Source organism: Rhinatrema bivittatum, chromosome 9, assembly GCF_901001135.1.
Source record: "Rhinatrema bivittatum chromosome 9, aRhiBiv1.1, whole genome shotgun sequence".
NCBI classification, from domain to species: domain Eukaryota; kingdom Metazoa; phylum Chordata; class Amphibia; order Gymnophiona; family Rhinatrematidae; genus Rhinatrema; species Rhinatrema bivittatum.
In genome coordinates, this window is record NC_042623.1 from 113,651,431 (window position 1) to 113,939,788 (window position 288,358).

Sequence of the window (288,358 nt, forward strand, 5' to 3'; positions counted from 1 at the left end):
GCTCTCCAGCTCACTATCAATCTGCTGCACTCTTTGGGATTTCTCATCAACTACCAAAAATCCCACCTGACTCCATCTCACCTCCTTACTTTCATTGGAGCAGATTTGGACACCACAATCGCAAAGGCCTTCCTGCCCAATGACTGCACAGTCACACTTTCCAACCTAGCTTTGTCTCTGCGCACAAAAGTAACAGCCTCAGCCCATCAATTCCTAACATTGCTGAGCCACATGGCTTCCACGGTCCACATCACTCCTATGGCTAGGCTGTCCATGAGAATAGCTCAATTGACTTTGAAATCTCAGTGGCTCCAAGCCATTCAACCTCTTTCATCCCAGATTCAAGTAACCCACCAGTTACGTTTATTGCTTCTCTGGTGGACGAACAAAGCCAACTTGCTAACAGGTCTACCCTTTCAGCAACCAGTTCCGTAAGTAACTTTAACCACAGACACATCCAACTTGGGTTGGGGAGCTCATGTGAACAATCTTCAAACTCAAGGTAGTTGGACACAACTCGAAGCAATGTTTCAGATCAATTTCCTAGAGCTTCCAGCTATACGTTATGCTCTATATGCGTTCCCTTTCACACAAGACTGTTCTCATACAAACAGCAACACAGTTGAACAAGCAGGGAGGCACAGACTCTTTTCTCTTCTGCCAAGAAGCTGCATAGATCTGGGCCTGGGCCCTAGCACACTCCATGTATCTCTGGGCCACTTATCTGGCAGGTATACAGAACATAGTAGCAGATCGCCTCAGCCGAAAGTTCCATCCCCATAAGTGGTCTCTGGATTCTGTGGTAATGACCAGACTCTTCCAACGCTGGGATCAACCAACAATAGACCTCTTTGCATCTGAACTGAATCACAAAGTGGACAGATGCACAGGCAACAAAACAAGGCAACAAAACAAGTTAGACATGGACGCCTTTGCTCGCCCCTGGAACACAGGCCTCCTATACGCGTATCCCCTGATACCGCTAATAGCCAAAACTCTCGTGAAGCTACAACAGGACAAAGGGTCAATGATACTCATAGCCCCGTACTGGCCTTGACAAGTGTGGTTTTCCATGCTTCTCGACCTCTTGATCAGAGAACCCATTCGCCTAGGCACAGTGCCCACTCTCATAACTCAGAACCAAGGCATGTTATGCCATCCAAACCTTCAGACCCTATCCCTTACAGCCTGGATGTTGAAAGCTTGATCCTCCAACCACTCAACCTTTCAACTGATGTCTCTCAAGAGCTTGTAGCCTCACGAAAGCCTTCCTTACGAAAATCCTATCATTCTAAGTGGAATAGATTTACCATATGGTGCATGCAAAAAGGTATTGACCCCTTTTTCTGCCCCATGCCATCTCTATTAGACTATCTCTGGCACCTTTCAGACTCTGGTCTCCAGACTTCTTCGGTGAGGGTACACCTGAGTGCCATCTCAGTGTACCACAAAGGAGTTGGGGATGCCCCGGTAACAACGCAACCCCTTGTGAGTAGGTTTATGAGGGGCCTACTACAACTTAAGCCCCCTTTATGGCCACTAGTCACTGAATGGGACCTAAACGTAGTACTTACATGACTCATGCGCTCCCCGTTTGAGCCTTTGCACTCCTGCGATGTTAAATTTCTTACATGGAAAGTTCTCTTCCTAGTAGCCATTACATCTGCTCGAAGGGTTAGTGAGTTACAAGCACTTGTCACATACTCACCCTATACCAGGTTCCTACATGACCGAGTGGTCCTAGGTACTCACCCTAATTTCCTTCCCAAGGTGGTTACTGACTTCCACTTGAATCAGTCTATAGTCTTGCCCACCTTTTTCCCAAGGCCTCACTCTCACCAGGGCGAGAGAGTTTTACACACCTTGGATTGTAAACGTGCCCTTGCATTTTACCTAGACCGCACTGCAGTCCATAGGAAATCCACCCAACTCTTTGTTTCTTTTGACAAAAACAGACTAGAAGTTGCAGTGGGCAAACAAACTCTCTCCAACTGGCTAGCAGACTGTATCGAATTATGCTATTAAAAAGCAGGCCTTCCTTTCTCGGGACGAGTAAAGGCACACTCAGTAAGAGCCATGGCAACCTCAGTAGCACACTATCGTTCATTACTACATTTTTGGTGGTTTTTGCTGTTGAACCAATAAAAATTGTATTTTAGAAATGTTTATTCATATAGGCCCACACGTCATGTGCTGAGACCCTGTTAGCCTCCTTAACTATAAGGCTATACGGGGTGTACAATAATTTTATACAGTACATATAAAAGTGATCTGCAGTTTGGACTCATGCTTGGTGGGATCAATTTTGCATAATTCAACGTGTGAAGATTTTTAACCAATCCTCAAAGCAAATAACATAGCCATACAAGGATTCTCAGCCAATCAGGAATGATTTCATCTGAGGAGGATGCATGTGTTCAAGCCCCAGCGGGAGGGGACAAAAAGAGCCTCAGAATGGACAGTCACATTTGCAGCATGTTGGAGTTTTATGATCCAGATCAATTACATTTTTCTTTGCTGGGCAGGGCTAGGTCCAATGCTGTGTCTGTAACATAGAGGTTAATTATTGTTTAACTATGATTTAGCCTTATAGCACTTATATGATTTTTTGCTTTATGTTTCTTTTAGGATCCTTTATTTTGAGGTCTAATTAACATGGGTTGGGAGATGTTAATTTTTGGATTGGGTTGTTTGGTTCCTTGTTTCTTTTTCTGTCTCCTATGATACCATGGCATTTCCTTTGTTTTGTTTTATATATACTTAGAAATTTACAAATAAAAAGTGAAAAAAAGAAAAGAAATGTGTTGTTAGTCCAACAAAAGGTATCACCTACAACCTTTTTGTTGACTTTTGTTAGAATATTTTATACAGCTACAGGATTAATTTTTTACAAGATTTTTGCAAAATCTACAACCCTTTCTGAAAGAATATTGATGGTTTAGATTTCTTTCTGTATCACTAACTCTGATTCTATTATCCTAAATCTCGGTTAGTTCCTTTCTGCCAATAGAAATAAGAAATTCATTGACTGAGCCATGGAAATATTCGATTTGAGCTTCCTAAACTCCATTTGATTTTCTAGGTGCTAGCTGGGGTTACTGCAAATAACTTGAAAACTCAATAAACTTAAATGTAGAAGAGTTTACCAAATTTGCTTTCTAGATGAGACTAGCCCAGGTCTGATTTCCATGCATTCATAAAGAAACGAAGGACATTTTAAAAAGTTCATTTATTATGCATCATAATATGTTTTATAATAAAAAAATATTCTATTACAAACGGAATCAGATGAATCCACCTCAGCTGTCCAACAAGAGTTACTAAAAACATTGAAGATTTCATATCTACTTATTCCACAAACAGATAGGAAACATTTGTAATTTTACAGCATATTTAGAGACTGCTTTGGCACACAACTATTTCAAGTTATTCAGTTCATTACAATGTAACTCGAAATATTTCAAGGCACTGATAGAGGCAGAAAGTTTTACTGCTTTACACAGTTTCCTGTGCCATGTCTTGATCCCTTGATAAATGTATTCTTTATGAACTCTGTAGTTTAGATCGAGATTCTTTTTTACATTTTAGAATGAAGACTCTTTTTCAAGAATCTTAAACGTCATCCCTGTAAATAAATGATTAACTGGTTAAGGCATGTTTATTAATGCAGTCAACTGCATTTTCCACTAGTGGACTTACATGATGCCAACTAAATATCTATGGCAGCTGTTTTCAGTTGTTAACATCTCCAAGGAAATGGATTAAAAGATACTATGTTTTATAGTACATATGTAGTCCTAAAATCAGATGCAAGCAGAGGAGGATATAGTTTGGACTGGACAAAAACCTTCCGAGTTGTCTTCAAGTGGCAACTGAGCAGACTCTGGAAAACGTAAGACATATTTTTACTGGGTTAAGGTGCGGCAAACTGCAACCCAGTTTGGTTTCATTAAAATGCAAAGCAGAGCTCTGCCTTAAAACTATTTAAATATAATCAAAGCAATGAAGTAAACATTGTCCTCCAACCACTGCTACCTTAACCAGTGTAACACACATGTTCTGCTCTTCTGCAGTCCTGTTAAGCATTCCAAGCACAAGTATTCACACTTTACCTTTATAGTGAACTAACAGAGCACTACAGTATATAAGTTAATTTGATAAATATATCAAAAAGTGCTAATGCATAGAGAGGGTAATTTCCAAAGGAATTTCTGCAGGTAAAACGATGGCTTACATGCAGACATGGTTTGTTACAAAATTGTCTGCTCGAGCTGTGGGTAAATGTTCGCATGCATGTCACATTCAGGCATATGTTTTCCAGACTGAGTGGAAGCATTCCCAGGACAGAGTTGGGGAAGGGTTTGCACCTGCACATATTTTTGCATTTTCATAAGTATGCATGAAAAATGTCCTTAAAAAAAAACGTCTGTGCACAGTTTAGCAGGAGTAATTGTGTGTGGGTAGTTTTGGTGGGATAATTTTCGAGAAGGAAAGTATGGATGCGGGGATACTCTCCCTTCGAAAATTGGTGTGACTTATGCACGTATTTGTTATCTAATTTATGTGCGCTGTTACCAAATTACCTCCCAGAAACTAAACTGACGTTACAACCTGCTAATTCTTTTAAAGTGTTTATGATTTCGTTTACAAAAACAGTTTTCTGCAGCATAATACTGTTCTGACATTCCACATAATAATGCTTTATAATGGATTTTAGTCTTCACACAGGTTATGATACTATTGTAGAATAGTAAACTTCTGAGTGACTTCTTACAACAGCTTCAGTTTTACAATATGTGATTTAAAATAATTGTAACAAACAGAAGTGAACTTTTATCTGCGCACTAACCATACTGGTTCTATTTTCTGACACAGACATGAAAAAAAACATTTTCAAAATACCATCCTACATGTATACGTGAAAATAATATGCCTAAAGCTATTAACACAAATAGAAGGTATATATGGAGCGAGAAATCAAAAAGAAAGTATCATACATAAGAATTCAGAAAAAACCCAGAAAAGAACTGTATACATATCTATCTATTTATTTATCTATCTATCTGTCTCAAACCAGTTTCCCGCACTGAATGCTTATTATCTACAACGTATCAAACAATACATGTCTCTCCTTACAGTTCTGAGTTAGACTGGAAGACATTTGATAAATGGGATGGAGATTGTTCAGTGACATAAGTTCACAGGTATTCACAGTAAAAACAAACAAAGCTATGCACCCAGTACTTGCACGCTGAAACAAAAGACAAGGCCAATTTAATTGTAGTTTAACCATCATTCTAACTCTCTACAGCTGATGGATGTGTTCTGGCAAGAATCTTTCTGTTTATGAATAGAAGCTGAAAAAGTGGTCACCCTCTAATGCTACTGACAGTCAGTAGCAAGGTTTTGAGTACAGAGAACCTATCTCAGAATGGTGCAGCGCACACGCCATTCCCATGTGTGCAAGATAAATAAAAATTAAAGCAAAAGCACGTGCATGTTTTGGCCACTGAATGTTCCCCCCTCCCCCTCAGTATTCTAGAACTTACTATTGTGAACACAACGAAAAAAGGTTACTTTTGGATGATTATACACATCAGTTTTCCTCCTGCTTCTGGCAGTATTAAAGTACCTCTGCACAGTACACATACTACTTTCACATGATAACCTGGAAATACACATATTCGTCTCAGATACTGATACTGTGAATAAACAGCCCATACTAAAAAGGGTACTTTAGTATTCCACATATTTCTCGTGGTGCCATGTACTAGTAACAGTCTTTGGACTCCTCAAGCATCAGTTAGGAATAGTATTCCCCTTCCGGTGTCCCCAAAGTCTCTTGGGAAGTGAAAGTCCATTGTTTTAATGAGAATTAAAAGGCATGCTTTCAAAGCTCCAAGTGTTAATGGTGTCTGGAAGATGATGAGTTGTGAATCCAGTCCGTTGTGATAAGGCACATGCTTCCAACCATAAAGATTATGCCCATAATAAGGAAAACAAGGGCCTGCAATTTAAAAGCAAAAAGGAAACAATTAACAATTTGAAAAGTACAGAATCAGAATTATACCAAAAGGAAACTTCTCGTAGTCCTTAAAACAGTGTTCTATTGATCTTGCAGTTACCCTACATGCCTAAGTAACCAACAAACTAGAATAATCAGCATCAAACATTTTCAATTTGTTGTAATTATACTGTTCATGTCTAACAATGCCAGCATTCTTGCACTGTCAAACAAATTTGAGCTAGCTAACCTATATATTCACTGCTTGGAGTGAAAAGAAGAGTGCTAGCTTCCAGCACTCTACGGACCAGTGAATGCACAGAGCCAGTACCTGATGATCAAAGCTGCTGACTAAAGTCAGGCTAGAAGGCACATCTGGAGAATCCCCATTTCTAAGTATTCTCTAAGATTTGTTCTGCATACAAAATGCTTGGATTGGGAGTTCACAAATCCTCCCCATCCCAAGATGTAAAGTGTTCTTGATAGACTGAAGTATGCTGAAAGCTTTGGGATTTCCAGTTGTCTGTCACATCTGCTCATGATTTGCTTTATGTCAGAGGTGGAAATGAAAGGCAACCGTAGCAAGGTAAGGATGTGCAATTTCCTTCCGGTTACTTTTAGTACCTGATATTTCAAAATAGTGCACAGTCAAAAAAACAAATTGGCATGCACCAGATTTCAAAATAGGATGTTACGTTTTAGCACCCCATTTCATTTTAGCATGCATTATTTTGTTTTTAGCGCATGCTACTTAATTTATAGTGCACAATATTTCAAAATAGCATGCACTAAAATGAAACAAAAAAAAAAGAAAAAGAAAAAAATGAAAATGTTCACCTTGCACATACCTAATGGATTGCACTTTTACCTCCTTCCATATGTACAACTTATACACAGGCAACTATAAAATTAATACAGCTTTATGAAGATAACTATTTATCAAAATGATTCCAGTTTTGTTGATCCTAAGGGGATCAAAACGCTGAAATTTCCATATATAATAAAGTTTAGTTTGATTTCATTGATATCTTGGTGGAATGTGTAACCTTTTGGGGATTTTTGACATTTATATTTGACAGATTTCTATTGACACTTTTATTTAATAATATTTAAGAAACAAGAATAAACGGCATTGCCACTTCTAACAGAGGAAAGAAAGCTACACATTTGGCTTTCAATTTTGCATTCTGCTGTCAATGCGGCGTTTGACCTGAAGTGTGACAAATGGGTCTGGTTTTCAGGATATCCGCAAAGAATATGTCTGAGGTGTATTTACATGCACTTCCTTGATAGTATGCAAATATTATCTTATGCATATTCAATGCGGATATCCTGAAAACCAGACCTATTTGTGATACTCCAGATTGGGAGTTGCCTATCCCTGACTTAGACAATTTGCATTAGCTTAAACAAAGGTTATATATTTATTTTAAAGGGATTCTATTTCTTTCACAAGGAAAGAGATTCCAAGCTTTTAGTTTTTAAAGGGTGAGATTTATTTAAAATTTTCCCCAGGGATACAAAAATTAAGTGAATGCCTTAGAAATTCAGATCATTTTTTAAAAGAATTTTAAACGTTCTCATTTTCCCACTTAAAGTTTTATTTGTATTCCACCAAAAGAAACAGTACTTTGTGGCCAAACTTCATAAGATTTCTGCCTTGCAGAAATTTGGAAATGGACCTCTTCCAACAAACCAACGGGCCGATACAGTAAAAACCGCGGGAGAGCCGGCGCTCCGAGGCGAGCACCCGCTCTCCCGACACGCGCCCAGGCCACTCTCCTGGGCGCGCGATCGAGTATTTAAATGGGGCCCGTGGTAATAAGGAGGTGCTAGGGACACTAGCACATCCCTAGCGCCTCCTTATTGACAGAAGCGGCGGCTGTCAGTGGGTTTGACAGCTGACTCTCAATATTACTGGCGTCTGTTCTCGAACCCGCTGACAGCCAAGGGTTCGGAAAACAGACACCAGCAAAATTGAGCATCCATCTACCAACCCGTGGGCAGATTTGAAATTTTTTTTTTATTTTTGGGGCCTCTGACTTATTATCGCTATGTTATTAAGTCAGAGGGTGTACAGAAAAGTAGTTACAAGACAACTTACAAGACAAAGGTTAGGTGAGGGGTTTAGGTAGGGCTGGGGGGGCAGGTTAGGTAGGGGAAGGGAGGGGAAGGTGGGGGGGCAGAAGGAAAGTTCCCTCCGAGGCCGCTCCGATTTCAGAGCGGCCTCGGAGGGAACAGGGAAAGCCATTGGGCTCCCCTAGGACTCGGCGTGCACAAGTGTGCACCCCCTTGCGCGCACCAACCCTGGATTTTATAACATGCGAGCGGCTGCGCGCGCATGTTATAAAATTGGGCGAAGATTTGTGCGCACCAGATTGCGCGCACAAATCTACGCCCGCGCGTAAGTTTTAAAATCTGGCCCTGAGTTTTTTGCCAAGCCAACTCTCCTTAATCCTAGCGTACTGCATATTTTCCCGCTTACCACATGATTGTTTTATTGGCTCCAAGCTGCACCATTCACTGTTCTGTACTCTAAATACCAGTCCTGTATAAACTGTACCACACCACTCTGTACCAAATACTGTGCTATCTCATACAGAATCATAATTGTACTTTTATGTAACTAACATATTGTATTAAATGTAACCATTATCATACTTATGTAAACTTCCCGATAACCCTGAACCTTGCTTGAGTACTGTAGTAGTAGAGCTAGTATTTTATTTATTTGATTTATATTCTACCTTTCAGGCCCTTCAAAGCAGATCACATTCAGTACTATATGTATTTCCCTGTCGCTAGAGGACATTCAATGTGTGTTTGAGCCTGGGGTGATGGAGGGTGAAGTTACTTGCCAAAGCTCAAAAGGAGGTCGATGCATTACAGTGTGCTCAGCCGAGCGCACTGTATAACCTGCAGTCGGATGCAGGATAAATAGGCGCTAATCCACCCCCTAATTCAATAGGGAGATTAGCGCTTATTTAACTCAGCGGCCGTTTTCATTACTGGCAGACAGGCAGCCGCGACCCCCTAATTTCCATATTGCATGGCACCGCCTCCCCCCCCCCCCTTGCGGGCGCCACGCGTGTGTTAAAAAAGCGAGCGCTGAAAAGTCAGCGCCCACTTTCAGTGCACATAATTGCATCTGCCCCAAGGATTTGAACACTGGCTTCCCTGGTTTGCAGCCTGCTGCTCCAGCTACTATGCTACTCCTCCATTTATAATAAATACGTCACTAAGAACACATGAAGAATTAATTTTTAAGATCCCATTTTGTAGCTTAAAGGAAAAGGAAGCTGCTCTCAAAGGGAAAACTGCAATTGACATTCACAGCTCCAGCACTCACTGTGGATTGTGTTCTGTAGAAGGGCTGACATTTGCACTACCTAAATGGAAACTTTTCTGAATGCCAGAGACAATTAAGAAGAAATGCTCCCTTCAGGTGGTATTAAGGTCAGAAATGTAATCAGGACTTCATGATCAACAATGTTGAATCATAATTTTAAAAAAGATGAAAGATGAATTAAATAAAGTTTTCTTATAGATGTTTTTTATTAGGCCCAAGACAAAAAAAAAAATGACATTCTATAATAATGGTGACCATAATGGGCCTGAGGCTGGCATTGTTCATTACTGGTGCATTGGTATTATTTCCAAACAAGGCAGCATCAACCAAAATAAGCCAACAATGGTGATGTGAGAAAGTTTTCAGCTTAGCTCATTGAAAACATTACCACCTTCTTTCTTACCCCAATCTTTTGTGGTGACTTGAAAGGTTCTTTCTTCACTATTCGCAAATAAAAGGCAGCCGGAAGAATGAAGATCAACATTGTGGCAGCAGATGACCCTAGAACAGAAGCCAAGGCTGGACTTCAGCAATCATTTGTATTTTCAGGAATCACTGGGTATAAATACACTAATTGGAGCTAAAATACAGTTTATAGGTAACATCCCTATTTTCTCCTTGCTACAGAGAACTATCAGGCCGATACAGTAAAAATCGCGGGCGAGTGGGCGAATGCCCGCTCTCCCGGCGAGTGCAGAGGCCACTCTCCTGTGTGCACGATTCAGAAAAAAAAATTATTCAAATTAGGGCCCGCGGTAAAAAGAGGCGCTAGGGACACTAGCGCGTCCCTAGCTCCTCTTTTTTGACAGAAGCAGCGCTGTCAGCGGGTTTGACCGCCGACGCTCAATTTTGCCGGCATCGGTTCTCGAGCCCGCTGACAGCCACGGGTTTGGAAACCAGACGCCGGCAAAATTGAGCATCCGGTTTTCAACCCACGAGCTGATTTAAAAATTTTTTAAAATTATTTTTAACTTTTGGGACCTCCGACTTAATATCGCCATGATATTAAGTCAGAGGGTGCACAGAAAAGCAGTTTTTACTGCTTTTCTGTGCACTTTCCCGGTGCCGGCAGAAATTAACGCCTACCTTTGGGTAGGCGCTAATTTCTGAAAGTAAAATGTGCGGCTTTGCTGCACATTTTGCTTTCTGTATCACGTGGGAATGACTAATAGGGGCATTAACATGCATTTGCATGTTGCGGGCGCTATTAATTTTGGGAGGGTTGGACACGCGTTTTCGATGCACTATTACCCCTTACCGAATAAGGGGTAAAGCTAGCGCGTCGAAAACGCGTGTCCAAATGCCGGTTATCGGCATTTGGACACTGTATCGACCTGTATGGGAGCAATTTAGAAATTGTTCCAGGAGGTTGCAGATCTGTGGTTACAAGAAAGTACTGGAAGACCTATAAGTTAATTTTCAAAGCAAAATTCCTTTTACAATTTCTCTTTAAAAATTCAAGGCTAGCAGGAACTGCCTGTGGACTTTGCACCTACAATATAGCACGTGCTGGAAATCCTTGCACATGGTTTCTCTTCCCTGCTCCTGGCCCTCTCTTTATTCACATTAGCGAAAAGCACATGTGTTGAGGGGAGGAACTTTTTTAGCTTAGGAAATTTACCTGGGCAACTACATAGTTACCAGGGCAAATTCCTTTGAAAATTGTCTTCCCAATGTCTAAAGAGTTATGGAGGATACTGAATTGGCATCCACACCGAGGGGGGGGGGGGGGGGGGGGCAATGAATGCACAACTCCCGACAATTGTGCAATTCCATCTTCAGCCAGTAGATGGAGGGCAGTTCAGAGGTACCTTCAGAAGTGCACATTCAATGAAATTGAAGGCACTCCAGAGGCAGAAGAGAGAGATGACACAAAGGGTTATTTTTTATTCATGCTAGATGAGATGACTGCTCATAATAGGGATAATTTTTAGACTGGCCACATACCAGTTTTCAATGTGAAAGTAAATACATACTTTCACTTTGAAAATTATCCTAGGAAAACTACCTGCACATATTTACCCCTACTAAGCTGTACTCTACTGTATGGCCTGTGCACTCATTTTTAAAAATAGGCTTTCTAGTTTACTTTTTGAAAACTAGGCCCAGAATGTCTTTTAAAATTGAGCCAGACTGAAATTATTACAATATTATTGTGCCATTATGATTTCTTATAGAAACTTGTAGAGTTCAGTGTAGAGTTCAGTGTACACTAGTAGACCAAGTGCCTTTAAGAAGAGCTTTGCATATAAGTATTCTGGAAATGTACTAGTTGGTAATATTGATACTGATTCTTTTTTAAATCAAATCAGTATTTGTGACCTCTATTGTGCATAGTCCTGGGTCCAGTGATATATTACAGGGGCTCTTGGAAAATGCTCCTGTACAACCTCATTTTTCTGTGTTTGTAAAATATTAACTTTGTTCTTCCCACATTATATCTGAGAATTGGTTTTGGGTTTTCTAAACTCAAAGTACAACAGTTGGGGTGTGTGTTTAAGTATTAATATCAGATGATTGGAACACCAAAAGCAACAGCTTGTAGATGACTTCAGATTAATAAATTAAATTTCAGTTTAAAAAATGAGAAATTACTTACTATCATGTCACCAGGACATTTCAACCTGCCTGTACATAAGATGTGCTGTGCTGGATCAGACCAAAGGTCCACCTAGCCCAGCATCCTGACTTTGACACTGGCCATTTCGGATAACTAGAAGTACTCAGCAGACTCCAAAGAGTAGATCCCATTTTTTATTGCTCACTTTTAGGAATAAGTGGTGGCATTCCTCAAGTCCACTTGGATCATATAATTTATGGACCTTTCCTCCAAGAACTTGTTCAAATCCCTATTAAATTCAGCTATTCTAGATGCATTGGTCACATCCTCCGGCAACAAATTCCACAGCTTAATTGAGCTTTGAGTGAAAAAATCCTTCCTCCCATTTGTTTTCAATCTGCTAGCTATAAGTTTCAAGGAGTGTCTCCTAGTCTTAGTACTGTTTAGCTCCATTGCTGCCTTTCTTTTCCAACCTAATATATTTCTTATGCGTTTGTACTGTATAGATCTTATTGGGGTTAATTTTCAAAGCCTCTTACACACATAAAATCTGGTTTGATGTGCATAAGTGATTCTTAGAAAACAGCTCCTCTAAGCCTGTGTGTAAAAGTACAAGGATAACCCAATTACACAATGGGCATTCCAGGAGCTGGAGTTGGGGTGGGGAGAGGACTTACAAGTAGAATTCTGGATTTTCTGCACAGACGTTTACATGCTGAAGTTACGAACTACTAGAAACAGATGTAACGTCCTTATTGTGACTTGTGTGCATACTCTGGGCTTTCTCCAGCATTTACAAAGTGATTATTTGTACATAAAATCGCTTTGAGAATTACCAGTAAAGACTGTACATAACAGGCATGCTCATATAACGCTCAAATGCCGCACACTGGTGTGGTTTCAGGATATCCATGCTGTGCATGGGGTTCTAAAATTACCCTCCCTCAGGTTACAGCTCTGTTTTTAAAAAATCGTGTTCTTTGAGTTTATTCTTCTGTTTCTGAGGTATTCATGCATTATTGCATCAAGGTTCATTGTGCCCTGATATACTTAGAGTTATCTAAGTCGTCTTAAAAATTGTTAGTACTGCTGCTTTAAGTCTATTACTAGTTGTTCTATTGGCCCTGTTTTCTAATAATAAACGCTGATTTAGATGGCAAGGTTTTCTTTTCGTTTCATGGTATTCAGCAGGGTTGGGCAACTCTGGTTCTCAAGTGCTGCACGCCGGTAGGGTTCTCAGGATAATCCACACTGAGTATGCGTAAGATGCGTCTGCATGCAGTGGAGGCAGTGCATGCAAGTGCACATCATACTTTTGAGGCAAGAATATCCTGAGAACCAGACCAGCGTGCGACACTCAAGCACCAGCATTACCTATCCTTGGTATGAAATCTAGATAGCAGCATTGAATATGCCAGCAGATACGGATCTCAAGACCCATCTAATCTGGTCACTTTCCTGACCTCCAACAGTATAACAACCTGCTTGATCTTTGTTTTACCCTTGCTTTACTACTGCTGATGATCCACTGTGCTTGTCTCCTTTCTTTAACTCCAGTACTATTTCTGTCCCCATCGTGACGCTATTTAATGCATCTAGCACCCTTTCTGTTAAAAACAAATACCTCCTTATGTTGCTCCTGGGTCTGAGTCTACTCTCTGCCAGCTTCATATCATGATCCACTGGTATGGGACAAAGGTCGGCAAACCCCGGCACTGGTGCCAGACTATGCAAACATTTGGCTGGGTACCTTGCCCCCTGCTGCTCAGCTCCAGAAAGCTCTGTCTTACAGAGAGAGGTACAGAGGCGCCATCCTGGTCCTGGCCCTGCATGATCTGCTAATGCTGCCCCTCCACAAGGCTGCTGCTACTTTCAGCAAGTGGGATAGTAAAAGGGTGGGAGGTGTGTTCTAGGGTCAACCCAGAACGAAGGTGCATTTCCACAGCCTGTACATCTGCCTCCAGAAAAAGGCAACTTATAGTTTCAGACAGAGCAGGAAGGTGGGTAGGTAAGCAGTAAAAAAAACTGCTAGGATTATATTATTTAATATTTGTCTGTATAATGTATATTTTTTCTTTTAATTCATTCAATATATACTACAAAGCAATTAAAATACTTATTTTTTATACAGCTGCTAACAAAATCCTGGACAATGAATGTTAAAATTATAGGAAAAATGTTATTTTTACTTAACTAAAAAGACCTTATGTCTTCAAAACATTTTTTGAAAAACATTTCAGTAAAATATGATTAATAATGTATTTGATTTTTCTTTCATTTACTTCTTATTGCCCATCATACTTCCACAAAAACAAAAATCAGATATAAAAATCTTGTGGTTTAATTTCATGTAAAGTCACAATCCTGTATTTCCACTGTCACACAGAGTCATATTTCAAGTTGCGTTAGGGACTTGTGTGCAATAAGGTCCTAACACGAACAATAAATATCAGAGAGAGAGAGGGAGAGAGAGTGGGATGGGTTTGGGGGAGTGCTTTTAAATACTCAGTCAGAGGAATTAACCTCAAATTAGATATGGTGATGAATTTCTATCATTTGAATCAATGAAAGGTACCAGCAAGAGGAGGTGATTTGTACAATGCAGTAGAGACTGCTTTGTAGTAATCAGGTCTTCTTGTTGGTACCTTTCATTGATTCAAATGATAGAAATTCATCAGCCATATCTAATTTGCAGTTAATTCCTCTGACTGTGTATGTAAAAGCACTCCCCCAAACCCACCCAAAGTTAAAAGTGGTTCTCTCTCTCTCTCTTTCTCAGATAAAAACAAATAATATGTTGCGATATTTATCTATGCAGTAACTACAATTTGCCTATCCATGCCCATTTTTTTTTATCATGGATGCTATTTCTGCTATATTTATAGTATTTTGATGAATCTAGGCTATAGTTTACTGTGGAAAGGTTTGTGTAGCTGTAAAAGGGATTACGCGGTGCTATAAAAGTCTTATGCTATATAATTCATGGGTTTTCAGTATAAGCGGCTGTGAGCCATTTTATTTATATCTGGAGAACAAAAATAACAGTCTGAAAGGCTTCATGCCCTCTATACTTACCTATAAATCCAAAGATGTCTTTAATTGTAGGCACAAATATCACAAGCAGATTATTAAAAGCAAGAAGTACTAATGCGATTAGAAAATGCCTTATCCAGCTGAAAGGTCTTCCAGGTAATAGCAAAGTGGTAATTGATGAACGAATCTGTGTAAAAACAGAAGAAGACATCAAAGAATGAATGTTTTATCTGTAAGTCACTTCATTTCCACATTAAGAGTAATGATGTTATGTTTGGCTGTAACTCAATTTGAGTACATTGTATGCGAAGCGTGCCATAAAATAAGTAAATAAATTCACAATCAATTTTCCTTGGTTCCTTGACTTATTTGCATTGGTACTACGCCTTAGGGACCTGCCTTTGTTTTCACGGATGAAGCCCCCAAATCTAATAATGAATAACAATAATGGTCCAGATCCATCTTGCAGAGGCGCACACAATCATAGGCAATCATACAATAAGAATATTTTATACACGAGATACAAGCTTGGTGCAAGTCTGCATATAATATCTCAAAGAAATAACGTAGGAGAGAGAAAGCAAGAGAAAGGGTATGTGTGTGAGCAATGGTCTGGAGAAATCCGTGTTCTTGCAGCTCCTTGAACCTTCAGTGTTACATAGTTAAGTTTTAAGTCTCTCATCTGCACTTATCTCCTTCTCGTGGCCTTCGGCCTGTCACTTTGAAATGAGAATATTTTGGGCCCCACGCCTAAGTGCGACTTCCAGAATGGACGGGGAAAACCTGTTTCTTTGAAGTTTCCTAAGTCTCCGTAGATGATTGGCATCAGTGGTCTGATGATTCAGGGGTCAGTGTTAGTACAAGATTTTCTAGAAAATTATTGGGCCTGATCATGTCAGGCAGACTTGCTGAATTATATGGTGCACATTACCAAAATGAAAAAAGGCAAGAGAAAACTGAGTTTTGTTAGAAAGTTAGAGGTAATATTGGTAGGGGCCACTCAATTATAGTGAGTGGAGTGGAGGAGTAGCCTAATGGTCAGAGCAGTGGAAACCAGGGGTCAAATCCCACTGCCACTCCTGGTTACCTTGGTCAATTCACTTTACCCTCCTTTACCTCAGGTATAAATTAGGGCCTGGTTTATTAAGGCTGTTCTCCCATTCTATGGGAAAATTGCTTAATAATGAAGTCCTTAGATTATGAGCCCTCTGGGGACAGGGAAATACTGGCAGTACCTAAATGTAATTTGCTTTGAAATGCCAAAAGGTGGAATATAAATAAAAAATTAACAATTATGACAATCACTGGAAGGATGATATTAAACTTAAAAAATGTAGAGACTACGATAAAATGAGGGAATTAGAAAGAGCAGTTGCAAAGGTTAAACGTTTGTATGCGGCATAGAAGATCAGCCGAAATGCATTAAAAAAAAAAAGAAGAACGAACAATTGCGAGCATGGTTAAATGGTGAGATAAAAGAGGCTATTAAAGCCAAAAGGACATCTTTCAAAAAAATGGAAGCTGGGATCCAAATGAAGAAAATATGAAAGAGGATAAGCACTGGCAAGTTAAATGTAAAATATTAATAAGGCAATCCTAAAGAGTATTTGAAAAGAATCTTTCCAGAAAGGTAAAAATGCAAAATTTTTTTTTCCACGTATGATCAAAGCAAGAAGCCTGAGAGGGAGTTAATTGGACCACTAGAGGACCGAAGGGTAAAAGGAGCACTCAGGAGGGACAGGGACAAGGCCATAGCAGAAAAGCTAAATTAATTCTTTGCTTTGGCCTTTACTGAGCAGGGTGTTGGGGAGATACCATTGCCGGAAAAGGTCTTTGAGAGTGATGATTCAGAACTAAATCAAATCACAATGAACCGGATAAGATGTAAAAGAGCAACAAATCCCCAGGACTGAACAGATACATCCCAGAGTTCTGAAAGAACTCAAAATGAAATTGCAGACAGTACCAGTAATTTCTAACTTCTCATGCAAATCAGCCAGAGTACCTGATGACTGGCGGGTAGCCAACAGAATGCCCAGGCCTCCAGGGAAGCTACAGACCCTTTAGCAAAGGGAAATCTTGCCTTAGAAATTTTTTTTTTAAAGGGGATTTTGAAGGGGTTAGCAAACATGTTGATAAGGCTAAGTCGGTTGATATAGTGTGGATTTTCAGAAGGCATTTGACAAAGTCCTTCATGATAAATTCATCAGGAAAATAAAAATCATGGGATAAGAGGCAATGAACTGTTGTCTGGTAACTGGCTAAAGGATAAGAGAGAGTAGGACTGAATGGTCATTTCTCTCAGTGGAGAAAGGTAACTGGTGGAGTGCCCCTGGGATTTGTACTGGGACTGTTGCTTTTCCCTCTATTTATAAATGATCTGGAAAAGGGAGTGAAGTGAGAGGTGACTAAATCCACAGATAACACAAAATTATTCAAAGTTGTTAGATCACGAGCCGATTGTGAAAAATTGCAAGAGGACTTTCCAAGACTAGGGGATTAAGCAGCTAAATGGCAGATGAAATTTAATGTGGACAAGTGCAAACTGATGCATATAGGGAAGAATAATCCAAACTATAGGTACATGATGCTAGGTTCCATATTAGGTGGTACTACCCAGGAAAAGGAACTTGGAGTCATAGTGGACAATACTTTGAATTCCCTGGTCCAGTGCATGGTAGCAGTCAAAAAAGCAAACAGAATGTTAGGTATTAGTAGGAAAGGAATGGAAAACAGAGGTATCATAATGCCTCTGTACTGATCCATGGTGTGACTTCACTTTGAGTATTGTGTGCAGTTCTGGTTATCCCATTTTAAAAAAGATATAGCAGAACTAGAAAAGGTACAGAGAAGGGTGACCAAAATGATAAATAGGATGGAATGACTATTTATCCTAAAGGAAGGCTAAATAGGTAAGGACTCTTCAATTTGGAGAAGAGAGGGCTGAGAAGAGATATGACAGAGGTCTAAAAAATCTTGAGTGCGGTGGAACGGATAAACAGGAAACAATTATTAACCCTTCAAATAGATCTAGGACTATGGGACACTCCATGAAACTCATAGATAGCACATTTAAAACAAATTAGAGAAAGTGTTTTTTCAATCAGCGCATAATTAAACTGTGAAATTTATCGCCAAAAGTGGTAATGAAAACAGTTTGCGTAGCTGGATTTAGAAAAGAGTTAGACAAATTCCTGGAGAAAAAGTCTATAAACCATTAATAGCTATGTAAATTTGAGAAAACTACTGCTTATCTTTAGTTATGAGCAAGAAGGATTGGATCTACTGTTTGGGATCCTGCTTCATGCTTGTGACCTGGATTGGCCACTGTCAAAGCAGGGATGTTGGACTTGAATGACTTTTGGTCTGATCCAGTATGGCATTTGTTACATTTCTTATGAGGTCACTTAGCTGCTGCTGATAGATTCATTTTGTTGATGTAGTAGAAGGGTCTGCTTTAGGTTTTTCTTAATGAGCAATACATGTTCAATGAGTTACAGATGTGCAGACATTCTCACAAAAGTGTAAGGCCATAAAACTAGTGTTTGCTGCTTGTAAATTATTTGCAAATTGATAACTTTTGCTTTCTCACTTTGTATATTAGCATTAGCCCATTATTTTGCAATGTTTTCTGCTGAAGCTTATCAGCAGTTTCTTGAGAGTTTGCCACTTTTTTACTTCATTGAAAAAATAATTTTGCATGGGGTCCTGTGGAGGAAATTTTTGTAAAAAGGAAATATAAGTGATTCATCATAAAAATATTCATGCAGAGTGAGACGTACGAACAATGTTCTCTCAACCTAGCTTGATGGACTCTTTACCTGGGTAACATCAAGCTAGGTTGAGAGAACATGGTACAAATCTTATTTTTGTGTGAGTTTCCTCACTCCGAAGGACATCAAATCTTTACAAGAGTGTACTGTTCTGTTCGTACATTTCACTCTGCATGTAAAAGTGGCCCCTAACCCCTACACTACTACCTAAACCTCACCTCGAGTTACTAGGTGGGCCTCCTATAGCAGCATAGCTAACTACTAGAAGGGCCTTATAGATAGGTATTCGTTCTCTCTCTCACTCATGTCTTTTGCATGCAAAAACGCCATAACATGAGTTGATAAATGACCTGGTAAAATAGCTAATAAAAGGTTAAAAAACAAACATCATCCATAAAATGATCAGGAACACTTTACATCTCTTGAAGGGAGGTGACAAATAGTCATAAATCACATGCCTCCTTAAAGTTGTGCTTTGAGAAGCTTTCTAAATGTTTTAATGTTACTTTCCTTGAGGATTATTACCACTTAAGCCCATAACTTGATGTGTGGTCTTTGGGGGTCCTGTGAGGGAACATTAGCCCAGGGATTACACTTGCTTGCACTAATTTTATAAAATATATATGAATTTGTTCTCCTGTTAAACACAAAATTTGGCGGAGTATCAAGCTTACAGGAAAAAAACAACAACAATTTTAAACAAAAGATTAATTTACTTAAGTACACATATATGATCACAGTTTGCTTCCTACACTTTAACTTAGAAAAGGTCTACTTAATATTAACTATATGAAGCAACAGTAGCTAATGTTACATACATTACTGGCAGCAGAAACTGGAGGGTGGAGCTGCAGCAATAAATTCTGAAGCTATGAAAAGACAGCGGTTTCAGATGACATATGTGAACTAAAAGTAAAAGTCAAATGCCTTTTTACTGGATTAACCTATTAGAAACAAGCTTTTGAAAGCTGCCATATTCTGATTTTATCTGGCTAACAATTATATATAAATCAAAAATACAAAAAGAGAAACAAAAAGACAGATTCCAGGAAAGTAAAAAGCAAAGTACTGAAATATTGAAAAAAATAGTTCAAAATATTTCTCTTTTAGAACATCAGACTCCATTTCTAAGATCATAAAAGTGTCAACCTTTTTTTGGTGGGCAAGTCCAACACTGATTTTGTAACTAATAGGAGGTTTGCGTTATTCAAAGGCTGAGTGAAGTAATGTGGTTGCCTTATCAGTTTGCTTCAGTGCATGAAGGTCAGTGCATGAAGGCCGGTGACTCATCATGCACTGAAGCGAACTGATAAGGCAACCACATTACTTCACTCAGCCTTTGAATAACGCAAACCTCCTATTAGTTACAAAATCAGTGTAGGACTTGCCCACCAAAAAAAGGCTGACACTTTTATGATCTTAGAAATGGAGTCTGATGTTGTAAAGCCGTGCTGCTGGATATCATATGTAAGCTAGCCAGATTAGTCTTATCCAGCTTAACTTAAATAAACATTTGGTTTTGAATATTTGGGCCCCTGGTGCATAGCTAGAATTAACTTCTTGTGTCCCAGTGTGCCAGGGAGGATAACTTTCAAACAAATGCAGATATGGCAGTGCACGGATCTATCCTAGTGTTATATCAATGGTGTGTGTTATATAATGCACCAGTTATGAAATACGTGTAACTCTACCCTGCACTATTTGTGCGTGTGTATAGATACACGTGAATATATCATTAACTGGGTCATTTATTACTTTGTGTTAGGGCCCTGCATGCCATAAATAGTGCAACATGCAATTTACGTTTAGTTATGCAAGTGTGAGAAGATAATGGAAAGAAGGGTCTCCCGGCATGGAAATAACTGCACCTTCTTTCTGTGGAGTTCTACCTGCAATAGCAGAGAAAAGGTTGAGAGAGAGATCTCCGGGGCCTGGGACTGACCCTGGGCCAAGGTCCCGCCATAGAGACTCAGCCTCCGGGTTGGTCCTGGCTTGGGCTCTGTCCTAGGCCAAGCTCCAGGCGTCAGGAATTGGCCTTCACGGGTGGGAGGGATGGGTGAGGGGAACATAGGAGGCCGCGGGAGGCCCCGTTTCTTTTTTTCTTTTTGTTGGGTTTTTTTTCTGTTTCTTTTGTTTTTTTTTGACAAAATAGATGAAATAAACATGAGATGAAACAAAATTCGTGGGAAACCAACGTCCCACAAATGAAATGAAAAACAAAACACATTTTTTTTCTTCTTTCTACCCCTAATGTGTACACGGTATGGGAAAAATGTCGAATTTTAGATAATGTGAACATTATCCAGTGCTTTTTCCTGGACAAAATCGGATAATTGGTTTGAGTAATGTGGATGTTATCCATGAGTACTACAGAACTTTTCTGGTGAAAAGTCTATACTGCACTGTTCCGGAACAGCGCAGTATAGACTTTTCACCAGAAAAGTCTATACTGCACTGTTTTCTGGTGAAAAGTCTATACTGCACTGTTCCGGAACAGCGCAGTATAGACTTTTCACCAGAAAAGTCTATACTGCACTGTTTTCTGGTGAAAAGTCTATACTGCACTGTTCCGGAACAGTGCAGTATAGACTTTTCCGGTGAAAAGTCTATACTGCGCTGTTCCGGAACAGTGCAGTATAGACTTTTCCGGTGAAAAGTCTATACTGCACTGTTCCGGAACAGCTGGCATTAATTTTCCTGGCTCCTGAGCGGGAAACAGCTGCTCTTGAAAATTCCAAACCTGGTGCCTGTCTCTGATTTAGGATCTATCCATGCAAAGATAAGAAAGTCGAGGGCTGTGTATTATGTGCTCCACATGCTCTTATGTACCCAGGATTTGATTTCCACAACAGGCCTGCATAGGGGATTATCTTGTCATGACTGAGGTAGAAAGTCATACAGAAACATTAAGAGGCCAATATTTAAAAAGCAAAATTGAATGGATAACTTATTCAGCTAAATTTACCGGGATAAGTTATTTGCATATTCAACAGGATAAATGTCCTGCTGAATATTCCCTATTAGTTATCTGGCTTCCTGTAGCCCGATAACGTTAAACCTAACCGGCTTTCTTCTGATTTTCATCAGTCAGGTTTAAAGTTATCCAGCCTCATGTGGTCGGATAACGTTAGCCTTAATCAGCTGTAGTAAAAAGAATATAGCTAGTTAAATAGTGATGGTCTGTTTAAAAAACCAAATTTGGCGTGAGGGCCTGATGGCCTGAATCCATGCCCCCCCCCTCACTCAATATTCCAAACAAATCGCCTGCCGATCCGAGGACCCCTCCAAAAGTAATAACTGTCAGCACCAGATCCCCCTCCCCCCTTTCCTGATTCTGAATGTTTTTCAATGAATGCCCCATCTTCTCCTTTCTTCTTTACTTCACTCACTTCCTGCCACCTTGAAAATGTAAATCACCAGCCTGGATTATGGCACATTGCTACTGGAACCTGGGTCCAGAGTTAGCGGGATAAATTATTCGGCTAACTTATTCTAGCCTGGAATGCCCTTAACACACCTCTTATTTATTCAGCTAAAAATTAGCCGGATAAATACGAGGAAAATTCAAAACGCAACATTTAGCTGGATAACTTGTGAGATATCCAGCTAATTGGCTTTGAACATTGGCCTCTGAATTTTTGTATCATTATTTCTCATTCGTATATGTAGGCACTAACATCTACAAATATGTATATTATGTTGCATGGAGACCTGAAGCTAAAAGTAAATATTTTGGCTTTGAAATGGAAATATAACTGGTCTCCTGCCCCACCCCCGCCCCATGTTTTGGGGTGTCGGCCAGCAGAATATGCTTCTGACTTTAACCACTTGACTTGGATCACGTTTTTTTTTCTCCTCTGAACAAAACAATGCCCTTCATGTGCAAGTGGCAGAACCCCAAGACTTGAATTAATCCCATTTGGAAGTCTGTCTTCTAGCACAGAGGAAGCACCTGTCCAGCAGGCACAGGCAGACTTTCTTTGCTTTGACATTTCAACCTCGTAATAAAGTGCAAGTCCTTGGGCACATCAATACTCAATTTGTGGTAAAGGGCGAAGTGTTTGCTCCCATTGGAACCCAAAGAGCACCCAAGTGCTTAGGTTTACAACTCATCACTGGTTACACCTAGTTAATGCATACTTACATAGTCTAATTAGCCCTATGGTACAAACACATTACTTACAGGGAAGAGAACAATGGGCACCGTCAAAGTAACAGCGGTGAGCACTGCTAAGCGGACACACAGGAGAAGGGTGTCAAATTTGTATACTTTCGTAAAAGTGTGAAGCAACTCATCTTCAACTTCTCCTGCAAGAAAGAAAGACAATCCAAATATTACTAATGCATGCTATCATCCTAATGAGATGCAAGCTAATGCAGAATTTACATCTCTGCCTTTCGGTGACCATTATTCTGGCAGATGGCACAGTCAAACCAATTTAAAAAACACGTCCCTGAAATTTTCAGTCTTTTGTGGAAAATACTATAAATATAAAATTCATAACCGCTGGCATGGAAGGGCATCAATAAAACTGATGCACACAGCTACTTCTTCTCATATGGATTTAATCAGTGGTCTACATATGTGGGGAAGTATATATATTTTTATGTAGTTTAGGTCTTCATATTTGAACAAATCTGGGGTATAGATTGATGATTAAAAACATATGAGAGATAGTTAGAGCCGGTGCTTCCATCAGGCACCAACATTTTGGGGGTGGATAATTCCTACCAACATGAGGCCCAGAGGCATGCTGTACCAGAGCTAATAAAACCACTGCCACTGTAGGAGGGTGCACTGTGCTGGAGCTGCCACCAATAGGTAAGCTGGGGGAGAAGATGCATGACCGATGTCCTCTTAGACACCAGATACTCTTGCACTGGCCCTGGAAATAATGGTATTTTACATGTGGTTCCCTCCTACTTTGCATTATTGACCTCCCCAACATGGCTGCCTTAATTCATCATTGCATCATTTTACTGCACCTTGCTACAGAGCACTTGACTTAAGAACCAATAGCGAGAGAGAGAGAGAGAGAGATTTTTGAAACAGCTGGGGCCTGCTGAGAAAGGTTGGTTGAAGAGACTCTGGGAGGAAGAGGGAGAAAACAGGCTGTTTTGATGGTGGAAAGGTTTGCTAATCTATTCAGGGGATCTGCACAGTGAACTCCCAGCTTAGTTGGAGCAGTTACACAGAGAACAGACAGCATATTACCGAGTCTCCGGTGTCATGCTGAAAGCTATTTTATGTACCCCTTCAGCAGAAGAGTGGAATAAAGACTCAAAACAAACAAGCAGAGAAAGGCAGCTGTAGATACTTGTGAGCTGTATTGAAAGCTGTTTCTGCTGCCTTTCCAGTCGTGGATAAAAGACTTCTGCATTCGCTGGTATGAAGTGTATTTCTGTGACTCAAGGATAGGGAGTAGACATTGAGCACAGGTCTCTGGGTTTTTCAGCTGCTTTTACCCCATTGTGACTTTACTCATTATAGTCAAAGAAAGTTAACTATCTGTAGAAATTATAAACCATGGGATTACAAACCAAATCTTCATTCCCCAGCCCCATCACTGTACCCCAGAGGTATAGGGCATCCTCCTTTTGCTCATCCTATTTGCAACAGCATTGTGCTACAATATGATCTGCCACCATGTGCCTGCTAATTCCTGGCATCAAGGAGCATTGTGTACTGCAGTGCACTCCTGTGGCAAGGGTAAGGAGAAGCCATTGTCTCTGCTTATGCACGAACAATACTGGCCCCAGCAATTAGTGGAGTGATATACCCACCCTCAGGGAAATATAGTGCGCTCACTGGTAATTCAAAGGTATACTAAGTCTGGGTACCAGCACATATAAAGTTTTACTACTTTAATGTTGTTTTTTTTCCAGTTCAGAATGATATGTAAAAGTGTTCATACTCATTATGGAATTTGTGTATTTGCATATGTGATAGATTACTCTAAAGCTGCATACATTGTTTATAGATTTTAGCACTGATATATGTGCTTCATCTTTAGTTTATGCACAGCTTTTGCAGTAATTGTTTGCAATAATAAATCAGCATTGTTCTATTTCCCTGGGTTTGGCTGGTTCACAGGGTCAGTACCCCTGCAAAGTCTATTCAAAGAGGGGATCTATTACCACACAGGCTTCACCCCGGGTGAGGTTATATATATACACCAAAGCTTTCGAGGTTTGACTCCTTATGTACAAATGTTTATGAATTTTCTATCTACAATATTTTTCTGCAAAAACCTGTGAACATTGCAGTGAGTTTCTTTGGATTTGTTTGAAAATGTGCAGTAACTTCAGACTAAGCATCATCTTATAAATTTCTCTAAGTATTTTCATCCTTCTTCATCTTAATCCTAATAGCAATGCATAGACTCTAACAAGAATCACATCTATGGACTTAGAAATGCTGAAATAGCCACCTTTGGTTACTCAGCCTATGTGCAGTTTCTCACCCTTCTGTGTCAGACTTGGCCAATAAATATCTATTTCCCAGTGAAAAGTGCTCATGTAGGTACCTTAGGATCCCAGCCATTCACCCTTTTGTTGTCCTGAACTGGGCAGAGATTTATGGGGGCCAGACAGGCAATAATTCTGGCATTGGGAACCTCTAATGAGCTGTCTACTGACAGCTTTGCAGTACTATGAAGTATATATTATATATGTACTGTGCATGAGTAGGGATCCAAGTTAGAAATCATAAGATTTGTTAGATAAAATTGAAGTCTCCAAATGATGCACAAACTGACATAAAACAACAGTTGCAAAATCTATCCTCACGTGAAATTAATACTTACCTCTTATTTTGGGTCTCTACCTTGGCTCATTAGCAGTGTGGTGGCTGCATATAACAGTCAGTGCATCAGAAACAAATATTCTTTCTTTAACTTTTAACATGTTTTTGCGAGTGTTTTACTGTTCAGTTTTATACAGATCTGTGTGACAGACTTCATCCTTACTCATGGGTTAGTATAAGAGTTATGGAAAAGAACAAATCCACAGAATATAGATGTTTTGAATTGGTATTGTTGACCAGTTGACTTACCATAAAAAGTAAGGTAGCCAAACAGGCCAGAAAGCAAATACATGACAAGCATTGCAGTGATGGACATGTTTGCAACATTCTGCATCTTTCTCCGTGAACGGCTGTAGAAAAAGAACAAGAAAAAAAAAGCACATTATTTCTCTGATAACAAATAAATTGTGTACTTTGAAATCTCAGATTTTCTAAAATTAAGCCATATTTTTCTGGGTCTCAGTATAGTCCACTAAAAAGATCTGCTAGCTTGAAATGCTATCAGTAGGTATATAGCACTAAAATATAGCGTTATACACCTACAGAGGGAAAAAGCACACGAGAGAAGATTTGAAGACTCTTATCAAGGAGCACGTATCTCTGCAGCAACTCCTTGATAGAACAAGTGGAGCAGAGAATGCGCAGGGGCATGATACAAAATAGAAAGCCTCAATATTTAAAAGTTATTTTCTATTTCTACTTTGCCTTTTATTTTTTATAGGCTGTGCAATCCTCCTAGGCTGACCAGGGTCCGGTTTCATTTCCCAGCATGGAATGTGAAAGGACATTAACCCACAGCCCCCATTCTCCCTCCCATTCTCCCATGTTTTACTGGTTCTCAATCTCAGCCAACAGGCCACAGAGTGACCATTCCCAGGGCATAGATCAGACCTTACCTTTGATCTACGCCCAAAGACAGAGCACAAACCCCTAGAACTAAATACAGTATCTATAGATGCCTTTCAGAGTGAAACTATATTGAGCTGCCCCACTTATCATTCCTGGTGGTTAAATTCCAAAAAATGATAACTCAGATGTTTCCAAAATTAAAATAAAATTTGATTTGCAAATTATGTATGCAATTTTTCTGCTCATCGCCATCCCGAACACCATCTCAAAACCAATTTCTGAAATTATTAACACATCTCTTTCTCAAGGCCTAGTACCTAACCAGTTAAAATTGGCAATCCTCAAACCACTGCTAAAAAAACCAAACGCCTCTCCATCGGACCCAGCTAACTTTCGACCAATCGCAAACTTACCTCTCATTGCCAAACTGATGGAGAAAATTGTCAACAAGCAACTGTCAGAATATCTGGAAAATCATAACATTCTGTCCCCAGCTCAGTACTGCTTCCGTAAATTCCTAAACATCGAATCTCTCTTACTATCACTCATGGACACCATCCTCGTTAACCTGGAGAAAAAACAATCCTACCTGCTTGTTCTTCTAGATCTGTCTGCAGCTTTTGACACGGTAAAACACACTATACTTATAGACCAACTAGCCAACATAGGCATCAAAGGCTCAGCTCTCAGTTGGTTTCAGTCCTTCTTGAGCAACAGATTCTATAAAGTCAGGATAAACAACAAGGAATCTCATCCAGTCCTTACAGATCAAGGAGTCCCTCAAGGATCGTCACTTTCACCCACCCTCTTCAATATCTACCTCCTCCCTCTCTGCCACCTACTCGCAAACCTCAAGCTTACCCATTACCTCTATGCGGATGACATACAAATCCTTCTCCTGATTACAGAATCCGTTCAAAAAACTATCACCTACTGGAATGACTGCCTTCAGCCAATTAAAGACTTACTCTCTAGCCTCAACTTAGTATTGAATGCCAATAAAACTGAAATGCTCATTATCTCCCATGACCCCCTCACCATCTCATCAAGCTCCTCTCAATCAATAAACTCAAATACCATGTTCTCACCTGACGTCAGCGATCTTGGAGCCTGGCTAGACAACAATCTAAACCTAAAAAAGTTTATAAACACTACCACAAAGGTCTGCTTTTACAAACTGCAAGTCCTCAGAAAGCTAAAACCCCTCCTTTACTTCACTGACTTCCGGCTAATACTCCAATCCATCATACTATCTAAGCTCAATTATTGCAACTCCCTTCTTCTCGGTCTCCCCACAAATACTATCAAACCCTTACAGATGGTACAGAATGCCGCCGCTAGAATCCTCACAAACTCTAACAAAAGAGAACATATCACTCCAATCCTTCGTAACATTCATTGGCTTCCTATTAAACACAGGATCCTCTATAAAGTGCTCACAATCGTTCACAAAACAACACACAAACTTGCTCCTATCATGTTAAGCACACAACTTCAACCTCATACATCTTCCAGACCAATTAGAAGCGCATACAAAGGCACACTGCATGCCCCGCCGCTAAAATCATCATTGAACAAACGAGCACTATCCTCAGCAGGCCCCCACCAATGGAACGCGCTCCCCCCAGACCTAAGACTTGAACCATGTCACCAGGAGTTCAAAAAAAAGCTAAAAACCTGGCTTTTCCGCCAAGCCTTCCCAGACACTTAATGCTGCCTAGACGCGATGATAAACCCAAATTATGGGATACCTCATTGAGTTGTACTATTATGATTTTTTAACTATACTATGATTTTGAGTTCAAATGTTTCTTGTATTTATACTATATTATACTATTACTATGTTTAATTGGTACTTTGTTCTATTGTTCTATGTAAAGCCCCTCCCCCTTTTTTGGGCATTTCACTGTTTTATGTAAACCGGAGTGATTTGTATTTCATACAAAAACATCGGTATATAAAAATTAAAAATAAATAAAATAAAATAAATACTACTAGTACTTTTTTATCATTTCTAAACCACTACTAGACTTATGCAATGCTTTACAGATATACTCAAGAGTCAGTCGCAGCTCCATCTAGTTAAGACAAACATATATGACAAATGAGTCTGTGGGAAATGTATTTATTGTAGAGATGTGGTTAGGATTTAAAAGCAGCCTCAAAAAGGTGAATTGTTAGGCTGAATTTGAATATGGTCAGAGAGGGACTCAAGAAGTCTGTTCCAGACATAGGATGGAAAGCGTAGAGTTGGCATTGGAGAAGAAGGGCACAGATAAAACGGACTTGCCCGATGAACAGTGTAAGTAAAAATAGTTAATGAAGAACTGCAGAGTGAATGCATTTTTAGGCGAAAATGAGAAAAACGAACTGTATGTGGAAATGGATGGGGAGCTAATGTAGTGAGTAGAGAAGAGGGATTTCATGGTCATAGTGATGCTGAAGAAAGGTAAGCCATGTAGCCGAATTTTGAATAGAGTGCAGTGGAGAAAGATGGTTGAATGATGACCCATGAAGAAGAAGTTGGAATAGTGCTAGTAAGATGTGATAAGTGAGTGGATAAGCATTTTGGTAGCATGTTCAAAGGATTTTTTTCTGAATTTGGAGCATATTTGTTTGCATATCTGATATTATAAGCATTTAAATTATTCATTTCTTAATAATTACACTCTGCCAATCCAACAGTCATGTACTGGGTGGATTATATTGTTAAATAACATAACAATACATTAAACTGAAAGGGAAACATAAAAAACCTGATAGACATAATAGATTTATATATTTTAACAGCTTTAGAAATCAAAAGCAAATATAGAGCATAAAAAAACCCAAACAACTTGAGCAACATCATTTGCAAAGTCATAAATTAAAGTCACAAATTTGGCTTTACCTTTTGAGCTCACTGTAGATTGGAAGGACCTCAGGGTGACACACAAATGCAAATGCCAGGATGGGAATTGCATAAGCCGTCTGAAAGATGAAGATTAAATTACAGACATGTAAAATGTATTTATCTATTTATTAAAATTTGTTAACACTATTGCAAGCATTTACAAGTGTTTACCACGTGTCAATATGCATTATTGTGCTATAACAAGGGCTTCTGATCCTAGGGGCTTTTGAACAGAAAATTGAGGGGTTTATTTTTCAGGAAATTAGGGACATTTGGCAGGTACTAAAAATATGTGTTTATTGGGATTTTCACTATGTAAATTATAATTTTGGGCACATTTTTAGCTGGATTCAATTTACTAAGGTGCATATCAATTTCTCTTAAAATATTTACATGCTGTGTTGCATGAGAGTGTGCATGTAGGGGTTGGCAGGAAATGTGTATGTGGCTGAGGGGAATGGGGAATGGGGATAAGGGTTTGGGGGGTGCCTATGTGTGTGGCTAGAGGGAGTATAAGGTGCGTATGTCTGGAGGAGTAGGGGGTAAGGTGTTTGTGACTGGTGCTGGTGGCAGGCTGTGTGTGGTTAGCTTCAGGGCTAGTGGCAGGTTGTATATCCTCTCTCCTCCACATGTTAATTTTCTAACACACACTCCCTGTCTCATACACACACTCATGCTCAAACATACTGGCTCTCACTCTCTTTCACACACACATACCCTTTATCTATCCCTCTCACACATGGTCACACTTGCACAGAAACTCACTCACACAGACTCTCTTACACATACAAGTTCTCTCATGCATGCACACAGGATCTCTCACACGCATTCGCACACACATGCATACAGGCTCTCACACACATACATACACACACACACATACATATGTATACAGGCTCTCTCTCTCTCTCTCACACACACGCACACACTCACACACCCCTACCTACCCACCCACATACACACACACACACACACACACACACACACTCTCACTTTTTCTCTCACACACATACACTCAAGGCCTTCCCTCTCTTCAGTGGTGGCAGGATGGGGTCCTCTACAGACCCACCTGGTCTCTCTTTGGGTGTAGTGGGATGGAGTCTGCTGTGGCTCTGCTAGGCTTCTCTTCAGGCCACAGCAGCATGGGGTTCACTGTGATCTCACCAGGCCTCCTCTATTTGGGCCACAGAGGGATAGGGTCCCCCTCAGCTCAGATGGGCATCTCTTCAGGCCACAGCAGGAAGAAGTCCTTTACAGCCCTGATGGGTTTCTCTTTGGGCCTCAGCAGGATGAAATCTGCTACAGCCCTGCTGGATGTTGTTTTGGGCCCACTGAAATGACATCATCCAGCCACTGTAGGATGCCTCTTCTTGATTAGAGCAGCTGGATGAAATCTTCAGAATGCCTCCACAGCAGGCCTATTTTTTTTATTCTGGTTTCCTCTTTGGGGTGTTTTATTGGGGGTGTTTTGGTTTTGTTATTATTTACTATTTGCTTTATGTTAACACGCTTTAGCATGCAAGTCCACGTTAATATAGACTTAAGATGGACTAAAGCAAAAACTGTTATGGAGCTGCGTAGCAAACAAATGCATGCAAAGCATTTCATTAATATAAAAATGAGCTAGCTCAAACTGTGAGAAGACACGCAATTTGCGTTAACCTACTAGCTAATGTTAAAACATAACTAAACGTTTTGGGGTTGTTTTAGCAGATTACATGCCTGCCATAATAGCTAGCCCCATTCAGGTGAGAAGAAAAGGCCTCCAAGTCCTGAAATCCCCTTTAACCCCCATGACCATAATTAAAGTACTGCAGTGGCCCCCATCCCAATCCACCACCCATTGACATAAATGCTGATGTGCTGCAGCTTCCTGATATCGTCCCAAAAGCTTCTAAAGGGACTTTGAAACCCTGATGTCTTCTCATCACCCCTATACTATTTAAGGCTCCAGGAAAGAAGATAGGGATAGAAGAGATAGGGATAGAAGAGAGATCTAAGGAGTACATTTTTGCTATTGAAGTGAGTGGAGTAGGAGGGTGTGGGAATCTCTCCTGCCTCTGTTTTCCTGCCTAGAGCCTCAAAGGCATGAAGTGGGGAGGAGGGAAGAGGAGAGGAGGAGGATGAGAACATCAGAAGCTGTGTGGGATGGGAATGGGGGAGGGAGAAGGAGCCTCTTCAGAAGCCTGGGGGAGGGGATGGAGGTGAGGGCCTCTAGATGCTGTGTCAATTTAATAGCGATATTAGGGGATGGGAGGGGCCACCACAGCATTTAACATTAATACTAGATGGTGGGTGGGAGAGGGGCATTTTAATATTATGTCCGTGGGGTGGAGGGCGGCCACAACACTTTAACATTCTATGCCAGGGGCAGGTGTGAGAAGCAGATTGTGGCCCCCATTGATGCTAGCAATTGCATGGCCGGTAACACTACGTTACCTCCACCAGTAATGCACATTTATTCATTTTCAGATTTATAACCCATCTCTTCCTAAGGGCTACAAAGTGGTGAACAACAGATATCTATGTACATCATAGCAGTGCTCAATTCACTGAAGGTTTTATGCCTTTTTATTTTTTATTTATTTTTAGTTTAAAAATGTGTATTCCACTGATTAAGAAATCTCAGTGGATTCCATCATTACATTCATAAACATATTAAGAGTTACAGCACATATACAGCTACAACAAATATTGTAAAATAAATAAACTATATACTATATATGGCATTAAATTCCCTGGACAATGCCTACATGAAAATCGGCCATTAATGTGAAATAATGGGCATGTTAGGCTGATTGTAATGTACTTTAGTAATTAGGACCTGGAGTGCTGGGTTGATTACATAAATTGACCATCCATTGATATTATGAAGTCTAATTTACCTTTGAGTTGAACGTAAAGTACTTTGGCCGGCATTTGTCATCACTAGTAGATTCAAATTCAATACCACTGCTATGGTCTTTGGCCTGGTTATCATCCAATCCTGTAGTCTGTCCATATGTGTTGTCCATCATGAAATTCACTTCCGAGTTAACAGATTCATTCTGGATCACCAGTGGATGAGTGTACACTGTGCTGTTTGTCGAATTTGCAAAACTCTGATCTAGAAGAGGCAGAGGGCAGGGTATCTGGGTTTTCTTATACATCACCTGAATGATTAAAGAGACATACAGAAATGTAAACATTCTAAAAGTTGTACAGATTCATGTGTACAGCCTAAGAAAACATTATGTAATGTTCAAAAGGATTCATGCGAATAAATGTAGCATAGCAATTTTCAAAAGCCCTTTTAAGTGCTTAAAGTGCACTTACATGCATAAAACCTATTGACAATTCAATAGCATTTATCATAGCAATTTTCAAAAGCCCACTTATGCACTTGAAGTGCTTTTTTGTGCATAAAACCCAGTTTTAACTGTTTAAATCCTTTAGAAAATTACCTCCAGTGTGTCCTATTTATTACTTTTTGAGGGGTAACAAGATTTGCATTTGTCAAAACTAATATATTTTTACAAAGTAGTGATAACGAAGGCCCACTATAATACATTTATTAAAAGAGATTGAAGCAGATTTAAGTTTTGGAAAAAGCAATGTACAAAAAGAAGAGCCACCCTGCCCTAGCTAAGGCGGGGAGGCCTCAACCGAGAAGGTGCTCTGCCTCTAGAGCAAGAGAGGGGGCAGAGGCTGGGGGGTGGAGCAGCGCACATAATTTAAAGGCGGGCTGGCCTGCCTTCCAGCCTCTTCTTTCAGTGGTTTCCCCACCCAGCCCAGCCACTTGGGGATGGCTTACATGGTTTTGATATGACATGGTGGGGTGTGGAGGATCGCTGAACAGTCGTGGCATAGAGCGGGGGTTGACCATGACCTGGGGTGGGTGGCATATGCAATTCTTGAAAGCTGGCCGGGTAGAGAATACCAAGTAGTGCGGTATTCTTGCTCCTACGGTTGCATCGGTAGGTGACAGCGAGATGAGTTGCCTGTCAAGTCTTTGGCTTTAACAGCTGGGATTGGTCTGCGTACCACTCAGATTGTGTTGGCATGCTTAATGAGTGACACCTGCTCTTTTATGGAGCAGGACTTCCTTGCCCCGCAGAGAACTTAACGGGTGCATTTTAAAAGCCCTACTCGCACCAAAGCCGGGAGATATGTGCATATTTCGGCCCCAGCGTGTGCCACGTGGATTTTAAGAGGTGCCCGGGTATTCGTGTATCTTCTGGAATGCGAGTAAAATGTCTTTTTCATAAAAGAAGCAGGGCAAGGGTGCTGCTGGAAATATGAATGAAACCAGCGCGTAAGTATTTACGCACACCAGAGCGCGCCAGGGTTCCTATCTATTACTTCTGCTATGGACGGCTATGGACGGCTATGGACTATGGACTAGGCTAGTCAGCAGGGTTTTAAGGGTCATGGCTAATAGGGTAAAAGGGAGGCAAGTTAGCTAGGGGGTTTAGGAAGTCCTCTCTTTTACTGGGATGATCTGGGAACAAACTGGGGAAACAGGTAATTGGGTCGGCGCATGTATCTTATAAAATCCCTCTATTTATATATCGAGGCAACATTGGCATGCAGATAAGCGTGTCAATGTAAAATTACGTGCACATGTATGCACATATAGCCAATTTTATACCATGCGTACATATACGTGCATATGTTCTAAAATCGTTGTGTCCATGTACGCAAGCCTGCAAATATGCTTCCACGCGTAGGTCTTAAAATTCACCTTTTAGTTAGTAATCAGGATAGAATTATAGGATAACCTGAGGTGTGAGGCTTCAATGGCCCTACATCCCCCAACTGCACTATGTTGCTGTAGCATGATCCTTTGGGGCAATTGGTGAGTGGAAATTCAGCAGGTAAAAGCATGGTCACCCTGGGAATTGGGAATATATTAGTAATTGATATTTTGTAATTGAATAAATGCTAGTACTTGTTTAGTGATTGAATTGTTGTATGCAATTGCCTTTGCTACAGCCATATCCATCCAATAAAAATCTTCTTTTTAAATAGTGTGACAGGGTTGTCACACTATTTAAGAAATCTGGGATGGGGGTGGGGTGGGGAATTTAATTTTAGGTAGGTGAGAGGAGGTGGTCACACTTGAGATGGTGTGCTTTTTTGTTCTACATTTTCAACATCTTTTGGGAGGGTAAAGCATATCATGAATAATAATAATAATTTATATTATAAACAAAATGGGGCGGATTTTAAAAGGGTTACATGCGTAACCCTTTTAAAACCCTCCTGCATGTGCCGAGCCTATTTTTGCATAGGTCCGGCAACGCGCGCAAGCCCCGGGACGCGCGTATGTCCTGGGGCTTGAAAAAAGGGGTGGGGTGTGGGCGTGGTGGGGAGGTCCAGGGGCGGGGCAGGGCCGGAGCCTCCAGGCACAGCTGCCGTTTGCTGCTGTGCCCGGGATCGTGGGCCGGCTGTTGGCCGGCGCACGCAACCTACACCTGCCCGGAGGCAGGTGCAACTTATAGGATAAAGTTAAGGGGTTTTTTTTAGGTAGCGCTGGGGGGCGGGTTAAGTAGGGGAAGAGAGGGGAAGGTGGGGGGGGCGGAGGGAACAGAGGAAGGCTGTGCGGCTTGGCGCGTGCAAGTTGCACAATTGTGTACCCCCTTGCGCGCGCCGACCCTGGATTTTATAACATGTGCGTGGCTGCACGCAAATATACGCCCGCACGTACCTTTTAAAATCTGGTCCAATGTATTGAAGTCAGTTTACTTGCAGCATTTTTAAATAGCATATCTTTTGCCCAAAGATTTAGGAGTCAAAGCACTAAACTGTGTTAACATCGATTGTTTCAATGAGATATAAATAAGGCACAAGTTAACAAAGATCGTAAAGTATTTGTATAAAAGTATGCACATTAACGAGGACAGTAAAGCATACATTTTACTACAACTCCCTAGATGTATTTACCTTTCTTATATTAATGCACCTGCGTTACATTTTGTGCATTTAACACACATTATTTTTCACTACTTTGATCTCTTCAGCCTACTTTTGCATCTCATCTCTTCACTGACATTTTGTGTTAATAATACAAGCTAATTTACATGTGCTTTAACAGTGTTGTTAACTTGTGTTAACCACTTGTGTTACATTATGCAAGTACTTATCCCTTGTTTTTTCAATGTCTCCCTTTTTTTTTTTTTTTTTTAATTTATATTTTATTAAATTCTTTAAACAATTTTACATTGCAAAAGAAAACAAGAAAATATGCTTTATGAAGACAATCAACATATAATAATAAATATTCTCACATTCTTTTCATTCAACTAAGCATATTTAGTCCACATCACGAGAGGTATTAACAGGAAATAATAAAAGTAAACTGTATTCAATTACACAGATTAAGGAGAGATTATAAATTTTTGCAGTTCATTTCTCAACCATTTCCTTGTCCACCAAAAATGACTCCAAATGGGAGGGATCTTGGAAGATAAATTTATTTTTCTGATGTATCACAGAACACTTGCATGGGTACTTTAAGTAGAATGTTGCCCCTAGGGCTAACACTCTAAGCTTAAAGGTCAAAAATTGTTTACGTCTAGATTGAGTTGCCCTGGACACATCAGGAAATATCTGAATCCGTTGACCACAAAAATTGTAGTCCTTTTTTTCAAAGTATTTTTTTAATACCAAATTCTTATCTCGCTCTCTACAAAATGTCACTAACAATGTAGATCTCTGTGATATATCATCTTGAGACGCTTCTAAGAATGAGGTTAAATTTGGAGAATGTTGTACCGTATCCATATCCTCTGAACCCATTTGAGTATTTAATCTAGATTTTGAAACATAATATATTTTAGATATACTGGCCTCGTCAATTGACTCAATAGATAGTATCTCTACTAAATATTTTTTCAGTAATTCCATAGCAGATATTAATCTTGTTTCTGGAAAATTTAATAACCTCAAATTTCTCACACGATTTTGATTCTCAAGATTTCCCATCTGTCTATGGATTACTAACCCATCCTTTATATAGGAATTATTAACTTCTTTAAGCACATCTATTTGAGTAGACAAATTTTTATTTTGTTCTTCTAACTGTGATAAACGATTACTGTGCCCCTCTATAGCATTTTTAAATTCAGCGGTAATAATTCTATTTTGTTCAATAGAGTTAGCCATTATTTTCTGTAGATTATCTACTGCCATCCAAACATCCCGTAAGGTAATGTTCTCTGGAACAATGGATCCCCCGGCCGCTTCCATCAAGCCTGGGTCCAATTGATCCGAAACAATATCTAAATTAGGTATTCTCTTTGTGGAATGTATATCAACTTTATCTAAGTCACTCAAAGTCTGAGAAGTAATATTTAGATCTCCAAGATTTGGTTGAGTTAACTGCTGTGGTCGTTGGACTTCAGGAGATCCTGAAGAAAATGAAATATCCGAGATATTCCTTCTTGTAGCTTGACTTACCCCTCTTTCAACGTGTCTGTCCATCGGTCCCCTCAAGGAAACTCCAGGGGAGGAAGTCCAAACTTTTACTTTCCTCTTCCTGCCCATAAGATATAATACAAATTTTAGTGGGCAAGAAAATTTTTTAGAAGGGGCGCGCCCCTTTGGCGCGCGGCTTAAGCTGCGCGCCAACGGCGACGCGCCGTAGCCGCTTGGATTTTAAAGGCAGGAAAATCCGTCCCCCGACGGTGACATCACGGGGGGCGGAGCCAGAACACGGAAGTGATTTCTCCTCCGGGTGCGTCGTTGAGGGAGTAAAACTCTCAGAAAAGTCCCAACCAAACCTCTCTCAAGGAGAGGGCTCTCCAGGTAATGTTCCTCCGGTTCCACACCGTAGCCGCTTGGATTTTAAAGGCAGGAAAATCCGTCCCCCGACGGTGACATCACGGGGGGCGGAGCCAGAACACGGAAGTGATTTCTCCTCCGGGTGCGTCGTTGAGGGAGTAAAACTCTCAGAAAAGTCCCAACCAAACCTCTCTCAAGGAGAGGGCTCTCCAGGTAATGTTCCTCCGGTTCCACACCGTAGCCGCTTGGATTTTAAAGGCAGGAAAATCCGTCCCCCGACGGTGACATCACGGGGGGCGGAACCAGAACACGGAAGTGATTTCTCCTCCGGGTGCGTCGTTGAGGGAGTAAAACTCTCAGAAAAGTCCCAACCAAACCTCTCTCAAGGAGAGGGCTCTCCAGGTAATGTTCCTCCCCAATGTCTCCCTTTTTATTCAATGCAACGTTCATTTGCGATGTTATTTGATGTAGCTTGCTTATTGCGGCGGTTACTTCCCCTAACTAATTAAGCTAGATATTTCATTTAGATGCAGCTCCAACACTGCTCTCTACATTAATGGTGGGGGTGGAAGGGTAATAGAACCAAAAGGTTACTAAGAGCCAAGAGAAACAGATAAGTATGAAAAAAAAGAGAGTGTGAAACTTGCTGGGCAGACTGGATGGGCCGTTTGGTCTTCTTCTGCCGTCATTTCTATGTTTCTATTTGTTCAAAGTACATACATGGTTATTTGTTCAATGTAACGCTTACATGCGATGTTCTGTTCATTGTAAACTGGTGTCATTTGTATTCTATACAGGAATATCGGTATATAAAAGTTAAAAATAAATAAATACTTATCACTTTTAAAGCTTGCATTACTGTTAACACGCTTTAGTAAATTGTCCCCTACTTTCTTACAACGTTTGGAAGGGAAACAATTCCAGATGAAAAACTCAAGCAAATAAATACTTGTTCAATAACACTTTATGGGCTGTTGCCTGAAACTGCTAAATTTAAGGATTGTACAAAAGTCCGATAGGTCTTTTAGCACAAGATTTTGCTGCAATGATAATTCTCTACTTCATTCAAGAAGTTGCAGGGGTTTTAATTCATTGTACTATTTCCAAACCATGCAAGGAAACTGCATGTTTTTGGCACCTTTTAACCTCGTCCTCTATCCCAAGCTTTAATCAAAACTGGCTCAGTGGGGGGAGCGTTGGGAGGTGAGAGAGACGTCCCCAGACTGCCCGTGACACCTGTGGTACCTGTGCCTTGCCTGGAGCCTCGGAGGAACGCCGACGAACCCGAGAGAGAGAGAGGCGGGACTGTGACATCATCACCCGGCGCCTGCTGCATAAAATCGAGCGGCAGGCGTGGGATAATTTGGGGAGCGTTGGGAGGTGAGAGAGACGTCCCCAGACTGCCCGTGACACCTGTGGTACCTGTGCCTTGCCTGGAGCCTCGGAGGAACGCCGACGAACCCGAGAGAGAGAGAGGCGGGACTGTGACATCACCCGGCGCCTGCTGCATAAAATCGAGCGGCAGGCGTGGGATAATTTGGGGAGCATTGGGAGGTGAGAGAGACGTCCCCAGACTGCCCGTGACACCTGTGGTACCTGTGCCTTGCCTGGAGCCTTGGAGGAATGCCGACGAACCCGAGAGAGAGAGAGGCGGGACTGTGACATCATCACCCGGCGCCTGCTGCATAAAATCGAGCGGCAGGCGTGGGATAATTTGGGGAGCGTTGGGAGGTGAGAGAGACGTCCCCAGACTGCCCGTGACACCTGTGGTACCTGTGCCTTGCCTGGAGCCTCGGAGGAACGCCGACGAACCCGAGAGAGAGAGAGGCGGGACTGTGACATCATCACCCGGCGCCTGCTGCATAAAATCAAATGGCAAGCGGCGCACCACCGCCGCCGGCGCACTACCTAAGCCGCGCGCTCCGTAAGGGGCGCGCGGCTTTGTCCGGCTTAGTCCGGAGAAGGACGGGAAGGCAGGACCACATGTCATTTGAGGTAAGAAAATTGTGAAGCTGTACTATCTATTCATCCCCAGGCCATATGGGGAGGAAAAGAAAAGTAAAGAGCTTCCCAATTTCCCCTATACCATCGAGGGGACCAATGGACAATCACGTTTTTAGACGGATTGAGTCACCAAATGAGGACAATATAGGAGACCACTTCTTGGCCTCCTTTAGTCCTGGTGAAGGACCAGCACACCCTCCACAACCACAGACATTATTATCAAGGGACTTTTTGACTCTAGAATCAGAAACCTCTCCAAAAGAGGAAGTAGGTGCTGTTTCAGGAGGAATTAAGATAGCTAATGTTTCATTAGATTTGAGTTCAGGGCAAGGTATGGAGGAATCCGATAGGCCACAACAATGGCCTGGTGATCCTCCTGATAACATCTCCCTGAAGGATATTTGGAATTTGATGTCTGTTCTTAACAATAATGTATCTCAAATGAAAGAGTCCTTGACTGCCATAGTGAATACAAATAAAGTAAAAATAGAGGAACATACAAAGGAGGTGACCAGCTTAAAGGAAGATATGGGGAAAATAACAAATAAGATTAGATTACTAGAAAACACTGAATCTGCCCATATTAAGGATAGTATAGCTATCCATAGAGAGATAGAAAATATGGAGAACATAATTAGATATAAAAACTTACGACTAATTAATTTCCCATTAACAAGGCTTTTGTCACCCTGGGAAATGTTTAAGAAATATTTGAAGGAGGTTTTACTCTATGAAGATAAAGAAATCCCAGTGGTGTCCAAAATTTTTTACTTTTCAAGTAAAATCGGGGAAAAAGTAGAAGAAAATGTAGAAACTTCAAGTATTGGAGTTTCGACCTTTCTGGATGAATCAATTGACATAATCCATAAGAGGGCCACCTTATTTGTCTCTATGCAGGTAGAGGCAGACAAGGACAAGGTGTTTAAGGATTTCCTAAAACACAAAGATCTTAATTTCTGTGGTCAGAAAATCTTAATGTTCCCCGATGTCTCGCGGGTTACGCAGGCAAAGAGGAAACATTTTCTATCCCTAAAGGTGAAATTACTTGCCATAGGAGCAAGTTTCTTTTTAAAATATCCTAGCATATGTTTAGTAACCTATCAGGGAAAGAAATACAGCTTTTCTGACCCCTTACATTTAGAGACATTTATATTGGATAAAGATGTAGTACGGAGAAGTAGCGAAGATCCATAAAGCCAATTAGTCTCTCTCTCCTTTAATTAGACTGTGAAGTCAATTATGTTTAATAATTTTGAAATAGTCTCCCCCATGTTATAGTTTCAGTAATGAAGATGGAAATTAATGTTGTAACATTTGGATATTTTGTAAAGTGATGTACATCTGTCTTACTTCTTTAATTTTGTTTAAGATTTAAATGAAAATTGAATAAAGTATAAATAAAAAAAAAAACAAAAAAAAACAACAAAAAACTGGCTCAGTGTATACTTATCTGTCAGAAAGATCATTACTTACCGCACTAACAAAAAACACCATACAGGTCAGAGAAAATCCACTTGTGTAGCCAAGGTAACCTGAGTAACGAGAAGAAGAGAGTCCGCGCAAATAGGTAAATCTTGTAAGATAATCTTAAAAATATAATTTGGATAATAGAACACAGAATTATCTTTACCTAGGTTTTTCAGAAGTGAGAGTGGAAGAATAACTCCAACAGATACAAAGATAACGAGGTAGTTACCATTTAAGTACCACTCTCTAAAAAGGAAGAAGAAAAGATGAGTTTATTCAATTTTGTTCAACCGATATTTTAACTTGAGTCTAAAACCAAACAGAACATCATACCCAGAATTCTCCTCTAGCTTCATGAATGCTCTGATCACTTCAGGAAGTTCATATTTAACAATAAACAGGTAACTCGACATAGCTGTAATGAAAAGTGTGTTTTTATTATATAAAAAACAAAAATATTTCTCATATTGTTGCTAATATTTATTTAAAACAGTAGTACTCAACCGTTATCATTCAGTGAGCCATTTTAGCAACAAAATTATACTTAAAGGATCACATATTTTATTTATTTTAAAAATTGTACTTTTTTCCCTAATATTACAATTTACAAGGCAATTTTCTGAAGCTATCTAGCGATCTATCTTGATAAACTGGTTATCTTAAAATTGCTCAGTCTTCACCCTGATAAATGTTTGCATGAGAAATATAGCTTAATCAATTAATTCTCACATATAATTGTCACAATTATAATCTGGTCCCCTCCAAAGTCTTTGTTTTTCAGAATTTTCAATGCAGACAAAATTGCATTTGCGTGCTGTTCAAACAAAATTTCATATTTACATGCTTATGTATTCTATAATGCATGATCCAATGTAAACTGATTATCTATAAAGCGCTGCATGCATAAGGTGGGCAATTTTATAACAACCTGTGTAAATTAGGCATTACCAAAGTGCATAAATCATGTAAATTGCAGGGCATAGCTCATGCAATCTAATTTATATGTATACTTTTTAAAATAAAAAAACCAGCCCCCAGACCACATGTTTTTTGTGTACATAAAAGTATGGACAAATTTGAGTTATGTTGCACACAAAACACACGCAATTTTAGAATAAGCCATTTACATGCAGAAATAGTTTGAAAATCACTCTGCATCATATTGGTACTCCAATTTATGTTAAATTCATCTGATCTTATTTTGGTTGCCCTATGTAAGGATCACTGATACTTCATAAAGTGAACTAACTTAACTTGAATCTGAGTAAAGTGTGCAGCAGTCCCAGCCAGTAATCACAAGCTCAAGGATATATACAGGAAAGCCCATTAGTTTCTGATACTTTCATTGCAATGTTTTAGCAAAAAGTATGAAACAGTGCTCAGTACTTTGTAGTACTCTAGAGACTTTATAGCAGGGTCTAATAAATCCAAACTTCTTTTCTCAGACCTTTTAGTGCAGTGGTTCCCAACTCTGTCCTGGGGACTCCCCAGCCAGTCGTGTTTTCAGGATATCCACAATGAATATACATGAGAGAAAATTTGCATGCACTGCCTCCATAAACATGCACATTTTCTCTCATGCATATTCATTGTGGATATTCTGAAAACCCAACTGGATGGGGGGGGGGGGTGCTTTAGAAAGTGCTGCACTTTAAAAATACTAGAACTTTATAATGTCTTCTTTTTTTCAATTTTTTTTTACCAGCTCAGGTGAATAATTATCTGGCATTAGTTACTTGTGATTCATGTGTCTCTAGAAGAGACCTGTCTATAGCATATTATCATAAAGCAGGTCCATATTCAGGTGGCCAGGAAGTGGCAAAGACTCCTGCTAAATATGCTCAGAGAAAGAAATCAGGATGGCAAAAGTACAAGTGGAAGAAAAGATTGTTAAAGAGGTAAAGCAATGAGCAAAATATGTCTCAGATATGTCAGAGAAAGAAGGAATTGTAAGACTGAAAAGTGACAAGGAACAATGGGCCGGATTTTCAAAAGGTTACATGCGTAAATCTGGAGGATTTACACGCGCAACCGGCCTTACGCGCGCCGGGCCTATTTAAAAAAGGCCCAGCGATGCACGTAAAGCCCCGGGACATGTGTAAGTCCCGGGGCTTGCAAAAAGGGGTGGAGAGGGGGTGGAACGTGGGCAGTCCAGGGCGGAGCATGGGTGGGGCAGAGGCGGGGCCAGAGGCCTCTGACACAGCGGCCATTTGCCACTGTGTCAGAGATCGCGTGCCGGCAGTCAGCCGGTGCGCGCAACTTACTTGAGCCCCAGGGCTGAAGTAAGTTTTGAAATAAAAAAAAGAAGTCATCAAAGGTAGGGGGAAAGGGCGGGAGAGGTAGGGGGGTAGGGAAGTTCCCTCCGAGGCCGCTCCGATTTCAGAGCGGCCTGGGAGGGAACAGGGGAAGGCAGTGCTGCTCGGAGTGGGCTTTGTGCGCGCAAGGTGCACAATTGTGCACCCCCTTGCATGACCGACCCTGGATTTTATAACATGTGCGCACCTGCTATAAAATCAGGCATACATGTGCATGTGCCGGGTAACGCGTGCACATATAGGCCACATGCGCTTCTTTTAAAATCTACCCCAATGTGCAGAGACAAATGAGTTAAAATCCCCAGAACACCTCCATTTCGTTCAGGTAAAGTTATATGTGAACATGACATGCATGTGCAAGTTTATTTGTATGTTGGGTGTGCAATTTTATAAAAGGCCTTTTTTGTGTGTAAAACACTCTTACCCACAGAAGTCAGTTTGAAAATGACCTTCTCTAAAGGCTGAAAGACTCCATTAATAACTCATAGCACATTAATTAACATAAAAAGAGCCCTTATACATGCCAGGTGCTGAAGAACACATAACGGGACATCGAATAGATCATTAGGTTCCAAAAATAGAATCTGATTATAAGGATACTGACTTTCTTGACCTTGAGTAGAGCAAGTCACGGAGATAGAGCAAAGTTAAGAAGCACAATGTTTCTTTGCTACAGATTCTTGTGGCAGAGCTGAAATAATAACTTGCAAATTTAAATATTTAAATATTAAATAATAACTTGCCTAGGGAGCCAATATTCAAAAAATTGCCATTTAGTGGGATAACTTGTTACTTATCTGGCTAAATGGCTTTGAATATTGAGCCTTAGGTGTACAAGTGACATCTCCTTGTATTTGAGTTCTTTAATAGCATATACTATATAAGTTGTAAACCATTATAGACTTCATTTACTGGGTAAAAATAAATCAATTCTATATGAATAGTAAGAAGTGAATTTTTCATGCATAAAAATAGCATTTGCATGTGTGAGTAGCATGTAAGAATGTCTATGCTATTTTCTAAATGTCGAGAGTATGCATGCATTTTCGGTTTCGTGCATACATTTTACAAGGGGAAAAAAGAAGTGGCCTGGGGTGTTCTGGGGAGGGGTTCAGAAATATGGGCTGTAGTTGCTGTTTTGTAAGAGGCATACACGTATACATGACCACATTTGCTCATACACTTTTACACCTGCTAACTGACTTGTGGAAGTGAAATTGTCTATTGTCTGCAGTTTTAGGGTGGGAGTTGTGGGAGAACTGGTAGGGATTCAGGGTGAAGTGCTGGAGGGTCCAGTTGAACTGGAGAAGGACTGGGTGAACTGATTGAGGTATTGGCGAACTGTGATCCCAAGTACTTGCTCATACCTTCCTCTACATTATTCACACAGCATCACAACTATTTTGCACGTAAAATATGTGCATGTATGTTTAGAAAATAGGTAGAAGAAGCATGCATTTTCTTGCATAGGAAATATATATGCATACTGAAACATATGGGGCTAATTTTAAAAGGACTTACATGTGTAAATGTAACATAGTATTGTAGCAATTTAATAAAGCCATTTACCTCTGTAAAGTGCACTTATTTGTGCATAACCTATGGACAATTCAAAGGCATGTATTGTATCAATTTGCAAAAGTCCACTTTTGCATTTACATGTGTGAAACCAATTTTTAAGCATGTAAATGCTTTTTAAAATCAGGCCCTATGCTTATAGTTTTGGAGCAGAAATAATGCAGTATTTTATAAACTGTGCAGCTTCTGCCAATAGTTTCTATAATACAAGCATTAATCTCCACGTGTCCACTTACATGCGCAAATACTGTACCATGGATAGGTCTGAAAGTTAAGTGCTCTCTCTCTCTCTCTCTAATTTCCTACGTTTATTTATTTTTTTCCAAGTTTATGGTGTGTGTGCTTTCATAAAGGATAGAGAGGCTTTTTTCTAGGGCCCTCTACTGCATTTGATTATTATTTATTTCTTGTTGGAATTTTAATGAGGTGCAGCATGATTCTGTATTAATAAGCTTAGTTTACAACAGAGTTGATGAGATGTATCTGCTTGTGGTATCTAATGATCCAAATCATTTTTCTCTGTGGGATTTTCAGCACACAGTTTGAATGAAGATTCTTTTGAGGTAATTAGTTATTGATAGATGTATTTTACCCCTTTTATGACTTTCGCCTTGTTTTTCTGATACATAAGCTTGTTTTGCCATTGTGAGGATCTTGATCACTGGTCAGTATTTTTTTATTCCAAAGTTTGTTTCAGGTAAAAGGGTCTTAGGTGTGTTACCTGGATCTAATTTTGGTGAACGATACTAAGGTTTGTCATCTAAAATATTTGTTCACAACTAAAGTTTGGGCCATGCTTATTTGGATTATGATCTTTGCAACCAACAATCAGTCCATTCCAACTAGAATCTCAGCTGACTGAAGACTAGAAGTGATGCTTCTCATAAGCCTGAACCCTCCAGCATTTGTCTTAAAAAATGAGGATCCAACTGTGCATGGCCATCAGTGGCCCAAGTGCTTCACTTCCATATTGTATATGAACCCCACTTATTTTGCTAGACAGGAGACTTGAACTTTAGGGATGCAGTGCTACTGGTGAGCAACAAAACTGTCTCAGATAACTCATAATGTAATAGTAAGTTTCCTCTTACCGCCAATGTTTTGCAATGTAATTGAAGAAAAAGCAGCAATTTTTCCAGGCCACCCAAATGCTCTTTCGCCTAACTTTTCATAAATTAATGATCCTAGATAAAAAATATGAAAGGAATCATGATAAGAAATTGTATTTGCTATAGACATTTTACATAGATATCACACAGTATGGTTGCCATCATACCTCCTTCTTTTGATGTCTTCAATAAAAGATGAACAGAGTATAGTGATAATAGTGCAACCCCCAGGAGTAGAATTCTATAAAAAATAATTTAAGGTAATTTATAGACTTTTTGAGTTAATGCAATTGTGCTTTTTATTTTGATATACATATACACATACTGGAATTACATCACAAATAATAGCCTCTAAGTAGATAATACTAACCTAGTAATAAATGTACATATAGTTTCAATTTCAATATGCATTTATTGATTCACAAGCTGAAGCAATATGCATCAGTCTTTTACCCCTTTTGAATTCATGGTAGCTGGGTTAGTCTGGTGTAGAAAAATGATATGAGATGGGTGGCACCCTACAGACTAACTAGAGAGGAGGAGTAGCCTAGTGGTTAGAGCAGCAGGCTATGACCTGGGGAAACCAGAGGTCAAATCCCACTGTTGCCCCTTGGACAGGTTACTTTTCTCTCTGTTTCAGGTATAGAATTAGATTGTAAGCCATGTGAGGATAGGGAAATACCCATAGTACCTGAATGTAATCTGCTTTGATGTACACTTTGAAGTGCCAAAAAGTAGAATATAAAAATCTGAATAAATAACCAATTTATTGAAGCATGAGTTTTCCAGAAGAGAGATCACTTTATCTGCTTATATTAGTGTTGTGTAGATTTGCAAGGCTGTATGCAAACTCATTCCTGGAAATGATCCATGATTCTCTTCATCCTTTCTCCAAGATGAGGAAAAACACTATGCCCAGATGTACTAAAGAGTATTTCCCATTCTCCATCTATGGAACAAATTCTTAGTACATCTGACCCTTAAATAAGGCTTGAGTATGTATGCTTTTATATATGTAAGACAATTTTCTCAAACAAGTTTAGTTATTAGACACCATTTTTCTGTGTGTGATGGTGGTGGTGATATCCAGGGTGTCACTCATATCTGGGAAGAGAATGTTGGATCTACAGAACAGATCAAAATTAGCTGGAAAGAGATAATGGGCCTTATTTTCTAAGGCTATCGCAGGCTTGCGCTAACAGTGCAAGCCTGCGATAGCTAGCGAAGGTAGCGCACGCCTGCGCTCCTACATCGGGGCGGAGTCGGCCCTAGAAGAGGCGGAGTCGGGGTGTCACCAGTGCTGACTCTGCGAGGACGGCACGGACAGCGAAAAGGTAAGGAGCCTTTTTGCTGCCTATTTCGCGCCCAATAACTACACCTTTTATGGTGTAGTTATTTGGCACGACACCGGCAGCGATCGCACCGCGGCGGTGCGATCGCTGCCGGCTAGCGCAGGACCGCCCCCCCATTTCACTCCCCCGCCCCCTGTGACCACCGGATTTTCTAAGTTCTGCGAACTTAGAAAATCCAGTCGAATGCCTAGGACAGAAATACTTGACCTCAATAAGAACCTGCACTATGCAGGGACTATCCTAAAACAAAGAGAGAGGTCTGCACAAGTCTCAAACCTGGTAGGGTATCCCCATTTTGGATCTTAATCTGCCGACTCAGTTACTGAGGTGATCTAGAGGACAGGTCTATCAACAATTATTAGCTAGATACTGTAGATTTTGGGTGTTTCCACCTCTTCTGAGAGTGAGCAACATGACTTTCCTATTAGGATCTGTTGGTTATTCCCAAGAAACATGGACTGGCCATTGTCAGAGACAGAATGCTGGACTTGATGGACCATTTGTCTGACCCCGCAAGGCACGTCTTATCTTCTAATGTTCTGATCCTGCAGAAAGTTGCTTAGTCATTCTGATACCCATGATAATTTCAATGGTAAGATCTCCAAGTTGCCTCTGCAACACCTCCATATGGGAAGCTACAGATATGGTATTAATGACTTCTGATGTCATGAGGAAGTTCTTGTATGACTTCAGCAAATTTTTTGCTATGGTGTAAATATACAGTGGGTGACTCGAGTTCTATGTTGGCTGCTTCCTCTCTAGCTGGCTACGACTCTTTGGATGTCTGTTGGTGCTATTACAAAAGGTTATACAACCTGTTGAGATTAATTGGTTTATGACAGCTTGTGATCACTGGAAAGCTGTCATTCAGCACCAGGTCAATTTTGTTGAATGTTCTCACACTGGGCATATATACTCAGCACTAGAGTAACATAAACTAAGCACAGCAATTCCGATTGTAAATGGGTGTCATTCCCATTTTGAGTTTGCAAGCTTACAGATGATGATGTCTTGCATGCTGACCGACCTCCTTGTTTTTGAACTTTATTTTTGTGTGAGGTGTGACCAATAACAATGGGCTAAGAATCAAGGAAACCACAATTCAAATCCAACGTCCCCTAATGACTATGGACAATTAGGGCCAGATTTTAAATGCCCTGCGCGCGCCGGCGCAACTATTTTGCATAGGCCACCGGCGCGCGCAGAGCCCCGGGACGCGCATAAGTCCCGGGGCTTCGTAAAAGGGGCGAGTCAGGGGCGTTCCCTAAATGACGAGGCGTTTCGGGGGCATAATGCGGCGTTTCGGGGGATGGGCCCGGGGGCATGGTGCCGGCCAGGGGGTGTGGTCGAGGCCTCCGGACCAGCCCCCGGCTCGGGTGATGGCGCGCCAGCAGCCCGCTGGCGCGCGCAGATTTACATCTGCTTTCAGCAGGCGTAAATCTGCCAACAAAGGTAAGGGGGGGGTTTAGATAGGGCCGGGGGGGTGAGTTAGGTAGGGGAAGGGAGGGGAAGGTGGGGGGAGGGCGAAGGAAAGTTCCCTCCGAGGCCGCTCCGAAATCGGAGCGGCCTTGGAGGGAACAGGCAGCACGCGCTGGGCTTGGCGCGCGCAGGTTGCACAAATGTGCACCCCCTTGCGCGCGCCAACCCCGGATTTTATAAGATACACGCGGCTATGCGCGTATCTTATAAAATCCAGCGTACTTTTGTTCGCGCCTGGTGCACGAACAAAAGTACGCGTTCATGCAAAATTATAAAATCTACCCCTTAATTTCTTTCCCCTTTGTCATAGGTACTCAGGAATACATTTTCAAAGGGGTTTCATGCATAAAAATAGCAGATATTTTGAGTACATAAGTAGTATGTACTCATTATATACTATTTTATAAATGTTGAAAGGACATATGCATTTTCCATTTCATGTGTACATTTTTTGGGGGGATAAAAGGGGCGGGCTGGGGACTTTCTGGGGCAGGCTTCAGAAGTATGTTTGCAACTTGCTATTTTGTAAGAGATATACAGGTATACTTTGCCAAATTTGTTCGTACAATTTTTTACATACTGAGGAGTAGATTTTCAAACCGCGCGATTTGGCCTACTTTTGCTGGCGCATCAGGCGCAAGCAAAAGTACGCTGGATTTTAGTAGATACGCGCGGAGCCGCGCGTATCCGCTAAAATCCGGGATTGGCACGCGCAAGGCTATGGATTCTGTATAGCCGGCGCGCGCCGAGCCGTGCAGCCTACCTTGGAGGGAACTTTCTTTTGCCCTCCCCTCACCTTCCCCTCCCTTCCCCTACCTAACCCACCCGCCCGGCCCTGTCTAAACCCCATCCTTACCTTTGTCGGGGGATTTACGCCTCCCAGAGGGAGGCGTAAATCCCCGCGCGCCAGCGGGCCGCTAGCGCGCCGGGACGCGACCTGGGGGCGGGTACGGAGGGCGCGGCCACGCCCCCGGACCGCCCCGGGCCGTAACCATGCCCCCGGACCCGCCCCCAAAACGCTGCCGGCACGCCCCCTAAATGCCGCGACGACCGGGCCCGCCCCCCGACACGCCCCCGACATGCCCCCCTCGGAGAACCCCGGGACTTACGCGAGTCCCGGGGTCTGCGTAAAATAGGCTATGTAAAATAGGCTCACCGGCGCGCAGGGCCCTGCTCGCCTAAATCCGCCCGGATTTGGGCGGATTTAGGCGAGCAGGGCTCTTAAAATCCGCCCCTAATTGACTGACACAAGTGAAATTGGACTTGTCTGTTGACTGCAGTTTATGGGTGGCAGGTCTGGGGGATCTGGTGGGAGGCTTTCAAGACGAAGTGCTGGAGGGTCTAGGTGAACTGGAAAAGGACTGGGTGAACTGGTAGAGGTATCAGCAAACCAGTGATTTCAAGTACACACATAAGTATTTTCAAAATGGTATATGTGCATACTTTGTAAAATACCTACTTCTGCATATAAATGGGGGTTATTATGCCTACATGTTATAATTTTTATGCATAAAAAATATAGTTGTGTGTATTTATAAAATAGGTGGAGATAGTAATTCACTTAGTACAATAGTTTTAGTATGAGCAGGCTAGAAATATGTTAAATAAATACATATGTGTTTTCTTGTATTGGAAATATCCATGCATTCAGAAACATAAGCTCACACTTTTGGTGCTGAAATACATAGTATTTTATAAGCTGTGTAGCTCCTGCTGTACAATTTATAAACTACTAATATTGCTCTTCAGGCATTCACTTATGCATGTTAATGCTGTACTGGGCATAGATTTGAAAACTAGGCTTTTAGAATGTGAGCTTTTTACAGCAGGGATGAATTGTACCTGCATAATAATAATGCTGTAGACAGTCTTGGCCTTTATTTGAAAAGGTCAGCTAAATAATCCAAAATATAAATATTCTATCTGGATATTGAAAGAACGTGTGTAGTCCAGGATCAATTGGAGGTATATTGGATTTGTGTAGTAAATCAGATGTATGTCACTCCAGGACTGTACAAGTAGAAGAGCCTGAGCTGCATCTTATTTAGATGTGGTAGAATTTGATTAATGATATAGTTGTCAGCCTGGCTAGTGAAACTGTCAAATTGTTTTTCACTATTGTTAGGTCATTGTCATAAATAAAGCCGAATGAAATTCGAAAGGAAGAGATGTGAAGCAAATTCAAAATGGTTTGCAAAAATCAACAAAATCGTTGCTAATGTTAAATTTTTACCACATAAATTGTATGTGTGAGAATTAATCTCTTTTTCTCTTGCCTACAATGGGCTTCAGGCAATTCCGAGGCCATTCATGCTTTTTGGAGATGTTTAAGATGTATGATATGAGCCTCTGAAGAAGACAGTGTATCTGTCAAAACTTGAACCGTGTCGGGTCTTTTCATTATAGAAGTTGAGAGTGTCTGAGTGAGCGGCATCTTTCCAGCAAATACTTCAGATAGATTTCAACATATTTATCTTTAAGTTAAGTGAAACCTGGTTTATAGGAGTTTAAAATTGTTGCATTAACTTAATAGGCATTTAAGAATTTCATTCTGGTAGATGATTTGAATCCAACGTGTAGCCTCGGAATTTCCTGAAGCCTGTTGTGGGAAAGAGACAAAGAGAACACGTACAATTTTCTCTGATACCAGAGTGGTATATATTTAACTTAGTAACAGTTTTTTTGATTTTTGCAAACATTTTGAATTTGGTTCACACCTCTTCCTTTTGTATTTGAGGTGTTCTGCTTTTTTTTTTTTGAGTCATAAATAAAGCTGCACGTGTCTGGAAAGCTTGATTGGTTATTTGTGTAGATGTTAAAAAAAGAGCAGTACAATACATTTCCTTATGGTAGTCTGCATGGCATTTACCTAAAAGTTCAACATGGAAGCATGTTATATGGATTAGATGGTATTCCTCTTTCATGTTATAGATCCACCAAAGCAACATTTGATGGTTGATATTATCATATGATGTTGAGAGATCAACAAAGGTTACTACAGTGATTTCGCATTTTTTAAAATCATTTTAATATGCTGGGTAAAACTCAGCACTTTGCCTGTACATGACCTGACCGAGGATGAGTTGTTTTTCTAAAATGAGTGACAGCTAATTCAAGATGAAGTTCTTAAAGTTTGTAGAGGTGGCAAAGCAAGGACATTGGTCAAAAGCTCTTTGGATTTATGGGGTCTAATCAGTATCAAAAGCTCAACAACTTATGCTTGTCCCTGAATCTTGGGTATACAAAGTATTCTTGCACAGGATAGTCCCTTGTTGCTAGTCCAAATATTTTAATCTATTCAATGCAGATGTTATCGAGGTCTGCGGCCTTGCCAAGTCTTCCTGTTTATGTTGGCTTTTTCCTTTGCTGTTATTGTGAATTTGTCACTAAAGTTATTCTCTTCTTGATGTTTTTGTTGTTGCCTTTTCTTTTTATTTGGTGGTTTGCTGTTTTCAAGCAGTTGGTGTACAATCTGGTTAGGTATTACACTGTAGTGTTGTTCTGCTTTCTGTAGACCATTACTCATTTTCTTGATTGTGGACCAAGCTTTCTTACTATTGTGGGTCATCTTTGTGTTTTTGATCAGTTCCTATCATAACTTGCATGGTTCTTCTGCCAATCTAATGGCAAGCTCTTCTCCTGTTGTGATGGTATCATCTGCAAAAGGATTGATTTTTTTTCGTTTGGCTATAGTTGTATATCATGGTCAGGTCAGGAGTGAGTCCCATTAGTTTTCTAGCCTCATGGGCTCTAAAATTTGGCAGGGTGTTGTACCACCCAGACAAAATTTTTTGTAGTTTTCTGTCTTAGGTTTCATGTCTACTATTGCTCAATCAAGTATGCTATAAAATTCTGTCATACAGTGTTTTTGAAGTTGAAGTGATAGAAAAATATTACTGTCTTTGGTATTATAACTGGATAGACTTGGATGGAAATGGGGCAGTGTTGGGTATATAGGACTGGATCCATGACCATTTTGCAGCTTGGTGAGGCAATGTCATTACTGACCAAGATGAGGATGGGATTATAGCCCTGTTTCCCACATCCACTATTGAAGGATCTTGGGAGGATCAGACTCACTTGGTTTACTTCTACCTGGATTTACACAAGTTCTCCATATTCATTGGTAGTCTGTATCCTCAGTTAACACTAAGGATGTTAAAGTCAATTATGATAATTTGAGTCTTGTTGATTCTGAAAATTCAAATTTAATGAGTGGTTTGTAGCTTGAGATTTCTCTGCTTTTCACATTTAGAATCTCAATGTAATTATCAGTCCTTAATGCCTGAACAGGCAAGTCAGATTTTACAAAGCTTGTGTTGATTTATTTTTTGTGTGGTCTTTCAGTCTCCAGTTTCATGCCATGTATTCGTGGTTGATGACTAGTTATCCCTATGCCTCTTAGAGTCACAACACTTGACACTTGTTTTTAGTGGCTATTTTGGTGAGTATGTATGGTTGATGGAAAAAGGGCCCTTGATGTTGGTAAATTTAACACTCAGTGCTGCTTCTGAAAAGGGTCTAATTTTGCAATGGTCCCGATGTCTATATTGGGGTGTGGGAATAAATCTGCTTTAAAAACAAAACAAATCATGTGTTTCACTTATAGATCATAATAGGACAATTCTGTTTAGTGGTAACATTACTAAAATTCTGGATACAACATTCATTTTTGTTGTTGTTGTTTTCTTTAATTTTTTTCTATACTTACATAAAAAGTATTATTCCAGTGTTGGCCATGACATAAGACAGCCCTAAGATTCCACTGCCCATAATGGCATTGCTGAGGTTAAATACCGACATTCCAAGTGAAGTGGTCCCAGGATGCTTTGGGAGTAAAAGAAGGAAAGTATATTAAACAGTGTGATGTTTTGGAAATGACAATAGTGAATAAATGCTACCTTTTAGATTCAAATTTATATCCTCTTTTCATGAAACAGACATGTTATTAGCCTAGCTGTAGCCTTTCTTTATTAAGGGCCTGATTCACTAAGGCTTTTCTCCCAATCGGTGTCAATGGGAAAAAAAAGCTTTGTGAATCAAACCCAGGGATGGTAACTTTCACACCGTCATGCGGGCACACTTTGGCTTATGTGCATTGGTGCGCACCCAGATACATGGCCATTTTATAACTTGCACGCTTGCACCTTATAAAATAGCCTGGCAGCATGCAAACGTGCACCCAATTTTAAGTGAGCACACAAATCCAGATTCTGCCACTAAGTCAGGGTAGTTTACAATGGGCATGTGTCCACGCCATTGCCAGTTTCACCAGTTCTTCCAGCAGTTCACCCAGTTAAGAACGAGGTCCTCCAAACCCCTCTGGTTTGATATCCTGCATTTCCCCAGGAACTTCAGACTCTTTAAACCCGGCAGAAATGTATTTTTTTTTTTTTAAGTTATACGACCTCCATAGCAAAAGTAAAGTTATGCGGCAGTGGACCTGGGCATGCGCCCAGACACATAAGTATTTGTGTACAAATATCTTGACCATGCCCTAAAAGATCCATACTCCACCCAGACCACTTTCCTTTTAAATCCAAGAGAGATGTGTGCATTGTGGGAGATTCGCGCACATCTGGGCAGCTTATACAATTCTGTGGGCACGCGCGGGTCCGACGTGTGCATGCCTCTCCCACTTTTGGCATGAGCTGGTCTTTTAAACGTCACCTTTTACTGGGATATATATACATTCATTATAGATAGATAAATAGTTATCAAATGTTCATAGCTGTATGTATCATGGGATAAGCACAGACGAAGAGAAAATCAGAGATCAACTGGGAATTAAATTGGGCAGAATAAATGGGCCTTACAGTACTTATCTGCCATCATATTCTATGTTTATATGTATGTGGTTGGGGAGGGAGTGATCATATCCAAGTCAATAATTAGACAAGGTTGATTTGCAGTGCTCAGGGTGTTGGACTGACTTGACTGAAACCAAGCAATCTTAATGGCAGATAAAACTTGCAAATAGGACAGTGTGTTGTACTAGCCTGTGTTTTAATTTTTCATAGAATTTAATGCATTTTAAATGAGTGCTATGTGCAGCTATCTGTGAAGGATTTCTTCCTTTATTCCTGCCCCTGTTGGATGAACAAACTGATGAATTGGTAGTGCTCAGTAACGCCATTTTGCCACAGCATTTCTCAGCGATCAGCATGAATATACTCACATGCTCTTCCTCATATTCTTCCAACTTCTTTTTTCCAAGAAATCCATTTGTGAGGAACTTTTGACTTTCAGTATCATCTTCATCAGCAAAATGACTGAAACATAGCAACCAGCAAGAGGAAAAGAAGTGACTTTGGTTTCGGTTAGCACTTTTAGCTTTCATGTGCAATATACTGGATGTGGCACAAAGTGGCTTTAGAAATGGTTTTGAAAATGAGTTGTAGAGCCTTTGCATTATCGCATTAATAACCTAAACTAGGTCAGCTGTTTACAGTGCTGAGAAGGGATAATTGCTTTCAAGGAACAACTAAACTGGCAGAAAGTGCAAATCTGATCAGCAGTCCTCACACTGTGGTTTAGCTGAATTCATTTTTAATACCCTGTTTCAGAGGTAACCATCAAGTCCCAACGTTGTTCACGAAAACAGATTTCCCAGAACAACAAAATGGCTACTAACAAGCTTACATATTTCCAAACCAGATATTCCTTTTTGGCTTACTTCACTCCCAGGAGGGCTTGACTTCCACTACTGGCCAAATTTCAGATTTTCCCAAATATTTACTGTGGTAAAAGGGGATATCGGAACAATATTTAGTCTGTATTGAAATTATCAAAAAGTATTTTGGAGGAGCCTGTAAAAAGAAATTTGGAGTGCTCAGGGGATAGAACCCACCTCTATGTTCCTTTATTTGGCTCTGCTTCACTTCTGGTCCTGATCCCAAAAGGTTATTCACTCACCAGGAGATGTGGCTTTTATTCACTTCCCTGAAGCCTTGACACTAAATAGATTTAATTCTGATCATCGAAGGAATAAGTCTGGGATGCCTCCCTTTTACCTGCATAACTCCCATTATTTCCTATGTCATGTCTTAAACTTGCTGTATTTATATATTTTATTTTTGTTTTATTTGTGTTAATATGTATGTGTATTTGGTACTCACACAGAACTGGTGATGGTGAAGTTATAACTATTTTAAATAAATAAAGATGGGAGGAAAACTGTATTTTTTATGTTCTCCTAGGACAAGCAGGATGGGAGTCCTCACATGGAGCCTGGCAAGGAAAACTTATGTCAAAGTTTCTAGAACTTTGACTGGCACACTGAGCAGCTCAGCACACCTTAATCCATGCCTCCATGTGGGTCCCTCTTCAGTCTCTTTTTTTTTCCCACAGAGCTGTCGTCTCGCAGTCTTTGAGTTTTTCTCTTTTCTTCTAGAAAACATCCACTTTTGGCTAATTGTTGTCTTTTTTTCCTGTGTCGGGTCCCTCTTGGTTCCCCTGCCTTAGTTAGTCCTGCGGCGTGGTAAGTCTTCATTGTGTGGTTCGTTCCCTGTAGCAGTGTCCTTTGGGGGCCCGCAGGCCATCGAGTGTTCACCGGACTTATTTTTTTGATATGGCGTCATCGGATTTTTGTTGGTGCTCCCAGTGCCCTTGGATTATGTCCATCACAAATCCATACGACATGTGCATCTTCTACCTGGGGGCATCCCACGATGTTCGGGGGGTGCTGGCTTTGGAATCAGATGACTCCCAATAACTGGTAGGCTCATCTCAACAAAATGAAGAAGCATTTCAGCTCTAAGAGGTCTGAGTCTTTGAAGTCGGCGTCAGTGCCTTTGACACCGAAGGATCGTGTGGAACCGATGAACATCAATCCCTCGTCATCGGACCCTCCACTGGTAACAGGGGGCTGAGGTTCGGCTCTCCTTGGTCTCCTCTAGGTTGAGAACATCTGGATCTTTACCTTCCACCTCAATGCTGGGGAAAGACCAGGCCGAGCACCATGGGAAATGGCGAAAGCATCGACACCAGTTACCGTCGACGCACAGAACCGTGCTTAGGCTGGCTCCAGTTTCTGCCGTAATGCCCCCAAAGCATCCTTGAGGTGAGGAGGTTATACTCTCCATCAATTTCAGGGCTTCGAGCTGATCCCCACCAATTTTGGTGCCAAGTACAGACCTTCCTCGAGGCTCCAAGGAAGTTCGTGCCACCCCTCCTCCCTCTCAGCTGGTCCTCATGTCAGCGACCTTTGAGGAGGAGCTGGAGCGTAAGGTGCAGTTGGTGGTGGATCGAGCCATGTGGGGCATCAAGCCAGTACCACCACCAGCACCAGTTATTGTGGCATCCCTGCTGGAGCCATTGTTGGAACGCCTCGATGTCCTCCCCACTCAGCTGGCTCCAGTGCCCTGGGGGCTATCGATGCCTCGTAGGCACTGTTGCTCCCTCAGCCCAATGCTGTCTTCATTCATGGCTCCTCAGATGAGGAAGGCCCTTCGAGGCCAGTGGTGCCACTGCACCCTCCCGCTCCCCGGCCGGCCTTACCTGGTCTGCCAGTGGAACCATCAGTGCCATTGGGACCATCAGTGCTATCAGTGCCCACAGTGCCTAGGCCTCAGGGCACACCCAAGCCTTTGTCCCTGGCTAATTTCAGTGAGGATGATGCCCCTTATGACTCTTGGGGAGATGACACCCTTGGGGAGATAACACATCTGATTCCTCCTCCTCGGAAAGGTGGAGGTCCCCACCCGAGGACTTAACCTTTGCAGGGTTTGTGTGGACCATGGCAGAAGCCATTCCATTCCAGCTGCTGATGCTGGAGGTCCTCCAGTTTTATATGTGCTCCAAAGGAGGTTGTGGCTGTCCCAGACCACAAAATCTTCAAGGAGCCGCTCCTGAGAATTTGGGAGCACCCCCCTCATGGTGCCACCTGTAAATAGGAATGCAGATGGGGTGTACCTGGTCCAGCTGGCTTCAAGAAGCATCAGCTCCCCCACCAGTCGGTGGTGGTTGAGTCCATGCTTAAGAAGGCCAAGCGGTTCTGGACCCATGCTTCGGCTCCCCCGGGGAGGGAACAGGGCACTGGATGTGCTGGGCAGGAAGGTCTTTCTGGGCACCATGTTGATAGCCCAAATTGCCTCCTACCAGCTCTGTATGACTCAATACTCCTGTAACATCTGGAAGCAGGTTCAGGAAGTGGCCGACTGACTGCCCCAACAGTAGCAAGAGGCTTTGCTGGCTGTCGCACATCAGGCCTTGAGTGCGGGAAGCATGAGCTGCACTCCACCTATGATACATTTGAGATGGTGGCAAGAGTTGCGGCTGCTAGGTTTGGCACACTCAGGATGGCTTGGCTCTGGGCCTCGGACCTCCGGCCAGAGCTGCAGGAGATGCTCACTGACTTGCCATGTACTGGCGAAATCTCTTTGGCAATAAGGTGAGTGATGCAGTGGCTCAATTGTGGGACAACCATAAGATCCTCTAGCACCTTTGTGCCAGTACTTCTGACCCGTCATCTTCAGCCAGGAGGTCGGCACGGCATGACCCAATGTGCTCTTTCTATCATGAGTGGATGTATTGCCAGCCTGCATCTTGCTCCCGCCCGCAGAGGGTGAGTCCTCAGGGCCACTCCAGGCAACAGTGAGCTTCCAAGCCTTAACCAGTGCCCCAGCTAAGCCCTGCTATGGGATTTTGACTGGAGGGGAGGGATCGAAAGCCAGCTGCTCGTACCCATGCAGTGGGAGCCCCCAATCGGAGGTTGGCTATTATTCTTTGCGGATTGATGGCCTGGTGTCACCTTGGATCAGTGGGTTCTGTCCATTGTACGGGGGGATACAGGATAAACCTGTTGGGTGTTCTGCCAGATTCTCCTCCAAACTCTCTTTGGGGGCCAACAGTGTCTCAGGAGATCCTTTTTGGCAGAGCTCTCCACTCTAGTAATGGTCAAGGCAGTCGAGCCTGTTCCACCAGGACAATGGGGATGGGGTTTCTATTCCTGGTATTTTCTGATTCAAAAGAAAACTGGGGGCATCCATCCCATCCTGGATCTGAGGGCCTTGAATAGATTTCTAAAAAGAGAAAGGTTCAAGATGGCCTCTCTGGGTGCTCTGATTCTTCTCTTACAAAAAGGGGACTGGATATGCTCCCTCAATTTAAAAGAAGCCTACACCCAAATTGAGATCTTCCGAGGTCACAGGAAGTATCTCAGGTTTGTGGTGGGTGAACGCCACTTTCAGTACAGCTGTTACCGTTTGGTCTGGCCTCTGCACCTTGGGTCTTCACCAAATGCCTCACCATGGTGGGGGCACATCTACACAAGTTGGGAGTGCAGATTTTCCCCTACTTGGACAACTGGCTGTTCAAGAGCACTATCCAGGTGGGGGCGACATGTTCCCTGCACTTGACCATCCAGGTATTGGAGTTATTGAGGTTCATTATCAACTACCCAAAATCTCATTTCAGCCCATTGCCTCAGTTGGACTTCATCAAAGCTCTGCTGGACATGACTCAAATGAAGATCTTTCTACCCCACACCAGAGCACTGACCTGGGTACCCCTTGCAGGGGTAGTACAGCAGAACCAGCGGGTCTCCACAAGGCAAATGTTGAGGCTGTTACTCCCTTTGCGCAGGGACCAATGGACCCTGAGATCCCAGTGGTGTCAGGTCACCCAGAGCCTCTGGGTTCGCATCTGGGTTATGCTGTCTCTCTGGGACTCCTTGTCCTGGTGGGGAACCTCTCTGATATGAAGCGAGGGGTGTCATTTCAATCTCCCCCTGTTCAGGTTGTCCTCACCATGGATGCTTCCATCCTGGGGTAGGGGGGCCCATGTGGAAGGGCTCCACACTCAGGGACTGTGGCCCACCCAGGAAACACAATGCAAAATCATCTTCCTGGAGCTCCGGGTGATCAGGTATGCTCTCTGGGCTTTCAGAAATTGGCTGGCCAGCAAGGTGGTCCTGACTCAGACTGACAATCAGGTCACAATGTGGTATATCAACAAGCAGGGGGGCACGAGATCATTCTTCCTGTGTCAGGAAGCAGTCCAGATCTGGTCCTGGACCTGTCCCAAGGGATGGTGCTCCGAGCCATGTACCTGGCTGGAAAGAACAACGTGATAGCGGACCGGTTGAGGGAGCTTTCAAGCCCCATGAGTGGACCCTGAACCAGGGGGTGGTGGATTGGATCTTTCATCGTTAGAGAATCTCGGTCATGGATCTGTTTGCATCCCCCTACAACAGCAAGGTGGCTCAGTTCTGCTCCCTGTACTGGGCAGACGGTGCTTCAGCCTCGGACACCTTTGCCTGCAACTGGGGCCAAGGCTTTCTGAATGCGTATAGTGATGAGGACTCTCTTGAAGCTTCACCAGGATCAGGGAACTATGATTTTCAGAGCCCCTCATTGGCCAAGGCAGGTCTGGTTCCCGCTCCTGCGGGATCTCTCCTTTTGGGACCCGATCAGCCTGGGTACTTCCCCAGACCTCATCACTAAGGATCAGGGCAGGCTGTGGCAACCCAACCTCTCATGCCTGGATGTAGAAAGGTTGCTTCTGCGGCCTCTTGACCTCTCAGATGATGTATCTTGGGTTCTGGTGGTTTCCAGAAAGCCTTCCACTAGGTAGTCTTATGGGCTGAAGCGGAGGAGGTTTTCAGTGTGGTGTGAGCAAAGTGATCTGTAACCCTTTCCTTGTTCCTCTCACAAACTTCTTGATTACCTCTTCCACTTCTCAGAGGCTGGTTTGAAAACCAACCCTGTTAGGGAACACTTGAGCACAATTGGAGCTTCCCACAAAGGTGTGTATGGTTCACCCATCTCCATGCAGCCTTTAGTGGGATGGTTTATGAGAGGCCTGATTCAGTTGAAACCTGTCCTGAAGCCTCCCACTGGTCTTGGGACATCAATGTGGAGCTGGCTCAGCTGATGAAGACTCCTTTCGAGCTGCTGAGGTCCTGTGAACTGAAATACCTGAACTAGAAGGTCATCTTTTTAGTGGCAATCATTTCAGTATGTAGAGTCAGTGAGCTTCAGGCGTTGTGACTTACCCTCCATACGTGAAGTTCTTTCATGACTGGGTGGTTCTCCACCCACACCCTAAGTTTCTGCCCAAGGTGGGGACGGAGTTCCATCTTAACCAGTCAGTCATCCTGCCTACCTTCTTTCCCAAGCCTTACTCGTACCAAGGTGAGTGGGCCTTGCACAGTCTGGATTGTAAGAGGGCATTAGCCTTCTATATGGAGAGGACAGAAGGTCAATCTACGCAATTCTTCGTCTCTTTTGACAAGAATAGATTGGGAGTTGCCATTGGTAAGCAGATGCTGTCCAATTAGATAGCATATTGTATCTCTTATATGCAGGTGGGACTGCAGCTTGGTGGTCATGTCAAGGATCATTCTGTGAGTTGCATGACAACTTCAGTGGCCCACTTGCGGGCAGTTCTTATGGAGGAGATTTGCAAGGCTGCAACATAGAGTTCTCGCCACATGTTCGCCTCTCACTACTGTCTGGATAGGGATGGCCGACGTGATAGTAGATTTGGCCAATCTGTTCTCAGGAATCTCTTTAGAACTCAACTCTTCCTGCCTAGGGCCCACTTTTTTCAGGTTCCGGCTGTCTCCCTTTTTACTAACAGCACCAGAGTTGTTCTGCCCATTGGTATCTGGTTAGGTGTCTGTTGATCCATTGGTTCGGGAGCAGTCTGTAGCTAGGGATTCACCCATGTGTGAGGACTACCATCCTGCTTGTCCTAGGAGAAAGCAGAGTTGCTTACCTGTAACAGGTGTTCTCCTAGGACAGCAGGATGTTAGTCCTCACGAAACCCACCCACCACTCCATGGAGTTGGATTTCTCTTATGTTTGTTATTTTATTTTTTTGTAATTCGGCTGCTGGCACTACAGTGGTTGAATGCTGCACTGGAACCCCACCGGACTGGCAACCCACTGACCTGATATCCCAGACAGGCACCCGTCTGTCGGTCCTGCCTTTGTTTATACTGAGATCATGGCCCACACATGCTTAATGTGGTTTCACTCATGTGACTTTGCATGTCCAATAAGGCTCATGAATAAGGAAATGAGGCAACTAATGCATTTATCAGCTCAGAATAGGTTGGGCCTGAAATGTTTCATTAATGTTCAATATTGCTCAATTTACTGCTTTTCAGTCCTCTGTGTAGCCTCTGCTTTAGTTTCAAATAGCAATTTTTTTCAGCCATTGGCTTTCCTGAATAGTTATTTGCCTTGGTCTCCTTTCCAGCCTCAGACTGAATGAATCAAGTCCTTTTATATTTGGCTCGATTTGTGAAGCTTTGATAAAAATGGATTATAAATAACAAATGCATGTAGAAATATTTCTGATGTTTTGTAATCTTGTCTCCAATGAAAAATGTTTTGGTTTTTTTTAATCATACTTCCATAATTGTTTTTTTATTTCTGAACTTTACGCATGCTGATCTGAACATGACCTACCTGGTCTTATGTAACAGTAACAATTTTTTTGCATTTTCTCAGGCCGATGCAGAAAGGTGCATTCAGGCCAACGCACACCTTTATCAGCATTTCAATGCTCATTTTGTGAGCGTAAACCATGCTGCCGATACAGCAAGGAGTTTTACGCTCACAAAATATGCATTCTAAATGGGAGTATTCCTTAGTGCCCTCACATAGAAATTATGTACAAATAAGGGTATTAAACAGTAAGTATTCCTCACAGAGAGAGGAGCGCTGGCCAAACGTGGTCTTTCTTAGCTCTGAAAATTTAACTCCTGGGTCAGAGATGGTTGGGTTTCCGGTACTACTTAAAACTCTCTAAAATGGACAAAAAAAAATAAAAATCTGGTTATCAGGCTTACAGTCGCCACATAGCTGGATAGGTATGGACTTATCTGGCTAAGTGGCACCACCACCACCACTTATCTGGATACGTTTATACATATCCAGCTAAGTGGCAACAGCAGCAGCTAACGAGACTGTCAGGGATGCCCTGTATTGGCCTGTCAGGGTCGCTGCACCCCCTCCAAATTAAAATATGCGCTCAACCTATGGCGCATGCACATTTTACACTCAATGCACTTTTTTTTTTTTTATAACTCCCAATGCATTTGCTGCATCGGGAGTTACAAAAAAATATAATTTGGGCATTAAAAATGTGTGCTGAAATCCAGTGCAATTTCTGAACGCCCAGATTATTGCATTGGCCTGTATGTAATTATACCAAAAAGTATGCAGCATACATTGGACCCATGGTAGCATAGAGGTCATTTCTGGTAATAAAGCCAGCATTTGGTTTACACTGCTTACCTGTTAATAGTGACTTTTTCTGCATCCATCCCCTTTGGGTAGCTGCCTTCGCTACTTTCTTCACTGTTGCTCTCATTGTCACGTTCCATGTTGACTTTTTGCAGTTCCATGCGATCCATTTGAGCCCAGTCAGCTTTTTCCACTTTGCACACCGGCCTCTTCAGTTCAAACAATACACCTTTTCGGAAGGTTCTCTCCCTGCAATGTGTTGACTTTCAGAACACTTTGTTCTGCAAACAGAGCACACAAAAATGTCATCATAATTTTCTTCAAATTAGATAAATGAGTGCGAATTGCTCAGTTTGTGTCTGCTCCTTGTAATGCAACATATTGAAAGCAAATTGCTGCAGACTGGGACATTTTTTGGTAAATCCAAGTGTGCTATTTTTTTAACATACAGAAAAGACACAAATGGTAAAAGTTAACAGATTGTAAAATTCAGTGTAGTTCCAGGCTCCATGCTGTTGCTTCCTATTGTTTTTTAAAACTCATAAATATCTATTTTGTTTAAACCTCTATTGTGTAACAATTTATATTCTCATACAAAAAATGTATCTGCCACAAAATTAAGACGTTCAGCCCTTGACATCAAATTTAACTGATAGAAAGGCTTGTTTTATACAGTGATGAAAGGACCCACTTCAGGCCTGATTCAACAGACATTTTAATATAGACACAGAATGGGAGAAAAGCTTCATTGAATCATGCCCTTAGAGGACTTTTCAGTAAACAAAGCAGAGCAAATATGCTACATGATGGCTGGGTTACGGTGCTAGCACAAAGTACATAAGCACTTAGGTATCCTCAATTTGGGAAGTGAGAAAAATAAGTTGTATTGCTCAAGATCCTTTCCCAGCATCACATCACTTTTTTTCTAGGTAGTCAAGTTGGAATGTGAAGTTTGGCCAATAGCAAAATATTGCATCATACAACAGCATCCATTCATATATTTTTTAGTATGCATGTTCCACATTTTTAGCATCTATTCATTTTAAAGTTATTTTTTCTAATTCTTAGCATACCCATACACGTTCCTATAAAAGTTCCCTCTTGCAGCAGTTCTGATTGCTTTTTGCTATCATGCCATGAGGTGTACAATATCAATACTAAATATTAAAGTTTAGATCATGATTTGCATCAATGTAAAATAATTATTTCAATCTCATTATCCAGATTGGCCACTTATACTAATTGGTAGGGATGTGAATCGTGTCCTCGATCGTCTTAACGATCGATTTCGGCTGGGAGGGGGAGGGAATCGTATTGTTGCCGTTTGGGGGGGTAAAATATCGTGAAAAATCGTGAAAAATCTAAAAATCGCAAAACCGGCACATTAAAACCCCCTAAAACCCACCCCCGACCCTTTAAATTAAATCCCCCACCCTCCCGAACCCCCCCCAAATGAGTTAAATAACCTGCGGGTCCAGCGGCGGTCCGGAACGGCAGCGGTCCGGAACGGGCTCCTGCTCCTGAATCTTGTTGTCTTCAGCCGGCGCCATTTTCCAAAATGGCGCCAAAAAATGGCGGCGGCCATAGACGAACACGATTGGACGGCAGGAGGTCCTTCCGGACCCCCGCTGGACTTTTGGCAAGTCTCGTGGGGGTCAGGAGGCCCCCCACAAGCTGGCCAAAAGTTCCTGGAGGTCCAGCGGGGGTCAGGGAGCGATTTCCCGCCGCGAATCGTTTTCGTACGGAAAATGGCGCCGGCCATACGTGTATGGCCGGCGCCATTTTCCGTACGGAAAATGGCGCCGGCAGGAGATCGACTGCAGGAGGTCGTTCAGCGAGGGTTCCGGCGCCTCGCTGAACGACCTCCTGCAGTCGATCTCCTGCCGGCGCCATTTTCCGTACGAAAACGATTCGCGGCGGGAAATCGCTCCCTGACCCCCGCTGGACCTCCAGGAACTTTTGGCCAGCTTGTGGGGGGCCTCCTGACCCCCACGAGACTTGCCAAAAGTCCAGCGGGGGTCCGGAAGGACCTCCTGCCGTCCAATCGTGTTCGTCTATGGCCGCCGCCATTTTTCGGCGCCATTTTGGAAAATGGCGCCGGCTGAAGACAACAAGATTCAGGAGCAGGAGCCCGTTCCGGACCGCTGCCGTTCCGGACCGCTGCTGGACCCGCAGGTTATTTAACTCATTTGGGGGGGTTCGGGAGGGTGGGAGATTTAATTTAAAGGGTCGGGGGTGGGTTTTAGGGGGTTTTAGTGTGCCGGCTCACGATTCTAACGATTTATAACGATAAATCGTTAGAATCTCTATTGTATTGTGTTCCATAACGGTTTAAGACGATATTAAAATTATCGGACGATAATTTTAATCGTCCTAAAACGATTCACATCCCTACTAATTGGTGTACACTATGAATTTCTAAAGATTAAGTAATTCCCTACCATGTTCTCTGACTACATTTTGCCACACACATCAAAATCATAAAACAGCTCTGCTGGTTTAGGCAGGCATCTGTGATTATTTATTAAGAAGTGTTCAAGACCCTTGTGGCCTTGGGTAGAATGCACATTCATTCCTATGCTTCAAGCAAGTGAAGCTCCCTTGATTTGGAGGTTCTGTCACAGCTAGTCATATCATCTACACTTTATAGCAAGTCTATTTAGACTAGAGCAGTCTGGAATTAAAGTAAATAATGGACAGCAGGTGAATACAGCCTCAAATATCAAATCAATATCCGAATACTAAATGCAGCTCAAGTTGAGGACTGTAAGAAATTGTTTCTCCTAATCACTAAAACAATTTATCTTACAGATATTAGTCAAATGGAGCCTTTAATGCTTGTGCAAGACATCACCTTGCAACTTGTTCTACCTACAGTAACATAGCCACAACTCCTAGTCTGTGGCCTTGACAGTCTAGTCAAATTTTAAATTAAAGATAATCCAACTATTCCTCTATATTGCTTCTTCTTTAAGGAAAATTATTTGCCTTAGATTTACATTGCTGAAACTTGTCCTTCCTATTGCTTTTTTAGTAAAAAGATTACTGTGATTTACAGAGTCACAGTTTAATTTTTTTTATTAAACACATTTCTTTAATACAAAAGCAGAAGCATGCATTCAAGGGACCCAAAACAACATACACTTAACTTCACTATTTGGTATCTACGTGTTGCCATATTACAGCACAACTCTTCCTAACATTTTATTAAGCATTCTTAAGTAATAAAGCTTACAGTTTAATCCTGCAGAGTCTTCATTTCAATAGCTTATTTGAAAAGATGATGTTTTACTTATGATGCATAACTTTACCAATAACTATGTCAGTAGAAAGTCGACTGTCATATGCATAACCATTTGAAATTCTATTCCTGTCAAGCCAACAGCTGCTTGGATGCGGGCAACAACTTATTTCTAAGTCCTAGTAAAAAAAAAACCATGTCTAATTGTGCCATCCATCAAGAATGTATTCTATATAATGCATATCATCTTTTTTGATATTAGAAGAAACAGGGTTCTATCAGTTGAGATCTGCTGACTTCTTATTCACAATGCATAGACATTAGACTATGCTCCCTATATCTCTGGCCATGCCTAGACATGCTGTGCTCAGTTTACTTATTTAAATTTATGTCACAGATCTGCTTTGCAGTCTGCACGTTCTTATCTCTAGCTTAGGTAGCATGTTCATTTTAGTCTTTTTCCCTTAAGCATTTCTGCAAGGTTTAGACATGAACATTAAAGTAATGTCGAAAAGTATGCAAAATGCCAGCTACTAGGAAATATGATATGCTGTTTTTGAAGTTAGCTTACCCATAAATATAGCACAAATATATCAGGTCAGAGTTAGCTCTTTAATTTACTGTTAGCTACAATGTATTGCTGCTTCTTGTGGTTTTTCATTGAATGTAGTAACAACAATAAAAAATTAGGAAGCTGCTATAAATACAGCTCTCAATTTCTAGACAACCCTTCCTCTAAATTTAAATGGTGGGATCTGAGTAAAATAATTTTTGTTGAGGAAAGTGACAGTTTTCATGAGTAATTTTTCTGCCTATTGGAATCAAATTAGCATTTGTTGTTATTCCTGCAGATACAGATTTCTATGTATTTATTAAAACATTTATATACTGCATCAGCTACAATTCTAAGTGGTTTACAGTTAAAACATTCAAAATTAAAATAATAATAAAACCACAAAACAATAAATAAAATATAAACATAAAAAGGAGGATTCATAAAGAGACTAAGTCAATAAAAGAACTCCTAAAGTTTTCCTTTTTCGGACCTGGTAAAATTCTTTTAGAAACAGGGCCTAATGTCAGAGCTGTCTATACTAGCTGCATTAAGACCATCCATAGGTCTGCTTGGCAGTCTGTAAGGCAATCTGTGGTGCTTTACAAATGTTGACTTGTGCCACCTGAGTTACTAGGTCACTACAGAAGTCCACTTCTAGCTTTATTTATTTATTTCATGAATTCCATTTAATCTTTTGCTTTACCAAATTCAGCACAAAGCAGATTATAGAAATAATATATGGAAAAAAAAATATAAGATCATTTTGTACAGTTTTGCACAATGGTATACCTTTAGGTTTTACTAATTATATATGTCATGAAACCGTTTATAAATATTAATATGATTTTTAATAGTATATTGCAATATATTGCATTCAGTTACTAGAGATCACCTCAATGAAACTTAATTCTGAGATTTAACCCAGCAGATGTTTGGATTTCGTAACCTGTTTTCTATGATTAATTATATATCCTATATTTATATCCGATGTCAAGCATATACCATGATAATAATCCCTGGATTTTCAGCTCTGGTTTACAAGAGGCTGCCCACTGCATGGTAAAATAAGTGTACAACTGAATTACCTATTATTCAGAACTTCATTGCATTTTATGAAAAAAAAACAAAAAAACCCAAAAAGAAATAAGCCAAGGAAAATCACTTGCAACACACATTATGAGAAATTTGTATTCCACTGCAATTAATTTTCCAAATTTTAAAAATGAACTCATAATCAATAAAAAAAGAACTCATAATCAATAAAGTCAGATGTATTTTTTTTAAACAAGACTATTATTAACAATACCTACTCAATGATAATGATAGATTCCCTCCAGGTCAAAACTGCAGTCTCTCTAAGAAAGTAATATTTTAACTGTTTTTGGACATTTCACATCTGTAGTACAGTTTATGTACAGCTGTGCAATATATAAAGACAAGAGGGAGTGTACCATCTGAGCCAATCAGCAACTCTACTGAACCCCAACACCTTCTTCTGTCAAACTTGCGTCAGCTTTCAAAAAAGAAAAACCAGTTGGCTGGTGTCCATTTAGATTTCACAACATGATTACAGCAATTTTATTTACTCAAAGAATCTGGCTTTCACACAAAATACGCATCTGTACAAAGATTTACCTGAATTTATATCATGCAGAACACAGATATAGATTAGTTTACTGGCCTTTTATGTTTGTGACTAATTCTCAAAGGCAGGAAAAATATTTGATTATTATTATTTTGGATTAAATCAGACATAAACAATCAACTATATTTGACTTGGGATCAAAGCACATTTCAAAGAAAATAAGTAGTTGAATTATCACAAGTTTTAAACTTCTGAGAATCCATGACAGTCGTTAAGCTTTCAATCCTAGCTGCTGTCCAATTTCCTGGAGCTCTCACAGCTCAGTAAGAATGTCAGCTGCTTAGTAGATCCATTTCCTTGCTACATACAGTTAAGCATAGTTTGCACGGTAGTCAGGGTTGATGATTGGTGCTACTGCTGACAAGTTTTAAACCTGTGCTAATTCAACCCCATTTTGTGTCTGTTAGTATGTGATCAATATTTACATATGTATTTCTCTATATAAAATATGAAAAACATCAGACAACATTGCACTGTCCATTATTTTATTTAAAAGTTGATTTGTTATTGGCTCTGATGCTCACTCCATGAAAACTATCTTTTGACAAGTTAGATTATTGAGCTCTCCCCTTTATAACAAAATGAATGAGAAAGTAGCCCTAGATAGAATCTTTAAAGAAGGTGGAAAGCAGGCCAAAGAAAGGCCATTCAGAGAAAGGAGGAGGTGGTAGGGACTCTGAGACTGGTTTCAAAACTCAGTGTCATTATGTTTCTGCTGGCATGCATAATTTAGAGATAATCAACCATGTACACGGAAAAAAATGATAAATCATATCAGCCATAATTGTCCTTAGAGCAAGTAGTAGCATGCATGATCCTTTTATACACCGGTGCAGACTACACCAGGAGCTCTAAACATAGGATGGTGAATATTAAAGGCTTCACCCCAATGCAACTTAACTATAGGCTTTAGAACTTCTTGAAGAAGTAGAGTGATGTACAGTGGGCTATATTATTTGGTTATATAATATATATATAGTGGTATGTCAGGCTCACCCTCTGTTCAGTGTATACTTTTATTGATCTTTTTTTTTTATTCTCTTACATAATTTTGGGAGGTTGGAAGGTTATGAAAGGTCTTCTAATTTATCCCCTCCTGCTCTTGTGGCCTATGTACTAATTGGGGTGACTATAGCTGATGATTTCAAAGTCGTGAAAGTTTGGCAAGGCTGTGGTCAGAGCCAGGGGGAAGTGAGGGTGCATAGAGAAAGGCATAACTACTAGAAAAATAGGAAATTATTATGCCATCATGCAAGTCATTGGTGAGACCTTTCCTGAAGTGTTGTGTTCAGTTCTGGAGGCCATACCACTGGAGACTATAGACTGAGCAGAGGCGTTCAGAGAAGGGCTACCAAAATGGTGTAGGGTCTGCACCAGAAGCCCTGGGAGATGAGATTTAAGAATCTAAATATGTATTTCCTAAATGAGAGGATTGATGGGAGATATGATAGAGACATTCAAATACCTGAAAGGTATTAATAATGCACAAGAAGTAAACCTTTTTCAATGGAAAGAAAGTTTTAGAATAAGGGGTTCATATAGTAACATAGTAATGATGGCAGAGAAGGACCACATGGACCATCCACTCTGCCCAGCAAGCTTCTTTTGGTAGAATCTGCTCTGTCGTGCAGGTTACCCCCGTGCTTCTCTTAAGGGTAGCAGAAGTAATCTGTGCACCCTGGCCAGCTGCCGGCACATGCTTCCCCCAGGACAGCGTAAAATGGCGCTTTCCCCGCCCGCCCCTTTGGAGAGGCCCGGCACTTGTGCGCGAACCGGGGTTTACATGCGTAGCTGTGCCAGTTTTAAAATATGCGTGGCGTGCGCAAGGCCCGGCCACGTGCATAAACCCTGCTTTTTATGTGTGCGGGCCTTTGAAAATCGACCCGTTAATTCGCTTGGTCCAGAGCTGTACATAATTCCTAGTGCACTGGCCTTACACAGCAGTGTCGGTATACTGCACAACTGGAGTGCCACCCCACCACCCAGTTCCAGTCTACCCCCTGCAGCAACGTCATTCTCCTACCTCTGGATGCCCTCTTCCCATAGCAACATCACCCCTTCTAGACCCACAGATACCCCTCTCCCACTCCATCACCCTCATCTACCCTTTCAGACTCTCATATTAACCCCTAGGTCAAGCCAACAGGAAGTAAGATGTGAGCCTCTTGCAATTTTGTCCCTGGTGGTGGTGGAGGTGGGGGGAAGGATATGAAGGGGTCTGGGAGAATGTGCCAGAGCTGATGTTCTAGGGGTGTCCATGAGTCTGTAGCGGGTGATATTGCACCGGGGGGAGGTTTCCGAGCGTCCTAGTAAGGTGATGTTGCTGGTTCAGAGAGAGGGGGCATGTGCTATAAGGGTCAATGCTTACGTTTCCAAGCCCTTAGAGAGTGTGGGTGCTCTGCATATAATTATATCTTTGTAAATGGGGTTCTAAAGCCTGAAGAACTGCACATCGCTAAAAATGGCACTTGTGAATCTAGGTGAATCAAGGTGCTAATGTGTTGATCCTTATCGAAACTCCATGCAGACAACACATTGCCCTATCTAAATCAAGGGAATGTTTATAGTCAAAAGGAGTTCAGCTTTCAGGCAAAAAGTACAAAATGATATGAAAATATACTTAGTAAAAAAAACAAGAGCAAACAAAAATGAAGGAAGAAAAGAAAGGTGAAGGAACAATGCTGAAAAACAGCAACTTGATCTTCTGAGAAATCTAGATGGTACGTCTTTCTAATTTATTCTTCCTCTCTATTCAGCCACATCTTCATCAGTGTATCAAATTTAAATGTCCCACAGTCCCAAGTGTTTGAGTCACTGCCCTTACACCGAGAGCCAGCTCTAAGGAACTACAATTTATTTTTGGTTAGTGCCTAACTCTCTTCATGCTATTTTCTTTTTGGTCCAAAATAAAAATGTCATTGTGTGCTAACTTCCTTCATCTATAATTTTTCAAAATGCAAAGCTCAGAGTTGTACATAATAAAAATAATGGAGGCTAGAAACCACAGACTATGGGCAAGCCTGCGATAGCTAGCGAAGGTAGCGCACGCCTGCGCTACCTACATCGGGGCAGAGTCGGTCCCGGAAGAGGAGAAGTCAGGGCGTCACCGGGGCTGACTCTGCGAGGACGGCGCGGACAGCTAAAAGGTAAGGAGCCTTTTCGCTGCCTATTTCGCGCCCAATAACTACACCTTTTATGGTGTAGTTATTCGGCGTGCTGCCGGCTAGCGCAGGACCACCCTCCCCCCCGTTTCGCACCCCCTTGTCCCCTGTGACCACCGGATTTTCTAAGTTCTGCGAACTTAGAAAATCCAGCCCTATGTTCGGACTGATTTTTAAAATTCAGTGGTAAGAATGTCAGGTAAAGTGAAGAAATGTGCTGGACTGAGCTAGAGTACAAAACGTAGCACTGAAGATATTTGCAAAGAATTAAAATAAACAGATACAACACAATTGATGCACTGATCGAAAAAAAGTGAGCCTGATGTCAGCACTAAGTAATGTCAGTATCAGTCTCCAATGCTTGTTATTTATTAGTGAGAAAATAGCCGTTTTCTATTAAAAGAAAAGCAAACCTACAAAACTGTCCAAATGGAATAAATTTTAAAGCAAATAAGCTGCCTACCTATGAAATTAGGTGACTAAGAGATGCTAAAATGTTTCACAAATTCTATTCTTTATGGGAAAATGGCAAATAGTGCAGGTAATCGTATTTCTGAAATTTTTATGAGCTATCTGATGTTATCTATACTGAAATTTGCATTTGTGAAGCTAGGTAGAGAGTGCATCAAGCTAGGTAGAGAGTACATTGTACAAATCAACTCCTCTTTTACCTTTCATAGCTCCAAAGGAAAGAAAATCTTCAGTGAAGTCAGCTCTGCTGTTCGTACCTCTGACTACAAATGTAAAACTGCCCCCCCCAAAACCTAACCTGCACCCCGAATTAAAAGTGCCACCTCTTACAGTGGTATAAATAGTAAAGTTACATCATGCTCTCTAAAGTGGTTCTCTCTCTCTTTCTCTCTCTCCATTAAAAACCTTTTCAGTCAGTAATGTGCCTGCAGTGGATTAATCAGCTTGTAATGCAAAAATTAGCACTGGCGCAATAAATTTATTTATCGCAGCTTGTGGAAATTACCTGTGCGATGCAGGAGCAGGGAAATTGGCCTAACCATGCCCCCCTTTTTTATTCGCAGGTGCTATTTTCACTATGTTTACAGCTTTTTGATGAATCTAAGCCTAAGACAAATTTCCTCTAGAGGAGGTGGAGTGAGCGCTATACGTCTGTTTTCAAAGTTGTGTGGGAGGAGTTCCAGGGTATCCAATAGAAGGCTGGTATGCACAGAGGACATCTCCTCTAGGAGAGGGCTCTGCAGGGGCTTTCCCCCTCAAGGGGAAAGGCCTGAGGTGGAAGGAGTGCCCTTCTCAAAATTAAACCACTGGAGACCAGAACTGGATCCCCATGCAGGAGGAATGGAGTTGGGACTGCACAGTCCATGGAGGGTTTGGAGTATTGTAGTACAGAATGGCTGCTTGCTTCTGGGATGCCAGGATTTGCTTGTTTCCTGCCCAAAGAGGATTCCTGTGACATCCTGGGAGAATATGAAAAGACTGCAGGGTGATGATAAAACTATGCTACATCTAATGGATTGGAAATGATGTGACTATACTTGAAGAAAATGTGAAATATATCTTTCTGGGGAGGGGAGAGTGGAAGAAATATTGGCATTTTGCCTACTGATTTCATGATATTCAAATTTGGAAGAATAAAGTTGTGTTTCTGCCACCAAGATTGTGAGAAGCCTGTGTACTCTTACAAACTCATTGATTTTGCTGTAATTTTACTCTAACTGCTCATACTCCCAGATTGTAAATAAAAGGTTTGTGTTTTATAGATTCCTTGGAGAGATTCCCTATATTATCCCAAAGCATGGGATCGTCAGAGGTGCTATCAATGCTGAAGAAAGGTTGGGAGCAGTCAGAAAGGGGCACAGAGGGGAAAAAGCTGTGGTTAGCTTAGTAAATGCTGCCCTTGCCTCTGAGTCAGGACCACTACATCATCTGCTTGACCATTTTTTAGTGAACTGATAGAGACTGGTGCTCTGCTCATAAACAGGCACCAGACATCTCTCTCATTTTATGTGCCTATTAAGGAGATTATTCTGCTTCTTTAACACAGAAACAAAGAAAATTATGCAGTCTGCCCATTTCTGATGCAATTCTTCACAGTCTAACTGATCTCAGATTTTACCTTAACTTCCTTATATTCAAAGATCCTCTGTGCTTATCATTACATTTTTGAATTTTGTTACTGTTTTGGCTTCCACCACCTCCACTGGGAGGCTGTTCCATGTATTTGCCACTCTTCCTGTGAAGAAATATTTCCTTCTGTTACTCCTGAATCTATTGCTTTTGAATTTAATATCATGACCAGGGCCGCCATCAGGAATTTTGAGGCCCCATACAGCCAAAATGTCTGGGCCACAAGCATTCAGTAATAAATAGATAATGCACCAGACGTCCCCCCAGTAATAAATAGATAATGCACCGGCAAAACAAACTTGTTACTTACCCTTTGCGCTCCGGGGACTCCGCGGCTCCTCGGCCTCCAGCTAGCAAGCAGACAGCGACGGCCCGCGCGCTTTGCCGGCGCATACTGTCTGACGCGGCGGTGACGTCACAGCCGCGTCAGACAGTGAACGCTGGCAGGACAGAGCGCGCGGACGAGTCTCTGTCTGCGGTGCTCTGTAAATCAATGCTATGTGTGTCTAAAAGACACGCATAGCATTGATTCTCTCCCTTCTCTGGGGCCCGCACCCAGGGCCGGCTCCAGGTTTCAGTAGGCCCCTGGGCGACAGACTGTCGGAGAGAGCCTCAGTGGGCCTCTTTGCCATGAACTAATACATCCCCCAAGCGCACCTGCCGCCTGGCGGCTGCGGGCCCCCATATGTGGCAGTAGATCCTGGGGCCCCATACTGCAGGCCCAAGAATACTGCCCTGATGGCGGCCCTGATCATGACTTTTGGTCTAGAACTTCTTTTCCATTGAAAAATGCTTGCTATTTATGCATTATTAACATCTTTTAAGTATTTGAATGTTTCTATCAAATCCCCCTTCTCTCTCCTTCCTTCTAGGATATACATATTTAGGTCCTTAAGTCACATTTCTTAGAGCTTATGATACAGAAATGTGCATTCATTTGAAATGAATAGATAAAATGCAACAAATGAGAAACTTTTCATTTCATTAATGGACTCCTGAAATGATTAGAGGGTGCTGAGGAGTTTAATCATACATTTTTGTTTCATTCATTTGTTTCCCATTCAAGTCTATGGCCCTTTGCAAAGAGCTGCAGTGAGACTGGTAACTATAGCAACCAATCAATCGGGCCGATACAGTAAAATCGTGGGAGAGTGGGCGAGCGCCTGCTCTCCCGGCGCGCGCACAGGCCACTCTCCTGTGCGTGCGATACAGTATTTTAATTTATTAAAATTAGGGTCGGCGGTAAAAGGAGGCGCTAGGGACACTAGTGCGTCCCTAGCGCCTCTTTTTTGACAGGCGCGGCGGTTGTCAGCGGGTTTGACAGCCGATGCTCAATTTTGCCGGTGTCAGTTCTCGAGCCCGCTGACAGCCACGGGTTCGGAAACTGGATGCCGGCAAAATTGATCACCTGGTTTTCGACCCGCGCGCTGCGGGCCTATTTCAAATTTTTGTTTTCTATTTTTTTTAACTTTTGGGTCCTCTGACTTAATATCGCCGTGATATTGTCGGAGGGTAAACAGAAAAGCAGTTTTTACTGCTTTTCTGTGCACTTTCCCGGTGCCCGGAGAAATTAGCACCTACCGTTGGATAGGCGCTAATTTCCAAAAGTAAAATGTGTGGCTTGGCTGCACATTTTACTTTCTGTATTGCGCAGGAATACCTAATAGGGCCATCAACATGCATTTGCATGTTGCGGGTGCTATTAGGTTCGGGGGGGTTGGACGCGTGTTTTGGACACGCTATTACCCCTTACTGAATAAGGGGTAACGCTAGCACATTCAAAACGCGCGTCCAATCGTGGGTTAACAGTGCGCTCTGCTGGAGCGCACTGTACTGTATCGGCCTGAATGCTAGTATGAGGTAGCAGTTAAGCTGGAGACAAGGTGAGAAACCTAGGCAAGTAGCCAGGTCAGAGGACCAATCAAGGTGAACTGTGGATTTCACAGGGAAATCTAATCTTTTCAGAAGCTCTCATAGAATCTGAAAAGCTTTAAGGAGGAGAAGAATTTTGGCATTGGTAAAGGTCTTTTTCTTATCATCACTGCTGTAGTCACAGTGCTCTCACTATCAGAGAGAGGCACTGTTCACTGGGGCAGGGTACAAAAGAAGTGAACAACAGTGATTTGTTTTGTCTGTCTGATTCTGCACAGTTTATTTAAGACAAATTGCAGTGAAGAGAAGCACAGCCTTGCCAACCTTCTCAGTTTATTCTCTTTCTGATAGTTTTTTGTGTATGTGCAAAAGGAGTGAGTCAGTAGTACAAACACATACGCTATGTATGTGTGTGTGTGCATGTGTTCATATGTGTGTGCGTATGTGTATGTGAGAGAGAGATATTTTTGCACACACTCAGGCTGATGCAATATCGGTGCACATTAAATGGGCGCTCATGATTGAGCGCCCACTCTCCTAATGCACGCCGATCCACCTCTCGCTTGCGCCAGATTTAATATTTAAATGGGCTGCCACAGTAAAAAGGAGGCACTAGGGCAAATTGTGCATCCCTAGCGCCTCCTCGTCATCCGGCACCCAGGAGAAGTGGCTGTGCACAGGTTAGGAAATTAGATGCTCGTAAAATTGAGCATCCGTTTTCCTAATCTGACTGCCAGCGACATGTATTTAAAAACATTTTTTTTTCTGTTCTCCTTTTCTTGGATCCTTCAATTTAATATTGCTCCGGGGCAGGCATTACGTTTTGAGAGTAAAACAGTGCATGTTGGGTGCACAATTTTTTTTTTTTTTGCATGGGGGTAATAGCTAATAGCCTCATCAACATGAATTTACATGTGATGAGCACATTAGCTATGTGCTGGTTTGGTCGTGCATTTTGGACATGCTAATCCCCTTATTGCATGAGGGGTTTTGGACACATGTCCAAAACGCGCATCCAAGCATGTTTAAAGCCATGTGCTCGGCTGAACAAACTATAATGCATTGGCCCAACTGCAAGGGGTAGCCTTAGAAAAACAGTGAGTTTATGCCACTAACAAGATACTATTTCTGCTTGGCAAGTTGGCAGTGTGCTTACTAATCATTGAAGTGAACTCAGTCTGTTAATCTGATAAAGTATGTGAAAAATAACCCATGCTATAGCATGGGTTATTTTTCCCTATATGCATCACCTTGCACTTATCCACATTAAATTTCATCTGTCATTTGGATGCCCAATTTTCCAGTCTCACAAGGTCTTCCTGCAATTTCTCACAATCTGCTTGGAGAAAAGACGGCTGAGGGGAGATATGATAGAGGTCTTTAAGGTCATGAGAGGTCTTGAATGAGTAGATGTGAATTGGTTATTTACACTTTCGAATAATAGAAGGACTTTCATGAAGTTAGCAAGTAGCATATTTAAGACTAATTGGAGAAAATAATTTTTCACTCAACACACAATAAAACTCTGGAATTTGTTGCCAGAGGATGTGGTTAGTGCAGCTAGTGTAGCCGGGTTCAAAAAAGGTTTGGATAAGTTCTTGGAGGAGAAGTCCATTAACTACTATTAATCAAGTTTACTTAGGGAATAGCCACTGCTATTATTTGCATCAGTAGCATGGAATCTTCTTAATGTTTGCGTAATTGCCAGGTTCTTGTGGCCTGGATTGGCCAATGTTGGAAACAGGATGCTGGGCTTGATGGACCCTTGGTCTGACCCAACATGGCAATTTCTTATGTTCTTATGTTCTTATTCGGACGCTCTGGGTAACCGCTTCACGGGGACCCTTCCGCATTCCTGGCTAGCCACTCCTCGGAGGGCCTTCCTGCCTTGGACTACTCCTGACCTGCTTCTCGGGACTCTTTCCTGGAACTTCCTTGTGTGAGTACTTTAATCAGTTTCCTACAATACCAACATTGATGAAGCCTCCACGGTGTACCCCGAGCCTCGGGCCACTACTGTTCTTCAGCACTCATTGCTTCAGCACATCCTGAGTTGCAGGGTATTGTTGCTTCTGCTACAAGATTCACATCCGGGTTCCTGCACCTCAGACCCTATCTACATCTTCATCTAGAGTACAGTCATCCTCAGTGTACCCCGTACTACGGGCCCCTACCGGATCTGCGCTTCTGAGGTATCTCCACCAACCTGCAGGAATCTCCTGGTGTACCCCGCTCTGCGGGCCACTACCAGATCTTCTCATCAGTGGTATCACCCTGAGTACATCCTATTGCTCAAGAACTGTGTTTATTTGCATTACCCGCTCCTTGGGTTATGCCTTATCTTTCTCCTTAATAAAGTCTCTCTCACAGCTGTATCCTACGTCGCTGAGACCACGCCCACCGACGGTGAGGCTTACAGGGCTCCTCCCTGTGAGCGGAGACATCTCTCATCTCGGCCCAGGGTTCACATCCTTACAAAAACATAACACAGGTTTTTGAAAGCAAAGAGTAGCTTTGAACGCTCCAGCTTCCTGCTGCATCCCTGATGCTTATTTGCTGCTGTGCTTTTTGTGTTTAAAACAGCAGCTTCCTCCTCTACATGGCATGGCCCAGGGATCTGGGCTGGAAACCTGCTTCCTTTCACTCCGTAAGGTGAGCATGCTGGAGCCTGGGGTAGTGCAGAGAGTTGCAGGTATTTGCTCACCATGCATGTGGCATGATTAGCCTGTAGTAAGAGACAGAAGTCTGTTTCCCTTTGCTTTTGTTTTGCTGAAGCCTGGGGCAGTGGCAAAGCTACAAGATAAGTCAGCACCAGGGAGGTGCACCTCATATTTCAAACAAAAGACTCACAGTAGATCCTAACTGCGGAGTGGTTATCTGCCTCTGGGTGTTTTCTGCAGAGAGGTCATATTCTTAGAATTTCTTTCCACTGGTCACAGTTAACCATGAGGCTAGGAAAGCTGTCCTACTTCCACTTTTACTGTAATGGGGGTCTCCAACAGGCATGATCTCTTGAAAGCAGGGAGAGTGGAGCGAGCTGCCTTCCAGGAACTCTGTTGCTGACCCTCTAGTTCTATTGTTTTAAGAGGGAGATCCCGCCTTTCCAGTGAAATTCAAACATCATGGCTGATGTACAACCCTATCTAAAGTTTAGCGTTTTTGGACCGCCGACTGTCAGTGCCTTAACAGCGCAAGGAGCAGATCGCTAATGGTATTGATTGTAATCGCGCAAGTAAGTTTCCAAATTAGAGTTATGCCAGTCAGTTACAGTATTTTCTGTTAGTTATATTGAACGGTTATTTCATCGTCCTGCATTTATTCTGTGTAATTATCGTTGAAGAAGAGAAGAAGCACTCTGACCGCAGAAAGCCATTTTTCATTACAAGTGCACGCACAGTCCTCGAATGAAGGAGTATATTTACCCATGATATATCGAGTAAGTTCAATATGATCTGTATAATGCCATTTTATAGATGTACTTTGCGTCATTTTAAAGATTGTATGGTCTTCAACATTGTTTCAGGTGTGTTATAACAGCCGAGACACTTAAGTATAATCCATGCTTAAGAGTGATTCCCTGAGGAAGATATCTAATTCGAAACATTGCAGTGTCGGGATTATGACACTTGCCGCATGAAGTTTCATATACAGCACCTTGGCGTCATAACAGTGAGTTGTGATTGGTATAACATTGTGCTTTGTTCCAGTATACCATCATTAACTCCCACAACAGTGGATTTAGACTGAACTATCAAGATAGCCAAAAAAAAGCAATTTTTGGCATCCTGTCTCTCTGGGGTTTCCGATGATTATACAAGCATTCTAACAACCACGTCGTTGGAGTTAGAGATTGAAACAAGTAGCCAATCAGGCAACCCTTAGCCTAATTGAGGCACTTTTATGAGGTTTCCCCAGTTTGACCATATACAATCATTTTTTATTTGAGCTAAACTTTATTGTATATTATTAATGTACAACCCTTGCAGCATTCAGCTTTATAGGTCTCAGTTTGTTGACCCCAATTTACCCTACCCCCATGAGTACTTAATAGAGCAATGATTGGGGCTGGCTTTCTGCTTTCCGATGATGCCCTCCCCTCAGAGTTAGGCAGTTGCCACTGTGTGAGATCTACCCCTTTCGTCTCCCTTAATTTGGATCAATCATGGGGAATTTCAAGAGCCTACAGTTCCCAGCATGCGGCCCTTTCTCTCTCCCCCCCCGCTGTCTGACACTTGTTTCTTAAAAGGAGCAATATTATTCATCTGCTTCTTGCATTATTATCCTTACCTTCTACATCACTTAAAATGGCAGCAGTATTAATGGGCTGTATGGAGGGGCATATGCCCACAATATTGCTGTGTGCTTAACACGTTGGTTGGGAAGTATCTGGGCCACTGGGAGAAGAGTGAGTTGGTTCCAGCCTCCAAGCTCCTAACTTCCAGTACATCTCATCCCATTTTAGCACAAGGCCAACCCTTCCCTTCCATTATATCCAATCCCAAATCAGCAGGAGGTAGCCCGGTGTGGGTGTATCTTCCCTTTATTGCCTGCTAATTCAGAACAATGCTGGGGGATTTTCAAGAGCCTGCAAGTCTCTGCATGAGCCTCAAGCATGAATTAGTTTCTTGACATAAATGTAGCTGAAAAGAGGTATGTCATTCGTTTGCTTCTGGCGCTCCTATGCTGCATCTCTATCTCTACTCCTTATCTTTCATACCACCTTCAGTGGCAACACCAGCAATGGGAATTTTGGAAGAGCAAATCCACAGCACTGCTGAGTGACCTGCCAAGTGGGTGGACTGGGCATGTTGCAGTGTTAACAAATGTAGAAGCCTATTTAGTTGAGTTCCTCACTTGCCTTATTAAATTTGAGGCAAAGTTTAAATTTGATCCCCTGCATCCCTTATTTCTCTCTCTGCTCTGGCAGAGGAGTGCATATTTTGCAAATTATTGGGACAGAAGTGCTATTATTTATTTATTTATTTTAAGTCTTTTCTATACCATCGTTAAGGTGGGTACCGTCACAACGGTTTACATAAAGGCACATAAAAGTAATGCTATTACAATCTTTCATTTTACATAGGTGCCATAAGGTTCGGTAACAGTTTTAAACAAGATTAATTATTAGAAGAGTGTAAAAACATGTCCAGGTCAATTTCTATAGCAGTTTGAGTACAGGACTCATTCTATGATTGTAAGTTTATCCTTTACTGCAGGGTTCACTTAAAACTGCCCAGGCAGAGTGGAATTGGCCTCTTATAAAGTCATAATATATTCTATAATTTTAGCAGCCACGACCATGTTGCTGCCTCAGCTGTGCTCACCCCCCACCTCCATACATTTAAGGTAGCACAATAACATTAATTAGCATACACATCTGCAAACCACACAATTACAACTTAAGCATTAGGTGGGTGAAAAGACTGCAGCTTTATTAAACTGCAGATATAGCTTTAAATTCTCATCCCTGAGCTGATCCACAAATAGCCAACTGGGCTACCCCGCCATGTTCCGTGAACCAAGTAAGGCAGCAATGTATCAGGGCCCCCTGCCTTAGCCCCATGCAAGGGGGTGCACTACCAAAGCATACTGACACCTCGCCATTACCTATGAGTTGCCAGCCTGGCGCTGTCCTTACCATGATACACCCCGTACCACGTCTGAAACCTCAAAACTGGCTCGGGTACCCACCACTGGCATGATGTAGGGTGAACCCTTGCCTCATGCCCCCTACCACCATTTAAATAGCTGTGGCCATCACCTCAAACCTTAAATAGCTCTTCTAAAGCCTCCTGCAGAGTATTATTGAACAATTCCTAATCTATATCAAACAAATGGTCCTTGTTGCACCTGAACAGGCCCTCACATTGCATATCTGCCCAACTGTCCTTGATTTGTCAACACCCCAAACTTGCTGGTCCACACACCAGTCTGACAATTCACCTTTTTGAGACCTCACCCCCATAACTGCGAGTCGCTCCACCGGTCATGGGATATTATACTAATACCGGAATAAAAAAGCTTTAAATAAATAAATAAATAAATAGAAATATCAGACCATAAAATACAAGTCTGTGGGAACCATGCAGCAAAATCGGCCTAGTCCGCCTTGATTCTGTTGATCATTTGTTTAGCAGTGAAATCCCCAAGGTCGTTGCCACCTAGGTGAATTATCAAAGCATCAGGAGTGGCAGAAGATTCCTTCCGACGAATGAAAACAGCTGCTCAAAGCATGCCCCGTTTGCCCATCCAGGTCACCCGAATGCCATGAGGTGTCAATCCACGATGTCGTCCATATGGGTGAACGATAGCTCTTCTTGTGGCCCAGTGCACAAACTAATGGCCAATAATCCAGACCACAAAAAACAGGACAAGACCGTTCGCCTTGGAAAGAATTTCTTTTATTAAAATCAATTAAGAAAATTGCCCGACTCTGGCTGAGTTTCACCTAATCAGCTGCATCAGGGGCTTAATTTTCTTGATAAAATATTAAAGATTTATAATTATTCATATGCATATTGATGTGGCAGTAAAGACTACAAGTGGCAAACAATATTGATATCCCATTAAACACTTTATCTTCTTTAGGCAATTTCTTCTAAACACTGCAGCTTCCTTAGTCATCTGTACCGTCGCACCAAGTAGTACTGCCGCACAGAGGCGTTATGACATTTTCCGTTTTATTCACAATTCCCTTTCTAATAATTCCTAACATTCTGTTTGCTTTTTTGATTGCTGTAGCACACTGAGTTGATGATTTCAATGTATTATCCACTATGACACCTAGATCTTTTTCCTGGGTGGTAGCTCCTAATATGGAACCTAACATTGTGTGTGCATGGATTATTTTTCCCTATATGCATCACCTTGCACTTGTCCACATTAAATTTCATCTGCCATTTGGATGCCCAATCTTTCAGTCTCACAAGGTTTCCCTGCAATTTCTCACAATCCGCTTGTGATTTAACTACTCTGAATAATTTTGTATTATCTGCAAATTTGATTACCTCACTCATCGTATTCCTTTCCAGATCATTTATAAATATATTGAAAAGCACCAGTCCAAGTACAGATACCTGAGGCCTCCATTGTTTACCATTTTCCACTAAGAAAATTGGCAATTTAATCCTACTCTCTGTTTCCTGTCTTTCAACCAGTTTGTAATCCACGAAAGGTCACCATCTCCTATCCTATGACTATTAGTTTCCTCAGAAGCCTCTCATGAGGGACTTTGTCAAACTCCTTCTGAAAATCCAAATACACTACATTTACTGGCACACCTTTATCCATATGTTTATTAACCCCTTCAAAACAATGAAGCAGATTTGTGAGGCAAGACTTGCTTTGGGTAAATCCATGCTGACTGTGTTCCATTAAACCATGTCTTTCTATATGCTCTGTGATTTTGATCTTTAAAATAGTTTCCACTAGGGGTGTGCATTCGGATTGACCGCATTAGTAAAACGCAACTCATATTTTTTTTTTACTTAAAAAATTGATTCGACATAAACGATCGGATTTCCCACATATCGAACATAGATATGTTCGATATGTGGGAAATCGCGATTGTTGAGCCAAAATAAAAATATAAACCCCCTCACCCTCCTTAATCCCCCCCCCCCCGACTTACCACAACTCCCTGGTGATGGAGCGAGGAGTGAGGATGCCATTTCTGCAATCCTTGGCGAGAAGCATGTGACGTCGGCGGCACGTCGAGTGACGCCGGCGTCACGTGATTCCCGGCTCGTTCGCGCCGGACGGCTCGTTCGGCCCAAAAAGAACTTTTGGCCAGCTTGGGGGGGCCTCCTGACCCCCCCAAGCTGGCCAAAAGCACCCCCAAGCTGGCCTCCTGACCCCCCCAAGCTGGCCAAAAGTTCTTTTTGGGCCGAACGAGCCGTCCGGCGCGAACGAGCCGGGAATCACGTGACGCCGCGTCACTCGACGTGCCACCGACGTCACATGCTTCTCGCCAAGGATTGCAGAAATGACGTCCTCACTCCTCGCTCGATCACCAGGGAGTTGTGGTAAGTCTGGGGGGGGGGATTAAGGAGGGTGAGGGGGTTTAATTTTTTTTTTTGCACATATGTACATATACCCAACTCATTGGATTTTTTTTTATGTCCATATTGGCCGCAAGTGGGACCCCCTTTCGGACATAAAAAATATGAACATAAAATTTTGCTCTGCACATCCCTAGTTTCCACCCTCCAGTCTTCAGGTACAATGGATGATTTTAATGAAAGGTTACAAATTCGAACTAATAGATCTGTGTATTTGTATACGGATATTCAGACATTCCTCATCAGTATGCCGCTAAAGCCCGAGTCGCTCTTGGCAAGGGCCACCAGCTCACTCATGCGGAGAGCGCCAAAGAAGGCCAAAGAAAACGTCAGATGAAACAGGCTAGTTTCAAAGTCTGATGCACATATGGATGGTTGCAGAAACCATAACTTCACCAGCAGGCCATGCATGATCGGCAGTTGAGTGTCGTTGGCTGGACTGATCTTCTTTGCCCAACCAGCCAATAGTTTTTTGATTAGGAAGGACTTGGCAGGATTGCCCCAACCGTGATGCTTGACCACCGAGGTTGTAGATACTCCCCTGTCCTTTGCTGCTGAAATGTAGTGGATGAGCAAGTCCTCTAGCAGTTGCTGACACAGGAATCCTCTCATGTGTTTATAACCTTTATAATAGGCTGCCCGGGTGGCTGGCGCCAATGCTTCTCGCAGTAGGTCCTGGGTTATCGGAGACCAATCATCCCTAGGTGGTCCGGTGCTGAGGCTCCTGTTCTGTCAGCTGACGGCACCTGCTAATAAAATACATCCCATTTAACATGTGATAAAGCGTCGGCAATCCTGATATCAAACCCTGGCATATGTCATGCTCTGATTATGGTGTTAATGTGCAGGCTCACTAGAGCCACCTCCCTCAGCAGCTCGACAACCATGGAGCATTTTGATGACTGCCTATTTAGAACTTGGACTGCAGCCTTGTTATTGTACCAAAAGTATTATGTGCTTGTTCCACAGCTTTTCACTTCAGAGCACCAATGCTACTAATATGGGGAACAGTACCAGGAAGGTGATATTCCGAGTCAGCCCGTCTCCACCCAGGTGTCCGGCCATGGCACAGTGCACCATGTGCCTTGACAGAATACCCTAAAAACCCATCTGCCAGAAGCATCCGAATGTATATCCAGTTCCTGCCACATCGACATGCTGTTGAAACAATCTGGAAAGAATAACCAAACTGCAATGTCGGCACAGATGTCTCTTGATACTCTGATGAAATGATGTGGCCACCTGACACCCACTGTAGCGGCAGAAAACCTCCTCAGGAAAACTTGTCCCATGGGGATCACTCTGCAAGCAAAGTTCAATGAGCCTAGGATGACTTGCACTTTGCCAAGAGTTAGCTTCTTTGCTTTTGAAGCCTGGCGTAGAAAGACTCTCAGCACTGCAACTTTGATGTCTGATAAACGAGAGACCATGTTGACTGAATCCAGTTCAATTCCCATGAAACAGATGATCATTGATGGGCCCTCTGTCTTCTCGTGTGCAAGGGGAACACTGACCTGCTTGGCGACAGATTGGAATTTGCGCAGTGAGCAGGTGCATACACCAGACCCTCCTGGGCCAACAAATAAAAAATCATCAAGGTAGTGGATGATGTTATTCATCATGGCTCGCTCTGTGGTCACCCAGCTTAGGAAGGAGCTGAAGAGTTCGAAAAAAGCACATGACAATGAACACCCCATCAACATGCATTTATCAAAGTAGTACTGGTCCCGAAACCAAAATCCTAATAGTGGATGTACTGCAAGCAGCCTAAATAAGAACATAAGAACATGCCATACTGGGTCAGACCAAGGGTCCATCAAGCCCAGCATTGTTTCCAACAGTAGCCAATCCAGGCCATAGGAACCTGGCAAGTACCCAAAACTGACTCTATGTCCATCTTGGCCATCAGAGCCCCCCGAACACACTTCCGCAGTAGGCCTATGGTGGAGTCGAAGGATATGTATTGCACCATGCACTCCTCTGGAAGAAGATGATCATTTACTGATGAACCTTGAGGGTATGAGAGATTCTGTATAAGTTGGAACTTGCCAGGCTCCTTCTTTGGTACTATGGCCAATGGTGAAAGGAACATGTTCTGAAAAGGGGAGAAAGAAAACGGGCCTGCTATTCATCCCAATGCCAGCTCAGAGTCCAATTTCTGCTGCACAATGTCTGAGTATCTCACTGTGGAAGGTGCATTTGCCATGCTTGACTCACTCACCCAGCCCGTAAAGCGGATAAGAAAACCATCCCAAAAACCATGCATAATCCGCAGTGCCTCTCTTCATCTAGGGTAACGATCTAATCATGGTGCCATAGTGGGCAAAACTATGGGGGAAGGTGATCTGCTGAAAACAAGACTGTCATTTTGGTCTGCCACTACTCCCTCCAGCTGGTTTCTTAATACATTTGCTTGTTGGATTGGGAGCGGCACAGATGGAGCAAACATGTCTGAATTTGCAGTCCTGAAAGCTGTAAGAGGATCAGTTACAATGCCAACAGAGCTTGGTAGGTGACAGGGTTGTCCCACTGATCTGCATACTTGACGAGATAGGTTTCTGAGATGTCTGCGCATGCAGACCCACGTTGCTTGCCTTGTTGGTCATCTGTCTTAACTATAGGCTGATATCCTATATACCCATGAAATGGTTCTCCTCCATTTTTTCCTGAAAATGCTTGTCGTAGTTTAACCAGGATCAGCCATCACATTCTTTGTAGGCTTCGAGTATGGTGTTTGCATTACTCAGCATAGGACCATACTGCGAAAGGTCATCTTGCCCAATGATGCTCATCATCCGGAGATACGCACAAGTCTAATTGATAATGTTCCTTGGGACCTCCCTATCTGCATTAGGCGGCACATCCTTTTTCTTCTTCCATGACGAACGCCTACGCCTTCCTTTCATGTCCTGAATATATCAATGTACAAGCATTTTCTAATCTTCTTTCGTAAGGCTCTTGGCACACTTTCCTATAGCTGGGATAAGATAGTCAGGGCTGTTCAGCTTGTAGAAGAGACAGCTGAGGGGGGATATGATAGAGGTCTTTAAGATCATGAGAGGTCTTGAACAAGTAGATGTAAATTGGTTATTTACACTTTCGAATAATAGAAGGACTAGGGGGCATTCCATGAAGTTAACAAGTAGCACATTTAAGACTATTCGGAGAAAATGTTTTTCCCTCAACGCACAATAAAGCTCTGGAATTTGTTGCCAGAGGATGTGGTTAGTGCAGTTAGTGTAGCTGGGTTCAAAAAAGGTTTGGATAAGTTCCTGGAGGAGAAGTCCATTAACGGCTATTAATAAAGTTCACTTAGGGAATAGCCACTGCTATTAATTGCATCAGTAGCATGGGATCTTCTTAGTGTTTGGGTATTTGCCAGGTTCTTGTGGCCTGGTTTGGCCTCTGTTGGAAACAGGATACTGGACTTGATGGACCCTTGGTCTGACCCAGCATGGCAATTTCTTATGTTCTTATGTCAGAGCTGGAGGACCCCTGGAGGCCTCGCTGGCCTTAACTGATGGGCAGTGTGTGCTGCAGTCTGAGGAGGAGACATAATCGGCTGTGTTGGTAGAGCTGCTACTCGTGCTGTGGCTGTCTCTACACTAGTGTATTTGTTTGCCTTTCTTTGAATTGCCTGTGAAGAAATCCCACACTTTTTTTCCACTCAGACACCACCCAAAATGCCCACTTGTGACTCACCATCTGCCATCATGGTAGCTGCTGGTCCAACTGGCGCTGTTGCCTTCCCTCGCTGTTGCCTTCCTAGACTGTCCTCCAATACTGGAATACCCAACGCTGCGTCCACTGGCACCGCCTTCTCTTGGGTGATTTGAGGTAACTATGTCACTGCAGTGTTGTCCTCTACTGCTGCCTCCCTGTTACTTGCAGGCCTTATGGATCCAGGCTGTATCCTGGGCATCTGAACTGGCCAGTACCCCCAAAGATGCAGGGCATAAGGGTATCCACCAACATAAGTGGGAAACAGAGATAAATTCCAACAATTAGCTGCATTAGGTAGACAGGGACTGGCCCCCCAGCCTGTGAGGGGAAGAGGACCATGGGACCTGCTTGCCCCCTACTGCCAGTTTGTCCCCTGCTGCAAAAAAAGGGTGATCTTGCATAGCTCTCAGTAGTCCATGCGGCCCTGCTTGGGTCATCCAGGTATTGTCCTCACTTGGGATGCCCCCCTATTCTGATTTAGGGGCCAGAATGTGCTCCAAGGACTGCTATGCCATCAGATTAGGGATGAGGACTTCATGCCACTGTGTCATTGATGCATTCCAAATGCTTGTGGCTGTGTATCCTGGCAAGGGCTCAGGTGTGAGCTCATTTGAACCAGAGCCCTCCCTGGGGAGGTCCTACTGCTGGCCATACACTGCTTCACTCTTGTGGTGTATGGATGGTCTTTGCAGATTTTGCCCATCAACAGGAATGTTGTTTAACAGTGTCATGCCAATGGAAAGGTCGCTGTGTGCTGACCCCTCTAGTTGGCCACTAGAATCCCTCACCTGCTGTTTGATCTTCCTTACACATGTTTTTTTTCTTCTTCTCCACCCCCTCCTTCTTGCTGTTTGGCTCCGCAATAATCAACTGCCCTTTTCGCTCTGGCCTGTTCACAGGGGGTGGGTTAAGGGTTCTCTCGGGCTCGAGCACAGATGATTCCAGTATCTCCTCAGAGGGCAGGTTGCAGGGTATCTTGGACAATTTATCTGTGGCCCCCTCAATTCACCGCCTTCCTTGATTTTAGTCCTCATGTGATGTCCATTCCAGGAAGTTGGTGGGAGGGGCAATACTCACATCTTCCCAAACTGCAACCACATGGCCTCCCTGGTAGAATCTAGGATCACTCCAGCAGTGCCCTTGCTTCATAAGGGGGAATTAATTATCTTGTCCACTTCAAAGAAGATGGGCTGATTCCAGGCTCAAACCCACAACCTCAGCAAGCATTATAGGACAGCCTTCTTTCAAGTGTGGTGTAAGGTCGGTACAGGTGCATATTGCTATTAAAGCACTGCTTGTTCCTCCCTATTAATTTAAAGGTCCCAACTAAGGCTAACCATCAGAAGTGGTCAGCCCCAAGCACCCTTTTTTAAAAAAGTTTTATTGGAGAGCTGAGAGATTGCCTACCCCACTGTCCTTGTGCAGGCTTTGAACTGATGAAGAAAGGTTAAACCATGTAAGAAGACTATCTCTCTTGGTTGAGCTATCCAAGCACCAGCTGAATTAGAAAAGGGCAGCTGGTCTTTAACACAGCCCTTAAATATGGTGCATTGACATCATCATCCCACACCGATTGCTCATCCTCCCGCCACCCTTCCATTACCACCGCGCAAGGCTTTGTGGGTAACTCAGCTGAGTGGTGAAAGGGGAAGGGAAGAAGGCAGTGATGCACCGCACTGACAACTCTCCCCCAGGAGCTCAGGGCCGCGTTAGATCAGGATGGGCGTTGCCCGGTTACTGGTGGGCTCCTGACAAGTTTTGGCCCATCCATTTCTGGTGAACCTTCCACTCAGGTGCTGGGATTCAGGATAAGGTACACTGAGTGGGCTAGAGTTGATATGATAGACATTTAAATACCTCTAAGGATTTCTTGCACAGGAGGCATGCTTCTTTCAAAGGTAAAGCGGCTGTAGAATGAAGGGCTACCTGATGAAAGGAGTGATCTAAGGACATATTTCTTTACTGAGGAAATAGGGGACCCATGGAGCAGCCTCCCTGTGGAGCTGGTGGAAACTAAAACATTATCTAAATTCAAGAAAGCATGGGATAAGAACAGAGGATTTTTGAGCGAGTGGTAGGGATTGTAAAGCTGAATAGTTGGTGTGGATTGGCTATCTAGATAGGTCATATGTTCCACTGGGCCTAGAAGTATGCTGTCCATTCCCAGCACTTGGAGGGGAGGGGATGTGGGGATTAGCATTGGCCTAGATGTGCAGGGAAGTGATCTGCTACTGCCTGCAGGGCAGGCGAATCCGAACCAATAGGAAGTCATGAGCGCGGCAGCCTTGATATGTATATGAGAAAAAAAATCAGATGAGTGGGTCGGATAAGCAGCCAGGGAGAAGGGATATTATAAGTAAAAAGTAAAAGAAAAAAGAAAAAAGATGAATATAAAGTGTGAATAATAAAGAGCAATATACGGGGCTAGTGAGAGGGATAACTAAAAAGTGGTTATCCTTAAACAGAGCCACCGTACAAAAAGATCACGAGCAAGGTTTTCCCTTGAATCAGTGGATGTTATAGAAATACTGCCTTTTATATAGCATTCCCAGATATACGCAGTGCTGAGCATATACATCAAATGTGGAGGCAGTGCTGCTTTGAGCTAGCAATCTGTTTGCAAAAGTGCATGATAAGTCATGCAGATGGAGTTGCTGAAAATGTTAGGCAGGAGTGCTAGCCCTCTCCCCCCTAACTCTTGCAAGTTGCTATGAGGGGACTGCCACATTTGACCTTCCTTGGCATGGACATGCATAGTTTAGCCTCTCAGCATATTTTCCAGTAGGATATAATCTCATATAGTGGTGGGGCTTGGGAGCATTGTATGCTTCTTCAGCTGTAAGCCTGAAACTCAGCTCATATGAACGAGTGTGTTGTGCTGAATGGGGTAGTCAGAGATGACACCTTTTTTCTTTTTTTTTTGGCACTCAGGGTACCCATGGGCCATGACAAAAAAACATGCTAGCAGAAATAAGAAGACTTCCCTATCAATTTCAGCTCCAGTGATATCCACTGCAGTGATGCCATCAACATGATGCCGAGAGTGGGGTGTGTGTGTGTGTCTGTGTCTGTGTGTGGTGTGGGGGGGGGGGGGGGGGGGGGGAAGCAGGGTTGTTACTGCCTTCATGCCGAACTTTCATGTTAGTCACCAGTGGGGCATCTTTGGGACAGACTGGCTTGGCCATTACAGCTGGGCTTCCCAGACCAGTGTAAAGTTGTCCACCTTGAGGCATTCTTGTCTCATTATGCCTTTATGTTAGTATGTCTTTTGCAGTGAAAATAATTGTCTTTTTGTGTACATGGGCTACTAATCATTGGCCTCACAGGGAAATACTATGTAGCCAACTGTAGCATTTTGTAGCTGGGCAGGTATGGCTTTAAGTAGACTGTCATTTAGAGTCAAATAGGTTGAATGGCTTCAGACCTGCCCGCTGTGCCTTGTTTTTGAAATACTTATGCATCTCTCCTGTTACAACTGTCGGTGTAATCACAGCTGTCATCAGGAACATACACATGGGATTTCTGACATCTCAGATGATCTGACATGTCAAGTTATAGATATCAGATGGATTTGCTGCACAAACTATTGACACCTTACTTCAATTCCTTAATCTATTAATTAATTTCTTCCTTTGTGAGTGTTTTCTGTTCTAGGTTCTGACACAGGAGTGTGTGTAGCAGTCTACTTGTCTTCAGTATTGGAGGCAGAGAGCATTTCAGCTCAGGACCTTTGGGTGAGTACATTGGAGATGCAACCTGCGGTAATTACTCAATGCTGATTCTATTTATTGACCAGATGCTACTTCCAAAAATATTTATTGAGAAAAAAGAATCATTAGAAGCTCTTGATTCTTGAAAAGCCCCTGTGTGAAACTCAGCCAGAGTTGGGCTCTTTTAACCACTGTAATACTGGGCAAATAAAATATCTCCATTCTAAGGTGACAGGTTTGTCTTGCTCTCATTTTGCCATCTGGCTTCAACAGATCGTCTTCCGGTTTGTTTCTCTGGTAAAATTAGGGGCACTTGCATTGGCCCTATTAGTGATTATGTGTAAAACATCCTTACTGGTTGGCGAAGATGCTGGGTCCGACCCATCTTCAGAAGGTAATCCTCAATGCGACTGTCACCTGAAGAGCCCATTACCTCAGCATGCGAGGAGCTCTACACTAAGGAAGGACTTCCAGAGAATGAAAGGCTTGGCCTGTGGTGCAATTTGTGGTCATGGCACAAAGATGTTTTTGACATCATCTGGGTAAATGCCTTTCTCCCCCAGTGAGGTGTGGTGGCTTCTCGTTAGCATGTATGGTCACGATCTGAATATTGAGGCAGCAGCTCAAGTCTTAATGGTTGTGCTGCTGTCCAATGCTGTACAGGGAATTCAGCCCCATTAACCTAACTTATATAGCCATCTGCTATGATCTTACATGAGTTCTGATGTAAGGACTGTTATTTAAGTTAAGACATGCTCAGTTAATAATGTGGCTGGTGGGGGGTAGAAAAGGGGCAATGCTTTGAGGCAAGTAGGTTTAATTAGATCTCCTTGATTAAGCATTTTCATTATCTCATGACTTGTATCAATATGCTTAGATAGGTACATAGAAAGTTTACATTGTCTTCTGCAATGGATGCAATTTTGCTACAGTAATGTGGGTGTTCTGGAATGGACATCCCTCACAGGGAACTAGTCTGATCCGATGGCACACACCTGTATAAGATTGAGTCAAAACTTGATGATGCATTGGTTAGATATTGACATCTGCCCATTTATGTAGGAAAGATCTGCGTGTGGAAGGAACAAAGGATCTATGTTGTGAGCAGAGTAAATGTAATTACAGCAAGAACACAGCTTGGTGTTTGGGGGCCAGAGCAAGCTATGCAAGCTACCCAGGTCCTGTGGTGGAATGCCCGAGCCCTGGGGTGGGGGAGGGGTTAGAGTTGAGCAATGTCATCTGCAATGAGGCTCATACTAGAAAGGCTGGGTTCATCTGATGGCATGGCTCTAGGCTCTGGTGTGGCATCAGACCGGTGACCCAAGATTCAGCCATGTCATAGGCCTGATGGACTGACAGTCTTGATTACTTGGGGCAGGCTATCTTGAAGGCCCGGACCTATGTCTAATTGGGTGACTCCTGGTCCTGGGTCTGTCTTGCTTACATGGGGCAGTCTCTTCATAAGGCCTGGATCTACTTCTAACTGGGAGACTCCTAGTTGTAGGTGGGCTGCTGGCCTTGCTTGCATGGAGTGGGCTGCTTGAAAGACCTAGACCAACCATATTTGTAGCTATATGTTTACAAGTGCTCAGGTACATAGGTTAGAATCCCTTGTCAGGGTTCATGAATAAAGCTGCGGCTTTTATTATTCCATTCGAATAACTGTCTCTGAGTGTTCACTGAACTGAGTATTCTTCAAATGCATACAGGCCCGGACGTGCCACAGGTACCATAGTTACTTCCCCTTGCCCTTATCTCCCATCTCCCTGCTCTGCTTGTCCGTTTTCTCCCCTACCTTCCCTCTGCTCTTCTCTTTCTATTTTTCTCTACCTTGAACTTTATTGGCGGTCACCAGTAGAACTAAACTTTTCCCAGTGTGCTTCTTTTAGCATGTTATTTACAAATAGCCGGCAAAATTGAGCATCGGCTCAATTTTTGACAGGCGTGGCGGCTGTCAGCCGCCACGCCTGTCAAAAAAAAGGCACTAGGGACGCGCTAGTGTCCCTAGCGCCTATTTTTACCGTGGGCCCTCATTTGAATACTAAATCGTGCGCCTGCTCTCCTGTGGCTTTTACTGTATCGGCCTGAGTGTGTGTTATTTCCTTTTAGCACTCATTATTCATGTTTAGTATGTCATAATTCATTGTAGTATGCATTATTTGCAGTTAACACATAGCAAAAGGAAGTAGCATGCACTATTTACATTGAGTGCAAGCTAATTCCAGCAAAATTGAGAAGCTGAACTACTAGTACTAATAAAATGACTGAAAATAAATTATGAAGAGTTTACTGCATTCTTCACATTGAAACCTGATAGCTTTACCTTTTCCTAATATCAGGTATGAAGCATCTAGGGAAATAAGGTTTGGGGTTTTTTTTACCTTACACCTCAGTCTTTGGAACTCTTTCCTTTTAGACTTGCATTTAGAAAAAAAGTTACTTTAAATTTGGGAAAACTTTAAAAACTTTTCTTTTTTTTTTGCAAGCCTTTCCACTTATCTAGCAGGTTTTTTCCCTTCTAGGAGCCAATATTTACTCTTATTTTAGGCTTATTGACAAATGACTCATTTATTTTTATTATTTGGTTCTTTTTTCAATATTGTTATAAATTTAAATATGTTATTATTTTATCATCATTTACTAATGGTTTATAATGTTTGTTGATTATTGATGATCTACTTGGAGAAAGTTCTTTTTTACTCAATGCACTGCCATTAGCAATGGTAACATGGAATAGACTTAGTTTTTGGGTACTTGCCAGGTTCTTATGGCCTGGATTGGCCACTGTTGGAAACAGGATGCTGGGCTTGATGGACCCTTGGTCTGACCCAGTATGGCATTTTCTTATGTTCTTATGTTCTTACTCTGTTTTATTTAGTTTTCTTGTTCGATGTTTACATTTGATATACATTTCATTGATATGTTTCATTGATTACTTTGTTTTGCTATATTGATCATGTTTTTATTTGTTGTTTTGCTATTCTTTGCTTCTTTTTTTAGTATTTTAGGTTACAATATGTAAGATATGAAATTAATCAAATATGTAAAAATAAAAAAAAATAAAAGACACATATGATTCTACCAGTATCTCTACAAATTGTAAATGGATCCATAATCATTTATCTTAAAATATCAAATTAGGGACTATTTAATATATGACTTGATAGTTGCTCCCGTGCCATTGATGCCTATCGGTGGCTCTGTCTCATTTCTAAGATTCTTACCTCTTGGTTAACTTTATAACTATTGGCATTTAATGCAGATGTCAGTGTGGCCATGATTGGCCATTACTTTTACTCAAGTTATCTGGGATGAAAGCTGTTGCAGTTCTGGCCGCGAGCACCACGGCCAGGCCCTTACCTCCGGGCTCCCGGACCTGCTCCCGCTTCCAGAGGCCTGGTTTGCGGCCTGTTTGGCGGTGTCCCCACTGGGTCTGCACCGCTGCGAGCTCTCCCATGGACACCCGGCTCCTAGGCGCGTGCGCGCACCACTTGGGCGCTTTTCTAGGCCGTTTCCCGCCAGTGGTGACTCCGCCCAACTCCTGACGTCAGACGCCGCGGCCTTGATAAGCCGGCCGCGGCCATCCAGCCTTTGCCTTGCAACAGGTTAGCCTCCCGGTTTCCTGTTGCACTGTGCCCCGGAGTGACTCACTTTGCTTCGTTGCTCCGTTCCTGCTACAATACCTGCCTGGTTCCTACCTGCCTGCTACAGTACCTGTTTGGTTCCCGCCTGCCTGCTACAGTACCTGGTTGGTTCCTGCTTGCCTGCTATAGTTCCTGCCTGGTTCCAGTACCCGAATCCTGCTACAGTTCCTGCCTGGTTCCAGTACCCGAATCCTGCTACAGTTCCTGCCTGGTTCCAGAACCCGAGCCCAGTTACAGTATTGCTACTGTCCTAGTCCGGTTCCAGTTACCTGTCCTGATCCACAACCCACCTAAGTCCCAGCGGCCGGGCCCCTACGGGCTCCTCCCGGGGGGGGGGGGGGGCTTCGGCTTCCAAGTGTAAAGCCACCTACGGGCTCCTCCCGGGGGAGTACCAGCTTCCAGGGTGAAGAGCATCTACGTCCCGCCTGAACATCTGCCTCCCGGCCTGCTGTTCATTAGAGACATTTACCATCTATTCCCAGTCTCCAGCAGGTTGGCTAAAGGGTCCACTAAACAGAGACTCTCATAACAAAAGCATTGATTTTCCTATCTGACTTCATTAACATTCACTGAAATTAGAGTGTCTGTAGACTGTAACTCTCTCCATCTCCTCCTTTCATGCTATTGCTGTTCCTTGAAATCTTGTAGGCCTTTGATAACAGCCATATGGGAATTTGTGTTGGAGGGGGTCACATAATAGTGTTATTTACTCCTAGAGTTTATGATTTTAGGTTTTAACTGATAAACACAATGAAACACCCTCAATGCAACAAACAAACAAACGTTGTTGGATAAACACTAGAAAAACACCACTTCCCCTAGCATTCTCCCAGCTCGTCCCTTGCTAGCTTTAGATCCTAAGCTTTGTTTTTGTGCTTTTCCTGCACTGACAACTCCACAGCTGCATAAACCTTTAGCAGCTGATGGGCTTCCATTCTTCTCTTTCTCCCCCTGGGTCTGCTACATAGTTGTTTCCAACAGCGAGCATAGGAACTAGTACTAAGATGGAATGATCAAGGGTGGGGAGTTTCAGACTGGTAGGGTCAGGAACAGGGATAAAGTTGTGGACAGGCTGGTGGGGAGAAAGAGTACTATGGATGGGAATATATTATCTATGGTTAGACGTGGTTGGTTCCTAACAAGATATGGCATTGGGAAAGAGGACTGGGGATGTGGGATCAGAGTGCTAGATGGGGGAGGGGGGGGGGGAATGTGTCGGTAGCTGGGGGAATCTGAATATTAGTTACAGGAGGGGAGCCTAGGAGTATTGTTTTGTCATTGCAGTGCATTTGTGTTATGAAAATACATTTGATTCAACTGGAAAAGGCATCCAGCAATAATACCTGTACCACGAGAACAATGACAAACACTGAGGTTTTCTACCGTCAAAAAATCTCTAATTAGCTGGAAAATAAACACCTAAATTTACAATTTATAAACATCTAAAAATAGAAGCCCTATGTATATCTCTCTTCTGGACTTCAGCACAAAAAGCCTTTTGCCAATTTGCATGAAAATAGGATACCAATAACTATGACCTGTGCTTCCATTAGGTGAACTATGTAGTCACCTAGAGTGCCACACTTTTGGGAGTTATAAAACCAAATAATAGCCGTCCCATCATCAAAATTCAAAAGCTCTAAATGGCCATCATAATAGGCATTTCTGGCAAAAAAATCTACCTTCATTGCCTTATATTTAATCATCATTTTTTTATGCATATAAAACGTAACTCAGTGCTGAAGAGAGATGCGATGGTGGAGAAGGCAACAGTTTGTCACCTGACAGCCTGAGAGTTGTTGGCAGCTGTTATGTCACAAGAAGATCTCCCTGATGCAGTATCATGAAACACAGACCCGTGTTGGGGAGTCTGCATCTCACTTGGACTGAGTTAAGTTTTATATGCATAACTTTTTTTTAAAATGTGTGTATTTTTGGCCAGTGATTAATTATAAGGCAATGAAGGTACTTATTTTGCCAGAAGAAGAAAAAGATCTGGGGTTCAGGGCTGCTCGCAGAGCCCATCTCACCAAAGGCTGAAGAATGCAGGATGAGGCCTTCAGCTGCTGCATTAGGAGGGGAGAAAGAGATGGAAAGAAATGCTGGATAAGTGTGGATTGGTGGGGGGAGAGAGGGGGGGGGGTGTACTGGGTGGGTGGGGGTATAGAGAGAGAAGGTATTGAGCAGGTGATGGGTGAGAGAGTGTTCTGGGTTGGGAATGTGGTGTGGCGAGATAGAATGTGCATGGTGAGTGGTTGGAGGAGGAGAGACAGATGGCAGGGCAGAACAAGTGAGTAGATGCTAAGGGAGTGGGGGCTTGAAAGAGAGAGAGAGAGAGAACATAAGAACATAAGAACATAAGAAAATGCCATACTGGGTCAGACCAAGGGTCCATCAAGCCCAGCATCCTGTTTCCAACAGTGGCCAATCCAGGCCATAAGAACCTGGCAAGTACCCAAAAACTAAGTCTATTCCATGTAACCATTGCTAATGGCAGTGGCTATTCTCTAAGTGAACTTAATAGCAGGTAATGGACTTCTCCTCCAAGAACTTATCCAATCCTTTTTTAAACACAGCTATACTAACTGCACGAACCACATTCTCTGGCAACAAATTCCAGAGTTTAATTGTGCGTTGAGTAAAAAAGAACTTTCTCCGATTAGTTTTAAATGTGCCCCATGCTAACTTCATGGAGTGTCCCCTAGTCTTTCTACTATCCGAAAGAGTAAATAACCGATTCACATCTACCCGTTCTAGACCTCTCATGATTTTAAAACACCTCTATCATATCCCCCCTCAGTCGTCTCTTCTCCAAGCTGAAAAGTCCTAACCTCTTTAGTCTTTCCTCATAGGGGAGTTGTTCCATTCCCCTTATCATTTTGGTAGCCCTTCTCTGTACCTTCTCCATCGCAATTATATCTTTTTTGAGATGCGGCGACCAGAATTGTACACAGTATTCAAGGTGCGGTCTCACCATGGAGCGATACAGAGGCATTATGACATTTTCCGTTTTATTCATCATTCCTTTTCTAATAATTCCCAACATTCTGTTTGCTTTTTTGACTGCCGCAGCACACTGAACCGACAATTTCAATGTGTTATCCACTATGACACCTAGATCTCTTTCTTGGGTTGTAGCACCTAATATGGAACCCAACATTGTGTAATTATAGCATGGGTTATTTTTCCCTATATGCATCACCTTGCACTTATCCACATTAAATTTCATCTGCCATTTGGATGCCCAATTTTCCAGTCTCACAAGGTCTTCCTGCAATTTATCACAATCTGCTTGTGATTTAACTACTCTGAACAATTTTGTGTCATCTGCAAATTTGATTATCTCACTCGTCGTATTTCTTTCCAGATCATTTATAAATATATTGAACAGGAAGGTGGTGAGTAGGTAGGGTGAAGAGAGAAAGGGTGTTGGACAGATTGAGGGTGAGGTGTGAGAGAGAGGATGTTGGCACTGCAGAAAGAGGCAAAGAGATTGGGGTGGTGCTGGCATGCTAGGCATGGAGGGATGGGGAACAGATGCTGGGTAGGAAGAGAGAGAAAGGAAATACTGGGCACTATGGGCTGGGGTAAAAGGAGGGGTATTGCTATGCAGAGGGTGAAGGAAGAGATTGAGAGGATGCTGTGCCAGATCCACTGCCACCAGATCCATTGCCCTCACCTTGAGGTTTGCTCGACAAGAATATCAGAAGAGAGAGAGTGCCCATCTGGTACAACAAGGAGAAAGAGCAACAATGAAGAGAAACAGCATTGGATTTGAGATATGTTGGGTGTCCCAGAGCAAAGGAACCCACACAGCCATTCTAAAGGGAGTCCTAAACTAAAAGCTACTTAATGGGATCCAAAAAGATTGGGCAAGTTTCTGTAGCAAGATTAGTATGATGGATTCATCGCTCAGAAACCAGTTTAACGTGTTTCATCAATATCACTGAAGGTTTTGATTTTTAAGTAAAAGTTTTAATTGTTGAAACACCACTTTAAGAGTCTAAACAATGATTTATTGAAGAAACTTACAGTAAAACATCTAAGGGTTCTTTGGGAGAATCACATATATCACTTTGATTACTTTAGTAAGAAATTGAGATTTGAACAAAAAGATCCCAGGTCCAGGCCTAAACTATGGAACTCCCTGCCACAAGATCTGAGGATGGAAGCCAATGTTAAAATCTTTAAGAAAGGCGTAAAAACATGGTTGTTCAAGCAAGCCTTTCAATAATCTTTTTAATTCTATTTTATTATTTATTATCTTTGCTGTTTTTAATAATCTTAAAGTTATTTTTAGAATGTTAATTTTTACTATTTTTATTTTTTATTATTAAGAAATTATTGTATTTATATCTTTCTTTTAATATTTGAAATGCAAATGTTTTTTAAATGGATATTTGCCCCTCACTGGAAACCGATATGATATCCCTACATGAATGTCGGTATATAAAAATAAATAAAATAAAATAAATATTTACAAATACATAGTTTTATTAAAGCTATATTTGTACCAGACATATATCAATATTACTCAGGAGCTTTTCAGAGATTGTTACACAATTTTAAAGTAGATAAATATACCTTGTCCTCTCTATACAAGTAACTATACTCCATATTCAGTTTTGAAGACCTTATCTACATCTTAGAGTAATGAACTGTCTGGAGAAATTAGAGCAGATGACATAATTGCTAGTACTATGATATATAAAATTACAGTATGGGTTACACTAAGGGAGATCCAATTTTGAATATTACCTAGAACAATATTCTCTCCTTATAAGGCTTTCAGGGCTGGGCTAGTTGAATCTTTACAATATCCTAAATGCTAAGAACCTAATGCCTTTTTAATCCATTGTATCTGGGAATGTGGAGTTATACACAAATTATGGGATAATATCTGGGCTGTTGTTATATCAGTGTTTCCATTGAAATAACAAAGCCTCTTTTGCTGTGTACACTGGGGACTCCTTTGGAGGCTGTAGGTATGGATAAAGGAGAATTATTATTTGTTCTCAAATACTGGCCTGGATTTATCAAAATGCACTAAATATCACATGTGAGAGGAAAAGGGGTGTGTTTTATGGTAATAGGCAGTTTATTACAATTTGTGCTAGTGCCTATGTGAATTACTCATTTTTTTGTGATAAGTGCCAGAATTGATGTATTTCCTACATACAACCACTGGGGGGGGGGGGGGGCATGTTTAGTAGGTTTAAGGTGAGAGAGAGAGAGAGAGGTTTAGGTATTAGTGTAGGGGTTAGGGGCCACTTTGACATTCAAAGTGAGACAGACGTACAAACAGAACAGTGCTGTCTTGTGAAGATTTGATGACCTTCGGAGTGAGGAAACTCACCCAAAGATGAGTTTCCTCACTCCGACACTCTACATGTTACCCAGGTAGAGTGTCCATCAAGCTAGGTTGAGAGAACATTACACAAATCTCAACTTTGGGTGAGTTTCCTCACTCCGAAGGTCATCAAATCTTCACAAGAGAGCACTGTTCTGTTCATTTGTCTCACTTTGAATGTCAAAGTGGCCCCTAACCCCTACACTAATACCTCAACCTCACCTCGAGTGACTAGGTGGGCTTTCAATAGAGATATAAATACCAATCTAGTGCAATGGCATTATGTCTATTCTCTCTCTCTCAGCTTAAAACCACTCAAAATGTCTTTATGCAAATGAAAAAGGTGTGGTTAAAGCTGTGTGATACAACCTTGCAAAATTGTGAGCCCAGCCCACTTGGCCAAAATTGCTGCCCCAATATCCTCCCCTTTTCTCATTTGCATCGCACCAAATTATGGTGCTTTCACATGCATTAATGGCATTTTCACATGCGTTAAAAGGCATTTTTTGCATGCGAAAACACCATAAAGCACTTTGATAAATGACCCCCATTGTAACAAAACAATGTTTGTTGAAGAAGTGGTAGGCTCCTGTTGCACCAGATAGTGCCTACTGGAAGGCAGAACTTATGGATCTACTCTGTCTGGAATAAAAAACATAATAGTTTTCAGCTCCCAGGCAGGTATAAAAAGTTTACATGTTTTTGAGGTGCCTATATTCATTCTTTACGAAGGGAAGTTCAAATTAGATTTAAGTTACGTAAAAAAAGAAAAGCTGTTCAGTATTCTTTGTAATAGTGGTATCTTAAAATTAATTTTACTTATTGGTGTTACTGAATGGGTTTGAAATTTGTTATGCTCTTGAATGAGGTAGGGTGGCTCTGGGTTTGCAGTACTATGTAACATTTATATGTTTTGTAAAATGAAAAATTAATAAAGAGTATTAAAAAAAGAAAACCCAACACCTAAGGGCCATGAAGGTAATCCTTCCTCTCTGCTTGGAATGAACCCAGGGAGACTGGCTTTGAGTGCAGTGAGGGTAGTGAAAGTCAGGCCTCAGTCATCCCTTTAATGTACACCACTACTCAGTGAGGCAAGAGAGGTGTGAATGTGTATGGGGGGGGGGGGGGGAAGGGGTATGCAACTATTTGTCCATCTTTGCATGCCCCTAAACAATACCATTCATTCCTTCTATATTATCTCCTTTAATCCTTTCCTTTCCAAATGACTCTAAAACTTAATATACTCGCTTTTGCTGAGTGTTACTTGAACAGATGTATCTTGCAGTATAATTCCTATAGATGAGTGGTTCTCACCCCAGTTCTTGGGATGCATCAAGACAGCCTAGTTTTCTAGAATGAATATGCATGAGATAGATTTGCATACAATAGAGGCAATGCATGCAAATCTTTTTCATGCATATTCAATCTGCATATCCTGAAAACCCCTCTGTGTGAGTTTACCCCAAGGAATAGGTTGAGAACCACTGCTATAGACCATATTTCACTATTAGATACCCACAACACATCAGAAAAAATTTAACATATTGTGATGGGTATTATATACTCCGGGAGAGGTTGAGGCAGGAAACTAGGGGTAGAATCCTCAAAACCCAAGAAACCCCAGGTTAGGGGGAAGAGATTTTTCTCTGACAGACACTGGGGAAGGGGGAGGATTGATAGATACAGAGGGAGGGAGGGACCTGGCTCCTCTCAGGTAGACTGAGAGGAGCCAGGGAGGTGGCCTGGTGAGGAGGCTGGACAGGAATAGGAAAAAGGAGTATTAAAGGCAGAGGGAGACAGGAAGGTGGACGTGCTGGAGAGTCCAGAACCAGGTGGGAGAAACTGGTGGAAACCCCCTCAAGGAGACATGGATTGCCAAACAAGTTAGAATCTGAAGAGGAAACTGCAGGTGGGTGGATGTAGCTGTAGTTGGGTAAGGCACAGTATTTAAGTGTCCCTCTAAAAGCTACGGTGGGTGGTGGCAGTAAGGGCTTGGTTTCCCTTGAACCAAGCCCATAGGCACTTGATTCAGTGTTTAAACCAGAGGCAGGAGCCTAAAAAAGTGAGGTTTAAACCCAGAGTCAGAAGCCATGGACTGATCACTAAGGGGTAGATTTTCAAACGAGCGCGAACAGCCTACTTTTGTTTGCGCTCCAGGCGCAAACAAAAGTACGCTGGATTTTAGTAGATACGCGCATAGTCGCGCGTATCGGCTAAAATCCTGGATCGGCGCGCGCAAGGCTATCGATTTCGTATAGCCTGCGCGCGCCGAGCCGCGCAGCCTACCCCCGTTCCCTCCTAGGCCGCTCCGAAATCGGAGCGGCCTAGAAGGGAACTTTCCTTTGCCCTCCCCTCACCTTCCCCTCCCTTCCCCTACCTAACCCACCCGCCCGGCCCTGTCTACACCCCCCCCTTACCTTTGTCGGGGGATTTACGCCTCCCGGAGGGAGACGTAAATCCCCGCGCGCCAGCGGGTCTGCTGCGCGCCGGGCCGCGACCTGGGGGCGGGTACGGAGGGCGCGGCCACGCCCCCGGGCCGTAGCCACGCCCCGTACCCGCCCCCAAAACGCTGCCGACACGCCCCCGGAACGCCGCGACGACCGGGCCCGCCCCCCGACACGCCCCCGACACGCCCCCCTCCGAGAACCCCGGGACTTATGCGAGTCCCGGGGCTCTGCGCGCGCCGGGAGGCCTATGTAAAATAGGCTTCCCGGCGCGCAGGGCCCTGCTCGCGTAAATCCGCCCGGTTTTGGGCGGATTTACGCGAGCAGGGCTCTGAAAATCCGCCCCTTAATGGCTCGCTTTATGAACTACAGCTTGGCTGGTATAGAAAAGGCCAGGCCTAATTTCCGAAGGGCCTGTCAGGGATGGACAGGTGGTGGGGAAGCAAGGTATTTACACCTGGTTGTTGAGCTCTCTGCAGGATTAAAAGCACCTGCTTGAGCAGTGGCTGAGTTCTGAAGTGGTGATGCTACATAGAGTTGTGCAGAGGGGAATTAGCCTATGAAGAATTGGCTGTGTTGGAACAAAGGGGAGACAGGTGACGACAATGTACAAACCTCTACCTAGTCACTCTTATGAAAATACTCCCTTCGTTGCTTGAACACAGCCAAACATCTCAAAGCTTAGAATTCAACATGAGGAAGAATTCAGCCAGTTTAAACCTCAGTAGCCAATGCTAGGGCAGGTATTCCAAACACAGACACAACCTTGTATCTTGCCTCAGACAGCCCAACACCCAAGTTACCACCATTCCATTCTCATAGAAAACCATGTGCAGACAGCTTCCTTATTCACTCAAATCCTGCCCTTCTTTTTTGGAACTTTATTTACAAATACTAGGTTAATGCTCAAGGACATTTCTTTCACTGGTCTTGAAAGCCAGTTGAAGTGATAAGCAAAACAGAGATCTTGCTGACTATAAGACATGAACAGAAAGTCAGCTGCAACAGCCAGCAGCACGTGTTGCTAATGCTCCTTTTCAACATTTTACTTTTTACTACTTGTGCCCCATTTTGAATGCATTTCTTTAGAAAAGCAGAATGTAAATAGAATAAAAAAAATTCTCAGGTATGGGAGCTTCACTATTTATTGCCTTTATCTCTGTATCATAGGGTTCATCACGACTCAGCTTAAAGCCCTAGCCCTCCTACTATCTTTTTATGAACCACCTCTAAATTTATTCATCAACTAAATCTCTGGTGAGGAAAAATTTCAGTCATTTTCCAGTAAATAGCAATTTACTTCAGCAAATTGGCCTGGTTGAAATTTTCCTCCTCTACCTGGCTAACATGCATGGGTTTCCATATTAATATGCATATTTTAGTTAATTCTGAAAATTAGCTACAAAGTGCATGCAGCAAAGTACCTGCAAACTATTTGAAAATTAATGGATTATCATACAATCATAAACATATCATGTGAACATGCACCCCAAAAAATTAAATCACAATCTGTGTTCTGTCTCTCCTTCCTAAGCAGAGGAATAATATAGCTTTGCTGAGGCAATTAGCATGGGCAGGGCTACATTCCTATACTTCTAACATCATCAGAACATTTGTGCAGCTCTTCTGGCTTCTCATAGCTCCACATTCTGTTGTTCAGTGTAACCCACATCCTTAATGGATAAAAAGGGCCATATCTTACCTATAAGGCTTTTGCTACTCATTGTTTGCCAAGAACGTTTTTCATTTTTTGAGCCAATCTTTTATTGACATCAACCACCCATAAAATCTTTTTGCCCTCCTATCTTAACGGGGCATTTGCTCTGGTTGCTGACATAATTTCCAGTAACTGTGGATAGCACAAGATTTACTACTTAGTTGGTTGAGGGAACCGAATATCATTAGACTTAAAGCAATGGCACACTATGTGCTCGCTCTCTTTCAAAGTCCTTTGTTTGACTGTATACCAAGCAAATCTTGTAGGCAAAAACTTTTCAGTACATGCCTTTGGGCAGTCCCAAAGTACAGAGATTGTTTTTCTGATTACAATTGTTCCAGTTCTCCATAGATACAGTTCTTCTTGGACCCTGTGCCATACTATGTTCAAGGTTGGAGGTAGTTTTGCATCTTCTCCAGGAGAATCAGAAATTGGGTTAGCTGCACTGACACAACAATCACCTCCTTTCACCTCTCTTGATGCCTCCCGATTCTCTGTTATGATCAGCTTTAACTTCAGCAACTCCTCTATGACTAGGGTGAGAGAAATATCTTCCCTTCTTCTGGATGCCATTTTCAACAGGGGGGATCTCTCTGTCTTAAGGCATGGTAACTTTTTCCTCAATTAGAGAAGAGCTCTTACACAACTGTCTCTTAGCTGGCTCACTAGCACTCCCTCAGAGGCCTTTCTTTTATACTTTTCAAGGGGAGTGTTTCAAATGATAAACTGGTTTGCACTGGGCATGTTCAGATGAACCTGCAATATTTAACTCTGGCACCCTTTCCCACATCTCTTACTGGACCTCTCAACCTTGTTTCTATCACTGCCCTCCATATCTGTCCCAAGCAAGTCACAAATTCTGTTAGTGCTGGTATCCATCAGCTCTTCTAGTAGGCTGTTTCAGGCCTTGTCGTCTTCCTCTTTGATTTTTTTGAAGTGCAATACTTAATCCAACATCCAAGCTCTCTTCCATGTCTTACCTTCAAGTTCATCCACCGAAATTTGTGAAAAGCCATTGTCCAAAAACATTGAGCTTCCCTATGCTCACTGATGTTTGGTTTTAACCATGGTCACTGTGTGCCGGTTACCACAGTCTTCTTGGAAGCCTGATTGAGGTGGTTCACGTCTTGACAGGGTTGTAACCTCAACTCTGTGCAGCTTACCCAGTCTCCTTGTAATCGTTGCTCTGTGCAGGTTACCCTAATGCTTTTAGAGTTGTAACCATAGCAGCCTAATGCGACTGTACCACTGCAGTGAGAACTGAAACCTAACCTGATGCCGTTGTACCTCCACTCTCTGCCCACTGGCTTTTGTTTTCCCCTCATTGGCTCTAAAGTTTCTTATGAGTCAGCAGTCACACCTCCTCCTTCACTTCTTCTTCCTGTTTTCTGTTTCCCACCTGTCCTTACCACTGGGCACTGATACTTTCCCAAGCATATTTAAATTGTCATTGTTTTGGTTGCCAGTACCTCTGCTGTTAGTCTCTTATCAGTCATCCATCATCCCTTTGGTAAACATGTATTTTCTAACGTTTCCTTTGTACCTGCTTCCCAGCAATTTCATATCAAGACCCCTTGCCCTTGAATTTCCTTTTCTATTGAAAATTTACTTTCCTGTATTTTGTTGAAGCCTGACAAACATTTGAAAGTAATATCATGTCCCCCCCCCCATTATTTCTTTCCTTCAGTGACTATATCTTGATTTTAAGCCTCTCTGGGGCCGATGCAGTACAGTGCACTGTTTAACCCGCTGTCGGTCGCGGGTTAAATAGGCGCTAATCCACCCCCTATTGCAATTGGGAGATTAGCGCCTATTTAACGCACATCCGACCTGGAGTGAATCAGATAGCGCTCATCACATGCAAATGCATGTGAATGAGGCTATTAGGCATTCACTCTGATGCAAAAAAAAATAATGTGCATCTCGGACGCACATTTAGCGATCAGCTATTAACTCCTGCCTGCAGCAGACGTTAGTAGCTGAGCTCATGTAAAAGAAGTACAGAAAAGCAGAAAAAACTGCTTTTCTGTACTTTTTTTTTTAACTTAAAAAAAAAATACCTTGGCAGACCGGCAAGTTATGAAGACTGACGCCGGTAAACTCGGCATCGTTTTTCATAACCGGCCGTCTGCCAGTAATGAAGACGGACGCCCGCAGATAAACTTGGTGTCCGTTTTCATCACCAGCAGACGGTCGGTTATGAAAACCGACGCCGAGTTTATCGGCGTCGGTTTTCATAACCGGCAGCTGCGGCGGGATCAGGTTAGTGTGACCCCCCCTAATTTGGGTATAGAATGGTGTCCCCCCCTTGCAGGTGCCATGCGCGTGTTTTTTTTATTGCATCGACCCCTTTGTAAGGGCTGTTCTGCTGTCCTAATATCATTTCAGTACCTTTTTTTGAACCTCTTCCATGCTCTCAATATCCTTGAAGGTAAGGCCCTCCAGAAGTCTGACAAGTAACCTATGCAGAGGCAATATCACCACCTTTTCCCCGTGGCTGATACCACTATTTCCCAGTTTATTACACTGACTGACTACCTTGAGATTGGATGAGAAGATGGATGGCCACAAATGAAGTGGTACTGAATATATCCATCTGATACCGAGCTATTGTGGGTCAGCCACAACTTCACATCAGATGAAGTCACCCAGTTTTTAACCGATGGGGAAGGTTATGGCACTGGTATCAGAGGTTAAGGATTTTGGAATCATTTTGGTTTCCAAACTTACTTTTAAACTACTGAAAAAAAAAAAAAGAAAAAAAAATCTATATCATGGAGTGATCTACTTAAATGGGCAGGCGCACATGAAATTCCCACTGCGGTTCAGGAATCATTTGCTGAAGAAGAGGAGTGGGGTGGGGAGGTAGTTTTTGGTTGGGAAGGGCTGTATACTTACAAAGCTTCAGCAGCAGGCCCCCTTGCAGAGCCTGAAAAAACAGTTCTCTATTCAAAAAAATAAAAAAAATATTAAATTACAAGAAGTAAGCAATGAGCCCTAAATTCTAGTGGATTTCTCTTTAAAAAAACCCAAAACCAAACAAACCCCTCAGCAGAAATAGTAGCTCTAATCTCCTCCTTTCAGAAAGCAACACAAAATTACGCACCGGTATCCCTTTATGCAAATGACAAACCTTGCCGAAAATGACAGCCTGCTCTCCTCAATGTGGGGGCTTTGGAAGAGGAATGGGAGGGGGTGGAGGAAGGTGGATGGGAGTGCTATCACACTTTATTTCATTTATTGCACTATATTGCATGATATACAGCAAAATCTTTGCACAACCTGATATTGCATATATTACCTGAGTACAAACTGTGATAATGCTGTGCTTTTAGGGTGAGGGTAAGGAAAACCAAATTCATGCAATGTTTGCCCTCTTATATTGTAGTTTAGCACTTATGCCCCATAAAGCCTTAAACTGAGTTAAAAAAAAAAAAATCGCCATTCTTACACGATTCAGTGACTCCTGCCTGCCCGAAATCATGTCCCTGCTGCATCAGTCCTATCAAAAAACAAGCGTGCCGTTCCCCCATTCCCCTTTCTGTTCGTCATTAATTATACATATTGTGTGACTGAAAGCTTAACACAGCAGTCAGCAATTAAATTGAAGGTGCAGATAAAAATGAGTCACCCCTTGTGTTTTGTGTCTGCACCTAAGTGCCACGATGACAGAGATGCAGATGCAAGTCGGCAGTAAATGTGATTAAAATAAAGAGCTTCCTGGTAAGCTCCATATGCCTAACCACTGAGTTTAAGAGCAAATGGACAACATAATTATTACGCTGGTGTGAGATGGGAGTGGGAGGGGCACAAGTGAGCAGAAAATGAACAGGGAACAGAGTCTGTCTGCTAATAAACTATGGTTACTTGGCTTTGTCTTCATCATGCAGTGCATCAAATGTAGAGCCTCATTTACTAAGCATTTTCCCCATAGGCACGGCATGGGAGAGAAGCCTTAGGTAAATCAGGTCCCTAGTTTGCTCATTACATTGGTATGAACTTCAAAAGTTCGGAAAACTCCCTTTGCATTAGTTGGATTTCATTACTCTTTGTTCATCCTTTCAGTAAATGTGTTTTTTTTTCCTTTTGCATTTTAAATTTTCTTCCAGTCTTATTATTTCTGTTTTATTTATTTAGCATTTTTATATACCGACGTTCTCGATACAAATATCAAATCAGGTCGGTTTACATAAAACAAAACAATCGCGGTGAGGCGTTACAATAAACGGAGTTTCAGAACATGAGAATAAATATTAAATAAACAACAGTGACTCATCAAATGACGAGAATCTATATAGTAAATAACATGTAATAAAATAGATAATGGTGTAAATAACTAACTTGAAATAAAATAAATAATAAATAGAATAGTATAAAATATATATGTAAAGACAACAGTAACTCGTTATGATACGTGAAACATGTAGAGAATAACTAAGAATAAATGATGTGTTAATTTGGGATATACAGGTATCAGGGACCAATGTTTATGTGCCTGGTTATGAGTAATGCATGGGCTAAAGAATTAATGCATCCACAAGTGGAACAATCAAACAGGTGGGCTTTATCCTTGTAATATCCCTTACCGCCCCCCCCCCCCCCCCCAGCTTCCCACAACGTGCTGCTTCCTATGGTCTTATTCAAACCAACTGCACTTCCTGAGGCTATTTTATGGGCCAGGCAGCTATCACTTCCTGTGGGTGCTGACTGAGGTCATTCCGGCTTTAGTATAAAAGGAAGCTTAGCACAACCATCCAGGACTTCAGCAGCAGGTCCTCCTGCCTTGCTTGCAGTGTGTTGCTACTTCTTGTCCGTCCCTTGCTTCCTGACCTGCTCTCCTATCCTTGCCTTGCCTGCCTCCAGTCCTGCTCCTTGACTTGCATTGTCACGGTCCTGTTCCCTGCTGTGTCTTGCCTGTTCTTGCCCTTGTCTTCCCTGCCTGTATATCTCTCACTGATTCTTGGTACCTGAACCTGGCCTGGATTCTGATGGTGCCTGATTTCTGTCTGTCCTCGCCTTGGTCTCTACTTCCTGACTTCATCTGAGTGCTCCTTATGGGACCCACGTTTAAGTCCTGCCAGACCCTGAACCCAAAGGCTCAACTTGTGGGGAATGGAGTTGGTATAGGCAAAGCATGACCTAGTCCCAGCCCGAGCGTGTCTGCCTGCTGACGGGGTTGGCCTAGGAAGTTAGCTTGTGAGGCTGCGTGAACCACACCACTGTTAGAAGGGCTCACTTTCTCTGACATCCCTGTTTCTCTGTGTTTCTTTTTTTTTTTTTTTTTTTTGCTTTTCATTGTCAAACAACTTTGCTATTTTATTCTGTTCTCCATTTTTCTCCTTGCTGCTATTCCTTTTGGTTTCCCTTTCATTTATTTCATTTTTATTGTTCTCTCCATTCTTGTCTTTTACTACTTCATCTTATTTTTTTTACTTCTCTGTTTATCCTTTTCTTTTTCTCTCTTTACCTTTTTCATCTTTTAGAACTTTCTAACTGCTGCTGGAAATTTGTTGACTGAATTTTGTGAAATTATCCCTTGCTTTTGGGGGAAAGTGTTTGTTTTTTTTTTAAAGCCATCCTTCCTTCCCTGAAGTGGGGAAAAGCAGAAGAGCTGGTTTTTGTTCCCTGCTGGCTGAACCTTTCATCTGATGGATCCTGTGTCATCTGGAGAAAGAGAACTAGGAGTAAGAACTTTTTATTACATTTGGAGGCCTCTATCCAGCGCCTTCTTCCTGCAGAGATGCGGTACAACTGGGAGTTTGTACAGAGATTGAAATCCTGGTTTTGTCTGCCAGTGTATTTGGAAGGGAATTTTCTGCTCATAAATAGGATACTGGTGTCCAGCTGGAAGGTTTTGCTTTTCCATGCCCTGGAGGGTGAGTTTTTCCCTGGGCCATTTAATGAGGGACACTTGCACAGATAAAGAGAGTTGGAGAACTGTGATTGCAAGCCGTTTGTGCCAAGAACTGATGTGTAAAGTGCTACAACTTGCAATTGAACTGCTACAGTAAAGTTTTGTATGGACACCCAACCCAAGAGTCCAGAGCATTTTATTGGCACTCACATCCATGAGAAAGTGAACAGAAACCTCCCCAGGAAAAATAATTTGATAGTCACCGCCACACCTTGGGGACGCAGGACAAAGAGAGAGAAGTTGGCCCCAGGACCCCTGTCTTCTAGACACAACAGCTAGAACAGAGGCTACATATATGTGCGGTATTTTCCATAGAAATTTAACCTGAACAAAAAGCAGTGCAAAAGTCAATGGGTAATTTATATCATGTTAACTTTAAAAGGGAAGGAGGCACATATTTTCTATTGAAAATTAGGTACAAGTTCCATGAGTACCCCAGAAATTTTCACCTAGATAGACAGTTTGAAATGACTTCATAATGCATTAGAGATCTTGTATGACTATGAAATGCTCAATAATAGTGTCTGAATCTCAGCTCTCACAAGTAGCAGTATGTCTCCTAAATGAGATGCAGTTAAGTGTCTGCATCTCATTTATCTGATGATATTATAATTAATTATCTAACTGGGCACTGCTCTGTGCAATTCTCATTAGTAATGCCTGAACTTTAACTTGGAAAGTTTTTGTAGTCCCCGGGCTCTTCTCATTTGGGAAAGGATTCAAAACCCATATGGATGAAGCAGAAAGGATTAGTGGATCATCATTTACTTGTTCTGAATTGCAGATTTCTGTAGATTAGATTTTAAAGCACAATTTATTCTGGCCTCTAATTTTGCTTTAAAAATTTTATTGGGCATTCCAAGTTTTTTTCATAACTACACATATTGGCAGTCTCTCCCAAGGCAGAACTAAAAATGACCCTTTTCTCATAGGCTCTCTTTCTCTGCATGTGTGTGAGATTTACAGTATAGGGGACAATTAATGAATACTATTAGTCTAATGGTAGAAAATTATTTATTTCTCCTAAATTAAGCTATAGTAACACGTAATAGTTAATCCTAAACCTGAATCAAAGTGGAAGGCATGGCCTTTGAATGTTAGGAATTCAATTTCAGAAGCCAATAGATTTCTGCCTTGACACAGAACTACCGATCTTTAATTACTTTCTTAAACCCTCCCCCTCACCTAAAAAAAAAGGTTAAAATTTCTTAGCCTGGCTCACCTTCCTCCATACCTGTTGGAACCTGTTCCAGCCTCATTCATTGTCATTTAGGAAAAAGAAAAGCCAAATCAGCAATACCTTTGACCCTCCTGTGGCTTTTCTCACTGATTCAGGCCCCACTTCTGCCAAGTCATTAAAATGATAATTCTCTGCTGAGAGTTACAACTGGGACGCCCTTTGAATCCTGATACTCATGCATGCTGGATCCAGCTTATAGGTGTTGCTATTATGTAATTGTTATGCACTCCCTGTTCAGGGAAAATCACTGGAGGGGTGGCACAGGATGGCAGGATTGGGACATAGGGCAGTCTTCTCCCTAGCTACTCCCTTCCTCACAGGTTGGACCTTCGGGTGCTAGGGACCAGTAGTCCAGTGCAATGGCAGTATATGGGAAGTCTGAGAAAAGGCTGGATCAGGCAAGGCAATGAACAGTTTGGGTTAGGCAAAATTGTGGACAGTCTGGGCCCAGTGAAGCCATAGACAGGTTGTACCAGGCAGGGCTGTGGTCAGGTTGGATGCGGCAAAGCTATAGAAAGGCTGGACTAGGCCAGCTGCGGGCAGGCTGGATCAGGCAAGGCTGTGGACATGATGGACCAAGATTGGGTATAGGAGCAAACAGGACAAGGGCAGAGATAGGATGCAAGAACATCAAACTAGGACAGGACAGGACTGGAACAGAACAGAGGTAGCAAGGCAACACAGAACACAAAGTGAATAGGCAGATGGCCCGTAGGCCACTGGACAACAGAACAAGGCCAGATAGGCCACAAGACAGTCAAAGCAAGGGGCAGAAGGCCCGAAGGCTGCAAGGCAAGGAACGAGAAGGCCTAATGGCCATAAGGCAAGGCAAGTAGGAGCGAGAAGGCCAGATGGCCGCAAGGCAAAACAAGGAGCAAGAAGGCCAGATGGCCATAAAGTAAGGCCAGAGGATAAATAGCAAGAAAGACTGAGGCCAGGACAAGGAGCCAAAGATAACTCCATGAACTGACAAGGTGGCTATGGAAGAGCTGGATTACATAGGGCAGAGACTAGGGCATGGCGAGAACAGAGAAGCTTGACCAGCCTGAAGCATATGCTCATTGAGGTCCCCTGGTGAGGGGAGTCTGCAAGACAGGCTGAGTCATGAAACCAGGGATGAAATGGTGAGGACAATTCTGAGCGGGGCTCACCAGAGGCCTCTGCTGGTAGAGAGATGTCCTAGTCAGGATATTGTGAAGCTGCATAGCAGATTACATCATAACAGTAATGCCCGGGACCCCCTCCAAGAGCCATGATCATTATCTATGCCATGATTCAGCCCCTTTTGGCTTCATGGCCAAAATTCAAGTTTGAGATTTGAACCTAAGTGGTTTTCACAACTGGAGAGAGAGAGTACTTTGGCCAGGTTGGTACCTCACTATCGGCTGGTTGCTATAGTTACAAGTCTTATTACAGTACTTTTCAATAGATTTGAAAGGAAACATAAACAAAGTGAACAATTTCATTTAAATTCATGAGCACCCTCCATTCATTTTGTGGGTCCACGAATGAAACAAAAATGCTTAGAGGAAGAGTAAAAGATAATTATAGTTATTAATTCTTCAATGATAAGGAATAGGACTTTAGATCAATGAGGCTCACTTCTACACAGTAATACATGGAAATGTGTCTGATTATCAGGTCAATTTTCTCAAGGTTTACCAGGCTAACTTTGGAAGCTTGCCAAGTAAACCTCTGCATTTGAAAATGTTCTCCCTCATTACTAGTTAAAATTGTCCATCCAATTTCCCAGTGTGAACACATATAGCCAGTCGAAGGGGCAGTCCATGCATATCAGCACTAACTGGCTAAATTTATCTGGACAATTCCAGTCATGCAAAGGGTTGGCCTAATTCTAACCAGATAAATTTTGTCCAGCTAAATATAGGACAACTTTCAGTTGCAAAGCCTTGCTGGTTAGGTGCAGCTGAAAAATTGGCTAAAGATATCTGGGTAAAACTTTCCCAGTTATTTTGGCATTTAGCAGCTTATTGAAAATTGACCTCTAAGTGCTATCAAGCTATTATTAACATCAAGTCATAGCATATGGCTCTGGTGGTTCTGCCATATGAATATATGTAGCAAAATGATTCAAAGTATAGGTCAAGTGGGTCCTTTCTGGTGAAGGGAAGGCGACCAGCCTTTGGGGATAGGGAAATACCCTCAGTATCTGAATGCAATTTGCTTTGACGTGCCAGAACAACAGATGTAAATACAAAAATAAATGTCCATGAAGAACTACTTCCTTTTATTTTAAACCTGCCACCCAATAATTTAATTGATTGTTCCCAAGTTGCATCCTGCTAATCATCTTTATTGCCTTTATCTGTATCTTTCAAAATTTATTATGCCATTTCTTAAATAAGACGATCAGAGGGGTATTGCTAAGCCATGGGCACACAGGGCTTGTGCCCCAAATCTATTGGCCATTGCCCGAAATCTCAAACAACTGTTCTGTTTTTCTCTAGCCCCTCTGCTCCAGCAACCTGTAGGGAACAGGGAGAGAGTGACTGGATAAAGGAGCTGAGCAATTTTCTTCTCACAAGACTTACCCCATAGGAGGGGAAAGATTAGACTGAAGCAGACACTGCAGGGGGAGAAATAGGAGGGGAGGAGCTGGATAAAGGAGCAGAGCAACCATTTTCTGTTCTGCTATTAGCACACTAGTGTCAGTCCCTCCAACCCTTTGTTTCAACAAGGGGGAGAGGCTGTACCAGACAGAGCCACAACCTGTGTTCCCAGGGCTCAGAATTAGCTGAGGTCAGAAGGTGAGGAGAAAGGCTGCATCCCAGTCTGGGAGCTGTAAGTGATGGGGACAGACAGGAGGAAGATGCTGAAAGGGGGTGAGGTGAAGACTTGGTGAATGCTGGGACTGCAACAGGGGTTGGTATAACAGGGGATGAATTGGGGGAGGGGAGTTGAAGATGGGGTGAACACTCGAGGGTGGTTGGGTCAGGTAAGGCAGGGTGGCATAAAATGGGGCGAATGTTATGGAGGTAAGGAGGTTGAGTATGAGGAGTATGCTGGGGATGCATGAGAAGGGGAGATGAGTGTAGTTTCTTCCCCATCTCCTTGAAACCAGCAATGCAAACTTGGGTTGCCTGAGTTAATGAGAGAGAGCACACCAAACCCTGGCATAAGAACCATATGAGAAGGGGATGTGTGTGTGAGGAAGTGCAGGGGCATACTACTTGGGGAAGGGATGCAGAAGAGCTGGTGGTAATTGGAGGAGGGTCTGTGTAAAAAAAAGCTAAAGGGGGTGATGGGGTGACGAGAGCCTGAGATAATGTGGGCTGGAGGATAGAAAGAGATGGATAGTTTGCATGAAATAGAGAGCGAGAAGGGAGGGTAACAGTACTAGAGGTGGTGAAGTAGGGCATGATAACAGAGAGCCAGAGATGTGATGGGGTGTTAGGAGTGAGAGCCAGACGTAGTGATTGGGAGGAAAAAGGGTCTGAGAGAGAGAAATAGGGATGATATGGGGGTGGGGGGAGAGAGGTTGGTATGTGAGAGCCAGAAGGGGAGCTGGGGAGAATGTATAGTAGGAAGCCAGCGAGGATATTGGGTTGGGGAGAAAGTATGTAAGGGAATGACTGGGGCTGAGAGTCAATTAGAGATAGGGTGATAAGGAGAAGCAAGAGGGACTGATTTGGGGTGAGTCAGAGTGGGGATGATGGGATAAAGGAGAAAAATTGGAGGGGGTGAGGGAAGGTGAATGACATGAAATGGTTGTGAGGGAATAAGAAATTCAATATGGTGATGATAGGGAGTGATGGGACGGGGGTTTGAGGGAGAAGAGAGCCAGACAGCACACAGTAGCCTGATTGGAGGAGCAAGAAATAGAGGGGGAGGGATGCAATGGAGGGGGAGAGTTGGGGAACAGGGCATAGAGGATGAGAGACAAGGGATAGAAGAAGGGATGAGATCCTGGTGTGAGAAGAGAGAGTAAAGTTATTCTGGTGTTAGGGAGAGATTTAGAGGCAGAGAAGAGAAATAAAGGATAATGAAATGAAAAGTTAAGATACTGTAAGTATCAGGGGAGAGGAGGAAGTAATAAAAGCAGTAGAAAAGTACAATGAGAGGAAATCCTGGAAAAGGAGTTAGAAAACAGATAAGAGAAAATCAGAAAAGACACTGAGAATAATGCAAAAGAAACCCCACCTAGATAAAATGCTTTTTTTCTGCCTCTTATTTTCAGTTTAGTGATTAGAATATGTAACAATGATGTGTAGCACCTGGAGTAAACTGAATTCTCTACAGGATGTGATGGCTTTTATTGGATCAATGTACCATTCAAAAATGGTATACATGAGTCACTTCACATGTGAATAATATCTCTAATGTATCATCTGAAGAAGGGTCCTTTGTGGCTTCAAAAAATCATATACAATATTTTTAAATAATTCATATGCTAATCCATTAAAAGGTTTCATAATTTGCCAGGTACCCCAGGTTCTTTCATGCACCTTGTGGGTGCATTAGTTGGGACCTTTAAGACATGGTGGTCCTACAGTACTAGGTCTACCATCATGTGGGAGAATATTACAGGATTCACAAAGCAGCAGGGCCATGCACTACCATAAGTCCAGTGGTATTTTCTCCTCTGGGAGGCCCTTGGATTATAAACCCTCTGAGGATAGGAAATACCTATAGTATCTGAATGAAATCTGCTTTGAAGTACAGAAAGCTGGAATATATATTAAAAAAATAACACTAATACCCTTTGTTTTCACAGATCATTCATGACCAGAACTGCATGCAGAATTTAAAATGTGTAGGCATTATCAATTTGTGTATTGGCATTGCATTTTCTTAAGAATTTGTAACGTTCTATTAACCTTTTTGACTGCTTGTATACTGATATTTTTTGGAGAGCTAACCACAACGAAGTCAACATTCAAAGGCTGGATAACTCATAAGTTATCTGTCTAAAGACCACATTTTCAATATTGCCAGTACTTATCCAGCTAAAAATTAGTTGAACAAATAATTGGCATTTTGGGGGTGTTCTGGGACAGGGATGTTAGCTGAAAAATTCATCTGGTTAACTCTGAAATTAGGAGTTAGCCAAATAAATTTTTCAGCTTACAGGAGCTGCAACCCCTGGGCTGTTTTGTTTTGTTTTGTTTGTTTTTAATTTATTTAATCTATATTCCACCTTTCAGCCATTTCAAAGTGGATTACATTCAGGTATTGCAGGTACCAGAGGCCATATCTCAAATATAGTTTTAGGTGGTAGACTTCCTAGACAATTAAAATATCTTAAACTTCAGGGTTACCTGAGCTGGGGGAAAGATAACTTTCAAGGCCCTTCACATTGCAACATTTAAGTCCCAGTCTAGGTTCTTGTGTACAGCAGTCATAACAGCACTAATGAGTTAATCAGTATCTATGCAGTAAGAGCAACCTGGAAACTTTGGTTTCCAACAATACTTCTACTGATATGTTGTGAAATGATGAAAATAGTCTTTATAGCTGATTAATTTATCGATGTTATAAGTGTTTTTAAATGTATTACTTCTCAAAGCATAATTAAAGTTTAGATGGTAAAGCCAATTCTCTTTTCCTTTCTTCCCCATGTGTTTTAGCATGTTTGTGAGCTTCCCTTTCACATGGTTGATAGAAATAATGATTGCTCCAATTTAGATTTATGTCCAATTACAAAATCTCCTATGTCTCACCTCTCCTTGATCTTTTCTCTGAACTCATGTTCTCCTCAAAGGTATCAGTTATTCTTCTCTTCTCCCTTTTTAGTATCAGAGCGATACTCCTGTTACTCCTCCTCCTTCAAATTTCCAGTAGATATTTATGGACCCTTTCCCTTTGATGTAAGAGCAGCAAAGTAAATAACGGAGTCCCTAGTTAACGGGTAGTCAGAACTCAAATAGTCAGCTGAAAAATAGTAAGAGGATAAGGAGGGTGGAAAGAAACTCCCATATCCAAAATAAAAGGTTCCATGGAGACATTTAAAAGTTAAACAGGAAACTCAGGGGACTGCCATATCATATTTCCTTCCCTGGGAAGGAAATATAAAAATCCACACCCTAAGATGGTGGTCTGACTTTATATACCAGAGGAATACACAACCTGCTCTTCTTCCATTGGGGAGCTACCTACCCCCATTTTTATCCTGTTTGCTCCCCACAAACATGAACTACTCTGTATGGTTCCTGGTAGGCATCCAACAGGATATCAATACTAAATTATGCAACTAGCCTCCTTTCTGTGGAATGAATACATGGTTTTTAGTTTAGTTTTTTTCGTGAAACTTTACATTGTTTACATTAAGCTACAATTATAAAGCTAGAACAGAACATGGTAGCCCAGTTTTGCATTTGCTGTTTTCATATCTTAAAGATAAACTTTAACATTTCTATGGACTTTGTAGTTTACTGGAATAACCTTTTAAAGTAATTAGCCAGGTTGGCATACAGCAAAATGTAGTCAGCAATAAAGAAAATTTTGGTCAATTTTTAAATGACTGCTTTGCTTTGTTGCCAGTTACTTTTAATCCTTTGTCATATAAGCACATCTGAAAATGCCACAGATGCCTCAGTTACTCAGTGATAGATCAATCTGCTCTTGAGGACCAGGTAAGTCAGGAGGCTTCAACTGCTGCTTTTGTGGACTACTAATTAGGGATGTGCATTTGTTTTAAATGAAATAGACAATTGTGTTGCCATTGTCTATTTTAACTTGTTTTGGGAGCATCCCAAAACAAAAAAGGCAATTTTTGTAAAATTAGTATTTTGAGTTAGTGCACACTAACAGGACTAAAGTCCAAAATTAGGGAAACATGAAATAAACACCCCCAAACCATTTTAAAAACAAAATTAAACAGATAACCCGAAATGAAAATGACATGAAAAAAAAAATCAATGTTCATTCCTATTTGATTTGAAATACTTTCATTTGCGACAGTTAATTAAAGGTGATGGGAAAACAATTTGTAAATGTCTTGATCTTTATATGTATCCTTTTAGGCATGACCTGGTATGGAATATACTTTGAATTTCTTTGTTAATGAACTGTGGTCTTCATTAGTCATTATTTTAAGCTGCTGCTCTTTCTGTTTATAGTGAGGACAACTTCCAAAGCTAGTCACACAGGTAAATAATAATTTACATATGTAAATTGACCACCTGAATCCCCTCTCAATACAGCTAAAAGTATGAGTGCTGTTTCACAGTGCATGGAGGAGGCCTTCTGGGGGCATGGGTTGGGTGGGATCAGAAAATAATCCATGCAGTTTGCATTTTCAAGGCTATGCGCAGCATTTCCTGTAGAAGATCACCCCACACAAAAAGGAGACACAAACGTCTGCAGGCACTTTGCACTTGCAGCAAAGTTGAGTTTCAGCCGCCTTTCCAAGTAATGCTCAAGATGGCCAATAGCATTATTAGTAATTTGTCCAAGGACTTTGAAGAAACATCAGTCCAAATGAGACAGTCTGAAAATTATTACCATTTATTTAGTAACATTTCTTGGTTGCTTGTACATTATTGTTCTCCAGGCAAGTTAACAGTGACAAAAAAAAGAATTCAATACATAGATTGAAAACAAACGAACCCACACTGAAAGAAACACAAACAGAAGAGGTGTATTTTCACCTCATTGTGTTCACACTAAACCCACATCAAAGCTGTCAAATACATTTCAAATTTCTGCTATTGCATAAAAATATTCCAGTATGCCCAGAATTTTACCTTCAAATAAAATTAACATTTTTTCATGAATGTCAGGAAATCATCCATTAAATGAAGTTTTATAGGAAGAGTATTCCACTATCTGAATTTCTGCAGGCGACTCTCCCTATGAGGCGGTACTATTACGCTCCTTGGGAGGGGTGCAGAATCCCTCCAGGCTGACTCGATTTTAAACCATCCTCATGGCAGTGCATAGCTTTTCTGCCTTCTCTTTGAAACATTTTAATAATTGTTTTATTACAGACACGTAGGGGGACAAATTTCAAACTGCACTCATTGGGACAAACAGTGTGCAGGCTCTGCACCAGTTTACAGGGCAAAAAGTGCATGCATACTTTCGTTTTGAAATGAGCTCTGGATACAAAGTCCAGACATTTCCTTAGTTGCACCTGCTTTTCCTGTGAGTTTGGGGAGGGGGGGGGGGGGGGCTGATAGGGTAGGCTAGTTATAGCAGCAGTTGTGGCTGAAATTTCATTACAAAAAACAGTAGCAAGATAAGAATATCATCTCTTGGCAATTTACCAGCTGCATGAGAACTGCTACCGGATTCTGTTCTGAACAAATTGAGAATGTACTGTAAACTTTTTTTTTTTTGCAAGTGCAGGGCAAAAGGGCTCAGTTTAGCCAGGATCATTTTGGATTCTGGCACCAGCAGGGCAGGAGTGATCAGGGATTGAATTGTCCTGCCCCTTGACAACACAGGGGCTTTGAATGATATTTAAATATTTTATTTATATCCACCTTTCAGCCACTTCATAGTGGATTACGTACAGGTATTGTATAAAGGAATGGCTTTAAGGAAAAGGTGATGGGAGGGCTGCCAGTGGGGAGAGGGTGGGAGTTAAATTTTAGATCACGGACAGATTTTTCACCCTGGGCCAGTGCTCAGCAATTTTTAGTTTGTGTAGGGGGTGGCTTTGGAAAATAGGGAATTTGGTACTGGGGGAAGGGGGAATTTTGGTGCCAAAGGCATGCATAAGAACATAAGAAATTGCCATACTGGGTCAAACCAAGGGTCCATCAAGCCCAGTATTCTGTTTCCAACAGTGGCCAATCCAAGTCACAAGTACCTGGCAAGTACCCAAACATTAGATAGATCACAAGCTATTATTGCTTATTAATTACCATAATAGCAGTTTATGAATTTAACCTCTAAGAACTTATCCAAACCTTTTTTAATCCCAGTAACACTAACTGCTGAAACCACATCCCCTGGCAATGAATTCCAGAGTTAAACTATATGCTGAGTGAAAAAGAATTTTCTTCAATTTGTTTTAAATGAGCTGCTTGCTTGCTTCATGGAGTACTTTTTTTTTTTTAGATACCAACTAAAGGGTACTGTCTGTGTTCCCAGCTATGGGAACAATCCCCTACCATGGTATTCACTAACGGGTCGCTTTTCAAAAGTATGCACATGCATCCATGTGTGCGCGGTTCCTGGCATGCGCACATGGACTCGATCATTTTATAACATACGCGTGTTGGTGCACAAGTGTTATAAAATATGCTATCCACCTGCACATGCATGCCAGATTTTAACATATGCGTGCATATGTGCGGGCGGCCTGTGACTCACTCGTGCGGAGGGGGGAGGGGAATTTTCTGTAGTACTCATAGCGACGCAATCAAGTCTTTGTCCAGTTCACTCTCAGTCCACTCCAATTAAGGAGGAAATTTTCCTTTACCCCTACCTACCCTTCCTTCCTTTTGCCCTCTCCTCTCCGACCCCTAAACTAATCCTACCTATCTCCATATTTTTTATTTTAATACTTACTGCTCCTCCGGAAGTGTATCTAATGACGTTGGTGCATACTCTTTGCTGTTTTTAGCACAGAGCCATCTTTGCAAAATTTTGCTCTTTCATAAAAAGTCAAATTTTGCGTGTAGTTCTCTGTATATAATTTTCTTCTAATTAATAGTTAATGAACTGCTGAAATGCTAAATCATGCAAAGCAGCTTATTACTTATATGTGAAAGTTGCTTCACGGTCCAAATTTTGCAAATAAAAGAAAAGACTTCTACAAGATATATCTTTTTAACGAAATTTTGTGTGCAATTTTTCTGCTAGCTTATTTGAATACAGCTCTTAGTAGAAACATTGTGCAGGCTACTTTCCAAGTAGTATGTGCAATTTTGTGTGCTTTAGAACAAAAATGGTCTTGAAAGATAAAATCTGACTTTAAATTTAATGTAATAGAAGCAGACTTTCCAAATATTGTATCAGAGGTGGTATCAACATAGAAATAAAAGAAACCATAATTATTATCAAATGAATCCTATATTTACCTAAAAGACTACTTGAACACACATGTAAAAGTGTATAAATAATTGTTACAATATGGATAATTGTTACAATATGGATAATTGTGAAGCTAGTAATAACATGGGTGCAAATAAAACTAGCATTAAGGCATAAAACATGACCTTAAAAATGCAAGGAACAACCCTTGTTTACAACATTATTAGTCAATGAACAAAGATAAGTTTTACATTCCTTTAATCTTTGCTTATACAAGTTCAATATAATTAAGAATGTCATTTGCTTCTTGAATTTGACTTATTGTATCATAACATGCTTGGGCGGGCATGAAGTTCTGAGAAACTTGTGCATGACTTGAAATATAATTTGTAAGAGTACAGTACATGCCTCCCAAGCCATTACTGTCCCTATCACCAGAAGCTGTACACATGTTTTGAATTACAAGTCTTTAGGAAGAATGTTGAACTCAGCACCAGGTTATATAAAATGAATTCCCACTGACTACCAGCAAGGTTGGTCCTGTGCAAAAACCAAAATTGGTATCCCCCCCCCCCCCCCCCCCCCGAAAAATACTGGCTTCACTTTTCTACCAAACTAATGGCTTCACTTGCACCACCAATGTTAGCCTATTCAGGGATACCTCATCTCCCACTCAGCACAATCCCTGCCCGATCTTGCTCTCCTAGTGATAAGGATTTTGTTGCGTAGGAGGTGGATCCTGGGGCTGAGTTGGGGTTGAGGCAACCCATAGGCGAGGGCCTATGGGTCCCCACCATCTCCAGCTTCAGCCTACCGGAGTGGGCTGAAGCTGGAAGCCACTGGAACTTCACCTATACCAGCCCACGTTCCCCTCGGGTTGAGCCTTCGGGTGCCGGGGTCAGCAGGACTTAGGCGGTCCTCAAGGATGAGTATGGGTAGGAGATGGTTCAGCCCAGAGATAGCAGCCAGTAGGTGGCGTGGTCCTATCCTGGACAGGATGTGGAACAGGAACTCCAGTTCCTCCTTGTCACTTGGTGCTTAAGGTGCCTGAGCAAAGGAAGGCCGAAGACTTAATAATCCGTGTCCAGAGAATAGGGACAGAGGCATCACTGTCAAGCTTCAATGGAAGCTGGTGGCACTTGGAAGGTGTAGCAAGCAACGTGGAACTTTGGACTCAATGTCTGAAGTGAAGACGTACATAGCAATGGTCAAGGCATGGAGAAGGCAGGCATGGTCAGACATAGCAATGGTCAAGGCATGGAGAAGGCAGGCGAGGTCGGGCATAGCAGAGGTCAGAACCAGGTAGCTGATCCAGTAGACAAACGAGACGAACAAGGAGCAGGAACCAGGAATCAAAAGAACAAGACAAGCGCAAAGCAATTAGAACTCGGAAACCAGAACAGGAGACCAAGGCGACCTTTTGCAAAGGCAACCCTGAGGAGTGCTGCCTGAGCTTTTATATGATGAGGGAACTGATAACATCCGGGTCCGCGGCCAGGTTCCCACTGCGGACGCTTCAAAGGTTTCACTGGTGCGCGTGCCTAGGGAGGGGCACAGCACTGCCGGCGGAGTCTCTCTGCAAACCCCGCAGAGAGGCCCACTGGATGGAGGCATCCTGGCTGGAGGTCCCAGGAAGCGGAGCAGGGCCAGAGAAGCTGGTGGAAGTCCAAGGTCCAGATTGGCAGCCCACCACCGCCAGTGACGAGGAGCTGGAGCCTGAAGCTTGTGTAAAGAGGTGAGAGGGCTGTATTGCGGGGCTGCCGCAGGCGGCAAGTGTAACAGATTTTACAACCCCTAGGCATTGTTGGTGCTATTATGCCCCAACCCCTACTCCTGGAAGATCAAAAACTGCAGTGAAGTCAGGGATTTCTACAGGATGAGTTAGAGCACCCAATAAAAATCCTGCACTTAAAGTTCTATAAACACACACTGCATCTAACTCCTACAGCAATGGGTGCAGTGCAGCAGTAGGTTCCCCCTTATAACTCACCCTATGAAAACAGGTATATCCCAGTGTTGCCTTAGTCAAAGCAAAGTAAACTTCCTCCAGTACCAGCCACTTTATGAAGTAAAACAAAACCTTATTGAAAAAAAAAATGCAACTGATAGATGAATTTTCAAAATTTAAAAATTAGCATATAGGAGCATAAATATCATGTACTTGCATATATGCTATTTTATAAACCTCAAACATACACATGTGAATAAGGGTTCACAATGAGATTTGTATAATGTTCTCTCAACCTAGCTTGATGGATGCTCTACCTGGGTAACATCAAGCTAGGTTGAGAGAACATTGTACAAATCCCATCGTTGTGTGAGTTTCCTCACTCCAAAGGACATAAAATCTTCACAAGAGCGTACAGTCTCACTCTGATGTAAAAGTGGCCCCTAACCCCTAAACTACTACCTAAACCTCACCTCGAGTTACTAGGTGGGCCTCCTATAGTAGCATAAATAGCTGCTTACTATGGTGCCAGCCCAGAGGCTCTCTAATCTCTATCTCTCTCCTCAGCCTAAAAATGCCCAAAACAGAATTTGCTTAACACAATTGAAAAAGGTGTAATTATTTTTGGCTTTAAAACTGTGCAAAATCATGCGTTATGGCTTCGCGAAGCCAGCCCACTTTTGCGGAAATTCCATCCCTGATTCCTCCCCAATCTCTCACCTTTTAAAAATTTGCATCGCATCATGTGTTATGGTGCTTATTACATATGAAAACGCCATAACGCAATTTGATAAATGATCCTGTAAGTCAGATAACCAGATAAATCTTAAACTGCCACTTGTCCCGCTAAGTAGCCAGAAATGTCTAAAAAGTGCTTTCTTATTTATATGTAGTGCTTTTAAGACTTATCTTGATAACTTCAGTATCTATTCACATGTAGTTTTACATGTGCGTGAATGTTGCAGGGAAGAATTACACATATTTTATCACCTGTACATCATATATGCATGGGTTATAAAATACTGGGGTAGATATTCACATGGCGATATACACCTGTGAATGGGTGCACATGCAGGTCTTATAAAGTTATCATCTTAGAATCTATATAACAAATCTTCAGTACCATACCAGGACTCAAACAATAACAACCTTGCCTATGAAAAGACAGCATTGCAAATATTACATCAGGCCCTGGAATACCAATACATTTTCCTACAAGGAAAATAGAACAAGCCAGACTGCTACAGATAAGAACATAAGAACATGCCATACTGGGTCAGACCAAGGGTCCATCAAGCCCAGCATCCTGTTTCCAACAGTGGCCAATCCAGGCCATAAGAACCTGGCAAGTACCCAAAAACTAAGTCTATTCCATGTTACCATTGCTAGTAATAGCAGTGGCTATTTTCTAAGTCAACTTAATTAATAGCAGGTAATGGACTTCTCCTCCAAGAACTTATCCAATTCTTTTTTAAACACAGCTATACTAACTGCACTAACCACATCCTCTGGCAACAAATTCCAGAGTTCAATTGTGCGTTGAGTAAAAAAGAACTTTCTCTGATTAGTTTTAAATGTGCCACATGCTAATTTCATGGAGTGCCCCTAGTCTTTCTATTATCCGAAAGAGTAAATAACCGATTCACATCTACCCGTTCTAGACCTCTCATGATTTTAAACACCTCTATCATATCACCCCTCAGCCGTTGCTTCTCCAAGCTGAAAAGCCCTAACCTCTTTAGTCTTTCCTCATAGGGGAGCCGTTCCATTCCCCATATCATTTTGGCAGCCCTTCTCTGTACCTTCTCCATTGCAATTATATCTTTTTTTGAGATGCGGCGACCAGAATTGTACACAGTATTCAAGGTGCGGTCTCACCATAGAGCGATACAGAAGCATTATGACATTTTCCGTTTTATTCACCATTCCCTTTCTAATAATTCCCAACATTCTGTTTGCTTTTTTGACTGCCACAGCACACTGAACCAACAGTTTCAATGTGTTATCCACTATGACATGTAGATCTCTTTCTTGGGTTGTAGCACCTAATATGGAACCTAACATTGTGTAACTATATAGCATGGGTTATTTTTCCCTATACACTAGCAGAATCTTCACCTTCATCACACACAGAACATTTTACCACAAACTAGAAATAGAAACATACAAGTAAAAACAAATGGAAATATCAAATATGCAGTGCAACTTTGAAAAAAAAACTCCAATGCATTCCTTCTTATAGTGTGCAAAGTACTAACATAATCAGAGATGCACATTCTCAAAGCTGACATTCAAATCACTAAATTGGAAATATATATATATATACTTTTTTTTCTGGTCCTGCTCTTTTTTTCCTGCTAGCCTCAGTTTTCTTCTAATTTGTTTTCTAAGGTCTCATTTCCATTTTCTGTTTCTTCTCCCTGTCTTTCTTTCTTTTTCCCCTGCATCTCTCTGGGTTAGTAGAAGGATGTTAAATGCCATAAGTGAACCTTCATTATTGCACCACCCTGTCTTCCCCCCCCCCCCCCCCAAAAAGTACATACCTATTATGTACTGGCACAGCATCAGCCTTGCCACCTATGGACCCCAGCAGTCTTTTTTTTTTCTTCCCCCAAGCTGCCTCTCTATTTCTCATAGCTACTCTAACTCCTTTCTCTGCCCAGCAGCCCATCTCTTCTCTTGCATGAGCTCCAGCAGCCCCATCTCTTTTTCCTTAGTATGCCCTTTTTCCAACTTACCCAGCAGTGCCATCTTTCCCAGCCCCCATTCTTTGCAGCTGCCTCTTTCTCCTCATCCCCACTCCCTATGCCAGCAGCATCTTTACTTTCCACAGCAATACCTTGGTTTCTTTCTCAGCCCCCTCCCTCTCTTCTCCCCCATCCCTGGCAACTTCTCTTTCATCCCCCAAGCCACAGCTGGCATGTTTCTTCACCCATCCTACCAACCCCTCTTTCCTACTCTCCATGCCCCAGTCCCCTTTCTCTTCTCCCCCCCCCTTTCTTTTCCCCAGCCCAATTTTTCTTTAGTTCTGCCTCTTCCTCTGACCTGGTTCAGCCTGGCCCAGATGCAGGAGAGCAGCACTGTAGCTTGTTGGCTCTAAACACCATCTTCTGCTGCTAGTGGTTCTCTGTCTCGCATGATTCAAAGAGCTGATCTTTAATCGGAACCTTGCAGGACAGAGAAGACGTGGCAGAAGGAGGTGTTTAGAAGTGCCAGCACCAGTGCTGCTTTTCTGCCAGCAGATCATGATGGAGAGGGGAGCGGCAGCTGTTGAGCCCCATGGGGAAAGGAAATTGAGGTCATAGCTGTCTCTGGATCTCATGGGCTGAGGGGAGATATGGGGCAGCCACAGCAGCTATTCTTCAGCCTGCAGGGTAAAGGGATTGCAGCAGGCTTTCTTTGGCCTCCATGGACCCTACTGGGAGAGGAGACAGCAGTGGCAGCTCTATGGCTATAATGGGGGAGGGGGGAGGGAGCACTGATGTCTCCTAGTGTGGGATGCACTGGTAGCACACCGCAAAAGCCAGAAGTGATATCTTTTCAGCATACACATGTCTCAAATTCTCTTGCCAATGAATAGGGACCAATGTTTTCATTTTATTTCTCCTAGGGATTTAGCAATGTTTTATTGCAACAATAACAAAAATATTTACCTCAAAGTGATGCATTATTTTTTTCCCACTGATCTTATTGTAATAAACATTGGTAAATTTCCAGATAAAATAAAAACTGAAAATGAAGGACTGTACCAATGAAGCAATCTTCCTTACTATATTGTGGAACTTCCAAAAGTTAGAAATGCTTGTAAGTAATTGTTCCAATGCAAGATATTTTCTCTAACAGAATTTTAACCTATTCTGTGGTGTGTTAATTAAATTTAGGATATTTGTTGTAATGCCGCCATGGGACAGGCCTGCAAGTAGCCTCACCTCTGCTGGCAGGACACCAGTCCTGTGCTGTCCCCAAAGCCACCAGTGGGATTGCGGCCCGTGTGCACCCTTTCATGTGGCAGGCCTGATGCAGTCTTCTTCACAGCTGAACTGCTGCCATCGCTGACTCTTCCTAATGCAGCTGGAATTACTGCTGTCTGGCAGCATTTGGGGCCGTGATGCAATGCTCCTACCTCGGCAGGGCCGCTGACACCACCACTTCCTGTTCTTTGTGGCTGGGGCCACAGACACCTCCAGCTTTTCAGGGCCCGGGTGCTGTCGATGCTGCTTCTTCGTGGCTGGAATGCTGCCGACTTCCTTAGGCACATATGCACCTCTTCTGCTGATTTAAAGGGCCAGTGGCAGGAAAAGCCCCTTGGCCCTTGATGACATCACCATCTCGTCACATCCTCAGCCCTATAATAGGGCTTTCTGCCAGTTTCTCGGGGCCATTGCAAGGAATCCTCATGGTCATCCATGGCTCTTGTTCTACAAGGTCTTCTAGGGTCATCTTCCTGTCTTGATGGTCTTCATGTTCTTTATTGGATGTTCCTGGTCTCTTGTCAGTTCCTCATCCAAGGCTTCTGAGTCTTCCCTCACCCGAGTCTTCTGAATCTTCAATCAAGTTCTTATGTCCTTGCCTTTGTTCCAAGGTCAGCCTTCTAGATTTTTCCTTGTCCTTTCTCCAGGCATGCCAATGTCATGGTCTCTGACCAGCCTTTGGGGGGCTGTGTAGGGCACTTCATGGCACAGGACCTGTCTCTTAAGTCTGTCCATGCTGGATCAAGTCCTCAGAGTCCATCCTTATTTTTAGAGTTCCAAGTTTCAAGTCAAGTTCCTAGTCTTGTTCCTTGTTCCTAGGGCTCATGGAGCTTGTTCAGCCAGTGAATTTTCTTGATCCTTGTTCCAAGCATGATCCTCATTTCAAGGGATGTCCTGGCTCCTGTCCTTGTCTGAGTCTCAGTTCTGAGCCTGTCTAGCTCCCGGCGTGGTCCATGACCAACCTGCGGCAGGTTGTGTAGGGCATGTAGTGGGACAGCATGGTCCATGACCAACCCACAGTGGGCTGTGTAGGTTGCACTGAGGTGCAATGCCCTGGGAAGCTGAACTCTAACCTGAACCAGAGCCTTCATCCTTTTCTCCCGAGCCTTCGCCCATGTTCTTAGGATTCAGTCTTTGTCCAAGTGCCTAGCCTTCAGTGTCTTCATCCAAGTTCCTCATCATGCCATGTCCTGTCCTCAGCCTTCGTCTGTCTTGACACACTCACCATTCCAAGTGGTGGGACTGGAAGGTCTATCGAGTTGCCAGAGGGCTACTTTAGAGACCAGCATTGCGTTGTTGGGTCTCACACTGTGTGGAGATTCAGCGGAGGCCTGAGAGCTCCAAGTTCAAGCTATGATTCAAGTTAAGCCTGTACCTGGATATGCTCACCTCTCATGGTGCCTACCTTGGAGCCTTGCCGTGATCCAAGGGCTCACTTTTTCTCGTAAGTGACTGCAGCCCGCGCTCACAACAACATACCCCTTCTACATAGTTAATTTTCCCTAGTTTTTACATGATTATTATCCTGTTGCCTCATTTTGTTACTTGTTCATTGTAAAGCTGTTACGAGCGCAACCTCTGGCCGATGTAGGGTCCGAGGGCTTGGGGTCTTTGGATCCCGTTATGACCCGAGGGCATGGTGGCCTTCGGGTCCTGTTATGAGTATGACCTCCGGCAGCTGTTACACTTTGAGGCATGGAGGCACGGTCATCTCTAAAGCTGGTGATGTGAGCCCTTGGACCACGGCATGACCCAGGGAGGAGCCCCAAGCCATACTGCGGGAGGTGAGCTGATGCGAGCATGGGTAACAAAAGCAGGATGAGACTGAAGCAAGGACTAGGGTACAAGGTCTGACCCTCAACTGGACCTGCACGCCCCAGGATAACCAACAATGCAATGCTGATTGATGAACAGTCCTCCAACCGTTCCAAGCCCTTTCCGACCTGCTGCTGGGTACGGCAATGGGCAGCAGGCCGGACAGAGGACGAGGGCAGACAGAGTCCTTGGAACACAGAAGACTTTGGACTGGGACTGAAGCGATCACAGACGAGGGCTGAAGCGAGACATCGTAGACAAGGGCTGAAGCGAGACACTGTAGATGAGGGCTGAAACAGGATCAAGAGCTGGGGCGAGTCTGCGATGCAGTGCGCTCTACACAGTCCACCCGCGGGACTGGTCGTGGACCATGCTGGGCTAGCGGCAGTACTCCAGGAGGAATAGTGGAAGCTGATTCCGGAACATGACTAAGCAACTGCAGAGACCTGCACTGGGGCGCGCCCTACACAGCCCCCCCCCCCCCCCACGGGACTGGTCGTGGACCACGCTAGACTCAGGGCAAGTTCAAACAGAGACTTGACATGGACATCACGCAGGTTGCAATAGGCTCTGAAGACCAGGACAACGCTGAAGCAGGATTCGATTCTCAAGAATTAAAAACAACTGACGGAAGCAGGAGGTCTTCCAGAGGGTTGCACTGTGGAGATGAGGATGGCCTTATACTGTGAGGCACCCTACACAGTCCACCCATGGGACTGGTCATAGACTATGACAGCGGTATGCCAGGAAAGTGAACGTCAAGGAACCAAGGGATAGAGGCGGAGATGACGGCAAAGACATCAGGAACAACGGGACAACAGAAGAGCAGGACATCAGGCACCGGGGACAAAAAGACATCTGGACAACAGGGACAGAGGACATCAGGAACCTGAATGGATGAAGGACATCTGGAACATGGAGACGACTGAAGACCTGGACTAAGGACATCTGGAACATGAAAACAACTGAAGACCTGGACGACGGACATCTGGAACATGGAGATGAAGCCATCAAAGCAGAAAGACCATGGAGGTCCTGGACCGGTCAGAAGACACAGATGACTGTGGAACCCGATACGAAGGCGGACATCAGGACTGGGCAACGAGGAATATGAAGACACTGAACATGAAGCCATCAAAGCAAAGAAGACCACGGATGACCTGGATCGATGAAGGAGCACAGACAACTGTGAGACTCAATCCGAAGGCCACGAGAGACTGAAGAGGAATCCCTTTTATAGGGCTGAAGCAGGAAGTCATCATCAGAAGGAGTCAGCAGCACTTCCTGTGGCTGGCCCTTTAAATGGAGTGAAGAGGCGTGTGCTGGCACCTAAAGAAAGGCTGAAGAGAGAGGCAGCACCATGGACAGTGGTGTTCTCCTGCACCTCAGCGTGGAGACAGGCAGGCAGGCTTCAGGACGGCCTCCAGGCCGCACAACGACATCAGAGTGGCAGTGCTCTTCCATGCCGCTCAAGAGACTTCAGCGGCACCATGCCACAAGAGCGCTGGTGGGTGTGGCCTCCAGGCCGCGTGTCTCGGCGGTGGCACTAGGCTGCGAAGAAGGCTGGGAGAGGCAAGCATCAGCAGAGGCAGCTTCCCTGCACGGCAAGGACCCTGGCAGTGGCTTCCTGCCGCGAAGGAGGAGCGGCAGCGGCAGCGTCAACCCTGCCACGCAGGTCAGGGGATGGCCACAGCCTCCGGGCCATGGGTAATTGAGTCGGCAGCGTCCTGCCATGTCGGAGCGCGAGGAAGGTAGGGAATCTGTCCGTGGATGCGGGCAGATTCACAACAAAAGCTTCTTGCTGCCTTAAGTTATCTGTAAACCGAGGTGATGTTCCCAACGTAACTTGGTATATAAAAATGCTTAAATAAAATAAATATGTTTTCCGTGCCATCAAATACAAGATTGTTTTATTTTTTCTGAAAAATGATCAAAGAAGAAATGGGGGTTTTAATTTCTTAAGAATTCTGATGCAGTTAAGATACTGGAATTTCTGTTAACCTGAAATATAATAGGTGATTTAAAATCTCTCCCAAAGCTTACTAGAATAGCTGAATAGAATGTGGAATGCCTAGAGTCTTAATCATATTAAAATTCTGTTAAAGCAGTTGAATGTGTTGATTTTAAATAAACAACATAAATTACATCTAGATTGGACATTATTTAGAGAGTTGGAAATGTTTATCTATTGAGTGTCCAAAAAGTATTCATAGGTGCCGAGTAATTCTGATTTTAATGTAGGCATTCATGCTTAATTTAATGCCCAGTGTACTACATGTCAAAAAGCTTTTGGTGCATCTTATGTTAAAAGCAATTTCAGTGGTGACCAACATGACCTGCGGTAGCAGCCACAAGCCCCTGCTCTTGGGCACTTCATCCTTTCCCACTGCCTACCTTCTGATATCAAAAGCCCCCACTGGTCCATTCCTACTGCTGGCTTTCCAGTAGCATCAACTTAGCACCACCTCCCCAGCAAGACCCCCCCACACCTCTCACCTGCAAGCATCATCTGAATCAGATATTCCCTAGTCGCTCCTCTCCCAAGGCTTACTCCATCCAACAGTTGATGAACAATAGGTCATTAATCCCCCTAGGAATACTTTAAATCAATGACTTGCATGGTCAAAATGTTCATTGCAACAACTTTAAAAAAAATATAAAATATTACTGCAAAACTGTACAAAAAATTTTTACAAATTCTGCTTATAAAAGTAATCCTGTTTTGGAAAAGGCATTACTGTCAGTTAATGCCCTAGTAGATTAAGGAATTGAGAATCAATTTTTCAGACTGACCATTACTGTTGCAATGTGATGGGAGGAGCGCTAGGGGATGCTCCCCATTGCGGAACAAGAGGTGTGTGCCTTTGCGGTAAGACGGGTCCTCATCTGGGAATGGAGTGGAGACCAAGCCCCTGCTGACCTGCACAACCTCTGTGAGACCAACCACACAAGGTTGGCCTCTGAGTAGTCCTCTGACCACTCCAAGCCCTTTCAGATCTGTTGCTGGGTAATGGCAGAGGTGGATGAGGACTTGAACAAATGTAGAAGCTGAAGACAGTGGACAGACGAGGACATTAGGACTTGACCATGACGAAGACAGGCTAAAATCAGACTAGATAAAAGTCCGGGACTCCAGGAGAGCAGAAGGTCTCCCACCACTGGTAGACACTACAATAAAGAGCAGTCACAAGCACAGGATGGACAATAGCCCCAGAAGGAATCCAGGAACAGCAGACGGACATCTGGACAGAAGGAATCCGGACAACTCCAGTAGCGATGTCCTGGACGGAGCCTTGGGACCCAGTGTGATCGACGCACCTGACAGGTGGATGAGGACTTGAACAAACGTAGAAGCTGAAGACAGTGGACAGACAAGGAGGATGGCAGCGGACAGACAATGGAGGACAAAACCTCCAACCTGGTATGGAAGATGGAACAGAGGGAATCCTGAGGTTGGGCTGAAGATAGACACCAGGGTTCAATCTGGAACCTGGAACGAGACAAGGACATCCAGACATGACGGACGAGGATGATCTTCGGCCCTGTGGGATGGAGGAATCCTGCCAGTGCCCTACACACCCCAGCAGGGGTGGTTGCAGACCACTGGGCCACTGCACGCCCTACCAACCCAGCCGGGCTGGTTGCAGACCACGTAGGGATGGGATGACAGAGCCTCAGGAACATGGACGAAGAACTTCAGGACGTGAAGACACCAGGACCCATCAGGATGACAGGAACAATGGAACATCAGGAACATGAAGTACAGAGACCAGGAACGACGATGAAGAATCCCACGCAGAAGAACGCCGAGCAGGAAGTCCAGGAAGGACCAACTCCTTGTGAGGGCAATGTAGACTGAGAACTGAGCCCTTTTGTAGGGCTAGAGGAGGAAGATACCCAGGGAGGAGTTCCAGGTGGGGCCAGAGGGACCCCTCCCTACTGAACCTTTAAATCAGGAAGGGAGGTGCGGCCCTGTGCCTAAGGAACAGGAAGAAAGAAGTCTGCAGGAACACGGACAGTGGCCTGCAGCAGATGCTGAAGCACAGGAGCAGGAGGAGGGCCACAGGCAGGCCCCGACGAGGGAGGTGTCTTCCTTCCGCAGGAGAGGTACTGAGGGTGGCTCCAACTGCCAGGAAACACCAGCGTCTGTGGCCTCCAGACCTCGCCAAAGAAGGTGATGTCAGCGGCTCCCTGCCGCCATGGAGGAGGCTTCAGGGCGGCCTCCGGGCTGCAAAGAAGAAAGCAGAAGGCGGCACCCTGCCGCCGGAAGGACAGGTGATGACGGCGGCCTCTGGGCCGATGGAGAGGAGCTCAAGTGGCACTCTGCCGTGGCGTGGCTTCCAAGCCATGTAGGAAAGTCCAGGGGCAGTGCCAGCTGCATGGAGCCACGTCAGCGGCCTCTGGGCAGCGGATGGAAGAGGCTGCCCGTAGCTCCAGCTGTGGTCTGCATCGCAACAATTACTAAACTACTAAATACTGTCCGAGGGGGAAACATTTAATTATTATTTGTATCAGATGTCATAGCATCATACTTAATGGGCAGAATATCAGATACCTGACTAGTTAGTCTGAATGTATGCTGTCTATATTAATGCCGTGACTTATGGCAAACTTCAGTATGACTGCTGTACAGTATGAGGACTAGTTGTAACATACCGCCCCAATGTTGCAGGTGAAAATGTGTTCAATATTTTTAACTTCCACGTAGTAGATGGTAATTTTGTAACAGTCTCCATAAATGACAGCAAATATGCGCATAGGTTTATACCAGTTTTCAAAGGGAAAAATACACGTAGGTTTACATGCATACTTTCCCTTTTGAAAATGATACCACCAAAACTATCCATATAAAATTACATCTAAGTTGTGTGCAGAAATTTGTTCAGGAAATTTTACACATACTTTTCAAAATACAAACATATGGTAACTTTTAAACAGGCATACAGGCGCATATGTACGCACATTCATCGGCCCGCACCTAGGGACAGTCATTTTATAACATATGCATGTAATTTTAGGTGGACATGAGCTTATTCATGCAAATGCTCTTCTACTGCATAAGTGGTGGAATTTTAAGAAACATGGAATCGACACATTTGCCAGTTTTCCCAGTTCATTCCCAGTTCACCCAGGTAAGAGAGAGGACTTCCAAACCCTCCTAGTTTAATAGCCTTCCTTCTCCTCTGTTAGCCCCAACCTTTAAAACCCCACTGATCTGCCTGGAATTCTTTGTTTTATAACTTACACGTCATCCATAGCAGAAGTAAAGTTACACGGCAGGGGACCCCCAGCGAGCACCAGTGCGTGTAAATATTTATGTGCAAATTTCAATTTTGAATCCAGGAAGACCCATGCCCTACCTAGACCACACCCTGCCCCTTTTTTGAACTTTTCATTTATGTGCACAACTGCAAGTATGCGCGTATCCTGCCAGCTTTTAAAATCCACTTGACGCGCGCCGGCCCAACATATTTGAGCATCCCCTAATTTCAACATGCATCGGGCTTCTAAAATTCACCTTTATGTGCATAAGTGTAAACCCCTCCATATCCCAATTCCCCAAAAATGCCTCCACTCAGTGGGGTAGATTTTAAAAAAGAGCGCGATCGCGTACTTTTGTTCGCGCAGCAGGCGCAAACAATACGCTGGATTTTATAAGATACTCGCATAACCGCGCGTATCTTATAAAATCCTGGATCGGTGCGCGCAAGGCTGCCGATTTTGGGCAGCCTGCGCGCGCCGAGCCACGCAGCCTGCCTCCGTTCCCTCCGAGGCCGCTCTGAAATCGGAGCGGCCTCGGAGGGAACTTTCTTTCGCCCTCCCCTCCCTTCCCCTACCTAACCCCCCCCCCCGCCCTATCTAAACCCCCCCTTACCTTTGTCCCTCGATTTACGCCTGCTAGAAGCAGACGTAAATCTACGTGCACCAGCGGACTGCTGGCGCGCCGTCATCCGACCCGGGGGCTGGTCCAGAGGCCTCGTCCCCGCCCCCGACACGCCCCCTTAAAAAAACCCAGGACTTGCGCGTGTCCCGGGGCTCTGCATGCACCTGCGGCCTATGCAAAATAGGCGCGTTGGCGCGCGAGGGCCCTGCTCGCGTAAATCCGGGCGGATTTACGCGAGCAGGGCATTTAAAATCCGCCCGAGTCCTGGTAAACCTATGTACAAATATGACACATGTATAAGTTTACCTGCATATTGGGCAGACTGTTTAGCCAAAAAACATTTCTGCATGTAAAAAAACCTATTTTACCTGCAGACACCCCTTTGAAAATTACCCTCAATGTGTTTTTGTTTATTTCAGCCTTGCACAATTTGGGAAAACTTTACTCAACAGGGCTGCATAGAGGAAAACAGAAATAGGTGACAAGGCTCTGACCATGACCCTAGACAACATCTGAGAACAACATTATAAAGAGACACAGTACATGAAGTCTGTACTCACTTTTTTTTTCTGAACTTTGCAATGACTTTTGTTTAACTTTAACCCAAGGTATGTGGCCACATGCTGCCATGGTACATATTTGCCTTGAAATCATTTCTCTAAGTCACTTTTTCAACATTTTGATACACTATATATAGCTATTTTGTATCTATTACCATAAGATTAAGCAAATAATGAGATCCCTAAGATATACATAACAATGTTATAAGTACTTGGGTATATGAATTATGTTTTAAAATTATTAAATTCCCATGATAATAAAAACTGAGTATTAAGGTTGCAGCCTTGCAATATTTTTGGAATGGATTTAAGGGTTAGATGATAAATTAAGCTTGCTACAAAAGGACCCCTGGAGTCATTTTATGAAAATGAAATGAACTATATGGAATTTGATGAAAAATGAAAGTGATTTTCTGCATCTAAGCAAATTCTTAAAGCTGAACTACCAACTTTTCATAATGGACCATACTCTCACAAAGATATCTAAATATTTGCTGCATGGGCTCAGAAACAGTCATCAGATATTTCACCAAGGCATTGCATGTAAATAAGAGAGAAAATGGTACAACTAAATAAAGTATCCTTTTCTCATAGTACAGAAAGATGGTGATAAAAAGTGTTAAAATATAAAGCTGGCAAAGAAAGCAGGTGGTTTGACAATTTTTAATATGTATAGAAATATATATAGTAACGACAACATAAAAAGACCACATGCTCGATCCAGTCTGCCCAGCAAGTATTTTATGGTAGTAACTGCCGCTCTGTGCAGGTTACCCCCATGTTTCTGTTAAGGGTAGTAACTGTCGCTCCATGAGGTCTACCCTCAAGCCTTATGTTAAGGATAATAATATCAACAATCAAAACCTAGCACTGTCAAACCTATATCAAAATTACTGCTAACAAAATTTATACAGGGTGAGCAGCCTTTGTGATAATTCAGATAATGTTGCTTGACCTCCATGTACTAGGGATGTGAATTGGGCTTCGGACGATTGAAAATATCGGACGATATTTTCAAAATCATCAGAAATCGGGGGCTCCCCCAAAACGATAGGAAAACCCCACGATATTGATCGTGGGGGTTCTCTTATCGTTTTGGGGGAGGGTGGGAAAAAAGCACACAAAAATAACCCCTAAACCCACCCGACCCCCCCAAAAAACATTTTACAGGTACCTGGTGGTCCAGTGGGGGTCCCTGGAGCGATCTCCCGCTCCCGGGCCATCGGCTGCCAACCTTTGCTATTTCAACTTGCCTTTAACATACCACCAACTCATTCAACTTCTACTACTCACCCTCCACTTATCTCCTCTATATCGTCATGATATTTAAGTTCAATTTATTCCAACTTGCTCCACTAAGTGATATCTTTTCATCCATATTTCATACCCCTGGCCCATTTTTTTCCTTTCCCCCCTTCTTCTCCCTCAAGGCATAAATTTCCTTCTTGTTATAAGATAAAAGCACTTTTGTTTAATTGAGCTACCTAGGCAGCTTTATACCATTTTATGTATTTTTTCTTCAATTTATTTTTAATTTTGTTGGTTTTACCTCTTTTGTAAACCGTTTTGACAAAATTCTATTTTTAAAACGGTATATAAATATTTTAAAATAAAAATAAATAAATAAACTAATCAAAATGGCGACGATGGCCCTTTGCCCTTACCATGTGACAGGGTATCCGTGCCATTGGCCGGACCCTGCCACATGGTAGGAGCACTGGATGGCCAGCGCCATCTTGTGCTCCTACCATGTGACAGGGGCTGACCAATGGCACCGGTAGCCCCTGTGACATAGTAAGGGCAAAGGCTATCGGCACCATTTTGAATACTGGCAGCTGACGGTCCGAGTGCAGGAGGTCGCTCCCGGACCCCTGCTGGACTTTTGGCAAGTCTTGTGGAGGTCAGGAGGGACCCCCAAGACTTTCCAAAAGCCCCTGGTGGTCCAGCGGGGGTCTGGGAGCGATCTCCTGCACTCGGGCCATCGGCTGCCAGTAATCAAAATGGCGCCGATAGCCTTTGCCCTTACTATGTCACAGGGGCTACCGGTGCCATTGGTCAGCCCCTGTCACATGGTAGGAGCACAAGATGGCGCTGGCCATCCAGTGCTCCTACCATGTGGCAGGATCCGGCCAATGGCACGGATACCCTGTCACATGGTAAGGGCAAAGGGCCATCGGCGCCATTTTGATTAGTGGCAGCCGACGGCCCGGGAGCGGGAGATCGCTCCAGGGACCCCCACTGGACCACCAGGTACCTGTAAAAAGTTTTTTGGGGGGGTCGGGTGGGTGGGGGAAGCTAAGGTATTAGTTTTAAAGGGTCGGGGTGGGTTTTTTTATCGGCTCAGGCACAGCCAATAAACAAAACTGTGATTGGGCCCGATGAAAAAAAACCCACATGTGAATCGGAACCGGAACCGATTCCGATTCACATCTCTACCATGTACCCTTTCCTTCATTTCCAACTTCTAGCCTTTAGGGATCCACAGTGTTTATCTCATGCCACTTTGAATTTGTTTACTATTTTCATCTTCACTACCTCTTCCAGAAGGGCATTCCAGCCATCTACCAACCTCTGAAGAAATATTTTCTGATGTTGGTTCTGAGTCATTCCCACTGGAGTTTCATTACGTGATCCCTAGTTCTGCTGTTTGCTTTCCAATGAAAAAGGTTCATGGATTGTGCATCATTAAAGTTTAGTTTAGTTTAGTTTATTGTTGTTTATATACCGATGTATCAGACAAACCATCACACCGGTTTACAGGATTATAATATTATAAGAAATATAATAATTCATTAAAATAGTAACAGCTAAAACTACACAGGATAAGAATAAATTAGCTGTTAAGACAAATAGTAAAAGGCTCAGCATAAAAACATCATAAAATTAACTATAAAATATGTAAAACAATTTAAAAAACTAAAAATATTGGTAGTCTTTGCAATAAATTTAAATGATCACGCTGTTTCTATTCAATTGTTGCATCTCGAGCTCGTATTGACGCTCTTGTCTGAATTTTCATACTCCGTAAAGGCACATTTAAATAACCAAGTCTTTAAGTCTGATTTAAATTGTTTCTTTTCTGTAGCCAGTCTCAAATGTGTTGGTAAGGAGTTCCAAAATTTTGTTCCCGCAACAGATAAAGCACGCTCTCTTACATTGCTTAACTTGGCGGATCTGATAGTAGGGACTGACAAGAGACCTTTGTCAGCCGATCGTAAATTCCTCTGTGGTACATGGAGGTGTATTGAAGTGTTAAGCCATTCAGTATGGTCTCCATAAATAACTTTATGAATTATACACGCAACCTTATATTGAATATGGTATTGGATTGGGAGCCAATGTAATCTAATCAATATTGGAGTAATATGATCCCTTTTTCTTAAACCAGTTAAAATTCGTGCAGCGGCATTCTGTAAAACCTGAAACGGACGGATACTGGACATCAGTAAACCGAGTAACAGTGAGTTACAATAGTCTAAATTGGCAAAAATAAGCGACTGTAATACAGATCTAAAATCTGTGAAATCTAGAAAAGGTTTAAGCCTACGTAAAGTAAGTAATTTGTAGTAACCATCTTTCAGCTTTGTAGAAATATGTTTTTTAAGAGAAAATTCAGTATCTATAATAACGCCTAAATCACGTACCTTAAAACATGGATTTATTTTATATTATCGGAAAAATTCAGTAAGGGAATATTGCTAAAATGACATTTACGTTCAAGTAATAAGATTTTAGTTTTATCGGTATTTAAAACTAACCTTAATTGTTGAAGTAATTTTTTTTATTGCCGAAATGTACATTTTTATAAGTTCTAGAGCATCTTCAATGGTATTTTCAATCGGGACCAAAAATTGTATATCATCTGCATACACATAAAATTTCAGACCTAAACCGTTTAAAAAATGACAAATAGGTAAAATATACACATTAAAAAGAGTTGCAGATAAAGTTGATCCTTGAGGTACACCTGTTACTAAAGAGACTTTTTCTGAAATAGATATGATATTTTCAGATATATCTACCCTATACCTCCTCTCTTCCAGGGTATACATATTTAGATCCTTCAGCCTCTCCTCATAAGTCTTCCCATACAGACCCCCCCCCCCCCCCCCCCACACACACACACACCATTTTGGTCACTCTGCTGTGGATCGCCTACATCCTGTCTCTATCCTTTTTGAGATATGATCTCCAGAACTGAACATAATACTTCTGGTGAGGTCTCACCAAGGACCCATACAAGGGCATTATCACTTCCTTTTTCTTACTGGTTATTCCTCTCTCTATGCAGCCCAGCATTCTTCTGACTTTAGCTATTGCCTTGTCATATTTTTTCACCGCATTCAGATCACCAAATCCAAGGTCTCTCCCAGTCTGTGCACATTGGTCTTTTAACAACGCCCCCCCCCCCCCATCACATACAGCTCTTTTGGATTACTGCACCCCAAATGCATGATGCTTTTACTTCTTAGCATTAAATCCCAGCTGCCAAACCTTCAACCTCTCGTCAAACTTTCTTAAATCACTTTTCATTCTCACTACTCCTTCAAGCAGGTCCATTCTGTTGCAGAACTTAATATCATTCACAAACAGACAAACTTTACTTTCTATCCTTTCCACAATGTTACTCACAAAAATATTGAACAGAACAAGTCTCAAAACCAATCCTTGCGGCATTCCTCTTAACACTGTTCTCTCTTCAGAGTAGGCTCCATTTACAATTTCATGCTGTCTCCTGTCAGTCAACAAGTCTGTAATCCAATCCATTCCACCACTTAAGTCCCAAGCTTCTCATTTTATTCATGAGCCTTCTATGCAAGACTGTATCAAGTAAATTATATCGACTACTCTTCCTTTTGATCTAATTCTCTAGTCATCCAATCAAAAAAATCAATCAGATTTGTCTGACAGGACCTTCCCCTGGTGAATCCATGTTGCCTCTGGTCCAGCAACCCACCAGTTTGTAGATAGTTCACTATCCTTTCCTTCAGCATAGACTACATTAATTTTCCCACCAGTGAAGTGATGCTAACTGGCTTTGGTTTCCAGCCTCCTCTCCTCTCCATTCTTGTGAAGTGGGACCACCACCACTTTTCTCCAGTCACGCAGCATCACTCCTGTTTCCAGGGATTTACTGAACAGGTCTTTCAGTGGACTCGCCAGCAGATCTCTGAGCTCCCGCTGTATCCTGGGATGTACCTCATCTGGCCCTACTGCCTTGTCCACTTTCAGTTTTCTTAGCTCTTCCCATATATTCTCTTCTATAAACAGAAATATAGGAGCTGATAGAAGGAAACAGGAGATTTGAAATTAAGGGACTGCAGAGCCATGAATATAAGATAACAGCTAGATATTTAGGGAAAAATGGCACTTATTGATGCAGGTTAAATATATCATATTTGTATTTATTGGTATTTATATACCACCTATGCTGAATCTCTAGACGGTTCACAAGAAAAAAAAACATAATAAAAGAAACTGGTAACAGAACACATGATGAGAACTGCCAATAAATACGACTACAGTCTGACTCCTAATAAGAGCTCATGGGAAAGCCTGGTTAAACAAATACTCTCTCTACATCAGTTGCAAGTAGTTAGGTGCAGTTCATAAAGAAGAGAGTTCCATATATATGGTGCCACTACCGAGAGAGCCCATTCTCTTAAGCCATACCTGATCCATTGAGGGGGAACAGCTAGTAAACCTCATTAAGATGACCTTAAAGCTCAATCTGGCTGATAAATCTGTTAATCCAAGGATAAGAGTTTGTCTCAACATTACCACTTTATAAATAGATTCAAATTCATTGAAGGATTAACGAATATCAGAAGAGAAACCACAGGTATAATATGATTTTTCATAGGGCAGCCTGTAGTAAAGCGTACTGCAGAATTTTGCAACAGTTGCAAAACTTTAAGAACATAAGAAATTGCCATGCCGGGTCAGACCAAGAGTCCATCAAGCCCAGCATCCTGTTTCCAACAGAGGCCAAAAACCAGGCCACAAGAACCTGGCAATTACCCAAACACTAAGAAGATCCCATGCTACTGATGCAATTAATAGCAGTGGCTATTCCCTAAGTAAAATTGATTAATAGCCATTAATCCCACTGCAGGGACACCAATGTATAACAAGTTGCAGTAGTCCAGTAGTGGTAATATTAGAGCTTTTTGAAATTAGACTGGTGGATTTTCAATGATGATGATGGTTTTAGTCCCCATAAAACCCGTAATTTAAAGAAACCTGAGCAAATTACTGAGTTAATCTGATTCTTAAAAGTTAGATTAGTATTAATAAGTAATTCCAGACTTTTCAGATGGGGTGACAGTTGAATTAAATTATTTTCAACTTAAATTGTCTGGGGTACCTCAACAGGGTTCTCATGCTGAATGACCAAAAGTTCAGTTTTTTGTTACATCAAGTGCTAACTGGTTGTGGGTCAACCACTGCTTCACAGTGCAAATACAGCACGAGATCAGCAATGAGGTAGCATCCAGATAGCAGCCATCGGGATATCGACTTGCATGGAATCTACAAAGGTTCTGTATTCCTCGCAGAACCCAGCCAATAGTTTGCATATCAAACATATAGATGTGGAATAGCATTGCAAACAAGGCTGAGGTTCCTGTATGGACTGAGTGACTGGCAGAAGAATTCTTGCTGGCTCCAGTCACTCAAATATGACTTAAAAACCAATTCCAGAGATTCTGCATTCCCTAAATTGATACAACAAAATTTAATGGCCTATATATTATCGAATGTGGATGAGATGACATGTGCAACAAGTTCATATTTATTTATTTCCATCATCCAGACCTCTCCTTATTGAGTTAATAAGAGAATAGTAAAATCTCTGTACTGAAATATTTTCTCAAGCCAAATTGAAACATATTCAACATTAAAACATAATTTTGCAGGTTAAGGCATATGGGGTTGCAATTCTAATTAATTACTTGGACTTATTTCATGCCTTTTTGGTCTGTTATCCATTAAGAGCAGGGTAATCAGAATATACCACGTAGAAATGTGGATTGGCGGAATATAAGTTTCATACATAAATAAACAACATAGAAATTCACTCAAAGCAGGTTACAGCATAGTAGAAAAGTAATTTTCAAACAGGTTCTTTCAAGCTTTTCATTTCAAAGCATAAACAATTTGAATAACAGCATTCTTATAATACAGAATAAAATAAAGTGGGCTTCAAGGCCTATGTCTAAATAAATCAGCAAGCACATCAGCAATTAAGTTTACTAGGGTCCTCTAATGAGAAGGCAACACCAACCACAATGATTGTTTCCTTGGCTCTAGAGTTTAACAGGGAATGTCTTATGTCTTTTTTTTTTTTCTTCAAGAGAAGAAAAGATGCTTCTGAATTTGAAAATTAGAATTCTTCCTGATATTGCAAAAACTACTCAGGAAAGAGTTTATCTTAATGAGGCCTAGGATACTGCAGCTGGGAGCTTTATACCTGATTCACTAAGGGTTTTTTCCCCACAGACACAAAATGGGAGAAAAGCCTTCATGAATCTGGCCCTTTGTATTGAAATTTCCTTGTAAATGTCTTTTAAAATATCAAACGGTTTCCTACTTGTTTACACCCGAGCAGTTCAGTCTCTTTTTAAGTGATAAGGCAGTGCAGACAGGTGATTCCTCATCCCCTTTGCTATCTATTTGATGATCTAAATAAGGCTTCTGTTTGAATAATGTTTACCATAATTGGGAATTGCTTTTCTTTTCTCTTCTTTTTGTTTTCCTTTTTTATGGTGTTACTTTGTGGGTTGGGGTGCAACACAATAAAAAGAAAAAAAAAGTATTGTGGAATTTGTTTGAATTTTCAGATAGTTCTATTGAGATAATTTTGATTCTTCATTGCTTTTGATAATTGATATTTATTCGCAAGTGGTTGTTTACTGACTTTTTTTTTTAACTTTTTAAATATAAACTTCAATTAAACTGCCTAGAGACTGTTGTGCTGGAGGTGGACCCTTGGCCTGTTGCAGGATTGGTTCGGCCCTCTGGTCGGACCCAGAGAGCGCCTGCCACCAGGAGGCGGAGCACAGGAGGAGACAGAGGCTGGCTGGAGCTTCGCCAATAGCAGCCCGCGGTTTCCGCAGTTTGAACCCTTGGGTACCTGGGCTGCCTGGTCTTAGGTGGGCCTCGGAGGGTCTCCGAGAGAGGAAGCGCAGGGGGGTGCCCACCACGAACAAGGGTGCACGGTCGATGTCCAGAGGTCACAGGAGGCCAGGATAGAGTGTCCGAGTGGATAGCAAGGATCCAGGGAGGAGTATCAGTCCAGAATGGTCATCCGAAGCAGGGGTCCGTACCTGTAGTCAGTCCGGGAGTAGTCAGGTCAGGCAGAGGACAAGTTCCAGGCAGCGATCAGACATAGTCAGTGGTCAGGAAAAGGTTGGATCCAGGCAGCAGTTAGACGAGGTCAGGAGCAAGCAAAGGTCAGTACTGTGAGATCAGTCCGGAGGGCACTACCAGGAACAGGAGATGCTGGAACAGGAGACACTGGAACAGGCCAACTAGAGACACCAGAGTGTACAACCCGATTGCCAAGGCAAGGAAGTGGTGTCTGAGCACTTCCTTAAATCCTGCTGTCAATCATGGCACGCCGCGGAGCTGGGAGCCACCCTTGGCCCTTTAAGAGGTCGGCAGTCTGCGCGCGCATGCCTAGGGGCGGGGCCGATGCCATGGAGGACGCCGAGCCCCGTCGTGAGGCCTGGATGGGAGACTGCGAGCAGGGGAGTTGGGGACGCCGCGAACTGGCTGTGGAGGAGGAGAGCCCAGAGCTCGTGAACGGGAGAGCAAGGCGAGCAGGGCCAGCCGCGCAACAGAGACAAAGTACATGGGTACTTTTGAAGCTGCATATCTTGTAGTAACTTCTCAAAGGGAAGCTACCTGGATAGCTGTGGATTAGGATTCAATTACTTGCCTTTCTCAACCAGCCCTCAAGGCAGGCTCCATTTCAGGTGCATTAAGTAGTTCCTTGCCCCAGAGGGCTTACAGTCTAAGAGGCCGATGTACTAAATGGCAAATATTTTAAGCTCTGTTTAATATTATGTGCTAAATTTTGCAAAAGTCTGTGAGAAATCTTAGACCTATTTGTAAAAAAATAACTTAAATACCTCCTTGAGATGTAATTGTTTCATGGAAAATCATGGCTTTGCATGTAACTTTGCAGCTTCTTAATTGCTAACTTACTGATTTGCATGGTTTTCAGTTATTAGTGATTTAGCATAAATGTTGTGAACAGCTGTAAAAATGTAAAATTACATGTATAAAAATGTCAGTGTGAAATTTTGCAAATGCGTGTGTTTGTGCAATTTTCTGGTCTTATGCACATAATTGCAGTTGCAAATCTATTTCCAGCTCAATACATTAACTCCCCTAGGTTTGTGCCTGAGGCAATAAAGGGTGCAGTGACTTGCTCAAGGTCACAAGAAGCGGAAACAATGAACATGTGGAACATTAGAAATACACTATAATATAATGATATAATAATAATAAAGATGGCGCCGGCCAGCCAATGCTCCTACCATGTGACAGGGGCTGGCCAATGGCACAGATACCCTGTCACACGGTAAGGGCAAAGGGCCTTTAATATTTTTTTTCATTTCAAATGAACATAATGAATGACTGTGACCTATATAATGAATTGATAAACCAGAACATTTTTAGACTATGCACATCCCTAATTTATAGCAGGGGAATTAAAGAATGGAAGAAAGAAGGATTGGGGGCAGCTGCTGAGCACGTGCAGGGGGAAAAGAGGATTGGGAGATAAGAGGTTTCAGTTGGCGAAGAAGCGCTGAAGAGAGAACATCGCACAGGAACGCCGAGGCCTGGGCTCAGGCTGAATCCCTGGCATTGGGACCCAATCTCTGGGCCAGGCCATGGTATCAGGCCTGGGCCCTATCCTAGGCTGAGACCTAGGCATCGGGTCCAGGCTTGTACGCCTGGGTCTTATGTAAGGCCTAAGCTGAGGTCACAGAGACCTACCACAGCCTAGGCCTCTACAAGGCCTAGGCTTCCAGACCAGCTGGCCCCAACACATGGGTCTAGGCCGAAGCCCTGGCCTTGCATAGGCTTAGGCCATAGAAGGTCACCATGAACTCAGCCTAGGCCCAATGCTAAGCCCCAGCTTGGGCCAGGGCCTAGGCCTCGTCTGTGGATCCCCTTGTGGACTGGGTAAGAGGGGGTTGGGGAGGATCCTGGCCTCAGCATTTTTCCAGGTGGGGAGATGGATGGGGTCATGGGAGGCCTCAGGAGCTCCTGGTTTTTTGTTTGTTTGTTTTTTCAATTTTTTAAATCTAAAGAAATGAAATAAACATTGCAAAAAATAAAATTCATGGGGAAAAAGCCTCCCAAAAATGAAACAGAGAAACAAAAATAAATGTTCTCCCCTTCCCCCCCCCCTTCCCCCCCCACAGCATATGTACTCTCAACCCCCGAGAAAAGGACCTTTCCTGGGGTTGTGGTGAGATCAGAGGAATAAATGCATGTACGTACTTCTTTTTTTCCTGTGTATTGTGATGGGAGCTTACACCAGTAACATATATATATGATTTTAGAAAATTAAAAAAATGACACGGCATATGGTGTTTTTATATATAAGGACTGTGGCAGCTCAGCCACTGTAAAGTACCAGTTACTAAGGTAACCAGAATATCAGAGTAAACAGATGTAGGTCTAAAGAGACAGCTGTTTCCAGGCCTGTTGTGCAAAATATGTGTAGTTGGTTAAAGGAAAAAACAACACTTAAATATTTTTTTTTTCAAAAAGCAGGATGTGCAGTTACTTCAACCTTAGGGCAGCAGTAATATCTGCCTGTATTTACCCTGCCACAGTCCATTACTTAATAAAAGATGTGAGCTCACTATAGCAACCTCAGCAATCCAGACAAGGAAGAAACAGACCTTTAGTGACATAAGACATTTCTTCCTGATTAACACAAATGTTTCTCATCAGTTGGTTTCTCAGGCATATATTTTGTAAAATTTGTATTTTTGGGCCTATGGCATATGCAAATTATTTTTTAACTTGTTACAAACACATTTCTTTTCCATAGGTACAAAAAAAAAATATTGAGAAGCAAGGGTTGTATGTTTTATGCTTCTTCCATACACGAGCTACTGCAAGTTTTTCTGTTATCATTAAGGATGTGTGAGCAGTCATTTTATCATTTCATAGCCACTTTTTGCACAAATGTCATTATAAAACTTCATAACAAATGTTTCAGAAAGGGCCACAAATTGATGTATTCTTCTGAAATTGATTGCATTGTTCCTTAAGAGAATTTGCTATGTGTTTCTGTGGATATGCCAAAAATAGAAGATTATGCATTGCAAACCATTTGATCAACTAGTCTGAACTAATGCAAAAATGTATATCTGGGCAGTGCTGTATCTTTTCCTTATCTGAACTTTTGATAACAATTTGATGTAGATAAGCAGGAATACAACACAAACAGCTGAAGAGTGTGACTCAAACTCTTTTTTTTTTAAAGTAGGTGGCAAAGTAATAGCATTAATTACATTTCTTTTATTTCTAAACTGCAAAAAAAATGTAAGTAATAAAGTACATGGGGGCAAAAAAAGAGATCTAGAAATAAAATCTGCAGAGCAGGAAATGGCAAGATGATACTTTGATCTAATTAGTGTAGTCAGTCTCCCATTTCAGTGCTTTATCCTAGGCTAGGCTGCTACAGGTCCGGGTTCAGGTCCAGATGGAGAGGAAGATTTGTCTTCCAGGCCTTCTAGTGCTATCCATCATGATCTCTGTGGCCACTTTATACTCTGTACAAGCCGTAAAGCCCGTTAAAACGGGCTACATCCCTCTGTCTCTCACCTCCCCCTCATTCTCTCTCCCCTCACTCTTCACCACCCCCCTCCCCCACCCACTCCTCTCCTCTCACTCAGTCCCCCCTCTCCCTCACTCCCTCCTCTCCCTCCCACTCAGTCCCCCCTCTCCCTCCCACTCACTCAGTCCCCCTCTCCCTCCCTCCCACTCAGTCCCTCCCTTCACCCACCTCCATTTCCTCCCGGCGCCGTAAGCGCGACTTCCCGCAACCCTCACCCGGCTCCATTGACTCCTCCCGCTCCTGCCGGCAGATCTCGCGGGGGTCACTCCCGCGCGCGCGGCAGTGACCCCCGCGAGATCTGCCGGCAGATCTGGGGAGGAGAAGTAGCGGCACCGCGCGCGCGCGGTGCCGCTACTTCTCCTCCGCTCCTGCCGGCAGATCTCGGGGGGGGGGGGGCGCGGGAGTGACACCCCCCCCCCGAGATCTGCCGGCAGATCTCGGGGGGGGCGCGGGAGTGACACCCCCCCCCCCCCCCCCCGAGATCTGCCGGCAGATCTGGGGAGGAGAAGTAGCGGCACCGCTACTTCTCCTCCCGCTCCTGCCGGCAGATCTCGGGGGGCGCGGGAGTGACACCCTGCCCCCCCCCCCGAGATCTGCCGGCAGATCTGGGGAGGAGAAGCAGCGGCACCGCGCGCGCGCGGCGCCGCTGCTTCTCCTCCCGCTCCTGCGGCCCACCGCCATTTTTTTTTTCTGATCGACGTCCTTGCCCGCACATGCGCAGTAGAGCTGCGCTCTACTGCGCATTTGCGGGCCGTCGGTCACAGGCCATTTATAAGGTAGATAAACTTGCCAAAGAATGAATGTTATGCCTGTTGGTTGCAGACTGTTGCTACCGTGAGTACTCACTTCTTGCACTGCGGGCCTGTCTACACTGCCGCGTTCCTTGGGACTCCTCACGGCGGCATGAATGCCGCTACTTCCTACTGCGATATCGGGCCCTCCTAGGCAGGCGTGCGCACGTCACAGGCCCCGCCTTTGAAGCCTCTTTGGCGGGAACCTCGGGAGCATCCCTGTATTTAAGCTCCACCTTCGCCCCCAGCTAGCCAACTTGGCAACAAGTTCCGTACAAGTCCTCAACTCCTGCCTTGTGCTCCTGAGACATCGCTACGTGCCTTGCTCCTGGACCCTGTCTGGCACCCGCTCTTCAGGGGTCAGTGTGCGCTCCAATGGGGACTTGCTCTTCTGGCCTACCCCACTCCTCAGCTGGTTCTGCACCTCCTGGGTCCTACTCTGCATTGGCTCCTGCTACTTGGGTCTCCCTTGGAACACTGCAGCAACCTGTGAGTTCCTTGGCCAGCCTTCCCCGCTTCTCGGGGTTGCATCTGTGATCTAGCAAGACTGTCTGTCTGTGCTCTCCCGCTCCTCAGGCCACGCCTTCTACTCAAGAGACTATCTAGAGCCTCCCCGCTCCACGGGGCTGTGCTCCTGCTTATTCAATGACTGTCAGCTGTCCCACTCCTCGGGCCTGCTTCTCTACTATACCGCCGGCATTCCTCTGCTCTCCGGGTTCCTGCCTACGTCAGCAGCTGAGATCGGGCCCGGGCTTCCCTGCCTCGTGGGTTGGCCTGTCCCTCCTAATCTACGCCCATTATGTTGCAGCTCCGCCCCTCGGGACTGTCCTTCCGGAGAACCTTCTGCATGGCTATTCCTGCACCTCTCTCTCCAGTATAGGCAATGATTTATCAAATCTTTCCTCCCCTTCTGTATTGATGCAAATAAACCTTCATATATCAAGCACATACTTTAATGTTATAATGGGAGTTGGTGAGAGTGCATTTGATCCTAAGGGAATGTCAATTAGATCTAAAGCTATTTGATGGAAACTTGAACATGGAATTCTGTAAACTGATACAGGATTTTTTAGGCAATGAAGTTCTGATGTGGCCAAAAATCCAGATTTGTAATAGGTCAGTAGGAGACTAGTTCTAACCTAAGTTCAGTTTACAAATATATATATTTTACGCTATGAAATCACTGTATTTTGGGATGTTTTCAAGGTCTGTACCTTAAACTTGATTCTTGCCCATTCTTCAGAAATATAGTTTAAAAAAAGATTTGAAAAAGTGTATATTTATGTAACTTGTCCAGTTTAGGACTGCAATTTTTGCAAATTCTAAAAACAGAATTTGAAAGGTTTTAAAAATCAGAAAATTCCTGCACCTGAGCTATGGAATCTACTCCCTGAATCCTTGTGATCGACTACATGTGCTAAGATTTTTAAGAACATGCTGAAGGCTTGGCTTTGTAATTTGGCATTCACTGATTATTTGAGTAGCGAGAGTTTCTTGCTGCTGCCATTTTTATATTGCTTCTTTTATACTGTTTTGATTTTGTTATATTTATATTTTTAGTTTGTTTTATGCTATTTTTATGTATGTTTTATCTTGTAAGCCACTCAGAATTGTGACAAATTGGCAGCATATAAACATATAAGCATATAAACAGCGATATCCCTTGGTAGCCCAAAACTTTGGAACTCCCTCCCAACTAAACTCAGAATTCAAGAAAACCTAAAAACATTCAAAAAAGAATTAAAAACTTGGTTGTTCAACAAAGCATATCAAACCACCCAAAGAATCAACTAATCATCACCGCCCTCCATTACAACCTCATGATTAAATGAATATCAGCACAACTATACTTTTCTAAAATAAGAATGAACTCGTTTTGATCTTAAGCATGAATTTGTTTACTACTAAGCCTAATAATATGTTATGTTTTTACACCCCTTGTTAACCCCTTTATCCCTATAACCTTATTTTGTAACCGTTATGATGGCGTTATTTTGGCGTTTCCGAATGACGGTATATAAAACTCGTTAAATAAATAAAAATTTTTAATATAAATCAAATGCCATGTCTTTCACACTATGGGTCGGATTTTAAAAGGGTTACACGCATAAGGTATGCGCGTAACCCTTTTAAAACCCCCCTGCACGCACCGAGCCTATTTTGCATAGGCTCGGTGGCGCGCGCAAGCCCCGGGATGAGCGTAAGTCCCGGGGCTTGCCTGGGGGGGGCGTGTTGGGAGTGACGCAGTGTTTTCGGGGCATGTCCGGGGGCATGTTTCCGGCTTGGGGGCGTTTCGGGGGCGTAGCTGAGTGCCCCGACACAGCGGCCTGTGTCGGGGCTTGCCGTGCCAGCGTGCATAAGTTGCTACTGCCCGGAGGCAGTAGTAACTTTTAAGATAAAGGTAGGAAGGGGGTTTAGATAGGGCTGTGGGGGGGGTGGGTGGGTTAGGTAGGGGAAGGTGCGGGGGTGGTGAATGGAAAGTTCCCTCCGAACGGGGCAGCGCACCTCCTTGCGTACACTGACCCCAGATTTTATAAGATACACGCGGCTACGCGCGTATCTTATAAAATCCCGCGTACTTTTGTTCGCGAACGCGTAGATTTGTAAAATCTACCCCTATATACAAATTGATTAGTGCTAGTCAACAGTCTCAAATTAAGAATTATTTTTGCTGAATGCATGTAGCAAACAATCTCAAGGTACAGAGAAGGGCAACCAAAATGATAGAGGATGGAACACCTCCCCTATGAGGAAAGGCTAAAGAGGTTAGGGATGTTCAGCTTGGAGAAGAGAAGGCTGAAGGGGATATGATAGAGATGTTTAAGATTATGAGAGGTCTTGAATGAGTAGATGTGAATCAGTTATTTACACTTTCAGATATTAGAAGGACTAAGGGGCATTCCATGAAGTTAGCAAGTAGCACATTTAAGACTAATCGGAGAAAAGTCTTTTTCACTCAACGCACAATTAAGCTCTGGAAGTTGTTGCCAGAGGATGTGGTTAGTGCAATTAGTGTAGTTGGGTTCAAAAAAGGTTGGTATAAGTTCTTGGAGGAGAAGTCCATTAACGGCTATTAATCAAGTTTACTTAGGAAATAGCCACTGCTATTAATTGCATCAGTAGCATGGGATCTTCTTAGTGTTTGGGTAATTGCCAGGTTCTTGTGGCCTGGTTTGGCCTCTGTTGGAAACAGGATGCTGGGCTTGATGGACCCTTGGTCTGACCCAGCATGGCAATTTCTTATGTTATTATGTTCTTATGTTAATATCAGCATTATGGGGCCTATTTACTTAAGTTAATACTTTCATACATGTTAAAAAGCAGCATAAAAACTACAAATATTAATGAATTGTGTTACTTGGAAATGCATATAAAACAGCTCATTAATATTAAACTTAACACATTGGCTAACACTAGAATTTAACGGCCGTTCCCAATGTTAGGTAATGTGAGTACCAGTGGGGGTTCCAATCTCTTCCCTATCCTACTAGTCAATACAGAAGGCTTTCATGGGCTAAATATCCAGCTCTACTCCTTGTGTCTTCATAAGCGCTACTCTAGTTGATCTATATCTTACCCCAACCTCCCCAAGTCTCTCCCCAAGCTCTCTCCCTATTGGCCAAATTCTGTCCTTTCCCCCCCCCCCCCCCACAAAGCTCCTGATATGACAAAGGAATGTAGGTTGAACCCCTCTCCACATTCAAATAAAGGGACTTTGATCCACCATAAGTCCCCTCCATTACCTGCTGTTTTGGAGGTCTTCAAAATGTAAGTTATGGGCAGGAGAGAGTACGTCTTGATCTTGCCAGATTTAAAAACTGCTTCCGAAAACCTCATTTTCTCTTTGACCCTATATGTACTGTAGGGTAAAAGAACATGAGGTCATCAGGTGTTATTTTAAAATTGGGCAGCAGTGGGAGAAAAGAAAGGAGTACTACGTCCTGTTCACAACTTACAACTTGTAGATCTCTGAAGGTGTAGGCAGTGGGGATGCAGGCCTGGAAATAAGTGGCTTGGGGCCTGAAGCCCCTCTGGATTGGGGAGGAGCTCAGCCCACATTACTTCATCATGTCAGGGGTTGGGAATTGTGGATCAAGATATCAGAGTCTTTGTGAAGATACACAAAGTCAGAAAGAAGGGGGATTGGGCCACTAGGGTTTTTTTGCGAAGATTCAGAGGAAGATTTTTGGCTTGTAGGGGTCTTCTGAGTTGAGGAAGAGGAAGATCAAAAGCCCCAATCGGGGCTCACATTACCAGCAGTGGTAATGCTTCCATTTTAAATCCTGTTTTAATGTTGGATTGACTAAAGGTTTAACATACTTTGGATAATTTACCAATGTTAGTGGAGGGTCTCAGGCCTCTGTCCTGGTGCCAGTTCTGTTCAATATTTTTGTGAGCAATGTTGTTTAGAGATTGTATGGAAAGGTTTGCCTTTTTGTGCATGACAATAAGATCTGTAGCAGAAGTTACAACCTGGAGAAAACAGACAGAATGAGAAGTGATCTAAGAAAGGGTGAGGAATGGTCAAATACAAAATTCTGCACAGTCATGCATTTGGGTTGCAGAAATCTAAAAGCTGGGGGATGAGATCCTTATGTGCACTGACCAGGGGCAACCTTGGAGTGATAGGATCTGATGATCTCTAGGTAGCAAAACAGTCTGATAAGGCAGTGGCCAGAAACAGGAGGCTTCTGAAATGCACATCATAGCCAATAGCAAAAAGGAGGTGATAATCCTTCAATACAGGTCACTGGTGGGGCCTCACTTGTGTTCTGCTTTCATTTATGGATGCCAAATCTCAGAAAGGAGAGATCGACTAGAGGCTTTTCAGGGAAAAAAGCAACCACAATGAGGCAGGGTCTGCATCAGAAGCCATATGAGGTGAGACTAAAGGACTTAAACATGAATACCCTAGAGAGAGGAACAGATTTAGGGTTTTGCCGACCCTAGGCGCTTTCGGTACTTTCACCCCACATCCCCTGTAAGATTCTGTTACAGGATAGCAGGGGGCTCTTCTCTGCTGAATGAGATTCAGCAGAGCTGGAAGACAGTAAATGTTAGCCAGCTTACTCCCTCTAAATATTTGCCGCCCTAACCATAAACGTGATGGGTATCTATTGACACTACTTAGAGAAGAGACACTACTTAGAGAAGAGAGACAGAGAGGATATGATAGAGACATTTAAATACCTTTAAAGGTATTACTAATGCACCAGAAGTCAACCTTTTCCAAATGGAAAGAAACCTGTAAAACTAGGGGTCATAATGTGAAGCTCCACATGGGTGGACTCAGGAACAATGCCAGGAAATATTTTTTCTCTGAGAGGATGGTGGATGCCTGGTATGCCTACCAAGAGGAGGTGTTGGCAACAAAATTGGTAATGGAATTCAAAACGGCATGGGATAAACACAGAGGCTCCTTAATGACGAGGAGATGTTAATGAAACACTAGGGTAACCTGCATGGAGTGGCAGTTCAGTCCGAAACAACAGTTAAAGGACTGCGACTGCATTGGGCTTCCAAGAAGGCACAGGTGTAACTTGCATTGATCAGCAGTTACAACCCTTAACAGAAGGCAGAGGGGGAATCTGACCCTAAACACCTTGATTATTGTGGGCATTTTGGTCTTTATCTGCTGTCATCTACTATGTAGTCTATTTGCCAGCGCGTACACGTTGTAACAACTGTTCTTTATTTAGAAAGAAAAATGCCAATACTCAGCTGCAGGGCTGTCCTGAGGGTGGGGGAAATTAGTGCAGTTACACAGTGGCTCCCCCTCTTCCCTTCCCTTCCCACAGTCCCATTGCCTGCAATTGACTGCAAGGTTCGGTTACAGCATTATATTCTCCTCCCTTTCCATCCTCCCTCCTGCCAGCAGGAGGCATAAGAGGGCAGCACTTTTACCTGCTGGTGCCTCCTCTAGCACCGTCATAGCATGGGAAGAGCTCCACTTGGGCAATGATGTGGAAAGAAAGGAGATGCTACCACTTGCTTTTCTCTTTCTCTTCTCCTTCTCCCACTGGCATTTTTCTCAGTTTTAGATACAGGAAACTTTATTGCCAAGACAAAATTTGTATGTGTTGACAAAGTCATAAATAACATGCTTAAAAGGAGAATACAGAAGAAAAATAGATAATAGTGCTCAAGACTGTAATTAAAATTACAAAAAACAGAATGGTAGTGGTATGGACAGTTATCAGGTTCTGGTGCTGTTCTGCATCATACCTTGCAGGGAATGCGGGGCTGGTTCCCCAATTCTATTGGCCGGTGCCAGAGAACAGCCTTTCTTTCCTGCTCTATCCAGCCCCCTTCTCCTCTCAGGCAGCAGAGATCAAGAGGGGAGGGGTGAAATTAGAGCAGCGCAGAGAACAGCTACTCTGCTTCCTAATTCAGCCCCTCCCATCCTGCCATTTCCCAGTTGCGATGCAGAAGGGAAAATAAAAGGGACCAGTACTATGTACCTTCAAGTCAGTGGCATACTAAGGGGGGGGGGGGGTGCGCTCCATTCCGAGTGACAACCAGGAGGGGGGGTAATAGCCAGGAAGTTGGTGGCCACGAGCGGAGCCCATCCCACTTGTGGCCGAAGAAGAGGGAGGCCTCCGGCCAGTGAGTGGTGTAAGGACTGGGCAGCTGCCTAGAGCGCTATGGGTCTGGATCCGGCGACTGCATAGGCTTTTCTTCTTCCCACCTGAGCGGCCCAGAAGAGGAAGAGGTGGGTTGGCCCGGGCGGGAAAAAGGAAAGGTCATGCAGTCGACTCGAAGCAGAAGCTCAGAGCGTGTGCCGGGTCTCGGCAACAGCCCTACCCCTTCCTCACCACAAGTGCAGGAAGCAGAGCTGCACCAGCCCCGGCACGGCCTCAAGAAAAATGAAGAGACATCGTCTGTCATAGGGGCTGAAAGAGGAAGCTGCTGCGGTACTTCTGATGGGAAACGTGGTAGGAAGTGAGAGAGTGTGTTTGTGTCTGTGTGTGTGTGTCTGGGAGAGTGTGTGTGTGTGTGAGAGGGAGCCTGTGCGAAGGAGATAGGAACTAGAGATCACTGGGGCAGGGGGAGGGGGGAGAAAGGGTGGAAAAGTGAATTTTGGGGAAAGGGGATGGGGAAGAGAATTGGGGGGGGGGGGCAAAGAAAATATCCACATCAGGTGCCAAATATTTTAGGTATGGCACTGCTTCAAGTATCAGCAGAAAAAAGCACTGGTGCTAACATTTTTCTACGATCCAGTCACAAGCACATATCATGTTAACTCTAATTACAAATTACAATAATTCTTGAAAATTTTGAGCTGTTGGAGTCAATGGGTTTTAGACTGTTAAGACCCTATTTTATGAAGGTCTCAGCCAATCAGAACATGAGATTCTCCTCCCAGGATTCCGATCGGGCCCCCTAGGTTTGGACAGCAGGTTGGGGAGGAGGGCAGATCAAATGCCTATAACATCTTGGGTAGGTTATTACAGCCATGGCCCAGGCCCTAATTCTGGTCCTATGTCCTTTTTCCTTACTCCAGTTTTGTCAATTAACTGCTTCATTTGGTTAATTTGTAATTTTTTTTTCTCAGTTACAATGGTTGGAAATTGAAACTGAGTTTTTCCCAGGTAACTCCAAAAGTTCCTGGACAGTCTAATTGAACTCATAATCTAATTGACAATCTAATTGATCTCATAATGACTCAATTTTTGTAGAATTTTTCGATCTCACAGACAGACATTGTAGGCCGTTGACTTTTGTCCGAAGTTTCAGGTGCCCCTAGTTATGATGCATGACATTTTAAGAATCTGTTTTGTTTTTTCCCGCATGGTGTGAATAATGGTTATGTTTACACACCCAGTGTATCTAGACTGTACCAAAGAAGTGTTGGCATACTATGGTTATCCTCTTGCAAGAAGTGCATTTTTTTCCAGGAATATTCTTATGTTAATTTGCTTTGATGATGACTAACATGTAATATGTATATTCTCTGCTAGAGGCATATGTAATCCCCACTTCAGGGACCTCCTAGACTGCAGGGGCCCATGGTTGTCCCTGGGGCCACTTTTACTCCCAAATCTTTTCACACAAATACAGTCCACTTGCTCTGGGATGCCAGGGATCATTCCAGTGGGGGGAGAGGGAGAGGGAGATAAAACTCTGGTTCCCTAGGCTCACGGGCATAGGAACCTACGCACATTCTCTCAGTCTCTTTGATTGCTTTTACAGGTGTAGTCACACATTTGCCTCTGAAGAAAAGACAGTGGACACATTGGTGGGGTGCTTAACACAAATTTACTGAAATCCAATTCACAACACAAATTCTCCAGTTTATCTCCACACAAAAATAAAAAGTCCAAAGGTACCTCTTTTCCCAGTTTTATTAGCTGAGTCCGTGTCCTTTAGGATGGCAAGCAACCCCCCCCACCCGAAACTAATAGCGCTCATCACATGCAAATGCATGTTGATGAGCCTATTAGTTATCCCCGCGGGATACTGAAAATAAAATGTGCGGCCAAGCCGCACATTTTACTCTCAGAAATTAACGCCTGCCCAAAGGCAGGGATAACACCAGGAAAGTGTACAGAAAAGCAGAAAAAAATGCTTTTCTGTACACCCTCCAACTTAATATCATAGCGAGATTAAGTCGGAGGTCCCAAAAAAAAAACCAATTAAGAAAAAAAAAGAAGCTGTCCGCCGGTAAAATTAAGCATCGGTTGTCAGACCCACTGACAGCCGCCGCTTCCATTAATAAGGATGTTCTAGTGTCCCTAGCACCTCCTTATTAGCGCGGGCCCTAATTTAAATAAAGAATCATGCGCCCGGGAGAGGTGCCTGGGCGCGCGTCGGGAGAGCGGGCGCTTGCCTCGGAGCGCCCGCTCTCCCGCGGAGTTTTTTGAGTCAGCCTGCTGGTAGTTAGAGCAGCAAGCTAATAACCAAAGGAACTATTTACTAAGCTTTTTTGCCATTGACACAGAATGGGGAAAAAGCACAGGTATGTAAGGCTTACATGCACCTGCTGTATTTTAAAAGCCGCCTGCATACACGCGAATCTCCCACTGTGCACACATCCCACTCAGAATCAAAAATGGGCGTGATGTGGGTGTCTTTGGGCTTGGCATTGCATTCTGGGGTGGGGCTAATACTTAAGCACCTGGGCATGCATCCAGGTCCAGCACCGCGTAAGTTTACTTCTGCTATGGAGGAGGTGTATCTTAAACCCCCCCCCCCCCCAAAAAAAAACAAACCAGTCATTTCTGATGTGTTTAAAGGGTCGGCGGTGAGGGGTGGGGTGGAGTGCACGCTATTAAACCAGGGAGGGTTTGAGGACCTAATTCTCGATTGGGCTAACTGGTGAACCATCTGGTGAAACTGGCAATGGTGTTGATGTGCGCTGGGTATAAACTACCCTGACTTACGCGGTAGAAACCTGATTTATGCAGCTAAGCGTGCACACTTACAATTGCACACATGTGTCTGATGCCAGGCTCTTTTATAACATGCATGCATATGTGCGTGTATGTTGTAAAACGCGCATGTCCCTGGGCATGCGCTGACTTATGTACACCTATGTGCGCCTGCATGCTGGTCTGAAAGTTACCATCTTAGATTTTAACATGCATTTATTTATTTGTAAAAATGTATTAAAAGCCTTCCGGTTTTTACAATAAAAATTTCCAAAGTGATGTACATACATTTAAAAACAATAAAATAAGTTTAAAACACAGCAAAATATTACAAGTATCTCACTACTTCTGGAGATAGGGAAACGAGCAGCAAAATTGTGGGTGCTGCAAAAAGTGCCCACCCAAAACATTCCTGTGCAGCCGCCTCTCCTTGCCACAGAATTCCGAAGAGAGGTAGTGGCAGACACCATACAACTGCAGCCTGAATAGAGAGCCCTGCTGGGATCATGGGGGTCCACAGAAAGATGCCCAGTGGGGCCTCAGTGGCCCAAAGAAAGAGGCCCAGCAGGGCCCAGGAGACTGTATTTGACTGCAGCCCAGAGAGAGGCCTGGTGGGACCCCATCCTGCCATGGCCTGAAGAGTCTGTATGTGATAGAGTGTGAGTGTGTATGTGTGTGAGAGAGAGACCCTGTATATATGTGTGAGTCATGTGTGTATGAGAGCCTGTATGCATTTGTGAGTGTGTGTGTGTGTGTGCATGATTCTGTATGCATGTGAGAATGTGTGTTTCTGAGAGAACCTGCATGCTGTGTGAGCTCCTGTGTGCGTATGTGAAAGAGAAGTTATATGTGAGCCTGTGTGTGTGAAGGTGCCTTTGTGTGTGTGTGTGTGTGTATGTATATATATATATATATATATATATATATATATATATATATAATGTGTGAGGGGGAGATAGCCTGAGTATGAGTGTGATAGCATAGATGTGTATATGGAAAAGGTAGTGTGTAAGTTTGTGTATGAAAGAGAAATGATAACATTTGTTTGACTCAACTCTCCCAATCTATGGCAATCTTTAGGTATGGTGAATGGGAATTTTTTAAATTAGTTTTAATTGTTGGGTATTATTTGATGTGTTATTTTGAAATATTTTATTGTTTTTTGAGAACTTTTAAAAAATTGTTTTGTTTAATTATTGAATGATGTTCTGTTTGTCAGCTGTTGAAATATGTATTCTTTCTATAGTTTTATTATTATGATTGGGTTCTATAGTTTTACTATTATGATTGATGTGTTATAATTCTTGATTTTATTATTATTGTTTTATGAGGAATGATGGTGTTTTTGTTTTTCCATTTTCATCCTGCATACAAGGTCTGGCTTCTTGACGTTTCTAGTTCAGTTTTTATCTGCATATTTCAATTTATACTTTTTATGGTGTTTTTATTTTGTATTTGTTGAGAGTTCATCTGTGTTCTACATGTATGGCTGAGGTGAAGAATTCTGCTGCAATGCAGTTTCTGAGTAGGGATCTATAGCAGCCTGGCTTATTCTGTTTCCTAATAGGAGGAGTTTGGATGTTTTAGGGCATGTTGTAATATTCGCAGTGTTGCCTTTTCACAGGTAGGGTACTGTTTGAATCCTGGCATTTAGTGCTGTTTTGGTATGGGGGATTACTATATTATGATTGTAATTCAGTTTACTAATGGCCTTTTGAGGACCAAACTCCATCAAACACATTTTACAACAGGCCTAATACCATATGTTGTGATAGTTCCACCTCAGAAGACTATAAATATCCTTTTTCATGTAAAATCTGTTATTATAAATACACAATTTTAAATTGTGTGTGTTGAGCACTGGGAGGAAGGAGGTGCAAGGCTGTAAAGTTCACCAATCTGGAGAATATCTGCCCATCATTCACCTATTTCCCACTTCTCCAGATGCAAATGCTGGGGAAACATGGGATGCAGGGTTGCCAGCTTCCCAGAAATGTTATCACTGTCTGCCATTCCTCTGGGAACTCTGACTCCCTGCTTTCTCCCTTCTGCAGCATTTCAAATCACCAAAAGGGTCCAACTCCAAGGGGACTCCCTTGGCCCTCTTGATGATTTGACCTGTACCATGGCCTGGGAAGTAGAGGGAGCGGGGAGCCATCTCTCTTTCTGGGCAGCAGAAAGAGAGATGGCAGTAGTTTACTACGGGCAGGAGCAGCCTTGGGCTGCTCCTGCCCGTGGTAAACTAAAAGCACAAGGGCCACCATTTTAGTAGGGTCTCTGTGCATTGCACAATTATGTAGTAGTCAGGCATTGTGAAGCTGACAGCAAGGCAGATTAAAGTACGGGCTGCAGTATGGGGAAAACAGCAAACCTAGAGTTGTAACTTTACCGTCCATTTAAAATGCCCACCAAATTAAGTTATAAAGGGAGTCCATAGTTGGGCGGTAAAAGTCTTGACTGAAATAAATTGGGAAACATGCACAAATCTGTTAGTAAAGTAGGGAGTATCCTGCCTTGTCTTTGGGTCAAGGGAAGACATGCTAAGTTCTGGTCCCAAAGAGTTGACTTCATCTGACGAGTGCCAATAGGGTACTTCTCACTGTGTGCAAGTATTGACCTTGCACATTTAGCCAACATGATCTTACCAACCATGGACATCACTCTAACAGGGAGTTCTAACCATAAAATTGATTCTGGGAAAAAAAACAAAACTGGATTCGTAGTGGGTTTTGCTATCTTAAAATAGCTCAGCATAGCAATTATGCAAAGATAATATAGATTGCAGGACTGAGCTGGGCTTTATTTGATGGGCCCGGGACAGACACTGAATTAATCGGAGGGGATGAGGGGAGGAACAGCACAGTAATTGTTTTGCACAGGACAGCAAGAAAGCTAGCACTGGCCCTGGGTTCATGCAAGGTTATTATGTAATAGGTAGGTACCCTAGATCAATCTTCAGCCTTGCGGCTTCTTCTCCCATTACCTTTCAGACCCTTACACCATCTCCTTCCTCTGCAATTTTGATAATTAAACTCAATAATTATAATTACCCCTCCACCCCTTCCAGAACAATCCTGTGAAAACAACATTTTCTAAAGACATTTACATGGGTAAATATTGATTTAGCTGGGTAAAAGGGCTTTTTGAAAATTGCCCACACTGAAAGCATACACACAGTTCAAAAGGAAAATATGTTCATACTGGATTAGGGAGCAGAATGGCCCTTCCCTGATTTGCTCTGTGCTGTCTGCTCCCCTCCAGTTCTCTGCAGTTGCTTTTCTGCTACTTGACATTTGGGCACTGACCACCAATAGAGTCATCCAGCAGAGCCCTAAGACCAGTGCACAGATGCCCTGATGCTGCCCCCCATATTGCTGTGCTCTAAGCAATAACGTAGTTTGCCTAATGGAAGCACTGACTCTGACATTATTATAGGCCAAGATAAACCCTACATTCCTCTTAATTGTCTCTTCCTAAAATTCCAGATAAAGTCAGATTTGTAGTTACTTCTAAGAAATATTTTATTTATTTTATTTATTTATTTGGGTTTTTTATATACCGGCATTCATGATAAGATAACATCATGCCGGTTTACATTTGAACAAGGTGTGCAGGATAACAATAAAACTGAAACTAGTGAATAGGAAATGAAGTTACAATGAACAAGGGTAATGGAACTAGGAGAAGAGAGAGAAAGACATAGGTAAATATTTTCTCCTGTGCAGGACCAGTTTACTGGATCCCAATTCCACAGGAACTCATATTAATTAAAGACTTACCTACTTTTAGAAAATTATGCAAAGCACGGTTGTTCATGACTGCTTTTGAATAACTTCTGTACTTTGTATATTTCTTAAATTTGGGCAATTCCACCTCTTGTTTCTGAATTTTATTGATATATTTAACAATCTTAATTTTGTTGGTTTCTATTTCGTTATATTTGATTTTTATCTAAAGTTATTTTTTTGGTTATGACTTTCTAATAAATATGTTTTATGTGTTTTTGTTTTATTATTTATATTTGTTGTACATCACTCTTCAACCTTTTTTTGGAGAAGCAGTTTAGGAATGTGAAACTAGCTAAATAAAAAAAAAAAAAAAAAGAGGCCCATGCTAGGGGGGAAGGCAGCCCTGAGCTTGCCTGTACAAACCCTTCCCCTCCCCCCTGTCTCTGCCCGTGAGCGCGCACAGATTTTTGGTAAGCAGAGAGCAATACAATATAGGCTAGCAGCAACAAGGAGCAGGCGAGGGAAGCAGCTGTAACCTGACCCTGCCAACCTTATTCATATCAATGGTGAGGTTGCGGGAGGCAGCAAATCCCCAGCATGCCCTTGCAAACACTATCCTTTGACAGGGGCTGTCAAAGGGTGCTGAGTGCACCTGTCTAAATTAGGAAAGACTTCTATTTTGCAGGCTGCGTGATGCGATTGGTAGGTCACACGCTACCCAGACTGCAAATAGTACAGTAAGGCGCAGTACATCATATTATGTATGTATAGAATTACAGCAAGCTACAGTGGATACTGTATTACTGAAAATAAACAGGACAGCTTCCCTCCATTTACAAAATAGCAGTTTATGCTCTCTTAATTCATAATAGATCATCATTCCTGTCATTTTTACCCTGTTCTATTTGAATTAGAAGAAATAACTTCAAATGTGGAAAGGATTTTCTTATTTATGGTCATTTGGGAAAAAGTCTAATGTGACCGTTGATCTTCCAATAAATGCAAGCATGAAAAATCCAATTCACGATCCTTTCGGTGTTCTGATCCTTTTAGCAGGAGTCCAAGATCACTAAAACACAACTTTCTGCAGATCTTCTTGCAGTAAGTCCTTAAGGAAACACTGTCCAGAGGGCAGAAGGATGGATTTCAATAAGTCACGCAGTTAAATTTCCTGAAACATCAAGACCTGTTGCAAAGCTGGGCAGCGTTTGGGAAAGGTTACAGTGCATTCCTCTGCCAAGCTTCAAATACCTGTTGAGTTCAACTCCCTGCAAGGATGGCAGCTTCTTCTATCTGTTGCTCTTTCTGCCAGGCAGGGACATAGTCAGAAATGAACCTTTTTTTGGGAGGTTCTTAGGATTCTGGAAAGCAATTAGGCTTCAGGCCTTCCAGTCAACCCAGTCATTCCTGAACTTCTAAGGGGGAATAATTATATCTGCCAAAAGCAGACAAAGACTTTTACATGTCTAGCCCAAGGGCAGTGGTGTTTCTCCTTCAAGTAAACTCTCTTTAAGGAGCAGAGGGTCACGGACCGACAGTGATTCCATTCCAGTGCCTCCAGGCCCTCTAACTGTTGTACCTTTAAGGATCCTGCTGCCAGGGTTGGGGGGGGTGGGGTCTGAGTCAAAAGTGAGGGGCACCGGCCATTGAGGTCCACTGTAGTTATGCCCATGCTGCCAGGAGGACATTTATTAAGAAATCTAAATGGTTAGATTCATAGAGGTAATTTAATCAGCCAGGAATGATTTACCATAGCTATGTGATGATCTGATACGCACCTCACAAAAACTTGAGATTCATTGCATTTTCATCCTGCAGCTGACTTTTCACAGGAAAACCTACTGTCAGAAAACATCCCACCGGGCATTTGTCCCTTGCCGCCTTTTAAACCCCGGATCCCCAACACAGGAGCCTACAGTTTATCTACACAGACAGGGCTCCCAAGCACTAATCACTTGTGTGAGAACACACACAGGTACCACCCAAAAGCAAGATCCCTGGTTTTCTGTATATCAATACGATTTGTTTAATTGTTACTTCTGGGGCAATTCTGCTGACAAAATTGTAAAATTCTGCAAACTTTATATTGGTCAAAATAATACAACATATAGCAGTCTTTGAGTAATTAACTTGAAATATAATACAGAAAAATAATTATTCAAAGAGGCAGAGTTTGAAATATTTTTAGCAGAATTCTAGAAGTAAACTGTAGGTGTGACCCTTCCACCCCTCTCCCTTCTCCCCTGGCCAGACCCTTTTCACTCTGCCCTCTCAGGCTCTAACTTCTCCCCTATCTCTCCCCTGCCCCTCCAGGCTCAACTTCTTAGGAACTCACCATTTGCCTTCTCCCACATGAAGGAGATAACTACCCACACTATTATTATGTTTCCTCTCCAAAAAAGAATTGGTTTATTCTGCATGGTTACTGGTAGAGAACCAAAAGGGGCTCTATATCCATACACAGCCACTTGTTCCCTATGCTCCTTGGCACAAGTCCACCTAGTAGAGTCATTCCCAAAAATAATGTATCTCATCAACACAAGGAAGAGAACCTTTGCAGAATTGGTCCCAACTCTGTGGAACTCTCTGCCACCCCACATTTGACTTGCCTCAGATCTACTGTCCTTCAGAAGACTGGTGAAAACCTGGCTTTTTGAAGCAGCTTTTGGTTCCACCTAATAACCTGATCTCCCAGAAATAGTGTGGTGATAGCCCTCAGTACCCTGCACAATACAAATCCCGGCTTTCTGAAGCAACTGAGATAATGTACTGCAGGAACCCTATAAAGACACCCCCCCCCCCCCCATGTACAATACAAACCATAAGATCTTGTATTTTAATCCTTTTCTTCTGAGACTAGATTTTAACAAAACTACACTGTATTCTACTGATTCCAACAAATAATCTTCTTACTGTTCTAGCTAACTAAACCACGGTATAACACCGCATCCAATGACCCCACATGCAACACATAACAGGATCACATAAAATTGAAATAACAGAAAATGTATGTGATTTAGGTGTAATATTAGATAATAACCTAACCATGAGGAAACACTTAAATACAGTAATCAAGTCTGGGTACAATAAACTGTGCCTTCTGCGATGCTTAAAGCCTTTGTTTCTACATGATATTACAGACCTTGATTTTCTCAAACATAGACTATTGTAACTCGCTTACCCGCATACTAGGATTACCCGCATATATATTAAGATCATTGCAAATGCTACAAAATGCCACCACATAAGTCCTTATAGGAAGTAAAAAATATATCATTCCAGTTTTGATGTCAATACACTGCTTACCGATAAAATCTCACATTATGCATTATTCACAGAATCAATAATAAAGAATCTCATTGAATAGGAGCAGCTCTGCATTTCCATATCCTACAAAGAACTCTTAGATAAGCAAACAAAGGTTTATTAAACATACCATCAATTCAAAGTGCTCACTTAAACGAAGTTAGGGATAGAGCTATATCAGTAGCTGGGCCTAAATTATGGAATACCATGCCAGAAGAACTCTGATTACAAACAAATTTGATATCACATGAAGAGTATATTTATAATATATGGCCTTTTTACTACAACCTCAGCATTATATGAACAAGCTCATATTTGTAAATATGTCCTGAGTTTAATTTTATTTTAATTTAGGTCTGGCTTTTATATGTTTTTAGAACTATAAAAAAAAAAATCTGAAATGGAGACTTAGAGAATGTTAAACCATTACTTTGTTTTATGTTCATTTATTATTTTAGAGGCTTATGCATTGTATGTTTCTATTATTTTATGTGTATTTTATTATGTAAACCATTATGATTTGAACTTGGAACGACTGCACAAATTGTATTTATTTTATTTATATACAATCTACTGTGTTGTACTGTAGATAACAATCCTTCTTTGAATCTCGCTTTGAACCTTTGGAAAAGTGTCATAAAAAATTGATGATGATGATGATGAGCTAGCTGAAACTTATTGGATGTCTGGGGCACTGGAGAGCCAAACTATACAGTTCCTGTCCATTTTTCTTTTATATATATATATATATATATCTCCAGATGAAGCGTATTTGTGGTCTAAGTAAACTTTTTTCTTACATTCATAATTATATTTATATTTCCACTACCATCCAATATTTGTGGTCTGAGTCCTATTGGGTCTGTTTCTATAACTAAGCTGATACCTACTATCAGCCCAAGTGCCTACTATCTAATGGCACCTGACTGCCCCCATTGTAAATGCCTTCCTTTCTGACTGGTGAGCTGCCACCACAAGAGGGACTAGTAGCACCTTACTAGAGCTTGACCTCTCATTTCAAAAACATATGTAACATAGAAATGAAAGCAGAAAAGGACCAAATAGGTCATCCAATCTGCCCAGCAAGCTTCTTATGGTATCAGTAACCCAAACAAAACAACTAATTTTCATGCTGCCTGGTATATGTTTTGCTTTAAACAATAAGTTCATTTTTAAACATGTTAGTCCCAGTTCTCACAACAGCTGTAGGAGCTGTTGGAATGCTGGAAAGGGAATTTATATACCTTTGGTTACTGAAGGAGCTTTCTTCTGTATAGTGTTGCAAAAGAACCTCAGGTTGAATTTAGACTCATCTGTTATTACTTGTGCACTGACTTTGACAAGATTGCTTAGCCCAGATCCTATAGGTTGATTATATTAAATTAAGTAAAAATAGATATAAATATATTTATATCTATCTATATACACACTTCACATATATGCATGCCAAAACTTCAATCCCGCTCTATTACCAGTTCTAGACAAGTAACATTACATTCATAAAACCAATAAACCAAAAATATAAAATCTAATAATACAATACACAAAATAAGCACTGTATTAAAAAATGAGAAACCCAATTGACAACAGGACTTACCCAAAATTATCAGCATTTAGTTCCTGTCAACTAATTGCTTCTCAAATTCCACGTATCATAACATTACATGTCTACCCCCCCCCCCCCCACCCAATATCCTACTGGATTAATCTCCTCATCTCAAATATTAAGATATTTCCAACAATCAAACAGGCAAAGCATCAGAGTAGATAATTAAATACCAATGTAAATAAAGGCCACTTTTATCATTGCAGGCAAAGCATTCCAGAGCTGAGGCCCTGCTATAAAGAAAAGATGCTCTCTGGATTGACTGATAGTACATCAAGTGCAATTTACACAGGGATGAGTGGAGACGGTGAGATGGTCAATAAATCTTCAGAACTGTACAAAAAAAATACACCTACTTCCCATCTCTTTATACCTCTAAATAGATACATACATAATACCCAATATATATTTATTTAAAAATATTTATTTATTTATTTATTGGTTTTTATATACCGCCGTTCATCCTAGGATATCGCGTCGGTTTACAGGAAAGCAAAACAGAACGTCAGAGCGTTGTACATAGAACAAGGTAGTAATAATTATGAACCAGTATATAAATAAAGGGAAGAAGTAACGTACATATAAGAAGTTAATAATTATGAACTAATACATAAATAACTAACAGTGAGAATAGCCAAGTAATTTAAACGGCAAAAACTTAAAGTAGAGGGAAAGAAGGGGGGGGGGGGAGGAAGAGAGGATTGGACGTGCCGGGGTATTTAGAGATGTTGCCTCATAGAGGAGGGAGAACGTGAAGGATAATGTCTATTGTGCTTGCAAGAAGGGTAGAATGAAGTAGGAAGGAGCAGGGGGGATCAAGTGTAGGCTTGAGTAAATAACCATGTCTTGAGATTTTTTTTAAGATCTTTGGGGACTGTTCAAGTCGTAGTTCAGTGGGCATAGAGTTCCATAAGGTAGGGCCAGCTAGTGACAGGGCGCGGGCCTTAGTGGATGTATATTTAAAGAGTTGGGGTGAAGGGGTTTGCAAGGTAGCCATGTATGGGTTTCTGATCGGCCTGTTAGAAGTATGAAATTGTAAGGAGTTAGAGAACCAGTTAATTTTTGATTTGTGAAGGGCTTTGTGTATGAGGGTTAAAACCTTATATTGAATGTGAAAGTGAATGGGTAGCCAATGTAATCATTTAAGAATGGGTGTAATATGCTCCTTTGAAGTAGTGTTGGTGAGGATGCGAGCGGCAGTGTTCTGTAGAATTTGTAACGGATTGATGGCATTTTTGGGTAGTCCTAATAGAAGAGCATTACAGTAGTCCATTTTAGAGAATACCATGGCTTGGAGTACGGTGCGGAAATCAGTGAAGTGTAATAGGGGTTTAAGTTTTTTAATTGTGTGGATCTTGAAAAAACATTCTTTCAGTATTGTATTGATATATTTTCTGAATGTCATGTGGTCGTCTAGTATGACTCCTAGATCACATAATTGGTGGGAAAATTGGGTGTGGGGTAATGTGATAGGCATTGTCGGCGTAGTATGGGAGGGTGTAGGGGAAGTTATAACCATGAGTTCAGTTTTTGTAGTATTAAGAGAAAGTTGTATAGAATTAAGTAGATTGTTGATTGCGTTGAGTGTGGTATGGCAGATATCAAGGGCTTTTGGTATGGAATCAGTGATTGGAATTAGAATTTGTACATCATCAGCATACAAATAGTGAGGCATCTTAAAGCTGGACAGGAGCTGGCAGAGGGGTAACAGGTAAATCTTAAATAGCGTGGAAGACAGTGAGGAGCCTTGGGGGACTCCATGAGCAAGGGGAATTTCCTTAGATTCATGGTTGCCTAATTTGACTTTATAATTCCTATTGCTGAGGTATGAAGTGAACCAGTTGTGGGCTGTGCCAGTAATTCCAATCTCATCAAGGCGTTTGAGGAGTATCTGATGGCTGACTGTATCAAATGCAGCCGAAATGTCTAAGATTATTAGCAGATGGGATAGTCCTTTGTCTAAACTTTTGATCAGGTAGTCAGAAAGTGATATAAGCAGGGTTTCTGTACTGTGTAGTTTCCAAAAACCATATTGAGATGGGGATAGGATCAGATGCTCATCTAAATATTCACTGAGTTGGTGGTTGATAGTTTTTTCTAAGATTTTTGCAATGAACGGAAGGTTGGAGATGGGGCGGTAATTGCTCAGATCAGTAGGGTCCAGTTTAGGTTTCTTGAGGGAAGGTTTAAGAATCGCTTGTTTTAATGGATTGGGAACCATGCCTGCATCAATGGATGCGTTAATAATCATTGAAATTGGACGGGCTATTAGGTCTGGTATGGTGAGGAGGAGTTTCGTGGGAATGGTATCAGAAGGGTGAGTTGATGGTCTAGTTTTTCTGAGTAAGGATTCAATTTCTATGTCAGTAGTGTGTTCAAACTGTGTAAGAGTTGCTGTGGGGTTGGTAGAATGGATGGTGTAATTGTTTTGTGGTGTGTGAGGGATGGAAAGAAAACGAGTCATAAGTTTGTAAACTTTCTCATGGAAAAACATTGCCAATTGTTCACATTTAGTTTTGGCTTGTTCTTCTGGAATGATATTTGTGGAGAGACTGGTCAGGGAGTTGACATATTCAAATAGAGTCTTAGGGTTGAATTGATACTGATGAATTTTGGTGGCATAGAAATTCTTTTTGGCCGTATTTATTTCATTATTATAATTGTGTAGGGAAGTTTTGTAGTGCGCAAGAAGGGTTGGGGAAGGGTCATTGCGCCAATTCCTTTCAGCTTTCCTGAGGGCTTGTTTTAGTTTTTAGATTAGTTTTGTACCAAGGTTTTTTTGCATTTTTTTGGGAAGATAGTTGTTTGGTGATAAGGGGGCAGATGCTGTCTGCAACTGTTAGGGTGTGCTCATTCCAAGAAGCGAGAGCGGTGTCAGCATTTGTAAGGTTGAGATTGTTTAGGGAGTGTGAAAGAGCCATAGTAAGCTCATCTTTGCTGCAGGATTTGCGGAATTGTATTGTGGCGGCTGTGGTAGGGGGGGCCTTTCTAATATATTTGTGGATCTTATGATATAGTGGTCCGACCAAGGGATGGTTGTGTAATGATAGCGATTCAGTTACAATATGTTGGTTAGTGAATATAAGGTCGAGTGAATGGCCAGCTTTGTGTGTGGGAAAGTTTATAATTTGGTTGTATCTTAATGATTTCATGGCTTCTAAGAAGGTGGGACAACTGGGTGTGCGAGGAGTAGCATCAACGTGAAGATTGAAATCCCCTAAGATAATGGCTGGTAAGTCAATGGAGATATTTTTGGCAATATATTCTATTAGTGAAGAAGGGTTGTTGTTGAGTGTTCCAGGTGGGGCGTATATGAGACACATTTGGATGGAAGGAGCCTTAAACAAGCCAATTTCAAGTTTAGGTAGAGGAGAAGTGGCATGAAGGGCAAGTTTTTTGTTGGCGGCTAGTATAATGCCTCCACCCTTCTTCTTGGGTCTGGGAATTGATATAATATCATAGATATTATTAGGAAGTTGGTTAAGGTGGACATTGTCTGTGTCTTTTAACCAGGTTTCGGTTATGGCACAAATGTCCGGTGTTTCATCTAAGAGGATATCATTGAGTATAGAAGTTTTTTTGTTAAGGGACTGGGAATTGAAAAGAATGAGTGTTAGCACAGTAAAGCCAATAATCTGAGTGAGTGGTGGAGATATCATGGTTGTATGAATAGATTTGAGGTATGAGTGGTGGCGCGTGGTATGGTTTGTAGGAGGTCTGTGTTTGTTATACCTAAGTTTGGGAATGTATAACATGTTAAAGACAAAGTTTGAGCAGGAGGGTCTAGGGGGTATAAGTAGAAATACCGTGGGTGGTTGAGGTGAGAGCGTGAGCTATCAAATGTAGCGGCAGCAGGGGGTGTTAAAAGGACGAATAGCAATGTGAAAATAATGTAGCGTTACTTGATTTACTGAAAGGGTGAAGAACGAGATCTTATAGGTTCAGATAGACATAACAATTGTAGTGGAAAATAACTTAATAGCTCTAGGAAGGGCGCACAAAGGCTGCGCGACGCCGAGAAGAGGGCCTCAATTTAATCGCAGGAGCGTCGCAGAAGAGTGAGGTCAGCGGTGCGTCCGTGGAGTGATTGGCGGCTTTGGAGAGGGGGCCGTGTTGAAAGAGGTCCCGGCAGCGTGGTAAGTAAGGCGGAGTAGCCGTGCGATCGGTGCAGGAGCCCGGGTGGGGTAGGAGAAGATTTAAAGGGCCTTACCCCGACGGGCTTCAGCGCCGATTGCGCAGGCCCAATCTTCTGTTTCCCTGCTCGATCGTGTCTGGAGCCTGGTCTGCGTGCCGAAAGAGCGACGCCGAGAAGGGGGCCTCAATTTAATCGCAGGAGCGTCGCAGAAGAGTGAGGTCAGCGGTGCGTCCATGGAGTGATTGGCGGCTTTGGAGAGGGGGCCGTGTTGAAAGAGGTCCCGGCAGCGTGGTAAGTAAGGCGGAGCAGCCGTGCGATCGGTGCAGGAGCCCGGGTGGGGTATTATTAATTGCTTTACAGATTTCAATAAATCATCCTAAATGATGTACAAAATTAAAACATAATTCTACAACATAAAACATCATCATAACAGCACCATCCAGCTATCATCAATCAAATAATGTCCAGTCATCTAAACCAGCCCAATCCAAACCATATAATGTCTCTTCTTCACCATCCTTCTACTTTCCAGAAATCATCAACCGGATTTTTAATTTCTTATGAAACTTCATCAATTCTTTTCTCTTCTCAGCATCTCATTTCACTATACTGGAACTATTGAAGAAAAATCCAAATTCTGCATTCTAATATGGTAAAAGGCCCTCACCTGATGGATTTGCAGTATAAATCATTGACTAGATCTTAAAGGGCAATTAAGAACATAAGAACATGCCACACTGGGTCAGACCAAGGGTCCATCAAGCCCAACATCCTGTTTCCAACAGTAGCCAATCCAGGCCATAAGAACCTGGCAAGAACCCAAAAACTAAGTCTATTCCATGTTACTGTTGCTAGTAATAGCAGTGGTTATTTTCTAAGTCTCCTCCAAGAACTTGTCCAATCCTTTTTTAAGCACAGCTACACTAACTGCACTAACCACATCCTCTGGCAGCAAATTCCAGAGTTTAATTGTGCGTTGAGTGAAAAAGAACTTTGTCCAGTTAGTTGTAAATGTGCCACATGCTAACTTCATGGCGTGCCCTCTAGTCTTTCTATTATCCGAAAGAATAAATAACCAATTCACATTTACCCGTTCTAGACCTCTCATGATTTTAAACACCTCTATTATATCCCCCCTCAGCCTTCTCTTCTCCAAGTCTTTCCTCATAGGGGAGCTGTTCCATCCAACTCAACAGGTTAGATAACTGCTGAGAACAAACCCCACCAGAATTCTGAAGGACAAAATCAAATATTTAAACTTGCAGTGTGTGTGTATATATATTTATATATATATGTGTGTGTGTGTGTGTATATGTATCTATCAAAATAATATACTTATTTATGTGTTTTTTTTATAAATTCACTTTAGCCAGGATTTTCAAAGGCCCGCATGTGCAAAAACCAGGGTTTGTGCGTGTGGCCGGGCCTTGTTCGCGCCGTGCACATTTTAAAATGGGCCCAGCCACACGCGTAAACCTCGGAACGTGCACAAGAGGCGGGCAGGGTCTGGGCAGGGTGGGGTACGATGGAGGCCGTCCGGAACAGTGGCAATTAGCCGCTGTTCTGGGAAGCGTGCGCTGGCAGCGTGGAAACTAATTCTGCTCCAGAGGAGCAGTAAGTAGTGAAATAAAAAATTGGGGGTAGGTAGGTAGGGGGTTAGGGGATGGGGTGGAGAGGGGAAAGGGAAGGAAGGTTAGGCAGGGGGATAGGGAAGTTCCCTCCCAGTATGCTCCTTAATTGGGTGAGGCCCGATTGTGTTGCTGCACGTATTTACCAAAAACTCGCCCCCAGTGCCTGCATGTTATAAAATCGGTGCGTCCATGTGCGTGTGCCAGGACCCGCACGCACAAGGACAGCCGTGTGCTTCTTTTAAAATCAACTCCTTTGATTTCTTGCGCTTTGGGGCAATTTTCATACTGCCTTCATTGCTGCACTTTTTAGCCATGGACTTTGCACTAGTTCTCACTCTCACCTTGAAAACTGCACAAGGAAAAAGCACCCACAGAGACTTTTTTTTGGTCATGTACTTCCTTTGAAAAAAGCAATAGGGATGTGCATTCATTTGTAATGAATGAGTAAAACAAAAAATGAGTCTCTTTTTTGTTTAATTCATGGACCACCAAAACAAATGAAGGGCTCCCATGAATGAGATAATATTTTTTGACTCCTTTTTTCATGTTTCCCATTGATGTCTATAGCAACAATTCTTGCCTGTGTGACCTCACAGCCTTATCAGAGTAGAAGCTGGATAAGTTGGCAAGAAAGCCACACAGAGGATCAATCGTAATGCAGCAACTTTTTAACTTACCTAGAGCTGCTATCTGGATCAAGTGACCTACGCTCACTGTAAACTGAGCATGTGCAAGAAGCTCTGATTTCCTCTCTAGGAGTTTGATAGAGAAGGACATGTTTGGAAAAGCCGTCTCAGAATAAAAAAAAATAAGTTAGCAACTTTTGGATTTGGCATTGTAAAGGCTGCTTCTGATCTTCTCTGTGCTGCAGTGTTCTCTCTCACTGTACCAGAAAGACAGATGCAGTGGGACTGTTTCTTTTTTGATTTTGCTCTTCAGTGGGGGAGGGTCAGGGTAGAACACTGTGTGGAGATTGTAGCAGTGCTAGTGAATTTTTTGTCTCTGTCTGGACACTGAAGTGAGGATACTTACCAGGCTGCCAGTCTTTTAACATTTTTTGTGTGTGGATTGGAAAAGCAGTCAGTCAGCAGTGAGTGCACACAGTATACACATACATTGTGTGTGTGTGTGTGTGTGTGTGAGAGAGAGACAGAGTTCTCTATTCTGTGAGTGGGGGTACAGTTACAGTATCAATAAATATTATAATATTAAAACCCCCAGTAGGCAGTACCCTTCAACAAATTTCATCATGTCAGGAAAAGGGAGATGAAGGAATTGCATGCTTGGCAGCTTTGGCAGGGGCAGCAAAATTGATGCAAAGCAGGCCCAGCCTAGTAGCCACAATAAAAAAGCCAGTCCTGCCTCTAAATTGAACAGACACATTTTAGGTACAGAATGGCAGGAGAGGAAGGCAGCTGAAGGCAGAAGCTATCGAAAATTGGAGAGCATGTGCCACTATCTCCTGTTCCTCTCCCTCTTATTTTGGAGGAAAAAGGCCAGAGAACCATCTAAGGCTGACAGTTGCAGGACAGGGTATGGACTGAGGCAGCAGAAGTGCATCAGCCAATAGCAGCAGCACACTTGTCTACACTGGCTACTGTTTCTGAGGCAATGGAGGCAATATTTTTAATAACAGATTGCAAGGAAGAATCTTATCTGATATTCCTTGAATCAGAAATTGAAGAGCTAGTAGCTGAAAACAACTTGGGAAGATTAGTCAGAAGCATTTTAGTTTCTGACTAATGGGTACTTGCCAGGTTCTTGTGGCCTGGATTGGCCACTGTTGGAAACAGGATGCTGGGCTTGATGGACCCTTGGTCTGACCCAGTATGGCATTTTCTTATGTTTCTTATGTAATGTACAGATTGGGGGGGGGGGGGGGGGGGGGGGGGGGGGGGGGAGAATGATGATACTGACAGCGATGAGAGAAACTCCCATGAAGAGCAGGCAGTGCAGATAGAGAATATGAGTGATGCTCGTTGCATTTTTCCTCGGGTACTTCCCTCAACCTTAACTCCAGTGCCAGCATCAGCCTCCAAAGATGTAGGAGAAGACATCTCTGATCTGAAGAGACTTTAAAGTGAGTAAGGACCAGTGGCGTAGCCATGGGTGGGCCTGGGTGGGCAGGTGCCCACCCAACTTAGACCCAGGCCCACCCAACTGGCACCGGAACTGCAAGGCTGTCGCGGGATCCCATCCCTGCAACAGCGAACAAGAGAACCCACGCCTCGCGCGCCATCACGGCACACATGGGGAAGCGCTGCTGCGGCCGTATGGCCAACCGATCTTCCTGTTCGGGGGGGGGGGAGTGGAAGCGCCGCGCGCAGCTTCCGCTTCCTCCCCCAATGCAGGAAGATCAGCTGCCTCTCCTGCTGCCACCGGACTCCTGCTATCTTCGGGCGTCGGGCCGTATGGCCCGCCGATCTTCCTGCTTGGGGGGGGGGGGGAGGGAGGAAGCGGACGTTGTGCGCTGCGCTTCCGCTCCCCCCCCCCCGACAGGAAGTTCGGCGGCTCATACCGCCCGACGCCCGAAGATAGCAGGAGTCCGGTGGCAGCAGGAGAGGCAGCTGATCTTCCTGCTCTGGGGGAGAAAGCGGAAGCTGTGCACGTGCTTGAATGTGTATGTGTGGATGAGAATGGGAGTGTGTGTGGGTGAAAACTGGAGCCTGGGTGTGTATGTGGGTGAGAATGGAAGCTTGAATATGTGGGTGAATGGGAGCTCGAATGTGTGTATGTGTGGTTGAGAATGGGAGCCTGGGTTTGTGGGTGGGTGAGAATGGGAGCTTGAATGTGTGTATATATGGGTGAGAATGAGAGCCTGGGTTTGTGTGGGTGGGTGAGAATGGAAGCTTGAATATGTGGATAAGAATGGGTGCTTGAATGTGTGTATGTGTGGGTGAGAATAGGACCTTAAATGTGTATATGTATGGATGAGAATGGGAGCTTGAATATGTGTGGGTGAGACTGGGAGCATGGGTTTGTGGGTGAGAATGGGAGTCTGGGTTTATGTGTGTGGGTGAGAATGGGTGCCTGGATGTGCGTCTGTGTGTGCATAAGAATATAAGCCTGGGGAGGGGTGAGAAAGTGAGAACTTGTATGTGTGTCTGCAGAGAATGTGAGCTTGGGGGGGGGGGGGGGAGAGCAAGTGAGAGTGACAGCTTCAGTGTGTGAGAGGGAGTCTGTGAGAGAAAGCGTGTATGTGTGTGTGTGTGTGGAAGGGAAGAAGACAGTAATAGAAGAAAGACAGTAATAGAAGAAAGACACTGAAAAGGAATTAGGAAATGAGCTATAAGGGAAAAAGAGACCAGGACCAACTGATTAGAAAAATACAAAGATCAGACAACAAAGGTAAAAATATATATCTATATTTTGAGATGTTAGCAATTTAAATATAAGCAACACAACCGCTCTCTCAAAATTTATGGACAGGTAGGAGCCGTGTATAAAATCGTAATAATAAGAAGGCTAAAGTACCACAAATCACCGTGAATTATGTTTGTATCATTAAGTAAACCTCATACTTAGGCATAGATGTGAATGCTATGCTGCATAATTTGGCATTATTTATCAGTAAAAAAACAACTAGTAGACCTGCATGTCTACAGCCCACCCATGTTAACCTTGTGCCCACCCAAAAAATCAATTCTGGCTACGCCACTGGTAAGGACCAGAGTCTTTCTCGGTGGGGCATCTTACAAACACTGTAATATAGCATCACCTGCAGAAGCAGCACCCACTAGCACTGGCATCAGGGGAGGGTGACAATACTAGCCTGGGGATCCCTTTTGCCACTCAAAGTAAAAGCCAGAGGAAAGGGGTTGAAAAGGGGAAGACTTTTCCCCAAGCTGATCACATGGCCCCTTCCAGCAGTCAGGTGGCAGGCCAGCAAGCTCCTGTCATGTGTTCAAAGTGGCAACCACCATAGAGGCAATGGGATGTTGAACCTTAGCACTATGATGGGTCAAGAGGTAGGCAGCATTTAAAGTAGTAAGGAGGAGCATCAGGGAAATGATTGCTCTGGATGACCAGCCCCTGCAGATAGTGGAAAATGCTGGCTTTATGCATCTGCTGCATGTGCTAGCTCCCAACTACAAATGCCCACCCTGTACAAGAAGTTGCACCTAGGCGCAGGTGGCTAAGAAAAAGGGGAGTAACATGCATTTCACTAGTGATATCTGGACCAGTGTGAATGCCACACATTCTTAGCTCTCTCAGCATGCTGGTGGGGACCTGGCTGAGCAGGGGCAGGTAGCAGCTCTAGTGGTTGACTGAGCATCAGGGTGCAGGTGGGCTGTGCTGTAAGCCTAGGTGATGGATTGCCCGTATACCATGTGCAATATCCTATCAGCCATAAAGATGCTGGAAGGCTGGTAGATAGACCAGAGAGGCAGGAGCCTTCAGGCAGGTTTACTTCTGATGGATCATGGTGCAAATATGTCAATGGTAGTTGAAGATGGAGGCTTTTGTGGTATCCATTGCTTTTCACACTTGCTGCACCTGGCAGTGAAGGAAGTCCTGGGGCTGGGGCACAAGGACCATGGAAATTCTATCCAGAAGGACCTGAGAGAGAATCAGGAAAATAGAGAGTCATTTCCATCAAAGCTTGAAGGGTGGGCAGCTTCTCCATGAGAAGCAGGAAGAACCTGAGATTTCTCATGAGCATCTGATTCAAGATGTTGTCACCCACTTGAACTCTACCTATATAATGCTGTTATTCAAGTATCCGATGGAACCATAACGGATTTTATGAGCCATTCAGTGTCACTGTACTGGCCACATGTACATATCACGTGCATGACTTGATCTTTACAGTTTGATAGAAGCATATACTACTGGTAGGATCAACCACATTCCTCCTACTGAGACAGGCATCTCCCACTCCAGCTGTCATCTTGGTGCTTTCCAAATCCCCTTCCTCTACGGTACTTGCCAACTTTTGGTCTTGCCCTAGCCATCCATTGCTTTACATACTTGATGCACCACTCCTCGGGCCCTTCATGCCACTCTAGGTACTGCTCAGCCCCTCCGGATGACTTTGGCTTTTGATGCCATTCTTCTTCTTCCTATCTCAGCCCTCAAGGTACATCTGGGCTTTTCTCTGCTATTCTTCTTGCTGAGTTGCTCTGCTTAAACCATCTCTGATTAAGCAGTGTCACTGCTGCTGCTGCTGCCGGTGCTGTAAGCCAGTCTTGGTACCTTTAGGATGCTTCCTCTGCTGCTCCAGTTGTCTTCTTGGTACTTTCCAAATCCCCTTCCTTTAATAAACTTGCTAACTCGGTCGTGCCCTGGCCATGCATTGCTTTGCTTGCTTGCTGCATCACTCTTCAGACTCTTGATAGAATTCTTCCTCCCACCTCAGCCCTTGAGGTGCACCTTGGGGTTTTTTTTTGTTTCAGCTATTCTTCTTGCTGAGCTGCTCTGCGTCTAGGGTTTTACTTTTTAATAAATTGCCAGTGCCACTGCTGCTGCAGCCTCTCAGAGCCAATCTTCGTACCTTCGAGTGCTTCCTCCGCAGCTACGTCTGGCTTCTTGATGCTTTCCAAACCTCTTTCCCTATGGTACTTGTTGACTCTTGGTCTTTCCTTCACAATCTTGTGCTTTAGACAGACCTTACCCACCCAGTTACCTTTAATGGTTTCATGCCCTCTTGCACAGTTTCTTCAAACTTTGTTCCATTGCATTTCTTGAAATTACTGCTCTCATCCTGTACTCAGTCTTTGCTGGATTACACCACAGCAAGAGGCAAGGGCTGCTGAAGTGTAGCACCCAGAACCAGGACCATGCTCCTCAATGATTATTGCTTCTGACTCACAGGATATTAAACAGCTACTGGCTAAAGAGCATTAGATGCCTCTAGTCAGTAGCCTCTTAACCTCCAGTGAAGACCAACTCCAAGCCTAAACAGCCAGCTTTTTCACCTAATGATGACATATGGAAATTACATCAGGCCTCCTCTAGGGATTTCCTCTGGCTTCTTCATGCCTAGTCTTTTTTTTTTTACCAATTTGGTTGGTGCCCTTTGCCTTTCTGATGGAACTGCTTTGCACCTCTCATGATGGTCTGGGATCTTCATGCCACTCTTTCTCTTTCTTTGACTATCACTGCTTTGTGGGTTTTTATGCCTTTTTTGCTGCTTTGCTCTCCTTTCATGGGGTCTTGAGTGATTCACGGCATACTTGGTGCCACTTTGGCCCTCTCATAGAGCATTGGGAGATTCATGCAACTGTTGCTAGTGCCCTTTTCCACATTTTTGCAGCTTTGGGGTGATCTGGCTCCTCTTGCTGCTGTTTTTGTTCCTCTGATGGTGCTTTGGAGATCTCCTGTCACTGCTGGCACCGTTATACCCCATTGAGGTCCTTGGTCTCTTCATGCCATTTTTGAATCCACTTGGCATAGTCTTGATGTGTCAGCATGCTTTCATCCTTCTGATGGAGTCTACCCATCATTTTCATTAGAAATGATTAGAAAATCCCAATTTGGAAGCCTAAAATAGTCTGCATTGCTTCCCCCATTGAATGACTACATTGGTAAATGAATGAATGAATGAATTAAACAAACAAACGGCATTTTTTTTTGTTTGAAACAAACCTAATGAATGAACCACAACAAATGTTTTGACTCTACACATGCCTATAAAACAAGGCACATATCCAGACCTGAATTTGTTAATAGGTACATTAGGCCTGTACCTAGGGTGGCAAAAATCTGGGGGCAGCAGCCAGACTGAAGAATTGCTAGCTTTAAGGTGTGCTGAATCTCACTCAGCAGAGAACAGCTCTCTGCTTCCTTACCCAACTGCAGAGAACAGGAGGGGAAGTGAGCCTGGAGCAGACAGCAAATGCATATTATTTTGGGGAGATTAGGAGGGCTGAATGGAGAGCTGGGAGATGAGCTGAGAGATGAGTGAGGATCAGCTGGGGTACTTGTTTTTGAGAACGAGAGAGGGGATCAGAAGTGGCAGTGTGTGTGTGTGTTTGAAAGAAGGTATTGATGCCAGGTGTATTTGTTTATATATATACCAGATTGAGTGGGAGATTAGAAAGGGGATGCAAGGGGTGACAGGTCCAAAGCACAATAGGGACACCTCCTTCCCCCCACCAAATTAAAATCCTTCTTCCCATGACTTCAGATTCTATCCCCCAGATCCAGGAACTTTCCTTATTTATTTAGTTATTTATTTATTTATTTGCTTAAATGTATTTATTTGCAGCTTATTTCTTTCTTTTATTGCTTGAATTTATTTATTGCCTACCTCTGAGGCTCTAAACAATTTACAATTTCAACTTACATACAGGCTGATACAGTACAGTGCGCTCTGGCGGAGCACACTGTTAGCCCGCGTTTGGCTGCACGATTTCGGCGTGCTATTTTTACCCCTTATACAGTAAGGGGTAATAACGTGTCGAAAACGCATGGCCAACCCCCCCAAAACTAATAGCACCAGCAACATGCAAATGCATGTTGATGGCCCTATTAGTTATTCCCGCGCCATACAGAAAGTAAAATGTGCGACCAAGCCACACATTTTACTTTCAGAAATTAACACCTGCCCAAAGGCTGGCGTTAATTTCGGCCGGCACTGGGAAAGTGTACAGAAAAGCAGTAAAAACTGCTTTTCTGTACACCCTCCGACTTAATATCATAGCGATATTAAGTCGGAGGCCCCAAAAGAAAAAAAAAATTAAAAATCGGCCCGCAGATCAGAAGAAGGACACTCAATTTTGACAGTGTCCATTTTCCGAACCTGTAGCTGTCAGCGGGTTCGAGAACCAATGCCGGTAAAAATGAGCATCGGCTGTCAAACCCGCTGACATCCGCCGCTTCTGTCAAAAAGGAGGCGCTAGGGACGCGCTAGTGTCCCTAGCGCCTCCTTTTACCGTGGGCCCTCATTTGCATGTTGTTCCCTCCTGAATCGCATGCACAGGAGAGTGGCCTGTGTGTGCATCGGGAGAGTGGGCGCTCGCCGTCTCTCCTGCGACTTTTACTGAATCGGCCTGCAAATCAAGTAAAATACGAACAATACAATTGTTGTGGGAGTCTCAGTTTAGTGGACCCTTGGGCCAACCCGCTGGAGACTAGGAAGAGATGGACAATGTCTCTGATGAACAGCGGACTGGGAGGCAGATGTTCAGGCAGGACGTAGATGCTCTTCACCCTGGAAGCTGGTGCTCCCCCGGGAGGAGCCCGTAGGAGCGCAAACGCTGGGACTTAGGTGGCTTCACCCTTGGAAGCCGAAGCCCCCCCCGGGGGGAGCCTGTAGGGGCCCGGCCGCTGGGACTTAGGTGGGTTGTGGATCAGGACAGGTAACTGGAACCAGACTAAGACAGTAGTGATACTATAACTGGGTACGGGTTTTGGAACCAGGCAGGAAATGTAGCAAGACTCGGGTACTGGAACCAGGCAGGAACTGTAGCAGGACTCGGGTACTGGAACCAGGCAGGAACCAAGCAGGTACTGTAGCAGGAACGGAGCGACGTAGCCAAGCAGGTCACTCCGGGGCGCAAAGCAACAGGAAACCAGAATGCTAACCCGTTGCAAGGCAAAGGCTGGATGGCCGTGGCCAGCTTATCAAGGCCGCGGCGTCTGACGTCAGGAATTGGGCGGAGTCAGTACTGGCGGGAAACGGGCTACAAAGGCGCCCAGGTGGCGCGCGTGCGCCTAGGAACAGGGCGTCCACCAGAACCTTCACGGCGGCGCTGCCCCAGCGGGGACACCGCCAAACAGGCCGCAAGCCAGGACTCTGGAGGCGGGAGCAAGTCCGGGAATCAAGAGGTAAGGGCCTGGCCGCGGTACTCGCGGCCAGGACCACAACAACAATGACTAAAACTTTACCACTGTAAAATGTAATTTCCTTCCTTTCTACCTCTCCCTTCTCCCATTTCCTGGAATCCCCCCAACCCCCAATCCCAGATCCTCCATCCTCTAATCCACCTCCTACCTCGTTTCCTTCCTCTTCCCCATCACTGATTTCCAACTATCCTCATACCCAGTCATCTTTGTCTCTCCTTTCCCCATCCCTTGTCCTCTCACCCTCTCCTTCTCCTCTTCTGATCTCTGACATCTCCTACCTATGCAAACACTCAAGTTCCCTTTTCTTCATGAAATAAAAGCAAAATAAATTCTAAGGATACAAGCAAGGTTGGAAAAATACTTTTATACTGTAATATAAAAAAATATATATTTGCCAATGTGTTACAGAATTTTCTAATTCCTGCTTCAGGAAACCGAGGGTCTGTGCATTAGATCTCCTACTTCCTATTGTCTGACCTTCTGGGGAGGAGCTGGGGGGCCAGATCACCAACAGTGCCTAGGGGTGCAAAAACCTAAGGGGTAGAATTTAAAAGATGCCAGCGCGTGCACGTTATAAAATCCGTGGACCGTGCGGGGCGCAGGCAATGAGATCAGGCTGACTGCCGGCGCGGACTTCCCCGGCGCAGCAGCAAATGGCCGCTGTACCGGCCGCCTCCAGCCCCCACCCCTCTCCGCCCCTTTCCTTGGGTCCGGCACTTCTGCGCGTAACAGGAGTTCCACGCGGGGCCAGGCCCAGCCCCAGCCCCGATCATAACCCCCGTTTTTTTACGCGCGCAGCATTTTTTAAATCTACCCATAAACCTATCACTATACCTATCCCTGAAAATACAAAAGTATGCACATTGTTTCAATCCTCGCCCTAACCCAACCCTCAGGAATGCCTCCCCCAATTGTGGGTACCAGCACATGGACAGTAGAACTTTGTGTACACCTGCACCCATGCACACACCCCCATCTGTACACAGGGAAGGCAATTTTCAAATAGGCCATTCCTGTGGACAAAGCACTATTTTACTGGCAGGAAAGGCTCTGTAGTGAAAACCACTCTTATTTTTTAAGTTACCACTCTAATCACCTAACTCCTCCCAATGGGACTTCTTATGGATTTTATTTACATTCCTTATTTATTTATTTTTTATTATTGTTAGTGCACCATGACAAGGGGGGTCCAATGCAAGTCCACTTGAAATTTAATTCTGAACAATCCTCCTTTTAACATTATTCTTAAAATTTGTTCCAAGTCTCCTCTGATTTCTGGGGAGCGACTTTCAGGCTGTTTACACTCTGCACTTGCCTTTTACCCACAGACTCTATATGAATTCTCAAAGTACGTGCATTCTTTTGCTTTGATAATTATCCTGGCACAAAAATGTACACACAATTACACCTGTGATATTACCATGAGAATTTATGCATGTACTTTCTAAAATAAAAATGTAGGGGGTGGATTTTAAAAGGGTTACTCGCATAAGTTATGCACGTAACCCTTAAAAAAAAAAAAACCCTGCGTGCGCCGAGCCTATTTTGCATAGGCTCGGCGGCGCACGCAAGCCCCGGGACGCGCGTAAGTGCGGGGCTTTGCTAGGGGGCGTGTCAGGGGCGGCGCAACATTCGGGGCATTCTGGGGGGCGTTCTGCCGGCCCGGGGGCATTCCGGGGGGCGTGGCTGAGGCCTCCGGACTAGCCCCCGGGTTGGGTGATGGCGCGCCAGCGGGCCACTGGCGCGCGCGAGTTATGCCTGCCTCCAGCAGGCGTAACTTTTGCAATAAAGGTAGGGGGGAGGTTTAGATAGGGCTGGGGGGGGGGGGGGGTAAGGAAGGGGAAGGTGGGGGGAGGGGGAACAGAGGCAGGCTGCCGATTTTGGGCAGCCTTGCGCGCGCCGACCCCGGATTTTAATGGATACGCCAGGCTATGCGCGTAACTATTAAAATCCGGCGTACTTTTGTTTGCGTCTGGTGCGCGAACAAAAGTACGCGTGGGCGTACTTTTATAAAATCTACCCCTATATGTGTAAGTCTTGAACCCACCCAGACTCCACCCTCCTGGGATGCCTCACCCAGACTGTGTATAATATATGTATACAGTGTATGCATGTGTATATGTAACTTTATGTACATATCAATTCCACAGTTTTTTAAAGGGCCATTTCTCTGTTCATAAAGCACTTCTATACCCTCCCTATGTCTGTTTACTAATAATTCAGAATCTTCACTGATCCCTGTTAAATCAAAACCAGGGACTTTTAAACCCCCAACTGCCTAAACAATGGTTATCTATTGGCACAACTTGATTGCATGTCTGCATACATTAATATTGACAGCTAAAATGTGAACCTCCCACATTCATAGATTTTAATTGTGTCTTTGGACTAACTAAACAGACTAGATCAATCTCTTCCAAACGCTTTAAAACCATAAATGTTTCTTTGCATTAAACTTCACAAGGATGCCTGCCCTTGGGGCTTGATCCTCCATGGTCAGAGAAACTGGTTTCCCTATGCATGAGAAATCGTTACCTTTCTTTCATTATTCCATCTTTATCACTGCTTCCGACAACCATAAGTTTAGCTTCCTCGGAATGCGTGACTGCTTGGAATATGGGCCTCCTGGTTTCAGCTTTATTATCCCACAAGTGGTTGCTAAATAATTGCTTTTATTTTTGAACCCCCATTTGTTCATCCTTGCTCTGCAGAGCTACTGCCCATTAAGAGGGTAATTTTAAAACTACCCGCATTACCGAGTCCATGGATAATTTTTACCCAAGGTTTTTGAACCAATTTTCAAGGGAAAACTGCATGCGTACTTTTCCTTTTAAAATTGCTTAAGTAAAACTAGCCACATACATTTACACCTGCTATTTTGTGCAGGTACATTTTCAGATTGAAAAAAAATGCACAAAGGTTTGAAATTTCAAAAGTAAGTGCATGATTTCAAACCCCGCCCCAGCCCCTGCTCCAGGAATACCTCCCCCTCCTGCAGGTAAAAATACAAATGCAATTTCTCATTGCACATACTTTTATTTGCATATAGAGTGGAAATTTTCAAAAAGCCCATTCTTGCGTGTAAAGCACTGGTTTACCCATGGACATAGCTTGAAAATTACCCTCCCTGCTGTAAAACTTAATAGATTCCTCTTGTTAACATATCCCTGATATGGCCCACTCAGATTATCTTAAACTTCTTCTATACCATTTTGCATTATAATTGCTTTCTTACCAGTTTAGTCTTTCATTCATTTATTATGTCGAAATGAAATTTTTAACCAGTTTAGCAAACAGCTAGTTCTATTTGTATACAAAGTTTTATATACTGCACTCTCCAAAAGAATTGTTCAAGATGGTTCACAAGGTTACATTCACATTATAAAATAACATAAAACCATAAAATTAAATATCACATTAAAAAATATAAAATAACTTACACATGTTGTTTCTTACTCTGCAACCTATTATATTTATAATGAGAGATATGAGAGTCATTAAGGGCCTGATTTTCAAAAGCATTTACACACTTAAAAATGGGTTTTATGTGTGTAAATTCAGTTTACCAGTGAAAGTGGGCTTTATAAAATTGCTACAATATATGCTATTGAATTGTCCATAGGATTTACCTAAGTGCACTTTACGTGGGTAAATGGCTTTTGAAAATTACTACAATAGCAGTTACATTTGCCCATGTAAATCCTTTTAAAAATTACCCCCATGTGTGAGTGCTATAAGATGACAAGAAGAAATTCTCACTATTTGGGATCTATGTCAAATGCCTTTTTAAATAAATAGATCTTTAAATTTCTTTTAATTGAGATACATGTGTATATACATACCCCAGTGCAATACTTTCTTAATAAATACCATCAATGAGGTCCATATTCAGTAAACTGGGTAGCAGACAAGTTAAACAGCTAAAGTTAGCCAGATAACTTGTCCGGTATATTCAGTGGAATAAACGTCCCACTGAAATCACTTGCCTATAGTTATCCAGCTACATATAGCCAGCCAGCATTTGAATGTGGCCAGTTAGGCCTAAAGTTATTCAGCCTTGTATGGGCGGATAACTGTCTACTTAACTGGATATTACCAAAGATATCTGGTTAAGTAGCACTCTTAAAAAACAAAACAAAAAAACCCCCCAAAGTCACAGGCCTTCTGTTACGTGGGGGTTTTTCGTGTGCCCTTGGGCCTCGGCCCGACCCCAGACAAATCTAGGACTGAACCGAGGGTTGGCAGCATGTCCCAGCATGGCGGAGACAAGGTCTTACCCTCTGCCGGACCTGCATGCTCCCGGAGCCAACAAGATGATGTTGGTTGATGAACAGTCCTCCGACTGTTCCCAGCCCTTTTGGACCTGCCACTGCGGGATCAGCATGGAGCAGCAGGCTGGACTGAGGATGAGGGCAGATGGAGGCCTTGCGACACAAAGACGTGGAGACACTGGAAGTGGATAAGGATTGTGGAAGACTCTCGACGTGACGAGGAACTTGGAAGACTGAAGACGAGACGAGAAGCTGGGAAGGTTAGACATTGGCACTGTCTCTCAGGGCGCCCTACTCAGCCCACTTTCAAGGGCGGACCCAACGGGCTGGTCGCGGACCACCCTGTCCTACTGCGCGCCCTACACAGCCTGAGGAGGCTGGTCACGGATCACTCGGAGAGCGGGACGAGTGCAGGAAGGAATCCAGCCGAGGCGAGACTCCAATGATGGAGCCGGTGTCATCCAGAGAACCACAGGATCTGGCAGGTCAGGAAGGCTCAGGAGCGCAGGACATGAATCCAGCTGCAGGCAACTCCACTGACGGAGACGAGTCACCCGGAGAACCATGGAGCTGGCAGGACAAGAAGGCTCAAGAGCACAGGAGAACTTGGAAAGCACTGGAGAAGAACATCAGGACACCTGGAACATCAGGAAGCGAGACATTGGGAAACGAGACATCAGGAGACCTGGATGAGGACCTCAGGAGATGAAGACAGGTACAAGAAGCAGACGAGACATGGAGCTCCAACGATGAACGAGAAGGACCTGATGGAGCGCTGGAAGGCAGAGACTTCCAGGAGCGAAGTAACTCCGATGCAAGGCAAAGGGGGAATGCAGGAGCAGCCCTTTTATAGGGCTGATACAGGAAACATTGCTTAGGTGGGGCCCAGGGCATATCTGGCCGTGGGCCCTTTAAATCTTGCAAGGAGGCACGGCTGCGCGCCTAAAGACAGGAACAGGAAGCTATGCAGGACCGTGAACAGCGGCCCTGCACCAACGTCGCCGCTGAGAAGCAGCGGCCCTGCACCAACGTCGCCGCTGAGGAGCAGGCCCTGACGTCGGCAGCGGCTCCTGCCGCTGCGGGAGGACCCGGGGGCGGCTCCGGCTGCCAGACAAGCCCGGGGACTGCGGCCTCCAGCCGCGAAGATGGCGAAGAAGTCTGCGGCTCCGGCCGCGGTGAAGAGAGCACGAAGGGCGGCCTCTGGGCCGCAGGAGGCAAAACTGAGTCCGCGGCTCCTGCCACGCAGAAGGCCCGACGACGGTGGCTCCCGGCCGCATCGGGAAGCAACAAGGTGAGGAGCCTGCTCGCGGGGGAAGCCTGCGGGCAGGATTCATAACACCTTCTGTCCCAGTTCCCACCCCACCCCACCACTACCACAAACATTCAAACCCATCCACTTGCCAGGACCCCCTCCCTTGTTATTTGTCTAAAATAAATAGTTCTTGGACCTCCTCCTCCTTTCCCCATCCATCCCCACTAAAGGTGCCATAAATATGGCCTTCTTTCACCTCCAAACAACCCTTCTCCACATTTATCACGATCATCCCCTGAAGCCCTCCCACCCACCTGGTACCTTAGTCACGGCCCCCCTTTTCAAACTCAAGAGATCCTGGGCACTTCCAGCATTACTTAGGTAATAACACTGTAAGTGTCAGCAGACATTGAACATGTACATTGATAAGAGAATGCTTCCAGAGCTATTATCTGAGTAACGGTGGAAGCGCCCGAGATCACATTGAACTGTGATCTTGTGATTGAGAAGGGGGCCGCGAATGAGATAAAAGGTAGGCATGAGGCCTTCGGGGGAGGGCATCTGTGTGTGTGTGTGTGTGGGGTTGTTTAGTGGGGCAAGAAGGTCATATTTTTGGTGTCTTTATTGGGGAAGGGAGGGGAGAGGGATGGATGGTTGGGCCCAGCTGGCACCAAAAAATATTTATTTTAGACAATTCACAAAATGTGGTGGGGGGGAGGTGGTCGGGTAGTGGTCATGACTAGTGGATGGGTTTGAAAGTTTGTTGAGGTGGAGGGTGAGAATCAAGACAGGAGGCTCATGCCTGTGTTTCTTCTAAGGAGTGTTACTTAACTGGATATCTTTGAAGATATCTGGTTAACTAGCTAGTTATCTGGCCACACAGGGTGGCTACCTTTAGGCCTGCTCTGAAGCAGCTCTAAAATTATCTGGCTATCTTAGCTGGATATATCTCAAATTCAGCTAAGTTAGCCAGAAAACTAACCCCCTTCTTGGAATGCCTCTTTTTTATCCAACTAAATTTTAGTTGGATAATAGTTGGATAATTGGCTGAATATGGCAAAACTTGTCATTTAGGGTGGGATTTTCTAATGACGCACAGCTCTATGAATCGCGTGGTGCAGGGGGGTGGGGGGCCTGCGATAGCCGGCAGCGATCGCACCTCTGCGGTGCGATTGCTGCCGGCTTTCACACCCAATAGTGCCATCGTAAAAGGTGGTGCTATTGGGCGTGAAATTGGAAGCGAAAAGGCTCCTTACCTTTTGCTGTCCGCGCTGTCTTCGCGGTGTCCGCCCCGGTGCCACCCCAATTCCTTCCCTTCTGATGGCTACTCCTCCCCGATCTAGCTATCGCATGCGCTAGCTTTAGAAAATAACACCCTTAGGTAGATAACTTGTGAGTTATCCATAAATGGATTTTGAATATTGACCTCTAAATGTATAATTACATCCATCCTCATATATATATATATCTATATATATCTATATATATATCTATATATATATATATATATATATGTGTGTGTATGTATGTATGTAACAAACATACCACACTCTTATTCCTAAATACTAAATCCATAAGAACATATGACTTGCCGTACTAGATCAGACCAGAGGTCCATCAAGCCCAATATCTTATTTATGATAGTGGCCAAGCCAGGTCACAAGTACCTGGAAGGATCCCAAGGGGTATATATTCCAAGCTGCTTATCCCAAGAATAAGCAGTGGATTTCTGCAACTCTACCTTAATAATGGTTAATGGACTTTTCCTCCAGGAACTTTTTCAAATCTTTGACACAGCTACTCTAATTGCTCTCACCACATCCTCTTGCAATGAATTCCAGAGCTTAGTAATGTGTTGAGGAAAAATATTTTCTCTTATTAGTTTTAAATGTATTACCCAGTGACTTCATTGTATGTCCCCTGTTCTTTATACCTTATGATAGTGCTAGTAGTCAAATGGGCATTATTTATTTATTTATTTATTTATTATTTTCTTAGTCATCTTAGATCTGAGCTGATTGGTAAAAAGCACACTCGAATATCTAACAAATGTTTCTTATATGGTTTAGTTTCAGTTTGGGTCATGTCTTTCTATGGGTAAATAAAGCAATACTCAACATATATTACAAAACATAATAAAAAAATACAAAAATCATTAAATCATATAAATAATCAATAGACATTTCATATATATAAACTTTAATTACATCAATATATAATTCCCATATATCAAGATAGAGAGAGAGACACTCTCTATACAGTGTCAGTCTGACACTCTCTATATATGTACCACTGTAGAGGGGCACTTTGAATCGGGGTGGGTTTCAGAAGGTTCGTGGTTAGGGGGTGGTGGTGTTACAGAAACATTCTGAGATATTCATAGTAAAACTGACATCACTGAAGATTTTAAGGAATTATAATGGTTGAAAAATATGAATCAGCGTGTGAAGTGAAAAACAGCACAGGTGCGATAAATTAATCGCACCTTGCGGAAATGGGCTATGCGAAGCAAGAGCAGGGTAACTAGTCTAATCACACTTTTTTTTTTTTTTTAAATCACAGGTGCTATTTCCGCTATATTTATAGCATTTTGATAAAATCTAGGGGTAACTTTGTCCCAGGAATGCCTCCACTCAGCCTGGGTAAATCTAGGTGCAAAGATGACATACGCGCATAAGTTTACCCTCATATTGGGCCGGCAATTTTGTAAAAGGCCAACCCTGTGCATAAAGCACTGTTATATGCACAGAGGTTCCTTTGAAAACTACCTTCCTAATTCAAAACGTAATTTTTCAGATTTATATACTATACATTTCTTGGCTCTCCAGCATGGCATTTGAAAAAAGAAAATACTAATGAAACCCTATAATAGAAAAACTCCTCAATTGTCTCCAGCTTTGCATTTGAAAGCCTAAAATCATGAGGAGAGGAGGTATATCCCCTCCTCAAAGCCTGTTTTCTACATTGCCCAGTTAAATTATAAAGCTACAACAGCAAACTATCGCAGTAAACAATGCCTCTGGTAAGATTCACTGTCATCGCACAGACCTGCCTTCCCACTTTCGCTTCCTCCCCTGCCGCTGGTCACTCAGTTGGTCATCCTTTTGGTGTTCTAATCTTTTCAGCAGGAGCCTTGAGATCAGTCAAAAACTCCACTTTCCTCTGCCTTTGAAAGTTCTTCCTGCAGTCAAGGGAAGGCGATCCTGAGCGGAGTCACTTAGCCATAGTTCGCCGTTCAGATTTCAATGTGTCATTTTGCAGCAGTCACACGGTTTAATGTCCCGAAATACCAAGACCTGTTGCAAAAACTTGGCAGCATTTTGGAAATGTTACAGCGCATTGCTCCATCAAACTTCAAATATCTGCTAAATTCAACTCCCTGTAAGGATAACACTTTCTTCTACCGGCTGTCCTTTCTGCCAAGATATGTAGCAAGAAATTTAAGCGGTTAGATTAAACTCTTCCTATGAATCAGCTAGTAACGATTCCATTATCTGATAGCCACCTGATAAAAGCAGTGATTTTCATCCCGCAGCTCATTTTCCAAAGGAAAACAACCCCATTGGGAATTTTTGTTTCCCTTACCCTCCTTTAAACTCCGGATCCCCAGTACAGGAGTAATTACACAGCCAGGGCTTCCTAAGCACTATTAACTGATAAGTGGGAACACACACACACAGGCACCAGCCCAAGAGCAGGATCCCCGGCTTTCTGTCTATCAGTCCAATTTGTTTAATTGTTAATGCTTATACAGTCCAGCGATACTGTGTGTTACTCTTTAAGCAGGAAGTGTTAAATATCATCCTGGAAACCAGCTGCCCAGCCTCACATTTAGAATGCAATCGCTCATCTAGTGCCAACGGAACACAGTGCATTAAAATGTAACGATTACTTTCAAAGATTGGTTCACCCACCTTCCACAACTCCTTCCACAGTCAAAACTGCAAGCCAGGAAAGTGCAGGACGCGCCGGAGGATCAGTAAGTGTGGCGCGAGACCCTTTCCTTTCTTTCTTTCTTCTTCTTCTTTTTTTTTTTTTTTTAAATGTGTGTTGGAAAGAGTGGAAATTTCCAGCATATGAGAGGGGACAGATCCCCCAGCATCACATTTCATCCAGAGCAGACCCTCCCTTTCCCTGAAGCTACCAATCAGCGGTTCAGCAGCCATAAATATAATGAAATGTCAACAGCAAGCATCCTTTCAGGTGAACTCATATGTAGCCATCCCAAGAAAGACACAGCTAGAACAAAATACAAGAATGTGAATAAGGATACTGGGAAAATGAACAATTCTGCCTTTGGGAGGACGTTGCACTTGATCATTCCCTGTGCTATGCATCAATACAGGCTGAATGCAAAGATCGAAAATAAAACACACAATATAATTTGTGTGGTGCACATGGTAGGAAAGGCTCACTTGCACTCACTGGGACAGGGAGAATGACATATTATTACAGTAAAGCTCTGAAGGAAGCACAAGAAATATGAGAACAGCAGAGCTAATGGCAAAGCCAACATTTTGGCTCAGAAGGTACAGGTATAATAAATGAAGCATTAGATGTCATAGGTTTTGAAGTGCGTCCCTTACTTCGAAATACGTGATAAGCGAGAACTCGTTAAAACATAAACTTGAGCATAACTGAGAATCTGAACTGTTAAGAAAGGTAAAACTCGGGGTGTGAGACACCGGTGAAGCAAAAGACTCAAACCAAGTAAACCTGAGCCTTTTAGGGAAAAATGAGTCCAAAACTGAATTAAGTCACAGCTTACATTGCTACCTAGAAATTGCAATGGAAACCAGTAGGGATGTGCAAGGAATCCTTTTTCTGTTCGGTTTGTTATTTTGATTTGGTTGCCGTTCTTTATTTATTTTGTTTGTATTGGTTTCCTAAGTTCGTTTGCTTCTTTCATGATGTTGCTTCATTAAAGTCAACGTGGGAAGCAGTGCATCCTTCTTTTGGACTCTAACACTGGGGTTTTCTATCCAAGTCAGTGAAATTTGTGGACAGGCATCATCAGCAAAAGGTGGAGAAAAGTGGCACCAAAAAAAGGGGCAAACGGCACCAACAACACCATCACAAGCCGCCCAAGGCATTAAAAGAAGAGTAAGGCAACACCAACCCTGGCATGAACACCTCAAGGCACAGAGAGAGGGAAAAAGCAGCATAAACAATGTCATTTTAGCAGCTTAGGGTACGGAAAAAAAGAGGTAAATGCACAGCAGCTGTGGCATAAAGATCTCAAGGCACTAAAAGAGGGGCAAAACAGTGCAAACCATAGCATGAAGATCCCCAGGGCACCAAAAGAGGAGCAAGGGGCACCAACGGCAATCACATATATACACCCCAAGGCACCGAGAGAGGGGAAAAGCAGAAGAGATAGTGGCGTTAAGACCCCCACGGTTCCTGATGAGGGGAAAGCAGCTCAGATAGTGGCATAAAGTAAGGTTTAAGGCTGCAAGCACAATGGCATGAACCTGAAGATGAATTTTGAAAGTGTTATGCACGTAAAAATGAGCATATACACGTATAAGTAGCATTTACTTGCATCCATACTATTTTATAAACCCCAAACCTACGCATGTATTTTTGCTTTCATGTGCACAAAAGGGTGGCCTAAGGGCATTCTGGGGTGAGTTGCTATTTTAAAACACATGTGGATCTGCCAACTTACTCATGTAATTTTACACCTGCAATTATCTTGCATAAGTGATGATGTTAAATGTTTTTATTGTGCACTGTTGGTTGGGTGGGAGGTCTGAGTGAACTGTGGAGTGGTCATGAACTGGTGGAATCATTGATAAAACTGATCATTTCACTTATGTACACATGTTTTAAATTATACTAAATTCTGTGCATAAATCCCGATTACATGAATATGTCTTACTTTATTTTTGCACGTAAAATATACGTGTGTGTATATTTTTAAGATAGGAAAAGTACACATATTGAATGCATTAAAATACTTTCAATGTATTGAATGTATTTGTGCTTAAGCATACATACACATTATGGAATATGCGTATGATATGTGCGGGTTAGAATAATACTATGGTAAACCTGCGTGTGACCGTATACGCGGGTATATATGCCACCTTATGCAGTTGTTTGAAAGTTATCCTCTGAGTGAGTGTAAAGCATCAACAGTATTTTTAACACCCCAGGGCACAGAGTGCAGAATTAGGCTGCAAAAAAGTGTAGCATCAACATCGCCAAACACAGAGGAGATGATTTTCAAAAAGATTAAAAGAAAAAACGTGAGATTTGGCTTTTCAAAAAAGCGTTTCCTTAAAGAGCTGCAGCACACTCACTGACTCTCGTTGCTGCCGGGCCCTTGCCAGAATGTTCTAAGATTCCCTAGTCACTGACTCTCGTTGCTGCATGGTCCTCTCTCGAATATTGTATGATCCCCTAGCATCATGTTATAATGGTCTTTAGCATCATGTTAATCTCTTATACCATTCCCGTGTTCCCTTACTCCTCCCCCCCATCCTCCCCCCTCTCTGGCACCCTTCCTTGCCTACCCCCTCTCTCCATACCCCCCACCCCCCTTCCCTACCCCTTCACCCGGTCTCCCACCCCCGGCACCCCGTTCCAGGTACCCCTGCCCTGTGCTCCCTCTCCCTGCTCTCATCCCTGCTTAAGGTTTAAGTAATCGTGTTTAGCCCTTGACTTCATGTATCTCGCTTTTGTTTTTTACCACAGTTATTTTTTTGTCCATAGCGGAAGTAAAGTTACATGTGCACGTGCGCATGTAAATACTTACGCGCTGGTTTCATTCATATTTCCTGGAAATCCCATGCCCCGCCCAAACCAGGCCTGTGCCCCACCCCTTTTTCAGAAAAATATTTTTATGCACATAGAGGGAGACAGGCACGTAAGTGGGTGCCTTGTAAAATCCACACGGCGCGCACGCCCCAGAACGCGACTATTTCCTGGTTTTGGTGCACACAGGAGTTTTAAAATCTACCTGTTCATGACAGGTCAGATACCAAGAAGCATGGCATCCCCACAGCAAATGTGCTCGCCTAATAGAGGGGCAGAGCAGAAGGAGCAAGCAGAGCGGCCACAGTGGCCCAGCAACCTATCAAGGCGGAAGCAGAAGTCAGGCAGGGCATGAAGAGCAAGCCAGGCAGCTGGCGGCAGGAGGCAGCAGCAGCAAGGCTCCAAGATTCCTGTATCCAGAGAGGTGCAGGGAAGGGGGGGAGAGGGTTTTTTTTTCCTTTTTAATATTTTTTTTATTTTTGGGGGTTGTGACAATACCAATAGGAAAAATGCTGAGGATATAGACCCCCTAGGAGTGTGCAGCGTTCTCTATCCTCACCATGGGCCCACTGATTTCTTTCTTCCTTATTTAAAGTTGACTCCAGGTGTGAGAGAGGGTCACCTTGACAAGGAAATTATTTTATGAGAATTCTTCTTAATGTTAGGAATATTTCATTGCTGATAACGCAGGGTATCCAGCCATGCAAACACACATTTCGCTTATTCACAAAGAAGTCAATATTCAAAAGCCATTTGGACGGATAACTCACAAGGTATCCGTCTAAATTGCGAATGTGGCATATTCAGCCATTTATCCAGCTAAATTATAAGTAGTTATCTGGCTATAATTTAGCCAGATAAAAAAAAAAGAGGCATTTCAGGGGCATTTCAGGAAGGAGTTTAGTTATCTGGAATATCGGGTAATCCGGATAGGTTAGCCGGATAACTTTAGACTTGCTTCTGGCCTTGTCTGGCCGGATAACATGCTACTTAACTGGATATCTTTAAAGATATCAGGCTAAGTAGCGCTGTGATTAACAAAAAGCAAAAATAAATAAGTGGGTCAGCAGGCCAGCCCCTTCCTCCCCCCAAAATATCATATCAAGGCCTTGTCAGGCCATGCCCTCCTAATCCCCCAAATGCTTAAAATGTCTCTGAGACACCCCTCATCCCAGTATTTTTATTTTTTATTTTTTGGATAACTGTTTATTGAACAGTATTCACCATGCTGCCCCCTCTCACCTACCCGCAATCATTTAAAGATCGTTGCGTTCCCCCCCACCCTTCTTTCTATTGCTTACTCTCTTAGAGGAGCGTGGATGTGCCAGGAGCAGTAAGGAGGGTCCCTTCCTCCAGCAAACAGCTAGAAGGTATTGGGTGGGGCGGGGGGAATCAGGAGGGTCAGGTAACTTGTCCATTAAATGGCGTATTGAATATTAGCCTCTAAGAGTTTGCAAAGAGTTACAGTTTCTAACTCAATTTACCACCATGGGATTTACCTCCAAGCTGTTCAGCTTGTTTGTGAGTCCCCTGTGTAGAGCAATATCAAAGGCCTTACTGAAATCCAAATAAGCTACATCCAGCATTCTCCTTGATCTAATTCCCTAATCACCCAGAAAAATAAATCTGACAATTCTGATTGTTTTCTTTGGATGATTAGGGAATTCAACTGTGGGAGAGCACTAGATGTGGCCTATTTACATTTCAATAAGGCCTTTGACACCATTTCACATAGGAGGCTCATAAACAAGTTAGACAGCATGTGGGTGAGTGCCGTGGTGGTAAACTTTCTTAGAAGCTGTGAGTGAGAGATGACAGAAGGCAGTGGCAAACAGTTCATTCTGAGGAGATGAGTGTGGCCAGTGGGGTGCCACAGGTACTGGTCTAGGGGCTGATTCTATTCAATATATATATATATATATTTTTTTATAAATAATATGCATTAGAACAAGTTACCTAAGGAGGTGATAGAACCTTTATCAATTGAAGTTCAAAAGGCAAATTAAAGACTTGTTTAGGATAGTAGAAGGGAAGTAAGATGGTTCTACAATATTGCAAAGGAACAGCAAGGTATGGTGAAGTTGATATTTAGCATAGTTAGCTGAATAAGTTCAGACTTGTCCAGCTAAGTGACAGTGTTTGAATTTCAGCCATGTTTAGTAGCTGCTTCTTAACCAGATAACTATTTATCCAGCTAAATAGTTATCTGTTTAAATGGTGGGGGAGACGGGGTCATGCTGGGGCATGACTACATATCCAGTTAACTTAAATAAGTGGCAATATTCAGACTTAACTAGCTAAGTTGGCCAGATGAATTAAACCTGCTATTGAACAGGTCTAAAGTTAGCCAGATATACTTATATTCAGCTAACTCTAAGTTATCTGGATGTGTTCAGCCACCACACCACTGAATATCCTGGCTAAGTTATCTGGATATGTTTATCTGGCTATCTTTCATAGGCCAGATAATATCTGAATATGGACCTCAGTATGCTTTTCTGCTGAAGACACTATGATTTGCAACAATGAGGCTGCAAAGACCACATTAGCCTGATCCACCTGAATCTACATTAGTTTCTAGTCTTCTACTAGACTCAATTCAAGGCCCTCAGCATTGCCTTTAAATCACTAAAAACCAAGACCTACTTTATCTAACATAGTAATGATGGCAGAAAAAGACCAAAATGGTCCATCTAGTCTGCTCAGCAAGCTTCCCAAGGTAGTAACTGCCGCTCTGTGCAGGTTACCCCCACATTTCTGTTAAGGGTAGTAACTGCTGCTCCGTGCAGGTTACCCCCAAACTTTTTTATTTATTCCCATCCTCTAACCTTTAGGGTGCCACAGTGTTTATCCCATGCCCCTTTGAAATCCTTCAGAGTTTTAGTCTTCACTACTTCCTCTGGAAGGGAATTGCAGGCATCCACTATCCTCTCAGTGAAGAAATATTTCCTGACATTGGTTCTAAGTCTTCCTCTCTGGAGTTTCAATCGTGACCTCTAGTTCTACTAAATTGTTTCCAATTGAAAAGGTTTGTTGATGACCATGGATCAGTAAAACCTTTCAAGTATCTGAAGGTCTGTATCATATCACCCCTTCTCCTCCTCTCCTCCAGCGTATACATATTCAGGTTCTTCAACCTCTCCTCATATGTCATTTGGTGGAGACCATGCACCATTTTGGTCACTTCCATCCTGTTTCTGTCTCTTTTGAGATACGGTCTCCAGAACTGAACACAGTATTCTATGTGAGACCTCACCAATGACCAGTACAAGGGAATTATCACTTCCCTTTTCTTACTAGATATTCCTTTCTCTATGCAGCCCAGCATTCTTCTGGCTTTATCTATCGCCGTGTCACACTGCTTCGTTGACTTCAGGTCATTAGATACTATCACCCCAAGGTCTCTCTCCTGCTCCTTGCACATCAGTCCTTTATTCCCCCAACACATACAATTCTTTCAGATTTTCACACCCCAGATGCATGACTCTGCACTTCTTGGCATTGAATCCAAGCTGCCATAACTTCGACCACTCTTCCAGCTTCCTTAAATCCTGTCTCATTCTCTGTACTCCGTCTGGCATGGCCACTCTGTTGCAGATCTTAGTATCATCCGCAAACAGACAAACTTTACCTTCTATCCCTTTCGCAATGTCGCTCGCAAAGATGTTGAACAGAACCGGTCCCAATACCAATCCCTACCTGTCTCCTTAGAAAAAGAAACATAGAAATGAAGGCAGAAAAGGACCATCCAATCTGCCCAGCAAGCTTCCTCAGGTAGTAACTGCAGCTCTGTACAGTTACCTCCTAGCTTTAGGATAATCCATAAAAATTGCAGCTAGCAACATTTTTATTGGGTTATAAGCTTTCTTGAAAATTCAGACAGTACTGCTTTACATGCTTTGCTTATGAACTTGGTTGTAGAAGCAGTCCTGTGCTTTTTCCCTTATACCTGCGAATCAGTACCCCAGTCCATAGAAGTTGCAGCCCTCTTGGTTGTTGTCAGAATCCAATTCTCCTTTTCCCCCTGCCATTGAAGTTGGGAGCAATGTAGCAGTTGCATTAAAAAGCGTCAAGGCTTAACGGTTAAGATTAGAAAGCTCCATGCCTTCTGCTAAGGATAGTAACTTCTGCTCCAGGAAGTTTGCCCCATGCACGCTTTCTTTCTTTCTTTCTTTCTTTCTTTATTTTGAAGTTTTTTATATACCGCGGCACGTTAATAACATCACCTCGGTTCACAATCAACAGTAAATCAGCAACAAGCTGTACAATCGAAAAGAGAAAAAACTCGTGAGTACATAATAAATCAATTAAGAACAAATTTAAAGACATAGTTAAGCACTAATCAAATTAACTTAAAGATAATCATAATCTATTGAAAATAATAATAATATAATCCCAAATGATCTATTGGAGAAGCATATAAAATCCCAAATGATCTATTGGAGAAGCAGCACAAGTAATAGGTATTTCAGAAAATGGGGAAGATCATTGTGAGTATGCTTGTTCGAACAGCCAAGTTTTGAGGTTCTGCTTGAATTTTTTATGGCAGGGTTCAAGACGCAGGTCAGTGGGCATTTTGTTCCAGATATTGGTTCCCGCAATAGTGAAAGCGCGGTCTCTTGTAGCAACGTGTTTGATGTGTTTCAGTGAAGAGGACGCGAGTTTGGCTTGGTGTATTTTTCTTATTGGTCTCTTTGATGTGTGGAATAATTTCCTTTAGGACTTGGCTGTAGAAGCAGTCCTGTCCTTTTTCCCTTATGAATATGTATGAGTATTCCAGACCATGGAAGCGGGGGCCCTCAGTTGTTGTCTGAATCCAATTCCTCTTTTCCCCCTTGCTGTCTAAGCAGGGAGAAATGTTGCTGTTGCATTAAAAGGATCAAAGCAGATTGGTTAAGGGTAGTAATCTCCATGCCTTCTGCTAAGGGTAGTAAATACTGTACCAGCATGTTATCCCCCTGCACACTTATCTCATTTCTGTCCACTAGCCTTTAGAGATTCACAATGTTTATTCTATGTCCCTTTGAATTCTTTAACTGTTTTCTTCTTCACCACCTGCTTGGAAGGGCATTCTAGGCATCCACCAACCTCTCAATGAAAAAATACTTTCTGACATTGGTTCTGAGTCGTACCCCCTGGAGTTTCATTTTGTGACCCCTAGTTCTATTGTTTTCTTTCTAACAGAAGAGGTTCAAAGTCCATGAATCATTAAAACCTTTTAGTTATCTGAAGGTCTGTATAATATCTCCCCCGCACCTTCTCTCTTCCAGGGTATACATATTCAGATCCTTCAGCCTCTCCTCATAGGTCTTCCAATACAGACCCCACACAATTTTCATCACAGTTCTCTGGGCTGCCTCCATCCTGTCTCTATCCTTTTTGAGATACGAGCTCCAGAACTGAACACAATACTCTAGGCAAGGCCTCACCAAGGACCTGTAGAAGGGGATTATCACTTCCTTTTTCTTACAGGTTATTCCTCTCTCTATGCAGCCCAGCATTCTTCTGGCTTTAGCTATTGCCTTGTCAAATGGTTTCGCCATCTTCAGATCACCAGACACTAACCCCCAAGATCCTTCTCTTGGTCCATACACATCAGTTTTTCACCCGCCATCACACACAGCTCTTTTGGATTACCGCATCCCAGATGCATGACTCTGCACTTCTTGGCATTGAATCCCAGCTGCCAAATCTTTGACCACTTTTCAAGCTTTCTTAAATCAGTTTTCATTCTCTTTACTCCTTCAGGCGTGTCCACTCTTTTGCAGATCTTAGTATTATCCTCAAATAGACAAACTTTACCTTCTATCCCTTCTTCAATATCGCTCACAAAGATAATTAACAGAACCGGTTCCAACACCTATTCCTGTGGCACTCAGTTTAACACGGCTATTTCTTCAGATTAGGTTCCATTTACCATTACACGCTGTCTCCTATCGGTCAAACAGTTTGTAATCCATGCCACCACCTTGGCGCTCACTCCCAAGCTTCTCATTTTATTCACAAGCCTCCTATGCAGGACCGTATCAAAAGCTTTGCTGAAATCCAAGTAGATTACATTGAGTGCTCTTCCTTGATCCAATTCTCTAGTCACCCAAACAAAAAAAAAAAAATCTATCAGATTTGTCTGACAGGAACTTTCTCTGATGAATCCATGCTGCCTTGGGTCCAGCAACCCACCAGATTGTAGAGATAGATCACTATTCATTCCTTCTGCAGCATCTCCATTAATATTCCCACCACCAAGGGTGAGGCTAACTGGCCTGTAGTTTCCAAACTCCTCTCTGCTACCACTTTTGTGAAGCAGGACCACCATCGCTCTTCTCCAATCCTGTGGCACCATTCCCATTTCCAGGGATCTATTAAGAAGGTCCTTCAGTGGACTCACCAGCATATCTCTTTTTGAGATTCTTTATATTTTTTAATGCTGTTCTTTTTCCCTATATTTTCCCCATCCACTTTCTTTGAGAATCAGATTTTTGTTTACTTTTCTAATGTACAGATTTGTTGCCTTTTGTAATAGCTCCCTTTAACATTTTAGATTATCAGTGAATTTACAAATAGTGAATTTACAAACCTTCTCCCAGATTAAGATCTAAAAATGAGGCAGTCCTACATCTTTCTGCTTCTAAAGATTCCAGGCTAACTAAACCCTTCAGCGCATCTTCTCCTCCTATAATCCTAAACTCTGCAACTCTTTCAGGAGAGAGGCCAGTCTCACCACAGATATATAGACATTTTGCTACCTGGTAAAGTATTTGCTCCTCCTTCAAGATTATCCTTGATAACCGACAACCCCTGCTTCTCTCTCACTTCTGTATCCACCTAACAGAATTATAAATCAGCTTCCACCGACGTTCTAGTTAACTGAGACACCATGCACCATCTCAGACCTTTGTCTCGGGACTGTACTGATCTGCTTTCTACTATTAACATTCCCAAAAGAAATCTCTTATTCAATGATTTTGTTTTGTTTGAAATTGACAATTTTTATTGACTGCTACAACAATACAAACACAGCATAAAGGCATATAAGAGAGTCCCAATTAAGTTTTTTTTTTAATGATGTTCTCACCTCCATCACCCCAAAGTTTAACCATAATTTTTGTATCCTTTTGTGCCTTGACTCCTAATCTCGTAGTACAAATACCTTGACTGTACTGTTTTTCTGTTTGTATCCTCTAATGCCCCAACTCTATTGTTCATAACTGATGCATATTTTTCATACTGTTTCATTTTTCTCTGTACCCTCTTTTACATTTTTAATCCATTGATATATGGACTACTGATCCATGGTTTTTATACATCAGCTTCTCTGTGCCTTTGACTTAATGTTATCCTTATTAATTTATGGTTTTCTCATCCTGGTTAATTATGTGATATTCTGTACCTTGCTTTGAGTACTTTGGTAGTGGAGTGTATAACCAATATTTGTAATAATAATAATAATAATATCAGGGTTGATATTTCACAGGAAGGACACAAAATACAGAGAAATTTAAACAACTTGAGAAAATAGAAGTCTCAATTTAATTGAATAAATGTTGAGATATGCATTTGAGGTACAGAAATATATAAGAACAGTATATGATAGGTTATGAGGTATTGATAATCACCTAATACGAGAGGCCTGTGAGGATAATCATATTTGATTTCAAGAATGGAAAACCAGTGGCATGCTGGGATACATAGGAAAAGGGAGAACCGCTAGAAAAAAAAGATGGTGATAGAGATGGATTTAGTTTTCTGATGCCCCTAAGCACTACCCCCACCCACATAAAACTGGATTCACTCCCCTTCTCTGCCCCCTTGAACCTGGAATCAATCCCCATCTCTTCCACCCCCTTTCCTCTGGACTTGGAATTGTTCCCTTTCTCCTTGCTCCCCTCCACTGCAAACCTCAAGTGACTCCTCTCAAGACCATACATCTCCATCCTGCATGACTTCACTCCTACCAACCACTCCCCCCGCCCCAGTCCTGTAAAGCACCTGTCATAAGCGAGGCATTTTCTTACCTTCTCCTGGCACTTCCATCATTGAACTGACAGCAGCCATGCTGGACATGTAAGCTTCCAGGATTGCTGTGAACTGACAACCCTGGAAGCACCAGGAACAGGTGAGAAAATACCTCACTCCCGGCAGGCACCCTAAAGGTTTGTGTGTGTGTGTGTGTGTGGGGGGGGGGGGGGGTGGGCTGTCTTCAAAGAAGTTGTGGGTGGGTAGAGGATAGGAAGGAGGGAGTTAGAGTTTAACAGAAAAACAAAACTGGGGAAGGAGGGGACCACATTTGTGCCCCCCCCCGCCAACACAGATTTTATGCACATTGGAGGAGATCAAGGGGGGGGGGGGAGACTCGGCCTGGTAAGACCATTTATTCATATTTGGGGGGGGTGGAATCAGGCCATAGGACCACCCTTAACTTTTTTTTTTGTTTGTTTTTGTAAATAGTACCACTTAAACGGAAATATCTGGTTGTATCTACTTAGCTGGCCACAGAAGTCTAGATAACTTTAAAACCTAATCAGTTATATTCAAACCTAGCCAGTTAGGTTTCTAAAGTTAGCCGGCCTCATGTGGCTGGATACATTTCGGCAAGTATATTCAATGGGAAGTTTATCCTGCTGAATATATGGGACAAGTTATCTGGCAAACACAAAGTCCAAGAAAGGAGAGTGAACCAGCACACATCCACTGATAAATAATCCAACAAACCAAATGTGCGCTGACAAATGAGCGTGCTATCTGGTTATTTCACAAATTACAGTTCTCATCAATCCAAGAACATAAGTTTATTAGAGGCTTCGCAAGAAAGTGCAGTGAACAACATGGTCAGTACCCTGACACGGTCTCTACGGCTGGGACGTAATTTTGACTATACAGAAAGGTTTGAGGGGTTTGCTATCCTTTCTTTTCTCTCCTGATGCAGCCCTTCCAGCGAAATATAGACTATGTCAGGGGACTGACTGTTGTTAACTGCACTTTCTTGTGAAGCCTCTAATAAACTTAGGCTCTTGGATTGATGAGAACTGTAATTTCTGAAATAACTGGAGAGCACACACATTTTTCAGTGCACAAGATATCTGGCTACATGCTAACTTGTCTTCTTGCTGGCTTACTGAATTTTGGATCAACTGTGATTTAAAGGAAACTGATGTATTTACACCTGCCAAACCCATACATCTTACAACAGCCAATCGTGATCAAGGATTCACCAGTTAATGGTTATTAAATGACAATGGTTACATACATCTTACAACAGCCAGTCGTGATCAAGGATTCACCAGTTAATGGTTATTAAATGACAATGGTTACATACATCTTACAACAGCCAATCGTGATCAAGAATTCACCAGTTAATGGTTATTAAATGACAATGGTTATATATATCTTAAACAGCCAATCGTGATCAAGGATTCACCAGTTAATGGTTATTAAATGACAATGTTTACATATATCTTACAACAGCCAATCGTGATCAAGGATTCACCAATTAATGGTTATTAAATGACAATGTTTACATACATCTTACAACAGCCAATTGTGATCAAGGATTCACCCGTTAATAGTTATTAAATGACAATGGTTACATACATCTTACAACAGCCAATCGTGATCAAGGATACACCAGTTAATGGTTATTAAATGACAATGGTTACATATATCTTACAACAGCCAATCGTGATCCAGGATTCACCAGTTAATGGTTATTAAATGACAATGGTTACATACATCTTTCAACAGCCAGTCGTGATCAAGGATACACCAGTTAATGGTTATTAAATGACAATGGTTACATACATCTTTCAACAGCCAATCGTGATCAAGGATTCACTAATTAATGGTTATTAAATGACAATGGTTACATACATCTTACAACAGCCAATCGTGATCCAGGATTCACCAGTTAATGGTTAATAAATGACAATGGTTACATACATCTTTCAACAGCCAATTGTGATCAAGGATTCACCAGTTAATGGTTATTAAATGACAATGGTTACATACATCTTTCAACAGCCAATCGTGATCAAGGATTCACCAATTAATGGTTATTAAACGACAATGGTTACCTGTAAACTCTGTGGCTAGTCTGGATTTAGGAAGCATTAAAGTACTTCTCTCGTAGAGATATATTTGTAAACAATTTACAGGGGTTAATTAGCTATCTGAAAATGTCCCTCCCCAATGCAGCTAAAAGTCAACACATTCTTTCACAAGGCACATACAAATCTTTTAGCTACATGTTTAGGTCAGAGCAGAAAAGATATGTGTGCAAATAGCTTTTCAACTTTACATGCATAATTCTTCAGCAAAATTCTACCCACTGAAAAAGGTGTAACTGACCATACATTCTTCATATGTGCAGGACATTTTCAAGTGAAAATTGGTTCAAAGCCTGTGGGAAGCAGTATACATGGTCTTTTGCCTCAATGCAGACAGTTTGAAAATTTCCTCCATATTGTTTCTCTTCCTGTTTACTCATACAACATATCATATGCATCCCATCAATAGGAGGTGAGGAGAAAATTCAGTCCATCCAGCAATAGCAGCATTAGAAATATCCTTCAGTCATTACTGCCCAAGGACAATGATTTTTTTAATATTTTGCCCTTTAAATACATTGTATATGTTGGCTATATTTGCAATGTGTGGTATCAGTAGGGACCTTCACTTTTGGTTTTTATTGCTCTTTATTTTTCCCTGGAATTTATCAGGATTTATTATGTCAAGAACAAAAACAGGAGAAAATCAGTTGAAAAAAAAAAGACTCATTTTTCCAGGTAAATATCAGAGTTTATTTTGATGGTCAGGTGCCAGGATGATAAAAATATTAAGCAGATTCTCCCACCCACCTACTCAGCAGCATCCGCATCTCTACCCTTATCCCCTGCCTATCATGTCCCTTTCTTCTCCCACCCCCACCCTTCCAAAAATCTCCCTTTCTCTCCCATTCCCCTGCCCTGCAATGGCATTCATCCTTATTGGTGGTGGCTTTATGCTTTTCCTCTGTCCTTCAGCAGCTTGCCTACTCTCACACTCTGCAGCACTACACTTCTGCTGTTTTCTAGGGCCAGGAAGTGCTTCTGGTGTGCAGGACCTGCTTCAAATGCATTCGTGGCGCCAAAGAGCAGGCACGTTGGCTACTTGGTGGGTGAGGAGGCAGGAATTGAAACATGGCATGGGAAGCACTGGAGGGTGAATGCTTTCACTTCTGGGGGCAAGACTTGAAAGACAGCATGTGCTTTGACCCACACTGGCTTCCAGATGTAGCTGGATGACTTGAAATACTGCATCTGCAGCTCTGGAACAGCTTTTTAATCATCCTAAAATTAGGGTGAATATCAGTTTAAACTGATTGTCACCTTTGGAAAAATCTGGGAATTTATGGGTAAAAATCAGTTTAAACTGAAAACTAAGGACCCTAATTATCAGTTTCTTTTGAGTTGTGATGTATATGTAGGGATAGATATGCATGGTGAAATATAAATAGAAGTATTGTATTTAGGGTGTGAAGGAAAAAGGGGAGTGAAATATGTATGCCTTAGTTTATATGATGAAGAAATGATTGTATATAGTAGTGCTACTAAGTACTATGAGTGCTCAGTATAAGAGAGTTATGCTTTTTAATAGAGCTGTGTACAGTCACTTTATTCGCTGTAACCTTTTTGGTGGCCTGGCAGCCTTCTCTTATACTTTTTGGACTTTTAACTTAACTGGAATGGATCCCTTTTGGGCTGCACAATTCACAATTACTGTTTTTTAATTGTTTTAATTTTTTACATTTTATTCAACTTTGTCATCTAGCCCAGCCAATACAATGATAGTGTTCTGCTGATAGCCACAGATTGTGACTCCCTCAGGAACTCATTACAAATATATCCTATTTTGGATCACTATCCATTACCATTGAACAATGACTGGGACTCTACAGCATCCCCAGCCCTAGTTATCCCATGTTGTAGAATCCAGGCTTAGGTATTTAATAGGGATGTGAATCGTTTTTTGGCGATTTAAAATATCGTCCGATATTTTTTAAATCGTCATTATTCGTTAAAGAGTGCGATACAATAGCAATTCCACCGATTTATCATGAAAAAATCGTTAATCGGGTTAGTGCACCCTAACGAGAGTTAGGATACAACCTAAAAACCCACCCCGACCCTTTAAAACCGCTCCCTTAGCCTCCACCACCCTCCCGACCCCCCCCCAAAAACATTTTAAAATTACCTGGTGGTCCAGCGGGGGTCCCGGGAGCATTCTCTCACGCTCGGGCTGTCGGCCGATAAACAAAAAACCCACCCGACCCTTTAAAACCACTCCCTTAGCCTCCACCACCCTCCTGACCCCCCCAAAAAAACATTTTAAAATTACCTGGTGGTCCAGTGGGCAATCTCCCGCTCTTGGGCCGTCGGTTGCTACTAATAAAAATGGCGCCGATGGCCCTTTGTCCTTACCATGTGACAGGGTAACCATGCCATTGGATACACACACAGTCACTCTCAGACATAAAGCGACAGTTACACACGCAGTCACTTTCTCTGAGATACAGAGACACACACACTCATTCTCTCACAGTCACTCATAGAGTCATTCTCTCTCAGACACAGACACACACACAGTCACTTTTAGACACAGACACACAGTCACTTTCTCTCAGATACAAAGAGACATTCACACACGGTCACTCCCTCTCAGACACAGAAACAGAAGTATACACATAGGGGCGGATTTTAAGAGCCCTGCTCGCCGGTGAGCCTATTTTACATAGGCCTACCGGCGCGCGCAGAGCCCCGGGACTCGCGTAAGTCCCGGGGTTTTTGGAGGGGGGCGTGTCGGGGGCGGGACCGAGCGCAGACTCGCCCCCAGGTCACGTCCCGGCGCGCGGGGATTTACGCCTCCCTCTGGGAGGCGTAAATCCCCCGACAAAGGTAAGGATGGGGTTTAGACAGGGCCGGGCGGGTGGGTTAGGTAGGGGAAGGGAGGGGAAGGTGAGGGGAGGGCAAAAGAAAGTTCCCTCCGAGGCCGCTCCGATTTCGGAGCGGCCTCGGAGGGAATGGAGGTAGGCTGCGCGGCTCGGCGCGCGCCGGCTATACAGAATCCATAGCCTTGCACGCGTCGATCCCGGATTTTAGCGGATACGCGCGGCTCCGCGCATATCTACTAAAATCCCGCGTACTTTTGCTGGCGCCTGATGCGCCAGCAAAAGTACGCCTATTCACGCGGTCTGAAAATCTACCCCATAGTAACTCACTCTCAGATAGAGATAGACACACACACAGTCACTCTCTCTAACACTCACAGTCACTCTTTTTTCTCTCTCTGACACAGACAGTCATTCTCAGAAACAATGAGACCCATATACACAGTCTCTCTCTCTCAGACATAGACACATGAGCGCGAGCGCGCGCACATACACACACACACATTCTGCTATTGTGCTGCTGCTCATATGCTCACTGAATGAGTGACCCCTGCCCCAGGATCACCTCATTATGTAAAGTTCTTGCTTGCTGCCAGCCCTTCCACAGCCTGCTCTCTCCCTTTCCCAATCCCACCCTTTCTCAGCACCCAGACTCACCAGGAGATTCACAGATGTCACAGCCAGTGAATGCAGCTCATAAGATACCAGTTGGTCACCCCTGTGATAGTAGAATATCTCACACATGCAGAACACAGACAGGCCCTCACCAAAAACAGAATAGAGAGACCAGAAAGTATAATTAGAAATGTCCTGATAAAAACTGAACTGGAAATCACAACAAGCCTGATCATATTATGCAGTACAACAATGGAACAATTGAAATATCATTATTCCTTACAAAACATCAAACAAAATCAAGATATATAAAACATCATTTATAATATTAAAACCATACTAATAAGAATAATAAACATGTCAAAACAGCAGATGAATATAACATCCAATAATTAAAAACTCACAAAAAATGTGTTCTAATAATTCACAAACACCAATAAAATATTTCAGAAGAGCAGACACACGAACACTCAAAAATAAAAATTAACAAGAATTAAAAAATCTCCCACTCTCCATACCTGGTATCTTTTGATTTCTAGTCACCCTGAGATTGTTGTAGATTGGGGGGAGAGAGGGCTGCAGAAAGTTTATCTTCTCTCTCACACTTACACATTTTCATTCTCTCATACAGCCCCTCATATGCTCTCACACACACCCTCTCTCTCCCTCTAAAACACACATTTGCTTTCTCACACACACACACACACACACACAGGCTCTCTCTCACTCTTATAACATGCAGGCTCACACACAAGCTGTCCCTCATTCTCATACATATGCAGGCTCTCTCTCTCTCTCAGACACATACACACACACACACACACACACACATGAAGTTTCTTTCACACACACAGAGGCTCTCTCTCATACACATACAGGCTCTCTCTCTCATACATTTATAGGTTCTCTTTCCCTTTTTCTCACATACAAAGAGGCTCGTTCTCTCTCTCAAACACAGGTACTCTCATATACATGCAGACTCATAAACCTCCACAAAGGTTCTCTCTCATACACACTCAGGTTCTCACACATATAAACAGACTTTTTCTCTCTCTCACATACACATGCAAGCTCTCATATACAATGCAGGCTCTTTCTTACATGTGCAGGCCTACACACACATGCATGCTCTCTCACACATACACAGGCTCATTCACAAACACACAGGCTCTCACTCACGCTGGCTCCCACTCACACTGACTCTCTCTCATACATATGCAGGCTTTCTCTCATGCACATGCAGACTCTCTCACCTACACACACAGGCTTTTCTCCCTCATATACATTCATAGGCTCTCTCACACACACAAACTCTCACTCTTTCATATAAATGTAAGCTCTCACACACACATGCAGGCTCACACATAAACACATGTAGCTCTCTCTCAGAAAGATACACACACATGTTTTTTCTCTCTCTTCCTCTCACATACATATCCAGGTTCTCACACACACACAAACTTGGGTTCTATCTCTCTCCTATACATATGCAGGCTCTATCTCTCTCTCTCTCTCACATACACACACACACACACATAGGCTCACCCTCTCTCATACACACACAGAGACTCTTACGCACATGCAAGCTTTCTCACACACACGCACAAGTTCTTTCATAAACATGCAGGTTTTCACACACACACACACACACACACACACACACACACATAGATTCTATATCATACACATGCAGGCTCTCACACACACACATGCAGGCCTTCTCTCTCTCACATAAACATGCAGGATGACACACTCAAGCAGGCTCTTTTTCTCATACACAAGCAGGTTCTCACACACACACAGGCACTCTTTCATTTACACACAGGCTCTCACACACATATGCAGGCTCGCTCTCTCATCATACACATGGTGATTCTTATACACACAAGCACACACATACTCTTAGGACCTCCTCTTCTCTTTTGGTCCTCTTCAGCTGCTGCAGGATGTGCTTTGTCGCCATCTCATTGGGTCTTGTCTTTGGCTGCCATAGGATAGGCTCTGCAGTGGCCTGAATGGGAAGGGGAGGTGGCGGGCCCCTGGTTTGGCTCAGGCTCTGAGGACTATTTGTAGAGGTGAGGAAGATGTGAAGGTAGCTGCACACTGCAATCCTGTCCCTTCTCAGTGGCCAATTCATAAGTGGAAGTTACAACTTCCACTCATGAACTGGCAGTTGAAAAGGGGGAGAATCCAGACAACACAGTTGGTGGGAGAGAGAAGGGTTTCATTTATGAACCATACTCCAAAGAGCTGCATGTGGCCCATGCGATGCCAGTTGACCACCCTTGCTACACAATAAATTAGGTATTAGGATAGAACAAACTGATTTTTAGCCTGGAAAACTGGCACTGGAGAATTTTGGGAGAATTAAAATAGTCATTAAAATAGGGAGTGTATGGGAACATTTTTTGGGGGTATTTTCACATAGATTTATAGAAAAGGGAATACAACTGCTAGATTTTCTATATTTTCCAAAGATTAAAACATTTTTACATTATGAGAAATGCTTCATTAGCAAAGGGTAAGTACCTGTGACAATGCTCTGGTATGGAGTTGCTACTACTTTAGGATTAAGGGCTACCAAAGATTTATAAAAGATGTGTATGGATTGTAGTGCATCAGTGCTTGCAGGCATATTAGTTGCAGATTGGAGAATCTATGTGGCTTTTCTTCCTGCACATCCCAAACATTTTTATTTAGGTAATTATGAATATTTTTTTAGCAATATCTACTTTTATGGCAGTTGCTGTTTGGCATTTTTAAAACATTATTCTTCTTTTGAAGACCACATTTATTTTGGGTGAATCGAGCTCTATATATTTTGTATTTTGATTTGTGTTGGTTGAAGTGACTTCTAATTATTCTGCAGCTCCTTCTTTGTTTTACAGTGGGTTTTCAAGCTGATGATGAGTTTATCATATAATTTCATTGCTCAATGTCCTGCTTACATTCAGTCTGCCCTGCTGTGCTTATTGACTGGATGTGACACAGCTCCAGCTGTCATAACAGACGTAGTTTGTGCGGAATTCCTGTAATCATTTGTGGAGGTTTGCATGGACAGAATGTACCACCAACTGTGGAAAATACAACTTGCCCCTGCTGATCAAAGAAGCAGCATTAAGTTCAGCTATCACCTGCATGACTCTTTGAATAAGACCAGTTCACTGTTGGGTTTGCTTGACAAGCTGATTATTGTTTTGGTATTGTGTCTTCGATTCCTGAGTTTGTAAGTCGTTCTTCTTGCAATAAAAATTATTTTGAAAAAAACAAAACTATACTGATTTGAAACTGAACAGATATAATTTTTAAAAGTTTTACCTGAACACAAAACTGGATAAATTTCTTTAAAAATAAAGCCTAAGATGTGCTCTGTGACTTTGAAAATTAGATTTTGTGGCTCGCAGGAGACCTGTTGCTGAGGCACCAGCTGGGGACAAAGACCGGGTTTAATTCCCCAGCCCATACTGATGTCATCGATGAATGCTGCTCACGTTTTTCCACTGTGGGGCCTTTAAATCCCGGCTTGAGGAGTGCATGTGCACCTAAGGAAGCTACGGTGGGGGCAGTGTCCAGGAAGGCATGATGGTGGCGTCTCTGTTGCATGCAGGGCTTCTGGCATCATGGGGAGAGTGAGACCAGTCACGGGAGTGTCTCAGCCAACACAATGTTACTGTACTCCTCCTTCTACGCCCCCTCCCCAGGCCTCTAGGCTTAGGCTTTTGGGGAAAGAGGAGATGGAATTCTGCAATGAGTCAAGGAGCTTGAACATTCAAAGCAGATTTCCAGGTGTTTTCCTCAGGACCGAGATAATATACTCTTCCTCGGATGCATCTGGAATCCAAGAAGGATTGAACCTCATATTCAGTGTCCACTTCTGAAACCACATTAGCTTAGGTATGGAACAAAAGGGCCAGGACAAGAGCAATGGTTTCAGCAAGGAGACATGAAAAGTATTGTGAATTTTTAGAGTAGGAGGCAACTAAATGTGGTAGCTACCTGGTAGAGAATTGGAAAGGGCCCAATGAATCATGGGAAACATTTCATAGAAAGTGTCTTCAGGCAGAGATTACAAGTGTAGAGCCCCATCTTGTCCCCCGGTTTGAATTGCGGTATTGGACAGCGTCTGTTATCGCCCTATTTCTTACAATTCTCTGCGACTGAGACAAAGTGCTGTTGTTTTTTTGCCAAAGTTCTCCAAGATCCCGGTCTAGGGCATTAGCAATGGGACATGGAACTATCAGGGGAAATGGAAGTGGATCTCGAAGATGCCTACCATAGAATATAAAGAAGGGTGAGGGAGGAGCCCTGCAGGACTCCACTGTCAGCAGGCAGAGTCGGACGAGGCAGAGGCCTAACTGGAGCCTCGCTTTTACCAGCCCATTTTCCCCTCAGGTTCAGCCTTTGGGTGCTGAAGCCAGCAGCTCTTAGGAGGGGGCATCTGCTGATGATGGAGAAGTCCATTGAGATAGCTGGGTCAGAGTGGGTGAAGGAGAGACATATCCAGTGGAAGGCTATAGTTGGTGCAGTTCGCAGTCAAGCATATCCAGAGGCAGGTCAAGGTCAGTGACAGGCAGCAGTCAAGCAAGTCTGGAAGTCAGGCTGAAGTCAAGACCAGGAATCCATCTGAAGGGAAAGATGGGATGGATAGGCAGGAAGGAAGGCAAGGAGAACAAACAGGCAGTGAGGAGACACAAGAGAACTGAGGAATGGAAGACAAGGACGCTAGATCTGAAGAAATGAAGCAAGGACGCTAAAGCAACACACACTACTGAGTGGTAGGGAGATTTGTTGCTAAGGCAGTAAGGATGGGAGAGTGAAGGATTTTTATAGGCCTGAGCCTGTGAGGTTATCAATGGGCACCCTGGGGATTTCCAGGCATGGACCCTTTAAATATGGTTACGTTGGGCATGCGCATGCCTAGAAGAAGCCAGGCTAAGAGAGGGAGCTTCGGTGGTGTCAGGAGTGAGGCGGTTCAAGGGGGAAGCTTTTGGACCGCAAAACATAACAGTCCCCTCCTCTTAAGCCTCCCTGAGGCTCTATGTTTCTTGGGATAGCATACATGGAAGTCCCTCAAAAGATTGCAGTCCAGATGTCGGAGGCTGGCTCCCACGAGTTCTCTTTCAGACCGTAGCCATTCCAAGAAAGAAGATATTCGATCTTTTTCCCAATATGGTGTGACTCTAAAGCTTCTTCAGCTTCAAAGATGGTAACACCATTACTGATCACCTCCTGTGACTGAGGGGTGCCCTAGAGGACTGTGAGAGTATTACCGGCTTGAGTAATGACACATGAAAAACGTTGTGAATCTTCAGTGTTGGTGGTAATCTCAACTGATACATAAAGGGTCCTAGTTCCCAGGGAGGGGCCCAATGTAGTGGGGGCTAGGTATATGGAAGGAACTCTCAAGGGTAAATGCTGTGTTCTTAACCACACTTTCTCTCCAACCTGAAACCGAGGAGCTGGTCTTCTATGGGCATCCGAGGTTTTCTTTGATTTTTCAGTGACCTTTGAATCAGCCAATTGGTCCATTCTCATAGTTCGTGCAATTCCTGAGCAGACAGTTGAGCCACTGGTGGGTAGTGGCAGAGGAAGCAAAGGTTGTTTCCTGTTGACCAGTTGGAAAGGAGAGGATCCAGTGGCTACATTGATATGGGTGTTATGGGAGAACACCCAGGCTAAGAGGGTGGGCCAATTGTTCTGGCGCTCATTGACATATGAGTGGAGGAAGGTCTTGAGAGTATGATTGATGTGTTCTGCTTGTACATTCTCTTGTGGGTGATAAGTGGTAGTGCAGTCAAAGGTAATGCCAAACTTCTTACAAAAGAATGTTAGTATCATATGGTGAATTGCGATTCTCTATCTGACAATATGTGTTTTTGCAAACCATGCAGGTGGAAGACATGGAGAGTAAAGAGGTGTGCCAACTGGCACAGAAGGGAGACCTGGTAATGGGATGAAGTGTGCCATCTTAAAGAAACCATCTATCATCATCTAGATTCCAATGGCACCATCTGAGATGGGGAGGTCTACCATAAAATCCGTGGATAGGTGGGTCCAGAGTTTCCTGGGGGCTGGCAATGGCTGTAACAGCCTCCAGAGTTGGCCATGCATCACCTTTTGCTGTGCACAGATAGGGCATGAGCCAAAGTAGACCTTGATTATCCCCTCGAGTATATCCTTTGTGTGCTGGGGCAGCAGGTCTTAGGTTGGGGCCTCAGCTGATGATGGAGAAGTCTGTCAAGATAACTGGGTCAGAATGAGTAAAGGACAGATGTATCCGAGGTAGACAGAGGTTGGTAGCAGGTGGCAATCAAGTGAGTCCAGAAGTCAGGCTGATACTAGGAATCCATCCAAAGAGAGAGGTGGGATGAATAGGCAAGCAGGAAGGCAAGGAGAAGAACCAGCTGGTAGTGAGGAGACACTGGAGAACTGAAGAATGGAAGACAAAGACACTGAAACTGAAGAACTGAAAACAAGGATTATGGAGCAACATGTGCTACTGAATAGCAGGGAGACCTGATGCTGAGGCAGTGAGGAAGGGAGAGTAAAGGCCTTTTATAGGCCTGAGCCTGTGAGGTCATCAATAGGCATCATGCGGGATTTCCCACCATGGGCCCTTTAAATATGGTAACGTTGGGCATGCGCACACCTAGGGGATCATCTAGGCTGATCATCAGTGATGTCCTGCCGTGAAGCGGGTCGATGGCGTCATACTCCATTGGTGCATGCACCCTGTTATGAGGTTGAGAGGGGGAGCTGATGGTGATGGCCAGAGGTGAGTGAGATGATTCATGGGAGAAGCCTGTGGACCGCAAACATAAAACTTCTTTGCTGGTCGATACTTAAGCTTGAAGTAAAAGTGATTAAAAGCAAGGGTTTAACCATTGTATTTGCTGGCGATACTGGAGGATCTTGTGGTCAGTGTATATGGTGACAGGGTAAGTAGCTCCCTTTAGCATTTCTTCCAGGGCAAGTTTTATGGCTCTTCCCTGTCCCCAGTAGTGTTGTTCCGCTCTGCTGGAGAAAACTTTTTGTAGAGTGAAAAAAGCAGGGAACAAATGTCCCAATGTCATTGTGCTGAGAGAGGATAGCCCCATGCTGGCAGCTGATGCATCTATTTCTGTGATGAAGGGTTTCTGAGGATCTGCCTGTTTTAACCAGGAGGCTCAGAGAAATGCCTCTTTGAGCTACTCAAAATGTGAATGTTCCCTTCCGGCCAGTTCTTGTTATAGAACCCTTTTTAGTGAGAGAAGTGAGGGATGCCATCAGGGTGGAATAATTATGTATGAATTGCTGGTAGTAATTCATAAAGCCAAGGAGTCTCTTTAGAGCCTTGAGGCCCACTGGCTGGGGCCATTCGTGTATAGCTTTCAGCTTTTCTGGATCCTTGTAGAGACCATGATGAGAAATAATATAACCCAAAATGGGTACTTCCACCTGCTCAAAAATGCACTTTTTAAATTTGGTATATAGGTAATTTTCTCAGAGCCTTTGTAGTACTGTTTTTATGTGCTCATGGTGCTGGAAGAGAGAGTGTGAAAAATGTGAGAATATTGTCTAAATAGACAAGCACACAGGAATGGCAGAGGTCTTGAAAAATTTTGTTGATCATGTGCCTGAAAACTGTGGGGGCATTACATAGGCCAAACAGCATCCCTAAGTACTCGCAGTGTCCATCTCAAGTTCTTAAAAGTCATCTTCTACTCATCCCCATGATGGATACAGATGAGGTTTTAGGGCCAGCTTGGTAAATATCTTTGCACTCTGCAGGCAAAGAGTTCCATAATCAATGGCAAGGGGTACCGGTTCTTTCGTGTGATAGCATTTAGGCCTCTGTAATCCATTCATGGTCTAAGTGACCCATCCTTCTTCTCTATGAAGAAGAAACCAGCTTCTGCTGGTGAGGATGAAGGCCGAATGAAGCCATGCTCCAGATTTTCTTTAATGTATGCCATTATGGCCTTGGTCTCTGGAACAGATAGTGGGTAGATATGGCCTTGGGAGAGGATCTTTCCAGGCAGAAGGTCAATAGCACAATCATATGACCTATGTGGTGACAGCGTCTCAGCATGTTTCTTATGAAACACATCGGAGAAAGTAGCATACTATGGAGGAAGTCCAGGGAGAGCTGGCATGGTCATTCAGGCGGCAGTCACATGCAAATATACCAAGAGAAGACACTCCTGTTGGCATAGGGATCCCCAATGAGAGATTTCATGTCCCTGCCAGTCAATGATGCAATTGAGTTTAATCAGCCAGGGTAGGTCTAAGAAAACCAGGTTCACTGCCCTCGGAAGAACAAAGAAGGACATTTGCTCATTATACAATGCCCCAACCTGCAGGGTTAGAGGAACAGTTGCAATTACCAAATGACTGGGGAGAGGCTTTCCATACCAGATGGCTGGGGAGAGGCTCTCCATACACTGAGGAAATTCATAAAGGAAGAACTAAGGGAAGCACAGGTAGATAATAATGCCTCACAAGGGCTTCTTCAATAAAATTGCCTGTGGCTCCAGAAACAGGAAGGCCTCTGTTGTGATCTCTATGTTAGAAACACAGCAGACAGGAAATAATAATTATGAAGAGGAAAAACTATGACCTAGGGCTGCCTCCCCAACCATCCCTAGGCTCGGGAGTTTCGTGACTTCTCGGGGCATTGTGTAGCACGGTGCCCTTGACCAGCATAGTAGAGACACAGATTGAGGCGTTGACATCTCAGTTTCTTCTCATTGGTTAGCCTGGCCATCCCAAGCTATATGGGTTCCTCAGATGCTAATACAGGAGCAGATTTCTTGACCATAACCACCAGGGGTCACTGGAACCTGGGAGCCAGCCCCAACTGATGCTGATAGCTATCCCGTTCCCTTGCTCACTCCTGGAATTGGACATCAATTTTGATGCAGAGAGAGATGAGGTCATCTAGACCAGCTGGTACCTCTTGGCCTGCAAGTTCATCTTTAATACTGTCTGACAGTCCCTGCCAGAAGCCAGCTGTAAGCTCTCTTCATTCCAACTGTGCTCAGAAGCCAAAGTCCAGAATTGGATGGAGTGGTCACCGAAAGTCTTGGTTCCCTACCTGAGATGAGCAATTCTGTGGCTGCAGACAAGGAGCACCCTTGCTGTTCAAAGGAGGCGGAATTGGTTCAGGAATTCTTCCAAATTACTGATGAGTGGTTCATTATATTCCCAGAGGGGGGAGGCCCATGTGAGAGCTGGACCATCCAGCAAAACAGTATAACGTTACCTTGGTCTGGCCGGAAGGGAAACTGGCGGTTTGAAATGCATGAGGCACCAATTAATAAATCCCCTACAAGCTTTGGGATCTCGGTTGTACCTGAGAGGTGTTTCCAGATGCAGCATAGCCCTGGATCTTGGACGGCGCAGGTGATAGAGGAGGCGCTGGTACTAGAAGGTGGGCCTGCATAACATCCATACAGACAGACAGACCTGCTGTATGGTTCAGCTGTTCTTGCTGTTGTTGTACTTGGTGGGAAAAATCAGGAATGGCCTGAGTTGAGGGAGAGTCTGCTGAGCTCATGGCATCAGCAATCTGTCATGGTGTGTGAGCCCTTGAGCTGTGGTGAGATTGCCACTGCCTGGCTAATGAACCAGATGGGCCACCACCGACAGCAGGCAGACTCTTCCCCCGCAGGTTGATCCCTTGGTTTCTGAGGCACTGTCACGTTAGTACCTATGTTACGCAGGGATTTAAACTTGGTGATTATTTTTAGAATGCTGTCACAAATAATTTTTGTATTCACAGAGATTTCCAGCCCTTGAAGAAGGCTTGTGAAGCCGAAACGCGGTCCGTGTCGGGCTTGGCTTTGGATATGACCTCACGACCATGTTTCTTGGCGCTTCTCGACTCTATTAAGTTAAGTGCTATCATGCAGAATGAAATACGGGTCTAAAACGGGCCATGCACTCACTTGAGCAAAAAAATAAAAAAAAAGTTGACTGTTATATCACAGACCCATGATTATACTGTTGGTATACTTTGGTGCTAACTAGCATTGCGAATGTATGCCTTGTATGAGGTCTTTCACCAAAAGAATTTAATATGATGTTGTGCATTGACACTTGTATACCGTCTTAAATTTTTGGGACATTAGCGATTGGGTTTGACATTAACAACTATTATAAAACATTTTTTTTTCCATGTGAGTAATAAAGGTCAATTTAAGTAGAAACAAAGCTGCCATAATTTAACTGGCTCAGTGAACTATAACTGGCAATATAAACACCCATATCGCCTTGTAAATGGTGGCAGAGTGTTAGGCTGTAAAAAAAACCCCAGACACTCTCACCGGCTCGCTGTTACATAGCACTAGGAGCGAAACAGAGAATAAAAAAAACAAAACTATTCGCTCACAGAACCAGTGCCCACTGTCAAAAGTCCACATGTGCTGATCGAAGTTTACACAGAGGTAAAATAGTGTAAGTTTAGCAGAAAACAGAGCTGTACCATAAGTAACAATATAAGCAATCACATTGCTCTGTAGCTGATGATAGACTACTAGGCTGCAAAAAAACCCACAAAAAACCATGTACTCCCCCAGCTAGTTGGTGCATATCTCACTTGCCCTAGTAGAAAACAAAGGAAAAAAAAACACTCCTTGCTCACAAAACTAGTGCTAAATGTCAGGGTTCTGCTTGCGCAGGTTGCGGACTGTTGGGTCCTGACGCTGTAGTTTTTAATAGTGCCTTCGCCTCCTCAGCAGAATTAAACCAGGAAACACCTTTAGCTGTGGCGACCCTCAGCCGAGCAGGGTAAAGAAGTGTGGCCTGAACTCCCTGGGCTATTAATTGAGTGCAAACAGGAACCATTGCCCTGCGCTGCGCAGCCACCGCCGCAGAGAAATCCTGAAACACCAGAATCTTTGCATTTTCATAGCACAATTCTCGCTTCGCTCTCGCCGCCTGAAGGATCTCTTGCTTGTGGGCATAATTGAATATTTTTGCCACTACCACTCGCGGCCGGGCTGCATTTTGTTTACGACGCCCGAGCCTATGTGCCCTCTCAATACGCAGCTTGTCATGTGCTTGCGTTAGGCCCAGCTCCTGCTCTAACCAGGCCTCCAGTTTTGCAGGTAGATTTTTGTCCTCAAAGGACTCCGGCAACCCCACAAATTGCAGGTTCGACCTGCGTGAGCGATTTTCCAAATCCTCAATCCGGGCTGCTTGTTTTACTACCGAGGCTTTTAGTGCCATGATATCTGCCTGTGCTGTCTGGCGTCTATCTTGGGCATCAGACATGCGGTTCTCCAGCTCTGAAAAACGTGCTTCAGTTTTCCCCATATTTGCCGATATCTCAGTGATTTTAAGGGAGATATTTTTAATATCGGGTCCCAGAGCCTCCAGTACCGCAGTTTTGACATTGGCAAGTGCCACAGCGGAAAGCGATTCGGGCACAGGACTGGTGGCCATGACTGAGCCGGCTGAAGGCCTCTGACGCTCCTTCACTTTTTCTCAGTCTTTTTTAACCGGCCGGGCGGACATCCCTTTCTTTTTCTGTTCCCTGATCATCCAGCTACAGCACCACGCACAAAAGCCCTGATTTTTACGATCTGGGAAACTGATAAGCATGGGGGTAATAACCTGCACAGTGCAGCAGTTACTTACCCTTAAGAGAAGGCATGGACTATTAGCCTTAACCAATAAGTCTTGATGCTTTTGATGCAACTGCAACATTGCTCTCTGTTTCGAAGGGGGGGGGGGGGGTGTTTGAGGGAAAGAGCAATTTGTATTCAGAGACAACCAATATGAGCCATAGTATTTTTACAGTTTGGATTACTGATGCGCAGACATTAAGGAAAAAAACACAGGATTGCTTCTATATTACCTTACCCCCTCCTCTCCTAAATTATTTAACCCCTCCTGTCACTTGAATCATGCCTGAATGACTACCATGTTGTTGGGAACATTGTTACCATGTTACAATGGTACCAGGTTTTACTGTAATATAGTTAAAACTTACTACTGTACTATAAATCTTATACTGTAATATAGTTAAAACAGTTTCTGTTACCATGTTATAATGTCTCAGTTTCAGTATTAATCTACCATGTTATAATGTAAAATAGGGCAGCCTCGCCCTATCTCTAAGTTTCCTGTAAACCGATGTGATACTTCGATCGAACGTCGGTATATAAAAATAAATAAATAAATAATAAATAAATATAGTCAAGTCCATAAGCAAAGCACATCAAGCAGCACTGAATGATATATGGGAGTAACCTGCATGGATGGGCCATTGGGGGTAACCTGCATGGATGGGCCATTGGTCCTTTTCTGCTGTCATTTTTATATTTCTATGGAGAGGCAATGCACACTGCAGGCAGGGCTCGCAGGAGACCTCTTGCTAAGGCACGAGCTGGGAACACGGGCTGGGTTTAAATCCACGGCCCGTACTGGCGTCAATGTGTGCCGCTCCATTTCTCCCACTCCTGGATCTTTAAATTCCAGCCCGCGGTGCTCATGAAAAAGGAAGGTGCAGTGGGAACGTTGTCAAGGAAGGCATGATAACACATTTCTGCCACGTGCAGGGCTTGCAACATTGTGGGGTGAGTGAAACCGGTCGTGTTTCCTGCAGCCAGCGGATTGTTACAATGAAAAAACAAATTAACTCCCCCACCCCTGAAAAAATGAACCAAACTGAACATTTTGGGGTTGCATCTCTCTAATACTACAAACTAGTTTTTATCAAATGAGTTAGGTTTTGTTCATACCATGATAGGAATGAACCTCACTCGCAAGCCAGGTTATTGTAGATATGATCGCAATAACTCAAATTTACTGCTAATGCCCTTTGTATTGTATTAAAGAGAGGAGTTTATAAGATGCAATAAGTATAGGTGACACACACAGACTATGATACATTACAGGAGGACCTTGCAAGACTTGAAGATTGGGCATCCAAATGGCAGATGAAATTTAATGTGGACAAGTGCAAGGTGTTGCATATAGGGAAAAATAACCATTGCTGTAGTTACACGATGTTAGATTCCATATTAGGAGCTACCACCCAGGAAAAAGATCTAGGCATCATAGTGGATAATACTTTAAAATCGTTGGCTCAGTGTGCTGCAGCAGTCAAAAAAGCAAATAGAATGTTAGGCATTATTAGGAAGGGAATGGTTAATAGAACGGAAAATGTCATAATGCCTCTATATCGCTCCATGGTGAGACCACACCTTGAATACTGTGTACAATTCTGGTCGCCGCATCTCAAAAAAGATATAGTTGCGATGGAGAAGATACAGAGAAGGGCAACCAAAATGATAAAGGGGATGGAACAGCTTCCCTATGAGGAAAGGCTGAAGAGGTTAGGGCTGTTCAGCTTGGAGAATAGATGGCTGAGGGGGGATATGATAGAGGTCTTTAAGATCATGAGAGGTCTTGAACGAGTAGATGTGACTTGGTTATTTTCACTTTCGAATAATAGAAGGTCTAGGGGGCATTCCATGAAGTTAGCAAGTAGCACATTTAAGACTAATCGGAGAAAATTCTTTTTCACTCAACGCACAATAAAGCTCTGGAATTTGTTGCCAGAGGATGTGGTTAGTGCAGTTAGTGTAGCTGGGTTCAAAAAAGGTTTGGATAAGTTCTTGGAGGAGAAGTCCATTAATGGCTATTAATCAATTTTACTTAGGGAATAGCCACTGCTATTAATTGCTTCAGTAGCATGGGATCTTCTTAGTGTTTGGGTAATTGCCAGGTTCTTGTGGCCTGGTTTGGCCTCTGTTGGAAACAGGATGCTGGGCTTGATGGACCCTTGGTCTGACCCAGCATGGTAATTTCTTATGTTCTTATGTTCTTATGACATATCAGGATATGCTTGGAAGTTCTTTTTAATCAGGCCAGTGGCACTCATTGCTATTGGAACTATTTCTTTAACTTTCTACTACATTTTCCTAGTTTCTGATAGCATCTTTTGATACTTGAGAATCTTTTCTCGCGCCATACATTCCACAAAATAGTCACTTTGTACTGACACTTCTATTAATGTAGTGCTTTTCTCCTTTACAACTATCTCTGGTTTTCTTGTATCAGATTTTTTATTCATTGGAATAGGAATGTCACATATGATCACAAATTCTTCATGGTCTACAATTCTTTCAGGTTATAATCCCAGTGCTTTTCTGATATAATGAGGCAATAATGACCATGCCTCCTTATTATGCCTTTCTGTACACAGGCCTTCTGACAGCAGCACAAGGAGAGAGATCTGTAACCATTTCCAGTTGTTTTACAGAATCTGCATTTGTCTGTTTTGCTGGGGGTTTTTTTCTGTGCTGTCTGTGAACCCTCATGTCTGCAATCCACCATCCTGTGCTGTATTTATCAATCTTTCATCTTTAGGTTTATGTTCACATCTCCTTAGCCATTCCTGTGTCAGGTTTTGATCCACATGGGGTTACTGAAGTAATTATGTCTAATTCCCTCTATATTTATGCTTTTGCCAATTGTTTTTCTTCGTTTGCTGGTCTGATTCTTTAAAGCTTTTTTCTATTGTTTTGCAAATTGTTGCTTCTTTTCTCTTGTGTGCTTGTAGATTCTCTCTCATTCCTTCTACTTGCCAAAATAATTGCCAAAGCTTTAGGATGGAGACTGATTTTGGCCATTCATTTTTATACTTCAGTACTGTTTGAATATTTGTATCTGCTGATGCTGTTAGGTGTGCCTGAATGTCTAAAATAGCAGCTCTATATGTGTAATCTATTTCTGTAAGGCACATTCTCCCCTAGGTTCTTGAAAAGTAGGTTTTATCATTAGAAGGATGCCTTGACTCTTTCTTGGGTAATGAAAGATTTTCTTGCAAAAGAAGTGGATGATTCATCTTATTTGTGTGGCTGCTCTATGAGCACAAATCTCTGTAGTACTCAGCAGAAATGCATGAATGGGACTATTTGATGTAATATTAATAGCAATGTTCAACAAATGTTCCAGTAACTCTAGTTTACATAGCCTGCCACATTTCCACCATTTTGACACAAGTTGAGGATCTGATTGTATAAAGCTATAAGACTACGACTCTCACTGCTTCATATATTTGTAGAGGCTCATGTGTCTCTCTCTTATCAGGTATCAGTTCTCAAAAATGAGAGTGAGTTGGTCAAAGCTAGTGAGACTGTCTCTTTTGAGACAGGTCTGAAGATGTTTTCAATCTCTTGGTTTGAATTATCGCCAAAAGAATCCAGTGTGCTGCTGTAACCTGATCAGTTTTCAGTATTTAATCAGAGTTGCCAAGTGCCCCAGTTTCTGAAGGAATACTTTTGGTCAATCTGCAACTATTGACACCCTTCTGATGCATTGTAGTAATGATTTCAAATGGAGAAAGCAGAGCAATATATACTAGGGATGTGAATCGTTTTAGGACGATTAAAATTATCGTCCGATAATTTTAATATCGTCTTAAACCGTTATGGAACACAATACAATAGAGATTCTAACGATTTATCGTTATAAATCGTTAGAATCGTGAGCCGGCACACTAAAACCCCCTAAAACCCACCCCCGACCCTTTAAATTAAATCCCCCACCCCCCCGAACCCCCCCCAAATGACTTAAATAACCTGCGGGTCCAGCGGCGGTCCGGAACGGCAGCGGTCCGGAACGGGCTCCTGCTACTGAATCTTGTTGTCTTCAGCCGGCGCCATTTTCCAAAATGGCGCCGAAAAATGGCGGCGGCCATAGACGAACACGATTGGACGGCAGGAGGTCCTTCCGGACCCCCGCTGGACTTTTGGCAAGTCTTGTGGGGGTCAGGAGGCCCCCCCCAAGCTGGCCAAAAGTTCCTGGAGGTCCAGCGGGGGTCAGGGAGCGATTTCCCGCCGCGAATCGTTTTCGTACGGAAAATGGCGCCGGCAGGAGATCGACTGCAGGAGGTCGTTCAGCGAGGGTTCCGGCGCCTCGCTGAATGACCTCCTGCAGTCGATCTCCTGCCGGCGCCATTTTCCGTACGAAAACGATTCGTGGCGGGAAATCGCTCCCTGACCCCCGCTGGACCTCCAGGAACTTTTGGCCAGCTTGGGGGGGGCCTCCTGACCCCCCCAAGACTTGCCAAAAGTCCAGCGGGGGTCCGGAAGGACCTCCTGCCATCCAATCGTGTTCGTCTATGGCCGCCGCCATTTTTCGGCGCCATTTTGGAAAATGGCGCCGGCTGAAGACAACAAGATTCAGTAGCAGGAGCCCGTTCCGGACCGCTGCCGTTCCGGACCGCCGCTGGACCCGCAGGTTATTTAAGTCATTTGGGGGGGGGGGTTCGGGAGGGTGGGGGATTTAATTTAAAGGGTCGGGGTGGGTTTTAGGGGGTTTTAATGTGCCGGTTTTGCGATTTTACGTTTTTTCGATTTTTTACGATTTTTCACGATTTTTCACGATATTTTACCCCCCCAAACGGCAACAATACGATTCCCTCCCCCTCCCAGCCGAAATCGATCGTTAAGACGATCGAGGACACGATTCACATCTCTAATATATACCAGAATGCACTAGGATGCAAGTTCAGGTAACAAGAATATACAACAGTCTCCATCCACAATCTGGGTCCCTTGACAATCCTGACTTGTTACTCCATCATAAAACTGTAATTTATTTATTTATTGTTTTTATTTTCTCTGTATTACTTTATTCTTCATGAACATGAAAACTTGCTCAGACTTGCTCAGACTTAGACAAACAAATTGATCTATCATCTACAGACAATGCATTCTCCTCCTGGGTTAACTGCACACGCAATATTGCCAATGAGCACTGCCCCCTGATAACAAAAACTTTCAACCCATACAGAAAAAATAAGAAACCATGGTACACTCCTTTCCTCAGAAATCTCAAAATCCAACTCAGAGCCACGGAAAGGTCATGGCGTAAACACCAATCCCCCGCAACCAAAACCCTCTACTATCAACGCATGCATGATTATAGAAACTCTATCCATCTTTCCAAACGGGAATACTACGCCAATAAAATAAATGGTCTACAATACAACCCCAAGGCCCTGTTTACCATGGTTGCTAACCTGACTTCTCCCATACACACGCAACAATTGACTATATCCTCCACAAATCGCTGCAATGAATTAGCGCAATTTTTTAAAAACAAAGTATCTTCCATCACAGCACAGTTCTCGCACAACAACTTCAATATCTCTCTTCCCATAGTTAACTCTCCTAGCTCCCTTTCTTCATTTGAGTCCTCATCCTCCCTGGAAGTAGAGAACATACTTAAGAAAATGAAGCCTTCCACACATCCTGCCGAAACGATCCCTTCTAAACTCCTACTTTCTATTCACAATGTGATCGCCAAACCACTCTCGAATATCCTTAACTGTTCCCTGGAGCATGGCATTGTTCCGGACTTTCTGAAACAAGCCTTAGTGAAACCCCTACTCAAAAAATCCAACCTTGACCCCACCATCCTCTCTAATTACAGACCAGTGTCCAACTTACCCCTCCTAGCAAAAGTTCTTGAAAAGCTAGTGAACTCACGTCTTTCCGATCACCTTGAACAGAATAACATCCTCCCTCCTACCCCATATGGTTTCAGGAAGCACTTAAGTACTGAAACACTTCTCCTCTCCTTATACGATACCCTGATCAAAGGAACCGACTCAGGGTCATCCTATCTTATTGCATTACTTGACATATCAGCGGCGTTTGACACTGTTAATCACGATGTCCTACTCAACATACTTAGAAATATTGGGATCACTGGCAAGGCCATCGATTGGATTCAATCATATCTTCAAAATCGTACTTTCACTGTCACTATGGGTAATAACGAATCTGATCCCATCAGTCTCCCCCAAGGTGTTCCCCAGGGTTCCTCTCTCTCTTCCACCCTATTTAATATATACATGCTTCCCCTCACTACGCTCCTTACCAATCTCCACATCAAACATTTTATTTATGCCGATGATGTACAAATCATCTTCCCTTTTTCGGACACCATCCAAACCGCTCTACACAGCTGGGAATCCTGTCTTTCCTCTATCAACCAACTCCTAAAAGACATGCATCTAGCTCTTAATTCAAACAAAACTGAGCTCTTAATCATATCCAATAAGCAATCGCTCCCAGACATCCCTCCTGCCTACTCTGCTACCAACTTCCCATCACACACTCGCAACCTAGGAGTTATCATTGATAATCACCTCTCATTCAAACCATTCATCAAATCCATCTTAAAGGACTGCTACTTTAAACTTCAAACAATAAAGAAACTCAGACCCCTACTACATCTCAATGACTTCCGCACTGTCCTCCAAGCTATTATTTTATCGAAGATTGACTATTGTAATGCGCTCTTACTCGGCATTCCTGCAATACACACTAGACCTCTCCAACTCCTACAAAATGCCGCCGCTCGGATCTTGTCAAACACAAAGAAAAGTGATCATATCACCCCCACACTTATTGAATTACACTGGCTCCCTATACAGTCACGAATTATTTATAAAACTCTCTCGATCATACACAAGAGTCTAGTAAACTCCAACCTCAACTGGATTAACCCCCCCCTCCTACCCCGTACCTCCAAGAGACCCACCCGCCCAGCACTCCAAGGAACACTCCATGCCCAATCCATCAAACCTTTTAAACTCTCCACCATGAACAGAGCTTTTTCCCTTGCCGGCCCAACTATATGGAACTCACTGCCACATGATATTCGCATTGAGACCCATACCCCCGCCTTCAAAAAGAAACTTAAAACCTGGCTCTTCCAGCAAGCCTACTCCATCTCACCCCCTATCACATAATTTCCCCCTACAAATGTTTTTCTGATGTTTTTCTGATATCCTGGTATGAACGCCTTTTTGCCTGCTGATTTGGTACTGTGCACTAACTTGTATATAGTTTCTGTTATAGTTCAATCCCATAGCATATCCCCATAGCATTTACTCATTGATGTTTGTATTTCTTGTAAGGGCTCCTCCCAAATATTATTTATATGTTGCCTAGTTTACTATGTTATCTGTTATTTGTAAGGGCTCCGCCCAATGGTTTTTTGTTCACTGTAAACCGATGCGATGTGCGAACGGTCATCGGTATAAAAGAAACGTTAAATAAATAAATAAATAAATATAAGGTAAATTCTGTTTATTACAAAAGGCAAAAATAAAGGAAGTAATATATCCAGCAAAGATTGTTACATACAATGTAAGTCTCTATATAACAAACAGAATACAAGTGTCGAGAAGGGGTATTTTAGTGTGCCCTTGGGCCTCAGCCCAACCCCAGACGGATCCAGGACCGAACAGAGGGTTGACGGCGTGTTCCACCATGGCTGACGGTCTTACCCTCTGCCAGGCCTGCAAGCTCCCAAGGCCAACAACAGGATGATGTTGGAATGTGAATGGTCCTCCGACCATTCCGAGCCCTTTCGAACCTGCCGCTTGGATCGGCATGGAGCAGCAGGCCTGGCCTGAGGTCGAGGGCAGACGGGCCTTGACACGAAGACATGACAGCAGGATCAATGCAACGGCATCACGGACGAGGACTTGACACCAAGGCTGATGCAGACGGCATCAGAGACGAGGGCTGGTACAAGACGAGACACCAAGGTAGTTGAAGACATGACACCAGGGTCGATGCAACGGCATCGTGGATGAAGACATGACACCAAGGCTGATGCAAAGACATCATGGACCAATGATCGATGTGACAGCATCCCGGACCAGGGTAGATGCGACGACATCAGGAACAAGACAAGATACCAAGAGTGATGCAACGGCATCCAGGACAAGACAAGGAACTGATGAAGTCCAGACGAGACGAGAAGCTGGGCGGAAGGACATTGGCACTGTCTCTCAGGGCGCCCTACTCAGCCCACCCGTGGGACTGAGTCGCGGACCACCCTGTCCCACTGCGCGCCCTACACAGCCCGAGAAGGCTGGTCACGGACCACGCTGAGAACGGTACGAGCGCAGGGAAGGATCCAGTCGAAGCAGAACTCCAACGACGGAGCCGATGTCGTCCGAAGCTCCACCGACGGCTGGCAGGACATGACGACTCAGGAGCACAGGACACTAGTCCACCTGTAGGCTAGTCCACGCTCGGGAAAGACATCATCGGAGGGACCCCCGGCCTGACAGATACCAGAAGGCTCAAGAGTGCTGAAGACGAAGACACAGGAGCAGGACATCAAGGAACTTGGAATATCAGGAAGCAGAAGACCAAGACAAGACACCAGGACACCTGGACGGGGACCTCAGGCAACAAGACATGGCATGACATGACATGAAGAGACGAAGAACTCCATGGAGAAGACAAAGACCTGACAGAGCTCTGGCAGGCAGGAGCCTCCAGAGTGAAGCAACTCTGATGCAAGGCAAAGACTGACTGACGGAGCAGCTCTTTTATAGGGTTGGTACAGGAAATCCCATTAAAGGTGGGGCCAGCACACTTCCTGTGTCTGGCCCTCTAAATGTAGCAGAGAGGCACGGCCGTGCACCTAGAGGAAGCAGCAGGAGAGCTGTGCAGGACCGCGGACAGCGGCCTGCACCGACGTACAGAGTCAGAAGAGGTCAGGCTGGCCTGGACGCAGGCCCTGATGTCGGCAGCGGCTCCAGCCGCTGCAAGCAGCCTCGAGGGCAGCTCCAGCTGCCAGGAAAGACTGAGGCTTTTGCGGCCTCCAGCCACAAGGGTGGTATCGGCGTCGGCTGCAGTCATAGAAACATAGAAACATAGAAATGACAGCAGAAGAAGACCAATCGGCCCATCCAGGCTGCCCAGCAAGCTTCACACTTCTTTTTTCTCATACTTATCTGTTTCTCTTGGCTCTTAGCAACCTTTGGTTCTATTTCCCTTTCACCCCCACCATTAATGTAGAGATCAGTGATGGAGCTGCATCCAAGTGAAATATCAAGCTTGATTAGTTAGGGGTAGTAACCGCTGCAATAAGCAAGCTACACCCATGTTTATTTGTTTACCAAGGCTAAATAATTCAGACTATGTTATTCAGCCCTTATTGGTTGTTTTTCTTCTCCCCTGCCGTTGAAGCAGAGAGCTATGCTGGATATGCGTGAAGTATTAGTTTTTCTTTTCTCCTGCCGTTGAAGCAATGCTGGATATGCGTGAAGTATCAGTTTTTCTTCTCCCTTGCCGTTGAAGCAGATAGCTATGCCGGATAAGCGTGACCTATTAGTTTTACTTCTCCCTTGCCGTTGAAGCAGAGAGCCATGCTGGATATGCGTGAAGTATTAGTTTTACTTCTCCCCTGCCGTTGAAGCAGAGAGTCCAAGCCGCACTGAAGATGGCAGAAAGTCCACGGCTCCAGCTGTGGCGAAGAGGAGCAGCACGGGCAGCCTCCGGGCCGCAAGGAGAACACAGTCTGCGGCTCCGGCTGCGAAAAAGGCCCGACGGCGGCGTCCTGCCGCGTCGGGGAAAGCAAGCAGCAACGGGTGAGTGCCTGCTCGCAGGGAAACCCACGGGCAGAGCGATTCATAACAACAAGCTCACATCTAGGGGGAAGAAAAAAAAGAAAATACAAAAAGGATACTATAGATAAACTAGAGACTGCAAAAGTTAAATACAGTTCTGACTCCTACCCCAAATCAAGTGACCTGATCAGTTTGTGAGACAGAGGATTTATCAATCAGAAACGTTTCTAAATGAGATGGATCCAGGAACACAAAAGTGTTACCTTAGTAGGTTTCTATACACTTGCAGGAAAATTTAAGGAGAAAAGTAGCCCCCAAGTTTACTTTTTGCTGCTTAAGGGAAAGAAATAATGTCCTGCATTGTTGTGTTTCATGAGAAACATCTGGATACATAAATACCTTTTGACCACGAAATTTCACTTCTTTAAATTTAAAATATTGCTTGAATATTAATTCTTTATTTATATCTATAACCTATAAAATAGCTCTATTAGTTATTGTATCTTGGGAATCCTGAAGATAGGCCGATAAATCAACACTATCATTTATAGCAAGAACTTCAATTCCTCCTTCAGGACCCTTCACCCGCTTTAATTCAGGAAGATAATAACATTTAGACAACTTTTATTTCTTTATCCTGAGCAATCTGCAAAACTTCAATTATATACTTTTTAAATAGTTTTATCGGTGAGACTAATCTAGTGTTAGGAAAATTCACCAATCTTAAATTTTTATACCTCATAGCATTATTCAATTGTTCAATTTTATTATGCAGCAATAAACTATCTTTAAGATTTGCAGTTTTAATAGATTGTAAATTATTTATAGACTGATTATTATTAGTCATCTGACCCTCAATCGCAGCTACTCTGTGTTCCAAATCTAGAAGCTTATTGAGGCAAACGAAGAATATACACAACTGAGAGACAGGGTGGAACAAAGCAGATTCCATTCTTGAAACTGCTTTCCAAATATCTCTGTCATGTTCGATGGTTCTTCCACATCACCTAACAAATAAGACTTGCTATCCAAAAATCTGATTAACTGGTTTTGGAATCGGAACCATAAGTTTTGTACCTTCAGCTCCCAACTGCTCTTGCAAATCCAAAGAAGAAAATTGTTCATAAGACTGAACAATAGGAGAGCTAGTAGATAAAGACACAGGAAACGGAAACTGAGATCCTTGTAAGTTTGAATCTATTTGTTGAGTTTTAATAGAAGTTCCAGATGATGTTAAAACCCTGGAAGATCCCAAATGGGGTGCTGGGGGAGGAGACCGACCATCTACACTTAATCTTTCTTCCCATGATCTTCCATTCAGGCAGAAACCTTTATAAAATGCTAATCCAACGTTCCTTGAGTAGGTATAGCAACTTGGGAAACCAAACTCTGCTTTCCCTTACATTTTTTCCCCATTCCAACTAAGATGAAAAATGTCCGAAGGGGCATGCCCCTTTGGACATGGCTTCAGCGTTCTGGTGGTGGTGCGCCGCTGATATCCTGATGCAAATCAGGACCTGGCTGTCCACTTCATGCCTGATGGTCTGGATGGAGGGCAAAGTGCAATCACTTGAGCAGGCAATCCCTGGATGACTCCACAGGCAAGCCGCTGATATCCTGCTGCAAATCAGGACCCCGACTCTCCACCTCTGTGCTTGATGGTCTGTTGAGAGGGCAAATTGCAGTCACTCAATGTTGCAACCGTCGGTCTGCATCGGATTTGCCCTGCCTACCTTACTCTTCTTGTGGCTCCTCCCGCTCACCTCGGACTACTGGCTGCCACGGCATCTGTTTGCCATCCTCTCCGGCGTCCCCGGACCGGCTTTGGTGCTGCCTCCCACCATGCTCCTCCAAGGTACCTTAGGGTGCACACGCACGCCGCCCTCATCTTTATTTCCTCATTGGCGCGAACCTCAGGGGCGTCCCCCTGAGATGACATCACGCTGCCCAGATATTTAAGCCTACCTTTTTTGCTAGCTAATCGAGTTAGCAACGACTTGGATTCTACGGATGGGATTTGCTCTCCGTACCGAAGCTACTCTGGCACTCCAGCGTTATCTGGAATTCTTACTGATAACGGGGTACCCACTCCTCTGGGGCCTCTTCTGCTTCTTTCAGGTACTATCATAAAACCGGTACTCGCTCCTCGAGGGCCCATGTTCCCTGAGACGCTGCCTGCATCTACAATCCTTTCTACTTGGAAGACTTCACTAACAGTATCCGTCTGTGAGTACAACTACCATCTATTCCACAGTACTGCTTTCCTGGAACCAGGTACTCGCTCCTCGAGGGCCTGCCCTCTGTTCCAATGCCCGACCTCTAGTCTAGTGGAACTGCTGTGTGAGTACAATACCACTGAGTCTCCCTGCTCTAAGGGATCAGGTAATCGCTCCTCGAGGGCCTGCTCTCCCTGTCTCAGAGCTTCTCCAATTCTACCTGGGACCTGTTTCTTGCTGTGTAAACATAACTCTCAGTCTTTTTCCACTATAGCACAGCCAAGCAGAGGATCCACTGTTCCAGCATCCTGTGGGATACTCGCCCAGCCGGGCTCAACATCTGCTACTCACTACTGCCTCCTCTGGTGGTTTCCCAATACTGTTTAAATAAAGATTCAATCTGTGTTTGTGTGCCCAGAGTCTAGCCTGCCCCCCGTGGGCATGGTCAACTGCCACAGTGTCCAAGGATCCACCCAAACACCAATAATCATATCACTCAAGCACGCAATCCCCAGATGACTCCATAGGTGAACCATTGATATTTTGCTGCAAATCAGGACCCCGGCTGTCCAGCTCCTTGCCCGATGATCTGGCTGGAGGAAAAGTGCAGTCACTCAAGGAGGCAATCCCCATAAATCTGTAATTTAAAGAAGAGAAAAGGTGGGATTTTATTCTTATTAATAATTTGTGTGTGAGTGTGAACTATTTTTTGGTCAGGTAACTCACACTCATCATGCTGTACAGATAGTTAACCATGACACAGCAGTCATATTGTTAACTACAAATGACATGCATGTTGAAACAGTAGGTGAGAAGAAACACTGGACACTAAATCCAAATGTATAGGAAATCACAAAATTATATTTACTTATCTTTATACTTTTCTTACATTCTTTTTCATTCTGTATTAGTATAGAATATTGAAACTAATAGCACCTAGTGATAACGTAATAGCTGTTGTTCTAGAATTACTCTCTCTTGTACTCTTGTTGTGTCATCTTTAAGTCACTGTATGGGACTTATTCACACAAATAAATTAAACAAGCTTAGGGAAGGATTTTATACCCTTTAAAAAACAGCGTGCTAAAATGTGGCAACAGCATGTTAAAGTGTGGCAACACATCAAATTGTGTTACCAAGCACATTTAATGCCAAAACGTTACCTCTAGAAGTGTAGCTAAAGTTTTGCATTAACAGTGGCATTAATACAGATTTTTATGTAAACATAATTTGCATTGAATTTAAATGATCTGATTTGCATAATTTTGTAGATTAATCAGCTAATTGAATTTTAAACAAAAATATATATTAATGCAAAAAAAACCTGCTACAGTTAGTATAAGCTCATTAATGAGAATTAATATCATTTTATCTTACATTAAGTGATATCACAGACATTTAGCATATATTAATGACTATATTAGGATTAATGTGGTTCAGTAAATAGGCCCCTATGTAAGTTATGCAGCTGAATCCTGATTTTTACAAACTTTTCCAGACTGATAACAAGATATGTTAATGTAAAGCAAACCAAGGTAACTCATGCCAGTTTCAGGACATGCTGATCAGTGCTTGCTTAATACTATTATTAGGAGTATGCACTGAAATTTTTTTGTTTTTATTTCATTATTTTCTTTCTTTATTGTTCTTGCTGTTTGTTTTGATTTGTCTATTTAAAATGAAACAGATAAAAAAGGAAACAAAAAGAAAACATGAAATAACATTAGGTCTGCCCTCACCCCCTTCCCCTTTGCTGCTTCTGCTGCCACCAAATCCTCAATGAGCCTGGATTTTCCAGATCCCCCCCCCCCACTTCTTGCCCTACACACCAGTAAAGGGCAGGAGCGAACCCCAGTAGCTCCTGCCCTACTGAGTCTCCATTTCAAAATGTAGTGGTGGATTCTGAGGCCAGCACCATTTTTTGTTTTACTACGATACCTCTGTAAATCAGGTGTCCTCATATAGACAGTCAGGCAGATATGTTCTGTCTGAACAAACAGGGAGAAACAGGGTCACTTTGTCTTTGTTGGAAGACTGTCATCATGTGGAGCTGGGTTCCCTCACCTGGGACAACTCTGAGACCCACATGCCTAGTAGGGGGAGATAAAATCATGGCAGACCAGCTCAGTCAGATCCTAGATCCCTACAACTGGTCCCTGGATAAGAATGCAACAACAAATAAGGTATTCTTGAGAGATGTACACCTCAGGAAGATCTTTTTGCAACCTCTTTGAACAGAAAGGTCCACAACTTTTGTTCCAGGAAATAAGAGGGGATCCTGGCATCAGATGCTTATCCCATTGTGGGACAGGTTTTCTGTGTGCATAACTTTCTACACACATGGTTGCGAAGACCTTAATAAAACTCAAAAGCAACAAAAGTACTTTGATCCTCTTAGGGGCTTCTTGGCTGAGATAGATTTTGTTATTGCACTTTTGGGAGATGTCCATCAGGAAACCACTTTTGCTGAGGAATTCTCCAATACAAATCATGCAGAACCAAGTAACATTGTTTCATCCCTACATCCAGTCTCCAGTCATCACATCCTGGATGTTAAAGTGATATGTTTCCTTGGATTTTCCAGTGACATAACTCATGTTCTTCTGGCTTTTAGGGAAGGAATCCACCAGATGCTTTTATGGGAAAGTTGCAATCTGGTGTAAAGGCAGGGTCCTAGATCCCTTTTCTCATCCCACACAAAAACTGTTAATGTATCTTTTACATCTTTTGGAGATGAGTCTCAAGACCAGGTTTATTATGGTCCACGTCTGTGCAATTGGTACACATTGTCATTATGTGGAAGGAAACATCTTCTTTGTTTCTCAGATTTATGTGGCACTTGCTTCAAATGAAGCCCCACTTTAAGCCTTCGCCTGTGTTATGGGACCTCAAAGTGATGAAAGCACTTTGTGAGCCTCTGAAATCTTATGTACTCAAATACCTGATCTTCAGCACACAAAGGTGCTGATGCAATAATCTGAGCGTTAAAAAACTGTGCACTGGTTTCTAATGCACAGTTTTAATTCAGGTTAATTTTATGGTTTAACTCCCGATGCAATAAGCTAATGATTCTCAACCTTTTTCCCATTGTGATACAACAATCCACAACTGAACTAAAAAAGTGTCTTAGTATCACTTTATTGTTAAGAATAACAAAAGGGAAAGATAAGAGTGCTCTCTCTGAACAGAAATTACATACATTTTTGTATAAGCTGCGCTCTCTGCCCCCTGTGGGGCCACCAGCCCTTTTTCTTCTGCTGTCACTTTTAGGCCCAGCAGGGGAAGATAGAATAAGTTATCACTGGCCTGGAAGAGAAAGATAATTGCCTACTGCGCCCAGTGGGTGAAAAAGTATGCCTGGTAAACTACAGTCTTGCACACTCTCCCCTTCCCCATACACAATTAAAAATAATGCATTTATACTAGATTTAACATTGAAAAAATGACATTAAAAGTCTGAGTTAAAAAATATCACTTACAGCATGTATATTACATTTACATGCTCTCTTGTGATGCCATCTAGAAAACCCTGCAAAAAAAGTAAAAAAAAAAAAAAAGAAACTTGAAATCCATATGGTATTAGGCCTATTGTATCATGTTCAATGTGGGCTTAGCACTCAGAAATCCACAAGTAAAAGAATTATGACAACAGTGTAGTAAACTTCCATACCAAAACAATACTAACTGCCAGAACATAAACAGTAACAACCCGACTTATGAAAATATTACACCAGGCCCTAAAACATCAATACACCACATATTAGGAAAATAGAACAAGCCAGGCTACTATAGATCCCTACACAGAAACACTGGCAGAATATCTCACCTCAGTTATAAATGTAGAATACAGACAGACTCTCACCAAATACAGAATAAAAAGAGCATAAGTATAATTAGAAACGTGCAGGCAAAAACTGAACTGGAAACCACAACAGTACAACATTGAAAAAAACAGAATCGCCATTTTTCAGAAAAATATCAGGAAATATAACATCAATAGTAATAAACTCAAACTAATAAAAAGAATACATATTTCATAGCTGAATTATAGTCTAACATCCAACAATCAAAAACTCATAAAAATGTTCCAAACACCAATAAAATATTTCAAAACAGCTGACACAAGCATTCATTAATTACAGCTAATAAGATAAAAAAATTCTCCTGTTCTCCATACCTGGGAACTTTTGATTTCTGGATGCCCTGAGATTGTCTTACATTAGCAAGAGAAAATGAGGAGGGTTGTTGGCTCAAACTTTCTCCTCTTGCTCTCATATATGCACATACACTCTCTCTCTCACATGCTCAGTCTCATTCACCCAAATACAGGTTATCTGTCACTTGCTCTTGCTCAATCTTGTATACATACACACACATACACATACACACACTCTTGCATGCTCAGTTTCATACAGGTACATACACACAGGCTGTTTTTCAGTCACATGCTCAGTCTCACACAGACACACACCCACAACCTGTCTCTCACTCTCTCATGCTCAGTCTCATACAGGCACACATACATATGCACACACAGGCTCTCACTCTCACATGCTCAGTTTCACATAGGCAATCACACACAGGCTGCCTCTCATTCATGTATACAATCTCACACAGGCACCTACTATAGGTGCCTGTGTGAGATCTTTCAGCCTGTGTCTTTCACTTTCACATACACAGCCTCACACAAGCAAACAAAACCACAGGCTGTCACTCACTTTCATATAGCCACATACACAGGCTGTCTCTCACTTTCACATGCTTAGTCTCACACAGGCACACATACATGCTGTCCCTCACTCTTATGTGCTCAGTTTCACAGAGGCTGTCTCTTAGTCTCACATGCTCAGTCTCACATAGACACACATACAGGCTGTCTCAGTTTCACATGGTCAGCCTCACACAGACACAAACACACAGGCTGTCTCAGTCTCACATGCTCAGACTCACACAGACACACACATACAGGCTGTCTCTCATGTACTCAGTCTCATACAGGCAAGCTCACCCACAGGCAGTATCTTATTCTCAGATGCTCAGTCTCACATGACAGACAGACACACACACACACACACACACACACACATACACACAGAGGATGTCTCATTCTCACAAGCTCAGTCTTACACAGGCACACACACACAAGCTTTCTCACTCTCAAATGCTCAGGCTCACATGACAAAAAAAACCACACACACAGGCTGTCTCACTCTCACATGTTCAATCTCACACAGACAAACATACAGACTGGCTCTCACTCTCATGTGCTCAGTCTCAGACAAGCACACATAGGCTGTCTCTCACTTTCACATGCTCTGTTTCAAACAAGCACACACACACAAGTTGTCTCTCACTGTCATGTGCTCAGTTTCACAGTCACACACATAAAGACTGTCTCTCGCTTGCATGTATACAATCTCACACAGGCACACACATAGGTTGTCTTTCACTTTCACATGCTCTGTCTCCCACAGATTCACACAGGCTATCTCTCACTTTCACATGCTCTGTCTCACACATAGACACACAAACAGGCTGTCTCTCACTCTCTAATGTGTAAAATCTCAAACAGGCACACACATAGGCTGTCGCTCACTTTAACATACTCAGTCTCACAGGCACACATACAGGCTGTCTCTCATTCTCATGTGTTCAGTCTCACACAAGCACATACTCACAAGCTGTCCCTCACTCATGTGCTCAGTTTCACATAGGCTGTCTCTCACTCTCATATGCTCAATCTCACACTTCCACACAGACACAGAAACACAGGCTGTCTCTCACTCTCATGTGCTCATTCTCACACAAGCACATGCTCAGTCTCACACAGACACACACACACAGGCTGTCACACTCTCACAGAAACGCATACAGGCTGTCTCTCATTCTTATGTGTTCAGTCTCACACAGACCCACAGACAGAGGTTGTCTCTCACTCTCACATGCTCAGTCACACACAGGCAAACACACCCACAGGCAGTATCTTAGTCTCAGATGCTTAGTCTTACATGACACACACATACATACACAGGCTGTCTCTCATTCTCACATGCTCAGTCTCACACAGACACACATACAGGCTGTCTCACTCTCACATGCTTAGTCTCACATGGGCACACACACAAGCTTTCTCATTCTCAGATGCTCAGGCTCACATTACAAACACACAAAAAGGCTGTCTCATTCTCACATGTTTAGTCTCACACAGACAAACATACACACATCTCTCACTCTCATGTGCTCAGTCTCAAACAGACACACACACAAAGTTTCTAGTGATCTATCCATCTTACCCTGAGTTTTATCAAAAAAGGCAGTGCTCCACATGCATTCTACCTAAAACTACAGTTGGATTTCCACTTTAACCAATCAATTTTTTTTCCAACATTTTACTCCAGGCCACATATTCACAAAGGTGAACAAACCCTCCACAGTATGTATTGCTGGATAACTCTTATCTTCTATCTAAAATGGAGCAAAACTCTTGGAGCAGGGGTGGCCAACCGGCATCTCATGAGCCTCATGCAGCTCTTTGGAGGAGTCTGTGCAGCTCTTGCAGCTGGCCCTGTAAGGGTTATATGTGGGTGGCAGGAACAGCGAGACCATCAAACACAGCCTCGGCAGCGACAGTGTGGTGAAAAGATGGGCACAGCAGCTGCAGAGGCACAGGGTACCTCAGATACAAGAGGGGGACTGCGTGGCTTACAAACTAGTGGCAACATGAAAATGGCACTACATCGGCAAGTCACTCTCGCTTCTGGATGTGACAGTCCCCCCCCCCCCCCTTCTATGTGGCCTGCTCACAGCGGAAGTTGTAATACTTAACTTGATGGGGGTCCTGCTGATTTAGTGCCACTGCTACTCTGTGAGGCGTGCTCTGCTGTTTCCCCCGCTGGTGACAGAGATGCGCCATCGCTGCCGCTGCTGCTGCTGATTGCTGCCGAGTCTGACTTTGTACCATGCTGTTACTGCTGTTCGCTGCCGAAGTTACCCTGCCATTCTTCTGCCACTGCTCTCTTCATAGCCCCATTTTGTTGAGCTCCCACTGCTGAAGAGACTGCCCGGGCCTTTGCAGAAAATAGGGAGATAGAAAGGAGAACATTTGGGAAAGCTGAAAAGAGGGAGATGGGGAGAGAAGGAGAAAATTGGAGACACTGAAAAGAGGGAGATAACGAGAGAAGGGGAACATTTGAGAAAGCGGAAAAGGGAGATGGCGAGAGAAGGAGAAAATTTGAGAAAGCGGAAAAGGGAGATGGCGAGAGAAGGAGAAAATTTGAGAAAGCTGAAAAGAGGGAGATGGGGAGAGAAGGAGAAAATTGGAGAAAGCAGAAAAGGGAGATGGTGAGAGAAGGAGAAAATTTGAGACAGCTGAAAAGAGGGAGATGGTGAGAAGAAACAATTAGAGAAAGCTGAAAAGAGGGAGATGGAGGAGGAGGAGGAGAAAACCGGGGAAGCTGAAAACAGGGAGATGGGGAGAGGAGAAGAACATTGGGGAAAGCCGAAAAGAGAGAGATGAGGAGGAGGAGAAATTTGGGGAAAGCCGAAAAGAGGGAAATGGGAAAAGAGGAAAAAACTGGGAAAAGCTGAAAAGAGGAAGATGGAAAAGGAGGAGAAAATTGGGGAAAGAGGAAATTTGAAAAGAGGGAGGCAGAGTATGACAGACTTCCGGCATCCAAAATCAGCAGCAGAGAGAGAGAGAGAGAGAAGGGAGGCAGAGAGATAAAGCTAATGCCAGTATTATTATTACTAATAACCTTTTAAATGTTAAAAAGTAGTTACAAAAAATGTTTGGCTTTTGAACTCTTTGATTTGATTTTTCAGGTCTGGGTCTGTGAAAGGTTGGCCACCCATGTTTTAGAAGGGCCACCCAGCTTTTGTTTCCATTGACCTCAATAGGCCTGGAAGGTCTGCCGCAAACACACTAACCTTAATTGAACAGTAGATTTCATTCCCTTTTGTTATGCCCAGGTAGGCCCGACTCTGGAAAGGTGTGTCAAAGCTCATAATTTCAGACTTATGGCAGCATTGATGGCCTATCTAAGATTGGTTTCCATTGAGGAGACTGGCAAGACTGCACAACAGAATTCCATCCATACATTTACCTGTCACTACTGGCTACATAATGACTCCTGATATAACAGTAGGTTTGGTCAGTTTGTTTTTCAAGTTCTCTTCGAAGGCTAGAACCCAATTCCACCTTTCCAAAGGGTCTTTAGATTTTTTTTGTCTTCTATTTTTGCTTTGGTTTTAGGATTACAGCCTTCCTCTCCAAAAAGGAACATTCATTGGGATTCTTTTAATGGAGGCTCTGGAATGAGAGGGTAGACTCAGAAGTAAGCTAAGGAAATATTGGATTACAGAAAGAGTGGTGGATACTTGGAACAGCCTCTCTGTGGAGGTGCTGGAGACAAGGACCATATTGAAATTCAAGAAAACATGGGACAAGCTCAAAAGATGTCTGAGGGAGAAGAAAGAACTATAAGCTAAGTAGGAGGTATGGATGGACAGAATAATGGGCTGTATGGTATTTATTTGTCATCATATTTTATGTTTCTATGTTTAATTAATTAATCAGGTGCTTTAATTGACTTGTAAGATTTTAGCCCCTATAATATGCAAAACAGTTACCACAGTTAATTTTTTTGTCAGTAACGGATTTTTAGATAGTTGAATAATAGAGATGTGAATCGTGTGATCGATCGTCTTAACGATCGATTTCGGCTGGGAGGGGGAGGGAATCGGATCGTCGCAGTTTGGGTTTTTTAAATATCGTGTAAATCGTGTAAATCGTGTAAATCGAAAACCAGCACACTAAAACATCCCTAAAACCCACCCCGACCCTTTAAAATAAATCCCCCACCCTCCCGAACCCCCCCAAAATGCCTTAAATTACCTGGGGTCCAGTGGGGGGTCCCGGTGTGATCTTCCACTCTCGAGCACACTAAAACAACCCTAAAACCCACCCGACCCTTTAAAATAAATCCCCCACCCTCCCGAACCCCCCCGTACGGAAAATGGCGCCGGCCATACGGCCATTCGCGTGCAGGAAGTCGTTCCCGGACCCCTGCTGGACTTTTGGCAAGTCTTGTGGGGGTCAGGAGGGCCCCCTAAGCTGGCCAAAAGTCTCTGGGGGTCCAGCGGGGGTCCGGGAGCGATCTCCTACGCTCCTGACGTCGGGGGACAAAAAACAAAATGGCACCGGCGCTACCTTTGACCTGTCATATGACAAGGCAAAGGTAGCGCCGGCGCCATTTCTACAACGCACCGGAGGCCCGAGAGTAAAAGATCACACCGGGACCCTCCCTCTGGACCCCAGATAATTTAAGGCATTTTGGGGGGGTTCGGGAGGGTGGGGGATTTATTTTAAAGGGTCGGGGTGGGTTTTAGGGTTGTTTTAGTGTGCCGGTTTTCCCGCCCTCCCCCTTCCCCTCCCCCTTCCCCCGATTTACGATTTTTTGACGATAAATCGAGGGAATTGTTATTGTATCGCGGCTCTAACGATTTTTGACGATTTAAAATATATCGGACGATATTTTAAATCGTCAAAAAACGATTCACATCCCTATTGAATAATCATTAGTTATGAACAGAAAAAAGTTGTTTCATTTATACTTTTGTTTTGTCATTTCATTCATTTTGTTTCTCAAGTTATGTTGTTTATTTCATTATGTTGTTCATGTCATTTCTTTTAAAGTCAACGGGGGAAGCAATGCATATTATTTTTTTTGACTCTGACACTGGGGTTTTCTATTCAAGTATTATGAAACTTGTTGGCAGGCAATAGCAGCACAGGCAACAGTACCACAAGACACCAAGAGTGGGGCAAAGCATCACAAACATTGGCATGAACCTGCCACAGCACAGAGAGAGGGCAAAATGGACAAACAGTGGCATGATCACCTCAAGGCACCAAGAGAAGGGCAAAGTGACATAAACAGCAGCGTAAACACCCAAAAGCACCGTGAGAGGGATGTAGTGACATTTCTGGAATTCAAAGGATTATAAGAACTGGGGCAGTATGGTTTTACCAGAGTTAGGTCTTCTTAGATGAAGCCACATTCCAGTGGGAGCACTGAGAGGAGAGGATCACCTTGCTGGTGGCTGAAAGGAATCAGTAAGTTTTTGCTTGGGACATTGTCTTTTTCAAAAGTATTTGGGCAAAGTTAACTATTTGGGAATATTATTTAGTGTGTTTGTGCTTTTAATAGTCAGTAAGGCAGTGAATAAACAAGTTAGACTGTATTTTTAAATGGTCAGTCAGTAAGGCAGCTAGTAAGCAGAACTGAGTGTTTGTATTTAAAAAAAAAAAAAAAAAAAGTAGCCAGAAGCTAGAAATAAGCTAGGAGCAGTGTATACCTAAGTAAAAAGGTTGAAAAGTTCAGCACTCACCTTGGAAAGGTGTTAAGGTAGTGTGATTTGGTTTGATTAGGTAGCTGGCTGACTTAACTGAAGTTAGATTGTTTGGATTTCCCAACCCTCCCTAGCTCATCCTTTAATTTATTGGCAGGTGCCACTTTCACAATAAAAAAAACAAAAAAACAACAAAAACTTTATTGAGAGTTTGATCAGTCCCTTATAGGCCACTACCAGACATATAGTGAATTCACTAATACATTTAAAGGACGTTAATTAGACACATTCCTACTCCCATAGCAACCTAAAACTTAACTAAGAACTGAACAAAATTGAGATGAAGGCAGCAGCCCAGCAGCAAGAGGGGGGCTTCCCAGTCTTTTGCATCGAGTGTCACATGTATGATTTTTTACCTGCCGGTGAGAAGTTGTACATGTGCATGCGATGCAAAGAGCCCCTGGCTCTCAGAGAACGAGTCCAATCTTTGGAGGCTAGAGTGGCAGACCTGGAGGAGCTGAGGCAGACAGAGAGGTATATAGATGAGACCTTCAGAGACATAGTAACCAAGTCCCAACTTCAGACTGGCAGTCCTGGTGCTGCCTTGGAGGAAGAAGGTCTCATGATTGGAGGGCATCAACCTGGTGCAGCAGGAAAGGATCCTGTAGCAAGGACCTGCTCTCCAGGTGACACATTGTCCTTTCACACCGAGGATATCTCCCCAAGGCCTACTGCCCAGGAGGGAAGGGTTAGGTCGGCCATCATAGTTGGTGATTCGATTATTAGGAATGTAGATAGCTGGGTGGCTGGTGGGTGTGAGGATCGCCTAGTAACATGCCTACCTGGTGCGAAGGTGGCGGACCTCACGCGTCACCTAGATAAGATTTTAGACAGTGCTGGGGAGGAGCCAGCTGTCGTGGTACATGGGGGCACCAACGACATAGGAAAATGTGGGAGGGAGGTTCTGGAAGCCAAATTTAGGCTCTTAGGTAGAAAGCTTAAATCCAGAATCTCCAGGGTAGCATTCTCTGAAATGCTCCCTGTTCCACGCGCAGGTCACCAGAGGCAGGCAGAGCTCCGGAGTCTCAATGCGTGGATGAGATGATGGTGCAAGGAAGAGGGATTCAGTTTTGTTAGGAACTGGGGAACCTTTTGGGGAAGGGGGAGTCTCTTCCGAAGGGATGGGCTCTACCTTAACCAGGGTGGAACCAGACTGCTGGCGCTAACCTTTAAAAAAGAGATAGAGCAGCTTTTAAACCAGAACAAAGGGGAAAGCCGACAGTTGCTCAGCAGCGCATGGTTCGGAGAGAGGTATCTACAAAGGATAGTAATGATGCATTAGAATTAAGGCATCCCGACAGTGAGGTTCCAATAATAAGAAAAATAGTCCAAGTGCCTGTAACTAAAAACTCACCTGAGCTAAAATATTCTAACTTATCCCTATCAATTAAAAAGCAGAATGAAAATACAAACAAAAAGCAAACTTTGAAATGTTTGTATGCTAATGCCAGAAGTCTAAGAAGTAAGATGGGAGAATTAGAATGTATAGCAGGTAATGGTGAATAAAACAGAAAATGTCTTAATGCCTTTATATCACTCCATGGTGAGACCGCACCTTGAGTACTGTGTACAATTCTGGTCGCTGCATTTAAAAAAAGATATAGTTGCACTGGAGAAGGTACAGAGAAGGGCAACCAAATTATAAAGGGGAAGGAATGGGTTCTCTATGAGAAAAGACTAAAGAACATAAGAAATTGCCATGTTGAGTCAGACCAAGGGTCCATCAAGCCCAGCATCCTGTTTCCCACAGAGGCCAAACCAGGCCACAAGAACCTGGCAATTACCCAAACACTAGGAAGATCCCATGCTACTGATGCAGTTAATAGCAGTGGCTATTCCCTAAGTAAATTTGATTAATAGCAGTTAATGGACTTCTCCTCCAAGAACTTATCCAAACCTTTTTTGAACCCAGCTACACTAACTGCACTAATCACATCCTCTGGCAACAAATACCAGAGCTTAATTGTGCGTTGAGTGAAAAAGAATTTTCTCCGATTAGTCTTAAATGTGCTACTTGCTAACTTCATGGAATGCCCCCTAGTCCTTCTATTATCCAAAGGTGTAAATAACCAATTCACATCTATTCATTCAAGACCTCTCATGATCTTAAAGACCTCTATCATATCCCCCCTCAGCCATCTCTTCTCCAAGCTGAACAGCCCTAACCTCTTCAGCCTTTCCTCATAGGGGAGCTGTTCCATCCCCTTTATCTTTTTGGTTGCCCTTCTCTATACCTTCTCCATCACAACTATATCTTTTTTAAGATGCAGCAACCAGAATTGTACACAGTATTCAAGGTGCAGTCTCACCATGGAGCGATACAAAGGCATTATGACATTTTCTGTTTTAATAACCATTCCCTTCCTAATAATTCCTAACATTCTGTTTGCTTTTTTGATTCTGATATTATATAAAATCCCCTCCACTCTAATACATCACCTTTTGGCGACCCACAACTTACATGACCTTCATAATAGGCGTCATTGTGCGGCAACTCGTACCTTTTTTCACTCCGCCTTATTTTTAATCATTGGTCAGTCCATATTTTTTTATATATTTTTTTGTGCTTGAAACATAAAGTGCTCAGTGCATTTAAAACCGTTGCGTGAAAGTTATAACTTCATTTACTAAATCGACTTTTAAATTGTTAGAATCACTTAGCTGTTCAAATCTTGTTGTTTGTAACTGTTATGACCCGAGTTTCTTCACATCCGATGGTCTATAGCAATGCGACCCGTCTTCACATTGCCATACTGTGTCCGTGCCCGACACTGTACAATGTTTTGGACGTTGTCGTCCTTCCTCAAGGGCGATGTTCTGCGCCATGAAAAACAATTATTCAAACAAAAATAACTATATTTCTCATTGTAACAATGTCCTGACATGTATAGCTACTTACTCAGCTTTCCACCATTATGACTCTCAGCGTTTTTTTCAACCTTCTCTTCCGGTTTTTCACTTCCCGCCTCCATTTTTAAACCCCCTTTCCATATGTGACGTGTGTACTACGTCATTCCCGATATTATAAAGAATACCACTCTATCATATTATTCAAACCCATTGGGCTAACAGTATGCATCCAAAAAATCCATTGTTGTTCCTTCAGATTAAGCAAAGCATTAGGATCACCACCTTGTTTCTGCAATGTGACTACTTCTAAAACTCGCCATCTCAATTGTTGAAAACAATGCTGTTTTTCTTGGCAATGAGCCACCATTGGAGCCATGGTTTTTCCTGTGGCTATGCAGCTACGATGTTCTATGAGTCGCACGCGGATTTGCCGTTTCGTCCGGCCTATGTAATATAAATTGCAGGGACAGACAATTATATATATCACATTAGATGTATCGCAAGAAGAATATTGGCGTGCTTTATGCACTTTGCCGTGTTTATCAGTCCAAGATTCACCTTCAATTACTTGACTACACAAAGAGCAATGTTTACATGCCCAATGCCCAATATTCTCATCCGTGCTGCTCGTGCTGCTAATAGTCATGAACGAGTGTGTCACTGAATCCCCCACGTTTTTCCCTCTGCTATATGCTATAATCGGGGGTTCCTTAAAAATGTCATGGATTTTCAAAACTGACCAATGATGATGTATCAACATCGAAATTTTTCGAGATAGGTTAGAGTATGGAACGGTGCACACTATCTGTGGCTCTTCACTTTCTGTTGGTTTGTCCAGGAGCAACCATTGGCGCTCTGCATTGTATGCTCTCTTATAGGCTTTTTTTATATATTTGACCGGATAGCCCCGTTCTAGCAAACGTGCTTTAAGGAAATCTGCTTGTCGAACAAACTCAGCTCTTGTACTACAGATTCTCCGTATCCGGAGAAACTGTCCTATCGGCAAATTATTGCGCAACTGAGGGGGATGAAAGCTAGTATAATGTAATAGAGTATTCCTCTCACATTCTTTGCGGTATAGAGTGGTAGTACAACGGCCATTCACCAGTTTGATAGTAATATCCAAAAAATTAATATCTGTGTGATGGTAAGTACTAGTGAACTGTAGGTGCTCATCTAATGTATTGATCCATTGCAAAAACTGTTGTAATGCTTGTATATCCGCATGCCAGATGAAGAATACATCATCTATGTAACGCGTCCAATCAGACACCAGCCTGAACTGTGTTTTTGAATACAGTTTTTCTTCTTCGAATTGACGTACATACAAATTGGCCAGACTTGGGGCCATTGTCACCCCCATTGCCGTGCCACTTATTTGCTTTTACCAGATGTTCAAGAATATGAAAAAATTCTCACACAATGCGAGTCTGGCTATAGACATGAGAAATGATGTTGGGATCCGGTGTGGACGTTCTCTGTTGTCCAAATATTTTTCTAAAATTACCAAAGTATCTTCTTGTGGTATAGACGTGTACAAAGATTTTATATCTAGGGTAACTAATATCACTGGTTCTTGTACACGAATACTCTGTAACTTTGACAGCATGTGCTTAGTGTCTTTACAATAGGATGATGCATCTACTACCATGGGATGTATGATCACATCAATCAAAGTGGAAAGTGGTTCCAGGAGAGAACCTATAGTCGTTATAATGGGGCGCCCTGGCGGATTGTACAAATCTTTATGGACTTTTGGTACCATATATAAAGTCGGAGAAATTGGAAATTTTACCCGCAAAAATTTAACTTCTCTATTAGTTAGGTAACCTTCAGCCATGGCATCTTCTGTTAGCTGGTCAATTTTAGATTGCAGTTGTTCTGTCGGGTCTTGTGATAACATTTCATAAGTGGTCGCGTCTTGTATATGTTCTGTAACCATAGACACGTATTTGGCCCGATCTAAAATAACCACCGAACCACCCTTGTCGGCTTTTTTGATGACAATATTGTCCTCATTTTTCAACATATATAAAGCCTCTGCTTGTTCACGACTCAAATTATAGCTTGGAGGTGTTTTCCTTTCCTCAATTCGCTCTAAATCCCACAACACAAGATCGATATATGTTTTTATTGCTGCATCTACATTGCCCGGCGGCAACCAGTTTGACTTTGGAAATACCAGGGAACAATCTCTCTGGGTGTCCATTCTGGAAAAAAACAGTCGCAATTGTAACTTTCTAAAAAATTTATACAAGAATCTACGACTAGTGAATGCATCATAAGATTTATACGGTACGAAGGATAGTCCCTTCGCCAAAACTTGTAATTGAATATCTGTCAATATGTTATCTGACAAATTTATTACGTTGGATGTTTGGTTTGGGACCTGGTCCACGGGCGTTCGCCTATGTCTGGAGCTGATGGCTGTCGTGTCGTCCGAAAAAACCTCCTATTTTGTGATCTGTATGATGATCGAGAGTTTCTTCTCCCTCTCTGCTGGAATTGATAATCTTGTTGGGGGGCAGAATATGCTCCCTCTTCTTCAGATGTAGATGAAGACATTTCATCGGAAGACCCCGCGAATGCTACTTTTCTAGGGGGCGCAGTTTTTTTGCGCTGCCAGATATAAATTTGTCCCGTGGCATAGTCTTTTTCGTCCCGTTGGAACTTCTCAATCTTACTTTGCTTTAAATCAGAATGAAATTTATCCAAAGACTGATTCATTTCTTGTAGATGTTGATCATAAATTTCCAAAGATTCGGCTCGTTGTAAGCCTTTTTTGATTCTGCAGCACACTGAGCTGACGATTTTAAAGTATTATCCACTATGATGCCTAGATCTTTTTCCTGGGTGGTAGCTCCTAATAGGGAACCTAACATCGTGTAAATACAGCATATGTAATACAAAGTACCTGTTGTGGAGCGTGCTCATCGGGACTGAGCTTATGGCCTTCGGGTAGTGTTACGAAGTGCACCCTCAGGCCTGGTCAGGAGCTTGGAAGCGCCATCCATCTGGAGAGAAATGTGAGCCCTTGAGCCACGGCCTGACTCAGGGAGGAGCCCCAAGACATACCATGGGAGGTGAGCTGGTACCAGCACGGATGGAGCAGGAACAAGGCTGGATCGAAGACAAGGGGTGGAATATCCGGGACAGGAACAAGGCTGAAGAATATTGACCCTCCACCAGACCTGCATGCTACAAGAAGACCAACATTGCAATGCTGGTCAATGAACAGTCCTCCGACCATTCCAAGCCCTTTCGGACCTGCTGCTGGGTAACGGCAAGAAGCGGCAGGCAGGACGGAGGCCAGGCAAAGACATGGATACTTGCACGAAGACTCAGGCGAAGACGTAGGTGCTTGGACGAAGACTCAGGCAAAGACATAGGTGCTTGGACGAGGACTCAGGTGAAGACGTAGGTGCTTGGATGAGGACTCAGGCTCAAGGTTCAGAATCAAATCAAGTACTAGGTTGAGGCTGTGACGCAGCACGCCCTACACAGCCCACCCGCGTGACTGATCACGGACCACACTTGATGCGGGGCAGACTCTAGATGAGATAATGGAGCGAGTGAGAAGGACATGTCCCAGAAGCTGAGAGGCCTGCACCGGGGCGCGCCCGACGCAGCCACTTGTGGCTGGTCGCGGACTACGCTTTGTCGATGCAGGTACAAAACAGAGTCCAACACATGAACGGAGCAGAGACAAGGAGTCCGAGGGCCTGCAAAGTTCAAGGTTCAGGAGATGAAAACTCAAGTTCAAGACACAAGACCAAGACAAGACTTGGCTTCAAGAAAAGATTACCCTCCGGAGGCTTGCGCTGCAAACGAGGAAAGGTAGACATCAAGGAACCAAACGTACAGGACATAAAGGCAGGATCACGGACATCAGGACTGGATCACGAAGCATCACAGATGTCAGGACTGGAACATGAACATCAGGAAGATGGACATCAGGAACATCAGGGCTGGATTGCAAACATCAGGAACATCAGGAAACATCCCAAACTACAGACGAAGGAATTCCGACGAGGGACGAGACCAAGACATCAAGATGAGGAGACCAGAAACATCAGGATCAGGAACATGAAGAACACTGAACACAAAGCCATCTACGCAATGAAGATGGACCAGCAGACAGAACACAACGATGTGCAAACTGATCCGAAGGCAACGAGGAACTGAAGAGAAGCCTTTTTATAGGGCTGAACCAGAAAATGAGCTGGAGGACTTCCTGTAGGGTCTCAGGCTTTTCCCGCCACTGGCCTTTTAAATAACTCGAAGAGTTTTGCGCCGGTGCCTAGGAAGGGCCAGGAAGGGAACACAGGACCACGACAGCGGCACTCTCCCTGCACGCTGACGCAGAAGGAGCAGGCAGGCCGCGACGGTGGCACCAGCCCGTGAAAAGGATGTCGCAGTGGCAGCGGCCTCCCCCTGCCAACAGGGGAGATCTCGGTGCCGGTCCATGCTGCAGGGGCGGAGTTCCAGCGGCGGCATAGGGCCGCAGTGAAGATAGCATTGGCAGCCTGGGTCTCAGCAGCGCGGCGATTCGGGCCGCAACTGCGAGGCAACAGCGGCGGCCTCCAGGCCGCTTAGGTGGTCAGCAATGCGGCAGTCCAGGCCGCGGAGGAGCAGCAGACTCAGCAGCTTCCTGCCGCAGAAAGGCAGCGGTGAGTAAATAGAGAGGCCTGCTCGCGGGATGAGTTCCGCAAGCAGGATTCGTAACAGTACTTGTGAACGTTTGCAGTTGCTTTTTGAACTGGTAGGCAAATAACATGCATAGACTTGAAAATACAGTCTATGGGCCCTATTTACTAAGCAATTTTCTCATAGACACAAATGGGAGAAAACCTTCAGTCCCCTATGTTTGCTATGTTCATTCCCACTCAAAGGATGTACCTTGGAATGCCTCCTCTAAATTAAGCTAAAAGTACATGCACTGTGGAGTGCAGTTTTCACACAGCCAGTTTACAAAAGTAAATCACCGTTTACCTGCATTAGGCAGAATAGGCGATGGCCTAGGACACGAAGTGGGCAGGGGAGGCAGAGGAGGCAGCATGGGAGGCAGTTTTGAAAGGATGGATGAGCTGAGAAATGGCATGGGTGAGGCACAGATGAGAATGTATTTCTTTGAGGAGATGGGGTCATTTGTAATGTGCGATGAGAGAGAGAGATAATATGTTGACATTACTGTGCCTAGGGCAGCTGAACACCTTTCCACTAGCACTGCCTGCATAAATTACTTTGAAAATTGCCTTCCCTAGGACAGACCTAACTTAGAGATTGAAATGTGTTCTTCGACAGGCTGGTAACAAACACCAGATAGCTTTGCTGGCATAATCTTTTTATTGATACCTAATGAGATTGGTTTTGAGGGAGTCAAAATGGACAAATTTCACCAGTGGTACTTTTGTTTCATATTGACAGACAAAAACCATATCCATATGAGAGAGAGAGAATTACATCGGGCACAGGCCCCAGTTTTCTGTCGCAAAAAACAAAATAACTTTAACTCTCTAATTTCCTTAATATCAATCAATCAGTTAATTAATTAATAACACTTCTATACTGCCACTCACAATAATATTGCAGTGGTTTCCAATATATTTAGAACTGTTTATTGACCAAAAACATATAGAAAAACGCTAGATATACATTGAACACTGATGCACAGGCAGCTACATTCAAAAACAGTCATCATGTAAAATAATAGTTTGCATATAGTTTTCACCCCTTCCCCCGCCCGCACCAACATGACTTTTAATACAGTAAAACTACAGAATAAGGAATTATACCCGAGGATAAGAAACACATTTTCAGTATAAAGATAGAAATCTCTTTCATTGAGATCAGGTTCTTTCCTAAGTCTCCCCCTTACCACCTCCCCTCCCTCATTATGATGTAAATTTTACTCAGAGAGAAGAAAATGGTCCCATAGCAGCATCATATAGTACAAATACATCATCAAGTAAAAATCAGAGTCATATCAGGATATTACTTTTCACCTCACTCCTAGCCCTGGGAGAGAGTTGCTGTACGTATGGGTCCCATATCACAATAAAGTTAAGTTTACTCTTATAAGATCTGGTCATTGTCTGATTTTCCATTTGCATTAAATTATGCAATTTATTCCTCCAGTACCAAAAAGAGGGCAGAGATTGATCACACCAAACAACAAAAAATTGACTTCTTCCCTATCAGGCAGGCTTTTCTTAGTAAAAGAGTAGGCCCCTTACTTCTCTCTGAAAGGGATGTAGCCCCATCTGGTGAGAATATCACATACATAACATAATGTATAAAATAGATAACACAAAATAATTGTAATCTTTTATTTTTAACACATCATATAGACAAAATAATGTTAACCTATTTATATCCTTTATAGAACACACAGACTAATTTTAACCCTCTGTTTTCCCGTAACATACTTTATAAATATACACAATAAACCTTAACCCTTTATTTCTTTTGCAAGCTTTAAACACACACTTTCCTCAGCATGTCCTGCTCACCTACCAGCAGCAAATGCCACTTCTGCTGTTAGCACTCCTTCTGGTCTGAGAGTTACTTAGCTCTTGCCTCCCTTATATATCTGTGCTTCTAAGGCGATAACTTCAAACAAAACTCTTTTGATAACTGACACTGCAAATAGTTTGACAAAATGATCCTCTCAGCTATTCTCCCTTTCTTTCTCTAACAGAACTTGCAGTTAACACTTTCTGAAATCAAACACTGCTGATTACTTCTTTAGGATACATTCTCTCACGCCTTCCCACAGCAAAATAACTGATCTTTGCAAGCTCTTAGCACACACAGAAGAACTTTAACCCTTTAAGTAACTATTTTTCTTTACATATTTTATAGACACACAAAACAATTGTATCTTCTATTTCCTTAACTCACTTTATAGACACACAGAATAATTTTAACCCTCTATTTTCGTTAACAAACTTTTATCAGCATAGAGAATAAACTTTAACTAGCTATTTCTTTTGCAAGCTTTCCAGACACATTTTCCCCAGCTAACCAATACAAGTCCTGCCCATCCACCAACTGATGCCACATCTGCTATCAGGGCTCCCTCAGGACTATATTCAATAGATCTGAGACTTCACAGTATTATTGCATGAATGATGAATGTTTCATTTAATGTAGTTCAAAGCTGTAGTAGCAGCCATATCGGAATGTGAAAAAACAGGATTCTTTACAGGCTGTGACAAGAGTCTCACATCAGAAACAAGACCTCATGTTCACCATCACCTTTAGATAATTCTCATGTTTTCCAATAAAAGTACTGCAAACTACCTGTATAAAAAAATCCACTTTACACAAAAATACCAGGTCTCCAAAAACATATCTCGAGAATTTAGCATCCTATATGGGAACAATGAGATGCACCACCTTCTCTCTCAGAGGTGTCAATAACAATTCTACCATCACATACTGTCTCTGACAGTTCAGCCTATAATTCTCTTAAACATGTGCCCTGTACTATATTATCATATGTACCACCAAGTTATGAATTTGCATATCTCAAATTTTTGAACCATATTGATTCATGGTCCTGTGTCAATTTGTAGCTATTAGCAAATTGCAAAAGCAGCAATTTTTAAAATATGCATCTTTGTTAATGTTTATGATAAATATAGGCAACAAAACAGTTTAAACACACCAGCACAGATCTGCAATGTTCAAACTTTTAAAGTCAAATAATTTATCAATAAAGTACAGTAAGAAAGCTGAAATATATTTATGTATTTTAAAATTGAATAGTAGAGATTTTTTTAAATGATTTTACATTATATATTGTTTTGCTTTATCCCTTTGCAAACACACACACAAGAACCTCTATACTGGCTACTTAATAGAGTACAGTACTACAATATTCAAATGAATGAAAAAATAACTTTGCAAGTGAATTGAGGGTGAGCCCCTCTTGCCGTAGTGCAATTGGTGCAACCTCATGGACATGACCTTAAAGTCTGCACTGATGGTGAACGAATGAGTCTTTGCTCGGGCCAGGCAATGACAAGGTCCGGGGGTCTAAGGCTGAAAACAGGCTTGGAGCGAGGCTGAAGCTGAAGACAGGCTTGGAGCGAGGCTGAACCTGAAGACAGGTTTGGAGCAAGGATGAAGTCTGGAAAAAGGCTGAAGTCAAGGCAGGCGACCTTTTACTAAGGCAACGAAGAAACGTCGGTGGAGCCTTTTTGTAGGGTGAAGAGCTGTGATATCATCCAAGGGTGTCACAGCTGGCCCTTTAAAAGTACTGACTTCAGGCATGCACATGCCTATGGGAGAATCTGGAGGTGGTGATTCTGTCGGCTTCCTGCCATGCCATGGTGCTCAGCATTATCCTGCCATGGTAAGGCCTGCTGGTCTTGAGGTGAGTGTAGCGCTAGCAGGGCCATCCTACCAGTGGCAAATGTAATAGTACACCCTGCTCTAAGCCCCCTCCTCAAGCTCTTATCTTCAGCTTTTGAGGAGACATTGAAGGTACATCTTTACCATCTGGGAACTTGAGAGGTTCAAGATGATCTCTAAGGATCTTTTGGTTTGTGAGCTGAACAAGAGAAGTGTCCACTGACTAATTCCATCCCAGGGACAAGAATCCTTTGGAAGGGGAAAGACAAGACTTGTAGGTTCCACAATCATCGTGTTGAATGAGACAGCTCCGCCCATCTTAGCAGCAGCCTCTACCTCCATGATGATGGACTTCAAAGGTTTAGAGCTGTTTGCAGAACTGCAAGATGCTAGGGCTCCTAATTGGGATTCATAGCATATGTTAGAACAGGATGTACACTGGATTGGCAGGCTAGAGACTTCTGGAGTGAAGTGCTTGGAGATAAGGATGGGGCAATACAATGCTTCTTGCAGGATGGGCCCCAGTGGTTGATTTGTAAAGTGCATCAGTCGACAGATGATTGATGGAGTCTGAGCCAGGGTAATCCTAAGGGGCCTGGTTGCCTTAAGTAGCACATAGAACTAAAGGTTTTCTTGGTGGGCCCCTATCTGCATAATGATAGGCAAGATGGATGCAGTTATGCATCAAGGTAGAGGGTCTCCATAGATGGAAAAAATTGCATAAGGGGTGAACAAGCTAGTAGTAGGGCACCCAAATTGGCAGCAATTCCTGAATAAAGTTGTCCCTGGCTCCAGAATCTACTAAGGCTTCAGTTTGGACTGAGCATTTTATGAATGTGAGAGACACCATTTTCGTTAATTGTGGAGAGGGAGCAGAGCAATGGAAAACTACCTTCCCGACAAGACTTCTCTTAACGGAGGTTTCTGGTCTCTCAGGACAATGGTTAACAAAATGTCCTTGTGCTGTACAGCAGAGGCAGAGATTATTCTGTCTTCACCTCTATTTTTCATCTATTGAAAATCGTGTGCTGCCCAATTGCATGGGTTTTTCAGTGGCGATGAGCCCCGCTGGCTCTGGAACAGACTCCAGATGTTTCAGAAGCTTAGGCGCTAAAGGAATAGTTCAGTGGAAGATCTTCCTCTCTTGAGTTTGTTCCTGAAGCCTCAGATCTATTTGAATAGTGAAGGTGATAAGTGCTTCTAGGAATGGGAGAAGATCTTGAGCTGCTAATTCAACTTTTATTCTTCCAGATAATCCTTGCCAAAAAAATGGCAGTTTGGCTATCTTCGCCCCACCCAAGTTCAGAAGCCAAGGTATGGAATTCCACTGTGTACTCACCAATCATGCAAGTGCGTTGGTGAATGCAAAGAAACTCAGTAGCAGCTAACGAGATGTGCCCAGGTTGCTCAAAGATCAGGCCAAACTGTTGTGTAAAGTTATCCAAGTTTCTGAGAAGCAAATCATCTTGTTCCCACAAAGGAGAAGCCCAGGCAAGAGCGGGACCATCCAACAAGGAAAGAATGTATATCTTGTCATACTCAGAAAAAAACGAGCCACTGAAACTCAAAATACATTTTGCAAACATTGATGAACCCTCTGCATCCCTTAGAGTCCCCACTATATCTCGGAGGAGGCTGTATCATGGATTCCCTGGTCTGGGTGGGAGACAGAGCAGGGTTTGCTATGGCTGGTACTGATATTAGGCACATAAGTTGAGTTACCGTATCTAGACACTGAGACAAGATTTGTAGTAACCCATTTACTTGATCTAGTTGCTGCTGGGCCTGTTGCATAAACCAGTTCAGGAGACCATTCAATTTGTTTTTTGCTCCTTACCTGGGTGGCCAAAGCAGCAATGGCCTGCCGTGCAGACGTGTTCACTGAGTTTGAGTGACATGAGCGTGAGCCCCTCTTGCCATGGCGCAATTCGTGCAATCTTGTGGGGCAAGGCTCTAAGGTCTGCGCCAATGGCGGGCGAACGAGTCTTTGCACAGGCCAGGTTATGACAATGTCCAGGGGGCTAAGGCTGAAGCCAGGCTTGGAGTGAGGCCAAAGCTGAAGACAGACTTGGAGCAAGGCTGAAGACTGGAGCAAGGCTGAAGTAAAGAGAGGCAACTTTTTGCTGAGAACGAAGAAACATCTGGGGAACCCTTTATTAGGGCAAGGAGCTGTGACATCATCCAAGGGTGCTGCAGCGTTTCCCACTGTGGACCCTTTAAAAGAACTGACTTCGGGTGCATGCGCGCCTGTGGGAGGATCTGGAGGTGGCAATTCTGGTGGCATTCTGCTGCTCTGTGGTGCTCGGCGGCATCCCACTGAGGTAAGGCCTGCTGGCCTTGAGGTGAGTGCAGCTGCCCATTGGGCCGTCCTGTAAGTGGCAAACGTAACAATAACCTCCACTGAATTCAGCTATTTTGTTATGTTGTACTATATCATTATCCTATAGTGCTCAGTAAGGCTGCTTTGACATTTCTAAATGTGTTTATGAATTCATATCTTAAATGAAATATTAACATTTTTTAAGCTTTCTTATTTTCAAATGAAGAAGTCTATTATTTTCTTTATAAATCAATATCCTTTCATGGCCTGATTTTTGGAGGTTAATATTTTCCCACTTGAAATGAAGATAGATATGTGATTGATGTGCCAGGCTTCCAGCTTTTTGCTGGAATTCTGAAAAACAAAACAAACATTGCTAATAGTAGGTCACAAAACATGGAACATGACTCAGTGAAGCAGAAAGAACATTCTCAGGGGCGATATCTTGCAGAACTCGATGGAACCAACTTAGACAGAATTTAATTTTGATTTAGCCGGTTTAGGCTTCATGCATATGTGTACCACACCCTACATGACCTGAACAGAGTGTATGAATCAAGCCACTTAAGCTTAACCTTTGGATAACAAAAGAAAGCATAGGCAACATAAATATTTACACTAGTTATTTATTTATTTAAAAGATTAATTACTTGAACATAGAAACATAAGACATGCCATGTTGGGTCAGACCAAGGCCCATCGAGCCCAGCATCCTGTCTTCGTTAGTGGCTAATCCTGGTCACAAGAACCTGGCAGATCCCATAAAATAGATCTTCTTCTTGTAACTCGCACCTAGGGATGGCAATAATTTTCCTGTGTGCCTGGCTAATAATGTGTTATGGATTTTTCCTCTGTGAACTTGTCCAAACCTCTTTTGACCCTGCGATGCTAGTCACCTTGACTATGTCCTCTAGCGACAGATTCCACAGCTTGATTGTGCACAGAGTAAAAAAAAGATTTTATTTTTAAACTCTTTTTTATTGATTTTATAACATATCTTTCCATAAATGAAATAGATACAAAAGAAAAAAAAACCTAAACTTCCCTACCCAACCCCCCTCCCTTCCCAGTGCACAAAGGAGTCCAAATTTTACTTATTTTAGAGCCTCCCAATCGAGAATAACTGAAAAAGTACTTTTATTGCTTCATTCAAATGTTCTGGGTGAAGCAAAATAAAGACATTCATAATCCATGCTGGACAAACTAACAAACAAATTCTACTATAAAAACACCCTCTGGGCATTATGGTTGATAATACAGTCACCAGCTCTTAGTTCTGCACTAAACATCAGCCTGACATGGAAAAACTTTTCCAAGAACTCTATCAGGAGCCTGTTGAAACAAAAACATTTTAAACGTCTTTTTAAATGTAGTAAGCAGGGCTCATTGCATAAGTCAGCAATGGACCAGCAATTGAAAAAAAAAAAAGTCTGTTTACATGTCTCAGGGGACTGGACATCAAACAGATTTCTACCTGCCCATCTCTGAACTTGCAAAGGCCTATACATTTTTAGTAGCTTACTGATGCAAGAAGGAACATTTTGACTTAGGGCTTTGTGGATTAGCATCCTACCCTTGAATTTAATTCTTTGTTGCATTAGTGGTTGGTGAAGAGTATACAAAACGGGTGTAATATGTTTCTTTAGCCATGTGCATGGGCTGCCAAGACTTGGGCTGCCAAATTTTAAACAATCTGCAGTGCTCTTACTATATTTGGCAGCCCAATATAGATTGAATTGCAATAATCAGGTTCTGATATATGTTTATTCCTGTGCATACAGCAGATTTGTCTTCTAATGTTGTCTGGAACACCATTTTAATTAGATATAAGATTCTGCATTATCTTCTTGCTACATACTTTGACAACAGCTGAGAAAGTGACATAGATTGCAGTCATTCCACCTAGTTCTAGTTAGAGACCAAACATTTTAGTCCTAAACAGCAAACATATATGACTTAGTCCTGAAAAGCCAATGCTGGTTTTAGGTCAACAGAATTGACTAGTAATTAATTGTTAACATAACATAATAACATAGTGATGACGGCAGAGAAAGACAAAATGGTCCATCCAGGTTACCCTCATGTATTCATTCAAGGGTAGTAACTGACTACCACTGTTTGCAGGTTACCTCCATGCGTCTGTTAAGGGTAATAACTGCCACTCTGTGCAGGTTACCCCATGTGTTCTGTTAAGGGTAGCAACTGCCACTCTGTGCAGGTTACCTCCATGCGTCTGTTAAGGGTAATAACTGCCACTCTGTGCAAGTTACCCCATGCAGAAATGTAACCCCGCCCTCTTTCTTCATTTCCAACCTCAAGCCTTTAGGGATCTAGTGTTTGTTCCATGACCTTTTGAATTAATTTACTGTTCTCGTCTTCACCACCTCTTCTGGGAGGGAATTACAGGATTCCACCACACTCTCCATAAAGAAATATTTCCTAATATTGGTTCTGAGTCGTTCTCTTTAGAATTTTTTTATATTGTGACCCCTAGTTCTACTGTTTCTATTCCAACAGTAAAGGCTGGAAGTTTGTGAATTCCTGTTGGTATTTGAAGGTCTATATCATATCTCCCCTGCACCTCCTCTCATCCAGGATATACACATTTAGATCCTTCAGCCTCTATTTGCAGATCTTCTGAAACAGACCCTCACATCATTTTGGTCTTCTTCATCTGGTCTGTTTCCATTCTGTCTCTATTCTTTTTGAGATATGGAGTACTATGTCCAGAACTGAACATAGTACTCCAGGTGAGGCCTCACCATGGATTTGTAGAAGAACATTATCATTTTCCTTTTCCTGCTGGTTATTCCTCTCTCTATGCAGCCCAGCATCTTTCTGCCTTTAGCTACTGCCTTGTCACATTGCTTCATTGTCTTCAGATCACCAGACACAATCACCCAAGGTTCCTCACCTAGTCCATGCACAATAGTCTTTCATCCCCTATCATATACAGCTCTTTTGGATTACTGCACCTCAGGTGCACAACTCTGCATTTCTTGGAATTGAATTTCAACTGCCAAATCTTCAAACACTCTTCTAGTTTTCTTAAATTCCTTTTAAATTCTTTCTACTCCTTCAGGCATGTCCATTGTGTTGCATCTCTTGGAATCATCGGCATAAAGACAAACTTTTCCTTCTAATCCCTCAACAAACTTGCTAATGAAGATGTTAAAAAGAACTAGTCCCAAAACCAATCCTTGAGGCAACATCATTCTCTCATCATAGTAGGTCTCATTTGCCATTATACACACTGTCTTCTGTCAGTCAACCAGTTTGTAATCCATTGCAGCACCTTGGTGCCCACATCCAAGCTTCTCATTTTATTCATGAGCCTCCTATACAGGACCATATCATAAGCTTTGCTGAAATCTAAGTAAATCACATTGAGCTAACTTCCTTAATCCAATTCATTAGTCACCCAATAAAAAAAAAAATCAGATTTGTCTGACAGGATCTTCCATGGTGAATCCATGAAGCTTTCAGTCCAGAAACTCACTTGATTGAAGATACTGTAGTTCACTATCCTCTCCTTCAGCAGAGTCTCCATTAATTTTCCCACCACCGAGGTGAAGCTAACTGGCCTGTAGTTTCCTGCCTTCTCTCTGCTACCACCCTTGTGAAGTGGGACCACAACAACTATTCTCCAGTCTTGTGGCACCACTCCCATTTCCAGAGATCTATTGAACAGTTCTTTCAGTGGACCTGTCAGCACATCTCTGAGTTCCCCTAGTATCCTGGGATGTAGCCCATCCAGTCCCATGGCCTTGTCATCTTTCAGTTTTCCTAGCTCTTCCCATACATTCTGTTCTGTAAATGTGGTTGTGTCCACCCCACTCCCATTCATGCTTTTCTCAACAAGCAACAGTCCTTCTAAGGGTCTTCTTTAGTGAACATTAAACTGAAATACTGTTCTGCTTGTGGACCCTTGGACCGGGGAGGAGTTTCTCCACCTATAGGGAGGCCCCCACAGGTTTCCTCCATTGGCTGGTGAGGCAGGAGGGTGGCAGAGACCCCTGCTGGGCTTCACCACTACCAGCCCACGTTCCCCTCAGGTTGAGCCCTCGAGAACCAGGGCCGGCTGGACTTACATGGGGTTTCTGCAGCAGGCTGGTGTCCGAGGGTAACGCAGGACACCAGCCTGGGCTGGGAGTCATAGCATGCGGCGTAACCTTGAAGCCAGTGCCCAGGTGAAGTCATGGCAGGTGGCAAAGCTTGTAGTCGGTGTCTGGTCCAAGGTCTTGGCAGGTGGCAAAGCTTGTAGTCAGAGTCCAAGTGAAGTCATGGCAGGCGGCAAAGCTCATAGTCGATCTCCGGTCCAAGGTCAGCCGAGGTCAAACAGAGGCATGAAGGGAAGGAGCGAAGGCAGGAACTTGCAGGAAGCAAGGAGACCTGTTGCCAAGCCACCTGCTGGGAGCCTGATGCAATCTTAAATAGGCTGGAGTTGTGATGTCATCAGGGAGGGCAAGCAGCATTTTCCCGCCGCCGGTCCTTTAAGGCCCGGGAGGATGTGCACGCGGGCGCCTAGGAGAGGCCCACAGGGGAGTGGCAGTCGGCAGCGTCCTGGCCGCAGAAGAGAGGAGGGAGGCTCCTGCAGCCCCAGGATGGGATGGCTTGCATCGGCAGTGGTTCCCCAAAACTGTCAGAGAGCCTGGGCTCACTGCCGCTGCTGCAGAGTGATGGGAGGTGAGTGAAGCCAGCCGCGGGACTCCATGGTCAGCAAGTGTAACAGTACCCCCCCTTCTAAGCTCTCCTCCAGGGGTTTTGGCCTCCCAGGGTGGGCGGCGTGAAATTGCTTAATCAGGTCTTTATCTAGTATGTTGGAGGCTGGTTCCCAGGTGTTTTCTTCTGGGCCAAATCCTTCCCAGGCAAGAAGGTACTCCCACCTTCGACCTCATCTCCTCACGTCAAGTACATCACACACCTGATAGGTGGTGTCGCTCTAGGAGGTGAGCTGCTGCGGTTCGGGTAAATTCCTGTAAGGCCAGGAAAGAACCAGGGGCTTTAGGAGCGAGGCGTGGAAGGAGTTGTGAATCCTTAAGGATGAAGGCACGAGGAACTGGTAGGTTACAGGACCCAGTTGACGGAGCACCGAGAAGAGCCAATGTACCGTGGTACCAATCGCATGGAAGGAAGCTTAAGCCGGATGTAACATACTGAGTCAGACCCTCTCGCCGGGTTTAAACTGCGGGACTGGTCTACGGTGAGCATTGGTGAACCTCTTGGTTTTAAGTCCTGTTTTACGAAGCATCTGCTGTGTATGGTTCCAAAGGAAGTGTAACACTTGGGCCATCAACTGAGCTGTGGGTGAGGGAACGGTCAGCAGTAGAGGCAGGGGAGGAAGTGGTCACCTTCCATAGATATCTGGAAGGGTGAGGATCCGGTGGCGGAACAAAGATGAGAGTTAAGAGAGAACTCTGCCCAGGGAAGTGGTGCTGCCCAATCATTCTGACAAGCATTGATGTAGGTGCGGAAGAAGTAGATTCGTCCTCTCTGCTTGCTCGTTCGCTTGCAGATGGTAGATGGTTGTGATGTCGAATTTTCTACAAAGGGCTCTCCAGTACTTGGCTGTGAATTGGGTTCTGCGATCAGATAGAATATGCTTGGAGAGTCTGTGGAGACAAAACACATATTGGACGAAGAGCTGTGCCAGCTGAGGAGCAAAGCTCATAGTCGGTGTCCGGTCCAAGGTCATGGCAGGCGGTGAAGCTCATAGTCTATGCCCGGTCCAAGGTCAGCTGAGGTCAAGCAGAGAGGCACGAAGTGTAGGAGCGAAGGCGGGAACTCAGGAACTTACAGGAAGCAGGGAGACCTGTTGCCAAGCCACCTACTGAGAGCCAGATGCAGCCTTAAATAGGTTAGAGCTGTGATGTCATCAGGGAGGGCCGGCAGCATTTTCCCGCTGCTGGCCCTTTAATGCCTGGGAGAAGTCGCGTGTGGGCACCTAGGAGGAGCCCGCAGGGGCGTGGAAGTCGTCGGCGTTCCGGCCATAGAAGAGTGGAGGGAGGCTCCTGCAGCCCCAGGGTGGGACGACTTGCATCGGCAGCGGTTCCCCGATGCTGCCAGAGAGCCCGGGCCTGCTGCTGCTGCTGCTGCTGCAGGGTGGCGGGAGGTGAGTGAAGTCGGCCGCGGGGCTCCATGGTTGACAAGTGTAACAAATACTTTAAAAAAAATTTCTGCTATTTCATCATTTTTTTCCCACAAATTGCTCCTTGTTTCTTTTCAATTTTTCTATACCACTTTGGGGACTTCTTCTTTTCACTAAAATGTGAAAAATGTTTTTTCATCTCATTTTACCTCTTTAGAAATTCTTTCTTCAGCTTGAACTTTTGCTTTCTTGATTGCTTTCCATGTTTCCCTCAGCTTCACCAGATATTCTTCCCTGTGTTCCTCTTTTTGGGAACCTTTGTACTTCTTGAATGTCATTCTTTTTGCCTTTAATTTATTAGCCAACTCCTTTGAGAACCAGATCAGTTTCTTTTTCTTCTTACTCATGTTTACTTTTCTTACATAGGGATTTGTAATCTTTGAAATAGCTCCTTTTAATTTGATCCACTTTCCACTTTACCCATCATCTCCCAGGTTTCTACTTCCTCCTCAAAATACTTCCCCATTTTATCAAAGTCTGTATTTTTGAAATTTAAAACGTGGATCTTCTTGTGACTTCTCTCCATCGTGGCTGCAATATCAAACCATATTGTCTAGTAATCACTAATTTTTGTTTGCAATTTTAAATTTTTATCTGTTCATTGCTCCTTTTTCTTAATAAACTTATTCATTTGTTAGCTCTGCCTGTCTTGGACTGACTAATGATCCTAGTATTGTGTATATTTGGGCTGTGGGTATATCTCTAGGAACTGTGTGACCCTTGGTTGTGAGGGTTCTCAGTATTCCTAGAAACCACCAGGGGATAGCTTGCAGGCAGGGAACTTGCCCAGAGGCAAGCACAAACCCAGTTGGTGGGTGGGAGATTGCTAGTGTAGAAGCACGTGCGCAGGTGCAGGCAGGCCTGTGCAGTGCTTGGCAGGATCCTCCAAGTGGCCACAGGGTTACCCTGCGTGGGTTTTAGGAGTGATGCTGTGGCATTATGTGACAGATTCCATCAGAGAACAGGACTTATAAACTATTACAAATTACAGATAGCAGTCAACAGACTTAGATTTACATCAGACTTAATAAGCATGGGTGCAGCATAACGCACATTTAATAAGGTGAAATCATGAGATTAAATTATGTGTTTAAATGGTTACGGCATCAGGCATCTAGACATCTACTTCTTGAGGATTCAACAGTAGGGATACTCTGATCCACATCTGGTAGATTAAAATCTACAAAAAGCAACATTTCGCCCTTCGCTCCTACCTTTTGGATGTCTTTGACTAGATCTCAGTCGAGGTCTTCAGTTTGGGTCAGACATCTATAAGCCACACCAGTGTAAATGGAAAAACCATCTTCTTTTTTTTAGGATAGCCCATAATGCTTCTTCTCTAACCTACCTCCCTTGCATTTCGGTTGTGTTAATGTTTTTTTGACATAAAGTGCTACTCCTCCCCCTTTTCTGTCCTCTCTGTCACTCCTTAACAAGTTATAGCCCAGGATGGAAGTATCCCAATCATGTGACTCTGTGAACCAAGGGCCTCATTTTCCAATATCGCACGTGATACCAAAAAGAGGTGTTACCTTATACTAATAAGCATGTGCAAATTGCAATAACAGCTATGCAACATGCTCTTAGCACAAGTTGTGCTATTAACCCAATTTGGGCTACATTGCAAGTATATATTGCAGTTCATGATGTTTCCAGACAGCCTGTTTCAGTATGGATGTGGAGAGAGAGAGAGAGAGAGAGAGAGAGAGACTTGCTATAGTGCCTCCTCCCTAGTCAGGTATTTGTATCCCTATGGTAGGCCCACCTAGTAACTTGAGGTGGGGATTAGGTATTAGTGTAGGGGGTTGGGGCCACTTTCACATTCAACATGAGACGTACGAACAGAACAGTGGTCTCTTGTGAAGATTTGATGGCCTTCGGAGTGAGGAAACTCACTCCAAGATGAGATTTGGGCAATGTTCTCTCCACCTAGCTTGTTGTTGCCCAGGTAGAGTGTCCATCAAGCTAGGTGGAGAGAACATTGCCCAAATCTCATCTTGGAGTGAGTTTCCTCACTCCGAAGGCCATCAAATCTTCACAAGAGACCACTGTTCTGTTCGTACGTCTCATGTTGAATGTGAAAGTGGCCCCAACCCCCTACACTAATACCTAATCCCCACCTCGAGTTACTAGGTGGGCCTACCATAGGGATACAAATACCTGTCTAGGGAGGAGGCACTATAGCAAGTCTCTCTCTCTCTCTCTCTCTCTCTCTCTCTCTCTCTCTCTCTCTCTCTCTCTCTCTCTCTCTCTCTCTCTCACTCAACCTTTACTGGCCTCTAGCACACAACGTACCACAAATGAAAGAGGTGTAGCTATGAGCTGTGCTAACTTTGCGGCACACGATAACTCTTTCCTACTTTACATATACTCCGCCCCCTGAATACAAAATTCGCAAATCACTTTAACGGCTGTTAGCGCGATTTGCGGAATTATCTCCTGCGGTAACACCTTGGAAAATGACCTCCTAAGTCTCTGTAATATCCAAGTCTCCCTCCATTATTAGAGCCTGTAGATCTGGGATTTTGTTGCCCAGACCTCGAGCATTTTGGCCAAAGCTTTCCAGGTTTCCTCCCTTGGTCTGCTGGTCTTCATAGTCACCTTTTCTGCTCTTTTGCTTAAGCATGAAATGTTGAGCTGTTTGGTTTTGTTATTATCTATTCTCACTTCCTGTATTCCTTGGGGGTGACATTCCAATTTCATTTGCCACTTTCTGCCACCTCCATCCTTTAGTTTAAATACCTGATGATGTATGACTGGGATTTCTCGCTTAAGATCTTCTTTCCTGCCATTGTTAAAAAATGCACTTCCGGTATGAGCGGGTAAGCGTTTGGCGCCATGTTGTGAGCCGTGATGCGGAGCCAATGTTGGCCATAAGAGGGTATATACCATTGAGGTAGTTGCATTGAATGTAAAATAAAAGAAAGGAACGATTAGTAATGTGAGGTATGGTGAGAAAGTTTAGTCCCCTGAAGAAGGCATATATCGATGCCGAAACATTGTCAATGTTGGGTGTGTGAAACAGAGGCATCGCAGGGGGCTATGGAAGAGTTTACAAGGAGGATCAATACAAAAGATAAGTAATAGTAATGGAAATAAGTGAAAAATTGGCATTGAAATAATTTATATAAAATAATAAAAATAAGCAAATAGTTTGATGGGAAACAGTAAATGATGTGAAACACTGTGCTGATTTATGATATGGGTTGAAGCCCATTGCTGGCAAGAGCCTAGAGATTGGACAGAGAGAGCACCTTAACATCTGATATTAATTCCCATTATTTAAAATAAATAAATACATAAATAAATATTAATTTTTTAAGTATTTTCCTCATGAGTGGAGGGGTTTGTTATTGTTAAATGTAGGCCATCCTTATTTATAATCTTTTACTGCTCCATTCATGGTCCCAGCCTTCATCACATTCAAATCCACTTTCTTTACCATGTTTTGAGCCATGTATTGACATTTTCTAGCTGGCTTATCCTTTCCATAATCAGGTAATATTTCAGAAAAGGTGATGTTCTTTACCATAGGTTTAATCTCCTTCCCAAAATACTGGAAATCTTTCTGTACTGCTTGGATACTGTTTCTAGTGAGGTTGTTGGTCACCAGATGGATGATAACATTAATATTAGAGTCATATCAGTTCATTTTTAAAGAGGCATTCAAGCAGATGGCATAAAACGTTAGCTAAGTTAACATTAAAATATAGTGATATATATATATATATATATATATATATATATATATATATATATATATATATATGTATATACCCAAAAATAATATTACATAATAGTTATTTTCTCTGTAAATCTGGAGCTTGCTCCTGCATATTGTGCACTTGGCTGTCCTCTAACCCCTTGCAGAGCTTATTAGGGCTCTGCTGCAAAAGAGTACAACTCCCTGATATACTCTGCAGGAGCTTGAATTACTGTGGAGATGAAACAAATGTTCTCTTGGCCCTTGCCAAGCTTGAAACAGACAAAATAATTATAATAGTAATTGAGTCAGATTTCAACATAATTGACGGGTCATATTTCAACATGACTGAGTTTTCGAGTAGATTGTATTTATTGTATTTGATATACAGCAAGTATATACCAATCCCAGCAGTTTATATAATATATATACATTCATAATTCTAAAACAACAATATAAATGACAATTTATAAAACCATAAATCAACTTTTATTTAAAGAAAAAAAAGTACCTAACTTGTATTTTAATATTCTAATAAATCTTTAGTTCGAAGAATACAAAGCTTCAAAGAGTCTCATTTAAAATATCTCAGAAGTAACCAACAATAATTCCAGTTAAACAAAACTCAGCAGTTAAAGGACTGGGTAAAGAGCCAAGTCTTCCTACTTTTCTAAATTTTAGGTAACCAATGCTGCATGAATGTGAGCTGGGAAAGCATTTGATAACAATGGGACTCGATAACTAGACATACTTTGTTTAGTTATCTCCAACTGAATGTCAGAAGGTAATAGAAATCTCAAAAGACCTTGCGTGAAAACTGCAAGAATCTCTTGGGGTGGGAGAGAATCCAAAGATCAGAGAGATCCATTGTTTGACCCCTATGAAGAGCTTGAAAAACTAGCATAGTATTTTAAACCTAATATGACACAGGACCAGTAACCAACGTAGGCTGTCTCAGTCTTGATTAAGCTTTGTAAAAGATATAGTAATTCTATGTAATGTTTGTTTTCTCTTTAAAAAAGAAAAGGAATGCTATAAATATTTACTCATTAATCAGATCTTACAATGGTGTGATACCTGCTTGTACCAAACAAATTTTATCCTAAGACGAGTAGAAACAGCTGCCTCTGGTGGAGAATGTATGTTGGTTACCATTTGACTCATCCAGCAAATTGGTGGAAAATTGGTAGCATAGAGACATTGTGATCCACCGTGATCTTCCAGAATGTGCGGAATATAAATTACGGAAATTAATAGTAAGAGAGCATGCAACTGGTTCGTGTTGATGCTGCATCTCCTTTCCATCAACATGTGTTTCTCAAAAGAAGCTGTACCCATGGGAGGCGAGAGAAACATGAAGAGGGAAGCAGAGGTTTCATAGGGGGAGAAACTGTTAAGGAGGAGAGGCAGAAGTGGAACACAAAGAGGGAGACTGGAGTTTAGGAACATGGAGTGTGAGATGGGAAGGAGGAGCGTGGAGGGGGAAATTGTGGAGAGATGGAAAATGGGATAAAGCTATGGGAAAAGAAGGGTAAAGGGAGATATGGGCAGAGAAAAATGAATGATGGAGACAGAGAGAAGAATGGAGATTTAGATGAAAAGAGAAAGGAAGCTAGCAAAATGGATGACAGGAAGGTGTAGTGAGATGAGAAATAGAATTGAACCAATGGGGGTGTGAAGACAAAAGAAGTTGGAGTTAGGAGACTGAAAGATGGATGGAGATATTGCCTGGGGTGCTGGAAGGGTAATAAAGAGGGAGATTGGGGGTCACAGTGGGAGAAAAAGTACAATTATTTCCTAAATTAACCCCGTCAATCAACATTGTTGCCAGAGGCTAGTTCAGGCATCAAGTCTTGGAAAATTCAGGATGTAGTGCTGTTTCTTAACTAGAATTCTTAATACACATTCTGAATAAATCTTGGTCACTCTTACCTTATAAACAGATTACCATTATCCTTTACATGTATGATTAAAGATGCTACTAGGAATGTGCATTCATTTGAAATTAATGCAAATAAGGCCATTTTCAATTCATTCTTATGAAAATACTCTCAAATTTTCCAGTATTAATGTATTCATGGCATTTTTTTTTAAAAATGAGGCTTCTGTGACCCTGGAAACCCAGGAGACCTGGACATGCCCTGCTGGGCCTCCATGGGGCCAACTGGGGCTTCTCCAGGCTCTTCAACCACACACTTAGTCTAAAACAAACTAATCTGTCTGGCCAGAACCTGCTCAGTGCTGGCCCAAAGCCTGTCTGGAGAATGTCCAGGGCTTGGTCATAGCCTGGTTGGGGCTGGTCCAGGGCTGGCCTGGAACCTGTCCTGGGCTGGGTCAGGGCCTGCCTAGGAATGGCCCGAAGCTTGCCCAGGGCTAATCCATAAATTGTCTGAGGCAGACCTGAAGCCAGCTGGCCTGGAGCCGGTCTGCTGGTCTGGAGCTGGTCTCGGGTTGGCCTAGAGCTGGCACAGGGTCTGTTAATGTCTGGTCACAACATGGTTGAGGCCTTCCCCCCCTACCCCATTTCAATGTCCTGAGGCCAGGGAGCTTCCTTCTCAGCCTCCACTTACCCTCTTCCCATATCATATATAACAAAGGACAGGAGCATTGCCCATTCATTTCTTTTAAAATTAGCACCATTTGCCTAGAGTATGGCACTAAAGTGATGCTACTTGGGTACCTCCCTTCACTGTGGCCAGAGCGATTATGATGTGATTATGTTTCCAGGGCCATGGGAGGCCCATTTTTTATTGATTTTTTTTTTTTTGCCTTGGTTTTTTATTTTTCACATTAAACAAACTGAAAAACAAACTCCCTTGCAACAAAAAAACCCCCAACAAAATAAAAAAATTGGGGGCTGCACATCCATAGAGGCTACATATCTTAAACTTCCAAGGAAATATACACGGGCAATCAAACTTAAGTGGGCAGTAAGGAGCCTCCCCATGGAGCTTGGTGTCCTGCAGATACTTGCAAATCCATTTTCAAAAGGGAACTCCTCAAAAAACTTTCCTCTGAAAATCCCGCCAGCTTGCAGATTGGGGGTAGTAGTTACTTACGTTCATTGTGCCTGAATTTAAGCAGGCGCCCAAGTATGCACAGAGATTTGATAATGCAATGTCCACATATTTCCCCCCTTTTTATGACTTACCTCCATCCCACTTTCTCTTGAGCTGTGAAGAAGTGTGTACTGTTGCGATCCCGGGCCGTGCCCCGGGATCCCCACTCAGCACGCGGTTCGCCCCGTCCACGGGAGCTCCCCTCCGGCCGTCCAGGCCCGAGACGCGGCCTACCACAGCCTTCTCCCTGCGAGGGAGCTGCCGCCGCCGATCCACTGCTGGCCCCGCCCCCTAGGCGCGCACGTGCGCAGGGGCTCTAGATTTAAAGGGGCCAGTGCGGGAAAACTGAAGACAGCCTCCTGATGATGTCAGACGCTGCCGGGTTATTTAAACCCAGCAGTCACAGCTAACCCTCGCCTTGCAACAAGGTTCACTCTTCGGAGTAGCTAGTTGTGCTTCCTGCTTCCCGGTCCCTGCTTGTTCCTGACGTCTGATTCCTGGCTCCTGACCTTGCTTTGTTCTTCGACTCCAGCTTCAGCTTCCGTCCCTGGTTTTGGCATCCGGCATCTGATTCCTGGCTCCTGACCTCGCTTCGTTCTTCGACTCCGGCTTCAGTTTCTGTCCCTGGTTTTGGCATCCGACATCTGATTCCTGGCTCCTGACCTCGCTTCGTTCTTCGACTCCGTCTTCAGCTTCCGTCCCTGGTTTTGGCATCCGACATCTGACTTCTGGCTCCCGACCTTGGCTTGTTCTGGACTTCGGCTTCGTCTCTCTCCACTGCCGCAGATATTTCTTCTTCTTCACCCGCCCGGAGGTTTCACTTAAGCCCCAGCGGCTCGGGTCCTCACGGGCTCCTCCCGGGAGGACCGCGGGCTTCCAAGGGTGAAGTCTCTCGTGACCTCCTGGGCGCCATCTCATCATCAGATACCTCGGCAGGCTGCTCTTTTGATCCTTGGTCCATTGGGCTTCTCCTGGGGGGACCTCGGGCTTCCAGTGGTGAAGCCCTTTTCGAAGTCTCTCCTCAGCGCCGCCTCCCGGCTGCGACGCCCACTGTGGGGTTCCACAGCACGACACCTGCTGTCTCAGCCGGCCCAAGGGTCCACGATCCTAACAAGTACTTTTACCAGCGCAGATGGGGGGAGTGGAGTGAAGCAATAATCAGAATGCATTTTTAAACAGCAAACATTCAGCACAAGATCTCACATTCACTGAATCTTTCACAGTGCGTTTCATACTTCTGACAAATAAGCAACCATATTTTGCAGAAATTATTTAGATTTTTCTGACTACAAACTGGTCTAACGCTGATGTTAATAGGATTTTTCTTCAGATGCTAATCCAATCTTTATAATGAATAACGTCTGCTTAATACACCTACATAGTGTGGAATATGCTTCTTTAAAGTGAACTGTGTAGTGTATAATGAAATATTAAAGGAGTTAGAGGAAAGTTTCATACATAAATGTAGGTGTCCCCGCACCACTACTTTGTGGTATATATAATCATAAACTCTCCTCCTCCTCCTGTGTAATTTTTTTTGTGTATATAATCGAAAATTTTTTTTCTTTCTTTTCTTTATGGTATTATAACCTTAAGACTCTGCTGGGGCGAGAGGGTGGATAGAATTTCAATGCGAACAACGCATAAATGAGGCTTGACAAGCATTAATACTAAATAAATCGATAAGTGTATTGTATTGTTGTTTATATCGCTGACACAGTGGTGTATCACATTGATATATTTTGGTTTGTTACAAACTGGTCTAGCCAGTAGTTCTCATTCAGTGTGGTAAGTTGGCCTTGCTGGAAAAGAATGCTTAAATGTAGAATTTTTTTTTCTTAAAGGGTTAAACTATTACTGGTTGCGCATATTGGGGTGAATTTTCTAAATGTTGTGTGCGCAAAAAATAAATAGCATATACACACGCAAGTAGTCTCTACTCACATGTTCTATATTTAAAAAAATATATATAGAGAGAGAGGCCTAAATATTTAAAGCCTAGGGAGAAGAGTCAAGATGGCAGTTTGCTAGGCTATGTGTGTGCTGGCATTCCTTACCTTATCTGCTTTTTTCTCCTCTATCATGCCTCCAAAGCGTAAAGGGAGGCCCAGGCAACTCCCTTCCGAGCCTATGACTCTCCCCAGCCAGTGCACACTGAACTCTGTTTTTGACTAGTTGATGGATTTAGGAGGAGTGAGGTCCATTGTGGTTTCTACCAAGGGAACAGTGGATCCGCTGGACGTTTCTTTTAGTCCTCCTGAATGCCTTCCTCCACCCCAGCTGGGCTCCTCTGATAGTACGGCACTAAGGCCGTCGTAGGAGAATGACGCGACTGTTGCCATGCTCCCATAATGCCTGTATCTAATCTCCTCCCTCTGTTACTGTGGACTAAGGCAATATATTTTTCTGCTTTGTATTTGTCTTTTTCTAAGTATTTCTATTGTAGAAATATTCTTTTTTGATTTGCCTTTTCTTTGTTATTTATTATTGCTTTGTAATGATAAATTTATAAATAAAAAAATATGCAAGTATTTTTACTTTTGCATGCACATATATGTACATAAAAAGGAGTGATTTAGGATGAGGCCAACATTTACATGCATAAGTTGCTATTTTAAAATACATCTATGCACGCAGATTTGCCAATTTTCTTGTTTAATTTTACACCTGCTAATCTGGCATAAGTGATATTAAATGTGTTCATTGTGTACTTTTGGCCGGGTGGAAGGTGTGGGTGAACTGAGGGGAGTTCATGCTGAAGAACCAGGAGGGTCTCAATGACATGCAGGATTGTGTGAACTGCTGACTCACCTTGCTTTCCCTGTCAGCATTCTTAGGACTGATCTCGTTGCTGACTTGGACTTGCTTAGTCGCTGCCTGACCTGACCTCCTGCATGGACCCTGACTTCATCTGAACTCTGCCCAGACACCAGCCTGCTAAGTACTACTCCTGGAAAGTGTCATGGGGTGCCCAGGTAGGGTTAAGATACATCCCCAAGGGTTGGTACAGAACTGAAGGGCTGGACAAGGGCAGATCTTTTGCCTGCAGGTTGAACCCTTTGTTTCTGGGGACCGGTAGGGCTTAGCTAGATGAGGCTAGTCAAGGCAGGGCAGACACAAGCTGGAACTGAAATCTGGCACAGGCTGGACATTGTGTGCAGAGGCAAACTGGAAGCAGAGGTCTGGGTATGGAACAGATAGGGAGCTGAGACTGGACAAGACTGGACAGGATACTAAATAGGGACAAGGACTGGATAGAGACACAGGCTTGGACAGGACACTGAGTAGAGACTGGGACTGGATTTGCATACAGGTTTGGACAGGATACTGAGTAGAGACTGAGACTGAATACGGACTGAAGGAAGGCAAGGCAATAGCAGGTAGGGAATGATACTAGGAATTCGACTAGGTAGGGCAGGACAAGACTAGACAAGGACAGGGGTAGACAAAACAGACCAAGACAGGACAAGGACTAAACAAGACAACACAGAACAAAGAACACTGAAGCCTGAAGGCAGCAATACAGAAGGCCCATAGGCTGCTAAGCATAAAGCCCGGAGACTACTAGGCAATGAGAAGGCTGAGTAAGCCACAAAGCAAGGTCTAAGTTAAGAGCAGGCCCGGAGGCCACAAAATAAGGTAAGGCCTGAGTAGGAAACAGGTCATGGTACAAGGAGACAGAAGGCCCGGAAGTCACAAGGCAAGGTAAGACCCGAGTAGACCACAAGGCAAGCTGAGGCCTAGATAGCTCGCAAGGCAAGGAGCAAAATACAAGAAGGCCTGGAGGCCACAAAGCATGGAGCAAGAGTGGACAGGTCAGAGAGCCAAGGGTGACTCCATGAAGAGGCATCTAGGTTCTGGCAAGGCAAGGTTAAATGGGGCTAGAGCTTGGATGTGGTGTGAGCAGCAATCAGGAGCTTGGCAAGGCTGGAAGTGAGGCTCTCTGAGGACTCCTGGCGAAAGGGAGGCTGCACAACAGGCTGAATCAGGACATGGAGAGGCTGTGGAACAGGAGAAACTGTGACAGAAAGTCCTGCCGGCCACCAGAACTTGCGGGCTCAACCCAAGGGGGAGGTGGCTGGTCAGGCGGAAGACCCTATCCAGCTTTGTCCTAGAGTCTGGCCCTGCTCCTATTGGTGAAATCCCTCATCCAACTGATTCCCGACTCCATGACAGAGAGTTTGCAAAGGTTACTTACTTGATCTGAAAAGGTGAGAATACTAGTTCCTGAGCAACTAGTCATTAGTTATTTCTGATTCTGCTCCTCATCTCCCAACCACTCCAGTCATTTTTTTTGTTATGTAGTTAGGAGAAAAATCTTCAAAATGTGTCAATTGGTGATATAGAATAATATACACTTAACCCTAATTATAGGATTTGTTTTAGTGATTAATTTTATTTTTGCTGCAGGTCATCCACAAACTAACATAAGTCACCTATTTATCATTATAACACATTTAAATAAATAATTAAAAACCTTTGTCAAATTTAAAAACTCGTAAATTGAGAGACATATTTACCCCTTAATCAGCTTTTAAAACTTTAGCAACTCATCAAAATTAGGATGTGAAAAGAGGTCCAGCAGCGAGTTGGGGGCTATCAAGTCTTTTGCACTGAGTACCACATCTTTTATTATCGACCTGTCGGTAAGATGTGGTATGTGTGCATCTAGGGCAAAGAGCTCCTGGCTCTCAGAAAATTAGTCAGATCTTTGGAAGACAGAGTGGTAGACCTGGAGGAGTTGAGGGAGAGGTGTATATAGGGGAAACCTTCAGGGACATATTAATTAGTTCCAACTCCAGTCAAGTAGTTCTTGTGTTGTTATGGAGGAGCAAGGTCACCTGGCAGGAGACCATTATCTTGGTATGGCAGGATGTGATCCTGGTAGCTAAGACCTGCCCTCCAGGTGATACTTTATCCTTTCACACCAAGGATGTGTCTCCAGAGGCGTGTGCCCAGGAGGGAAGTATGGACATTGTAGTTGGTTATTTGATCATTAGGAAAGTAGTTAGCTGGTGGCTGATGGGCATGAGGATCATTTAGTAGCTTGCCTACCTGGTACAAAGGTAGCAGACTTTGCATGCCACCTAAGTAAGATTTTAGAGAGTGCTGGGTAGGAGATGACTGTTATAGTATACATTGGTAGCAATGACATAGGAAGGTTCAGGATGCAGGTTCTAGAAGTTAAATTTATGCTCTTTGGTAAGAATCTGAAATCCATATCCACCAGGGATGCATTCTCAGAAATGTTCCATGTTCCATGTACAACACTCCAGAGTCAGGCTGAGATCCAGAGTCTCATTAAGGAACAATCTGGGGTAGGAGTTTCAAAGGGATGAGCTCCACTTAAACCAGAGTGGAATCAGTCTGCTGGTGCTAACATTAAGCCTTTTCTCAGTTTTAAGAACATAAGAACATGCCATACTGGGTCAGACCAAGGGTCCATCAAGCCCAGCATCCTGTTTCCAACAGTGGTCAATCCTGGCCATATGAATCTGGCAAGTACCAAAATTAAGTCTATCCCATGCTACTGTTGCTAATAATAGCAGTGGCTATTCTCTAACTCAACTTAATTAATAGCAGGTAATGGTCTCCTCCAAGAACTTATCCAATCCTTTTTTAAACACAGCTACACTAACTGCACTAACCACATCCTCTGGCAACAAATTCCAGAGTTTAATTGTGCGTTGAGTGAAAAAGAACTTTCTCCGATTAGTTTTATTTTTTTTTTATATTTATATCTTTATTGACTTTTTCAATTCAATACAGAAACCATAATAAGTATACATTTATGTAAAATTCCCAACTTAATATCTCAACAATTCTCTCTTGTTATTATTTTTCCATCAATCAGAAATTATTACCCATCAACTGAAAAAAAAACCCAGAAGCTCAGTGATAAAGGGAGTACACAAGTAAATCAAATTCTCTTTCCATACATCACCCATAGTTATGCTCTGAATATTATTTTACTAATCACTGGGTAGTGAAGGAGAAGTGACTGTTCTCCTTTGTTCGATAAAATTTTTTAACTGATCGGGTGTGAAAAACACAAAAGTATCTTGTTCTTTTTTTAACATACATTTACAGGGAAATCTCAGAGTGTAAGAGTATCCCATAGAAATCACTTCCTGACGGTGAACCAAAAATTCCTTTCTTTTTTGCTGTGTAGCATATGATAGATCAGGAAAAATCTTTATCACATTATCACAGAATGATATGGGGTATATTGAAAAATATTTTCTCATAACCTTATTAAGGTCTAGTAAATTCTGAAATGCAACAAGTAAAACCCCTCTATCTATTATTCTGCTTTCTGAGTTTTCTAGAAAATTGGAAAGATTACCTTGAAATGGTAACTCTGATGTATTCAAATTTGGGCTTCTCTTGGGTAGGAAGTAACAAAAATTTATAAAAGGTAATTCATCTTCTGGAAATAATAAAACTTCCTTCAAAAATTGTGATAATGTCTCCATGGGAACTTGGCCTACCACCCTTGGGAAATTTAACATCCTTAAATTTAGACGTTTAGAGTTATTTTCAAAGGTTTCCAATCTTCTCGATAGTGAGTCTCTATCTTTAGCTACAATAGCCTGGAATTCCATATTTTTTCTCTCTTTATCCTCTAATTTTTGGATTCTTTCCTCAGACTTTTTTACCTCTTCACGTACTGCCATTACACTCTGTAGATTATTCCCTGCTATAAGATCTATCTTTTTCTCCAAACCCTTCATATTAGTATTCATTACAGTCATCAAGTCCCACAACTGTTCCAATGTTACCACCTGAGGGCGTGTTGGAATCTCTATTACCTCATAGCTGGGAGCAGGATCTTCTCCTCCAGTCCTGGTAATTGGGGTTGAACAAGCTCCCAGAAAATCTGTAGCTTCGTCCTCACCACCTTCCATCCCTGGAGGGCTTTCTTCACGGTTTACCAAGATTAACTTGGACCCGGTGGAATTTAACTGCTGTGTTGAATTCACAGGTGAGGTTTCACTTCCCCTCTGTATTGGTGGCAATCCCAGGTTTGGACTCAGCGAAGCCTCCTCTAATGACCCAGTTCTTTCTCCCATAAGAGCTGGGTCTGCAGTATCCTTGGTTGCTGGTGACTTCAGAGCTGCATTAGTCATATAGCGAACAATCTCTTGTTGGATTGGAGATGGGAGGGATGCCTGGGGATACACCCTTACCCTCCCCTTCCGTTTAGGAGGCATAACAAATTTAAAACTTCAATTTCCAAGAGAGGTCGCTTATATGTCCAAGTACTATGTTATTTCTGAACTTCTGTGGCAGCTGAGTGATAGCGAAGATAGTGCCCCGCCAATCCGCACTAGTCCGTACTAAGCCGCGTGTGCGGTGCGCCGGCGGCTGCGGTGCGCCGTAAAGCGCCAATTTTGTAGGCGCCTCGGGTCCCAGAGATGACATCAGGGCCGGCAAGGGATTGGTGGAAACTCGCTCCTGCAGCTCACCCAGGTACTTCCTCCACGCTCAGGCTCAGCTGCAGCCTGAACGCCGCAAAGCGCCGATTTTGTAGGCGCCTCGGGTCCCAGAGATGACGTCAGGGCCGGCAAGGGGTTGGTGGAAACTCGCTCCTGCAGCTCACCCAGGTACTTCCTCCACGCTCAGGCTCAGCTGCCTCTCCGATTAGTTTTAAATGTGCCACATGCTAACTTCAAGGAGTGCCCCCTAGTCTTTCTATTATCTGAAAGAGTAAATAACTGATTCACATTAACTCGTTTTAGATCTCTCATGATTTTAAACACCTCTATCATATCCCCCCTCAGCCGTCTCTTCTCCAGGCTAAAAAGTCCTAACTTCTTTAGTCTTTCCTCATAGGGGAGTGTTCCATTCCCTTTATCATTTTGGTCACCCTCCTATGTACCTTCTCCAATGCAACTATATCTTTTTTGAGATGCGGCAACCAGAATTGTACACAGTATTCAAGGTGTGGTCTCACTATGGAGCGATACAGATGCATTATGACATTTTCCGTTTTATTCACCATTCCATTTCTAATAATTCCCAACATTCTGTTTGTTTTTTTGACTGCCGCAGCACACTGAACCGACGATTTCAATGTGTTATCCACTATGACACCTAGATCTCTTTCTTGGGTGGTAGCTTCTAATATGAAACCTAACATTGTGTAACTATAGCATGGGTGTTATTGTTTGTAAGGTTTTGGATGGTCCCTTGGACACTGTGGCAGCTGACCACGCCCATGGGGGGAAGTCCCGTGAGGGGCCACAGGTCAGGCTCAGCTTTGGGACACACAACACAGAGTTATATCTTTTATTAGACAGAGTTGAGAAGCCACCAGAGGTGGCAGTAGTGAGTAGAGATGAAGCCCGGCTGGGCTTGGGTTCCTCAGGATACTGGAACAGTGATTCCCTCTAGCTGTGCTGTAGCGGAGAAAACTGAGATACTGAGTACAGTGGAGCATACACAGAGTTCTGGTATAGAACCTCGTTGGTAAAGTTACTCACACAGTGGTTTCTCCCGGAAGGTGACACAGAAGCTGGAATAGAGGCAGGCCCTCGAGGAGCGAGTACCTGGTTCCAGGGAACAGCTCTGAGGAAATAAAGTTGGTAACTCACTGATGATGTAGGCAGAGGTTTATTCCAAGCAGAAGAGATAGGTTCAGGCAGCGAGTCAGGGAACATGGGCCCTTGAGGAGCAAGTACCAGTTCCTGATAGCAAACAGAAAGAAATGAGAGAGGCCCCCGAGGAGCGGGTACCCCGTTAGGATAAAGTCCAAAAGTTGGAGAGGCAGAGTAGCTAGGTACGGAGAGTGAATCCCATCCGTAAGGAGTTCCCCTTCCCTTGCTAACTCGATTAGCTAGCAAAAAGTGTAGGCTTTTGTATCCGGGATACGTGTCCAGGTACCATAGGGCGAGTGTGCTGCATGGCCCTGCTTCTTATTTTCTCTTTGGCGCGAACCTCAGGGTCTTCCCCATGTGATGACAGATATAGCATCTGCCTTTGCCATAGGAAAAGCCTCCTCACACTGAAAAAAATGTTGACACAAAGGTATCTCAATAAAATCAATCTGGATTTGTAAAAAGGGGTCTAGGGGGTGTTTTTAATGTTTGGATGCTTGTATAAATTGCATTGCACACACTGAGAACATATTGTAGTGGCCAAAGCCCTGACCACTGAAATCATTCCCCACAAATGCTGAAAAAAACATTGTGATCAATGCTGAAGGAGCTGTATGAGGCACCTGATTTAGTGTGAGTAAAATATGGGGCACTACCTCATCATTCGGACTAAACCACAATTTATCTTGCCCTTTTATTTTTACTGTGGACCCTCCATTAGTCCATTGTTTCCAATTATCCTTATCTTGAGCATGCCAGTGAACCAAATTGCCAAAATTAAAGTCTGCATTGTCGCTAGGCAGTTTATGTAATGACAGCTGGTGTCCAGCAGCTCCTCTGTCAAGGCCACATATTTAGCTGCCTGATCTGCCAAGTTGTTGCCCTTGGTTACATCTATATCTGGTTCGAGGGAAGTTGAATTGTATCTAGCAAGTCTTTAATAAATGACCCATAACTGGGCATGAGTGAGGGGCTTCCACCACTTCCCACTGGGCACACCCAGCATATCCAACTTTGAGTGAACCTGTATCAGCATGGAGAGCAGAGCATATACAAAATAAATTGCATCAGCATTAGAAAGAGGGCTATATTTCACACTCCAGTGACATATAAAGCATAAAATCAGAAAAATAAAAAAATGTCAAAAATTAAAATAATTTCAGTAATTAAATCTGTTAAACAAAAATTAATTTTTATCAAAATCATTTGGGGAAATTTCTACTTTGAAACCAGACAAAATGACATTTTTGCGAATTCTTGTGGTTTCAGATATAAAGTCTTAAATATGTGTCAGTTGAAGTAGAAAATTGTAACTAGAATACATGAAACTATAAATAAATAATTTGTAATTCTGAATCTTTACATTTAAAACCATCTAGGAAACTCTAACTATAAACACTTAGAAAAATAAGGGCGTGATGCATCTGGTATCATTAGGATATGTCATAACAATTTTAATAATAAAGTACTTTTGATTGAATATATAATAATAATTATTTTTTTAAACTCTTTAATTAAATAACTCTTTAGTCTTTTCCTTAAGCATTATTATGCCACAACTCACTTCATGTGTTACACTTACTTTCACCTTCAAGTAACTTATAGTAGTAACCTTCTGTTCAAACAAACAAAACTCTTCCCAAAAAGGAAAGCTTATTCAATTCTTCTTTGAGGAGAAAAACAATCATCATAACAATGTCTTTCAAAAATAATTTCTATTAGTACATTGTAATATAAAGTTAATTAAAACAAATTGTTACTAGCATAGGATAACAATAATTTCAAATGGGCGCATATTAAATGTCTTAATTTGAAGTACTTCTGGCCAGAATAAAACACTTTTTCCTGTTCAAGTTTTTTTTTTCTCTGCAACGAGTGAATTTTTGAGGGTGGGACAATTTTCGATTCAGTCTTATATAAACAAAAAGCATATTTTTAAATGATAAAAACGAAAGAAAACTCTTTTTATTCAGAAGTAATAGGACTATTTATAAAGGTGGTGTTTCCAAGTACATGAATACATTAACTATCATCTAAAAGCAGGGAAATGAAAATTCAAACTCTCAGAAAGATTTTAACATTTAGGCCTGGATTTATCAGAATGCACTAAATATTGCATGCGATAAGAAAAGGGGTGTGTTTTATGGTAATAGGCAGTTTATCGCAATTTTGCTAATACCTATGTGAAGCACTATCTTAGCGCAAATTGCAATAACATTTTCACACTTTGCAATAAGTGCCAGAATTGTTGTATTTCCTACATACAACCACTGGGGGGGGACGACGGGGGACGACCATGCTTTGTAGTTTTAAGCTCCTAGAGAGCCAGCTAGCCAAGCTATCAGGGTGAGAGAGAGAGAGAGAGAGAGAGTGAAAGAGTGAGAGAGAGAGAGAGAGAACTCTTAGCCATAATGCCCTCACACTAGATAGGTATTTATATTTATATGGGAGGCCCACTTAGTCACTCAAGGAGAGGTTTAGGTATTAGTGTAGGGGGTTAGGGGTCACTTTGACATTCAAAGTGAGACGTACAAACAGAACAGTGCTCTCTTGTGAAGATTTAATGACCTTCAGAGTGAGGAAACTCACTCAAAGATGAGATTTGTGCAATGTTCTCTCAACCTTGCTCAAATACCTTCAGTGAGCATATATTTTATCTGGATTGAAAGAAGGGGCGCTCGGCCAGTGGAGCTGTACTAGTCCAGGTTATCTGGCATGATCCTGCCTTCGATTCCCAAGCCAAGGCACCATCTGCTTTGAAAAAAACATTTCTAAAAACTCAGAAGCATACAGGTGACTGATATTTCTTTGTTAGACAGCCTTTTATTGATACATATGCATGGGAAATCAGTAAGACACTGATTTCAAATTGGCATGGCATATGCAAGCTTTAAATACACCTTACAAAGATAAACTACAGAGATAAGCACTTTTTGATTGAAGATTAAAGGGTGAGAGTGTCTACATTTCTAACTCCTCTGGGAAAGCTAATTTAACCTTGAAGATATCTTGAGAGAGATTTAGGTTTACAGCCTTATTTTAATCATGGAAAGGAAACAATAGATATATTTGCTAGTTTTCATCTTTGTACCAGACTCTCCGGCTGCTTGGACTTCAGTCAGTAATATATTTTCCCCTGACATTCTTTCTTGAACAAAAGCTTTAAACCATTTTAACTATTTCACACAAAACATGACATTTCTTAAAATATTATAATTTAGATATCTTTTAGATAGCAATGCAGAGGAGGTGGGTCTCCATCAATAGAAAGGAAACTCTGGAACATGGGCTCATGGGATGAAGGCAGAAGGCAGTATGCTATGCTGATGAGATACAGCTTATCTTCCCCCGTTAATTTTCCCTTGACAAAGGTTTGGGAGCCTGTAGTGATTGTATTTTTGCCATCAAGTTATGGTTCAAGCAACATGGCTTAACTTTGCTAAAACTGAGGCCTTATGGTTGAGTAGACATTTGTCTCAAATAAAACTGCCAGTCATCACTGTGGAAGGGACACCACTTGTATTCTCTCCAGTAGTTCGTGACTTAGGTTTCTTACTAGATTCTGTCCTTGGGCTAAAGCCCCTGGTCCGAGCTGTAATTCGGTCAATGTTCTTTAAGTTATGGGTTCTTCATCCCTTAAGGTATCTATACCAACATCAGACTTTCGAGCAGTAGTACAGGCGCTCATCCTGACTACAGTAGACTACTGTAATTCATTATATGCTGGGCTGCCAAAGAACATGATTGCATCACTTCAACTGTTACAAAATGTTGCCACCCGACTAATTACTTCTTGTCCTCTTAGGGAACATATTTCTCCAGTGCTTTGTCAACTTCACTGGCTTTCTGTCAAGTACAGGATTCAGTTTAATTTAATGACTCTTGTTCACAAAGCACTTTATTGGTTCACCCTCTTTATCTGATAGAGTGGTGAAGTATGTCCCTTCAAGGTCCTTCCGGCCGAATTTTAAATCAACCATGTGCGTAAAAAAATGAGGATTACATGTGTGGCTGGGTCTTGCACGTGCCGCGCGCATTTCCAAAGGGGCTCAGCCATGCGCATAAGCCCCGTTATGTGCAGAAGTGCCAGGCCCAGAGAAAGGGGCAGTCTGGGGGGGGGGGGGGGGGGCAGGGAGGAGCAGGGCTGGAGGCAGCTGGTACAGCAACCATTTGCTGCTGTGCCGAGGAAGCAGTCGTCCGTTGTGTGCAAGTTGCTTCTGCTCCAACGGAGCAGTAAGCAACAAAACAAAAAAAAGAAAGGTAGGGAAAGGGTTTAGGGGGTGGGGAGGAGAGGGGAAGAGGGAGGGAGTATGGGTAGGGGGGGGGGTAGGAAAGTTCCCTCCCAGTCCGCTCCTTAATTGGAGCGGACTGGGAGGGAACTCAGGGAGGCCTGATTGCATCGCCGTGCGTAATCTTATAAAATTGGCCCCTCCTGTGCATGCCACCCGCACATGCACATGTGGAGTAAAAAATCCCATGCACATGTGCGCACGGCCATGGGATTTTAAAACATGCGTGTGCACCAGCGCGCACATGTTGTAAAATTAGCGTGTCCATATGTGCGCGCCGGGAAGCGCACACTCATGGACGTGCTCACGCACCTTTTAAAATCTACCCCTTAAGGTCTGTAATCAAGGGTTTGCTCCTTGTCCTTATCTTTAAAACTTATTGGTGCCAGACTACTCACTAAGGCCTTTCCTGTTTCGAGCCCCATTCTAAGGAATGAGCTGACCATTGAGTTACGAAGCCGTATTGATTATAAACTGTATAGAAAACAGTTGAAAGCATACTTCTTTCATCTGTTTTTTCCTTGTGGTTTTAAATTCTGTTTTATTATAAATGTGTTTATTGTTTGGAAATGTTTCTAATTTGTTATTTTTGACTTGTTTTATTGTTCACTGCTTAGCACAGTTTTTCTGCTATAGGTTAGAAAAAATGTCTAAATAAAATTAAATACTGAGAAGTAATCTAAGGAAGTATGTCTGTACACAAAGTATGATGGATGCATGGAACAGCTGAGGTGGTGGGGACAACGACAATATCTGAATTCAGGAAAGCATGGAACAAGCAGAGGGAATCTCTGAGGGTGTAGTAGGGTTTGTAGAGCTAAGCAAACAAGAAGGATGGGTAAACAAGATTTGAAATACGGATTTTTTTCTGCCATCATGTTTCTATGTTTCTATGAAATGGCTGGCTGGCTGTTGCTCCTTACTAATTACCATAAAAAAGTCAACCTCCTTCCCTTATTGGGTATGATGAATTACTATTCAGACATCCCCTATAATCAAAAGAAGAGGGAGTAAAATGCTATTACCTACTAATAAGTCTTGTGTGTGTGTGGGAGGAAGACAAAAACAACTAAGAACTAATTATAAAAGATGTGAAAAGTATGTAAATCCTAAAGTAAATCCAATATTTGGAAGATAAGGAAGCCACAGTGCAAAAAGGTTTGAAGAGGTTAAAACTTTTTATTTTGGAATACCTTCACTGTCTGGAGTCTTTGTGACCAAACTGAAAGTTTAACGTCTTGGGCCTTGAAGGAAAATCCTTTTCTACGTTATAGAATCCTACTGTGACTGAAAGCGAGAACCAAGACTTAGTCTGATATTGAGTGGTACCTCCTTATCCTCAGAAGCGCAGGAGGGAGGGGCTGTTACATACTTTGTATAAGTAATGAAGCATTCTCTGGTAGATTGATATCTATATTAAGTTCTAAAATTCTCCTAAAGGCAATGTCATATGGTGCCAGCATTTGATAATATTTATATTTGATTATTTTGTTAAGGTCACATGGATCTAAGTAGATTCTTAACTTTCTTAAACATGTTTTTTCTTCAACAATCATTGAGTTCATCCATTCAGTGGGCTCATCAGCTTTGACAATCATTTCCTAAATTTTCTAATCTCTCAAGTTCTTTGAGCAGTCTCTCTAAAACCACACAAACTTGGAAATATCTTTCCATTTTCCCCTAAGCTTGCTAGTATTGAGCCAAGCAAGGCAGACACCCTTGGCAAATCTATCCTTTCAATGCTGAATTGTTTCCTAGTCCAGGGAAGACCAGGTGGTGAAGTTACTGGTATTGGACATTCCAGAAGTTCCTTTTAAAGATTCTTTTGAAGTCTTTCTCATAGTGACTGTTGGGACTAAGGAATTAATAAAGGGATTATTTGGTGAGTGATTGCTGGTGGAAGATAATATGGAGCAGCACAATAAATTCCCTTTAACCTAATGCCATACATCTTGAAGGAAATCATACGAATCTGAAGATAGTACTCTCCTAAAACAGAGAAGCCTTAAGGTCTCTAGCTGACTGTAAATCTAAGCCAGAGATAGCTAGCTAACATAGGGCTTTAATAGGGATTTGTTAGTCACCCAAACTACAATTTCCTGCCTAATGTAAAAAAAAAGGTATTTTGAAAGATCCTAAGATGGGGTGAAACAGAAGCTATTGGTACTCTACTAAGGTATAACTTGTTTCCAGAAGAGTCTGGCTATGGTTAAGGTCTTTGTTCTCTGTAAACCGAGTTGATTTGATTTGTATCAAGAAAGTAGGTATATAAAAGCTTTAAATAAAATAAATAAATAACAGGAACAATGGACCCATCCTACCCCTAAAAAGGAGAGAAGTGGGAGGATGTGAGTAACATGAGGCAAACATAATACTCTGAATTACATCATTTTCCTTGTAATCTAGTTCAGATTTTCCATTCAGTAGCTTGAAAATTACATGATCTTGGTTTGGAAAACTCTGGTTCTTCAGAGCAGCCTGAACTCAGTTAAAGCTGGTTCCCTAATTAGGGAGAGGCTCAGGTTCATTAAAACTTGTGAGCTGCTTGGCCTGAGAGAGACGCTGAGATTGGTGTTATTATACCCACCCCGTGAGAGCTTCTAATCTACCTGGAACAAAAGCGCCAAGGGTGGTGTTACTACCCCCACCCTGTGACAGCTTCTGTCTGGAAAAAAGACTAAGAAGTTTGCTGAACTCGAGCTACCCGAAAGAAGTCACTATATCTATAGGACGATAACACACTCGAGGTATGACTGGAGAAACAAATTAAATATATTGCCACTACCTCCTTTCAACCTCCTGTTCCCAGGACTGGTGCTATGATATTTCTTTTTGTTACCAGTTATATGTTTAAGCTGTGTTTGTATGCTGCTTACAAGCTGTGATGTTTTATGTTGCTGAATGCTGACTAAAGTTTTTGCTATCTGGGCTTGGCATATAGGAGCATTCCCCCTCCCCCCACCTCTCTTACCTTAAAGGTACAATGAAGACTAAGTCAGGAAGGATGTCTTCAAAACAAGGAATATAATAAATCCAGTTTGGTAAAAAGGAAGGAACGCAGATGAATGAGACCAAAATATGAAGCAAGAGGCAAGTTTGTGATTTTGAAGAATCCAGAAAGTACTGGTGCTTTAAAAATGAAAAGGGAAAAATCCTTGATAATAAATAATTTTTAGGCCAACAGATTTCTGACTACACCCAAAAGTATATGGGGCCTATTTACTAAAATGTAGTAACATATTAAAGTGAGTTAAAATGGCAAAATTGATGCTTAAAGTGTATTAAAACATGTTGTCACACACTATCAGAAGTTAGCATGTGCTATTTTCCACCAACAAATCAAGTGCAATGCACACCAAGTAAAGAGCTGCATTGTACGAAATGCATTCAATGCAGCTCATTAATATTCAAAAGGCTTAATGCAGGTCATGATAAACATTGTGAGTCACATTAATCCATCCTAGTTAGCTATACCTCAAGGGATGTAGTTAACTGGTTCATAAGAGCATCAGCAGATTAATTTACCTGCCAGTGACCTTGGCACTTCCCTGCTCCATCCCCCACAGATATTTAAAGGGGCTTCAAGACCAGGGTTCACCGCCTCCATCTTGAACTCAAAACCTCCCAGTGTCAAACCCAGCCTTGAAAATTCAGCCCACTGCAGGCCAACCCTCCACCCCATAACCCCCAAATGTAAAAACTGAGGCTGGTCCCTGTTGTAAACCCTGCCCCCTCTAAGCCTGCACATTTGCCTCCTTCCTTTAGGAGCCTCCGGGTATAAAAGGAGGAGAACCGATCCCCAATCACTCCTCACTTGCCAGTACCATTTTGGCTTTTGATGCTGGAAGACCAGAAATAACCAGGAATTGCTCCTACCCCTTTTATACCCAGAGTCTTCTAAAGGTAGAGAGCACGGGGGGGGGGGGGGGCCTTATTTAAAGTTTGGAGTGAGACTAGTACTTTTGCCAGGGGAGTAAGGCACATTAGGCGAACCTTACAGCCTTGTGCTGCCCTCCCCACACAATTAAAAATTATTCATTTATAAATCACAGACTTTAAATGAAAAAAAGGGACAATGTACAGTATTCTGAGGTAAAAGTATCACAACATTTATATTATATTTAAATGCATTGCTGTGGTGCCAACCAGAAAACCCTGCAAAAATGATACTTGGAACCCCTATGGTATTAGGTCTATTGTAGTCAGTGTTGAGTGTGGGCCTGGCCCTCAGAAAACTATTAGTAATCTGAATTAGAATTACAATATTGTAAATCTTCCAAAACAAAACAGCACTGACTACCAGTTCAAACAGTAACAACCCTTTGAAAAGGCAACGCTGCAAATATTACACTGGACCCTAAAACACCAATACACTTCCTATTAGGAAAATAGAACAAGCCAAGCTGCTATAGATTTCTACACAGAAACTATATGCTAGCAGAGTACATCACCATAGACAAACATGCAGATCACAAACAGACTTTCATCAAATACAGAATAAAGAGATCATAAAGAATAAATAGAAACATGCAGACACAAAAACTGAACTGGAAACCACACCAAGTCAGACTCTATACATAGTACAACAATGGAAAAACAGAATCGCCACCATTTCTCAGAAAACATCAAAAAATAAACTCAAGAATTGTAAAATATTATTCATAATAGTAAAACTATACTAGTGAAAAGAATACATATTTCAAAACAACTGATGAATAGAACATCTAATAATTAAAAAGTCATATGCACATTTTCAAAACACCAATAAAATATTTTAAAACAGACACATCAAATAGCACCAATAATTAAAAATAATAAGGATAAAAAATGTCCTCTGCACTACATATCTGGGAAGTTTTGATTTCCAGGTGCCCTGAGATTGTTGCAGATTAGTGGAGGAAGGCGAGGAGAGTGGGAGAGGGAATTGTTGCACACACATATATCTAGGAAGGAAGAGAAACCCAGAGCTGCTGCTTCCCTTAGGCAAACTAGGTGGTCAACTAGAGCAACAACATTTTTTGGGGCAGTAAAATCCCACCAGCACAAGGCCCAGAGGGGTACTTTGCCAGAGTCAATACCAAAGAAGGGAGTGCTGTGCTGCAGCGACTGCCGCCGGTAAGTAAGTTGAGGGAGAGGAGTATATGACAGAAGTTTCACCTAGGATGCCAAACACTCTTGCACTGGCCCTAGAGACACCATAACTGTGCCACTCGCAGAACGGTGGCAAACTCTAGGCACCGGCCTACTTTGCCTAGTGCTTTCACTGGTCCTGAGGGGAAGGACTTCATATTTTTTATACTTGGGGTGGGAGGAAGGGTGGCTAGCAGCTGGCAGGATTTTGAGGGGAGAAGGTTTGTCACCAGAGGGATTTTGAACTTGGGGCTTAAAGCTTCTTTAAAAATCATTGGGCCAGGTGGCTAGGACATTAACGCTACCTGGCTGCTAAAAATACCTTGGACCCCACCACAGTATTTACTGAACTGCACTACTTTCCACAGTTTACTGAATGCTGCAGCAACTAAGCCACATTAAAACCAATTGGTCCTAAAGCAGTTAAATAAATAACTGCTTTAAAACTGCTTTAAAACTACAAATAGTAGAAAATAAAAACATATGGAAAATTGTCAGTGACAGCAAACATCAGTAAAGAAAATACAAAAACATGCCAATAATTATAGTTTACAACTCTGATAGATATACAGTCCTACTGGCAATGCTCAACTAATCATGCCATCATTCCTGACTGGCCAACAGATTTCATGCAATTTAAATTAAATGTTATACCAGAAAAGTGTAAAACAATGTAGAGAATTGTGCATACTTGAGAAAAAGATATTAATAACTCCTTGCAATTTTTAAGACCTGCAAAACCTGATGGTGAATCAACATCATATTACTGGCAACTGCACTGGTACCTCAGACTCCTTACTTACCACTAAGACATAATTGAGAGGACAGCACATTTGGATGCCACAAAAATGTTTATGACAATAACAGTGTAATAAAGCCCATGATGTGTATCCTGCCAGCCTTCCAGGATATTCTTACCCCATCGTCTTTCTTCACAGGGCAGCAGTGATCCCTGGTTGCTGATACTCAGCTGGTATTAGAATTGTAATGACACCAGAAGACTGAAGCCAGTGCCATTATCAATTTCTTCCATATATGAAAATGGTGCCAGCCTGAACTAGGATGGTATCATTTTTTTGAATGGAAGAAATTGATTATGACACTGGCCTCAGTTTTTCAGCACCATTTACAATTGGAACACCAATAGAACATAAGTGACTGGGAATCATATAAAGGAATGACTCACAGGATGGATCTCCACTTGCCATGGTTGGTTTACTGGGCCCTTGTATCCTTCAGCACTCTACATGAATCTAGGAATCTTTTACAAAATAAAGAATAAAAATTCCCTCTCTATTCTGAATAAATTCACAGCAAATATTCTGAGAACTCTTTCTGACTTAGTTGGCCTAATACTAATAGGGGCGGATTTTAAAAGGAGCGCGAATAGCCTACTTTTGTTTGCGCTCCAGGCGCAAACAAAAGTACGCTGGATTTTAGTAGATACGCGCGGAGCCGCGCGTATCTGCTAAAAACCTGGATCGGCGCGCGCAAGGCTATGGATTTTGTATAGCCGGCGCGCGCCGAGCCGCGCAGCCTACCCCCGTTCCCTCCAAGGCCGCTCCAAAATCGGAGCGGCCTCGGAGGGAACTTTCCTTTGCCCTCCCCTCACCTTCCCCTCCCTTCCCCTACCTAACCCACCCGCCCGGCCCTGTCTAAACCCCCCCCTTACCTTTGTCGGGGGATTTACGCCTCCCGGAGGGAGGCGTAAATCCCCGCGCGCCAGCGGGCCTCCTGCGCGCCGGGCCGCGACCTGGGGGCGGGTACAGAGGGCACGGCCATGCCCCCGGACCGCCCCGGGCCATAGCCACGCCCCCATACCCGCCCCCAAAATGCTGCCGACACGCCCCCGAAACGCTGCGACGACCGGGCCCGCCCCCGACATGCCCCTGACACGCCCCCCTCGGAGAACCCCGGGACTTACGCGAGTCCCGGGGCTCTGCGCGCGCCGGTAGGCCTATGTAAAATAGGCTTCCCGGCGCGCAGGGCCCTGCTCGCCTAAATCCGCCCGGTTTTGGGCGGATTTACGCGAGCAGGGCTCTGAAAATCCGCCTCTCAGTGAGTAAGGAAATAAAACTAAGTCAAGGAATATTTGAAAATCACGTTCCTTTCTCTCACTACAAAATAATAAACAATTATCAGTACTGTTGGAGAATTACTTTTCTTTAAATAATGACTACAAGAAAAATTCCAGCTACCTGAAACTAAAGATAAAGAAGAACAGCCAGCTAAAAGCTACAAGTAAAGCTTCATCTCATCTCTCACTTTCTCTCTGCTTTAAATAAAAGTATCATTACCTTTTATACTTAATTAAAAAGGCTGATTAGACCTAAATATGCATACCCTGGAAGAGAGGAGGTTCAGGGGAGATATGATACAGACCTTCAGATACCTGAACATTTTCAATGATGCACAAACTTCAAACCTTTTCCATTGGAAAGGAAACAGTAGAACTAGGGGTCACAAAATGAAACTTCATGGGGGATGACTCAGAACCAACATGGATGTCTGGAATGCCCTTCCAGAAGAGGCGGTGAAGACAAAAACAGTCAAACAATTCAAAGGGGCATGGGATAAACACTGTGGATCCCTAAAGGCTAGAGGACAGAAATGAAGAAAAGTACATGGAGGTAAGCCACTCAGTACAACAGTTACTACCCTTAGCAGAAGCACGGGGATTTCTACCCTCAACCAATAAACCTTGATACTTTTGATGCACTAAACATCACTCTCCACTTTGACACACGAGGGGAAAAAAGGGGAATTGGATTCAGACAGCAACCAACACGAGCCCCAACTTTTACAGTCTGGGGGTACTGATATGCAGATGTAAAGGAAAAAATACAGGATTGCTTCTATGACCAAGTCCTAAGGCAAAGCAAGTCAACATTGCCGGAATTTTCAGGCAGGTTCCTCACCCATTAAACAAGTTGCTAGCAGTAATTTTTTATGGGTCTGACAGTTTTTTATGGGTCTGACAGTTTCTTTTTTTTTTTTTCTTGTAAATATTACTAACCTTATCATAAGGATTGAGGGTAACTGCACAGACTACACTTAAGAGAAACCTAGGGGTGATCTATACAGCATGGTAGATATTACCATAAGAAGCTTGCCGGATGGACTGGATGGACCATTTGGTCTTTTTCTGCCATCATTACTATGTTATTATGTTACTATGTAGTATTCAACCCCTTGCCCCTCATTGGCTCCAAGCAAGTTCCACCCACCTAAGCTCTGATGCAAAGCCCTATAATTCATCAGTTCTAATATAAATAGTATTTTCATGGAAAGTTAATTATAATAAATTCTAGTGACCTTCCTGCCCAATAATGTTTACTTGATGTCAGTGTAATCTAGAAAATAAATACAGCACTGGATTCCAGCCAAACTGCTGATATCAAACGAAGGTAATAACCAACACAAAAAAATGTTAATGACCCTTCTATTGACTTTAAAAAGGAATATTTGACATTTGTATTCCTCTATAACTGACAAAAGAGATTTCAAGGAACTGTTTCAAGTTATCATTAGGTATTCTCTGAGTTTATTTAGTTATTTATAGAATTTAAAGCCTGCTAATCCACAAACATACCTAATAACCACATAAAACAAAATAATGTATTACCAACCATCAAAACAACAAAAACTGAAGAGGTAAAATCACAAAGCATAGTGCCAGCTTAATCTAATGCCCATGGCATGCAGTTAGTCTACCCCAGCAATAAACCACCTAAAAACACTAATAATTAGCAAAAGCCAGGGAAAAAGAGATGAGTTTTCAGCTCTTTCCTGAAACTAAGCAAACCATG

General features: G+C 43.0%; 1 protein-coding gene across 3 annotated transcripts; it reads right to left on the reverse strand.

Annotated features, from left to right (window-relative positions):
* Window positions 1-3,210: 3,210 nt before the first annotated feature.
* On the reverse strand, window positions 3,211-189,813 carry SLC38A4 (solute carrier family 38 member 4). 3 transcript variants are annotated; one of them, XM_029616423.1, is made up of 16 exons: window positions 189,697-189,813; window positions 62,584-62,813; window positions 54,513-54,606; window positions 53,046-53,161; window positions 45,671-45,744; window positions 45,486-45,578; window positions 40,835-40,916; window positions 40,665-40,747; window positions 40,508-40,566; window positions 32,152-32,418; window positions 29,264-29,343; window positions 25,774-25,874; window positions 22,903-23,027; window positions 14,989-15,133; window positions 9,757-9,854; window positions 3,211-6,007 (listed from the first exon to the last, which is right to left on the reverse strand). In XM_029616423.1, exons 2-16 carry the CDS (start codon window positions 62,700-62,702, stop codon window positions 5,906-5,908), a joined length of 1,638 nt encoding a protein of 545 aa, XP_029472283.1. In that variant the 5' UTR covers window positions 62,703-62,813; window positions 189,697-189,813; the 3' UTR covers window positions 3,211-5,905. The 3 variants fall into 3 exon arrangements, with proteins under 3 accessions (XP_029472283.1, XP_029472284.1, XP_029472282.1); XM_029616424.1 differs by lacking the exon at window positions 189,697-189,813 and adding an exon at window positions 188,831-188,945; XM_029616422.1 differs by lacking the exon at window positions 189,697-189,813 and adding an exon at window positions 67,640-67,723.
* Window positions 189,814-288,358: the final 98,545 nt, after the last annotated feature.

Coding starts and splice junctions, on each gene's coding strand:
- SLC38A4 (XM_029616423.1), bottom strand. CDS start 62,702: ATGGATCGCATGGAACTGCAAAAAGTCAACATGGAACGTGACAATGAG. Junction 45,745..53,045: donor ACTGGAATAATACTTTTTAT/GTAAGTATAGAA, acceptor TATTTTTTATAG/AATTCTACTCCTGGGGGTTG. Junction 15,134..22,902: donor TGCCCATTGTTCTCTTCCCT/GTAAGTAATGTG, acceptor GTTTTTACACAG/ATTCGTTCATCAATTACCAC.